The 204,452-nt window shown below is 50.7% G+C and overlaps 7 protein-coding genes across 15 annotated transcripts; 4 read left to right on the top strand and 3 right to left on the bottom strand.

Moving 5' to 3' along the window:
- The first annotated feature begins 34,849 nt into the window (after window positions 1-34,849).
- On the top strand, window positions 34,850-66,318 carry JAM3 (junctional adhesion molecule 3). Its single transcript, XM_027699355.1, has 9 exons — window positions 34,850-34,929; window positions 58,507-58,572; window positions 59,372-59,485; window positions 60,304-60,456; window positions 60,641-60,837; window positions 61,181-61,280; window positions 61,612-61,741; window positions 63,121-63,175; window positions 63,809-66,318. The coding sequence occupies exons 1-9, from the start codon at window positions 34,878-34,880 to the stop codon at window positions 63,842-63,844; spliced, it is 903 nt and encodes a 300-aa protein (XP_027555156.1). The 5' UTR covers window positions 34,850-34,877; the 3' UTR covers window positions 63,845-66,318.
- Window positions 66,319-66,822: 504 nt separating this feature from the next.
- NCAPD3 (non-SMC condensin II complex subunit D3) lies at window positions 66,823-97,874 on the bottom strand. Its single transcript, XM_027699242.1, has 35 exons — window positions 97,814-97,874; window positions 96,754-96,908; window positions 96,234-96,396; window positions 95,177-95,352; window positions 94,910-95,089; window positions 94,464-94,525; window positions 94,124-94,211; window positions 92,657-92,790; window positions 91,874-91,946; window positions 91,458-91,580; window positions 91,047-91,299; window positions 90,335-90,418; window positions 90,098-90,181; window positions 87,254-87,327; window positions 86,196-86,330; window positions 85,252-85,472; window positions 83,529-83,720; window positions 83,124-83,221; window positions 82,874-82,989; window positions 80,317-80,424; window positions 79,687-79,798; window positions 79,497-79,604; window positions 77,953-78,191; window positions 77,187-77,266; window positions 75,809-75,946; window positions 75,339-75,472; window positions 74,974-75,173; window positions 74,411-74,521; window positions 73,817-73,993; window positions 72,922-73,091; window positions 71,510-71,640; window positions 71,324-71,401; window positions 68,254-68,328; window positions 68,078-68,138; window positions 66,823-67,994 (listed from the first exon to the last, which is right to left on the bottom strand). Exons 1-35 carry the CDS (start codon window positions 97,872-97,874, stop codon window positions 67,883-67,885), a joined length of 4,506 nt encoding a protein of 1,501 aa, XP_027555043.1. The 3' UTR covers window positions 66,823-67,882.
- Window positions 97,875-98,133: 259 nt separating this feature from the next.
- On the top strand, window positions 98,134-108,233 carry VPS26B (VPS26, retromer complex component B). The gene is made up of 6 exons (XM_027699412.1): window positions 98,134-98,439; window positions 101,786-101,942; window positions 102,741-102,905; window positions 103,700-103,875; window positions 104,499-104,641; window positions 105,214-108,233. The coding sequence occupies exons 1-6, from the start codon at window positions 98,217-98,219 to the stop codon at window positions 105,358-105,360; spliced, it is 1,011 nt and encodes a 336-aa protein (XP_027555213.1). The 5' UTR covers window positions 98,134-98,216; the 3' UTR covers window positions 105,361-108,233.
- Window positions 108,234-108,999: 766 nt separating this feature from the next.
- THYN1 (thymocyte nuclear protein 1) lies at window positions 109,000-120,376 on the bottom strand. 4 transcript variants are annotated; one of them, XM_027699587.1, is made up of 8 exons: window positions 120,272-120,376; window positions 113,292-113,360; window positions 112,075-112,304; window positions 111,562-111,630; window positions 110,852-110,944; window positions 110,114-110,209; window positions 109,330-109,480; window positions 109,000-109,236 (listed from the first exon to the last, which is right to left on the bottom strand). In XM_027699587.1, exons 2-8 carry the CDS (start codon window positions 113,332-113,334, stop codon window positions 109,190-109,192), a joined length of 729 nt encoding a protein of 242 aa, XP_027555388.1. In that variant the 5' UTR covers window positions 113,335-113,360; window positions 120,272-120,376; the 3' UTR covers window positions 109,000-109,189. The 4 variants fall into 4 exon arrangements, with proteins under 4 accessions (XP_027555388.1, XP_027555391.1, XP_027555387.1 ...); XM_027699590.1 differs by lacking the exon at window positions 120,272-120,376 and adding an exon at window positions 114,877-115,002; XM_027699586.1 differs by lacking the exon at window positions 120,272-120,376 and adding an exon at window positions 114,052-114,168.
- Window positions 114,230-122,042, top strand: ACAD8 (acyl-CoA dehydrogenase family member 8). The gene is made up of 11 exons (XM_027699580.1): window positions 114,230-114,341; window positions 115,336-115,436; window positions 115,863-116,032; window positions 116,750-116,859; window positions 117,097-117,173; window positions 117,425-117,562; window positions 118,209-118,344; window positions 118,436-118,533; window positions 118,752-118,904; window positions 120,333-120,435; window positions 121,235-122,042. Exons 1-11 carry the CDS (start codon window positions 114,260-114,262, stop codon window positions 121,285-121,287), a joined length of 1,221 nt encoding a protein of 406 aa, XP_027555381.1. The 5' UTR covers window positions 114,230-114,259; the 3' UTR covers window positions 121,288-122,042.
- Window positions 122,043-123,334: 1,292 nt separating this feature from the next.
- Window positions 123,335-146,795, top strand: GLB1L2 (galactosidase beta 1 like 2). Of its 2 annotated transcripts, XR_003536835.1 has the most exons (20): window positions 123,335-123,455; window positions 127,904-128,101; window positions 128,320-128,388; window positions 128,700-128,795; window positions 129,948-130,056; window positions 130,336-130,428; window positions 131,932-132,013; window positions 134,610-134,674; window positions 136,536-136,620; window positions 137,162-137,299; window positions 137,887-137,967; window positions 138,176-138,282; window positions 138,666-138,812; window positions 139,213-139,284; window positions 140,101-140,179; window positions 141,347-141,434; window positions 143,212-143,326; window positions 144,234-144,350; window positions 144,815-144,993; window positions 146,439-146,795. XR_003536835.1 is itself a non-coding variant. In XM_027699578.1 (19 exons), the coding sequence occupies exons 1-19, from the start codon at window positions 123,373-123,375 to the stop codon at window positions 144,899-144,901; spliced, it is 1,911 nt and encodes a 636-aa protein (XP_027555379.1). In that variant the 5' UTR covers window positions 123,335-123,372; the 3' UTR covers window positions 144,902-145,522. The 2 variants fall into 2 exon arrangements, 1 of the variants encoding a protein (XP_027555379.1); XM_027699578.1 differs by lacking the exon at window positions 146,439-146,795 and having other exon boundaries at window positions 144,815-145,522.
- An 85-nt stretch (window positions 146,796-146,880) lies between these two features.
- On the bottom strand, window positions 146,881-199,867 carry B3GAT1 (beta-1,3-glucuronyltransferase 1). 5 transcript variants are annotated; one of them, XM_027699581.1, is made up of 9 exons: window positions 199,831-199,867; window positions 183,704-183,836; window positions 182,166-182,547; window positions 163,061-163,179; window positions 162,761-162,907; window positions 159,560-160,068; window positions 155,965-156,261; window positions 149,848-149,965; window positions 146,881-148,683 (listed from the first exon to the last, which is right to left on the bottom strand). In XM_027699581.1, exons 4-8 carry the CDS (start codon window positions 163,062-163,064, stop codon window positions 149,879-149,881), a joined length of 1,044 nt encoding a protein of 347 aa, XP_027555382.1. In that variant the 5' UTR covers window positions 163,065-163,179; window positions 182,166-182,547; window positions 183,704-183,836; window positions 199,831-199,867; the 3' UTR covers window positions 146,881-148,683; window positions 149,848-149,878. The 5 variants fall into 5 exon arrangements, with proteins under 5 accessions (XP_027555382.1, XP_027555385.1, XP_027555383.1 ...); XM_027699584.1 differs by lacking the exons at window positions 183,704-183,836; window positions 199,831-199,867 and having other exon boundaries at window positions 159,560-160,032; window positions 163,044-163,179; window positions 182,166-182,843; XM_027699582.1 differs by lacking the exons at window positions 183,704-183,836; window positions 199,831-199,867 and having other exon boundaries at window positions 159,560-160,032; window positions 182,166-182,843.
- Between the last annotated feature and the right edge of the window lie 4,585 nt (window positions 199,868-204,452).

Genomic DNA, 204,452 nt, shown 5'->3' with positions numbered 1-204,452 from the left:
GCTCCGGGGCGGCTCAGGGCCGGCCGCCCTGCGCTGCGCCCGCGCCCATGCCCGCGCCGCACCTGCGCTCCGCCGCGCGGTGCAGCCAAGCCTGCGCCCTTTAGCGGCTCGGCACCGCCCCCGCGCGCCGCCCATTGGCCGCGCCCCTGCCGGAGTGGGCGGTGATTGGCCGCCGGCGCGGCCCGGGCCGGTTCAAGGTGGGTTGGCGCGCACGGGGCCCCCGCGCCGCAGTATCATGCGCACTGCCGGGAGCGGCGGGCACCGCCGCGGGCACGGGCACGGACACGGACACGGGCACGGACAGGGCAGCGCCGCGGCCCCGCGCACAGCTGTGCCCCTGCGCCGCTCGCTGTCGGCTCCTCGCCCGCGGATGTGTCACCGCACCGGCTCGATGTCAGCTCCATGTCCGCGGATGTGTCACCGCACCGGCTCCGTGTCACCCCCCCTGTGCGCGGATGTGCCGCCGCACCGGCTCGGTGTCACCTCCCTGTGTCCAGTTGTGCCCCTGCACCAGCTCAGTGTCACGTCCCCATCGTCAAATGCACCCCTGCACCAGTACAGCATCACTTACCTGTCTCCAGATGTGCCGCTGCACTGGCTCGGTGTCACCTCTCCATCTCCAAATGTGCCCCTGAGCCAGTACAGCATCACTTACCTGTCTCCAGATGTGCCTCTGCATCAGCTCAGTGTCACCTCCTTTTCTCCAGATGTGCCCCTGCACTGTCTCAGTGTGACCTCCCTACCTCCAGATGTGCCCTTGCATCAGTTTAGTGTCACCTCCTCATCCCCAGATGTGCCCCTGCACCAGTACAGCATCACTTACTTGTCTCCTGATGTGCCCCTGCACTGGCTCGGTGTCACCTCCCTGCCTCCAGATGTGTTACCTGCACAGGTAGAACATCACCTCCCCATCCCTAGATGTGTCACCACGACAGCTTAGTATCACCTCCCTGTCTCCAGATGTGTCACTGCACCATCTTGGTGTCACCTCCTCATCCCCAAATGTGCCCCTGCACCAGTGCAGCATCACCTCCCTGTCTCCAGATGTGTCCCTTCACTGTCTCAGTGTCACCTCTTTATCTCCAGATGTGTCACCACACCAGATCAGTATCACCTCCCCATCCCCAAATGTGCCCCTGCACCTGTACAGCATCACCCACCTGTCTCCAGATGTGTCCCTGCACCAGTAGAGCATCAGGTCTTCATTTCCAGATGTGTCACCACACCAGCTCAGTGTCACCTCCCTGTCTCCAGATGCGCCCCTGCACTGTCTCGGTGTCACCTCCCCATCCACAGATGTCACCGTGCTGACACACTGTCACCTCTGTCTCCAGATGTGCCCCCTGCACCAGCACAGCATCACCTCCCTGTCCCCAGATGTGCCCCTGCATTAGCTCAGTGTCACCTTCCCTGTCCCCAGCTCTGCCACCTGCCCCTGCTGCCACACACCACCCCTCTGAGATGCCAGTGCCACTTTGTGCCTACACAGGGTCACCTCCCTACCTGTGGCTGAGCCACCCACCCCCCGCACCAGCTCCACATCGCCCCGACCAACATCAGCTGTGCCATCCGTCCCTGCCACTCTGCACCACCTTGGGGTCACATCCCTGCCACCTGCTTGGCATCACTGCAGCCTTGTACCCCCATATCAGCTCAGGGCAACATACCTGCCACCACCTGTGCCCTGGCAGAGGTCCAGGGTCATCACCACCCCTGGGATGGACATGTCACCTGCCCCCTGCACCAGCTTGCCGTCACCTCTGCCAGGTCCCTGCACCGCTCAGTCTCCTTCTTGCCACCCCCCACAGCTTGGTGTCACATTCACCTGCCATCTCACACCCAGCACTGGCTCAGTGCCACTGTCACACCTTGCACCAGCTGTATCATCTCCTCCTGCCCACCTGCACCACCTGTGCCACCAGCCCTGCTCCTGCTCTACACCCACCACTTGCTCCCATCCCTGACCCCCTGTGACAGCTCTGTGTCACCCTGCACCTCCTTCCTTGTCCCCTGCTGGTCACAGCCCATTTGAAAGGAGAAAACTGGGGTTGACTCCAATGGAAAATGGGTAGAGAACAGAAAATCCCCCTGTGCTCAGCCCACCTCTCCTCCCTGCAAAGACCTGGTGATGCCAGATGGGCAAACAGCCGGGCTGGCTCCCCGAGGAGCATGCCAGCCACAGAAACGGGCCACTGAACTTCCCCGGAGATGACAGACAGCCCAGGGGGAGGCAGCCTCACACAGAGAGGGGGACACATCACTTTTCCCCCAGAACTCACCATTTCCCCCTTGCCCACATCATTGGGAGAGTATCCGGGGGAAGGTCTGAGCAGCTGCTGGTCTTCCCACCTCTTCCCATGCTGGAAACAGGCAAAAAAATCCCAACCCCTGCAGAGGATGAGGAGCATCCCACACCTTCTGCCCAGAGTTACATTTATTGAGGGTCAGACACTGGCATGCTCCGGGCAGGAGGGGGAGCATCCCCCGCCCAGCCCGAGCTCACGCGAGCTCCCGGGCGGTTTGCTTCCCTAGCAAATTCCAAGACCTCATAAAAGCCTGACTCAGCTCTTAGTGCTGAGGTCTGAAGTGAAAGCTTGCAGATATGCACGGGGGGTTGGCACAGCCAAGGCTGACCCTTGTGCTGGGGCAGTTCTGCTCTCCGAGCTGCTCTCCTGGTTCCTGAAAGTCTGGTTTGCAGCAGCCTGGAAAGGCAGAGCCCCTTGGCCAGCACCCTCCCCTTGCCAGTCCTGCCACCTTCAAAGCACCCAAAAATTCCCAGCCATCCCCCACTGACTTCAAAGGAGCAAGCCCAAGGCTGGCAGAGCTCCATTTACTCTGGCCCAGCTGGACACAGCTGATACATTCTGGTCCAGCTGGAGTCCATGTCACCACCCAGATCATCTCCATGTCTTTAGCTGAGTTTTGCCACAATTTCAAAGAGGAAAAAAAACGGTTTGGGGCATTGATGGCACATATGGTAACACAGCCCAACCCAGAGGCACCAGGAGCCCATGGTGGATGAGGGGGACCCAGTCCTGATCCCAGTGTCTGCATCCTCAAGCCAAGCCCAGCACAGGGGCCCCACCAACATCCCTCAAGAAACTGGAAATATCGGCTTGGGTTGGAGCATGGCTGTCAGTTCACACCCTTGTTTCTCCAGACTAATTTGCTGGTTTTATGAAATCCATTCCCCACTGTTTTCACACTTCTCTCCCTCTCTATTTATAGCTGGGTTTATTTACATGAGCAGGGCACTCCGTGTACTTGCACGTCAGTCTGTGGTGGCAGAACCGGGAGCGGGTGAAGGAATCAGTGGCAAGACAAGGAGCACCCCAAGTCCTTGGACACGGCCACCTCCTGCCTGCCACGTGGGAGGCAGGCAGGGAGGCCTCCACGCTGAGATGGGAGATGCCAGGGGATGAGCTGGAACCAAATCAGCCACACATACACCAGACCCACACAAATCCCATCCTGTCCCCATCCCCACAAGGCACGGAAGTGCAGTTCCCATGGGATTCAGATTGCCCTGGAGCCAGCACCTTCCCAAACCACAAGCCCTTTTTTTTCCAAGCTGGAGCAGCTCTGGCAGCAGCATTTTGCTGACCTGAGCCTTACCTGTCTGTTGTGCTACTGACCCAGGGATGCCCCTGCCCTGGACACGGCCATGGCAAGCAGAGTTTACCACACAGAGCTGAGTCACTTGACAACTGCCCAGTGATAAATCCACCACTTTGCCTAACAAGAGGGATAAAAATGTCGTTGCTTTTTTTTAAAAAACCCACTCTGACAGATGAGGCAGGAGTTCTCAGATTAGCACAAGAGCAAGAGACTTGGGGGATGCAGCTCTCTCCGTCACATATAGTCATCTGGGAGAGATGCAGCCCTACTTGAGCCCTGCTGCCATCTCCCTGGGGCTTGGCTCTTGGGAACAAGGACAGAGGTTTAGGTTTGGGTACCAGCACAAGAAAAGTGGGAATGAGCTGCAACTCAGGCTGAAAATTCAGAGAGATCCATCACTTGGAACAGTGAGGTTCTGGATCACTTCACACAGGGAAACAAAAATATTTGACATGGAGAGGGTCTGATCTGAAAATGGGACTTCCCAGGATGTGTGCTACTGCCTCTCTCCCCTTAACTCCTCACTGCCCGTGACCTGGCCAGGAAAGCAGGAATCTGGACCCAGCTGCCTCCCACCTGGCCGCGGGATGCTCCAACCCACACTGGGCTGAGTCTCCCTGCACAAATACATGATTATTCACAGCCTCCAGCATTTGCATGGTGGAGTCACGAGTCTCACAACACCTGATCTCCCGGGAGAGCTGCCTCCTGTACTTTGGGAGGGAACGGCCCACATTCCAAAAGTGGGACTCGGTGTCTCACAGCATCCCACATCGCCCAGCTGTCACCTCCTCCCCTCTCTGTGCCGGGACCGGGAGAAGGGAGCCCACCCCACCCCTGCCACACAGCGAGGAAGAGCAGCAGGGCAGGGACACGCAGGAACCCTGAAAATTCGGGAGCTGAGAGTGGAAGTGCTGAGCCAGCCTGCAGTGTCGCTGCGTGCACAGCGAGGCTGCTTTTTGGAAAGATCAGAAAAAGCCCCCTCCACGGGATCTGTGAAGGACGAGCAGGCAGATGGGCTCGACTCACGCCGAGCTGGGGTCAGGCTCGTTCCCTCCTCGTCCCCTCTCCCATTGCCGGTGGCTCATCACCGCCGCGTGACTCCAGCTGGCAAGCAAGGAGGAATATCCTGCCATGCCTTGCCGGCTGCACATCCAAGTCGTGGAGTAATCCACCTGTGGTATTTCAGAAAAGGCACACCAACTTCTGTGGAGAGGGGTCAGTTGAGTCACAGTAACAACTTTTTCCCCCTGTTAGCAGGTCTCCAACGTAGCTAATTACTCATCAGCCCACTAATAGACTCACTCACACAGCACTGCCTGGATCAAGCAGCAGCGATTGTCTGTCTTGTCTTATTAACCTCAAAGAAGGATCCGACTGCGGTAACACGATACCCCATCCTTATCTCGTCACCTGCCTCTCCAGCCAAAATATGTCTCTCTGCTGTGCAGGGCATCCCTGCCCCAGCAGCAGCCAGGGGAAGCCAACGCTGTGGGGCTCAGCCTTGTCGTGCTGCTCTGTGGGACTTTGGCAAGGGCAGATACAGGCCAGGAGGGGGTGGAAGACCCCAGACCCACAGCAGCCACCATGAGCTGCTGTTTTCTCCCCCCAGCAAGGGACTTGTCTCACCCTTCACACAAGACAGGTTGTCCCCACACCAGTGTTGTAGCCTCCCATCCTGCTGCCCCACGGTGGGACACACCCCTGCTCCAGCACTCCTGGGGCTGGTGGAGTCCTCCCCTCGATCCTAAAAGGATGACAGAGCGTTCCCTGCTCAGTGCCAGGAACTGCAGCCCCCTCCAGTGCTCCCACCCCCCCACTGCAGCCCAGCACTGCCGCCCACCCCATTACTCACTGGGCCTCTCTGGCACCGGGAACACACCTCCCCGCGCGGGAGCACAGGCACAGCACGTGCTCCTGGGGGCTGGGGGACTTGTCATCGGCACTGTCATCGCCATGAGTAACCACACTTTGCTTTGGCTTCCCCTAGAACGTTCCCCAAAAAGAGTGTGCATCTCTCCTTGCTGAGGGGGCACAGCTCCACGGCAGCTGCTCAGCTACCAACTCCCTCTGCAACGTGGGGAAACTGAGGCACGGGGATTTGGCCACGCCGGAGGGCTGAGCTCCCAGAGGGAGTGGGACAGGTTGGGGAGCACAGGTGACCCGGTGAAGGTCAGGGGGCAAGGCTGGCTCAGCACTGCGAGGCACACGCTGTTGTCCCGGGGCTCCAACCTCTTGCCCTGGCATCCTTTCCAGCCCCTGCACATGCGGCGTGTCATCAGCTGTGACACACTCTGCTGACGTCCCTGCGTCATGTGGCATCAACCTCTCCGTAATTACCAGCGCAGGAGCTCTTTCCCCCTTCCCTGTTCTCTGCTGCTGCCGGCTGTGCTGGGCTCCCTGGTGCCCGTGGCCAGAGCCCACCCCAGCCTGGTACCCCCCTAACTGTGGGGGCTGGTTGTCACCCCCCTGCACACAAGCCCTGCTCCCACAGGACAGCTGTCAGTGCCAGGCAGGGAGCACCGTGATGCAGGAACCTTTGCAATCCAAGCATTTCCTCCCCCGAATCCCACCAACAAAGACATGCAGGAGGGGACAAGCCTGTTGGGGTCCCCTCCACAGCTGGACCCCATAACATCCCAAAGGCAGGCAGGTGCCAGGCTGGGCTGGCTGAGGGCAGCGAGGAGGGTTGCAGCCCTCCCGAGGAAGGGGGGCCAGGCTTGGAAAAGGCTTTTGGTGCCGGAGAGAAGGGCTCTCTTGTGCAGTGCCCAGAGGCAGGAGAGGCTCAGAGCCGCCTTTGTTCCAGGGGAGCAGACGGAGGCTGCGAGGGGCTGGAACCACGCACCTCCCAGCCCAAGCTGCACCAGCCACTGCGTTTCTCCTCCCTCATCTTTGGTGGGGGGCTCAGGGTGGCCCCAGAGGACTCAATAGCCAGAGACCATCCGCTGTGGGATCGCTTTTCCCGTGGCCGTGCCAAGTAGCCCCCAAAACCAGGGTGCATCATGGAGGGGGGAAGCAGAGTCCAACCTGCTGGGGAGACCAGCCATGGCATTCCAGCCCCAGCCCCCTGCTGCTCCCTACCCCACAGCAGGTGGGCAAATCCTCGCCTCCTGCAAACAAGAGCCTGACAACCCGTAACAGGATTGCCGGAGGCCACAGCCCTCCAAGCTGTCTGCTCCTGCACATGAGCCCAGGAAGGGGGAAAACAGGCCTCAGCTCTTCCATGGTCCCCTCCAGCCACAGCCCAGATGCCGGAATGAAGGCCTGAAGGAGACAGTGTGCCCGTTCCAGGATGGGTTGTGCTCCACTTGGATCCCAGCTTGGCTCCACTGGAGGCTCCTGGCTCAGCACCCTGTGCCCCCAAGCTCAGGGGCACAACAGCCCAAACCTCTCCACAGATCAGGAGGGACCTGGAGGCTCAGGGGATGACGGTGCCATGAGCAGGTGACACTGCAACCAACCACGGGGAGGAAATCCCTGTCCAGAAGTCACAGACACAGGTCCAGGGACCCACCAGGTCACCCCTTACCACCCTGCCAAGCCATTCCCAGGGGGCATGAGGGGAGAGGGGACAGCCCCCCGGGGCTCTGCTGGGGACGTGGGGGTCCCGCACCACCGGGATACACAGCTCCCAAAACCATCCCTTCAATCGAGACTGGCACAAACCAGTGAGACGAGTTGGCCAGTGCTCAGGTCCCGCTGAAACCAGCCCGGCGAGCCAACCCCGGGCCGGGAGCGGCGGCATCGCTTCCCGCAGCTGGGCTTGGCTCCCTGTCAGCTTCCCCCCTCCCCGGGCTCCCCCCCGCCAGGCAGCAATCAGCCCTGCATTCAGAGGCTGCGGGAGGATGACTAGGCAGCGAGTCAGACCACTTTGGGGACAAGTGTGCAATCAGCCCCGAGGAGCAGCCTCGCTCCCCTGGAAGGCCGGCAGAGCTCCAGGGAATGCCCTGAAGAAGGATGTGAGCGTGGGTAGCACAGCACCCTGCTTTGCTGATGCTCCCCCATCCCCAAAACAACCCCCCTCCCCGGGGTGCTCGCCCACTCCTGCAGCATCCTCCTTGTCCACGAGCTCCCAGCTCTCCCCCATCTATCTGTCTTTACTGAGGATGGTCCTGGTAGCAGAGCAGCTGGAAGTCCTCAGCTCCAGCCTGTTCTCCCAGTCAGACAGCGGCAGGACAGCTTTCCAAGCCAAGAGCCTTGTGCCCCAATCCCCCTCAGCTACACGACCACCCCCAATAACAACCTGGGCACCACAACAGCCACACTTTGACCCACCAAATTCAGGAACAGCCCCCTCCGCTGTCACCCTGGCCCTGATTCCCACGGATGTGATCCCCCAGGTAACCATTTCCCTCCCCATCTCGGGCACTGGTGTGTCTCTACTGCCGCGCACTGACATTTCTTTCCCCGGATGCCACTTATTTATAGCATGCCTGACCTTTTCCCCAAGTTTACCTCCTCCTCTCCTTCCCTTCCACCCACCCAGCTCTGGGAACCGCCCCCGGGCTGCTCCCAAGCCTGGCTGTGTGTAGACATCCCCCGAGGCCCAGCCCGGATGTGGTTCCCCAACATCCCCACCGACAGCACGGGAGAACAAAGCTGGGGGTGTCTGTCAGGCACGAGCCCCCTCCTTTCCCTCTGCAAGGAACAGCTTCCAATCAAACCAGCTGCCCGGCTGCCTTTGAAATCCAGATGGCCCATAATTCTTGCTGGGGAAGAGGAGAAAGGCTGTTTCACCGCAGCCCCCTGCGAAGGCAGGGCTGGGGAAAGCAGCAGGCTCCATCCGTGTGGGTGGGATTTGCCAGCGAGTTGCAGGCTGGAAGGGCGAGGGAAAGCCGGGAAAGCTTCAGCACTGTGGGGCTGGAGGTGATGCTCCAGTGGCAAGAGGGAGGGAAAACACCCGGCTTCAGGATTCAGCCCTTAGCAGTGTAAACCCCCTTGTTCCTGCCAGCCCGGGAGGGGGTTTGGGTACCAAAGGATATCCCGGCTGCTGGGGAAGCAGGAGGAGGTCCCTCGCCCACCCTGCCGTCCCTCCCCAGGCGATGGGCCCCGGCGGCCGCCCCGACCTCGCAGCAGTCGGTCCCCGCCTCCTCTGCTGCTCTAATTACTCCTCTCGCACCCGGCGCCGGGCCCTCCGACCAAATTACGATCGATCCTTTGCTCCAGCCCAATCGATGCCATTGACTGAGGCATTAGAAAGACAAATCCGGGCTCCCCGCCCCGGGAAGGCGGCGGCAGCCTCGGAGGGGGGATGTCAGCACGTGTGGGGAGATGTGGGAGGCACAGGGATGCCCTCACTTGATGCTCTTCATCCCTAGAGCCATGAGGAGAGGACAAGCACCTCTGAGGACCTGAACTCACTTGTTCTCTGGCTGCTGGATACAAGGAAACCAGCAGCAGGGATCAAGGTCCTGGACCACACAGCCTCAACCAGCCAGATATCCCTGGCAGCAAAGGACTTTCCTCCCAAAAACTCCTTTGCTTCTGCCCAGCTCCCACTCCCAGCCATAAGAGAAAAGATTTTTCCCTCAACCTGCTGAATCAGCAAATCCAGCCTGTATCCCTGCATCCCAGTCCCCTAGTTAAGTACCAGGAATATTTAAGAGCACAGACATCTAATGAACAGGCCAACCCAGGAAGGAGAGCTCATGAGGACAGTCCTGCATGGGATGGGGATGCTGTGGTCCAGCCCTGTGTGGGATAGGGATGCCACATCCCAGCCCTAGCACAGGAATGGGCTGTTCTCCATCACACCACACAAGGAACAAAGCCCAGTGCTGCCCAGTAGCCACCAGCAAGGCTGCAGAGGGGAATAATTGAATCAGAGCCCCGACAAGGGATCGCTGGCTAAAATCCCCCCTGGCCCAGCGTGACACAGATGGGAAACAGAGGGGGGCCACCCCGAGCCCCCTCCTCCTGTGCCTCCCAGGAGCAGATAATAGACCCCGCGTGAGCAAATTACAAGGAATTTGCAGCCATCCCATCTAATCCACAGGGGAGACATCTGAATCCTACAAGGAGCATTTGGCTTCTGGGTACGGAGGAGCTTAGAGACATGCAGAGGCATTAAAAACACGCTTGGGGATTAAGCTGGGAACTGGGAAGGGAGAGCACAGCTGGAGACCTTGGGTGGCTGTGGGAGAAGGTGGTTGGGGCTACCCAAGGGCTATGGGCAAACAGGTTTTAGGCTGTCTGAGTGTCCCAGTGTCCTGATCTAGGCTTGGAGCTTGAGGCAGGTGGAGGTGGGAACCCATGGGATGCTGCTGGATGAGTGGGATTAGACCATGATGTGCAAAACCGAGGTGTCACAGGGTTTTGGGCTCCAACACCCAACCAGGCACCAAGTGCTGCAGCCCATGTCCAAACCCACAGCCAGATCAGACAACCCAGCCTTGGGGTAGAGCAAAGCAAGTCCCAAGTATCTCCCAGGATCAGGTCCATGCCAGTGGGGTCTTCCAAGGATAGACTTTGGCAACGTCCCTCATCATTTGGGATTTATTCTGATCATCTCTAATCCTCTGCCTTGATTGCTGAGGCTCCCAATCTCATTAACTGGGCTACGCCGGGTCATTATTGATGCTGGGGGGTGTTTAAAATTGATATTAATCCCATCTCGATAATCTGGCATCTATTGATTTTTATTTTTAACCTCTCACATTGTAAAGATGAGCTGTCAAGTGGGGCAGCCCCATCCCTGTGCCCACAGCAAACCCTCTCAGGTGCAACACCAAACGCTCCCAAAAAGCTGGTTTACCCCAACCCACGGAGGAGATGCTACCTCTGGCCTTTGCAGGCTGTGAGCATCACCGAGCTGCCAACATACCCAGCGGCACTGACCCCTGGTTGCTCTCCTTTAAACCTGTTATTATCATTTTTCTTAATTATCACAGAAAGAAGCGGCTTCCACTCAGCACCTTTGGGGACATCAGCGCTCGCGAGCGCCTGATGAGGAAGGAGCCATTAGCACCCCGTCAAAACAGCATCTCAGAAAGGATCTTTGACAAAATTGTCACAGGAGAGGCAGGGGGAGCGAGGCAGCCCGGCACAGTTGTACATCATTTTGACAGCTCGCATTAAGGCAACTTGAGGCACCTCTGGGAAATTACCTCCCCGTTAAAAAGAGCTCGCAGTAAGCGCGGTGCCTGGAGGGGTGAGCTCAGCAGCTGGGGCAGACCAGGGCAGGAAGGTGCTCCTCGGGGTGCCCAGAGCACGCTTTGTGCACAGAAACCAAGGTCCCGTGCCTCGGTTTCCCCGGCACAACCCCAAAAGCAACAGCTGCTGATGCTGCCACAACCCGGATGCTCGGAGGGGGTTTCCCCCGGCCCCGAGCTCCCCTCTCCGAACTCCGAGCTGCAGCTCAGAGCTAATGGCTGTTTACCCGCCTCCTCTCCAGACCTTTGGCAAAAAGCAAAATGCCAGCGACTTCGGGAACAGCTCGTGTTTAGCTTGGCAGGACAGCTATTGTTCCTATACTGCAAATGCATGTATCACACAGAAATGTTTTGAGTGAAAGCAAGCTGTTCCCCCCAGCCCTGCTACAGCAAGCGTCATCTCAGAGCTGGAGGCACGACAAGAAGGGCTTTTTGGGGTGAAATTACCTCTAAAGGCTCCACAGATCATGGGATGGGAGAAAACCTGCTGCAACATCCCTTCCCAGCCCCACAGTAACCCGTCCCTCCATCCCAGTGAGGCTGCTGTGGGCACATCCGAGCCCAAAGCCAGCAAGTTTTTAGCACAAGGTGGGAGAAATGATGGAGCAAAGCCAAAGTCAAGCACCAGGATTGCACCAGCTCCATGAAGTGCTTCGAGAAGCTCATGGGGAACAAACCAATGCAGAGGCAACAGTCCAAGGTAAAGATGTGGAGATAAGGAGGGCAGCTTGGTGGCCTTGCTGTATTTTTAGTTCCTGGTTTTATTTAAGAGCCAACAGTTTAATAAGGAGGTTGTTTTAATTGGAACTCCAGTCACTAAGAAAAACACAAGGGGAGTAAATATATAAAAATAGTCATGTTTCTAAAGATTCCGTGGTATTTGCCTAATTAAATGGAGCGTTTTAATTACAAATCAAACTTAGTGCCATTTTTAAAAAAATAACCCACAGGCATTTGCCTTGTTTTGAAGCGCAGCTGACACTGAGTTGGAAAAACAAGTCTAGATCCACTTGTTTGCAAAGGAGGTTTGGAGAGAGCCCAGAATGGGGCCACAAACATCATCGGGCCAAGGATGAGGAGCTAATGGATCCCAAGTGGTTTGGGGTCCAAACCCACCTGTACCACCTAACACACTGTTCCTACCAGGGAAACCCATTGCTGGAGGTCCTGAACATCACCAGGACCCAAAGCAGGAGGTTGCTGTGGCCCAGTCCAGGGGTAAAGGAAGCTGGTGGTATCCCTAAGGTGTTCCTCAAAGCCAGACACTCATTCCCAGGATTTGGGAAGAGCTAAGGAGCAGCCAGCAAACCAGTAAAGAACTACAGACATCAGGCACACATACATCAAGATGTCAACCATCTGGGCACACATGATGAGCAAAAGGTCACCTTCTTGTGTTGTTCCAAACATCCTAGGGTCAGGCATCACCTCTCTGGGCACCAGATATGGATCCTTTTCAGGGCTAGAGACGCTCAAGAGCTTTCCATACCTGAGCAGTGCACAGCCATCACTCGCAGCTGTGCAACCCACAGCTCCCTGCCCGCCGCCTCGAAGCATCTCCCCAGCAATTACCTCCACAAAAAGTTATTAAGAAACGTCTTTGTCTGGGAGGGATTAGAATGGCAGTCATTAAAAAAAAAATTGGCATGAAGAACCATGTATATTGCAAAACAAAATGTGTTGCTTTTTAATATGTTTTTATAACCCAAACAAATTTGTTTCTCACACTCCCAGGCTGGAAAAAGGAGCCGTCCGACAGTTTAGGATTGCAGTTTGCAGTCAGCTCCGCCAAGGAATCTGTTGCAAAGCTGTCGCAGCAAATAAATGCCGTCTCCCTGCTGTGCTGCAGCTCCGCCGGCGCTCCGGGCACGGCTCCGCGGCGGGGAAGGTGGGACGGAGCTCGGAGCCACGGGGAAAGCAGCTGTGGAGCAGCAGCAGTCACACGTACCTGCGTCACCCCCGGCTGGCAAGGACACGGTGGCCTTGCACGAGGCTCTGTGCAGCGCAGCCTCTGCAGGGACATGGCTCGGGGCTCCTGCTCCGTGGGCTGCACCGAGCTCCACGCGCTGGGACCTGGCCAGGGGATGGTTCAGAGGGCACAAACCGTCCCCGTGTGCCCCTTCCTCCACCACCATCTGCTTTTCCCTCTCCCACCCGGGCCTGGCTCCTCATCGGCAAAAAGGGAGGATAAAACCCACGGTTTCATTGATCTTAATGGAAACAAAGCCCCAGCTCCTTGAACCCTTGCAGAGACGCAAAAGCACTTGAGTGTATGAACATCCTTTGCAGCACTGACAGGGAGATGCGGCACCAGGCACAGCCAGAGCATCCCTGCATCCTAAAGCTAAGGATGCAGGAAAACACCTCTGGGGACCCACCATCCCCTTTTCTGATCCCCACCAGAGAGCAAGCCCTGCCAGGGAAATTTGGTCAGCTGGAAAAACCTCCCAGAACCTGAGCATCTTTTGGGAACAGGGAAGGCAGAGCAATGCCCTCCCTGCAGCAGCGCTGCCCTACACACCTTTCCTCCCCCAAAACATCCGTGACTGTCACCTGCCTTTCATCATCAGAGCAGCAGCAAGGGCATGAGATGCTGCTCCCGAACTCCCCGCAGAGAGTCCCGAACTCCCCAACTGGCAGATCTGGAGATTCCCAGCTGGCTGCCTGAGGGGGTCCAAGGAAATTAGCCATTCCTTGCAGGAAAGCTGCCTGCAGCAGGCAGGGAGCCATCCCAGGCAGCCCCCGGGGGGGATGCTGGAGCTCACTCTGCTTTGTGCTCAGAGAATGGCTGATTCACGCTTATTCAAGGCATCCCCTGAAAAACCTTGGATGAGGACACAACTCCAAGCTGAGCTGGTGTCTTCCACAGCGCCACGCTGGGCTTCCCTTTGGGAGGGATGCTGCGAGCCAAAACCATGGGCTTCTTTGTAAAACCATGAGAGAAGGCCTTACAAATTAATTAAGGAAGGCCAAACATTCCTGGGATAAATCGGCCTAGCCCCAGACACCTGCAGCTCTGACCCTCAGAACCCACTCAGTTGTAGGCAGCACCAAAAAAGCCAAGTCTATTTTAACAACATATTTTTACACTTAAAATTAAGTCCTTAAACAATGCAAAGCACCAGACTGAGAGTGGTGCAGACTCAGAAAAGGAGCAGGTTAGATGTTAGGGGACAAAGAAAGCAGGAAAAGGCAGGAAAAAGGTTATCTTTGAAAGGGGAAAAAGTAGGCACAGTTTTCAGATTACCTTCTTCTTTAATAGCGTACACTGAGTGAGGAATGAGCAGAGCAACTGGGCACTCATGAGCCATGCTCTTGGCTCCACAACCCACATTTCCCCTCTCCCCATCACACCCATGACTCTTCCCATCCCTCAGACTCCCTCTAAGATTCCCAGGCTGCACCTGAGGCCACGCACGCTCAGGCAGAGTCAAACAATAGCCTCGATGCTTTATTAATTTCCAAGCATAGAGGCAATTAACGGCACCGCGCCTCGAAAATTCCTAATTGGTTTTTCTGCCGAGTCTCCTGCGGACACACAGGCCCGTGCTCGGGTAGCTCTTCCCATGAGCAGCACCGGGAGGGGATTAGAGCAGTGGGACACGCAGATGCCAGTGGATATTTATGACCAGTGCGAGATAAAGAGCGAGGTGAGGCGGGTGACGCTTATCCCCCAGCAGTGCTCCATCACCACCGCACCAGAGGCACGATAATGGCTCTGGAATGCTCACTGTGATGGATGCCGCCTGAGACTGACAGTTGCTGGGGCAACCAGATGCAGAGGTACCCGGTCCTCCCCTGGGATGGGCTCCAATATGGATGGGGTCCCCCTGCCCAGGTCAGGCGGGGACAAGCTCCTTGGCGAGAGAGCAAAATTGCACAGCATAATTAATTTTTATGGGCAGTGCGGCTTTAATTGCTTTGTGGGGGCTTGAGGGTGCATTTATGGGAGCAATATTAGGTATGCAGTGAGTAAGGAGACCCCCGGGGTGCTGCAGCAGGGCGGTGGGACTCGAGTCTCCCCAAATTCACCGCTGATTTCTGAACAAAAGCAGCTCCCCAGGCGCCGCTGTAACCCAGGCATCCCAACCTAGTGCCTGGCTCTGCCACGGGGCAGCTGGGAACACGCCACCGCATCCATCTCTCTGGATAACGAGGTTTTCCTCCCCAGGAGGGGGGAGCACAGCACGGGGAGGTTCGTTAGTGTCTGCAGAGCCCCGTGGAGACACACACGGCTGCCAGGGCACCGCACGACCCCGCCGAGAGGCACGAGCAGGAGCTGCAGTGCTGAGCCAGCCAGAGGAGGTCTGGTCCAGCCCCAAATTACCCTTTGTGTCTGGTAACTGAGTAAGAAACGATTTCACTGCGTACTGAGCAACACCAGCACATTTTCCTGCCTATAACCAAAGACGTGAACAAGTAGGACTCCTCTAACAGACTGGAGCAGCCACTCCATGCCCAGAGCCCCTGTGCCGCATTCCTGGAGCTCAAGGCAGACTGCCCACTTGAACCACCTCACACCACAGAAATCCAGGCCCTGCAGGGGAAAGGATCTGCTTTCACAACTCTCCCTATCCCAATGCACACACCAAGAATGGCTTCCCAATGGAGGGGACACCCTCTTGCAACCAACACCCCCCAACCACAGCAAGCACATTCCCCATCATGCAGCCCAGTACCTGGCCAGGAGAGCAGCAGGGTCACCAGAACAGGCAGGAACCAGGGCAGAGAAGTTGGGAGGGTAGAAGGGCTTCCCCTCCCCTATTTAAAGCTTCACAGTCTGCAGCTGTGGTTCCCCGGGTTTGGGAGGCTCCAGGTGCTTCCCATCAGGGCTGTTGTCACTCCTGCATCCCTCCCCACCCCACATTCTGCTCCTGTTCCCAACCCCTTGGGAACACTGTCCCTCTTCATTCCCCTCATCCATGGGAATCCCTATGCTCCCAACCCAAGGCAGAGATGTGCTCCCCCACTTAAAATCCTTTTTCCCCCTTCAAGCCAATTGATTATTTTCTTCCATTAAGAAGCAGCATCCGTGGCTGCAAATCCACCTGCAGCTCATCCCTCACCCCTGCTTCCCCTCTCCAGTGCTCTTCCATTAGTGTCTCCATCCATCCATCCCGCCATCACCCTCACCAAGAGCTCCTCAAAAAATCCTCTAAGCCAGGAGTGAACCCCCTCCCCCAGGAGGGGGGAATGTGTGCTCCCATGTGTGCATGTGGGCCCACCAGAAAATTCCACGCTGGAATGATGGCCAGTGCCTGCACGGAGTTGTGCCCAGAGCCACCAGACTCCAGCAAAACCCCAGCCCCGGCTGTGCTCCACATCTGGGTGTGTGGGGCCATCCTTTGTGAGCCACCTGGAGATACCCGGGGTAGGGGACAGGAGTGCAGGAGGCCACATGAGCGTCCTACATCTCCTCCTTGTTTTGATCACCTCCAATTAGCCCCGAGGAGAACGGGAGGCACCAGCATCCCCCCCGGCTGATGCCCCTCCAGTGACACAGAGGGGAGGAGGAGGGGGCTGGAGAGTGGTGGGCTGTCATTGCTTCGTAGGAAAAATGAGTCCCCGCGTCCCCTGCCCTCCTCCTCCTCCCTCCCGGTCCCCCAGGTTGATGCACAAAGAATAGACCCGGTTGCTGGCGGGGCTGAGTAATGCTCTGAGCCGCTCCTCCCCGGCAGTGAGTAATCCCGCTTTTGTCTCCCGTGCCGGCACCACAGTAGCCGGGAACACGGTGTTAATCTGGAGCGCAGCGTTCGCCGGGAATACGGCGCTCCCGGCACAGCCCCGTGGCCGCCTCAGCTGGGGCAGCGTCCCGGGGGCGACACCTCGGGGGTGACACTCGGTGGTTTCACCATCATGCGATGCCACCTCTGCCCGTGGTGTCACTGCATCTGTGCCCGTCTGGGGACACCTGGGCAGGTCCCTCTGACCAGGCACCCTCTCATTGTGTACCCTGGGTTGTCGTGCCCGAGGGGCACCCCGGGCTCCCCTCACCTGGAGGGGACCCCGCGAATCATTAGGTCCATAGAGAAGCACCTCCCTACTGGGTGCCATGGAAACGTGGCTTCTGTGGAAAAAAAGGAGCCTCTGCTTCCACCTAGATTTTCCTGCTTCCCGAGGAAACACCAAGGTGTGAATGGTTTGACCCCAGCGACACTGGGTAGCCCAAAACTCCTGCTGGCAGCTGCCCCCAGGGTGGGGGTTTCACCTCTGGCCGTCCCACCCGTGGCATGTTTTGGGGTACCCAGGGCCAAGCCCCGAGGGACCCCAGAGCATCCTTCTCTCCTGGTGCTGAGTCACTTGGCACTGGCAGTGCCCAGGCTGTGGCAGCGGTGCGGGGCTGGCGGGTGGCTCCTGCTCCAGCACCCACACGGCAGATGGCAAGCCTCTCACCTTGTGATGTGATTTTAGTTTTTAATTTTTGGCTGTTATTTCAGCCCTTGCCCCCCCATCCCTCCCTTCCCCCTCCCTTCCCCCTGTTGTGTCCCCTCACCACCTCCTTCCCAGGGGTGAGGCCGTGGTGAGCATATTTCTGCACAAAGGAACAGAGCCCGGCTGTCAGTGACTCCCTGCAGCCTTTGCTGGCTTCCCTTGGGACATGGCAGGCTGGCAGTGCCCTGGATGGGCCAGCACTGGCTGGTGCAGTGGTGCAGCCAGCCTCCAAGCTTCCTATGGCACCAACGCTTCTGCCAGACAGGGTGGGTGATGCTGCCTGAGGGCTACATGCTCCTCCTCTGCACATCCAACAGTGGGCACAGGGGCATCCTGCAGTGCCCCAGGGAGGGAACAGGTCTTGGAAGTGCTGGCAGAGGGACAAACACCAGCCCCATCGCTGCTCAGCACCTCCCTGAAGGGCCATTGGCGGCACGAGTTTGCTGGGTCTCAGCCCAGTTCCCAGCAGGCAAGTGACTGGTGCCACCAAAGCGATGTGACAAGCGGCACAGCCAGCCCGAGGGATGTCCCTCCTCAGGGCCTGCTCTGTCCTTTGCAGGGACCCCGAGATCCTGGTGCCACAGCAAGGATGGCGCCGCTGGGGCCGACAGCACCCAAATGTGGGTCACGGCCACCAGCGGTGACCTGGTGCACAACCCCCCCAGCCACCCACGGGGGGTGACGAAGGCTGACAGAGAGAACAGTGACGAGGCTCTGGGATGCTCCTGCGGGGATCCAATTTCTTTTCCAGTCCCTTTCCCGTGGCTGTGCAGCCGAGCCGAGGGAGAAGCCTTTCCGCAGCGCTCCGAGTTCAGCAGCTCAGCTGCGCCGGGGAGAGGAGAAGAAAGAAAAAATCCCCAGCGCGAGCAAGACAGACTATAAATAAAAGCTGGAGAAGTGGGAGGCAGCAGCCACAAGGGCTTTCTGAAGCAGCAAGGAAAGCAGGTGCATGTTGGCTCCGGCTCTCGATGGCTTTGTGTTTCCCGAAGAAGCCCGGGTATCCCTAATAGCCGGGCTCCGGGTGGGAGCGGGGCCGGGCTTCCCTCCCTCGAGCTGGGGAGGCACAGACATCTGAAGAGCAAATACTGTGAAGGATGGATGGGAGAGACATCGCTGGGGAGCGAGGGAGCCAAGGAAGAGGGAGGAAGGGAGGGAATGGAAGGCTGAGAGGGAGCTGCCGGCACTGACACAGCCCCAGCGGCTTCAGGTTTAATGGATGAGGGGGATCCTCCAGACAGAATTTCCTACTGGAGTTAATGGTGGATGGAGGGAGCTGCTGCAGAGCAGCCTTGAGCGCATCCAAACCAGGATCCCCCAAAAAGTGCCCTGCAGGGGCACAGGAGCGAAGGAGGGAAGAGAAATGCCTGCCACCCCCGGGGGTCACCCAGAGCTGCTGGGGATGGGGACCCCGTGCTCCGCCGGCGCTGCCAGCACGCAAGGAGCAGAGGGAAGAGAGGAAGAGAAGGAGACAGATGGGCAGCGATGGAAACATAAGTTAACTCGAAGGAAGCGGATAAACAGCAGGCAGGGAGCAGATCCCAGCACATATGCTGTGCCGCAGCCAGCCAGGAGCAGGGAGGTTCCTCGCCATCCCCCATTCCCAGGCCTATGGAGGGGCCTGGGCCATGCAGGAGGTTGGCACTGGGATGCAGGTGAAGGTTTGAGGCTTGGGGTGAAAATTCCAAGGGGTTTTGAAGCCAGGGCTTGTGGGAGCAGCTCATGGTCATGATACATTGTGGAAACTTGAAGCAAAATCCGGCCAAACCCGCAGAAGAAGCATCCATGAGATGGACATGACTCCTAGCTGGGGAATCACAGACCAATTCCCTACGGCAGCTGGGGTGGATTTGACCAAGGAGAGATGGTTCCTCCCTTGCTGGCAGGGACAGGCAAAGCAGGAGGCTGGACTGGGGCCTGGGTGGATCTCCTGCCTCAGTTTCCCCAGCCAGAACAGGGAAGTGGAGCAGCGTCAGCTCATACAAAGGGCTGTCAGGATCAAACACCGCTCCCGGTGCCGACGCAGCAGCAGCTGCAGGTCACTTCTGAGGACTCCAGCAGCTGATGGAAAGGGAATGAAGTCAATCCAAAGCCGAAGCAGGGAGGCTGAGACCCTCAAAAGTCCTTGAGCCCTGCAGCACAGTGCTGCCTGCTGATTACCGGACCCCAGTGCCAGCACAGCATCGCCGGCTGCTCCAGCCACGGCTCCGCAGCAGGAGGGGGACCCCAACCACGCTGCATTACCCCCCCTGCCCACAGCAGGGCGGTGGGGTCTCTGCTGAGGGGACTCTCAGCTGCCGCAGCCCCCGACTCGCCCGGAATAACAAGCAGGCAGAGCCGCGGAGCTCCGAGAGCATCTCTCCAGCCACGTTCGGCCGGGTGCTAATGAGCCCCGGGCTCTCCGATCTGCTCAGCGAATGTCATGACCCAGATTAATTGCTCAAAAAGACGCCCAAAGGCTGCTAATAAAATAAAATTAAAGAAAGAAAAAAAAAAAGGAGAAGAAAGGGAAAAAGAAAAGCCAGGCCCACAACAAGCCCCCTACAGTAGCCAGCACCCGCCCCCCGCCTCCGCTCATCCCAGCGCCGGCAGCCCGGAAAGCACTGCCCGCGTCGGGAATGCGTGTCGGGGCAGTGGGCCAGGCAGTGCCATGGGCACACACAGCCACCCTTGTTCCCCGCTCCCCGGCGGAGGGTCAGAGCTGCCCGCCGGCCTCGCCGCACAAGGGAAGCCTGTTCGGAGTCATCCATGCTCCCGGCGGGATGCTGACGCCTTCTCAGCGCCTGCCAACACCACCGGATGCTGCGGGACCCCCACATCCCAGAGCTGCCTCGGGGCTGCAACTCTAGGGGAAGCACTGTCCCCTTGGGGGAAAACTGAGGCATCGGGGGGCCAAGCGCTTCAAGGGACACGTCTCCATCACCGAGAGCTCTTTCAATGTCATCCACAGTCCTCGCTGGCACAGGGCACTGCGAGCAGGTGGCCTTTGCATCCCCACTCAAGTCCCTCCTCCTGAGAGCAGCCTTTTTCCTTGGAGCCTGAAGACATCAGCATCTCCAAGGCTTTGGTTTCCTGCCCCTCTGGCAGCGTGTGGCAGGGTCTGGGTGGCTCTTGTAGCTGTCACTCAGCCGCTCGCTACCCTCGCGCCAATTCAGTGTCCCCCACGCAGCTCCAGCACTTTTGTAGCAGCATTATCCCACTGCCATGTGCATGGCCACTGTCACCACTGTCTTTGCATCCCAGCAATGCCCCTCCAGATCCCTACATTGGTGCTGGGCTGAGGAAACCCCTCCACGGACGTCTGCACCCCAGGGATGCTCCCCACAGCCTCTGGCTCAACCCCACGCTGTGGCTACAGCTGACAGCCCCGGCTGTGGGGCCATAATCCATTTACTGCCTGAAAATACCTTCCTGTGTGGAAAACAGATCTTGATCATCCCATGGACACGGTGGCTCTCACCCCTCCACAGCCCCGAGGAAGAGGAGGGGGCTGGAGAGTCTTCCTGCCAAGAAGTCAGGAGGAAAAGGAAAGAAGGGAGCGGAAGCAGATGGGAAATGACCACCCACCCGGCTGCTGCTCTCTGGTCTCCAGGACTCCTGACCTAGTTATTAGGCGTGGAGGCAAAGCACAAAGCAGAGAGGGATGGGGGAAGAGCCCAGGCCCAGATTTCCAGACATAAGTGGGTGATGGACAGGTTAACCCAGGGCCAGGGAGCTTCTGAAACGGTCTGTGAGACAGAGCCTGGCTCTGAGCCACCACAGCCTGTCCTGCTGTCGGTCATGATGAGCCACGGCGACATTTCAAGATCTGGGAGAAGACACCCTCTGACAAGAGACCTAAACTGCTGCACCCACACAGCCGAGCGGAGACGTGGGGGCTGCAATCCCCCCGGAGCATCCGCTCTGGGCACTTGGGGCTGCCGGGGAAAGGCAGCACGAGGAGCGGTGGCTGGCAGAGAAAACCAGGAGAGCTCAAATTAGAATTAATAAGCCACAAATTGGTAGCGGCAAGAGAAATTAATGCTGGGAAGATGCTGCCAAGGGCCACGGGGAGAGTGAGGCACCTCCTCGGATTTCCGCTCAGCTCGGAGCCGTGTTTCCCATCCCAGCAGCAAAATGGAGCCAGCCCTGGCCTTGCTTTATCCCAGCACCTTCAGAGGCAGAACCTCTGCAGCATGGCCTGGGCTCTCTGATGGGGACAACCATGTCCTGGATCCACCACAGCCTGCTCCTGCCAAACCCAGGATCTGCACCACGCCGGCGTGTGCTCAGCGACGCCAGCAGCTGGATCAGGACCTATTCGGGCAGCAGCGAGCAGCCCAGCTCTATTCCTGGCTCCTGATCCGTGCAGGGCTTGGGAAGCAGCTTGCAGCTTTGCCAGGCATGCCAAGGCCTGATTCCCAGCCCAAAAGCACCACTGCAAGACAAGCACCAAGCCCAGGGATCTCTCCCTGCCGGGCAGGAGCAGCTGCACTCCCCCATGTCCACCTGGGCGTCCAGAGGGGTGTGTAGGGGAAGATGCTCTGCAGCGCTGCCCACCTGTGTTGCTCCCCCATCCCAAATCACCGGGACACCCTTGCAGACCGAGGGGTCACATACAGGAGCCCAGAGCTTCCCCTCGCCTTTTCGGCAGCTCCCAGCCCTGCGCGGTGCCGGCTGCGGGCGGCGGTGGCTGCAGCGGAGGTGGGAGCGATGATGACTCAGGAGATAATGAGGCAGTTCAGAAGGAGGAGAGGAGCAGTGAGAGGACGCGGCGAGGAGGCAGCTGTGTCCTTCGGGCCCACACCCGTTCCCCCTGACGTGGCACCGCAGCTGGGGCACAGGAACACGCGCCCCCGGCCGCTCTGACTCACCCGGGGGGCACGGCAGCACCGGGGGGGGGGGGGGGGGAATTTTAACCCCATCCCTCCTCCTGCCGGAGTTGGGGTCCCCAGGCAAGGAGGTGAGAGGGAAGTGGGGCTGCACTTGGGACACCATCAGGACGGTGTCTCTGGGGTCCGTCCAGCCCCCACCCATCGCCCCCCGCTCGGGCTCTCGCTGCTGTGCCGCCCCACAGGGAGCCCGCGGACCGGCTGCCCTGGCTTTGAGCGGCGCCTTTCATCCCTCCTGCTGCCAAACCTGCTGGTTCCCCAGCTCCCGACGGATAAACAGCCTCTCCTGCTTGGGGAAACTGAGGCAGGGAGGCACCAGACTCGCCTGAGGCTGCTGTTTGCGACCAAGCCAGCGAGGGAAGCCAGGAGTCCTGGCTCCTGTGCTCATTTTCATCCCGAGCTCCTTTATAAAGTCATTTTCCCTGTGTGCTGGTGGCAGAGCAGTGCCAGTCACCCGCGGGGTGCCCGACATCACTGGATCACCCTTTGCTGGCCAGTCTGGGTGGCTTTGTCCCCACCCAGCACCAGACAAAGGAGCTTCTGTACCTGAGAGCCTCCTCTGCCTCGCCGCACATCCCCAGGGCACAGCACATCACCTTTCCCAGCCTCAGTTTCCCTTCTTGTCCAGAAGCATCCCCCACTGCAGAGGCAGACCTGGCACTGCTGGGTGCCTCAGTGTCCCCCCTGCCAGAGTTCAGCCTTGGGGACCCCCCCAGCACAGCCCAACCGAGTCCCTCCATCTCTCAGCATCTTCCTTCCTCGGGAGCAGCCTTGGCAAGGGGAAGGAGCTGCTTATGCAGAACAAATGGAATCAATCAAAACAAAAGGCAACGGGCCTGATTCTATTTATTACCCATCCAAGGGTATAAAATGCATCTCCAGACATCCACAGCCATATGGAGAAGGGGAACCCACAGGGGCCACCCCAGCAGGCAGGGAGAGGCAGGGCCAGCCGTGCCCACGGTGCTTGGATGAGGGCCCACATACCACCAACCAGTCATTCACCCTGCTCTGCCCCTGGGCTGGTCCTGGGGGCACCTCCCAATCCCTCACAGCTTTTCACCTCACTGCATCACAGTTTCAGCCTGTTCCTTGGAACTGCACCAGTCCCCAGCCACCCACTGGTTAGGGATGTCACCCCCAAGCAGCCAGGGCACATGGAGTGGAGGGAGGATGAGGAGTGGGGCACTGACACCTCCCCAGAATAGCTGGCACTGGATGCAGCACCACCTCCACGGACACTTCAGGCACTCAGGACCCACGGTGGAGGATCCAGCAGCAGGATCCAGCCCACACTTCCGAGTGAATTGAATCTGTGCCTGCTTTTCCAGGGCTGCCACTTGTGCTAACAGACTTCCCGAGCTCCAGGTAGCTTCTCACCTCTCCCTCGGCCTCCCCAGCTGATGGAAGAGGTGATGCTGAAGGTACCTCTGTGCTCCCCTCCCAGCTGGGGCAGCACCAGCCCTCTGGCATCAAAACACAAGCTGGCATTGGTTTATTAACACGCTGGTGAGGCTGCAGCCAGGCAGTGGTGTGTCAGAGCCTGTGTGCCAGAGGGACACGTGGCACCTGGCACATATGCCCAGGAGGATCTGCAGGGGAAGGGGCTGCTGCAAAACACCAGAGTCTCTTGTCCTGCACGGCTGACGTGGGACTGAGACCAGCTCAGGGCAAACAGCAGACCTGGGCACAGCCCCCTCCCAGTCCTCACCCACAGGTTAGCCATACTGGGGCCACGCTGGGGCCACGCTGGGGCCACGCTGGGGCCACCTGCTCTGCCCTCTGTGCCCAGCACAGGTGCCGGGATGTGCCTCAGTTTCCCCTCGCTGTCAGACATCGCCTGACCTCCTCCTGGAGCCCGACGCACCTGCCAATCCCGGGAGCTGCTGAGCACAGAGGGAAGGCTCCTGCAGGTTCGGGCTCCAGCCCCCAGGGCGTTTGGCCCCGTGCCGGTGCTCAGCCAGGCCGTGCATCGAGAGCGGTGCCACCGCGGCGCCGCTCGCTGCCAGCACGTGGGGAGCAGCCATGTGCTCTGAGCCATCACCAGGCAATCAGGAGATGCCAGCTGGGCTTCGTGGCTGTCGGAGAACAACCCGGACCACGCAGCTCCCCCTCGGGATCCGACTTGGCTGAAGCTCAGCTCTTCCCACCCGCCTGGGCTCCCCCCTGCATCCCTCCGGGGCCCCGCTGCTGGGCGCGCCACGCTGGGAATGCAGTGGGGTCCCGGGCACTCGGGGGGGGCTGGGGAGGGGCAGGGGGGGACTCTCACCCCGTGCTGAGGGCGCCGAGGTCCAGCCGCAGCTCGGGGTCGAGGTGCGGGAGAGCGGCAGCGGGTCCTGGCCCCGGGGCGGCGGGGATGATGGTGATGGTGATGATGATGATGATGGTGATGATGAGCCGTGGATGAAGCTCCCGCCGCGGCCGCGGGCTCCCCCTGGCGGCCCCGCCCCGCCCGGAGACGGGCAGGAATGGCAACACCCATCAGCAGCATTCCCATCAGCAGCATTCCCATCACCAACATTCCCATCAGCAGCATCCCACCCAGCAGCTTCCCCCACCGACAGCATCCCCCCCCCGGCAGCATTCCACACCGGCTGCATCCCAAATCGGCTGCATCCCACACCGGCAGCATCCCACACTGACATCATCCCACACCAACTGCATCCCAAATTGGCTGCATCCCACACCAACAGCATCCCACACTGGCAGGATCCCACACCGCCGGGATCCCAAATAGGCTGCATCCCACACCGGCAACATCCCCCCCCCTCCTCCCCCGGCAGCATCCCACAAGGGCAGCATCCCCTGTTATCACCATCCCTCCCCCAGCAGCATCCCCTGGTCCTCCAGGCCACCAGCTGCCCTCCTCTGAGCTGCCCCGAGCTGCAGAGCACCCCCCAGCAGCAGCATCCTTCCCTCCACGCCTTCTCCACCCAACAGAGACTCAGTTTAAGCCCATCCAAATCATATTTCAAAGAGAGGGTTAATTGAAGGGTTCATACCTGGGCCCTTCCCAGCATCCTGAGGGACCCGGCACACCAAGCACGAGGGGCTGGGCCCCTTTTTCATAGAATGGTTTGGGAGGGACCTTTAAAGGTCATTTAGTCCACACTCCCTGTGTCATTGTGCACCCCTGCTTCGGGCTGTGAAGCCCCCACCACCTTGAACATCAGGACAGCCCCCTCTGTAGCAACCCCACAGCTTTTATAGCCCTCAAGTTCACCGTCCCCTGCAGAGACCCCCAGACCCACCCCGTGCCCAGCCCAGGCACCCCCACCCATTTACAAGGGCTTTTGCCTCCACAAGAGCAAATCCAACAGCAATCAGGGAGCGGGAGCAGGAGGGGAGGGAGAAGAGGCACTATTTTCTTTTTCCAATTTTATCTTATTAAAACTTCATTCAAAGAAATAGACTTTTCATCTCAAATCTCATGCAAGTTTCATGGTACTGCAGGTGGTGGAGCGGGAAAACGCCCGTCGGGGAATTTAATAACAGCACCCAGCCCTTGAGCTCCTCACTGGGGAGGGCTGTGCCAGCTGACCAGTGTCCCCACTGCATTCCCAGAGCACTCCCCATTTTAAGGACCATTCCCCTCCTCCTCTAATGGCTTTGCTCACATTCCCCCTGGTTCAAGCTGCATCCCTGTCGCGTTAATAAATCCCCCTGGATGTGCCAGATGCAGGCAGTGAGCCCGCTGCACTGCTGCCCCTCAGGAGATCAGCACGGCCAGGCCATGTCCTGCTGTCACCCCTCGGTCCCTGCCGTGCCTCAGTTTCCCCGTGTGTGGAGCAGGGATCAGCCCGTGGCTCTGCAGGGAGGGGAGGCAGCGGAGCCACGCGCCAGGAAGCCTCTCGTGGGAACTGGATATCAGTGTGCTAAGCAGTGCCTGGGTGCCTCGGATGTCTCCCGAGGACGGAGGACCAGTTTCCCCCCCCCGAGGCTGCCTCTCAGGCTCCGTGGGAGCAGTGACTAAACAGCATCCCCAATCCAGTCATTAATAAACATCGATGCTGCCTCTGCCGAGCCCTGCTCAGCATCGCAGGGAGGTGCTGATTCATCACAGGATCCGGCTCCCCTCGGCTCCAGAGAGCAGGAACGGGGCTCAGAGAGGCTGTGCAGACCCCCCACCAAGCACATGGGAGCCCTATGCAAGCCTGGCTGCTGCAGCAGCCACAAACATCATCAGGCAGATGCAAAGCATCTCGTTCCTACGTAAGAGGGAAGCTCAGGCTGTGCCCCAGCTCAGAGGTGGGAATGGAGGAGTCAGGGCCTTGGGTCCTGGCAGTGTCACACAGCTCTGCTGCAGCCCCCCTTGGTTAGATGTGAATATCGGGGTCACCCACCAGAAACTGGCTCTTCATCCCACCTTTCTGTCCTCCAGCACCTCCTGAGCCTTCCCGCAGGGATGGGGCACACGGGTACCCAGTGGGGGGTACCCAAAAGCTGGATCATCCCCCTCTGTGAGGTGGAGGGCAAGCTGGGGGAGGTGCAGGGCTCGGAGCTCTGCTGAGCCCAGCCAGGCATCCCTGTGGCCACAGGAACAGCCAGCCCAGAGCCAGTTCTGCGCAGCCTGGCAGATGGTTCCCCCACACCCATAGCCATCATCTCCTGGAGGATACCAGTACATCCATAGCCTTCTCCCGGCAGATCCCGCACGCCCGCACCCGCTGCATGAGCCCGAGCCTCCTGCCACAAGGGGGAACTCCTGGGCTGGACAAATCCGTCCCAGAGACGCTCCACGACTTTGTACCCTCAGCCCCTGCTTCCGAGAAGGGGTTCTGGCCAGGGAAGAATGCCCTGCTCTCCTCAGACCCATAGCAAGGGGCCTCGGACCACTTCTCTCGCCCCAAACTACCTGCAGGCACCTCCCATCACCCTGCCCCAGGGGAGGGTTTTGGTTCAGGGGATTCCTGTCTCCAACCTCCTTTTTGCAGCTGATCCAATCCAAGGGATGAGAGCCATCCAGGACACATGACACACTCAGGATGGGAACCAAGGAGTGTAGCAGGGCAACGTTTCTGAGGCATCTCTCATAGTTACCACAAAAAAAAAAGCTCCATATTCTGCGTGGGTGGCTCAGTCAAGCAAGGACAGCCTGGACACTCATGTCATCACCATAAAGGAAAGCCAACAGGACTTCCAGGAAAAATGTAGCTGGCCTGGCTTGAGCCACTACCCTGTAGCACCCACACAGGTATATTGGGAGCAGGCTTTGCATCCTGGCTGGACTTGCCACACTCTGGAGGGAGCCCAGAGTCCTTCAGTGGGGCAGAAATAAGAGCCACTGGTCCCCAGTCCTGCTGCTGCCATCCAGCTTTCCATCTCCACAGCCAGGCCAGGCTTTGTGCCACTGTCTCCCACACAGACATGCATCTTCCCCTCCAGCTCCCTGAAGGCTCCAGCCCCCCCCCTCCCAGCAGAGGATGGTGTTTGGCTTGGCTACGTGGCTCTCCAAAGACCGGGGCAGTTCCAGGATAAAGCTCCCCGTGGTGCTGCTCACATGGAGCCCACGGGAGTGTCTGTTTGGGTAAAAGTATCAGATAAAGCCCAGGCTGGGCTGGCTCCAGTGCTGAGCATGCCTGGCCAGACCCCACAGGGTCCCCCCACTTGTCTGAGCTCCCCAACCCCACATCTGAGTGTTGCAGGGGCATCACTGACACCAGGGGCAGGACACCAAGCACACCTGGAAGGGACCTGGGCAACGCTGGATCACATGGAGCAGTAGCACCAAGGGGGGCAGAGAGGCAAATAGAGGTGATGAAAGCCACAGTGGGGTTGGGAATTTGTCTGTCCAAAACCTCTGCTTTCCCTGTGGCCTTAATCTGCACAGGGACGCTTTCAGGAGAAGGAAAAACAACTAATGTACTGGGAGAAGGGTGGGGGATGATGGGGAATTTGCCCTCCAAGATGCTGTACCAGGAGTGAGGGAGAGAAAGGCAAAGCAGGGAAAGGGGAAGAAAGATGCCAAGAGGATGGAAAAGAGAGGCATGGACCAGCAGGATTAGCATTGATAAACTTGCAGCTAAACTGGGCTTCTGTCAGCGTGTATTACCCGGGAGTGACAGGAATGATGGGCTTGCTCATCTGCCATTTATAAGTGGCAAATTCTCCCTCCATCCTGTTTACTATGAATTAGCTGGCATATGTCTAATCGTCTTTGCAAGCGCCACTCCACTGGCAGAGATTAAGGCCCTGCTCCTCCTCCAAACCAAGCACTGCACTCCACTGCAAGGCAGCAGGACACTGCTCTCACCAGCCTGCCCAGGGACAGCGGGAGGGAGGGTGCCAAGGATGACACTCAGGGACACAAAGCAACTCCCCCTTCCTCCTCACAGCCCTCCAGAAAGCTGAAATCCTAACGCAGCCAGGCCTCAGACCAAGAAATCCCTGTTCCTATAAGCCACCAAGGGAGCCTGGGCAGTTCACTTCATGAGACAAGCCCTCCCCTCTGACTGCTTCAGATCCAAAGGCATGGGGTGCCCATCACCTGCCTAAGTCACCAGGTGGATGGGAATAAGGAAATAGCACTGACAGGTACCTGAGAGACCAGGAAGAATTAAATCCTTGACTCCCAAGCAACTACTGCACTTGAGCACATCTGCCAATCCAGAACCCGAGTGATTTCCATCAAGAAAACCAGCTTTAGCCAGGGATCCACACGGAGGAGAGGTGGGATGGTGAAACCCAAGGCACTCATTAAACAATAGAGCAGCACAAGAGGCGTGTGCGTGCATGGGAGGTGTTTGCATGGCCAGCTGCTTGCCCCAGGGCATGTGATGTTTGGCGGGCAAGGTGCTGCTTGGGTGGTGGGAGACCCTTGGCTGACATGTTAACTGCTAGTCAGGCATGTCAAAACAATCTTGGAGGGCTTGGAAAATTCAGCTCGCAGACGAGGCTGCTCCACCGCAGCAGCAGGAGCCCTCAGAGCCAGAATAAACAGTGACTCAGGAAGGGAAGGAGCAAAGGGGATTACAGGGGGCTGGGTCTGCTGGGAGGCTGTGAGAGGCACTGAGAAAAGAGGCTGCTCTTACTCACACAGGGTGGATTTGTAGATCTGAATCCCCTCCTGCCATGGAAGCAGAGCAGCTCCTTCTGCCCCAGGGCATGAGCAGCCTGGGATCAGGGCTGTGTGAGCCCTGGGCTTTGCAGAACATCCTCACTCTCCTTAAGCAAATGTTTTTCCTTCTGTATCCCTCATTCTATAACAAGAACAGAGATAAATTCAACAAAGCCTTGGCTCTAACCCTGATTAGCCTGTTTGTGATCAGTGTCTAGGTGGGATCAGGAGCAAGAGGAAGCATCCCTTTCCCCCTGACAGTCCACCCGTGCTCCCACACCCCAGCCAGAGGAAAAGGGAGTTGTATCCACCTCCTTCAGGCAGTCCCGGCCTGGGGAAAGCAGCGTTTGCTGTTGCCAGGACCTGAGCTGGGTCAGCAGCCTGAGCACCCAACCTGCCACTCGAGGAGCCGGTGCCATCCCCCCGGAGAGCGCAGTGTAACGTGATAAAGACAGCTGGCCCGGGAATCTGCAGCTCGGGCTGGCTGGGGGCTGGGGCAGGGGAGCAGGACTTGGCTGTGAACAGAGTGAGGGAGCTGTGCAGCGTGCAGGGGGTGCTCGCTGCCCTGGGCCAGCCAGATGCTGCTGCCTTGGCAGGGAGAGAAAAGCACCGCACACACCAACCGCGGCTGCCTCGCTCCTCTGCCTGCTGCTGGGATCACAGCTCCTGCCCGGGCTGTGGCTCACAGGGAAGATGCTGGAGCCAGGTGGATGCTGGAGCAGCATGCTCGGGCAGTGGTGGTGCTGGGAAGCCGAGGAGAGCAGATTCCTGGCTGGAGGCTCCCGGGTCAAGGCCTTTTCTAATTAGTATCGCTCTCTTCCCCATCCCTGGACCAGCACAGGGTAAGTGAGCACGGCTCAGGGATATCCCCAGGGATATGGCTCCTCCAGGTCACTGTGCAGCTTGGAGACAGCTGCGGGGAGCTGTGAGCAGGCTTGGCAGAGGGCTGCAGGACGAGGAGGCAGCTGTGGCCCTGTCTCAGGGGGGTTAGCTGGCTCCTCTTTATAGCTGCTACCCCACCACGCTGCTGCAGGCAGACCCCCGAGGAATGCAAAGCCTCCCCCCCATCCTGGTCCCTGCTGCTGTATTTATTTAGCAGGAAGGTTTCCATGCATGGCCAGCCCCCAGTGCTTACTGCCTGCCCTGCTGACCACGGACGGGAGAGCCCTCGTGCACAAAATACCCAGAGAAAACTACCTCTAATTAGAGGGTAGAGTTAAAAATATCCATAAGTCCATAAACAGAGGGAGGCAGACAGGGAAAAGGCACATGCCAGTGTGACTGACGCCCCGGGAGGGAGACGAGATTAGGAGCAACTCAGCCTCACACATACAAATGATTCAAAATAGATGAGCATATGCCTGAGCAATGAACCAGGGGGAAATGATGGGGCTGGTGTAGGAGTGGGGTCATGGTCTGTGACACCACGGAATCAACAGCTTGTCTAGACTCCAGCAGACAAAAAAAGAGATGCTGTCTTCAGCTAGGAGTGAGAGGCACTGTGGCACCAGGCCATCCATAAAAAGCTGCCCGAGCAGCAGAAGTGGTGTGAAAGAGGGATGGACACAGGCCAGATACCTGCATCTCTTTGCAGAGCTGCTGAGAATGAGCTGGGTAAGTGGCATATCTGCAAAAGGCCTTGAGATCCTGAGATCAGGAGTGATATGTATCAGTACATACCTGCAGAGCCTAAAGTTACTCTAAAAACTCTCCAATACAGGCAAGACTTTGCTTTCAAACAGGAGAGGTCCTGTTCCCACAAAGGGGAACCAGCCTCTTTCAGCCAGGGGTGGGATACAGCTCCTGCTCACCCCAGTGCAGCTCTGAGGAGAGTTTCCCTCTCTGATGGCTGTCACCAATTACCTACATCACCCATGGCCTTCCCTCTGTCACACACAAAGATGGCTCCAGTGACACTTCAGATCCTCTAACAAAACCATCTCTGCTGGCATTTGCCCCCTGAGAAAACACAGTGGCCCAGAACCCCTGTCTTTCGTGTAAAGAAGTTTTTTCTTTAAGAGCAGGCTCCTCCAGTGCTACTGCCCTCCCACCAGGGCAGCACAACCATCTCCCACCTCTGAGAGCAGCCAAACCCTCGCTCTGGTGGAGCTTTCTGCCAGGACCCCCTTCTTCCCAGGCCAGCAGACCGGCCTGCCACAATCCCAGCATCAAAGTTAAGGAGGTCTGGAGCGAACCTGATGGCTGGGAAAGGTCCAGATGGACAGCCCTGAGGACTCAGACAGGCTGCTCCTCCACACGCAAGGTATGGCTCAGCTCTCTGGCAGAGTCCTCGGAGCCCCGATGCCTCAGATAATCACATTCCTGTCTGCCATGTGGATTGCTAGTGAAAACTCATCGTGACAGGCACAGCCTGTTATTACAGGTTTGAGCAGCTTCTTCCCAGCAGGGCTTGAACCTCAGTTTGGGCCTCCAGGCACTACAAGCATCAGAAGGGTCCATTTTCTCTGAATCGCCTTCAGCTGCTTCCAGATCCCAAATACTTGGTGTGCAACACGCTCCACAGAACCTTTAGAAATCCCTAAGGTGTTTTTTTCCCAATTTAGTCCTTGGTCACCTTCCCTTTGTTCTTACAAGTGCCAGGAGCAAGGTCCCATTGCCTTACCCTGCACCTCTCCACTCTCTGTGCTTGGGCCAGGTCGCACAGCACTTTGTTCTCCATCACTTCCCACCACAGGCCTTCCTAGAGCTTGGGAAGATTCCCTGGCAGGACCTGTGCTCCCTCTCTATCATCCTGCAGATTCTTCTTGTTTTGAGCATGGACTGGAATCTCTTCAGAGAACAAAGAAATCATAGGAAGAGGCAGGTTTATGCTGCCCCTCTTCGTGCCTGAATATACCCCTGCCCTACACAGGGCTGCTCTTGAAGCGTAATTTATTTTAGTGACTTGTTTGACCACTAAATAGTGAAATGGGAGCTCCATTTGTGTGTGAAAATCAATGTTTCACAGTGCAGCCCTTTGCCATCCCGGTTTGATGGGCGCTACAATTCTTGTATAATATTTATTGTGACTCCTTGAGCTTGTTGAGCTCCACGTTTCAAATGGCTCCTCAGCAGCAATGGCAGATTAAAAGGCAGAACCTGGCTGCAATAAAACCACGGAGGCAGCACAAAAAGAGGAGCTGGCACAAATTGTATCTGCCTGAGACAAGTAATTGGCATGTCTGTCTGGTGTGGGATGGATATCCAGGATGATGTTCAGTGTTTCATGCTCTGGTGTTATCCATGAAGTTTATACCTGCTTTGCCAGTTGACTCCAAACCTGGCCTCTGTCTGCATTGATTATTCACAAAGATACCCTCAACACATGCCTAGGCCAAGCTCCAGCAGCCTGAAGAGGGAAATCAAGGCTTAGAAAAGCTCCTCAGTGTAGATGCAGCTCCCCCTCGAGTGGCCCAGATGGCCTGGGGAAGGCAGCACACCACAGCACAGTCCTCCTGTGCCTCTCCCAGCATGGGCTCATCCCCAGTCAGAGCATCACAGAATGGTTTGGGTTGGAAAGAATCTCAAAGATCAGCCAATTCCAACCCCCTGCCATGGGCAGGGACACCTTCCACTACACCAGGTTAATCCAAGCACCATCCAAACTGAAATAATTTGCTTTTTTTCTGCAGCACGGGGAGGACAGCCCAGCTAGAGACCACCCATCCTTCCTCATCTCCTCTGTCTCATCTCTGCTCTTCCCTGATCAAGCTGCTGCTGGAAGTTAAAGTGGATCCTGACACCTCAGTGATTGCACTTTATAGCTGATTATATTCTCTGTCATCACATTTTACATCTCCTGTCAGGGCAGTCCAAACGGACTGTGTTAAAATGATTCCTTACTCAACAGGGACCCAGCCCAGTCAGCCCTAGAGTCAGGCTTTAAGCCAGACAGTCCTATTAGGTGATTCCTTCCCCTTCATCTCCAGGGAAATGTCCCATCTGGCCATTAGAATTGATGAGACTCCCTGTATTAATCTCATCGGGCTCAGATCAGCCCTTTAAATCTACTCATTAGCATCTTGAGTTAGATCTCCTACATTATCGAGTTAAATACATTTTTACATCCCTTCATTTCTGCCAGCTCTGCCGAGCTGGTTTACAGACCAGAGGAGAGCTCGGCTTTCATTCCAGCTGCTTGATCTTCAACAGCTTCTTAATTACATCCTCATCAGACACTACTGACAGTCAGTGACGCATGAGCCAGCATTAACTCAGGCAGACTCGCTGAATTTGAGGAGACTGTCCCATGCTGGTATTTTTTGTTCCTTTCTGTTAATCAAAGGAAAAGGTTCTGGGGCACTTTTGAGGACCACAGAGCAGCTCTCTGTGGATGCTCTCTGTGCAAAGCCGTTTTTCAGGGCAGAATCGCTTGGCTGTGTCAGAAAGAATTTGGTCCAACACGAGGACTGGGGGAAGGTGTTCGTGCCCATTACAGGGGGTTGGAACCGGGAAAGATGTCCCTGCCCAGGGCAGGGAGTTGGAACGAGATGATCTTTAAGGTCCCTTCCAATCCAAACCGTCCTGTGGTTCTATGACTCAGGAAGCTCCTCGAGAGCAGCACTTTCTCCCTAGCTGCTTGTTTGTGTTTCTTGTTTACTTAAGGTTGTTGAAAGTTTATAGTGAAATTCACCGTTCAATGTGAGTTGGTTTTTTAGGGAAAACTATCAGAAAAATCACTCTTTAGCGGCTCTTGTTAAATACAGGAGGGAAACACCTACTTTAGAGCAAAACTTGGATGGGTTTTAAAACCAGAATGTTGCCTTCGAGTTCAAAAACACTTGAAGTTCTCCCAGCGCCTTACTCGGAGCGGGTTTCCTTCCCTCCCCGGCGCTCAACCAGCGGTCGGGATCATCCCCTCTCCCCACCCGCCGAGGGTCTCACTGCCAGGATTATCCCCTTTCCCCAACCCCCGGGGGTCCCACAGGGGTCCCATTGCCGGGACCACTCCCCACCCTCCGGGAGTGCCCCGATCGGGATCATCCCCTCTCCCCACCCGCCGGGACCATCGCACTGCAGGAATCATCCCTTCTCCCCATTCGCCGGGGGTCCCACTGCCGGGATCATCCCCTCTCCCGGAGGTCCTACTGACGGGATCATCCGCTCTCCCGGGATTCCCGTGCCGGCATCATCCCCTCTCTCGGGGGTCCCACTGCTGGCATCATCCCCTCTCCCCTCTCCTGGGGTCCCACTGCCAGGACCATCCCCTCTCCCGGAGGTCCCACTGCCAGGATCATCCTCTCTCCCGGGGTTCCTCTGCCGGGATCATCTCCTCTCCCGGGGGTCCCACGGCCAGGATCATCCCCTCTCCCGGGATCCCCGTGCCAGGATCATCCCCTCTCCCGAGATCCCACTGCCGGGATCATCCCCTCTCCCCTCTCCCGGGGGTCCCACTGACGGGATCATCCCCTCTCCCCTCTCCCGGGGGTCCCACTGCCAGGATCATCCCCTCTCCCGGGGGTCCCACTGCCAGGATCATCCCCTCTCCCGGGATCCCCGTGCCGGCATCATCCCCTCTCTCGGAGGTTCCTCTCCCGGGACCCTCCCCTCTCCCCACCCGCTCACTGCGGGTACCACCCCCTGTCCCCACGCCTCTCCGCCCCTCCGGGGGTGCGGTGGGTGCGGTGGGTGCCCCCCCGGGCCGGTCCCGCCCCCGGGCCGGTCCCCCCGCGGTGCCCGGGCCGGCCCCGCTCCCCCCGCCCGCGGGCCCCGGGCATTGCGCAGGCTCGGCTCGGCTCCGCACACCCCATCATGGCGCTGCGGCGGCCGGAGCTGCTCCGGCTCCTGCTCCTGCCCCTGCTCGGTGAGTACCGCCCGCCACAGCCCCCCCGGCACCGCCCCGGCACCCGCCGCCCGCCGCGCCCGCGCCCCGGCCCCGGGGGATGCGCCGGCCCCGGCCCCATCCCGGGGAAGGGGAGGAGGGATGCGCTGCCCCCGTCCCGATCCCGGGAAACAGAGGGAGGAGAGATGCGTTACCACTGTCCCGATCCCGGGAAACGGAGGGGAGGAGAGAAGCGTTACCACTGTCCCGATCCCAGAGAAAGAGAGGAGGGATGCGCTGCCACCGTCCCCATCCCGGGGAAAGGGAGGAGGGATGCGCTGCCCCCGTCCCGATCCCGGAGTAACAGAGGGAGGAGAGATGTGTTGCCACCGTCCCGATCCCGGAGAAAGAGAGGGAGAAGGGATGCGCTGCCCTGGTTGCGCTCCCGGAGAAAGGGGGAAATGCGCTGCCCCGGTCGCGATCCCAGGGAAGGGAGGGAGGAGGGATGTACTACCCCAGTCGCGGTCCCGGGGAAGGGATGCGCTGCCCTGGTGGCATCCTTGGGAAGGGGAGGGATGCGCTGCCCCAGCTCCGTACGGGGCTAAGTGCGGGGAGGGATGCGCTGCCCCGACCCTCGCCCCGGGGAGCGCAGGGATGCGCTGCCCCCACCCCGGGGGGATGCGGGAGCTGCCGGGATGTGGGACGGGACGGGGCTGGCCGGCACCAAGGACCCGCGGGGAGCGTGGTGCTTCAGGGACTGTGGGACACACACACACGCGCGACTCAGGGGGAAACATCCCAAAATCCAGCTCAGCAAGGAGCGGGTCCAGGGCTGAGGGTGCCAGGAATGTGCAGGCTCGGCAGGCAGGCAGGGCGGACACTAGTGCCTATTCAAGACCAGGCACAGGCGCCTATTGTTCGGGGGGCCCCGCATGAATGTTTGCAGTTTTAATTGCAAAAACATTTGCTAATTCCGCTCAGGAATGAATTTGGGCTCATTTGTTGTCTGGCTATTAATAGCTGGGGGGATGAGGAGGGGGACAGCAGCCGGTGGGCTCCCGTGTCCCTCCCCCCTGTCCACCCAGATGGCAGGAGGAGAAGATGGGATGGAGTGGGGTTGGGCTGACAACCAGCCCCTGAGTACCAAAACACCCATAACCCGTGTACAGACTCACCAGTAACTGTTTTGGGTCAGCTCAAGGCTGAAGTGTATTGAAATATTTCAAACAGTTTATCTACGGACAAAAAACAATTCTCCAGTGATGCCAAACAGAGCCTCTCTGGGCCTCAAATAAAGTGAGGTTTGGGCACTATTCACCAAAACAGTCGGTGGAGGGGTGAGGAGACGACTGTGACACTCATCTGCAGTGAGGAGATGGTTGTCACGCGCCCCAGGGTCTGGTGTTCATTTGCTTTGCTGTGGTTTGTAGCAGAAGCAGTTTCAGCAGGAAAAGTCGGGAGTGCCTGATCCTGGAGCATCACACAGTTCTCTCCAGGTGCTAACTCTGGATTCGGCTTCTTCCTTTGAATGGGAAAAACGACAGACTTGGCACAGCTTTTCCTCCCAGCTGCAGGGTAGAAAGGTGCCCCGTTTCCTTCCTCTGTTATGCTTGAGTGTCCTCTTGAATCCAGCCTAGAAACTTTCCTTGAATCCTGGAAACAAACTACAGATATTTCTACATTTCTTTAGAGAGACAATAGTTGCTAAAAAACAGCCAAACACCACTAGTTTCACACCTCTGCCTGAAAACATTTATCTGGTGAGTAAACCAAGTGGTAACAGGATTTACTTTCCATCAAATTCAAAGGGTTATGGCCAAATCAGAGTGCCTCATCCTTTAATGATTTCCAGTAATTTTTAGATTTGGGCTCAAAAGTCCCAAAGAGTGGGCAAAAGTGAGGCTGAGGATAAAAAAGTGTGTTCCACTACACTTGACTTGAGGTGCTGAGGGCACCCCATTAAGTCAGTGTTACACTGTCAGCAGTGTGTAAAATTAAATATGTACTGGAGACTGCAGGGCTGGTGCTGGACAGTGGGATGGGAGTGTGACTGCAAGGATGTGTTTGTGCCAACTGGCTACTTGGTGGGGGGAAAAAAAATGGCATAAACAGAAGCAGACAAAGCTCTCAAGATGCTGAGATCCCAAGCTGTCAAACTCTGACCTGCTCTAGACTATGAGCTGCTGCTTTGACTCCAAGTGTTGTGAGCTGGGGTTGCCTCCTCCTGTGTGTTATTGCCAGAACAAACCCTCTTCTTGATAGTGGCCTTAAAACGTTGCCATAAAACGGGAACCAGTGAAGCATGGAGCATTCAGTGCATCCCCAGCTCTAGGCACTAAAAGCATCTAAAGATTCTGCACATCAGGGAAATGCCATGGTCATAATTAAACCAGAGGAAGCCCTCGGTGGCAGCGATGGAAAGTGGGGCTCACAGCTGATATCAGTGCTGCATCCCACCTTGAGGTCTCCTGTTGCCACCTTCCCTGTGGAAACAAATATTTGGGTTTTGAGGATTTCACGGGCTGTGGAGACCTTCCCAAAACTCCCAAGTACTTCCTATTGAAAACAAAACATGCTGATACTTTATAGCCCTCGATGGGGTGATCTGGCAAGTCCTGGGCACATTTCAGTTTTAAAGCTCATTATGTTCAAATCTCCTTTCGATTTAATTCTGAGGGTTCAGTAATATGTTGGATTTTGCAAAAGGCTTTTTAAAATCTATGGAGTAGAAGTTCTCATTTCCTTTTTTTTTTTTTTTTAATATATGAAGTCCATCTGTCCCAGCCACCAACAACTGTTCCGAGTCAGCTGTCAGTGCCAAGAATCACTCACTGGAAATGTTGTTAGCTCTCTTGCAGTGATGATAAGTTGCTTGTTGGTATTTTCTGATGGGAAGTATTCGCAGTATTGCTTTCTTTTCAACAGGCAGTAAAAAAATCGGGACAAATAGCTTTGAGAGCCCTGCCAAAATCAGATGCTTAATAACATCTTCAAAAAAATTCCTGGGAAGGGCTTGGTGTTCCTATTTGGGTAAGCAGTATCTGGCATGGCCACCAAAGAGTAGTTGGATGCACATCTCCTTTACAGCTGTTGACAAAAGAACGTGACACCAGCACATTCCCTCTTGCCCTGAATACTTCTGACAATTACTTGGTTGAAGCAGGTTCAGAGGGTAAAATGTGTTTTCTTTAATGAGGAGAAAGAGCTGTGGACTGAGATGTTGCTCTGCTCATGAACTTGGGTTCTTTTACTGTTTATTTTCACTGTACAAGTTGAATTCTGGGTCTCTTGGCCCCGCTGCAGCTGTTTTTCAATTATCTGTCCTCACACTGAGGATTTGCACCAGGGACACGCGTTGAGCTGCCAAAAAATCACCTACACAAGTAAATAAAGTGGAATGAGCTGCTACATTTAGCTCCACAAATAAGGGCAAAAGCTGCTCTACGTGAGGGCTGTGCCAGTTTGCCCCTGACTTTAGTCATCCCCAAAGGGCAAAGCAATGATTAGTCCCCACTTGCTCCTGCTCTCCTTGCAGCTTGCTTGGATTATTATTTAAGTTTCTCTTGCAAATTGGGCTGGCTGCTTTCTCATCCTCTGCCATGGGTGTTTGTGTGTTGAAGCAGAACTGGCCTCCCAGTTGTATATTTAGAGCTAATGCTTCACAGTTGATTGCATCAAGCCCTGATGATCCGGAGAAGGTTCGTGAACTCCTTACTGAGCCAGCCTGAAGTGGTGGGAGGGAGTTAGCAAAGGGAAAGATTTCCACAGGCCAACAGGATCCTGAGTCCTCAAGAGTCCTTGTCTGCAAAACAAGAGTGAGTGTTGCCAACATGCCCCTCAACAAGATAAAACCACTGCTCTGTGCAAAAAGCCGATGGCCTGCTTGGAAACTGCTGTTTATATTAAAAAAAAAAAGAGATGGATTCGAGATTACAAACCTAATTAGGATAATTACATTCTCAATCTGGCTTCTCCATCGGCTGGAATATGAACTGCACCATCTTTTCCCAATTGATAAGGGCTGGTTGCCTTCCCCCTGAACCCCCAGGGAGTATCATGTTGTCATGAGGCACAGGATCGACACCAGATTTAACTACTGAACATCAGATCCGTGCAGTGGAGGAGTGAGGGTGTGTGCAGCAGAGCCCAGCGCTTTGCTGAGTCAGGACACGGCCCAACAACCACTTAATGGCTTTAATTGCACTAATGAACGTTCTGGACACGGGCTGAAATTTCACCCAAAGGGCCTGGCTTGCTGCTGGGTGCAGTTCTGGCAATAGCTGTGCTCAGGGCAGAGGAAATACCTGCTGGGTCACAGTTCTCCAACTCCCTGCTGGAAACGAGAGGTTTCAGTTTCAGAAAAATAAATAATAACACGAAAACTGAACTTTTTTTTGGCCAGAAAGCTCGGGTCTTTGTTTGCTTCTGACCCTTCAGAGCTCTCACACCCTCAGCAAAAAAAAACCTGAGATGGGAGGTGTTGTTTGGAGAGTTTAATTCTTTTCTTTTGTAGAGACTTACCAAAATACATACGTGGGGAACAGGACAGCACTCCATGGACTTCACCAGAATGTTGGTCTCAGGGATAACCAACTCCTCACAAGCTTTTGCTTCTCATTTTAGAGGTCAAGCAGCTTCCTTGGGCAATAAAGGTTGAGAGAGGTGTATATTGGAGGTGTTTCCTGCACAGGAATGACCAGCTGAGGTCCTGTTATCACTTGGGTTGCCTTCCTGCATTTCCTACTCTAAGGAAGCTTTGTGTGGCTCCTGTGCAGGAGCTCAGCTGTCCAGCACAAGGCTTGGGAGGGCAACACCAAGACAGCTGCAGAACAGGGCTGGTGTCCTGTTCTTTAGAGCAGCATCCTAAGCCAGGCCTTCAAATGTCTTAGGAAAAAACCCCCAACATGCAAAAAAAGAGGTCTAGAGAGGCTGTTCCTCTGCAGATCTGCAGATCTTCAAGCTCCTTCTCTGCTGTGTTGGGTATTGAAGGAAGTTGCTTTTGGTGCCTGTTCCAAACCAGAAAACCAGCAGAGAAAAGAACAGCAGAGGCAGAAGCAAAGCTTGTAAATGGGAGTTGGCAAAAAAATAAAATAAATTAAAAAAAATTAATTAAAACAAATCATCTCAGCAATTTCCACTGCTCCTGAGAGCAGAGTTGGGGCAGATTCCCATGAACTCACCTGTAAACTGCTGAGAGCTGTCAAATGGGAGTCCAGTCAACACTGGGCTGGCATTACCTAATTAAAAAGAAACGAAGCCATGTACATGTTGTGACCTGACAGCCCACAGGTACTTCAGATAAGCTCAGAAAATTAATGGGAATTGTTCTGTCATGCAAGAATCACTTGTCACTATAAATAATACAGAGTATTGGGTCCTGTGGTGCCCTCATGGAATGGAGCATGGGGCTTAACACAGAGTCATTTACGAGGGGAAATGAGGGGTTTTCAGAGCAGCTATAGGTGAAATTAAATTGTGTTCAGATAATGCTCAAGGTTTTCTTTTTTTTTTTAAGTCATAAATCCTAGGGATTTCAGAGTTAAAGCCAGAACATGCTCTAACCTCCTCCCTTCAATGTACCTGATTATTACAACACAAATGTAAGATCAGTGGGTTTTTAAGAGCCCTCTTAATTCAGTTGGGCACAGCTGGCTCATGTGAAGACACTGAGCTTTAAAACTGCAACGTGCCAGGGAGTTACTCTATCTTTGGCATATGGCTAAAAAGCAGCAGTTGATGATGTTCAGCAGTATTTTAAGATTTTTTTTTTTTAATCACGCTATTAAAAATATATTTTGGTGGACTAGGTAAGATTTTCTGCTGAGCTGGAGAAATCCACTGAAATCTAAGGGGATTTGTTCCAATTACTAGGCTGGGTTTCTAATGCCCATGACCTCTTCAGAAAATCCCTGCCTTAATAAACTTTGGGCAATTTCTTATATAAGTGGCCAGTATTTTGCAGAGAGGATGCAGACTGGGACACTGTTTTGAAGGGTGGAAGTGTAATACTTATAAAAATTCATGCCTGCTGAAAGCATCTGACTTCCCTGCTCACTCCCCCGCTTGAGACACCTAATTCCCATGCCATTTTTGACAGTCTTGCCCCCTGTATCTCAGGATTTGCAGCCACGAAGTCCTTCAGTGGTTGCTGAGGAAGCGCATAAAATTCCACGTGTCCAAAGCAAGCCAGGGGTTGTGTTTCATTAGCAATACAGAATAAGGCTGGTGAGCAAGGTCATGGAGGAGAGCTGTTTGGAGAGCCAGGCTTACCTTTTAACAGAGAAATAGTGCTCAGCACAGCAGTCCTGCTTTTTATTCCCAGCAGAAAGGTTCCTGCCACTTCTCATCGCTCCGGGGTGGCTCCAGTGTTCTCTGAGACCTCGAGTGGAGGTGGTTGCACAGCAGAGGACTTAATGATTTTGTCTGCATGTGAATGTACAAGGCTCTGCTTGATCTTTCAGCCCAAAATCACCCATGGAGACAGTATTTTTGTTTTGCTGGGATGTTATCCTCGAAAAAACACAGGTTTAATGGATGTTACTGCTGTTCCCTGCATTACAGCAGCACGCGTGGTTCCTGCACACGGGGCTGTTTGCTGGGTGCTGCCAAAAAAGAAAATAAAAGAAAAAAGCAAAAACTCTGTACCAATTTGTGTCCTCACTCACTGAAAGCTCCCCAGAAGATTAATTCATGGTTGCTGCTGGGCTGCCATAAAGATGAGCAGCATTCCTTGGAGTGTGGGATGGTGATGGCTGAGTGAGCTTGAATCACAGCAGTGGAAAGAACCCCAGTGTCCACAGCAGCTCTTCCACGGACCCCAGGGTCCATTAAGGAGATTGTTGCCTGTTAATGGACTTCCTCCCAAGGCTCTGGCTGCTAACACTCTCCTGAATGATTTCCGGGAGCCTTCACGGCAGGGAAGGTGTTGCAAAGTCCTGCAGCTCTTGCTGCTCCTATGAAATAGCTTTTATCCCCTCGAAGGAACTTAGCAGCAGCTATTTTTAATACACATTTAAATCTTTGCTTTAATCTTATTCTTCTGTATTGATCTCTGCAGAAGCTCAAAGATAAATATTTATTTAAAACCCACCACGTTGTTTTGGGGTTGGTTATTTTTGGAGCCTGGAAAACACCCGTTCTGTAGTAGTGAGGGCATCTTAGAAAGGGAAGTCCCAGCTCTGTGCTCTGGACCTCTGGACCAGCCCTGGCTTCCCCAGCCTTTGGGAGTCCCTGGTCCTTGGAAGAGTGGGTTGTTGAGGTGTTCAGATACCAACAGCCAAGGTGGGAGGAGTAAAACACAACCTTGTAGTAGAGTGATTGCTCTGTGCTTTGCTGGCAGGACTGGACACACGTGCCATGAAACAGGTTGGCTTCACCCACCGTGGATCTCCCTGTTGATGGAGAGGCTCCTGCAGCAGAGGAGGTGCTGCTTTCCCTCCCTCTTTGGTCTTGGCTGCTCTGCTGAGGTTGCACATCGATGGGGCTGGGCTGGTTTCTCGGGGAGCAGGGAGGCAGTGGCTTATCTCCTGTCTTGTGCAGGAGCAAACAGCTCTTAGTTGGCTACAGCCTGGTCAGAGATGATGGGGTTGCCTTTGAACTGGCGATGTGGAGATGAAAGGCAGAGTGCCTTGTAATCACCTCCTGAGCCTCATGGGCTCTCCCTCGAGCAGAACTGGCTGTTTGAGTTGGTAAGCATCCTTATGGAGCTGGTGTTTTCCCTTTATTTTGGCCAGTTTTCAACATCCCATAAATAGCAGGGCAGCGTGGAGCTCTGCCTGCCAAAGCTGCCTCGTGCGTGCTGGAGGGGAGGTTAAACCAGGTACTAACGTCTCTCCTCTTCCATCAGAAATCCTCTGGTGGGCCTGGCCACCACACAGCTGTCCTCACCCACGGGCACCACGTGCTCTCCCACACCACAGGGCAAGATAAGCCCTTTGAAGTCTGTGCTGGGGCTGGCAGCAGCTTCTGAGGCACCCGGGGACCCCCCTTTTTCAGTTGCCAACTGCTCCCTGAGTTCCCCAAGCCAACAGCTGAGCTCCGACCAGGGCTGATCAGTCTGAGGGGCTGGAGCACTGGGGCCTTGCCAGGGGACAGAGGGGACTCCAGATTCCAGTTTATTTGTGGTGCTGCACGAGCATGGGAGGATTTGGGGGCTCTTTCCCCATCACAGTGCCAAGGCGTCAGCATCGCCCACGAGCATCCCGCTGTTGGTCCACAATAGGGATTGTTCTCCTCGCCTGGGCAGGCTCCTGGTGTTCTGCTGCAGGCTCCTTGATCTTCCTCTCTCTGCAGATATTTGGAACAGATCCTGTTTGGCTGTTTTGACAGTTTGACTCAGCTATTAAGTGACAAAGGCAAGCTGGACCCAGGTTCACCGTGATTACAAGTAGCTCTACAAAGAGGGGAGATGAGGGTCAAATTCAGACACAGTGCCCTGGAGGAGAGGTCCTGGCCTCAATGTGTAGAGCTGGAGCTGGGTTGCATACAGCAGTTGTGCCTGCAGCATGCGAGGGGATCTCCTTCTTGGCTGTGACACTGCACAGTCCCGAGGAGAACGTGGTTTTGGAGTGACAAATATATCATAATTCTGGCTGCTTACATATTTCCCAAGAGCTTCTCAATTCCTGGCTCATGCTCGGTCACTTCTGAGGCACACATGCCATACATCTCACATCTGCCACTCAGCTTCACGTTCTGGACGTGAGGCAAAGTCTATCTTTGCTACAAAGGCTTCCCTCTCTCCAGCTTCCTTTTGGTGTCTGTGTCCCTCATTGAGGAGCAGTAGCTCCTTCAAAGAAATGCGAGGAAGCCCATTTGCAGAATTTACAGCTGCTTCCCCAGCCTTGAGTGTCCTCCTCTTTAGGAGCAAGCTGTTAAGCATGTTCTTAAGTGGGAAGATAAGTGGTGTTATGATCCTTTCATCTTCTGGCTCAGAGCAGGCTGTAGATATCTGATAAGGGGATGACAGCAAGGAAGATGCATAGGCACCTTTGGATTTAATTCCTACTTTGCAAGGCAGTCTTGAAAGCACATCTCTGGTGGGAACACAGGCTGGGAAAATAAAGCTGGTCCTTCCCTTCTCAGCATATGTCTTTCCCTCATGTCTCTGAGGCAGATCCTCTGTGTGTGCCAGCAGAGCTGGTGCACAGGGAGCTGGGTTCTCCATTTCTGAGCCCTCCTTCTGGTGCTGACACTCGAGGGACTTGGCTTGGCTTGTCTCTAGACACTGTTTCGGCTGGTGATTTCATTCCCACATTCCTTTTTTTTTGGCAGGTTTGAGCCGTGCTTTAAACAGGGCTGCATTTGCAGTCTCACACGTGAGATGCATTCCTGGGCAGGGGGCTGGGGGACAGCACCCATCAGCTTCACATGGGTGGGAGTCTTCAGATCACTCCTGAACAGACTGTGCATTCAGTTCCAGAATTCCTGCTTTAGTCCCCTGTCTGCTGGCTGAAACAGGTGGCAAGCACATGCCTGTAAGGGTCTGTGTTGGGGGTGGTCTTCAAGGTCAGCTGTATCCTGCCCACATTCCTGCTGGGTCCCTCCACCTCATCCTCTGGCCCAGCTGGCTCTGGGCCACCCAGCCCAGAGGTTCCTGACCACGAACACGCGCTGATTGTTGGGCAGAAACCACTTGAAAGTGGTGTTTGTGCTGCCCAAGCCTGTGCCAGCCTGCTGCGTGTTCCTGCAAGGCCAAGGGGTTGGGGCAGAACACATCCAAAATTCCCTGCTGCCTCCGGGGCACTCACAGTGAGCATCCCATGTCCTCGGGACAGGAGACAGTCCTTGTGCAGCTCCAGGATGTGGCAGGAGAGGCTTCTTCCACAGTAGACTCTCCACAGTCTGTGCTGGTGGCAGTGGTGGCTGTGCAGGTGGAGCTGGTGAGCTCCTGGACACACCAGACCTGGGGACAGAGGTGAGAGTTGAGCTGCTTGAGTCAGGGAGTTCTCTGGCAGGGTCTTGGCACAGTCTGCAGGCAGATCCAGAGGAGGCAGTGCCTTGTGCACTGAGGAGCCCACATCCAGGTGCTGCTGTTGAGGGCTCTTCCAAGGAGCCCTGCCCAGTGCCAGGCTTTTCCCAGTGCCTGCTGCTGTTGTGTTATCAGGGACTTCTGCTCCCTGCCCTCTGCGTGGTGCCAGGTCTTTCACAGGTGGGGCTACAAACCTTCCCACGGCAAACCCCATCTATCTGCCCCACAGGCTTTCTCTGGGGGGCTGCTGCAGCTCAGCAGGGCTGGCTTTGCCACCCCAGAGCTCTGAAGTGTGAACAGAGGCCGCAGCTCCCTCGGCCCCCAGAGCCTCTGCACCTCTGCTGTTACTCAGCACTTTTCTCTGACAGGGAATTAAGTAGGATTTCTAGGTCATTGTGGGCCTGTCAGGAGGAATCGTCTCCTGTAGACCTCATTATCAAGGCTCTTTCTGCAATGCCAGACTTCAGAACAATTGCAGCCTGGTTCCCTAAACACTGACTAATGAGACAGAGCTGTTAGCAGCAGTTTGCTAAATAAAGGCTGTTTCTGCCTGAGACAGAATAAAGCCAGACGGGATTTTCTTAGCTGTCTCTCACACAGAAGGTATTTCAAAGGACCCTTATTAAAATAATGAGCTAGATGTTGCTCTTGTGGTGGCTGCATGGGGTCAGTGCTTGATGCCAGTGCCAGATGCTTCCCCACAGCAGTGGCTTCAAGTAACTTGTGCTCAAGAAACCTAAAAACCTTTCCAGCTCCCTTGGTTTCAAGGTATTTTGAGCGTTTACCTGAGCTCCTGTGCCTGCTGTGATAGTGACCTGCTGCCTCTTGGTGGTCAAGCTGACCTTGGGTGCCTCAGGAAGATACTTTTTGATCTCCAGGTTGTAGCAGAGCTTGCTCAGCATTCATGGAGATGGGTTTGGAATGGCAAGGGATCCAGCACTCAGAATGGGAGGGACAAGTGGGACAAGTGTAATGCAGCTTTTGAAAGGAGCTGGATGTTTGCAGCTTGCTCAGGTGAGAGCAGAAGGGATGTAGCCCCCACCTGGGTAGAGAGAAGCCAGGTAACTTCTGCTCATCTTCCTGTAATGAGATTTTTCATCCTGCCTCTCCTCTTATCATCAGAAGGCCCTGGATTGGAGATAAACCCCAAAACATGATGGGATGGGTCCTTGCCTCTGGCTGGAGCAGGCACAGGAGAGCTGGGAATTATTACTTGGCCAGTTTGCAGGTTTGTTTGAAGGGGTGCTTTGATGTGGCAATGGGAGTCCATGGAAGGCAAACAGTGTCTAGACAGGTTTTCCCTCACTCAACTGTTGTTATCTCTGAAGCAGCAGAAGTGTTGCCAAACAGGCTGAATGGCTCCAGAAGCAGAGCTATTTCTAGGAAGATGGAATGTGATTTTTCAGGAGAATCCAAAGGAGCTCTTGCTGGATCCTCGTTGAACCTCCTGCAGGTGGAACTGCTCCTCTGTGTGCTCCAGGCACTGCCTGGATCAGTTAATTGCAGGTAGATGCTCCTAAGAGTGAGCAAGTGGAGGTCAGAGAGGTGGCTGGTGGGTTTCTAGGTGAGCTGGCATAGCAGAGAGTCCAGGAGAGGTGCACTGAGCAGTGCCATGGCCGGCGGGTCGGGAATCCAGGACGGCAGTCGATTTTGGCAGCAGCACCGTGCTGAAAAAAGATGCCCTTGGTTTGGCAAGCTGGAGGCTGCCAGGACTTGCCCAGCAGAGCTGGCCTGTGTGCCCAGTGACAACTGCAGCCAGTGGTTCAGTGGCACTGGGAGGGAAAGCAAAGGCAGGCCGGGATCGAGAGAGTTGTCACTGGCTGGCAAGCCCTGCTCTCAGCGCTGTCTCAGCTCTGATCTGCCATCTCCCCCAGGCTGTTTGGGAGGGGAAGTGGAGACTGGATTCAAATGCCTATTGTCTGTCCTTCAGCTGGGAGCAGAGCCAGCAGAGAGAGCGGTGCTGGCAGCATCTGATACAGGGGGCAGATGTGAGGGGAACATACTCATCCGTGAAACGCTGGCACTGGGATTTTCAGAGGAGCCTCAAAGGTTAAGTGCCATGTGTTGGAATGTGCACATGGAGGTCAAGAGAGGAATCCGGGGCTCCTGGGATTCCTGCAGGGCTTGGGGAAGCTTTTTGAAGGCAGCTCTTGCCACTGGGACAAGCCCTTGTGCGGCATCTGTCTGGGTTCCTGCTGTCCTGGGCCCCATTTGTTTAAGCGTGGCCGGGCAAAGCCAAACCGTGCCAGGTCTGATCTCACCTGGGGGCCTTCAGGGGTGCTCAGGTGAGCTCAGCCTGGCTCTCCACTCCTGGAGCCAGCTGCCAACTTCCCCAAGCAGGAGCTGAGAGCAGAGTGTTTCCTGACCCTGCCAAAGGAGGGCTTAGCCACAGGTTTCAAGCCGAGCTGGAAACTTGGCACTGAGGCACGGAGCAGCAAAGAGCCCAGCTTGCTCCTCTGTGTCAGGGTTGGCTTCTGTACTGCTGTGGGGAGTGCAAATATGTTCCCAATCTGTTTGCTTCACTGACATGACTCCAAGACACACAGGGAACAGATACACTGACCAAGAAGGGGCCATTGTTAGAGGGACCTTCCCGACTGTGGCTCTGCTGTGCCCGGCGCTGCTCGGCTTCATCCCCGGCATCCAGAGGGCTCCATCCTCCCGGGGATCCCAGCTTGAACTGCACATTAGCACAGACAAGCCAGGGGTTTGTTCCTGTTTTGCTCAATTTGTCCACCCGTGTGCCCCGATCTGGCCTTTTTGATTTACATGCTGATCTCTGGCAGGCAGGTATTAAATCAGGCTGTAGATAAAAGCAGTTACAAGCATTGCTTCCCTGAGAACCACCCCAGACATTCACTGACACATCGCTAATTGCACCCAGGCAGACAGATAACTCCCTGTGCTGGAGGCTCAGGAGCCAGGGGAGGGAGGGATGGGCTGATGGACAGGTTGGGATTTTGGCTAAGGAGGGATAAAGGCCCCGAGAAAAGCAGAGAAGAGGAAGGGAGTTACCTCATTTGTTTCCAGCAGCCAAGGCAGGGTTGTCCTCTGAGAGGTATTTCCTTAAGCTTTATACAGTCCGAATTTAGTTGCAACTTTTATGAACAATAAAGGCTTCCATGGTTTCCCTTGGAGGAGCTGGAATGAATCCAAATAGATTGCAGTGCTGAGAAGCAGATCCTGTTATTAATATCAGCCTAATCATTTCTTTCCATCTCCTTCCCACCTTTTTTCCCATTCACATTCCTAAAGCCTTCAGCCAAGTTACCAAGTCCAGTCTGCCCCCTTCTTCAGCTGTTTCTGACTCTGCAGGCCAGATTGCAGCCTCCCCTGGCTTTTTAGGGTCTGTGAGGGCACTTAATATGCCTGCACCAGGCTGGGATGGGGACTGTCCCCCGTTCCTCAGGAGGGACCTGGCAGCGTGGCACAAACCCCCCAAAGCTGGCAGGACAGCGGGGCAGAGCTGAGCTTAACTGGGGACCAGCACGTGCTGCTGGGCCTGTGTCTCTCTGGGAAAAGGGCCTCTGACCAGGACTCGACTGGGAGCATTCGGCTGAGAAAATTCTCTGCTAAAAATAGCAGCAAGATGATGTTTAAAGAGGAAAACAAGTCAGGGTCTGGGAGAAGTTAGTTCCCAGATACGTGGCTAATTCAACTCCCCCAGGACAAGCAATCTCTTAACCCCTCCGTGCCAAGGCTCATTTCTGCTCCATTAAACAAGCTTGCCTTGGTCAGGAATCCAGGCTGGGACAAGCCAGGCTGGGTTTTGTCCTCACTCTTTGCTCTGACATAGCACTGCTCCCCTCCCTCTTCCCCTGCTCATTTATGCCAGCATCTCCCTAATAGCTCTCTGTGTCAACGCTTCTCATCTCTATCTGTCTGTGCCTTCGTTTGGGCTCCCTTTAATTCCCCGATGCACTTCCTAAGAAAATAATCTCCTCTGAACCCTGCGGCGCTTCTCCCCGTGCAGGTTTGCACAGCCTGATGTTAACAAGGTAAGTCTTCTCAGATCTGCTCGTGTGATTCGGGGCTGCCCCCAAAATCACGTCTCCCCAGCTCACACGTCTCCAGGATGCCTTTTTTCCCCCCGGTAGAGCCGCATCCTTTGTTCTGACGGATTCGCTGCAGAGCTTCAAAGCTGCCTCACAGAGGCAGGGCCCCACCTCTCCAGCCTGGAATGACGGCAGTGGAATCACAGGCTCTTGGTCTCACGCTCATAGGCAGATGTGGATGTTCCCTCGGTGCCTGCAGCCAGCCCCTCGCAACGTTCATTTGTACATGTTTTGTGCGGCGCATTAGTGAGACAATTGCGGTTTATACCCGGGGCTAGAATTACACACACACAGAAAAGGACAAAAATTATACTGTAAAATTGGAGGAAATGTTCTTAAAACGAGAGCTGCTTTCGGTCTTGTCATAAATGATTTCTCTGTGTGCTTGCTCACGCCCTCTCCTGTTCCCTTTTCCAGCCTACTCTCGGCTCTTGGCTCTGCTGACTGCTGCTCTCTTCCCAACTCCCATTTTCCACAGGAAGATGACATGGTTGGTCCCCCATAAGCAGAACTTCAGATCCGTGTTTTGCTGGTCAAGCTATAGGCTGGAGGAGAAGGGAGGATCAGGAGATTAGAGTCACAGACAGAGGAATAGAGGATTAGAGGCTAAACCCCTGCAAGTCTCTGTATTGATGGTTGGGACACAGCCAGGCTCTGAGGAGCACTGCAAAGCCTGGTGCTGATAGCATATCCTCTTAGTTCCTGTCTTTGCATTGCAGGCAGCTTTTGAGATATGTGTCCTCATCAAAAGCCAGGGTCAGGCAGGTACCAGGCATCCCAGCTCCTGGGGAAGTCAAGTACCTGCTGAGATCAAGTCTGTGCGTTGGCTGGCGCGGAGCCTGGAAAACGTCACCCTGGCTTATGAGATTCTCAGCAATCCTTGAGTCAAATTCCCACACAAGACAAAAATAAAGGAACTTGCCCCTTTTCCCATTGCAGCTCGTTCTGTGTCCCTGATCCTGGCCGTAGATCCCCGTCATGTCTCGCTGACCCTGCTCTGTCCTGGAGACGTCCCTCAGCATCTGTGGGCTGCAAGGAGAGTCCTGCTGGGACAGAGGGAGGGAGAGGACAGGGGGAGGACCATTGCCCCTGGCTCTTGTGACAGTTATCTGCTGGTTCCCTCCCACTTTGCACTAATTTGGTATCAGCATCTGCCACTTTGGGGAGGAAGGGGACTTGCTGAAGTGAGAAATAACGTAGGATGTGCCTGCATGGCAATTCTTGGGGCTGGGAAACAATGGAAGGCAAGTGGGAATAGGCAGGAAGGGTTGGTTTCAAATCTGCCCTTTGCAAATATTCCCACTTCTCTTCAGTGCTCACTATCTTTGTTCCTGGGATTTGCTGTTGCAAGGCACTCTCATCTGGTAAACAGGTCACACAGAATGGCATATCCACTGCTGGCTGAGATAGCATGTTCCTTGCTCTTCCTGGCTTTCATTCCTCAGTTTTTTCCTCTAGTGAACTGGAACTGTACATCCTCACTGAGTTACAGGGGACACTGAATTTGAAGGGATTGAGGCTCAGCTGAGAAACGTGCAGCACTTGGACAGATGAAGATGATCATGGGGACAGGTTCCTCAGGGTTCCAGGGGCCCATCCAGCTGTACCCCTTGGGTTTTCATGCCCTAAAGCAGAGGTGGGGATGAGTTGACCTCCTGGGATCCCCTCATGTCCCATTTTCTGTGACTGCACCGATTTTCATGGTCCTTATTGGCTGTGAGCCAGCCCAGGTTGAAGGTGTAATTACACTGTCCATTTGTTAATGAAAATGGCCAGACCAGTGCTCAGCACAGTGTGACTGGTTTGATACGTTCCTGGTCAAGTAATCTGTATTTCTCATCTGGTTTTTGCCAAAACCTTGGTGCAGCTGTAATTAGAAGCTCTCCTACCTGCTGGCCATCCCTCAGAGCCACCCAGCAAGGCCACCTGCCCTTGTTTTTTCCTCCTGGAGAGTCAGCCTAGCACTGGAAGCCCAAGTCATCTGTGTAAGGGGCTTGACCTCAGAGGTCAGCAAGGCATAAGAAATGATCTGGGCAGGACTTAATCCCCTGGTCAGTGGTATCTAATGCAACACAGAAGCTCCATGCCCTGTTCCCTGTTGATTACACAAGGAAAACAAGACTTTCAGTTCAGCCTCATGTTTTTGGGTTGTTTTTTTTTGAATGGGAGAAGTAATTCAGCAATGCAAGGGCTGGTAGTAACAGCCTCATTTACGCACAACTTTCTTATTCATGCTTCCTTTCTGGTCCCTTTCCATTACCCTTCATCCCAGATTTTCAGGGCCAAATTCTAACTCTTTCCATCTTCTCTTAGATCTGAAGATGGCCTGAAATATATTCCAGAAGGAGATGCAATCTGACATGCTGGAAACTCTCTAGCTCTTGCTGCTTCCATCTTAATCTCTTTTAAGCATTAGGCATTAGTCATCCACACAAATATTGCTTCCTTCCCGTCTTGCATGTACAGTCAGTCCTTTCCAGGAGAAGAGCCAGAAACCAGGGGATGAGCTTGGGAAAACAGGAGAGCTAGGACCAGACATTCACGGATTAAGGTGTTGGGCAAGGTTTGTACATCTGCAAAATATTAAATGTCCATCTTCTCCTTGGTGGCAGCAGGGTGTAGATCCCTTAGTGGAGCTCGTATCTCCAGCCACGTCTGTTGGGACAGGTGAAAACCTGTTTGAATGAAATGGGATCAGTGTGCTAAGCCCTTCAGCCTGGGAGCTTTCTCCTCAGGTTGCCAGCCACCAGCTCACCTCTGCTCCCTCCTAAAGCATCTGTGCCCCCCCGAGGAGAGCAGAGCACGAGAACGTGCTGGAGGACAAGGTCCAAGCTCAGCGGGTCCAGCCAAGAGCTCAGACTTGGGCTAAGACCATAACTTTGAGCTCTGCCTGCTCATACAGCTCTGCAGCACGGCTCAGGGTGTCTCTCCTAGCCTGGGCCTAAGGATTTGCTGCGTGGGTGGCGTGTAGATCTGATCCTGAGAACGGGCTGTGTCGTTTCTGTGAGGGTGTAGATGTGTAGGACCTTAATGCCTGATCTCTAACCACGCTGCAATGCCATGAACACAACAGCAAGCAGAGATTGTGAAACTCTTACCTCCAAAAGCCCTGATCAGATGGGTGATTTGAGACAGTCTGTCTGCAGCTGCATCCCAACGTGATGAAACCAAGCTTGGGGAAACCATCAGAAAGCTCTGTGTGGTCTTCACAGGCAACACCTACGCTTCCCTCCCTGCACGGGAGAGAGGGGGAGTGTTTGGCTGCAGAGGAGGCTGCTTTGCAGAGAGGCTTTTGTCCTAAGAGGGCTCCAAATCTCCTCAATACCAACCTGTTTCACTCCCGAGGGTGGGTGTGCTCTGCTGTCTGATTAGGAGGTAGAACAGTAAATCCTCCTGTCCAAAAGGGGAAAAGACCAAAAAGAAAATGAAAGAAAAGAAGGAGAGGGAAAGAAAAAGGAAGGAGGAGAAAAAAGACTGTGTGCATGGCCTGGGTGCTAATGAGCCTTCTCTGCAGCAAATACAGTCAGACTGGTCTTTAAGGTCCCAGTTTAAGTCAAGAGATTTAAATCAGGAGATTTAAGCAGGTTAAGATTTCGTTCCAGAACTGCACATACTCTATTTGAAAGTCAGGCATCTCCTCACCTTCTCTGCTGGTGAGCAGGAAGAGAGCGAATTAAGAGCAAAATCCCAAATTACATCTTCAGATGAACACAAATGCTTGACAGTCCTTCCTCCACACAACTTCATCCTGCAGGGTCCTGGTCCTGCTGGGACCACCAGACCCTTGTGATCAGCATTTCAGAAGAGAGGGCCACCAGCCAGCTACCCAAGAGAGGAGGAAAGCAAAAGCCTGGACCATGTGGAATGCCAGAGCCTGCCCTGTAACGTTGCATTTGCCTTCTCTGGGTTAATTATGCCTCATGCTCCCTGCCCAGGCGGGCACATCTCCCCTGTTTGGAGCTGGCACCCTTTTAGCAGAGCAGTACAAGCCCTGCATCTAAAATAAGCCATGCTGGTTTATGATAGCTGGTAAAAATAAAGCTTTACCAGCACAAGCAGCTATAACAGCACAGAGGATTTACGACTGAGTGGGTTTTTTCCAGGGTGGGCTGGCCACAGTCTGGTGATGGCCTTTTTATAACCGTTATCAGCTCCCACACAGACCAGGTCCATCTGTTACTTAATTTGGACGGAGACACTCCTAAGCTTTTGTTCACTAATCACTCGCTGCACATCTACATTGTTCTCCAGCAGGGCAGCCCACCCCGGAGCCAGGCTTGGCTTGCTGATCTCAGGGAGACACCGTGGAAAAATGGAATAAAAAAGGCCTGCAGCTCGCTCAGGTCACTGGACCAGCTCCCTTCTCTCAGCTTCAAGGGGCTTTGAATCTGCCACTTGGGTGCCAGAGCAAACACACAACCAGCTCCCCGGGGCTGGAAGTTAAGGCTGAGCACTACAAAAGGTTTATGCACCCTTTATAAATCCAGTCTTTATGTATCACAAGTACATTTAAGTCCCTTGAGCTATTCTTGAAGCTCCAAAGACAGACAAAAAAAGTCCCCAAAAATATAACCAAAAAATGCCAAACACACTGGTCTCTCGTTCCTGTGCCATGCTGTGTTGTCTGCCCTACACCACCTGGCACAAGTTGCATTGTATGATCACAAAGAGACACACTGGGGATAGAGAGGAGGGGGGATAAAGAGCCTGGAGCCCTGGGAGACAAAAGGATGGATATTTCGAGGCAGATGGTCAGATGTTCCTGAAAGGGCTTATGGTGATTTCCTCAAAATAAGCTGTGGGCAGAAACCCGGCCTCCCCCTTCCTTGTCTTACCCAGCCCAGCTCTGTGTGGCTTCCTCCGCTCTTCCTCTGGGGTTTTCCCCCCACATTTCACCATCAGCTTCCTCCCTGCACACACACACAACCCCTGGGAGGCAGGGACAGTGCTGGGCTCAGCTGCCCCTCACAGCTCTCCTGCCTGGGCTGGACATGCTTGTCCCTGCCCCTCCCAGGGTGGGGATGGATGCTCCAGGGGCACCTCCAAACTGGCAGCTACAAACGTGCTGACATGCAGAGGGTTCATCTAACACGTTTTAACACCTAACAGCATATCACTCACTCAGTAGCTCTCCTGCTACACTGAGTAACCACCCGGAGAGCCAAGATGCTTAACAAGGCATGTGGTTTATCACAGCATTCCCACATGGCTTAGACACGCTTTGAATTGCAAATCAAGCAAGGGCTTAGTGATGATGGACACCTCAAGCAAGGCATATTTTTGTTGGTTTAGTGGGCAGGTGTTTAAATACAGCTGCGTGGTTTTTGTACTGCTTGTGCCTGACAGTGCATTAACTAAAATTACCGTATCAGATAACCGCGATATCGAGCGATGCTGCAGCACAGACTGTTGGCAGCAACTCATCCCAACTGTTTCCTGGTCATCCTTTTACTTTGCCTGTAATTCTTCAGGAACACTTCACCCCCTCTTCAAGTTTCTGCCTGGAGTTTTCAAGCAGAGACGGGGATGGAAGGAGATGGAAGGTCAGGCTTGGCTTTGAACAGTTCAGAGAGAGGAGATTTAACACATCAAGTTGTCTATAAAGCTGCTTTTTTTTTCAGTATAGCATTTTAAAATGATTCAGATAACATGAGTCACAGTAACAAGCATGGGCTGGATCTCTTTAGCTGAAAAAAAAAAAGTGCCATAAGAAAATGCTATAGACTTCACTGCCTTGTCCTGGATTCTATTTTGGAGGACTGATGACATTTGGGATTGAACCATATGTCTGGCTGATTCTTTAGCACATACAGATCTGGTAGGTATTCAGGAGTGCAGAACATACAGATCTGGTAGGATTTGGGAGATGCAGCACACAGAGATCTGGTAGGGATTGGGAGATGCAGCACATACAGATCTGGTAGGAATTCAGGGATATCGAACATACGGATCTGGGAGGAATTCAGGGGTGTAGAACACAGAGATCTGGTAGGTGCCTCTGCTGTGGCACATATGCTGCTCTGGAACTGGAATTCATGGCTATTCCTGCTGTTCTCCAAACCCTGGGTGCCTTTGGAGTGAGATTTACATAACACCAAACCCTTGCTGCTTATTTGCACTGGGCTAAAAGAGGCCTAAAGGAACACCTTTGGAACACTCCTTTTAAAAGGTGGCTTAAGCACTAATGATGATTTAACACGCAAAACAAAGCAACCCTTAAGTGTGGTCACCGAAGGGACAACCCTTGCCCACAGCAGGGAGATGGGACAGAGCAGGGATCACCCCGGCACTGATTTACAGACATCTGGGGAGCACTGGCTTGGTGCAGATTCCTGCAGCTTCAGGGAGACTGGAGAACAAGGGATACCCAAAAGTAATGCTAAGAAGAGCTATTAAGGCACTCTGCCCCTGCTCTGCAGTCTGTATGGTCACTTGAGGTTTGTGTTTTGGTTTGCTGTCGCCTTCTTGTAATTTAGAACATGCTACTTGCAGCATTCTGCCACAGAGAGGAGAATAAATCTGTCTTAGCAGTGATTTAAGCAGCCACATTGATCTCTGCCCACGGTCAATACATGTAATAATGTCAGAACCTCTCACACAGTCTCCAAGGACTCAGCTTCTGCCTTAAAATTTGTTGTCATCCTGCTTCGTGCCTGAGGGATAGACCTGAATCTCTTGTGTTTAGTGGGTGAGAAGAAGCCTGCTGTGAACAATTTCTGAGCAGTGAGATGGGGCTGGAGCTGATGGAGTCCCACTGTCTTGGAGGGAACATTTGTGGAGTCATAACTCCCTCAGAGCAACACAACAGTGTGGTTTTACCGTCCCCTCCTACAACTGAGCTGATATTGTAGCTGCAGCAGATGTACCTCAGCAGGACTGTTATCATGATGTCTCTTTGATGGGGCACCGTTTTTCTGAAAAATTATGTTGTGTAAGCAAGAATCCATAACAAACCCCAAACTGGTACAAGTTTCCTTTAAGGAACGAGGAACCCTTTCCCTCTCCTTCTTTCTCTAGTTTTTCCAAGAGGAAGATATATAGGGTAGCACAGACCAGGTAGATGCTGTGGAAGGTGCCTTCTGTGGCTCTTCAGGTGCTCTGCAGATTTTGGAAGGGTCCCATCACTTGGGAATTGTTTCCATAACTCGGTTCCCTGATGGTGCTGTCTCTGAAGAAAGCAGAGCCTACAACTTCCCCCTTTTTGAAAGCTGAGCCAAATTCCTTATCAGAGCCACCTGTCCAGAGCAGGAGGCCAACCAGCATCTCCTCAGATCAGCTGAGTGCTCAGAGCTGGGCTCTCCATTCATTCTCCCTTGGTTCCAGAAGCAGGAACAGCAGAGGCCACCAAATGCCTTGTTTGTATGAAGTTCCCTACATTGCTGTTGAAAATATACCCAAAGATTTCGAAAGGGTTTTCCCAAAAGTCTTGTCTTCTGAGACTAAGTACTTCCAGTGCTCTGGGGGTTTGCTGGGATCAGTGAAATCTGTCCATGCTCTCCAGGGAGCAAAGCAAGGATCACAGACAGAACACCTGAGAGGATCAAAGGGCTTCTTACAAGAGCATGTAGTGACAGGACAAGGGGGAACAGATTCAAACTGAGAGAGAACAGGTTTAGATGGGATGTTGGGAAGGAATTCTTCCCTGGGAGGGTGGGGAGGCCCTGGCACAGGCTGCCCAGAGAAGCTGTGGCTGCCCCATCCCTGGAAGTGTCCAAGGCCAGCTTGGACAGGGCTTGGAGCAACCTGGGCTAGTGGAAGGTGTCCCTGCCCATGGCAGGGGGTGGAATGAGATGAGCTCTAAGGTACCTTCCAACCCAAACAATTCCATGATTCTGTGATGAACAGAGACTTCTCCCAAATATCTATATTAAAGTCCAGGCCACAGTCCAGAGCACTGTCATCTTAGCTCAATATTGGATTAATCCCAAATGCTGCATGACTGTCTCCAGTGCAGAAGAGGGAAGGGTGGAAAGGTCCTGCTAAGAGCAGTTTTGGCCGGGCCAACTATTAGTTTGCATCAGCCAGTGGCTTTTGTGTGAGTAACAATGATTTCTGTACACAAAGGCAGCTTCTAAACCTTGCCAAACTCCAGCTCTCCCTGGTGGTCTTCGGGGTATCAGCACCGGGGCTCCGAGGAAAGCAAACAATGAGGGACAGGAATCAGCAGGGAACATTTCAAAATTCCTGGAAGGATTTTAGGTGTTGAAGGTCCTCAAGCTTTCAGTGGGAGTGCCTGTGCAGCTCTTGAGTGTTTCTCAGACTGCTGCCTTGCTCTCTTAGACTGAGCCACTCCACCAGAGGAGTTTCCCCCCTGCATTGCCAAGGTCTCTCTCCAAAAGCTTTCCACCCTGAAAGCCAGCACAGGAATTTCCACCTATTTGTCACGAAGCTCAAGATCATTTCTTTCTCCACATCTCCCTTCAGCTGCCTTTCCTGCTTTCTATTCATGTTTGTTATGATGTTTTACTCTGCCTGAGACAGTCCAAACCTTCAGCTGCATCTCGCGTCACCGAGGCACCAGTTCCCATCATCTTTAACCTGCTGTGTGATCGATGCCCAGCCAGGTCAGTGGGCATCCATCCATCCTTTCCACGAGCTTCTGATGGGCTTTGGCACAGCAAAGCTGCACGAGGGGCCATGGCAGACCCCTGCAGCTGATTATTTTGGCACTAATTAAGGTGTGTGGCCTCCTCCTGTATGAGACAGGGCTTTGGAGCAGCGTGATTTGTGAACACCAGAGCCTGATTGAGAGGCTTTGCAACAGCCAGAACACCCAGACCCAAAATATCCTCTGTGGTGAAGGTGTTTGGTTCACTTTCTTCCTCCTGTGCCACTCCAGGCACTCCCTGCTTGTTTCCTTCCCCCTCCAGGGGGGAGCTGTTGGTGAGTTGGGTATCCAGTAGAATATGAGTGTTGTTGGTACCTGCTCTGGTGGAATGAACAACAGAAGGGACATGGGAGGCAGATTTTTCAAAACAAAATAACACATGAAGGAGGGAAAATGACTGGACTAATTGGGAACATGTTGGTGCTCAGAGCAAGAAGGGAACAAGCAAGCTGGTGGTACAAAGAGTCTCACAGCTGAACTCCTGTCTTCTCCTTTCATGATTTATTACCTCACATTTTACATTACCACGGTTAAAACCCTTCAGATGTCATCAGCATGTGTTATGGGCCAGGCCTGGCACTTTCCATTTCCAGGCACTGACCAGATCTCTGGAGGTTGCTCTGCTTCCCCCCTTTTCCTGACCATCAAATTCATTTGCAAAATAAAGACTTTCACTCCTGCATTATCAGAGTTCTTTTACCATCTAAATAAGCACAAGGCACAAGGAAATGGCTCATGCTGTCACTGCTTTTGTGCCATTATGTTAATCCTCCTCTTTAATTGCTACTTCTAACAACTATATTTTCCTGTATTTACACCACAACTCCTAAATAAACTTAGTCCTGCTGGAGCAGCGTTAGTAGCCAGGAAAAGGTTTTATCTGGGGAAGCCAGCCCTCAGAGATGATTTCTCAGCAGGCAGCGTGTTTCTAGCTGGGTGATTTATGAGCTGTGCTATTTCTTATTACCTTCTGTTTGTTTTTCCAGGCTGCAGACTCTTGGCTGTGGAGCTGATATCCAGCAACACCCAGCCCGTGGTGCAGGAATTCCAGAGTGAGTGGCTGTGCTGCCTGTGGGGATTTGCACCAGGCCAAACAATTGGGGAAAGTTCTTATTGGTACTTGGTTTCTTGTGGGAGGCAGGACCAAGAGAGCCTGGGATTCAGAGAAGTACCTAAGAGCATGTCTTTGTTTCACCCTGTTTAAAATGGTTTATTGAGGCCCCCTGCGAGCCATTGGCATTGCCAAGTGTCTGCCTAAGTGCTTTGTTGAACTGGATCCCAAAAGAAGGAAAAGCAGTTGCCTTGCAATTAATACACTGAAGAGGGAGTCGGGAGATTTGTATTTTATCTTGGTCCTCTTAAACCTGCACTGGGATTCTGGGAAGCCACCTCTCGTGCCCTGTTCTGTACAGATGAGATGCCGGTGCCAGCTTCAAAGGGGAGGGTGTTTTTTGGATTTATCCCCAGGAATCATGGTCTCAGTGCATCACCAGACACTGCCCAGGGAGATTGTGCCTCCCTGACTCATGCTGCAGCTCAGAGCAGCAGCAGGACAGTGCTGTGGGCTCACCCTGTCATCAGGGCTTGTTTGCCATAAGTCACAGCCTGCAGGGAACAGTGTGTTCATTCCTCTCCATAGTTGATAGCTGCTTGACTATTATTTTTGCTGGCCAAAATCCATCTTCCCCAATAGCTCCTGGAACCCAGCAGTGTTTCTGTTTGTCAGATGAAAGGGAAGGCTCTGCTTTGTGGGCAGTATCTCCTAATAAAACACTGAGTGAGGCTGCCTAAAGCAGAGCAAAAATACAGCTGCTTCCTATTAATCTGTATTCCCATTATTTCTCCTGCTAGGTGTTGAGCTGTCCTGCATCATTAAATCCACTGTGACGCCAGATCCCAGGATCGAGTGGAAGAAAATCCGAGACGGAGAAACCTCTTACGTGTTTTTTGACAATAAAATGCAGGGTATGAAGATTCTTTGCTCTTAGATTTCCAAAACAGCCTCAGAAGCAGCACAATGGAGAACAAACAAGGCTGTGAAAGGCAGGAGCTCTGGCTGTCTTGCTGCTTTCTTCTGGAACAGAGTCCAGCAGTCAAAGTGCAGGATGGAGAGGGAGCAGGATGTTCTTTCCTCCCTGCCCTCATTATTGACAGGTCACAATAGGGAGCCACAGAGAGCTGGAGAAGGTAAAAAGATACTTCTTGGGTAGGAAAGCAAATGCTGCAGCTTCCCTCGTGCAGAGCCTGCTGGCCCTGCGTGGTCACTGGTGTCTGAGCTCTCAGGAGCAGGCACTGACCCCTCCTGTGTGACATCCGAGGGCTCCAGCTGCCCTTCAGAAGGGATGTGTGTGTTGAGCTGTCAGTGCCCACTGCTGAGGCAGCACAGGGCTCTGCAGCGTCCCGGGAGCACGAGATTAGAAGCAAACTCCTTGGCTTGGTAGGAAAACTCCAATGCCAGTAGGGCCTGACTCCATCTGGAATTACTCCAGCACTTTAAATGGGACCAACAGCCACATCCAAATGAATCTTCCAAAGGAGACAGGGCCCGAGGCTGTCTTGGAAGTTGGATTTTGCCACTCTTTGTGAGATTTGGAATGGTGCTTTCCAGTTCATCCTCTTCCATGGTTGGCAGCATTGCTTTCCTTTGTGGCCTTTCAAGCATCAAGTTCCTTTTAAGTTGTTCCCTTGACTCCAGAGTCAAAGTTCAACCTCCTAATTTATATGCCCAAAACGAGCCTGTGTGACTTCCCTTGGTTTCTCCCTCTCTCTTTCCTCTGTATCAGGAGACTTTGTGACCCGGGCAGAGATCCTGAGCCGAACATCCCTGGTGATCAAGAACACCACCCGGATGGACACGGCCACGTATCGCTGCGAGGTGGCAGCGCCCTCTGACACCAAATCCATCGACGAGATCAACATCCAGCTCACAGTCCAAGGTACCACACCCACCCCAGGCACCTCTGCAAGAGGGACCAGAAGGGGCCGTGGGTCTCTCCAGTCTCCAAACTGGAAATAACAGAAAGTTTTGATGCTTTCTTAGCACGGTTATGGAAAGTAGGTCAGAAATGACTTAGTTCTGCTCAGCCCAGTGCCATTCACCTGCTTTGTGTCGTCCCACAGTGAAACCCATGACTCCCAGATGCACTGTGCCTAAAGCTGTACCTGTTGGCAAGTCAGCCTCTCTTCACTGCCACGAGAATGAAGGTTTCCCAAAGTCCACTTACAGCTGGTACCGCAACAGCGAACCTTTGTCACCCGACGCGAAAGCCAAACCCCACAACTCCTCCTACACCTTGAACCCTGCCACAGGCACTCTGGTAATGCCCTGACAGACTCATCAAGGCTTGTTTTGCTGGATAGGTTATTTTTAAGGTTGATTATAAAAGAAAAAGAAACATTGCCTGGCTTTCGAGGAAGGAATAATTTGAAGAAGGTGAGGTGGTCTAGGATCTGGGTGAGTTGGGAAAGGGAAGATTGATGGAAGGACATCCTAGTCCATTGATTTTGATCACTGCTGATGCCACTTACCTGTTTAGAAAGAGGGAAGATGTCTCACCATGAAGCTTAGGGGAGATACATTTTTAGATACGTTTTTATGCCCTCACAGTGCTTTGTTTCTCATGTCCTGCTCCCTTCCCTTTATCCTTTTCTCCTCGGCAGGTTTTCCACGCAGTGCACAAAGGTGACACAGGACGTTACTCCTGCATAGCAACAAATGATGCTGGCTTTGCCAAGTGTGAGGAGCAGGAGATGGAAGTCTGTGAGTGGCTCTACGTACAATTTTCATCAATGCTGGTTGATACATCGCCATAAATAAATTGCCATCACCACAAGGAATGAAGGGGGGCATCATAGAGCATTAAGTCCTTCCTGCTTTCTCATAGCCCCAAATATAGGATGAAGAAAAATAATCTAAAAGACATTCAAACACTGTTCAGGTCATGAAGAGATTTAGTCTTGAAACCAGGGATTCACTGTGAATTATTGGGGTTTGCTTAAAACATTTGAGAGGTGTCGTTTTAGTGTATGTAAAGCTAGAATGTCACTGCTGCCTTAAAGAAATACTGGATGGTGGCTTCTCTCCTTGCCAGATGACCTCAATATCGGTGGGATAATCGGGGGAGTCCTGGTGGTCCTGGCAGTTTTGGTGCTCATCACCTTTGGGATCTGCTGTGCCTACAGGAGGGGATACTTTGCCAACGGCAAAGAGAGCGGGGAAAGGTAAGATGGGATCCCAGCTGTTCTTGGACAAGTCCCTGCACCCACAGCCACCATGGAGGAGGCTGAAGGGCACCAAAAATTGGAATTTTAACGCCTGACTTGGATATATTTCTTCCCAATTCCCTACCAAAGCCAACAGGCCAACCCAGTTCTTGAGGCATCTCATTCCCTGCTGTAAACGCTGCACCGTCCAGGTTTATCTTACAGAATCATCACAGAATGGTTTGGGTTGGAAAGGACCTTAAAAATCATCTAGTTCCAACACCCTGCCATGGACAGGGACACCTTCCACTACACCAGGTTGCTCAGAGCTCCATCCACCCTGCCCTTGAACACTTCCACGGATGGATAGTATTCACTTAAGGGAGAATTTTGGTGTGGCTGCTCTTGTGCTTGCTGCCAACACCAGCCAGAGGATGAAAGCTGTGCTCTAATATCCTCATAATTTGCATGGGAAGGGGGGGGACCAGCACAATTAAAAGCCTACAGGTGTTTTTCCAATAGATCATGTGCTGCTGGCATAATGAGGTCTTCAGTTTGACGATCAGAGCTCACTGCACAATTAGTTGGAAGCATCAGGACATGCATAGGGAATGTATGCAGCAGAGCAGGCTCTCCACAGGAAATCTCACTAGTTGTGAGAACCTAAATTTGGGATGAAAAACAGCCATTTTACAGCACACATTAAAATGTTAAAAACAACAGCAATAGCATCAGAGACAAGCCTCAATGTCCTTACAGAGTCTGAGGAAGAGATAATATATGTAAACCCAAGATTCTCACCAGATAGATTTGTTCTGTGCTAAATGTTGCTTTTCAGCACAAGCCCTGTCTTTTTTTTTTTTCTCCTCTCTGGTTTGGTTTGTTTTTCAGAGAAAGCTCCAAATACCCTATTTAAATGCAGCTGAGGGTTGGCATCCACCGGACCTGACAGTCGTATATAAATCCTGAATTCCTGTGGGATTGCAAACAAGTGGTGCTTCCTTATAACTAAGAAAAATGCTGAAGGCATCTGGCAGTGAAGGATTGAAATGAACTTTATAATTGCCACAGGAAACAGTGCAGGAGGCACAGAAAGGTAGTGACAGGGACCAGAGCAGGAGAGGCCAGAAAAGAACCAGTTAATCTCTTTGCAGAGCCCTGTGGAAACAGGCAGCAATCTTTTTACCCTGTGCTGAAGGGGAAATAGAAAAAATCCCAGTCATGGCAAATGATGGAATAAACACAGAGCCCTCATTTGAGAAACAAACTGGGTTTCTCTCTGCTTGCTTTTCATTCAGCTGCTCCTCCTCATTTCCATCTTTCTCAGCACCTCCCCTCCAAAATCCTGCAGTCTTCCTGTCCCAGAAATGAGATTTTTTTTTTCCCCTTTATTTCAGCTACAAGACTCCAGCAAAGCCCGATGGCGTTAACTATATCCGGACAGATGATGAGGTAACAAATGATTTGCATTTAACATCTCTCTGTTAAAAGGAGAGGAGGAGGAGGGTGGGCAGAGGACAACTCGCTTTTTTGGGGCCCACAGACTTTCTCAGAGTGGGCTCCACTCCGAAACAAGGCTGGAGAACACAGGGAAAACAGAAGGGTGAAGGCTGAGTCATTTCCTTGGAAATGATGAACAGTTTAAGTTGCTTGAAGTGACTGATGCCAGGAGCTATCAGAGGCAGCTCTGCTCTGAGTTATCTCGTGGCCTGACCCCCTGGGGATGAGTTTCATTGGATTAAGTGGGCAGGACATGATGCTTTTTACGAGAGAACTTGTATTTTGGGATTTGAGTAGATCACTAAAGCTTAAGACCAGAAATAGCCTCTCCCATTAGCAGAGATACTGAGGAGGGAATGGGAAAGTCCCCTGCCATGCCTTGCTGTGTGAGGACAGGAGGAGGAGGAGGCAGCAACTCACCAGTGCAACTGGTGCCTCCCTCTCCTTCCCAGCTGGAAGATGGGGCTCCCTAAAAGCGCTCTTATTTATAAACACTTTGGATCTACATTTTTGGGGGCAGCAGGAATGACAAGTTGCCTGGAAAGCTCCTAAATCCTTCCTCCACCCCAAACTGTTTCGTTGCAGGGCGACTTCAGACACAAGTCTTCGTTCGTCATATAGGACGCCAAAAGAATCCTGCAAAACCAGCAAAAGCAAGTGTGAAAATACCTCCTCCAGGAACTCAAAGCAAGAGCAAAAGATTAATTAAGTGCGCTTGGAAGAGTTTGGAACACACAAGAACTCGATAGCTAGCTATCTGTATATCTTTTTTTTCTTTGCCAAAGTTTAAAGTAACTCCTCACTGCCCAACTCGCGTCTCCCCTGCCTCCGGAGATACCAACGGGATCACCTAAACCTGTCCTTGGACTAAGGGAGCATCTTAATACTTCCCAAGAGACTGGGCTGTGGAAGTTTGTGGCATTGCCTTCTATCTGTGCTGCAGGGACACGGCCACAATGTGCAAAACCACCCAGGGGGACAGCATTAGGTAAACGTGTAGTAGACATCACTAGTACGTGTTACTAGTAGACAAAAAAAGGTGCTGATGCAGCAGTAGATGGACTTCAAAGAGCGAGATTTATCCATGCAAGGGGAGGTTTTTCCTCCCAGCAGCTCGTTGCCCAGGCCTGGCTGGTGACTTTTACACATTTGTGTGTAAAAGATTGTCCTGTGCTCGACTCTGACTGCTCAGGAGCAGGGGGGGTGTCTCTGAAGAGCCAGCAGTGAACACCACTAATGTTCTCAGCCCCTGTGTAAAGTTAATTCTTGTTATTTAACATGATGACCCACCAGGCCAGGATTGCTTCTGTTCCCTGCTTTGTAGAGAACTCATTGCACGCAGGTAACCCCTCCATCTAATCTGCACAAAGCAGACTTGCCTCCTGAGTCTTTCCGTGCTGAAAGAGGCTTAGAGGGGAGGCACAGAACGAGTGCTAAGACATCCCTTTCAGGAAAATTAAAAGCCAAATACTTTTCCTAGGCTGAGATTGCCATAAAAGGTACTGAGATATCTTCCAGCTTTTTTTACCTTCTCCGTTTCTTTTGTAGAACCCCACGTTCTAAATTTTTTGCAAAGATCTATTTTGATTACTTCAGAAAAAGGTAACATTTCTATTTAAAGTGTAAATACATGATGCCAGCAGTGTTTAAGTAACGGAGCTATTTTTTTACTGTTGAAGCTACAGAGAGGAGCTCAACTGTTGCTATAATATGGCACTGTCAGAGCATATCAGTATTAGTGCAAACTGTATTAAAAAGCTGCAGGTGGAACAGCATCTCTTTCCTCTTAAACCAGCTTCAGCCATTTCCTTGTCACAAGAGGTCTTACCAGACACAGAACAGAGTCACTCAGGGATAGTTTTTGTAAATTTACGGCAGGAGCTATCAACTTTTTTTTTATATAGAAAACTTCTCTTGCCAGTGACCAACACTTTTTGTTTTTGTTGTTGCAAGAAATATCCAGGGATGGCTATTTTGGATTCAGTTCCAACGAGGTGACAGAGTGACTTCAATGTTTGCTGCCCCTCTGCAGGTTCCCCAAAGCACTAACACGGTGTGACAGCTACAGCAACCCGACAGGTTAAAAGCTACATGGGCAAGGCCACTGTTTCTGGAGTTGGGAGAGCAAAAAGCACGACACAAAAGCACTTTCAAGGTGTCAGTTGAAACTTTTCTCTAGGTGGTAAAAGAAAAAAAAAAAAAAATTTAATTTGGTTCTTTTGGCTTGAGAGAGAATAGCTGGAAACACATGAAAACATCCACGTTGATGGTGTTGAAGGGCAACGGGTGATACAAGATGTGGATGCAACACTAGAACTGTGCTGTGGTTTAAGAAGTTTTTTAATGTAGCATAATTTAGTGTTCTTGTATTTCCAATATAAATTGAGTTGTCTTAACTTTTCCTGTATACAGTATTTTGGATACTTGACGATTTGGACTGTCAGTGTTATTTTTTAGTGTTCTGCATTACTCTGCTTTGTTTCCTAAGGCCCTCGCTGGACATGCCATTGCTGCATTTGTTTTGCCTAAACAAAGCATTTCCACTTGTCCTTCTGCTGATGAAAGTAAAAATAAGGATGGGGCAGCAATAACCAGATGCTCTCTGTGTAATTCAGGCATTACCCACTGCTCTTTTGCAACTATACTCTGGTTACCTTCTTAAGACAAGGTCTTCAGCCAAGCCAGCCAGTCCTGATTGCTGCCTCTAATCATTCTGACATTCCTTTGCACCCTCTGGATATCCACTGCTCCTTCTCTATGCTGCTGCAAGGATACCTGTAATAAGGGAGAGAGAGGAAAGGGATGAATCAGGGTAGCTCTGGGCACTATGGGAGCACAATCCACAGTCTCACCAGGCAGCCTTCCTGTGAAAAACCAGCAAAGCTAAGAATCAAAACTTCATTATTTTCAGTTCTAAAAATGCACAGTGGCATCTCTAACGAGAGAAGGGGAGGTGGTCCCCCCCTCCCCACACAGCTCGTGGGAGCTGATGGATGGAATTCATTGTATCGTTGTGAATAATATTCAGGTTTGTACTAATGTATTACGTTTAACTTTGCCAAGAATGTTTTACATAAATACCAAGCTATAAAGCATTCTTGTAGGGGTTTTTGTTTGGGTTTGGTCGTGGTTTTTAAACAGCCAGATTATGGGAGGTTTCTGTTTTCAATTCAGTGAAACAAGGGGAAGTCTCTCCTGTCAGAGCACGCACTTATTTGTATTGGGATGAAGGTGACAAAGTCCAAGGTATGTTGCTGTTAATCAATTTTTTCTTGGACATTTGTGTGTTCCTGGTTCTTCCCTAGAGAAGACTCATTAAAGCACTCAGGGCACGTCTCAAACACTGCTTGAGGACAGAACAAAATCAACAGAAGCACAAAGTAGGAAATAAACCATCCCAATTTTCCATTCAGAGTGGTTAAATGATAATTCAAGGCAGGAGAAAAAGTAGGGAATAAATGGATGTGGCCATAATTGACCATCACTTAAGCCAGGGCCATTCCATACATCCTCTGTTCCCAGGTTTTTACTTTGATTTTGGGAATAAAGTTTAACCTCACTGGAAGCTTTCTCTGATCTCCAAAACAGAGTAGGGAAAGTGAGGGCAAATGATGGGATTCCAGGGCAGGAGGGAAGTGCCCCCGTTTCCACTCGTGCAGCAAAGCCTGAGTAAGACAAACCAGCATGAATAAAACAGATCCCAGTCTCAAGTTCCAAAGAAATCCAGGGCTTGAGCTCTGCATTAGAAGGTAACCACAGAAAAACTTCAGTGTGGCATCAGGGAGACTCAGGAATGGTCAGATTCCAGCATTTCCAGAGCACATTTCTAAGTTACCTGCACAGGGCACACAGCTCTGACTTACCCACCGTGATTTGAGTCATGTCCTGCTCGTAGATAAATCAGACTCTCTATTTAAAAGCTGCTGGGTCCAACATTATTAATTGAACTGAGGGCCCAAGATACCAATGATGTGGTAGAAGAGACTTAAGAGGCTGTAGAAATCTATAGAAAAAAAAAAATCATTTCTCTGTCAGCTCAACAAGAGGGGAGACGGCGTGGGCGGAATTAATTCTGTAACCATTTATTTTCATCAAATGCTAATAGTTGGAAATAACATAGTTCAGGAATGGAAATATTCCATATAAAAAGAACATTAAGGCTGTTCATACACACAGGAGTTTGCACAACAAATAAGAGGTGATGTAGCGTGCAATTACCAGATTTAGGGGTGTGGCAGTGACAAGCTGTTTTACCTTTTCATCAAATTAAAGTAACTATTATATAACCAAGAGGGACCATGAGGGATCGGGTGAATAAGCCCAGCCACTCACTGCCCAGCAAGCTGTGATAAGTGCATTTTATTGCAGCAACACTGTACCCTCACTTTTTCAAATGGACAAATTATACATCCTGAGAGTGAAGAGCAAACCCCCCTTCATGCTGCAGCTTTCCAGCCCTCCAGCGAGCTGTGTCAGGAGCAGCAGCTTATAATCCATACATGTGCTAATGCAGGCTTTGTCTGCCCATATTCTGGGCAGTTCTGTGGAAAAGCCAGCTAAGAATAGATAGATAAGGAAGGCCATGTGTTCCCAGTTTATAATTGCAGGGGGGAAGGCTTCAGGCACGTGGTGATGCTGAGCACAGGCCCAGTGAAAGGCTCAGTTGTCTGGTTTCCGGGGGGTTCTGCGCTGGGAGCGGCGCAGAGGGACGTGCTGGCTGCTCCTTCTCCTGGCTGGGGATTCCACTTTCCACTCCCGAGGCCGGGATGGGCTGGAAGAAGGAAGCAGAACCACCATTTATTCCCAAGCCCTCGACCAGCCCCTTTCTCCCTGCAATTTCTGTGCTGAACTTACAGGTTCTCCAGCGATGTCAAACAGATAATATCAGTCGGCTTATCCTCATCCTCTTTGATCTCTGCAAGGAACACACACATTTTCATATTTTAAAAAATGCCACAGATTTGATCATTTGGTGGATTTTTTCCCCCCACACACACTTCCCTCAAGTTGGAATCCCAGAGATGACTTGCCTGGAGCTGAATCGGGTGTGTGCGTCAAGCTGATGCAACTGACCCCAGCCCCAAAAGTCAGGTCATTAATGGTCTCTGGAAAAATAAAGAAAAAGGCAAGAACATATTAACAGTCAGCTTGTGACACAGCCAGAGGGCAAGGCATGCTGCCGTGGAAACCTTAAGTGTCACAGAGTAAGTAAATCCAGTTAATTGCAAACACACACACAAACACACACATACAGATATATATCTATTTTATACCTATATATTATATATCTATTTTGTACCTATATAATATATATAATATATATACACTATATATAATATCATATATAATCTATATTATATATAATATGTAGATATAAAAGATATATAATATGTAGATATAGAAGATATATAATATGTAGATATAGAAGATATATAATATATAGGTATAAAATAGATATATCTATTTTCAGCCCACTAGACCTCAGTGCCTCCCATCCAGCCTCTGTGTTGAGTCTGATGGGCCACTGATGCACATCAGCTTCCCATTCCAGCTTTCCTGGGAGTAGGAAATTCCTTAAATATGGGATGGTGTGCCTCCTTGTCCTGCCCTGGAGGGAGAGCCACACCTCCCACTGAAGCTTTGCCATCTTTCACAGCAACACGTTCGACCCACACCAGTTGCTCTGCCTGGTCAAGGCAGAATTTGGGGCCCCTGGAAACAGCCAAAGGACCTGAGCATGTTCCATGAGGAGCTGCCTGAAGCCAGACAAGAGGAATCACTTGACAAGGGAGCTGGGTAGAATTTAGCTTGCCTCAATAGGCCCTAGTTGTCAGCTGTCTCTTTCCTGTCATTTATCTCAGGAGAGATGTCACAATATTCAGATTTTACTTAACTCAATGCTCTGTTTTATGCTCATGTTTCCCAGAACCTTTCACAAGGAATTAAGGTAGGAAGTGCTTCATAGGGCAGGAGTTGAAAACTCAGCTAAAAGGACTTCTCTTTACAGCTTTAACTGGGTTTGCTCTTTAACTCCTGCCCTGTCCTGGAAGGGAATCACTGAAGCTTAGAGTGGAAATCCAACTTGATCCATCTGCCTTAGCTCTTCTCTGCATCTCTCAGGAATGGTCTGTGTCAGTGTCCTGACTTTGTGCAGTGCGTGCCTGAACAATTCACCTTGGTAATGAGACATTTATGGGGGGCAAAGAAAGGGGGGGGCAAGGAAGGGGGGGGGCAAGGAAGGGGGGGGGCAAAGAAGTATCAAGCAGGGTTTCCCACGCAGAATAGGAAGGTGGTATCTTCACAACACGTTTATGTACAATCCCCACTCACCCAGACCCACTTCTTCAAATAACAGGCAGGAGCTGAGTCCCAAAGACAGAAGGGAAGAGAGAGACAGCCAGAACAGCTGAGTAAGGCAAAGAGGAGGGACAGCTGCTCCCAACTTCTCAAGCACAAAAGTGTTTACAAAGAACTGCATGTCCAATACTTTTAGAATCATCTACCAGAGTAATGAACATGTTTTATTCTGATTGTCTCCCAGCCTGTGAGACCCAGCGCCACCATACAGATGGCTCAACACACGCCAACTGAAGTGATGATCCTGCTCTGTACAGTTTGTCTCCCTGCTGAAGGACACATGCTGCCTCCAAGCAAAGCAGGAATTCAGCCCTAGTACCACTGCAGATTAACATTTTTCCTCTTTTTTTTCACCATATGGTGCTTAAGAGAAACAGCCATGCAGGCTTCCAGGGACGTGGTGCTTGAAGAATTCTGCTCTCTAAAAAACACATCCCCAAGTTTTTGGGTTTTTTTTGCACAAAGATCATTGCTTGTTGCTCAGGCAAAGAGAAACATCGGGGCAGACAACTCTGAGCACAGAGGGAAGAGCGGGATCAGATTTTCCAGTGGATGCACACCACTGGTTTGCTCCTGCCCACTCACGGCTGTCAGGTACTCCCAGCCTGCCTTATTGGCTCCATGTCTGCTCTGCTGTGTGTGTGCAGGGCAGGGGGGGGGCAGACACAGGCAGAGACAGCTCAGACAGCTCTGTCTGGGAATGCCAGACCCTCCCCACAGCAACCCCCAAAGCCCAGTGAGAGCTGGCCTGTCACACACCCAGCTCATGTGGAGCTCTCCCCAGAGCACGTGAGGGTGTTCATCACACAGCTCACACCACAGCAGAGATGCCCTAAAACTGACAGCAAGGAAGGGAATCTCCTGCTGGAACTCAGCTCCATTTGTGTTTTACTATAACTGCCTCTTGTGCTTGCAGGGCTGTCAGAAAGCATTCCAACAAAACCTGCCTTTGGATGGTCAGGTCCTGTGAGAAGGCAGTTCAGCTGGACATAAGCACAGCAGACAATCCCAATTTGTCTATCGGATTCCTCTCCATGTATTTTTACTTTCATTTCACAGCAGTAGGAGAACCAAATCATTCCTTCTCCAGTGCTCAGCTCAGTTCTCTCTCAGTGTGGAACACACACACTTAATTACTGTGCAGGTTGTTAATCCCTTTGGGCAGATCTCTGTGTTCTCCTGCACTTGTCTCAGCCCACTGCCTGCTCCAGAAGCAGGTTGTAGCTCACCCCAGATCCTGTTTGGACAACAGGAACCCCTGAAAAGAGCCAGACCTTGAGGATTTCCCTCTGCAGCAGGTCCTGTAATTCACCCTAAAAATACTCAGCTCTGCTTCCAGAGGCAAGGAGAGCAATTGTGCAGTCTTGCACACTTTGGGCAGTGCTGGTAAGGAACCACAACAACATTCCTCCTCAGCACTCCAGAGCTGATGAAGGAAGAAAGGGCAGTGGCTCTGTTACTTCAGCATCCCAAAATAAATTCTCTCCTGCCCTGACCCAATGCTCTGATACCCTGTGACATGCACATGGGGACTACTGGACTGTCCTTTCCCATGGGCATCATTCAGCTGAAACCATCAGATTCAGAATGGTTCTTCTTTACTACAACCCCTCAGATAAACAAATAATCTACAGCTATCAATGGCTGGTTTTCTCAGCCCTTTAGGGGAGCTCTGCACTGACACCTCTCTCAGAGGAGGAGTGCTCAGCCCAGTTTGGGAAGGGCTCCCTGGGTTGTACTCACGCTCTGGGGTGCTGATGGCACGGCCTGCCATGGCCACGTTGTCTCCAGAGGACTGTTGGTTCAGGTTTTGAAAGGACACTAAAAACAAGAAAGAAATAATTAAGAACAGAAACACTTTCAAGACTCAAGGGCCTAACCAGATCTGTGTAGAACCAGATCCAGAGCAGTTTGCAGCAATGTTCCTACCCTGCTTGCTGCCTGCTGTGCTTGATGCAGCTGATAAACTCCTCCCAACACTCCTGCTGCGTTGCTTGCTCCTGTCTTCTATGGCCTTCCTGGCAGAGTTCAGGATGGCCAGTGTGCTCAGGGATGCTGCCCTAAGGACAAAACACAGCACAGGAAACAGGGATTTCCTTCTGCAAGCTCACATGAGATGCCTGTGAGGGAGAGACCTGTGCCCTCCTGATCCCTCATCATCTTAAACACCAAGTGTAAAGGAGAAGGTGATGCTGCAACACTGGTGTTGCAGTGGGTTTCTCCAGCCAGGTTTTGGCAGTGGGGGGGGGCTACAGGGGTGGCTTCTGTTAGAAGCTGCTAGAAGCTCCAGGATGGGCTTCCTGCTGCTGGCCAAGGCCAAGGCAATCAGGAATGACAGTGATGCCTCTGAGATAACGTGCTTCAGAACAGAAGGTTGTTGCACAGAGAAAATTCCAGCCAGGGAAGAGCAGAGTGAGAGCATGGGAACAACAATGTAGGCACCAAGGCCAGTGCAGAAGGAGGGGGAGGAGGTGCTCTGGGCCCCTGCAGCCCATGGTGCAGCCCATGGTGGGACAGTTGTGCCCCTGCAGCCCATGGGGGAGCATCAGGGGTGCAGAGACCCCCCTGCAGCCCCTGGGGGAGCCCACACCAGAGCAAGGGGGTGCCTGAAAGAGGCAGTGACCCCATGGGAGGCCCAGGATGGCGGAGGGTCCTGGCAGGGACCTGCAGCCCATGGAGAGAGGAGCCCACGCTGGTTTTTCCCTCGTAGGACTTGTGGCCCTCTGGGGGACCCACACTGGAACAGCCTGAGCCTGAAGGGCTGCACCCCGTGGAGAAGTGACTCACGTTGCAGCATTGTGTGAAGAACTGTTGCCTGTGGGATGGACTCACACTGGAGAAGTTCATGAAGAACTGTCTCCCATGGCAGGGACCCCACGGGAGCAGGGGAAGGACTCCAACTCCTCTCCCTGACAGCAGCAGAAACATCAACTGACTGTAACCCCCATTCCCATCTCCCTGCACCGCTGGGGGGGAGGAGGGAGAACCTGGAAGGAAGGAGAGGTGGGGGGGAAGGTGTTTTTAAGATTATTTTACTTCTCACTCTTTTGCACTGACCCTTTTAGTGATAAATTTAATTAATATCCCCACTTTGAGTCTGTTTTGCCTGTGATGGTGATCAGTCAGTGACCTCTCCCAGCTCTTAACTCACGAATCCTTTGCTGTTTTTTTTTCCTCTCCCCTGTCCAGTCGCTGAGGGGAGGCAGAGAGTGGCTTTAGTGGGTACCTGGCATCCAGCCAGGGCCAACCCACTACAACTGGTGACCTTCAAACCACTCAGGATTGCATCAGCAAAGCAACAGCCCTGCAGAGCATCGTAACAGGTAAAGAAAAACCCATACCTGCGACGCAGTAACTGCTCCCTCAGAGCACCAGCACGAGGTGTAGCCAGCTCAGAAGGCACAGAGGAAGGGATTGATCCAGGTGATGAGGACTGTCTCCGACTTGCAGGAGGCTGAGCATTATTATTCTGGCCACCAAGAGATGCAGCTCTCTCCAAAGATGGGGATGGCTGTGCAAAACAGGAGAAGAGATCATATAGCAATGGATACAAGAGTAGAAAACCCTACAAGACACTTTGACCTACATGCTGTGTGATGAAGAACTGCCCTTTGTGTGATGGATGTAAAGGGGTGCAAGGGAGGAAGAATTTATTGGCCAAAAGTTTAACAAGAAGTGAAAAGAAAGTTTTGCTGGGACATGTGTGTCCTAGTTTAGGGGTCTATATATAGGTGCTCTTCTAAAGTCTGCAGAGAAATGTACTTCCAGGCTAGAAGTCACCTCATCTTAAGGTAGGTATCTAAAATAGTTCAGGACAATTGACTCAAGCACATACTTATTTCTTTACAGTGACTTTAGAAGAGGACCTGCATGATGAGGACAGGTATGAATTTCCACTCTGTAGACACCTAAAGTCAAAGTAAACTCTTTGGCCAGTCTGTCACTGTGGGAACAGAGAGTAATTAAGCACAGCCAGTGCCAAATTAGACTTAAGTTCTCCCTTTAAACTGAATTCTTTCTACATTAATCATTTGCTGCTCCTCTTTGCCTAACAAGTGTTGTTTGTTGATCTTCTGAGCGTATCAGTGACTCTGAAACCAAAGCTTCTGCCAGGAAATGTGAAGAGATATAGCAGAATGGTTATGGAATGCTCTCATAAGTGATGGAAGAGGGTCCACAGACCGAGTTTGGACGTTATGAGCACACCAATTTTAGCAGAGGAGACCAGACACGTACAGAGTTAACAGCACCAACAACCTCTGCCTGTGCTGCCGGGACCTGCTCGTGGTCTGACTCCTTCTCCCTGGCCAGCTGCTCCTCATATTTCTTCATATCATACTCCAGCTCGGCTGCCAGCTGCTTGTCCACAGCAAAGAACTCTTTGATTTCGCTTCGGTAATCTTGCATCATTTCCTGGAGCAACGAGGAATGTTTAAGCCCTTTCAGAAATCCCTCCTGATTCACATCCCCATTCAGATCACAGCTGCCTTAAGCGCAAAAGGAAATACCAGTTGGTGGAGCAGAGGTGTTTTTAACAGACTAAGAGTTTTCAACTCCAATTTGTGCTTCAGAACACGAAAAAGCTTTTCCAGCGTTCAGGCTTTCTACCCACGTTCCACAGAGGAGGCTCACACGTAACACACCAAGATCCTTATCTAAAATCCCTCCACCTCCTACATTATTTAACACAGTGGCAGTGGCACAACATCATCTGTCTGCTAAATTCCCCTCTTAAGAAGGCTGTTCGTTCTGTTACTTGTTGCACATCCAACACATTAACTCAAGAGAGGATTAAAACCCCCAAGCCAGCAGGAAAACAACACCCCTTACCCTTAGGTAGTTCATCAGGTCCTTAAGAGCTGGGATCCTCTTCTGCTCCATCAAAGACTTCAGTGATGTGATTACTGGGATGATGTTTTCTATGAAATTCTTCTTTTGAACCTTTTTTTTTTTCAACAAACAAGGCATGAACAGTTACACGATGCAATAAAAGGAGAAGCCACTCTGGTTAGATGAATGGCCTAAGTGAGAGGAGTTATCCCTCCAGAGCAAGGGAATTACTGTAATTAAGGCTGCTCTTACTCATGCACAGAGGCTTTTAACCTAAGTGGAGTCTTTTCAGATACATCACCAAGTCACTCAGTTCTCACACTGAAGGCAAATTGCCCAAAAGATGCACCAAAAATCACTGTTATGCTCAAATGCTTTGCCAACAAGAGAGCTGGGGAGCAAATTTAGCTCAGCACAGCTTCCCTGGGGAAATGCATTTCTCATCACTCCAGCTCGAGGACAAGAATCCTTCAAATGTTTTCCCTCAATGCTTTGTTTTCACAAGACACAGAGCTCCCAGAGGTGCCCACCCCTCCTGCCACACCAGACCAAGAGCCCTTTACCTGCGAGATGAGTTTTTTCTGTGCCACCTGCACGACAGCATTGGCCACTGCCATTTCATCTTCATCAGGGTCAAGGTCTTCCTCGGGTTTTGATCTCATAGTTGAGAGCTTGATTTCTTTGCAGCTGAGGACTGTGAATGTGTCTGAGAGCAGCTCACTGCCTTCCATGTCCAGAGGAAGGACCTCATCCACAAAGCAAGCTGGAACACCCAGGGAAGAGATAAGGAGTGAAATAAGAAGTATTTTCCCAGAAACAGCAGTGAGGAGGCAGGCAGGAGAGTAACACACCTGGATTACGAGCCTGAGGGTTTTTTTTTAACAGACACCAGTTCTTTGTTTGTCTGATTTTTAAAGACATGCCTTACCTAGGATGCTGTGGCTGATCTTGGTTGTAATGCTGAACCTCTGCTCATCTGTGAAATGCTCCAGCAGGAACGTGTAGATTCGCATCCTTTTTTCTCTGTTATCTTTCCCCTTCAGAGAGAAGAGATTCTTCGCCCTGTGGCAGAGCAAGACATTTTACAAGGGCCCAAGTCACATTATGCCAACTCACAGGAATAATAAGGCTTTAAATCAGCGAGGAATATTTGCATGCCACTTTTAAGACCCATAAACCTGTTAGGACACCACACAGTCCCACAAATTACATGCAGAATTCCTCCCAGAAGTGTCACGGGGAAGGCAGGACACAATTTAACACTGTTTTCCCCCAGCTGCTTTCAGCCTTTTGCACATGTAATTATGAAGTGACACAAATGCTTTGCTGCCACTGAGAGCTGCATGGCCAGACAGCCCATAATTTAGCAAAAATTAGACAGAAATGTGCTCAACTGACCGTGCACTCTGGGGGAACCTGTTGTACTTCCCGTGTTTCTCATAGCTGTTGAAGTGGAAGATGCACTCAATGAAGTGTTGGGAGAACATCACTGGGTTCCTCTTCAGTAAGAGATGCACCAGGCAGAACTCTGCAAACCTGGAAAGGAGGAAAAGAAAGATCTTATAATTGGGGTAGTTTCTAAAAGCCACCAGCACAGGGCTCTCAAGGCAGGAGGATGGTTCTCCTCTGCCAAGTCTCCCTCAATACCACATTTAATTCTTGCCCAGTTCCATCTGGGCTGAAACAAGGATATCAAGTTCACTGACTTTCAGTCTTTTTTCATCCAGAAACAGAGAGACATTTCCAGCATCCACAATCCTACTTATTTTTCTGGCCATTAAAGAAAGCAGAGTCAGAAATGAATTTGAACTTGAATCCAGGCACAACACTTCAATTATTTAAATAATTTAAGTTCCACTGTGGCTGAGACCCAGCAATTAGCAACAAGTTAATCACCAAAGGTGCTGCAAGAGCTGCAAGTCAACCCCAAACCTGAAGAATGTGGTTTTGTCTGGATGCAGTCACTGAATGCAGATGCAAAGAAAAAGGCTCCCAAAGAAGCAGCACCATGTTCCTGTAGGAACATGATGCTGCAATGTCACCATCTACTGGAAAGACATTTTTAGATATTAAAAACTCACTGAAAAGAAAATGTGACTGTGCACTAGCAAGTGACAGTAGGTTGATGGTCCTGGAAAAATCCATCTTCAGACTGATTGTTCCAGGCAGAAACAAGCAGCAAGGTGTCCAGGCCTCCTCTGTATCCTGCATCCCTCATCCCTGCACCATCTCCCATCCTTGGAGAAACCTGCCTCACTCATTTCTCAGGTAACAGGGTAGCTGGAGACTTTGAAACCTACAGAAACTTCATAAACATTCACTCAAAGCCAGGGTGCACAATTCCTCTGACACCTCAAAGTGTTCCAAAACGTGGCAGATAGCTGGAAAGGCAGGGTGTATCATATAAGAGAATAAAGAAAATATTTAATCCTAGTCCTAAAAGAAACTCAGCACTCGAGACAGAGCCTGTCAGAAAACCACAAGAAAGATTTCAGAAAGGCTTGTTTCAAAAAGTCCCTTTTTTTCTGGAGTCTGAATAGAGCATGTTTTGAGGACAGCCAAGGACACACAGCCTGCTACATTGGGACCTTCAAATGACCTGGATGGAGGTTCACCCCTCCTTCCAAAGCCTGAACAACTGATGAAGTGAGGAGATTAATGGCATAATCTGCTCTCTCACTGGAATTTTTCTTCACACAAGGAGATGCAAGGCTGAGACTGGTTTTGAGCACATCTCTGCCCTTGTCCTCCATTATTTCACAGGTGAGGGTTTTACCTGGCGAGGTCTGGGTCTGGATCCACCAGGACACTGACGAAACGGAAGAAGAGACAGTCCTTCCACTTCACAAACTCCTCCTGCCAGAAATCAGCAGAAAACAAATTATCAACCAGGAAAACTTCATATAAACCTTCAGACTGTAGTCAGGACAGCATCTGATGGAGAGTACAATGTACACCAGGCAAAGGAAGCAGCTGTGAAACCTCATCCAGAGGTACACAAAATAAACCCCAAAACAACGGTGTTCGGGAGGATGTTTTAAGCAGCATAAACGCCACAGCAGCATCAGGTTAACCACTGCAAAAAGTAGAAAAATGAAAAATCTGTTCTCCCAGCCAAAGGCAGACACTGTTTTCAGAGTGATATGCACTCCAAACCTGCCTTGAGTGACCTCATGTGAACATTGGGAGGGTGAACATCTCGAGCCTCTCAACATTCACATCTCCAGAACAATAAGCAGAGACAGCAGGAGAAAAAGGTGCTGTGGTGCTTGTTGTAGTCATTCATAGAGCAGCGAAGCTGAAGGGAGTTCAAAGAAACCACGGCGAGAAAAGAGGTAACCACTGACTAAAAATAATCTCATTATCCAACTTTAGGTGTCATTGATATGATTTCTGCCTAGTCAGCAAAAAAAAAAAAAAAAAGAAGCAACAAAATATATAGTTTAAAGTATTCTTAATTAAGTGTAGATTCATGAAGGTGTGAGCAATACAGCCACTGGACAGGCTGCCAGGATCCAGCCCAGCTCAGACCCTCTCCTTACCTGCAGCAGGTTGGTGAGCAGGATCAGGGTCTGCTTACGGATGAAGGGATTTGGGTCCTTCAGGCACAAGGAAATGTTGGGAATGTATCTGTCCACCATGGATGTGTAACGGATGCACAGGTCACACATCACAATAACAACGTTATTCCGGACAGCCACGTCCTGGGACATCTCCAGCTCCCGAGCCAGAGCTGCAATGCACTTCTTTGCCAGATCCTCGTGCTGTAAACACAACTTACCTGTGAAACACGACAAGACTGTGAATATATTCTCCTTCCCAACCACCCCAGCCCAGCTTACTGCCTCCTCCAAGTGCAACACGAGCCAAGAAAGGAATCAGGAAGTAAACAAGGGAATAAACAAGAAACTCATGCTGAAACTTGATGAGCAATCTGCACGATCTCTCAAAGAGATGGTACTTCAAGTTCTTCCAAACTCCCCTTAGACCTATGGAGTGGGTCTCTATGCCAAATTCCCTCCTTCACAGCAAACTATTTCTGTGTACAGGGTATTATTCAAAGCAGCTAAAAAGAACAGCCCCAGCTGTCATAGGCATAGCAGGGAGACACCCACCTCTGAGAGCATCATTGAACCAACTTAAAATAAAATAGCCTGCGTTCTAACATCACTTCTCCCTGTTTCTAAGCTCTGTACAAAGGTATTAAACTTTCCAAAGTAGTTAAGGAAAGAATAATGCTGTCTATCTCCAACAGAAGAGACTTGTTCCTAACCACAGTGGTATTAAAAACCAGAACTTGGACTTCTTCATAATCCTGGGGATACAGATTGCCTAGGCTTCTCTTCACTCGTGCTGGGGAGAACAAGTAACTATGTACAGCCATTCTGCTCTAAAATACATCAAAAGCACAAAGTTTTCTTCCTCCTCTGTTGAGCATCTTACATGCAAGATGATCCTTCAGCCAGACAGCAGCCAACTCCAAGCACAAGGACAGCACAGTGCTGAAGGACACTGCTAATTATTGATCCCTATTAATGCATTAACCACCTGGAGAAGCAGTCACAGAGCTGGCAGGGTTTTTATGGCTTGCCCAACTTGTTACCATGGATATTTGCATTGCTAAAAGCTGCGAGCTGAGGTAATGCAAACAGAGCACTGTGGTTATCTGTCACAACTGACACAGAATTATTCAGCAAAAGACCTCTGGGATCATCCAGTCCAACCTGTGAGCACCTTGTCCCCCAGCCCAGAGCACTGAGTGCCACGTCCAATCATTCCTTGGACACCTCCAGGGATGGGGACTCCAACACCTCCCTGGGCAGCCCCTTCCAGTGTTTAACAACCATTTCTGTGAAGAAATTCTTCCTGATGTCCAACCTGAACATCCCCTGGTACAACTTGAAGCCACTTCCTCTCATGTTATCTGGGAGCAGAGCCTGACCACCGCCTGGCTCCCAACTCCTTTCAGGGGGTTGGGAGTGATAAGGTCCCTCCTGAGCCTCCTCTTCTCCAGGATTTTGGGCAGAACTTCACCAGAAAGGCTGAGGCAGAAGGAGGCACATTCCTAGTGCAGGGTGGCACTTACCCAGAGTAATGAAAGCATGAGCCCTGACCACGGGGGGCATGGCCGAGCCTCTGAACTGGGACAGCGGCTGAGAACCCAGCATTTCCTCACTATCCACAGAATTAGACACTGGAAGAGAACAGGTCAGGAGTGAGAACACGGTAAAGTGCCTGTAAATATAAAGCTGAGGGCAGCAAGGGGAGTGCCTCACGTTGGTCCTTGTTGACAGAAGCCAGAATGGACTGAACCAGAAGGAAGATGCGTTTGCCCACTCTGGCTGGGCACAGCTGGGCAGCCTCCCCCAGGAGGAAGAGGTGTCTCACCTGCAGAGATAAAGCACCACTGAAGTCAAAAGGCAATGGCTGAGCTGCAAATTAAGTCAGCAGGAGTCGGTACTTCTCCAAAAACAACTTCAAATTCCCTCAGTCCTTTCAAGAAGGCAGTGGCTGAACAGAAGGTGAGGCTTTGAAACAGAAATCCTGGGTGGGTGTGTTTAATATGCTCTAACCCCCCACACTTCTAATAATACTGAAATACTCCTCAAAGCATTCCATGCCTTTTACAGACTTGTTTCCCAAACAGCTCATCTAAGAAGTTGGAGTGGAAAAGCAAAGGAAAAAACATATAATTTTATTAAAAATACATGGGGTATCACATCCTTAAAGTAACTGCTGACATGTAAAGCTGTTGTATGCTCCCAGGCTCACAAATACAGGATTTCATTACACACACAAAGCATGCACATTCCCATTATCCCAGTTGTTGGCATGAACTTTCAGGAACACCAAGTCCAAGTACACCTACATCCTTTGAATAATCTGTGAAGGGCAACCAAACTTACCAAGAGATCTTCTTGCAGCTGCTCTGCTCCATCCTCTTTGAGGACTATATTCGAAATATAGCTCTCACAGGTGGATACTAAATCTCCACACACCTGGTTGAGCAGCTCCTGTTCCATAATTAAACAAAATTAATGCAGCGCTTAATTAATTAAACAAAAGGCAGCAGTAATATCTGTCCACACATGAATCCCTAATATCAAAGTCCTTATATGCTTTTAATAATCTAGATCCCATTAAAGTCAATCTGACAGTGCCTCAGAGCTTTCAAATTCTTCCTGCACATCAAGGGATGTGTGCAAGTGTCAAAACACCTTGGAAAATTTGGCTTTTAATGATCCACAGGTCCAAGTTTACTTCATTATAGAAATCACAGAGACTTAAACAAAAAGGATTTAGGCGACTGTTTCATGTACACCCAACACATTCAAGGTGTCTGTGTGAATTTTTAGATGTTGCTTGGAAAGTGCAGTTCCATGACAGTGAAAACATGATGTTTCACTTCCAAGGGATGGAAGGGAAATGGAAAAAGCTGATTGTCTGCTAGACTGGGATGAATATAACACATCATTTCTCTTTTCCCACCATCTAAAAGTGGTAATCTGAGAAACCAAATACATATCACAGAATCAGCCAGGTTGGAAAAGATCTCTGAGATCAAGTCCAAGCTTTGACCTAATATCACCTTGTCACCCAGACCATGGCACTGAGTGACACATCCAGTCTTTTCTTAAATACCTGCAGGGACGGTGACTCCACCATCCCCCTGGGCAGCCCATTCCCGTGTCTGATCACTCTCTCTGAGAAGAATTTCTTCCTTATGTCCAAACTAAACCTCCTCTGGCACAGCTTCAGACTGTGCCCTCTTGTCCTACTGCAGTTCCTGGGTGAAGAGCCCGACCCCCTCCCCGGCTCCCCCCTCCTGTCAGGGAGTTGCAGAGAGTGAGGAGGTCTCCCCTGAGCCTCCTCTTCTCCAGGCTGAACAGCCCCAGCTCCCTCAGCCTCTCCTCACAGCACTTGTGCTCCAAACCCTTGTTGCTCTTCTCTGGACCTGCTCCAGCCCCTCCATGTCCTTCCTGAGCTGAGGGGCCCAGAGCTGGACACAGCACTCCAGGGGTGGCCTCACCAGTGCCAAGTACAGGGGCAAAATCACTGCCCTGCTCCTGCTGCCACACTGTTCCTGAGCCAGGCCAGGATCCATTGGCCCTCTTGCCCACCTGGGCACACTCTGGCTCCTGTTCAGCTGCTGTCACTCAGCACCCCCAGGTCCCTTCCTGCCTGGCCCTGTCCAGCCACTCTGTGCCCCTGCAGGGGGTTGTTGTGGCCAAAGTGCAGGACCCGGCACCAAGGTCCTGTGCAGGAATGAAGAAGGAAATTATGGCAATGTTCTGAGAAGCAATTTCGTTCAGAATGATGGAGAGATTTAAGATGACATTGGTGATGACTGCATCTATGATAATGACCCGGATGCATGATTCTGTTGAAGTAACAACTTCAATGAAGATCCAGCTCTGGTTTGGACTCCTACTTGTGAAAGCAGGAAGACTCACTAAAGCTCATCACAAGTTAATTGGTTACATCCTTCTCAACGTAGAATTAATCTTAGGATTTCAGCCTTTTGTCCTCCACTGACATTTGTATTGCCATTTATCTGAGCCATTAAAATTACACTGTACACAAGTGCCTGCTCCCCAGGATGTGGCAGGACATTGCTGCTCATGGGAAGTAGAGAATAAACCTTGTCATTTTTTGCTTTGCTTTTGGGTGCTCAGGCTTTGTTTTTTGCTTTAGAAAAGTGCCTTATCTCAACCCATGACTTGTTTTCCATCTTATTCCCTCTCCCCTTTTCTGGCGGGGAAGGAAGTGATGGAGAGGCTGGGCAGTGTCCAGCCAAGGTCAACCCACTACAAAGAGAAATATAAAACATACACAAAGAGAAATCATTAGGGACAGAGACCTGCATCAGTTTTAGCTTCTTTGCAATTGTGCTGAGGCTGAGATCTCTGTTTTACAGCAAAATATGGCCTAACATCCCACTGTGGGAGCAGAGCAAAGCTAAGGCATAAAACAAATGGGGCAGAAAAAAAGTTATGTGCAAGTTATTAACTCCCTGTTTAGTCCCATGAAAGAGATCTAGAAAATATGTGTATGTCCAGTAGCTCTGCTATAGAATAGTCAGAGATTAGGGTATAAATCCATGGCTTCAGACTGGACCAAGACTGAGAAATAGCTGCTATAATAAAAGCACAGCAACAGGTCTCCTAAAGGAGTTCTGTAGACTCGGACAGAAGGCAAATGCAAGATATTTAGAGGTGTGTGGGGAGACACTTTGGAAGAAAGAAGACTTCTTACAAGTCCATCCTTAGCTACAGGATGTTCTCCAGCACAACTGCGGCAAAGCAAGTTGGAGCTGAGCAGAATAGGCTTGAGATGATGAAGTCAGATCCTCATTTTTAGAACTAATCAACCCACAAACTGGAAACAGAAGCTGCCTCCAAGACACAGCCCCCCCCCCGAGTGGGGAATGTGCTATTTTAAAAGGCATATTTTAAGCCACACCTGAGCCTCCTCTGGCACATCTGCACATGCATGGCAGAGCTTCTGCAGGGTCTCCACAGCAGAGCTGATCACCTCCAAGGGGCACTGAGACTCCTTCAGCCAGCACTTGATGTTGTCTGGAAAGGAGACCGCGCGTAAAATGAGCATTTCCTAAGCTCATCAAGTGCTTACATACACAGAGGAGAAACAACTGCTGGGAGGGGAGGCACGAAGCCTCCCTTCCCCTCTGCAGCCCCTCAGGGCCACTCACCCATCAGCCTCTGGCAGCTGGTGTTTGGGAGGTGCTGTGCCACGTGCCCGATGACACGCAGGATGTGCCCGACGGTGCCGGCGCTCGTGTTCTGCTGCCTGGAACCAACATGAGCAACAGCTGAGGAACAAATCACAGCTGAAGAGTCCTTTCATCTGGGATATGCATTATTAAGGCAGAGCTGTCAAACCCAATGAAAGCTCAAAAAGCCTGAGGAAAGAGTTGGTTGCTGCACGAATCTCGAGGCCGTTCCTTGCCTCCCAGCTGCAGAACCCACTGCCTGAAGGAAGAACTGTGATCCAAGCAATCTCTCTGTGGAAGGACACAAAGTGCTCCCTTGCTTTGCTCCTCCTCCTCACTCCCACCTCTTTACTGCAGAATAGAGTTTGAAGTACACACACAAACCTGCTGACACTGTCCCAGGCCTCAATGATCTTGGAATAATCCAGCTTGGGTGAAGAACTTGCCACCTTAGCAAGCAGCATCCAAGCTGCCATGGCATGTTCTGTTTCCACGTGGGACAGGACATTACTGATGAAAGTGGAGGTGAACTTGTTCTGCTTGGACCATATGTGGAAAGCTTTGTTCAGGTAACGGCTACAGAGAAGAAAGAAAAGTAAATTAGAGGAGGAACGAACAAAACAGTTGGTAAAATCCACTAAAATCCAACATCCCTGTCCAGGAAATGCTGGGCAATAAAACAGAGCTGCTGTCACTTGGCATTCTCATTATTCACACTCAAAATTTATACATTTACTACGTATTTTTAGTCTTCCAGTTCAAAATCCTGACCCACTCCAGTCCTGGCATCCTTGCATGGATGTAGTGCTCTGGGGCAGGAAGACAGAAGGTCCAAGTGGTACCATGACACACCAAGAAAATATAATTTCAGCCATTTGTAACATAGACTTTCCAGCAGTTGTTATTTAATACCCAGAATAGAATGGCCTGGGTTGGAAGGGACCTTGAAGATCATCTCATTCCAACCCCCTGCCATGGGCAGGGACACCTTCCACTGCTTGCTCAGAGCTCCATCCAACCCTTGAACCCTTCCAGGGATAATGGGACAGAAAAGTCATGTTAAGCCATCGTTCCCTGCTAATTTTTTTGTTTAGCCCTAATTATTTGCTTCACGTTGGAAGAGCTGTGAGATTTATGAAGCTGGAAGGCACTCTAAGGTCAGGAAGAAGAAGGTGCCATGAATCTGCAAACTGTTACAAAATAGCCCAAATTAGAACACTGACAGTCCCCCAGATTGGCACAGCAGCACCACCAGTATCTCATTTTCTATTTCTGAGCTATTATGCCCTGTTGACTAATAAACATACAGCTGTCTTTAATCATTGTTGTGTCCTTGTCATACTGTGTGTCATCCCCTTTCTCCTGCTCCTTCCCACAGCATTCTGCAAAAGGCAGAATAATTCGATTTGTCATAAGACAAGTAACATATTGTACATAAGAATTAATACAAGGTGATGTTCTTGCTTTATATATCCTCTCTCACTTCTGTCAGAGGAACACCTCCATTGGAGCTGAATATTCATGTGCTATCAATGCATGCAGAAGAGGCTGTAACCAACACTCAAGTCCAGGGAGAGAGCACAGGTAACAAGAGCAGCAAGTGAAAAATACTTGACACAAAGGAAAACTGAACCCTCCTCACCACCTGCCAGCCTGTCCATGCTCAACAGCTCCTCTGTCCCAGGAGCTGGCAGAGCACCTCAACATGATAGTTTCCATCCCGAGCAGTAGCATGAGCTTCCACCCCTTGTTTCAAGCAGGGAATTTAAATAGCTTAAAAAGAAATCCCCAGGAAATTGAGTTTCTTGCCCTTGCACAACAGACAGCACGTGCATTTTAACAGTGTGTCAACTGTGATACCTAATAATCTGTGGCCACACAGGGAATGAGAGCACAAACTCACATTCTTATCTTAGTCCTCCAGTCAAGAGGCAATTTCTTTCTGTAAAGGAAAAGTTGTGTGTTCTGGCAGGATTAAAAGTTAAACAAGTCTGCATTTTGTTCCTGAATGTTAATATAGTAAACCAATAAAAGCATCCCATACATTGGACAAAAGGGTATTTCAGGAAAGCCATCAGAGCCCACAGTGAAGGAAAAATGCTCTTACTTCAGCTCCTGGCTTTCTGAAGACAGCAGGGTGAGCAGATCCCACGCCAGCCCCTGCTTCCCATCATCACTCCTGGATTTATGGTAAGATTTTATAGGTTGCAACAAGAGCTGATCAAGGCACTCCAAGGCCTTTTCTTGGACAGAGCTTTCTGCATCCATCACAACAGGCACCACTCCATTTAACCAGGCCTTCTGCACCAGAACATTGCTAGGCTGAGACTGAGAGAAACACACGTATTAGAAACATTTTTAAAGCATTAGAGGATCCTATATACATGGGTTAGATCAGCAAGGGCCTTCAGTTCCTGCTACTAACTTTGAATTTTAATGAACCCCAGCACTGCAATGTGACAGCAGGTGGGACAGATGAACTTGTGTCTCCTCAACATCACAAGACATTTGATCATATCTATGATAAATACCTGGTGCTTCTGCTAAAGTACTGCAATACTTTGTTTTTAACTCTATGAAGAATTATAACAGCACTGCAATAAGGCTCTACAGCAGATGATTTAACACTAAAAAAAAAGAGCTTTGCTTAATATAAACCCTGTGCTCCAAGCCTGAGTTACAGACCCTTTGTGAATAAATAGAAAAGAAAGAAAAATATAGCAGTGCTATCATCTACACATTACATCTGAAAGTGATTCAGGTTTTTTTTTTGTAACTTGAGAAGGCCAGCAACATAAACATTTTCTTCATGACACATAAATCAACAGCCAGAAGAATCAGTGCTCCCAACAGTTGGAAGCATTCTCCATAAATCACAAGGAGGTATCAGGATGAGTCATGACTTCCGAGTCAAAAGGGAATGAAGAAAATTAGAACAGAGTCATGAAATGCAATTCACTGAATGAATAACTGATCGCTGTGGATCCTCCTCCTTTTAACCCACGGTTTGCCCCGCTCGGTGTGCACCAGAATTCCCAGTTTTTCCCTCACCAGGAGGAGCTCTGTGGTGGATTGCAGGGCCTGTTTCCTCACGGACACCGCGGGGTCCCGGCAGCGCTCCTGGAGGGTGGACAAATCCTCTGCAGAGCAGGGGATCACCCTCTGCTTCAGGATGGTCACAAAAACCTGCAAGTCAAACCAGCAGCAGAAACTCTGTTGGGAACACAGGCCACGGGCGCCGAGTGGCAAATCAAAAACCACAATCTACCCCCTGCCAGGCTGAACTAGAGATTCATCTCGCCCAGAGGGAAACAGCACATTAACAATTCATGAGCACTGGGCACAACCAGATGTGAAAATGAAACAGGAAAACATCATTTCGCTCGTTCCTGTTTTGTAACAGCGCTTGGATAAAGGTGGATGTCACAATTTTACCCTGAAAATAACACAACAATATCTCTTGTACGAGCCACGGCTTTTACTGGGTAATAAGGAAGAGGGGAGTTATTTTTATTTTTAATCAGAAAGCATCAAAACAAGAACTGTAAAGCCTTAACTGGGAAGCTCAAATCAGTGTGTGAACTGAGGGGGAAGAGCTGGAGGGAAGAGGACTAACAGAGGAAGGCAGGCAGTAGCAGACACCTATTTTTTAAAACAAGGAAATTTCCATTGAGGCATCTCTTTAAAAGCTATGACTTCATTAAAAAAAATGAACAACAAGCAAAGCAACACACAGAGGCTGGATATAACCTAATCCCTTTGCTAACAAGGTCAAAACAAACTAAGCAGCTAATATGCTTCAGTTTATGAGGAAGTGTCTTAATTGAAAAGCCTATTGACATTTGACAAGAGCCTCTCTTTGCAAATGACGGAATAACAGACTGTCAGAGAGAGCACCAGAAAAATTTCCATCATTATGCCTGCATTATTTACTTATCAGGAACTAGTAAACAAGATCTTTAAGGCCTGGAGGAACTCTGCAGGGAGAGCAGGAAGCTACAAGTGGGCAAATTGACAGAGTTTGCTACAAAACTGTGGCCTGATTATTTATATACGTGACATTTTGGGTAATCACTGAGAATAGGGAAGCATGCAAAAAACCCCTGTACCTGGAGAGCAGATTTCCTCACATTGGTTTTCTCATCTCCAGCTCTCACTCTCAGCATGGCCATGACTTCTTTTCCTATCCAAAATCAGGATAAAAAGAAATTAGCCACACCATCATTTAGAATTACAGAATCCCAGAATGGTTTGGATTGGAAGGACCTTAAAGCTCAACCAGTTCCACCCCCTGCCATGGGCAGGGACACCTCCCACTAGACCAGGTTGCTCCAAACTTCATCCAACCTGGCCTTGGACACTTCCAGGGATGGGGCAGCCACAGATGTCTGCCCAAAAGTTTCAGAGGGCAAAAGAAAAAGACTGAACAAAGCACCATTAAAAAAACCCCAACAGAATAATCTAGAACGACGTATAAACCAGAAGGAAAAAACAACCCAAATTTTCCAAAGGCTTTCATTTGAAAACATGTCTTAATACACCACAAAAGAAAATGATAAACCAAATTACTTGATTCACTATAAGTCTGTAATTTCTGACCTCTTTATTTGCCTACATAAAAGATGTTGGGTTACCTTCACAGGCTGAAAGCTCATCAGATGAATCATGCACAGCTCTAACAAAGGCCTGTGGCACAGGTAACTGCTACCTGTGGGAAGGGCAGGTGGAGGGCAGAGCACAGACAAATGGAAACAACACAACAGAGCCAAAATAGGTTTATACAGAGCTGAGAACACCCACAACCTTCTGTGAGTTTTGCCTCAGAGCTCCACACAGTTCCAAGAACTCATATGTGAACTGCTGTGTTTTATAGAGGGGAAATGACTCTGCTTATGAATTCCTTGAGGCTGCAGAATGGCAGCTGCGAGGAACCACGTCAGTCTACAAGGAAACCAGAACACGTCTCTCTTCCCTGAATGTCAGGTCAGGGCTCAAATTTTACTTTCTAAAGCCACATTCATATTTATTTCTGCGTGTCGTCAGAAAAAAACACATCATCAAGGTGATGGCTTGTTAAATGGCACACAACTGAATGCACAGAGCCACAATTAATTATTTCCACCCTTTTGAATCATTGGACTATTTGACTGGCCATAATGACTTAAAACATTTTACCAGTGCTTTCGAGGTTTCTATTTATTGCTATTTGCTAGGTTTCTCCCAGCATTAAGTCAGATTTCCCAAATATCTGCCAAATTTGGAGATCTGCTAAAGAGATTCATATGGACATCCACACTGTTGCTATTAAGAAATAGGATTAGTCACAGGGAACTGATCAAAACTAGTTTAAAAATAAATTTTTATCAAAGGAAGCAAAGGGACTTTGATCTGGGCTTTCTTAATGGGCAGTTAACTGCAGTTCCATCCTCCTCCTGCCTGAGAGCAGCTGGACACAAAGGGCACAGAACCTTTTCATGGCAAGATTTCGCCATGAAAATAGTCCAGTCTTGTGAAGGGGACCAAATCTGCTAAAATAATCACACTTTGACGTTGATTTTACTCACAGTGACTTGGAAAAAGAGAGAAAAAAAACCAAAACAGCAAAACCAACAAAAAACCCCTTCAAGTTCTAAACGGCTGAGAACTCTCTGGGGAGGGTAATGACTGTTTCCTTTGGGCAGAGGGAATTCTGCAGTGCACACCTCACCTTGCAGTTTATCCCCACCCTTCTTATCTTTGCCCTTGAGCGTTTAGCACGTTCTGACTGCCCTCAGCCAAGATTTATTTCTCTTTTAAACTACGAGAGCCGTTTGGTCTTCAGAGAAGCGCAAAATTAGCACAGGCACAAGCCAAGCACGGGCGCGTGCCAGACAGCTTTGCTAATGCACCTTGACTGCCTGAATTTCAGTATCCTCTTGAGCTCCAGACAGTCTTTTTTTCATTCAGACCTTTTCTTAATTTGTTTTGCCAAGTGCCAAGCGTACGCTCAGCTGGGTATCAGATACAAAACCAGGCATCCTCTGGCACGAGGAGTCTGCAGCTAAGCAGGGAATACACAATACCTTGAGTGGCCTGGAGGACTTTTCTATCTGAGAGAGCAGATTAACGAAATTTATCAGTGGGCTGTTTTTAAAAGGAGGCTTTCAATGGAGAAGATTTGAGCCTGGCTCCTGGAGATAGGCAGGGAGATCCCATGCGAAGAGCAGTAACAAAGACACAACTGCAGGATGTGAACCAAGCAGAGAATTGAATTGTCAGCAGTTCAAGGGAGGTGAACAGCAAGAACTGAGAGCAGAGATACTGGCAGAGGCCTAAAGGTTGGGAAGAAAAGCTCTTGCACGCAAGAGGAAAAGAAAGGGAGAGATTTAAAGCAGGAACATCGTGGCCACAAAAGCCAACTTACATGCTGATTTCATGCTATCAACAAATTAGACCCAGCTTGCCATGCTGCATCAGGACATTTAATGTGACACTCTGCTTTCAACTCCAGCCAATACCTGATGCTGCAGAGAAATGAATCCCTCCCTACAGAACATTGCTACTCTAAGGTGCTGTGCCTTATCCAGCAAAATATATTAGTTCTTTGTGCACTGGAGCAAGAGATTTAATTACCCTGAAATTTATGGAGCTCCAAGTATTATATCCCACATCAATTACCATCCTTTTTGGGGAGAATAAATTACCTGCTTTTCAACAAGTGCTGCCACCACATTAGTACAAACGAACATCAGTATTTCAAGATTAAAAGGTATTTTTCAGACTTGAGTGGAAAGAGTATTTCTTTATGGCTGGCACTTCCACTCCCTCCATCACCCATAAGTGTCTTTTAACAGCTCTACAGAAAGCTTTCCCCACTTCCTCTGAGAAACGGACAACACATACACTTCAGAAAGACTAATTTCAATTAAGGCTTTGGATGGTTATCTGAAAAGATTGGTTTAATTTTGACATACCATCAAGCACAGCAGTATTGCTGCTATCTGTCAGCTCAATACTTCTGAAAGTAGGTAAGGTCTTCAGTGGATGGTTGGACACAGCTGAAAGAAAAGATAAAAGTTTAAAATCAATAAAGGCATATGTTCACCCAGCAAGAAGGTTCAGTGTTAAACAGAGAGCCTCCTGCATGCCCTAGGTTTAACAGATATGTGTATTTTTAGGGAGGGGCATGCCAAAAAAACCCTCAAACTTACTGGAAAAGAATGACTCTATACCTTCAGCACTGACTGTCACACTCGCAGTGTTTGTGTTTGCTTCCAGCACTGTGTGGACAGAGGCTGCCAAAAAAAGAAACAGAAGAAAAGCAATCAAACCAAGTGTTTTAATTCCAGATATTCTGTCATCCCAATTCTTTTTCAGGCAAGTAATCTAACCGTGGGATGCTCCGTGCATACTTCTGAGCTGTGCCATCTGGCCTTTACCACACCTGAGGGAGCTGGGAATGCCAGTCACGAACAGAACAACTTAGCAGAAGCAAAAGGCAACTCAAGATTTAATCAGCTGTCAGGCACGAATGAACTGCCTTTTTTTTTCCCCCCAACGAGCAATTTCAGTTGCCTGTAAACATCCTTCAAAGGGATCTCGTGGAGGGATCTCTTTAGAAGTGATACACGAGAATAAAACCCTTCCAAATATAAGGCTTCACGAGCAGCAAGACTCATCTGTTGCTTCTCATTATGACACAATACATAAGGATACTGCGTGCCAATTTTTAAGTGCCTGACAACTCCTACCTCTCAGCAATTATTCCTTAGAAAGTTCAAGACTTATTTTCACTATGTAATGTGACTCTTGGGGATGGTCCCGTGCAGGGCCAGGCAGCAGTTGGACTCGATCCTTGCAGGTCCCTTCCAACTCTGCCTATTCTGTGATTCTGTCATTCTGTGATGCATCCATAACACTTACAGCTCTGGAGTAAGTCCTGGATGCTCTGCAAGGTAGCAGCAGCCTTCATTTCAAGGCAGTGGGTAAAGCTGCTCAGAGCTTTGCTCCGGACCGTGGGGGCTTTGTCCGAGCAGCGGCCGAACAACATGACCTGCACCAAAAACTTGTGCTTCAGAAACTTCTGCTGATCCAGGGACAAGGAGTCATCCGGGGTCCTCTCTGGCAGCTCCAGCAAAGCTAAGGCCACATCAAGAGCAAACACTCTGTAGGAAGTCTGTGGGAAGGAAAAGCACGGGAGGTGCTCTGTTACTGTAAGCAAAGGCACAGGCAGTGCCTGCTCACTCCACCTGCCTTTGGGTGCCAGCACTAACACTGCTGCTCAGTGCTCACACTGAGCCCTTCATCTTCAAAACATCAAGGAGATGCACTTACTTTGTTAAGTGAGTATTTATGCAGCCAAGAGATGAATTCAGCAAACTCCACACAAGGCAGTTTATTCAGCAGAGCCACCAGGGCCTGTGCAGCGTGTGTGCGATAATCAGCCTTATCTGGGACCTGAAAGACGAGGGCAGTTGCACGGTGTGACATTTCAATGCTCTGCTCTAGAAGCCAGAAAGGCATTTCAGGGCTTAAGGTAAGTATTTTTTTATTTAATGAGGTGATATGGTCACATTCAGCAATGGCTGGGAGAACAATCACAGCTCCCTTGCTCACTACTTCACTATAACATCTTTTCATTCCATACAAAGCACTGTGAAAACAGATTTCCTAATTATTACAGATAATACAGACACTCCAATGCATCCACACGAGTTCTCCAGCTCAAGAAGCAATAAAGCTTGGCATACCTTGATACAGATATGTTGCAGTAATATTCGAAGAACAGGAAATACAGCTTCCTTCAGCTCATCTACCAGGGAACTGCACAGCAGAAAGAGAAGCAGATTTTAATAAAGCTGGTTTATAACAGCAGAAAAATCGAGACAAGGACATTCCTTTTGGAATGCATTTGAAAGGGCAGGAAAATGGGCATTCTGGAATCATGAGTTCTAGTGTAGCAGGATATGATCACAGGATCATATTTACATTAACCTGCCTTTGCAGGTAGAAAACATTTCTTCCAATACCTTTCCACAAGCAGAACAACAGAAAAAAAAAAGCTTCTTTGTTCTCAATCTAATTTTATATGTTGTCTGGGAATCTCTGCACAAAATACACTTTCCAACCATGGATCCCTGACAAGGGGAATAATAAACTTAGGCAAAACATATCATTAAGCAGGAGAAAGCAAAGAACTAAGGAGAAATGAGCTCCATGTTAATCTTTCATTTCCTTTGCAATTCTCTGTAGTAAAACACAAGACCTGAAAAACTGACACAAAGCAAAACACAGAAGATGGGTCCCTTCCACTCACTGCCACTTTCCTGTCAAACAGCACCTTCTTCCCCCTCTGCCAGCAAGCTGAGTAAATTCCCATTGCAGACATTTTAATTAAACCTCATTTGCACAAACAACTTCAAAGGCAGTGCCAGTTTGTCTCATCCCTTTATCAACTCAACAGCAAAGTGAAGGCAAGAGAAGAAAAGAGCAGCCACAGCCAGGAAGGGCAGTGCCAGAGCTCTGCACATCACCTGATGAATTTTACAGCCTGATTCCTGGCACTGGTCACAGCTGATGTGATGGGAAGGACTTCGCGTCTGGAACCCCCACGACTTTCCACCATCAGAATGACATTGAGGATTTGCTGGAAGACACAGCGAAGAGTCTGGAAAGGAAAGGTTATTTTCAGGTTTGTTTCCATGGATAAGCCTTCTGAAATAATTACTAAGTAATTCTGAGCCAAACAAACTTAGATCCAACCAATAGCAGATGTTAAAGTATGACTCCCAGCACAATCATTCCAAGAGGACCTGTTCATTAATACACACAACATCTTTCCTGGCTGTGATAATCTCATATAAGTTCAGTAAAGCCTAAGAAGGCTTCTTGAAAGCATCAACAGATCCCCTCCAAAGCTGTGGACTTTAATTCCCCAGAATCATGTGGAATTTGAGTAAATTCACTGGGGTTTGCACAGAAGACATCTTAAACTAAATGTCTGTTTTTACCACCACGTGCACTTGAACTTTTGGAGTTTCCTCCCTGCCACGCTCTTGGGAACACAGCCTGCCTCATCATCCTGACAACCTCTGAGCAAACAGGAGAAGCAGGGAAGGTGAGGCAGGTCTGGGAAGGGGAGCAACTACATCTTCCTGTCACCACAAATGCCAACAGTTCCAAAAAGCTCCTGCTGCGCTGAGGAACTGAGCAAGCAGAAACACACCCGAGGCTGCTCAAGCTGGGGAGGCACTCAGCAATTCCTCAGGTTAGTGTGCACCAAGCTGCAGGCTTTCCTGACCAGACAGCTGCTAATGCCCAGCCTTGCTGGCCCAGAACTAGCCCAGGTGGGTTCACACAGGCTCACAGACACAGCACAGTCACACCCACACTCCAAAAGCCCCATCCACAGGAGCAGCACTCGGAAGTGGGACATGACCCAGTCTGCTTGGAATTTACCCAAAGAAAAATGCAAAGCTGCAGACAGGTTTCTGGTGGAACTGGCTGTTCCGAGATCACAGCCTATGCTCTGAACAAGAACCAGCCCTGCTCGCCACCCCCTGCACATCACACAGCCCCATCATGCTCCAGTGCTGCACAGCCCAACCCCACACACGCTGCCAGGCGGTGCTGGAGCTCCATCTAGCAGGGAATGACAACATTCCAGGCAAAGGCAGTAACCTGGAATTCTCTTTTTTAAGACACAGAGATCTAACGCCACTGCAGCCATCCCTCTGTTCTCGATTCATTTGCCACGAGAGTCACTAGAGCACGGAATTCACTGCACACAAATGCATCAGCAAACAAGCCAAAGGGAATAAGGACTGGGGTGGAAAGAAACATCTTTCCTCTGACCCAGCAAAGACCTGAACATGCACAAAAAGGAAAACTGATGTGAAAAGCAAAAATAACCATGCAAGCAAAAATAACATGCAGGAAAGAAGCAAACCCTCCTTTTCAATACTGCTGTGAGGATGCTAAAGATGTTGTTTAACTTTTACCTTATCTTCTGTACTGTGGAGAGGGGAACACAGTGAGTGCAGTCCATAATAGGCCAGCTCAGGAATGTACTTGGCTTTATTAACATCCCTAAGAAAAAAGGCAGAGGCATGTCTTGCAGAGAAACAGTTACTACAACTATTATAATTAAAAGAGCTCATTGACTGGAAAACATTCAATATTCACAAGATGCTGTTTGCTCTTAGTAGGTGGAACATGTTATAATTATCTTCAGCAAAAGAATTCATCACTTTCATTTCCATATAAACAGAACAATAACACAAGCACTGAGGGCTTTACTTGTTCACAGCATCGTATAAACATTAAGAATCATTTGCTCACATTGCTGATGAAAACTGGAACTCGTGCACCACTGGCTCAAAGCTTGTCATTTCCACAAAGACCTGCCAGGGAACAAAGCCAAGCTGAGCTCATTCGTCCTTGGAAGCGTCCAAGGCCAGGCTGGAAGGGGCTTGGAGCAACCTGGGCTAGTGGAAGGTGTCCCTGCCCATGGCAGGGGGTGGAACTGGATGAGCTTTAAGGTCCCTTCCAACCCAAACCATGATTTATGATTCTTTGAACAAAACACCTGGCACCAGCCAGCAAGTGTTAAGCTGTTCAGCGTGAGTCAGACGCAGAGCAGACACCCCACTCCCAGATTGCCACTGACACTCGTCAGGGATCCCTTAAAGAAAGGCAGGGCTGCCACCCCTCCATGTGGAGTGCTCTGCATCCCCCAAGAGTCTGCGTTAGGGGGCATAAGGTTCCCAGAGTTGAATCTTTATTACCCGCAGGCAGTTCTGCAAACATTGAGGCTTTTCTTTTAGGGAGAACTTGGGTAGAAGCCTCAAGAAGTTTTTCAAAAGAAGGAAGATTGCATTGCGGACTTGAAGAAGATCTTCTGTTGAAAAGTAAACATTTTCATTGTTCTCTTCCTCCTCCTCCTCCTCTTCCAATATCTCTTCCATCTATATAGGTAGAAAAGAGAAACATCTTGCCAACAATTTCCTTATTAACAGCAATTTATGTCTGAAGAGATTACACAAACATCTTACATTGGAGTTGTCATTCCTGTGTCGTTTTCCTTTCTTTCTATTCCTTCCTGGATTGGTCTGAGAGCTTTGAGCATGAATCTTCTTTCTTTTCTTCAGTTCTTGAGGCCAGCACTTTGTCAGGGTGTAAAGGCACTTATCAAACATCACTTCATGGAACAGTCGGTTACCGATGCTGCCTGCCCGGAAAAGACAACATCAGTCCTCTGGCAGACAAAACACAGAGAACACCAAATCACCTGGGCAACACAGCCCATCCCTGGAAGTGTCCAAGGCCAGGCTGGACAGGGCTTGGAGCAGCCTGGGCTAGTGGAAGGTGGCCCACGGCAGGGGGGTGGGACTGGATGAGCTTTAAGGTCCCTTCCAACCCAAAGCAGCCTGTGACTCTATGATCTCTCCATGGGTATTGTCCTAGAGCCTAACAAAGTTCAAGAGAAGAACAAAGAACTAACTGAACAAAGCCCAAGTGCACCAGGACGATGTGTCATCAGCACTGACATTCCCCACTAGGATCACCAGTTGGCTGACCCCTTCTAGATGAATATCAGCAAAACTTCAGAGGATGCCTCAGCCTTGAATACAAAAGGATCCTGCTGTGAACCAACCTGCTGGAAAACCCCACCTGCTGGTTACTTTAAACTCATATTTTTGTTTTCACAAAGGAACCCGCCCAAACCTGCTGCACAGTGAAATCCTCTCCAGTGACAGAGCAGGAACAGGAATAAGCTTCTGCCACCTCTGTGTATTGTTGTCAGACCAGAGGGATCTGTGTGGTCCCAGCTCTGTGCACTGTGCAGGCTCCCCTGTCGACCTTGTCACAGGATACAGACCCGGACTGAGCCATCAAACCACTTTGTGACAAGAGGCCAAGCTGCCACCAGACCGTAACACTCAACACTCCCCCCACGGCTCAGGCTGGTCCCCGAGGATTTCAGGGACAGCAGGCAAACAGTGCCAACACCATCACCTGCTCCACCTGGGATTCTTAGAAACGACAAAAGCCTGATCTTGCCTGAATGATGCTCCATCCAGCAATAAAGAGGCCCATCCCGTGGCTCACCTGGGATCTCCAGCAGCAGGAAGTACAGCCCAGCTGCATGCAGACCATAAACCCTCTGCTGTGCATCTGCTCTCTTGTGCTGCCCTGCATGCACAAAGTGATGGAGCACGGCCACCAGAGCCTGGTGGGACAGGCTGTTCTCGGCAAGCACGGTCCAGAGATTCTGAGGCTAAACAGGAAAGGAACAGTGAGAAACCCCATAACAACACAGCTGTCCAAAGTTAGCCATTATTCAGATTTTAAACAGCTGCCACTGCGACCAACCCCCTACAAATTACATATTTGAAAAGAGGTTTTAGTAAGTGTAATACATAACACTATATATAGTTAGTATTATGGTAAACTATAAATTTATTATTAAAACTTTGGAGTAGCTTCCCTCTGAAGCATTCCAGCACATAGTACAAGAACGGTTTGGGGCAGTCTTTGAGTATTTTGTGAATTTCAAGGCAGGACGGAGGTGACAAATAGAAAATGAGGGGGGCTGGCTCTGTGCTCAGGAGACACTGGGTGGTCTCACCTCTCTGTTCTCCGGGTCCTGAGCAGCAAATGGTGACAGAGCACTGTACAGGCTGGTAAAGATGTTGAGCCCGTCAGCTGTGATCTCCTCTGCTATCCAGGAATCCAGAGGCTCAGTCTCTGTGAAATCCAGATCCCACACCGTGTCCACCCACACTGAGAGAAAAAAAAGAATTTATAAGCGCCAGGTGCGACGTTTCTCCAAAACACGTGTTTGCCCCCAAATAACGCTCTGAAACAAACACGGAATACACCGAACCCAGCAGGACAGCGCCAGTTTCAGCAGGGAGCGCATCCCAATGCCTGGTGTCACCCGCACCCCGGGACCGGGGAGAGACCCCCACCCCGGGACCGAGACCGGGACAGCGATCAAAACCAGGACCAAGACAGAGAAAGACCGGGACCGAGAGACGGAAACAGAGAGACCAGGACTGGGACCAGGACCGGGAAACTGAGAGACCCTGTCAGAGACCGGGACAGGGAGTCACAGACCGGGACAGAGACCGGGACAGAGAACCAGGACCCAGATCTAGACCGAGAGACCCGGACTGGGACAGAGATCGAGACCAGAACCAGGACAGAGAAAACGAGAGACCTGAACTGAAACAGGGACATCGAGAGACTGGGAAAGGAAACTGAGACCAGGAGAGAGTCTGGGACCAGGAGAGAGTCCGGGACTGAGAGAGAGAGATGGGAATAGAGAGCGCCACTGGGACCAGAACCAGGACAGAGACCGAGGTCGGGAGTCAGAGACACAGAGACCAGAACAGAGACCGAGAGACCAGAACAGAGACTGAGACCAGGAGAGAGTCCAGGACCAGCACGGGGACCAGGACCTGGACTGAGAGAGAGAGTGAGAGAGAGAGATGGGAACACAGACCGACACTGGCACCGGGACAGAGAGACCGGGACAGGGACCGGGACTGAGAAATTGAGAGACCGGGACCGAAACCGGGACCGCGAGTCAGAGAAGAGACAGCGAGACCGGAACAGAGACCAGAACCACGACCGACCGACCGACCGACCGACAGACACACAGACAGAGTGCCCGAGCCCCGCACCCGCCGCCAGGTCCCGCAGCCGCCATGCCCCGAGCGCCGCCCGCAGCCGCTCCGCCGCCATCCCGCCTTCGCCGTGCCCGCCGGGAGGGTACGAACGCTCCAATCGCGGTCCCGCCCGCGGCCGCGGCCAATGGCGGCGTTGGCGCTGCCCCGGAAGGAGCGGGGCGGGCCCCGGCCCCGGCCCCGGCCCGGGCGTGGCGGTGGGTGCGCGGTGGGAGCTGCGGTGCGCGGGTCCCCCCCCGGCATCGCTGCCGCATTGCGGCCCCCCCCCGGCCCGCCCCGGCCGCCCCTCCCCGGGTGTCCCCGCCGCCCCCGCGGGTGTCCCCGCCGCGCCCCCCCGGGGGGCACCGATCCGCCAGCGGGGCCGCGGGGTCCGCCCGCGCCCGCCCCCCGCGCCGGGGCCATGAGCTTCTTCGGGTTCGGGCAGAGCGCGGAGCTGGAGCTGGTGCTGAGCGACGCCGAGAGCCGGCGGCGGGTGGAGCACAAGACGGAGGAAGGGAAGAAGGAGAAATACTTCCTCTTCTACGACGGGGAGACCGTGTCCGGGCGGGTGGTGCTCACCCTCAAGAACCCCAACAAGCGGCTGGAGCATCAGGGCATCAAAGTGGAGTTCATCGGCCAGATCGGTGAGTGGGGCGGCCTGCGGGCCCGGTTGTGCCTTCCTGGTGCCCCCCGTGGGTCCGGGGAGCATCGCAGTGTCCCGCGGTACCGGGATCTTTGCTGGTGCCAAGGGTCTGGGGAGCATCGCTGCACCCCACGGTACCACGATACTTGCTGGTGCTAAAGGTCTAGGGAACATCACTGCACCCCGTGGCACTGGGATCTCACTGGTGCCAAGGGTCTGGGGAGCATCACTGCAACCCACGGTACCAGCATCCTTGCTGGCCCCAAGGATCCAGGGAGCATCGCTGTGCCCCACGGTACCAGGATCCTTGCTGGTGCCAAGTAGGTTACTCTCACTCCCAGGAGGTGCTCAGCTACACGCAGCATTCCCACGGCTGCCTGACATTATTCCATCCTCCGAGCTGGGCAGCCCGGCCTGTTCTCCAGGCTCGAGCCCTGGCGGAAGGAAGGGCATTCCAGTCCTTTTCCAGGTCATTGTTCCCTCGTCCTAATTTCTCACTTCTGCTCGGTCACCCATTTCGGCTCTGAAATGGGTGAAATTTGGTTCTGTCCTGCAGCTGCAGGTCTGAGCCTGGACCTCCTGCCAAGGCCAGCTGCTGTGCTCACTGCTCTGAGCTGTCTGTCTGCATCTCTCATGTGCCTGCTGACTCTGTCAGGGATGTAGTGGCTCTGCCAAAGGCAGTCATGGGTGGGTTTTTCCGCGTGTCCTAAATCACCAACATCACTTTCCCAGCCCTGACCCCACACCACCTTTTCCCTGGGTAGATCCCCTTCCCTGAGGCCTGCGGGCTCAGCTTGGCTGATTCCACCTTTAACTCGCGGTGTTAATCCTGCATGGTTAGTTGGGTGACTTCAAATTGTTCAAAACTTGTGGTTATCTGTGCGTGGAACCAATTTAGGTTGAATATTTCCTGCTTTCGTGGAGGAGAGGCAGCTGCCACACCCATTCTTCGATCCGAGCGAAGCTGTCCGTGTTTTCATGGACATGCCTGAGTCCCACGAGCCAAAATAAGTTCAGGATGTTCCTGGTGATGTGACTGCTTGTGAGGCCTCACGTCTGTGGCTCTCTGTGCTTGTCTTTAGCCCCCAAAATCACTGCATGAGAGCCATGGGCCTGCAGCCTTTGCATTGCAAATTGTGTGGTGCAGGAACGTGAGCTGGAGGTTTCCCACCCAACCCCAGTATTGCTGTTTGAGAGTTTTGCTGGCTTTGCTTGTGCCTGGCTCTGCTTTTTGGAAAGAAAGAGGAGGACAGAGAACCTGTAAATGATGGAGTGTAGGTGAGGCTGCACCTGAGGACCCAGGTTATGATCTCCTATTTGATATGTTTGCAAGTGGAAATTAAGCACAAACTTCGTTCCTGCTCCACTGTCCCCCCTCTACTGCCTCACCTGATTCTCATTCCCTGTTATGGAAGACTTTTGAGCCATACCTATGCATGTTGTTGCCCGAGCAGGTTGTGTTGGCAGCTGCACATTAGTCGTCTCTTACTGCCCCTCAGGCCACTTTGATAAATGACCGATGTTTGTGCTGCTGATGGCACTTCTTAGTGCTTTCCATCTGTTGCCTTATATTCTGACTTCTCGCTGCCATGAGGTCGGTGTCTAGGTGAGACAATTTGACAGGTAGGGAGACTGAGATGGGAAGGAGGGATGTGTCACAGGGAAGATGCTGTTCAGGTGCCAGAGGCCAGTCTGAGTGCTGGGTCCTGCACACTGGTGAGCACAGAACCCATTTAAGATCTCGTTTCACCTGTGGTTGCTGTGCCCTGAACATGCCACTGAAATGCTTGCAGTCTGTTTTCTCAATAAACATTATAGCTCTGAAAACCTGAAATTATGGCTTATACCTGTTTGACAGGCTAATGTCTGCTCAGTGTGGGATACATCCATCTTTCCTCTGCTTATGGCTGCAGAGTGCCAAACTATGACCTTCCGAGGGAGCAGAGAGCTCAGTATACACTGACATTTCCTTCCCCTTCCTTCAAATTTGATTTTTGCTTTCTGCATCATGTGGCAAGATGATATAGGCTGATTCCTCTTTTTCTGTGGCACGTGGCTTCTCCCTGTCACATCAGCGAGCACTTTCCTCTCAGTGGACACACGTATTCAGTGCAGAGAGGGCTGGTTATTTATGTCACCTGCCTGCCCAGCCCAAAGGGCTTGGTGACATTTGCTGTTGTGCGTAAGCGAGGGGACTTGCAGTGCCAATATTTCCATTAGAGAGATAAGGTGAGCAAAGGGCTGTGAGGAACAGACATCACTTAAACGCTGAAATCTCATCGTGCATCTCAAGGAGGGAAGAGCCGCAGTTCCTGAACACCACCAGTACCTCCGAGCAGCCTCCTCTGCACAGTTTAGTGCTGACACTGAACTTGTGTGTATATGATTGTCTGGTGGCTTGGGTTTTTGTTTCCTCATCTAACCAGAAAGGCTTCACCTTGCAGAAGGACTGTGTGGGTGTCCTGTAGGCACCAGCTCACACGCAGGGCTGGGAAGGGCAGGTTTCGTTGGTGGTGATGTGTAATACCGAGCTGTGTTAATGCAAATTGCAGAGTTTTAAGGTCTTGGTGCTTTGACTTCAGGGAGAAAACTTGGTGGAAGCGTGGAGGATTGCTTTCATTAAATGAGGAAACCTGTAGTTTCCTGCTGATGCAAGAAGGCTGTGGGAAAAGCTGAGGCAATGTGACCGTGCTGGTTACTTGAGCTGGTTTGAGCAGTGCTCCCAAAGGTGAATGCTCTTCCCTCACCCTTGCTCACATGGCCACTGCTGTGTTATCCAGGGGCTGCTGGAGCAGTTGACTCAGCTGCCTCCCCACACACTTGGTAGTCGTGCAGCAGCAGTTGCTGTTTATTCCCTGCTGCAGATCAAGACCACTCAAACTCTTTGTTCCAAAAGGATAAGCAGGAACAGTTGGAAGCCTCCTGGTCCTTTCATTTTGCTCTGTCACTGGCTGGTTTTTCCTCACAGTGGCAATGCCTTTGGCCTGGAATACAGTGTAGAAAACTATTGGAAGGGTTTGCTTGAGCTTCAGCTCCTCTTCTCAGTCGGTCTGACCATATTGAATATTGATAATAGGTGCCCCCTGTCATCCCAAGGCAAGCTCCTGATCCATGGTAGTAGGTGAGCTGTGTGGACCTTTTCCTTCCTGTTTGAGGGAGGAAAGTTGTGGCTTGCACATGGCTCTGATGGAGAGCAGGGAACAAGTGCAGTGCCTTGCATCCACAGGCTCCCCTGGCAGGGTCTGTGAATGGTGAGGAAAGAGCAGTGACCTGGACAAGAGAGTTGCTCGTAGCTGTGAAAGCTCCTGTGTCACCTGGGATTAAATCTGGACTTGTGTGTTCCTTAGAACTCTACTATGACCGAGGAAACCACCACGAGTTCGTGTCTCTGGTGAAGGACCTGGCCCGCCCCGGGGAATTCACTCAATCACAGACATTTGACTTCGAGTTCACACACGTGGAGAAACCCTACGAGTCCTACACGGGGCAGAACGTGAAGCTACGGTGAGTCTGCTGCCCTTGCTGGCCCCTGTTCTGCTTCTGTGCAGAGTGAAAGTGCTGCTGTTCACTGGGGTGGCACAGGAGTGCAGAATCCCTTCCCAGACATGCCTGCAATGTAACTCCAAATGAATTTTGGGAGGCTGAGTTGTAAAAGGCTGCCTTTGAGGACTTTATTTTACAAGCATGAATCAGGCTTTCTGGAGCTTGTTTTGCCTCATTTGAGTGACAAGAGAAATCAGCCCCTTCTGAATCAATCAAATACTTGCTAATTTATTTGATAATTCAAAAAATCAAAATAAATTGTTTGGTTTAGTCTCTGATGAGGACGTTTTTGCTGTAATCAGCCTTGTCAACTTTAATTGTGCTCTGTATGCAAACAGATGCTGAGCTTGTAAGTTGTTCGTGTGTTGCAAACTGTATTTCACATCGAGGCACTCAACTGACTTAAAATCCAGTCACTGGCTTCAAAGTGGGGTTTGGCAAAATCTGAGAACCACACAGAGAGTCTGTGGAGACTGGAGTGATCTAATCTCTTGCAAAAGGGCAGCAGTTCTAACATGTGCAGGCTGTTACTCAGATCCCCAGAACGGGGCTTAGGTAACTCAGGCTCACAAGTGCATGGAAGCTGAGAGGAGTCTTAGAATAGTCTGCTTTTCCCTTTGAAAATTCCCTTCTGTCTTTCCCAGCATGGCTGCTCCACCAGCCAGGGTACCAGTAAGGCTGCTTGGATAGTCCAGTGCAAGCTATTCAGCCCCTTGTCCTTCCCTGCTCGTCCCTGATCCGAGGGATCTGTCCTCACAGGTATTTCCTCCGTGCCACCGTGAGCCGCCGGCTGAACGACGTGGTGAAGGAGATGGACATCGTGGTGCACACCCTGAGCACCTACCCAGAGCTCAACTCCTCCATCAAGATGGAGGTGGGCATTGAGGATTGCCTGCACATCGAGTTCGAGTACAACAAGTCCAAGTGAGTGCCTCAAGAGCAGCTGGGGCTGTGGGGAAACAGCTGCTGCAGGTTTGGGAGCCTGAGGCACGTGTGTGCCTGTGATTCTCAGATGGGTTCTGTGTCCCTGTGCTCCAGGGAGGCTGGGAGACAGCTCAGATCCGTGGGTTCCTCTCCTTGCCCCACACCTGTGCTCTCTGGACCATGGAATGGGAAGCAATGGCTGTGCCTTACTGAGCTTGGAGCACAGCTTGAAGTGCTTGCAGTAACTTCTCACTCCCTGTATCCTTGGCCAGATCAGTACTTCCAGGTGTCTCCAAAGTATGTTTGCTCCTTGCCAGACAATACAGCTGAAGTGGGACCTTAACTCAGGCACAGAAACTGCTGGAAACAGCACTTTTAAAGTAATGCATCTTCACCAGCTGATGCTGGCAAATCTCCCTGCAGTGTATCATTAGTTGACAAGGTGGTGTTTGGTTGAAGGTTGGACTCGATGATCTCAGAGGTCTTTTCCAACCTAAATTATTCTGTGATTTGGGTTAGTTTTAATTGACCTAAAAAACCGAGTTAGGAGCCTTTGCCTGTCGCAGGGGTTTCTTGCAGATATACAGCCTGAAATTCTGTTTTTCATTTATCTGATGGTGCTAAATGTCCTTGTGGATTTCTGAGGGAATAGAGGATGAAAATGGTGGCAGTGGTTGATGTGCAACGTCCCATGTGCAACGTCCAGGGCGGCTGTGGGTAAGAGCAAGTTCCTGCTCTTCAGCCCGAGCCCTGCACAGGGTTTGATCCTGGTGCTTTCTTCCCTCCCATGGCAGGTATCACTTAAAAGATGTGATTGTGGGGAAGATCTACTTCCTGCTGGTGCGAATCAAGATCAAGCACATGGAGATCGACATCATCAAGAGGGAAACGACGGGCACGGGGCCCAACGTGTACCACGAGAACGACACGATAGCGAAGTACGAGATCATGGACGGGGCTCCTGTGAGAGGTGAGAGGGCACGGGAACCCTCAGAACTCCTCTTCTGAAGGCTTTTGGGGTGGGAATATCTTGCAGCATCTTCTGTGTGCTCAGTTGTAGCATGTTGTTCCACTGGTGGGCTCAGGGCAGTGTACACATGTGGTCGATACGACCCCCTTCCTTCTCTGGTGTGATGAGGGGGAACTGAGGCACAATGAGCTGCAATTCTTTCGATGAAGCAGTGGCAGAGCCAGCCATAAATTCAGTGTTGGTGTGGGCCACCAGCTGGCATTGCTGCACCTCGGAGCAGGAAGGTGGTGTTCTTGCTGTGTGCCACTTGTTTTCCAGTTCCATTGCCCGGCAGAGTCACCTGCCAGGGAAAATATCACCTTACTCATGTTTTCCTGCAGTGCTGTCGTGATTCAGGTTCCCGTGCTGCTAAAGTGGAGATGGAATAGCTGTCAGCAAGGGCAGGATCTGGCTGTGGACCGTGCATGCTGAGTTTTGAAGGGAGTTGAGGTCTTCTAGCTCATGTTAGTCCACTTGTGGAAACGGTGACAAAAGTTTGTGGCCTTGTGAGTTCCTGTTTTGCTGGTGCTCTCCTGGTTTCTATCCACATCCTGTGTGTGCTGATGGCTCTGTGCACTTTGCAGGGGAGTCCATCCCCATCAGACTCTTCCTGGCTGGCTATGAGCTGACTCCAACAATGAGGGACATCAACAAGAAGTTCTCTGTGCGTTATTACCTCAATCTGGTGCTGATTGACGAGGAAGAGAGACGCTACTTCAAACAGCAGGTGAGAAACAGAGCTTGTTCTCCTTGGACTGTTGATTGGGATACTGTTATGAGGACCTACTGGGAATTTGGGATTCCCCTGGTGGGAGAGTTATGTTCTTGACTGAATATCTGTAAGAACTAGACAAATTAGAGTGTGCAGAGATGGTCTAGAAGGGATGTCCACGCAGGTCAGATGTGTGTGGTGGTGGGGAGGAGTGTGGAAAAAATTAGAGTGTGCAAAGATGGTCTAGAAGAGATGTCCACACAGGTCAGATGTGTGTGGTGGTGGGGAGGCCTGTGGAAGGTGCCTACCTTGGACTTCTTTTCCACTCTGTTGCCCTGTGGTGGAGCTGCTGTGCTTCACCTTCCAACAGCACTAGGACAGAGCTGCCCTGGATGTCCTGTGTGTCCTCAGACCCCGGGGAGGGGTGCCCTGCCCAAATTTTCAGCAGCGTGAGGGCTCCGCAAGCGGCCTCACGTCCACGTCTGTGGGTGCAACGTGCCAGCCCGGGCTGAGCTCAGCCTCCGGGGCTGGGTGGGGCCGGGAGAAGGTGCCACGAGCCCTGACAGGCCCCGGCTGTGTCCCTGCAGGAGGTGGTGCTGTGGAGGAAAGGAGACATCGTGCGGAAGAGCATGTCCCACCAGGCGGCCATCGCGTCCCAGCGGTTCGAGGGCACGTCCTCGCACGGCGAGGCCAAGACCCCCAGCCAGCCCTCGGAGAACAACGGCCGGCAGTGAGGAGAGGGAGGTGCTGGGCAGCCCCCGGGGACGGCAGCACCGAGGAGGAGAACCCTTCAGAGACTTCATGACAATAAATATCCGTTTTTTGACTTAATTCCTTTCTTCAGAGGACTCGCAGGGCGGGAAGGGAACGGGAGGGCAAGGCAAGCTGGAGCGCTGGTGGTGCCTCAGTGCTTCCCAATCAACTACATTCCTCTGGGATCGGCTGCTTTGAGTGTCTGGAGGCTGCGGAGCTGCCTGATCTCCTCTTTGCCCCGATTGCCCGGTCTCCTCTTTCGTGGTGGCAGTGGGGAAGGAGAGAGCAAGTGAAGGCCAAATCCGCCGCTTCTTCCCAGCGGTGTGGAGGTTGCTCTGGGGTCGTGTGGGATGGATATTCTTCTTGCCTTTCTGAAATCTTCACGAGGGGAGAATGACACGGTGATTAGCTGGATGTGAGAGGAGGGACTCGGAGGCTGTGGTGTGGCCTGTTTGGAATCGTGTGGTGTTATCCCCTCGCTGCCTCCCCTTCTTCCTCTTCGTGCTGGCGTTGGATTCTTTGCCACAAACAGTTGGATGATGTAGTTGGCTTCCACGGGCATCAGCTGTGCTGTGTCCCTGCTCCGTGTCACACCAGGAGCTGTGGCTGGCAGGAGGGAGTGAGGTGTGTGGGGGCAGGAGGAGGTGGCACAGGAAGGGCAGAGCAGTGAAGGTCCCAGTGCTGCTGGGTGGGCAAGAAGTGGGGGCAAAAGGCTCCTGGCCAAGAGCAGTGCCTTCCTAGTCTTGTCCTGGCAGCTGCCTGAGTGCCCCTGAGATCCAGGCTCTGGTTGCTGCACTCGTACAGGTCCCAGTTGGTGCTGCAGAGCAGGGGCAGACCATCCTGGAGACATCTAGAGAACAGTTTTGGAATGTGAGACAGAAACTGGAGCTGTCTTAGGAGTGAGCTTACGCTGTCCTTGTGACAGAGCAGGCTTTGTGTGTGGACAGACAGCTGTACAGGACACGTGTGTGTTGTCTGGTTTGCTCCCTCGTGCCTCTGGGACGAGGATTAGTGAGGGCAGAGGGTGGATGCAGTTGTTTTGAGAAGCTCATGGCCTGTGTGTGCTGCTAGATGAAGCCAAGGAGCAACTGGAAGGATGGCAGAGCTCTCTGATTCCAGAGGCACATTCCTGCAGTCACCAGCGAGGTCCGAGGGCATGTTGTGAACTGAGAACCTGAATGAGGGTTTTTCTTTTCTAAAATAAGCTGCTTTTAGCCTTCAGCTAAGTAGACTCATGAGAACATTCCCAGAGGAAGTCGATCCTCCATTAAAAATCAGAGGTGGCTTTGTAGGCTTGAGGGACCAAATCTGGAGGACATCCCTCCTGCTGAGCTGCCCTTCAAGCAAGCAGGTGATTAAACCTCCCACCAGAGGGAGAGACAGGCCTGCACTAAGTGCTGGATATGAGCTCCATCAAGTGGGATTTGTCTGGATTTCCCTGAGTTTGTGGCTGGCTAGGGATGTGTCCAGCTTCTTTTTGGCTCTGGAATCAGGTTCCTCTGCCTCTGTCCTACAGCTGAATGTAGAACAGTTGTCTTGCAGCTGGGAAATGGAAGTTTTTGCTTTGTTTAGGGGAACAGTGCTGGTGGAGGGAGTGGGGCCAGGGTGGGAAGGGGAGCTCTTTATGTAATAAGACAGCTACTGTATTTCAGTGATAAATGTGTGTTTCTGCTTGCCAAAGTAAGTTATCTTTTACTCACCACGTGTCAGGTTGTGGTTTTTAGTAGAGCTGGCCAGTCTCTATTGTAGAGGACACTAATGATCTCATCTCTGCTGAATGCTTGTGTCACACCATGTTTCTGCTCTGTGCCAGTGAAGACTGTGGCTTGCTTTTCTTTCCACGAGGGGTCTGTGCCATGGGCTGGAGCCGTGTCTTCCCAAGGCTGGAGCAAAAGCTCCCTTTGGACAGCTACCTTGTTGTGCCAGGGCAAGGGGTGGCCACCTGCTGCAGGTGTCCCATGGCAAAGGAACCTGGATGTCACTTTGGACACTCCTCCCTCCCTCCCTGGGGGGACCTGCCTGTGCTGCAGCAATACACAATCCTTTAGGGCCAAGTGATGCTCCACTGGGAGCCTTTGGGGATAGCAGACTATCTTTCCATGGCTGAGCTGAGCACAGCAGCACCCTAACTCCCCTCCTAGCTTCCCCTCAGCTCCCACCCTGCCTAGATTTATCCCCTCTGGGTTGTAGGCCATGTGGTGTTAGAGAAACCCTGTGGAGGAAGGTATCTCCACGCTGCAGGAGTGTTGTGTTTCCTGGCTGAACAGCATCAGAGCTGGGTGTGAGACCATTGTCACACAAGGTTGCTGTTAAACATCTGCTCATCACTTCTGGAGGGTTCCCTTGCAAAAGGTGCATGAGCCTATACATGGTTTGTTGTTTTTTTTTCCTACTTTGTGCCCCTCTCTCCCTCCCCCCCGTCCCTACTTGTGGAACCAGAATTTAGAGATGATCCCCATTTTTACTGAATCTTATGGACCATTCAAGCTGTTACCCACTAGGCCCTCTGTTTGTCTGGGGTGGAGCAGATGTGCTGAGCATCCTTTGAGAGAAGTTGGAGCATAAGGTCACTCCAGGACAAGGTACTATAGAGGAGTGTCTCATTAGCATGTTAAGGGGCAGGTGCTGCTCGAGCACCCCCTGAGCTGGTGGTTCTGTGCTGTACTTGGGTCATTCCCTCTCTCCCAGGCAGAGGGGAGTGGGCAAGTACTGAACCAAGCAGTGCAACCTGTAATTAAGCCTCTGCTGTGTTTACATGTTTCTTAATTCGTTGTCTTTTCAATGGCTGTATTTTAAAAACTTGGGTTTTTTGTCTCTCCAATTAAAAAGAGCCAGCCCTGGCTGTCAAATGCTGTGCACGAGTTTGTCTGATATGTTTTATATTGGGGCTGGGTTGGGTTGGGATTTTTTCTGTGGTAATAAGAGATTTTTCTTTAGTGCAGCTCTCCAGACATGCTCGAGGAGTTTGTCCTTTGTTACCTTTATAAATCCTTGGTCTTTCTTGAGTCACTGCTTAGCAGCTGTGCTGGTAAAGAACCCATGCTTAAAAATGAGCAAGGTGGCTTTATTTTCCTCTATTTCCCTGATGTCAGAACTAAAATAACATGGGAAAGTTTGTACCTGCAGGAAATTAACTGTGATCTGCTTTGTATATACATCTCTGGAGAGACTCCTTACAAGAGCATGTGGTGACAGGACAAGGGGGAATGGCTTCAAAGTGTGAGAGAGTAAGTTGAGATTAGATTTTAGGAAGAAATTCTTCCCTGTGAGGGTGGGGAAGGACAGGAACAGGTTGCCCAGAGAAGCTGTGGCTGCCCCATCCCTGGAAGTGTCCAAGGCCAGGTTGGACAGGACTTGGAGCAACCTGGGAGAGTGGAAGCAGGGTTGGAACGAGATGATCTTTAAGGTCCCTTCCAACCCAGGCCATTCTATGATTCTATTATTCTAAATTTTCTTGTTCTAGACAGAACTTAGTGATACCTTTCTGCAGAAAGATGTCCCTCTGCAGTACATGGAACTGCACTAGATCTGAACTAAACACCTCAAAGAGGATGTACCTGTTTGGTCCTTCAAGAGATAAATAGCAGATTTTTCCCCTATTAAAAACTGAGAAGCTGCAGTTGATTCCAAAAGGCTTTATTTATTTAAAAATAAGCAAAAATAACAGTGTGTCAGAGTAAGGGACGTGTGGCTGAGAATCGTGTGTGGGCGTGTTCGTGGGGCTGCAACTGAGCAGGTAAACTTGAGAACTGTGCTGGTTGAGGAGGAGGCATCAGCAGGCTGGGGGGAAGCTGGGCTGCTCTCAGCTCCTTAATGTGGCTTTTCCTCTTCCAGGCTCAAGACAAAATCAAATTCCTCTGCATTAAAAAGACAGAAAAAGCCGTAAGTGGAACTTGCAGGTTCTGTCTCTCCCCGAGGGAACGGCCTCAGGAGCCCAAGGGGGTTCTTACCTTGTGTCAGTGGTTGGATGGAAAGACGTTGTCTTGTGAAGAGCATCATGTCCTTCAGGGGCCCCCCATCTGCTTTGTGTGCCAGGTGGTGAGCCTTGATCTCCGAGAGGGGGATGAACCTCTTCGTCATCCGCACAAACTGCACGTCCACCTGGGCAGGGTGGGCAGCAAAGGAGCAGGGTTGGGGAGGGGGATAGCCTCCAGGTGGCACATAACATCTTTGGAGGGGATAAAGGTTTAAAACCGAAGCAAATGACTGATGTGCACCGCCTTATCACAGCCTGGAAGCTTTTTTCCTTGCCCGAGGCCAAAAGAACTTCCAGGTGCTTCTGGCAGGTGATCTGCTCCCATGAATTAGCACTGTGCAACAGCAGTGTGCATTCAGGTTGTCACAGACAACACACAGGTCAGATGTGGGATGGAGCCAGCCCGTGATCAGTCCCTCCCCTACAATTTAACGTGCCCCAAAAGTACAGCTTTGTTTGCTGTGGCCTGAGATTAGTACTTAAAGGTGTTCATTTTCCTAACCCAGAGTTCTGCCATGCAAGGAGGCCAGCTCTGCACCCATGTAAGGTTTGAAAATTTAGGGAGATACATTTTGGCAGCCTTCTGGTAGGGATAGGAGGAAAGACAGAGAAAATAGGATTGATTTTCTCTTGAGAGAGAAAAAGGCAGCTAGGGCAGGACAGAAAATCAAGATTTGCAATATGATGCAAAGAGGCTTCTCCCTTCACTCAGTTTGCACACAGAGCTTGGAACAGCTGTATTTAGTGCAGTACATTACCATGGACCATTTGGGGTTCTCCTTTCTGCTGGTGGAATCATAGTGGGGATCCTTCTGATCAAACTGTGTGTGATCAGGGTAGGCCTCCTTTACAATCTGGAGCAGAAAGGGGAGAAGAATGAGAGACAAGTTCTCACCAGTTTAAAAGAACTGTCAGCAAAGGGTATGAAATGCCCTTTGAAAAAAGCTGTGACTAGACACAAGGAATAATCTGAGTGCAAAAATCAGCCTTGGTTTCTCTGGACTCCATTCTAATGGTGAGATGTGTTTCCTTCACATTTCTTGGGTTGAAGCACTGCAGAACACTCCAGCTGTCAGCGAAGCATCACCTTCTGCAGATCAATGTGGCAGGAAAACATGCAGCAGAGGAAAACTGATGACAGTCCCTGTGGTGAGTTGTGCTCTTAGAGAAAGCTTTTCTGTGCCCTGGGTTTTGTATTAATGCCTTGTGGGCTCAGCTGAACTCAGTGAGTCAGATTTGAATCAGAGTGTGGAGCAACACTTGGCTTGGCTGGGAGTGCCCTGAAATGTCAGCAGGAAAACAGCACTGTGGATCCATCTCTCTGGGGGCAGATGCTTGAGTCAGCCCTGGACTGCTGAGCTGAGGTGCCCAGGGCTCATTCCCTGCTCAGACTGGACAACTCCTGCACTCCTTTGGTGCTGAGGCACAGGTAAGGAGCTGTTGGATAACCCATCCATTACTACTCCCCCCAAAACACAGAACACAGACCCACTCACCTTGACAATGGCCACAATGCCAGGCTCTTTACAGTTGCTGTGGTAGAAAAAAGCCTGCTGCCCAATTTTCATGGCTCTCAGGAAATTCCTTGCCTGTCAGGGGCAAACAAGGGACTTTCAGCTCTTCATATCAAGCTCTCAGGGCTTCATTACAAGCAGCCAGGAACAGGAACTAACAGCAAGAGAGGTAGATGTGCTTCAGAGCTACTCAGATTTTCCTACAGTTGTCATAGAGATGTTTTTGTGTTGGAATTAAAATAAGGAAAAACAAGGCTGAAGAGCAAGATCCTGTTGGTTAGAAAGTGTGTGGGAATTCAACAGCTCAGCCACCCTTGTTCCAAAGACTTAACCTGCTGTTAGCAAACAGGCAGCAGAGCAGATCATTTATGGGGAGAAGCATATATAGTACAGGGATCATATCTAGTGGGGGAACCACGTGGAATTCCTTTGGAAGAGAAAGCTCTACACTGACAGGGCATATTTGGGCAAGTACAGACTTGCTAAAAGGTGTCAATATTGACAGAATATTCCCCAGCCTGAATCTACCCCTGACCTAGAGGCAACTAAGGAGTTCAGACTTTAGACTCCTGCCAAAATGCACCTGTATAAACATGCCTCAAGAGGAAATGCTTCAGGAAAGGGAACCAGTTATCTGTGGGGGGAGCCACCTTTTTCCTGGTGCTATTCCAGTGACTCCATGTGCTTCTTACCTGGTAGTTTCTCACTCCATCCCAGCAGGTTGTCTGATTGGGCTGAGCTTTCAAGTCATCAACGCTGAACTGCCAAATGGAATGAAAATCAGGTTAATTCAGGAGGTATCTGATCCTTACTGTGTCATTGTCTACACTGAGCCTAAACATTTGCTGCTAGTAGCTCCTTCTATTATAATATGAACTTGACACAGTTTTTTCTTCCCACAGGGGCTGAAGGAAAGCCTTTGCAAAGGAGGAACACTGCAGTGGTATAAAGGCAGAGCCTGAAATAGATGTTGCCCTGTGATCAACAGCCAAGCATCCTGAGGACCTGATTTCCTCTTTTATTACACGTATGAAACCCCAAGGCTGTCACCCTGGAAAACCACAATGTTACATCTTTCTATTTCCAGGAAGACAAAGGGGTTTAGAGAAGAAAAAACAATCTGAGCTGTCTGGTCCTGCCCCTCTGGTCAGCAATGCTCTGGGCAGGAGTGACACTGCTGAGTGAGGATGGGTGTCAGTGCTTACTTTCACATCCACCCCCTTCTCCAGCCTGCTCTCCGGTTCTGATTTCAGCAGCCAGTGACAATATGTGATCTTGCTTTCCTCCCCACCAGACTCAGATTCTTTTGTCTTCTTCCAGTTCTTCCATCCTGACTTGGAGCTCCCAGCTGGAGGTTTTGCAGACTTCTCTTCCTCCTCCTTGTCCGAAGTCTCCTCCTCGGTTTTGGCAATTTTAGCATCAGGCTCTTTTTTATCTTAAAAGAAAGAAACAAACCGTTCAGGTAAAACACATTTCGTTTCACATTTTTCTGCAATGACTGGTGCTAAAATATTTTTAGTTGTTTAAGCTGGTTTCACCTGACTGCAGCAGAGGGTTGGTGCACGCCAGGTGTTAAGGGTAAGGTAGCAGCATTATGCACCAGTGATTCTGAGTATTTCTAATTTGCATCTGAAATAAGTATATTTCTGTGTGTGTGTGCAGCATGCACAAATGGAATTTTAAAGTCACAGTTAGTCATTAAAAAAAAAAAAGAACAGGATAGACCATGTTGCCCATATGAAGTGGAGTTGAAATTTTTTTAATTAATTGCTGAGAAATCAGCTGCAGGCAATGAAGTTGGTTTAGGTGAATCTGGTGAGTAACAGGAACATTCAGTAGAAAAGGAAGCTATTTCTATTCCTGTAGCTGGAAACCTTATCTTAAGCCTCCACTGAGCTACCTGTTCAGAGGTGATTCATATCCCTTGTTTCTTCAGGACCCAGACAAAAAAAAAACCCAATTATTAAGAAGTGATTAAAGGGTAAGAAGGTGGTTATTTGTTAGAGTGGATCAAGCAGATGAGTGGCATAGATGAGCCAACTGTGAAATTTTTTTCATCTTATACTTTTAACACCACATAATGGTGCCTCCAGTGCAAGGTTTTTTCTTTTTTCTTTTCCCATCAGCTTCCTGGCACTACACACACTCTGACTGGCCACCTCTAACGTGTAGGACCTGAAAGCTCTTCATAAATGGGCATGAATTACATATTCCTAACCAGAATATACATCATTGTCCTTATCACACAGCCAGCAGACTTGTCTCAGTCTCGCCTGGGTGCTCAGCCCATTCTACACAGGAAATGCTGTCTGTAAAACATGTGGCTCTGAAAGGCAGACGGTTAATTCGGCTGCCTGTAGTTTCACTACAGCTTGGAACCTCAAATGAGAGATGCTAAATCAGTCAGGATGTCAGCACAGACCTGCTACTGCTCCTTTGTCTCTCTTTCTGCTCGGCCAAGGCATCTCTGGTCTCTTTGAATTATCTTCGCCTGACGAAGGAGAGAAGGAGGAGGAATTACTGCGTATTCAGGCAAGCTGGGAAAAGTAGAGCTGGCTGAGACAGAGCTGTAGGGAGAGCGGAGAGCGAATAAATCTTTCCCTGAGCTCAGCCACTTCCTCTATCAGTGTGAATGCTGGCAGGGGCTGGGGACCGCACCCTGGGCTGATGGACACCAGCAGCAGGGCTGGATTCCTGCTCCAGAGCCGCTGGAGAACAGTCCCGGAGCCGCGTGGGCTGAGCCAGAGGGGCTGTGCCTCTGGAAAAGGGAGAAGCGCTTCCCCGCGGAGCCCAGCCCCGCACCGGGGGCTCTGGCTCAGCCTGTTGCTCTCCGTGCATCGCTCGCTGAAGTCCCTCCGGGAATGTCTCCCTTTGCAGACGTCAAACCCCACCCGGACGCGTTTCCGCGTCACCTGCGCCAGGTGACCCTGCCGTGGCAGGGGGGGCCGGACCGGATCATGCCCAGAGGTCCCTCCCGACCCGCACAATCCCGTGCCAAGCGCCGAGCCGGGCGGCCCATCCCCTGCCCCCTCTCTCAGCAGGAGTTCCGCGGCTCTGCGCTGGCCTCCTCCCGCCAGGCCGCCTGGCATCAACTTTTCCACCTCCCATGCCAAGCTTCTCCCCTCCCCTCCCCTCCCTCCCTCCCTCTCTCCCTCTCTCCCACCCCCCGAGCTCCCGCTCACCGGCCGCGCCGCTCCCCGGTGCCGGTGCGGGATGAGGATGAGGATGCTCCGGGCTGCGGGAGGAAGCGGTGCCCGCTATGCAAACGCCGGGGCAGGGCCGGCTCCCCTCGCTCCCTCCCCGCTCGGGCGGGCGGTGCCGGGGGCAGGACTACAGCTCCCAGCCTGCCCCGCCGGGAGCCGGGAACCGGGAACGGGGACGGCCCCGGCCATGGCCATGGCGTGGCGAGCGGCCCCGCGGGTGGCGGCCCGGCTGGCGCTGGGGCGGCGGGGGATCGCGTCCTGCATCGACCGTAAGGATCCGGGGATGCCCCGATCCCGGCCCCGGCTCCGCCTGCCCGGCCCCCGATATCCCCCCCGGGGATGTCCCCCCGCGGCCCGGGGGGAGGCGGCGTGGGGGAAGATGGAGAGGGATCGGTGGTCCGAGACCTGTGCCCGCCTGCAGGGATGTGTCCATTCTCCTTGTGTCCCTGCTCTTGTATCCCTGCTCCTTGCGTCCCTGCTCCCTGTGTCCCTGCACCCGCCCAGGGCGATGCGGGCTCGGACACCCCGCAGTGGGTGGCCGGCAGTGAGGCAGTGCCCGAAAGGAAAGGTCCTTCACCCTCCCTGTACTTCCCTTACCCTTTTTAGACCGTTCCCGGCAATGGGACAGAACCCACAAGTAAACATCTTTCCCCATTCCTCTACCCCCCTTACCTTTGTCAGAGCATGCCTGCAAGGAAAGGTCTTTCTCCCTCTTTGTATCCCCCTTACCTTTGTTAGACTGTGCCCAGCAGTGGGACAGAACCCACAAGGAAAGGTCCTCCCACCTCCCTGTACCTCCCTTACCTTTGTTAGACCGTCAGGGTTTTCCAGGCTTGACAGTGAAATCAAAGAATATCTCAGAAAAGGGGGATTATAAAAAGAAGGAAAGCGAGTTTTTTGCTTGGGCAGGCTGATAGGACAAGGGGGAATGGATTTAAAGTGAAAGAGGAGTGATTTAGGTCAGATGTTAATAAGAAATTCTTCTGGTGGAATTCCAGCTGGCACAGGTTGCCCAGAGAAGCTGTGGCTGCCCCATCCCTGGAAGTGGTCAAGGCCAGGTCAGATGGGGCTTGAAGCAACCTGGGATAGTGTTTGTTTTGTCCTAAGAAAGCCCCTCCCAAAGCCCCCTGATACTGCTGAGGAATGGAGCCATGGTCTCTGCAGCTGTTTGTATGAGTTAAAGGACACTTTGAGGTATAGAAGAGGTGGTTTTGCTGCTTTCCCATAACTGACACATATTCCAATCTCTTCCTGCTTTTCCAGCATCTGTCGGACTGACTGAGGATCAGAAGGAATTCCAAAAAGTTGCCCTTGATTTTGCTGCCAAGGAGATGGCTCCTTACATGGCTGAGTGGGATGAAAAGGTATGACAGCCTTGAAGGGGTTGGACTGCTCACTTTTCCCTCCTTTAACGTGTTGTGATCCTTGGGTCTCACCAAGGGGTTCCTGCAATACCTCCTTGGTGCTGTCGTGCCATCTGTAGAGGTGTTCATTGAAGCTGCTGCTGCAGCTGGGGTGGGAAGTCATCAGAAATACTTTAAAGCTTTCCTAACCAGGCTATTCCATCAGAAATACTTTAAAGCTTTCCTAACCAGGCTATTCCATCGCCTGAAACCCAGATTTACTCCTGAAGATGGAATGTGCCTGCGTAGGGAGCCACCTCTTCTTTAACCCACTTGGTCAACTTAAACTCTGCAAGGAGTGTGGGACTGGACTTGGTAGCCCAGGTGTACCAGAAGATTGAATTGATGATGAATATTCACTTGGGATATCTCTGCCTGCCCCAACAGGAAATATTCCCAGTGGAAACCATGCGGAAGGCAGCCCAGCTGGGGTTTGGTGGGATCTACGTGAAACCAGATGTTGGTGGCTCTGGATTGTCACGACTCGACACCTCCATAATCTTTGAGGCTTTATCAACAGGATGTACCAGCACCACTGCTTACATGAGCATCCACAAGTGAGTGTGTCTGCAGAGGGGTGGATGGAAAACACAGCTGCTCTGTGGGCTCCAAATCCAGCTGGAACAGCTTCCTGGGTGCTGCTCATTTAAATATTGAAATAGTGACCTCGAGTAGGCACGTCCCTGTGAGGATCCCTGGATGGCAGTAAACAAATAGGCTACAAGAACTGGGATGCCACCAAGAAGTAATTTTAGCTTTGTGGCATGCAAGATGGGATTAAGTTCTGGATTTTGTTCCCTGCTCTCCCACTTAAGCTGTCTATAGATAGTAACCTGCCTGGAAAAAGCCTTTGTGCATTGGCCATACTGTGACAGAGCCCAGAGGCACCATCTGATACCAGGGCCCTGTCCTGCTTGTACAGACATGTCCAGGGACAGGCTCCCTTGGCACTGGAAGCTGGAATGGTGATGCCTCCTCCTTCCAGGTGCAGTTTTCTAAGACAGAGTAGGGCTGAGCACTGAGGGAGCACAGAGGCTGTTACTGCTGTCCCACAGGGCAGTGAGTCTGTGGTGAATGGCAGGTGATCTCCTGGCTTCCAGGACACCTCATTTTGCCCTGTTTTGAGGTGGAACAATACACTTTGAGGCCTCAGGGCTTATGGCTGAGCCCCGTGGAGCTTTGCTCTGTTCAGCCAGGGATGTTCTTGTGTGACCTGCCTTCCTCCCAGGGCTGTGCTCACAGCCTGTAAAGCTGCCCCTTCCCTCCCACTCCAGCATGTGTGTTTGGATGATCGACACCTTTGGCAGCGAGGAGCAGCGCCGCAGGTTCTGCCCGTCCCTCTGTAGCATGGAAAAATTTGCCTCTTACTGCCTGACTGAGCCAGGTGAGCATCCTCAACTAGGAAACCACCTCCCTTCCCGTGCTCCTAACACAGTTTAACTGGATGTGAACACTGAACGGAGCTGGAGGTGAAAAGTTTCTTTTCGTGTTCATTTGGAGGTTGGGGAGGGGCAGGTGGGGATTGCTGAGATGCTCATGTATAAACTCAGGTGTCTCCTGAGGAGAATTTGTAGGTTCTGCACCCTCTGCTTCACTGGCTGCTTCCTTACCTCTCCAACAGGGAGTGGAAGTGATGCAGCTTCCCTGCTGACCTCAGCTCAGAGGAAAGGGGACACCTATGTCCTGAATGGCTCCAAGGTACCTCTTTGCCCCTCCTAAGGCTGCCTGCACACTGGAGCCTGGGTCTCACTGTCCTTTCCATCCCCTGCTGTCTCCTCTTCTCTGTGCACTCTCCCAAGGTGGGACGTGCTCTGCAGAGCTTTCGCCGGAGTCCATAAATTCCTCCCGGCCGTGGGGTCTTTGCCCCTCCACCTTTGTATCCCAGCTGCTGCTGCAGGCTCAGGGTTGGCACAGGAGAGCCACACTTTTCTCTTTGTGCCCTTCTGCAGGCCTTCATCAGCGGGGGAGGGGACACTGATGTGTACGTGGTCATGTGTCGCACGGGAGGCCCAGGCCCCAAGGGCATCTCCTGCCTGGTGGTGGAGAAGGGCACTCCAGGGCTCAGCTTTGGCAAGAAAGAGAGGAAGGTAAGAGGCTTGGCTTGCCCTTGCTGAGTGCTTGAGGGAAGTGCAGGACAGAGATCACAGAATCACAGAATTTAGGTTGGAAAAGACCTCCAGGATTACTGAGTCCAGCCTGTGCCTGATCCCCAATTTGTCCCCCAGCCCAGAGCACTGAGTGCCACGGCCAGTGAATCCTTGAACACCTGCAGGGATGGGGACTCCAAACCTCCCTGGGCAGCCCCTTCCAGTGCCTGACAACCCTTTCAGTGAAGAAGTTCTTCCTGATGTCCAGCCTGAACCCCCACTGGCACAGCTTGAGGCCGTGTCCTCTTGTCCTGAGGAGCTTGTCTGTGCAAAGCATTTGGGATCTCTTCTTGGACAGGACTGCAGTCCCAGCCTGGCGTGGCTTTACCAAGCCAAGTCCAGCTTTGGTGAAGTTTGCCAAATACCCATCCCTTTGGTAAGTGAAGGATCTTAGTCTCAGGAGCGTGAAGGTTCATTGGATCTGTGCATTTTCTCAAATACATTCCAGTTTCCACACTGAGGACAAAGTGTGCAGAGGCAGCTTGGCAGTGAGACCGAGGGGTTGAGTGCAGGCTGGGTGGTTCTCTGCAGGAGCTGGAGGTGTGCTGCTCTTCAGGCAGCTGGAAGGTGCTCTGTTTTTTCCCAGGTAGGCTGGAATTCCCAGCCAACTCGGGCTGTGATCTTCGAGGACTGTGCTGTTCCTGTTGGCAACCGTCTGGGAGCTGAGGGGCAGGGCTTCAGCATCGCCATGCAGGGGCTGAATGGAGGCAGGATAAACATCGGTGAGAAGGGCAAGGGTGAAGGGCAGGATCATCTTGATGCTCATCTGAATTGGCTTCATATTCACCCTGTGTCCTTGGCTTCTCCCACCAGCCTCGTGTTCGTTAGGAGCTGCTCACGCCTCCGTCCTCCTGGCTCAGGAGCACCTCACTGTCCGCAAACAGTTCGGGGAACCCCTGGCAAACAATCAGGTAACCCCTCCATCAACCCTGCACCCCTGTGCTCTTCCTGATCCTGCTGAACAGGCAGCCAGAGGTGCCATCACTCCCTTCTCAGGGTTTTCCCTGGAGAAGCCAGGAACACGCGTTCCCTGCAGAAGGAAGCGCGTCGGGGCTGGGCGCTGCCTGGGGGCGGTGGGGCTGTGGTTGAGGCCCCTCTGGGGGTGCTGACCTCGTGCTCCCCGTGGCAGTACCTGCAGTTTGGGCTGGCAGAGATGGCCACGAGGCTGGTGGCGGCGCGGCTGATGGTCCGGCACGCGGCGCGGGCGCTGCAGGACGGGCGGGAGGACGCGGCCGTGCTCTGCTCCATGGCCAAGCTCTTCGCCACCGACGAGTGCTTCCTGGTAGGTCGCTCAAATACCACTTGCTGTCAGAGCTTCTGAGGCCCCCCCTTGGTGCCCAGGGTGGCAGGAGGAAGTTTGATGCCATAGAGACCCAGACCCAAGTGTGTTCACTGAGCCTTATTTAGACAGAAGGACAGGGACCCATTGGAGCGAGTCCAGAGGAGGCCACCCAGGTGATCAGAGGGATGGAGAGCAGCTCTCCCACAAGGAAAAGCTGAAAGAATTGGGTTTGTTCAGCCTGGAAAAAAGAAGGCTTTGGGGTAACCTAATTGCAGCCTTCCAGGACCTGAGGGAGCCTACAAGAAAGCTGGACAGGAAATATTTACAAGAGCAGGTAGTGATAAGAGGGAATGGCTTCACACTGAAAGAGGAGGTTTAGATTAGGGTTTAGGAAGACATTCTTGACTGTGAGGGTGGTGAGGCCCTGGCCCAGGTTGCCCAGAGAAGCTGTGGCTGCCCCATCCCTGGAAATGTCCAAGGCCAGGTTGGACAGGGCTTGGAGCAACCTGGTCCAGTGGAAGGTGTCCCTGTCCATGGCAGGGGTTTGGAATGAGATGAGCTTTAAGGAACATTCCAACCCAAACCATGTTATGATTTCAGGACCAGGGTGTTTTATAAGACAAAGTTCTGCACCTGTGGATGCTGCAGGATCAGTCTCTCCAAAGTGCTTTCTCTGCTGCTTCCTCAGGGACCGAGAAGGGAGATGGGACAGGGAGCAGAACATTTCTATTTTCAAAGGATAATTTCCATGTTGCATGGTGATTATTCCTAGGTAGCAAGTAGTCTTTCCTAGACCACTGAAAAATACCTGATCACTTTGAAAAACACCTTATTATTTTCATACCTTACCAAAACGACCCTGAAAAGAGAAAGCAAGAAGGAAGAGAAAAGCAAACCTGCCCCTCGACGTTCCCTAAATCAGTGTAATTTCGAAGCTGCTGTGCTTTCTCAGCACTCTGTATTTTTGCTATTATTGTGCTTTGTATTCCAAATTGACAGATGGGACACTCGGAGTCGTGTTGCCATGGAAACCAGCCATCCAGGCCCTTCCCCTGAGTGGCCGCCAGGTGGCGATCGGGCGGTTCGGGTTTGCATCCGCAAACCACAGAAATGCAGCAAAAAAGCGCCTTTTTCCCTAAAAATACCCCATTCCCGGGTATTCCCATCCCCATCCCCGGGTGTTTCCGTGCAATCCTGGCCGCATAAACGCACCCTTAATGTGAAACAGCGCTTAGGGACCGTGACACAGCGAGAGCAGCACTGATGGGGACAGAGAGCAGAGCTGTGGTGTCACACCACGGGTTTAGGAGATGAGACTGGGTGACCAGGGGAAAAAAACCAATGAGGCCAGGTTCCTGGGGTCTTACCGGGCTTCTGCCACTGCTGTGTCCTCCAGAAGTCACCTCAGCAGCGATGTTCTCCTCTTAGATCTGTAACCAGGCTCTGCAGATGCACGGGGGCTACGGCTACTTGAAGGATTATGCGGTGCAGCAGTTTGTGCGAGACATCAGAGTCCACCAGATCCTGGAAGGTAAGAGACACTCTTACTGCCAGCGACCTGGCAGAGGAGTCAGGAGAGAAAAGCCCCTCTGGAGGCCCCCACCTTCCCACATGACTCTGGGATTCTTAGGTTGCAGAGTCCTGGTTTGCTCTGAGCGTGAGGTGTCCTGTGTGAGTCCCCTGGCTGGGAGCTCTGGGTGTGTTGGAGCAGTTACTGCCTATTTTAAGAGCCTTACAGCAGAGGAAGATATTTAGTTGTCATGTTAGCAGTGCCTCTGTCCAGTTCCATCCCGTTACTCCTTGTCACGTGATGATTCTCCCTAACAATTCCTTTCCTGTGATTCTGGTCTGTCTGCACTCTTTGACATCGTGTCTCTAACAGTGTCTGGCCTTTTCTAATCTCACTGTGGCCTCCTCAACATTTTGTTTTCCCTCCTTTGAAATCCCTTCCCCTACAACCAGGGTGTCTGATAAGGGACATCCTCCTTCCAACACTGAGTGGGCTTGCAGCCTTTGTGTGTGTTGTAAATGGTAAAGCAGAGAGCTCAGATGTTGGTATAAATCCAGTTCTGCTCGGTGCCTGGTGCCTGCACCCTCCCAATGCCCAAATAAAAGGCAGCACCACCATCTGAAGCCTTTCCCAAGCGATTTGCTGGCACTTGTCAGCTCTGTTTTGGCTCAACACCTCCTAAAAGCCTCCTCAGCTGGTGGGAAGAGCTTTTCTGTGCTGTAAACTGCAGATCAGGGAAGAATTCCCTTTTCCTTTTTGGGGGGTAAAATATTGGATCATCTCTTAACTGTCTTTCCTTTGCAACCCTGTCCTGCTGCAGGTACCAACGAGGTCATGAGGATGATTGTGGCCAGGAGTCTGCTGCAGGGGTGAAGCCAGGAGCCATTCTCCAGCCTTAAAATTCCTTTGCCTGTTACAGCTCAGCCTGTTTCCCTCCCCTGCTCACCAACTCTCTCCCTGGGAGTGGAGAGGGGGATCCCCCAGTGGAAACATTCTTCCTGCCTTATCCCGACGGGAGCACAGCTGGATGGCACAGCTGCACTCTGTGCCTGGCAGAGCTGCTGGCACCAGCCTGGACACATAAATCACAGTTGTGAATACAAGGCTCTGTCTCCAAATCTTGCTCCTGGCCTGTTTGCCACCCCTCCTCTTCGGAAAGAGCAACACCAGACCTGCTGCTCACCTCTGCCAAGCCAGGACTGGAATGGGAACTCAGGCAGAGGTGCAGCCTGACCCCATGGGATCAGTGAAATCTTTAGTTTGAGGGAGTTAATTGCTCTGCTTAAAAACCTGGGTGCTGACAGTGACCCACAGGAACTGCTCTAACCACCTGCAGAGTGCAGTGGCTTTTATCCCAGGAGCAGGATGCAGCATTCCCTCTTCCCAGATCACCTTTCCTGATGTCCCCACCACTGCTTGTTCTCCATATTCCCGCCACATCTTGGTGCTTAATCTCCAAGAAGCCTTTGCAGCACAAAAGTGCAAATGAAACACGAAGGTTCTGCACAGAAATACTGAACTCTGTTGCCTCATTGCTGTGAGTGGTGTAAGGGAAGTAAAAATATATGTAAATTAAACTATTTTTCCCCCTCGGGTTTGGAATCAATAAAGCAATGATGGAAATGTTATTGGAGTGTCAACTGTGATGATTTTCTGCTGTGGTATTTCAGGTGTTTAAACAGAGCTAACAGGGAATTTTCAAAGTAGGGGTTGCAAAATAGTTCTGCTGGAGGGTTTTTTAGTTAATGTCTTTATTAACCTCTTCAAATCAACCGGCTCCTGGTTTCTCTCAGCAGTACCTGGCAGGGAGGGGAGATGACAGAGCATTAGCAGCAGAATCATGGAATGGTTTGGGTTGGAAGGGACCTTTAAAGACTATCTCGGGACACCTTCCACTAGAGCAGGTCTGGGCAAAGGTGTTCTTTGATGCCAGTGTTTCTGCACAGCAGGAGGCTGTTCCTGGCAGGCCCTGGTGTCTCCTCCCTTGTTTTATGGCACATTGTGCAAAGGGAATTTCATCTTGCAGGGCAGAGAGGACAATTTAGGGTGTGAACACCTGGGGCTCAGTCAGGAACAGCCCCCTGCCCCCGGGGAGACCCCCTGCCTGGGCTGGGGTTTCTATTGGGAGTCTCTCTCTGGGATCTCTACTGGGGGTCTCTGCCGGGGGTTTCTCTCTGGGGTCTCTCTCTGGGATCTCTCTCTACTGGGGGTCTGTATCCGAGGGTCTCTCTCTGGGGTGTCTCTGCAGGGTCTCTATGGGAGGTCTCTATCGAGGGTCTCTCCCTCCCCAGGGGTGTTTGTCTGGGAGTCTCTCCCCAAAGTCCCTGTTCAGGGTCTCCATTGGGGGTCTCTCTCCGGGGTCCCTGCCTGGGGACTCTCTTGGGGGTCTCTCCTTGGAGTCTCTCCCGACCTCTCTATCAGGGGTCTCTCTATTAGGGATCTCTCCTTTGGGGATCTCTCTCTCCCCGGGGTCTCTCTTCAAGGTCCCTCGCCGGGGTCTCTCCCCGGGGTGTCTATCGGGGGTCTCTCTATTGGGGGTCCCTCTCTCCCCGGGGTCTCTATCGAAGGTCTGTCCCCGGAGTCTCTCCCAGGGGTCTCTACTGAGGGTCTCTCTCCAAGGTCACTCCCGGGGTCTCTCTCGGGGGTCTCTATCAGGGGTCTCTCTATACTGGGGGTCTCTCTCTCTCCCGGGGTCTCTCCCGGAGTTCTCCCCCGCTCCCTCGCAGGCCCCGCCCCTCCCCGCGCGCGCGCGGCGTCCGCAGCCAATGGGAGGCGGGGGGCGTGCTCAGTGGGCGTGTCCTGGCGGGGCGGGCGGCCAATGGCGTGCTTGCCCCGGGTCGGGGGCGGGGCCGGGCGGGCGGGGCGCGGGCGCTGTGCGCGCCCGGCGGGTCGGGGGTTCGCGGCCCGGGGGCTCCGGGCGGGCCGGGGGCCGGTGGGCTCGGCGGGGTCCCCCCGGCCATGTGGCCGTGCGGAGGGCGGCGGCAGCGCCGCCTCGGGGCCGCCGCGCTGCTCTTCTTCGTGCTGTGGCTGCTGCTGCGCAGGTGAGACCCCGGCGGGGCGCGGGGGAGGGAGGGAGGGAGGGAGGCGTGCGGGGGTCGCGCCCCCGGCGGGGCAGGCGGGCGGGCGGGGGGTCCCCGCGGGTGGCGGCGGCGGGGAGGGGTTGGGAGGGTGGCGGTGCCCTGCTGGGAGCAGGCCCTGCCCGCCGGGAATGGGGTTGGCTGCGGGAGAACTGCGCATGGATGGATGGATGGGATCGGGGCCGGGGGAGGGGGGGACGGTTATTAACGGAATTAACGTAATTAACGGCTGCGCTCCCCGCGCGCTGCCGGCGGATTAACGTGCGGGGGGCCAGGCTCGGTGGAATAACATCTTGTGAGATCAGAGACCCCCGCTCCCATCAGCATTCCTGCGGCCGAACGGGAGCGTGGGAAGGACCGGAGCGAGCAGCGCTGCGGCCGCGCAGGAATTACCTAAAGCTTTAAATAAACGCTGCACCTGATACCCACCGCTCTTGTCCGTCTCCAGAAGTAATGGCTGGGGGAAGACCCGTCGCCAGCGCCATAAATCAGGTTCTCTGTTGGGCGAATGCTCTCCTGCCGACCTTGGCTCCGGAGAGGCTTTACATCATCGCCGTGCTGATGGATGATGCACTTTGCAAATCAATCGCTCCCGCGGATCTAACCCAGCTCTGGAGCTCTCTCTGATGTGCTCGCACAGGGTTGTTTCCCTCTCTCCAGCCCGTTCTGGGTCTGGCTCTCCCCGTCCTGTGTCCCCATATCACCGGTGGCCACATGGATGGAGCAGTGGCCAGGGACTGTGCCCACCTCTCCTGTCTAACCCTGTTATCTTCCTTCTTCTGCTCCTGTTTGCACACTCCAGGCCAGCAGCTGTTCCTCTGGAGCCCACCTGCAATACCAAGAAGTTATTCAGTGTTCTAGCTTTGATCCCATGTGTTTTAGATCGTGTTCATTTTGGGGGTGATGCTCTTTCCTGGACGAGCCGTGTCCCTTATTACAGCCAGAGGTGCACAGTGGCTTCCAAGAGACAGGAGCTCTTCCCGACAAAGAAATGCTGGAGATATACATGGAAATATACATGGAAATATATGGAGGTAGAATATACAGGCAAGGGAAGACGTAGTTATTTATTGCCACTTGGTTATTTTATAACGGGTTCTTAAATTCATAGTCAGAAGTTACTGCTCAGAGCTATGGAAAAGCCTTGATGAATCTTTGCATAATTAGAAGCAAAATTCTTTTACAGCTGGCCCTGGGTTTGTGCCACGTGGGTTCTTAGAGAGGATTATTGCAAACCAATACCTGATAGAGGCAGGGGAGTCTGTCTCCTGTAAGAGTGTATCCATAAAACACTGTATTCATCGGTACATGGTGTTTATCTCCATTGTCCAGGTCACCTGGGAATAAACTGTGCTACAAACTGTGGTGATTGTTACCCCAGCCTTGTGAATGGGCACCGGGGGCTTGTGAGACAGGACAATGAGCTGGGAGCAAGGGCAGCTCAGAGCTTTCACTTTCCTGTGGCCAAGAGGAAGCCCAGAATAAACAGCAAAGCCCTGTGAGGCAGGTCCAGTGGAGCTTAGGGATTAGCTGCAAAGTCCCTTGTCCTCTGCAGCACATCCTGTAGCATCAGCAAAGCGAGTTAATGGTCTCCAGGCTCTGGCCCCTGGGATGACTTTTTTCTTTTGCAATAGCTTTTTCTCCCAGCTGTTCTGGAAATGTGGTGGTTCAACACCAAAGCCTCTTTAGCAGAGAGGAGTTCATCTAGGTTTGTGTCTTACAGCTGTCTGGTTCAGAAGTTAACTGGCACTTTCCTATTCCATGTGTTATATTTTGCACTTCAAATTCCATCTTACAAACACAGATCGTTTTATTGTCCATCCCAATTTCACAGTCTCAGTTCTGGGGTACTTGGTAATAGAATGATATTTTTTGCAAAAAGAAACAGAGACTTCTCTGAAGCAGAGATGAAATCATAGACTCACAGAATCCCAGAATGGTTTGGGTTGGAAGGGACCTTAAAGATCATCTTGTTTCACCCCCTGCCCACAGGCAGGGACACCTTCCACTAGACCAGGTTGCTCCAAGCCCCATCCAACCTGGCCTGGAACACTTCCAGGGATGGCTACTGAGGGACAAAATAGGCCAGTAACCTTTAGCAAAGCAAAACAAGATTCTTTGCAACCTGTGCTGTCATTATAGAAGTGAGAAAAAAAATCTCCTGGGAGCTATAAATTGCTCTCAGGAGGAAGCACAGAGCCAGGTAGACTTTAAACTGTGGCAATCCAGCTCTGGGTTGCTCCAGGATGAAGCTCTGCTGAGTCACACAAGTGTTTTTTCTGAGGTTACTTAAACAGATCCTAATAAGAGATGTGATTTCAGGATATCTAGGATAATATGTTGAAAATATTGGGAGCCTGGGAGCTTCCCACCAGTCCTTCTTGGTGAGAAAAAATACTAGAGCTGGGGAGTTTTAAGACAGGAAACTTGATGGAAATGTGCCAAGTTAGTTATGCCCAGGATTAAGAAGATGAGCTTAAGTGATTAGTTTATTTTTATCTGGCTATGTGTGCTTCCTGAGCACAGCCTTCATTCTGGCACAGTCTGCAGTACTTCTGTGTGCAGGGTAATTTAGGGCTCTGTCTAGCTCAGAAACAACTGGGAAACTTAGATATTTTCCAACCTAATCTTTAAAAATTGAAGTTTTGCGTCTCCAGACCCCTTTGAGCTTTCCACCTCAGACTTGCCAGCAAGAAGTAGAAGTAGGTGCAGCCGCTGTTTTGGGATCTGAATTGCTAAAGTTACAATCTGTGTGGGATGGTTCTAGCAGAACAGAAGGGCAGGTGGCCACAGGATGTCCTGTGGTGGACTGAGAACCTCCTCCCCTGCTGCTGAAATTCCTGGTCATTCCTTGGGAGCAATGCTGCCATTTCCCAGCCTCACCTCATTATTCTCTGGCTGTCCCCACTTTCTTGGGTAGCTGAGCATCTTCTATCCTGGTCCTACTCAGGCAGTCACCCTTTAAATATGACAGATTGGTATTTTGCACTGATTTCTCCTACTTTGAGCTGCACTATCTTCATAAACTGTTATTACACCACCTCTGAATGGATGCATCACTGTCTCCTTGCTCAGCACTGTTTCTGTGAATGGTTTGGCCATGAATGGTGACTGAAGGCAGTGAATATCTAACCTGGCTTCCTTTTGCAGGTACTACCCCTGCCTGCTGCCGGCTGTCTCAGAGCCCTGTGAGAATGCTGTGCTACACAGGTACCCTCTGAGCTTGTCAGCCAGCCCGTGCAGTACCCTGCAAGTCTTAGATTTAGTTCCTTTGTAGTCTCCTTGTCTTGTCAGAGGACAGGCAGTCACTGCAGGCTGCTGGTTTGCAATCCCAGGAGCTCTGAGCCATCCTCCCCCTCTGCTAATAACTGCTTTACACATAGTGTAGCCAACAGCTGAAGGCTTAGGTGCTCCTCTCTTCTCTCAGTGTGATGTTTCTCCCAAATGTGTGGGTCACTCTTGCTTTCTGGAGCTGGGAATTCATTCCTCACATCTGGCTCTGATAACAAGCTGCCATTGTCTGACTCTGTGTATTCAGAGTTGTGCAACTGGGGTGGTCTGATGGAGGCAGTGGAACTGCTTTGGGGCTGGACTTGGGGATGAAATGTTTTCTTGGTTCAGCCAAAATGAGCTGGGGACCTGTAAGGCAGTGGGAAGCAGTTTCTTGGTGCAGGAGCTGACCTGATGGAGCTGTGACAGTGTGAGTGCTCACCCTGGTAAGTGCTGAGGGACTGGTGTCTACTTTGCTCCAGTTCTTTGGGCAAATAACATGTGCAGGAGTTAATAACAGCCATGTGGGCAGAGGTAAGTTTGTGGGGACAGCTGACTTAGTCTTTCCTTGGTGATGAATATAATCCAGGGGATTCATTAAATTAAAGAAAAGGTTCTCTGCTCACAGGGAACAGGTGAGGGGGTTTTTATTTTTTCCATGCATTGCACTGGAAGATACCAGAGTCCACGAGACATTCAGGATGGCAATACTGCAGTGGGAACAAGGATCTGGAAGTCAGCCACCGTGTGCCATCCACTAAAAGACAGGGAGATCTTAAATTTCATAAGTTATGGAAGTGTTTGTGGATATTGTGAGTGAAAGCTTTCCCATCCTGTGTTTTCAGCAAGTGAATTCCATGCTCTGTGCCTGAGCATTTCAGCTGTAGAGTGTGGCAGAGTGGCTTGGGGCGTTCAGGATGGAAGCTGCTCGTGAAATGAATATAAATTCCACATCTTGGGAAGATCTCCCAACTGTTTTATAGTCTTCTGAGCAATCTATATGCTCTGTGTGATAAAGAGTGTGTTTTACTTAAGAAGCAGGAAGGCCAGAGCTGGCCCTGCTGGGTAAGGTGGAAGGAGCAGCCTGTCCCAGGGGGACACATCCCTTCCCCAGGATGCTCATTTGTGTCTCTCTCTTCCAGGTTTAACTGGAGTGAGCTGACCCCTCTGGGGCTGTGGGGAAGGACCCTTGGCTTGCAGACAGAGAACTCCCAGTTCCTGTTGGAAGGAATGCCTTTCCGCATCTTTGGGGGTTCCATGCACTATTTCCGAGTGCCCAGGGAATACTGGGAAGATCGGATGCTTAAAATGAAAGCCTGTGGCTTAAACACCCTCACCACGTAAGTGCCCTCCCTCCCCAGGCTCTGTCCAAGGTCCTCACAGCCTCTCCCCTCGTCTGGGAGGCTTTGTCATGAATTCCAGTGGGCCATAACAATGTTAACAGTACTTCTTATTGTGAGAAAAGACATAAAAAGGAGAAGTGGGGCCTCAGCTTTTCTTTCTAAGCATGCCAGACTGCATTATCCTTCACCTCCCCTGCCCTAACTCTGCCTTTCAGGTACGTGCCGTGGAACCTCCATGAGCAACAAAGAGGGAAGTTTGACTTCAGTCAAAACCTGGATCTAGAGTATGTGGTACAGACAGCTCTGCTATTGAATACTCCTGTTTTGGGGGAGGGTGTGTGGGGTGGTCTGGATGAAGATGTCATTTCCAGCTCCTGAAGCAAAGCTGTACCTTTTTCAGGCAATGGGGACTTAAATTCCCCCCTCTGCTTTCTGGAGTTCTGGGGGTTTAGCACCAATCCAGCATAGCTGGATTGCTTCATCAAGCAATTCCCTGCTGGTTTTGGTACCTGAATTTCATGGTGGTTGGAATATTAGGAGTGTGTGGGGCAGGGATTCTGCAGGCAGGGAGTAATGCTGCTCTCTGTATCTCCAGGGCCTTCCTTTCCCTGGCAGCTAAAAATGGGCTGTGGGTGATTCTGCGTCCTGGACCTTATATCTGCTCAGAATGGGACCTTGGTGGTCTGCCCAGGTAAGTGTGTAAATAATTCAGCTGAGGGAAGCATTTGGGACAAAAAAACCCCAACTCCCTGATCATACAGCTGAGTGTCCTTCAAAGGAATTACTTTGCAATGGCTGGCTGCTGGATGGGGATATTTATTTTCTTTGTCCCCAAAATGGGTGAATACTCATTATCTTCCTGAGCTCCTCTAATTTTTTTTTTGAGTGTTTATCTTTAAAATGATAATTGTGTTATGGCATAATGCTTACAGCAAGAAAACAGAACTGGGGGAACCCATCTATTGCTGTTGCACCTTGACTGTCTGTGAACAGTCTTTGCAGCTTGGTGTAAGAATTTGCTTCATCTCAGGTCTATTTTAAAAGTCCTGCTAGAACATCTGTATTAATGGGTGGCAGTAATAAAGACCCACAACTTTCCAGCCTCCTGCTGTATTGTCCCCTAAAGCACACTCTGTATTTGCTCTAAGAGGCTCTGAGAGCTGAGGTGTTGTCACATCGCCCACGTATTTTTTTATCAGACAGATTAAAAATTCTGATAAAGAGCAACGGTGCTATTCCCATTTCATGGATGATTTTGTAAGGTTGCTGAGCTGCATTTAGCATAGAGGAGTTGAGTCTTTCAGGCCTCTGGAAGGATATTAGTTAATCCCTCCTTTTGCAGAGACAGGGAAGGCACAAGCTCACTCTGTTTAAATGGTTACAGCACTATATTGTTGTACTCTTCAACAAATTGCCCTTTTCTGTGTTAAACCCAAACAGAACTAAGTCTTGTAAGTAGAAACAATGGGAACAATGACTGGAAGCTTTGTTTTGAGCCATGTTTGGGATCTTTATGAAGGAGCACTTGGCTGTAGAGCACCCTTGGGAATGCAGGGAATTCCAGAGTAACCTTTAGAGAGATAAGGTTAGCCCTTGAAATATTTGGGCAAGTTTATGAAATAGTTTAGGCCTGAAGTGCAGAACAAAAAGGAGGGGAAGAGATTGGCAATTGGAGCCTGGGGTGATTTAAAAGTGTGAGTGGTGGGGTGTCATTGGCACTCCTGGGGTTGTCCACTGTGGCTCGGGAACACCAGTGATTCCTGCCCAGCTGTGGCTGATGTTACCTCTGGCAGCTCGACTGGGCAGGAGACTGGAACACATTCTGAATGCTGCTTTTCCACAGCTGGCTGCTGCAGGACCCAGAGATGCAGCTGAGGACGACCTACAAGGGCTTCACGGAGGCCGTGGACGCTTATTTCGATCGCCTGATGCGTGTTGTTGTCCCTCTCCAGGCAAGTACCACCCTCTGCCCTCCCCAGGGGTGGGCACTGACTGCCCAGGTGGGTGTGAGCTCTGTGTAACTGCAGCAGCCTGAAGCAATGACAGAAGCACCAGTTTTGCTCTAGGAAGCAGCAAGGGCTGTAGTTGTCTGTGTCTGTTTGGGAGCATGAGAGGGTGGAGCTGAGTCCGTCTGAGACTGGTGCATCTTTCCTGCAAGGCACTGCCACTGTGATTTTGTGCCCTGGGATTAGAAATCATGATGAACAACAACTCCTTTTTGCTGCCCACAGTACAAGAGAGGAGGTCCCATCATTGCAGTGCAAGTGGAGAATGAATACGGTTCCTACGCCAAAGACCCCAACTACATGACCTATGTCAAAATGGTAATGGTGGCACTTCTGCTTCTTTCTGTGCTCAATCTCCCATAAACCACCTTCCTGAGAGTGTGTTCTTTCTTCTGAATAACTCTGAGAGTGGCTTCAGAGACTCTTGAAAGCGTCAGTCCCTAATGCAGCTGCATTTCCCGGGATGTTTCTTCCTGGAGTGGAAGAGAAGGCACGTGGCCCTCTCAGTGCTGATAAGTCTGTGTTCTTATGTCTTCCAGAGAAGAGGGTGATAGGGAAATAGGGAATATCTGCATTGCATAGCCTGTCTTGAAGAAGCTCCTCCTGGGGAGTCCTGTTTTGCTTCTCTCAGATGACATTAGATAAAGTTTTCTCTTTTTGACTTTCCTGGGGGGAAGGTTGATGTGAACCAACACATTGCTAAACTTGTGTAATCTGGGGCTCAACATCAGGCAGGTTAATTTGCCTAAGGCCTCCTTTACCCCTGTCAAAAAGAGATCAGACTGTGCCCTGGCTCCTGCCTCTGAGTGGGTGATAAGGAGTTGGCCTGTGCCCACTAGGACAGCTTATCCTGGTGGATCTCCCAGCAGTCTGACCTGGTTGTTTGCCCCCAAAGTCAGGCAGATAACAAGATCTGCAGTGTGTCTTAACAGGTTTATTGTTTAATTTCTTCTCACTAAATGCTTAAGAGTGTTGCTGCACGTGAGGGAGGTCATCCCTCCAGTGTGTATGTGCTATAAATTGTGTTTCCTGCTACAGCTTTATCAGATCTTTCTGTAACCTTTTGGGTACTTCAGCTTCACCCTGAGGCTCAGGTTGTCCTATTGCTCAAGGTGTACAGAGGCTTTTCCAGCAAATAAATCCCGTGGCAGGAGTGTTAATCTGTTAGAGCTGGGCCTGCTCCTGCACCAACTCCACCTCATGGAGTGATTTCACTTTGCCTACAAGGTTAAATAGGAAGTGTATGTACAACAAGTTACAGACATAATGCCAAACAAATGGTTTTCAGAGCCCTAAATGGGCTACAGAGACTCTGGGGGGGGTCTGCAAACTCATCCTTGCTTTTCCATGGCTCAGGGAGGAAAGAGCTTGGGCTGTTCCCCAGACTTGTCAGGACAGATCCCCTTGCCAGGCCTGTGGGTGTATTTTTGCAGTGTTGTTTCATCATGTTCTGGGGTTGTGTGCAATTTGCACCCGAGGAAGTGGAGTGGAGTGGTTAGAGATGAAAATGTGGGAAAGCAGGATTTGCAGGGATTCCTTTTTGGTGGGAGTGGGATCTGATGTGAGGTGGGGCTCTTGTTCTTTGTTCTGGTTTGGGCCTCGGGCTTTGAATGTGGCAAGGTGATTAATTCACATCTAGCATATATGGCCAAGCTGCAATCTTCCTGGAATTAAATACTCATCAAAAAGCAACCCCAACTCACCCAAAACCTCAAATCCCTGTCCTTATCTCACTCTTTTGAGTGCACTACCTTTGCCTTCCCAAAGGTGAAGGCCATGAAAGGTGTATTGACACAATGGCTTCTCCTCTTTTTACCTTAGGCCCTGCTAAAGAGAGGGATTGTGGAACTGTTGATGACCTCAGACAACAAGAATGGGCTGTCATTTGGCTTGGTGGAAGGAGGTATGTGCTGGTAGAGACAAGGTAAGGCTGTGATCCTTGGGGAACGTGGCTTTTGCAGGAGAACAGGACACTTCCTGCACTAAGCTGCACCCACCAAGTGTGTTCTGTCAAGCCCAGTCCCTTCCCAGAAAGGTTTAGGTGTTTTTTTCCATGTAAGGAACAACACAGGATTGGCCATCTGTACTTCCCAGTGACTCAGGAGATGGCAGCACCCAGCATTTCTTGTTATTTTGCCAGATTACAAGGCTGAAAATATTACTTATTGCTTCATTTCAATGTATGTTAAAGAAGGACCTCAGCAATTACTAGCAGTAGTAACTTATTCCTAAGATAGCTGCTTTGCAATTAAAAAGAGAAGAAAAAAGTCCATCAAAAGCTTGATTCTGAATTCTAACATTCTGTAAGTTTACCAGTAGTTTGTGGGGCAGCCTTACCTTCTCAGCAAACTTGTTTTGGGGTGAACAGCCTCAGGCAGGTAAAGGAAGGGATCAGATATGCACAGTGCCAAAGGATGGTTATTTTCCTTTTTAAAAAATGTAATTCTGTTGAAGTTTAAAAATGCTGCTTCCATCCACCTCCTTTTCCCTGTGCAGAAATGGAGGTGCAGCTGCTTGAGTTCCACTGAGCCCTAAATCTGACTGTCTGGGGCACGGTGTAACATTGATTCTCCCATTTCCAGATCATTTCAGCTGAGATTTACTCTGTCCTTGGCCTCTGATCTCTCCTGTGTTCCCATTGCCTGCCTGAGGAGTTGCTTCCCTGAATGAAGTGTTTGCAGGGTGCAGACTTGGAGTGCTCCTGTCATCACTCAGTTGGAAATAATGTTAATTTTCTAACCTCAACCATGGAGATGGTTAAAGGGGAAGACTTTCCTCTCTTTTTTTTCCCTCCTCTTGTTTTTATATGACAGTATGAGAGGGACAAACTCAGTGAGTGAAGTCCTTGGGCCTTCACCAGTAGGATGATGTTCTCATTTGGGTTTTTTTGGGTGTGCAGCAGTTTTCAGCTGTGACCACACAGAGTCACTGTCTCCCTGCCAGAGAGCTGGCAGGAGAAGGGCTGGTGTGGAAATTCCTGCCTAACCCTCATCTCCTGAGGGGATGTTTGCTGCCTCAGAGCTCCTTCTTGTTTGGAGTTGCCTTTTGTGGTGTGTTCATGCTGAGAGCTCTTGGATACTGATTTAACTCTTGGATGTCACAACAATCAGAGTCAGAATGTCAGGAATCAGGGGTGTGGAATAACTGAGGCTCCAAGTGGGGCAGCAGCAGGGTGGGTAGGAAGGAGCTAAAGGAGAGTCAGAATCAATTCCCATCCCTGGAAGTGTCCAAGGCCAGGCTGGACAGGGCTTGGAGCAACCTGGGATAGTGGGAGGTGTCCCTGCCCATGGCCCAGGGACAAGATGATCTTCAAGGTCCCTTCCAACCCAAACCATTCCAGGATTCCAAGCTGGGTGGTTCTGCTCTGACCTGGTACAGCCTTTCTGGGGCTCATGGGTGACAAAATAAAGCCTCTGGTGTCCCCCCAGGACCGTGGTGGGAAGTGGTGTGTATGTGGGATCCTGTGAGAAGGATCAGCAGGGCTTTGGGGACTCTGCATTTTCATGGTGTGCTGTTAATCTGCATGAAAAGCAGAGTTGGGCTTGTTCTCCTTCAGGATTGCCAACTAATGTATTACATCAGTGCTAAACCCACGTTTTGTTTTGTTCTCCCTTCATGTTTTCTGTGCCAGTTACTTTAGCTCAGCACAGTACATAGATCAGCCTCTTAAAATCAAGGTATAAATAGTGAGAAGTGAGCTTTTGCTTCTGTAAATATTCTGTTTGAAGTGCTCAGTCTGACACAACTGGGGCTGGATTTGATCCCAGCTCCCTTGTAAGAAGTTGATTTTTAATACAGAATCATATCATTGCTCCTGCATTTTGAAAGTTTGAAAAAATATCAGTGTGACCACGGGCTAGAAGAGGATGAAAATAGTTCAGATGTGTGCCAGGGGCTGAGACACTGATCCCAGATTAGTGTCCTCTGTCCTGCAGGCAGGTGTTCCCACTGCAGGGCCTGAAGATCCTGCAGCACACACAGCTGGTTTCCCTGCACAGAAAACTCTTCCAATTCCAATTCTCTCTTGTTCACTTGTCCTGTGGTTCCTCTCACTCTCTCCCACAGACATGACAAGCTGTAGGATATTGCCTGGGTAGCAATTCCTGCAGCTAAAGCCTGGGAGATCAGTGTGGCATCCACACAGGACTTTCTGATAAGTTTGCCTTTATGTGGTGCCTTTTATCTGAGGATCTCCATGTGCTTTACAGGCTCTAATTAAAGCCTGTGACACCCCATGAGCTGCTCTGATGCTCTCTTTTCTAGTAGCTCTGAACATTGGAGCTAAATGATGTCCTGCAAGGATTCCACTGTGTGCTGTGGTTCAGCTGGATTCTGCCCACCAAGCAAAGACTTTGATGGGAAATTTCTGAGGAGGTTATTTTGGTGGTTCAGAAGATGTTCCAGTTCCCCCTGAGCTTGTGCTGGGCTGATGCCTAAAGAGATGGTCTTGTACCCATTTTGTGTGAGTCTAAATTAATACATTTTTCTTTTCCCGATAGCACTGGCCACTGTTAACTTTCAGAAACTGGAACCTGGGCTGCTGAAATATCTGGACACAGTACAGGTAAGATGCAGAAACACATTGTTCATGCAGGTTGTCCAGGGCAGCATTAGAAGTGAAGCACTGAGAGTCTGTCTGGGCTTTGTGTGTTGGTTTGGGGCTTCCTTCTCATCAGGCCAAATCCTTCTGGAATCAGTGAAGGAGGGTTTAACTGTGCTGTTATCCAGCACCTTTCCATCCAGCTGTGCCCTGTGTGTAGCTCTTAGGGGTTAGATACTCAGTAGCATCCTAGTTCACAGTTGTCAGACCCCTTTCTTGAAGTTCCATCATCTTTTTCCCAAACTCTTTTACCCTGGTGCTGTGGCTGCTCTCAGGAGGGTGTTTGCAGCCAGCTGCTCTGCTGCAGTTTTCAGGGTGCAGGGTCATGGGTGTTGCAGTCACCCCAATACCTCTTTCAGAGAAGACTGAGGAAGTTTTAGTGTGTCACTTGAGCATCTTTAACCCCCTGTGCTGTCAGAGAGGTGAACAGGGAGGGAATTGCCTGATGAACACTTGATGTGAAAAGTACCCTGATTGTGATGAGGGAATAGTGAGGGAACAGCAAGTTTTGGTTTTAATGACAGGTTGTCTCTCTCTTTGCATCCTCTGTCCTCTTCCCATTGCTCTCCTTGCTCCAAATGAAGGATGTGAACAGTTGACATTTCCCCCCATCCCCAATCAATTCTCTTCTCACCCCTTCCCTTGGCCTTTTCCTGGGCTGTGGAAGGAAGCCTTGCTGCTGGATGTTTAATACTACACTTTGCATTTGTTTTCTTTTCCTGTGCTGGCAAAAGAGGCTCTGCTGCACGTGCTTTCACCTTCTTTAGGTCTTCTAAAATTCCCCAAACCCTGCAAATGAACAGAAGGTGGCACCTTCCCCACCAAATGAATGCAACATGGCCCCACAAAAGCAGCTCCTCCTTTGCCACACTGACTAATTACAAGATAGGAAGCCTGTTTTTCGTGTTTTTAGGGATTATTAAACTGTGTTGTCTTTTTCTTGTTATGGGCTTTTGTTCCAGAGGGTGATAAAATTCCTTCTGTGACTGGTTTACTGGGCATGGATTGATTCATAGTATTTCCAAGAGCTGCTCCATACCTGGAACATTTAGGTGATTACAGGCAGTTGTTTTCTCCTAATGAAATACAAGTTGCTTTAATGCCCCTTACCTTGGCCAATTCCTGTGGCATCAAGTAGAGCCTCTATCCAATAAAAGGCAAAATTGACTGGAAATGAAGCCCACGAGGCTGGAGTGGCAGCACATGTTGTCCTGTCTGGGTGGAATTCTGCAGGAGCTGAGGGAGCTGGCAGGGGGTGACAAATGGGAAGCAATTGCTCTGTGGGCAGAGCCTTTAATGAAGACCTAATTCCTGCAAAGGCTAATTCTTCCCTGCCAACACCATATGCAGCATTAAAAAGGCATTAACAGCTAAGGTCTGCTGTTGTACCTTGGCAGGCACTGCCTGCCCTGCACCTGCAAACTCTCAGCTGGCAGTGGCCTGGCACGTAAGCAGACATTTATAAATGTGCATTTCTAGCAGAAACTAAACAGTGACAGTTGGTTTGTCTTTTTTTTTGCTGCAGCTCTACCAAACAACAGCATCCAGAGTTGTTTGGTCTCACCTGATTGTGTGCTGGGGTTTTTTGCTTTGTGCAGAGGCACAAAGCTTTGCTTGCCTCTTCTGGGCATTGGTGTCCCACAGCATCTTGTTCCTCACATGGCCAGAGCTCCTTAGCTGCCTTTTGTCTGTGCCAGTTGAGAAGAAAACACTCTTGTAAAAACCATTTCACTGAACTGGATTTGAACAATGCTTCTCTAGAACACAGGGGTGAGTGCAAGACTGCCCTGAATGCATTTTAACTCTGTTTTTCTTTTTGACACAGAGAGATCAGCCAAAGATGGTGATGGAGTACTGGACTGGGTGGTTTGATAACTGGGGAGGCCCTCACTATGTCTTTGATGCAGATGGTGAGCACCAAATTCTGTCCTTGCAGACGGGGGAGCATTTTACCTCCTGTGGGAATATGGTGAATTTAATCCTCTTGCAAGTGTAGCACCTTCTTGGTGGTTAAAAGCTCATTAGGAAGACTAGTACTAAAAAAATAAACCAACAGCTCCAGAACCTCCAGGGCATCTAAAGTGCAGTGAAAACAGAGCTATATAAGACTGTTTTAATGACTCTCTTATCCTCCTGCAATTGTCTTTGTAATTGGGTCATTAGTGTGTTCAGTTTAGGAGTCTGGCTGAGTAGTCCTTACAACTCTGCTGCTTAAAAGCAAAATTCCTGCTGGAGTCCATGACCTTTCCCCTTTTTCACTTAGAGGAGAGGATTATCTGAATGTATGAATGTGTCCCAAAGTGTCAGTGCAAGATACAAACCACGACACAAATCACTGTAATTGCACAGGCTGACAGGGGCCAGGGTGTTTGTGTCTGCTTTGAATTCCTGGCAGTGTTACAGCCCAGATTTGTGCTCTGTGGCCCCTCTGGCACTGCCCTTCCTTTGCAGAAATGGTGACCACTGTGGCCAGTGTCCTCAAAACAGGAGCATCCATCAACCTCTACATGTTCCACGGAGGCACCAACTTTGGCTTCATGAATGGGGCTGTGGAAGCTGATGAGTACAAGTCAGATGTCACCAGTTATGGTGAGTTTTCTTCCACTGCCCTGCCTGTGGTGGGAGTGCAGCTCTGACTCCCCCTGGGTGACTGACAGTGACAGAGACACGCTTAGAAATGGTCAGCAGAACCACTTCTCATGAAAAAATGAGCTCAGAAGCAAACACCTATCTAACAGGAGGGTTTACATTAGTGTTTCCTGTTTCCAAACCCATTTCAGGATGTGGAGGATCCCCTCATTAGTTGCAAACAGAAGCAGCACAGATGATGATTTTGCTTCTCCTCTTCCAAGGGAGGGATGATGTTCCAAGATACCATTCTGGTTTTTGGTTTTATCCACTCAAATTGTACCATAAATCTCTCTTCATCCCAACAGCTTTTTGTTAAAATGCTCAATTGTTGACTTTATCCCGTGTGAAATTCTGGATTATGTGCAAATTAGGTCTCTAAAAGTATGTTGCTCCTTCATGAATGGCTCTTCTCCAAATTAGTGGTTGTTTAGTGACATTCACTCAGCTTAAAGTGCCATGAAAGTTGTGTCTTGGGTTTTTACTTCTTGCATGAAGCTGTCCCAGAGCTGCTGTACGTTTTTAAATCACACGTACTGCTTTTCCAGACTATGATGCTGTGCTGACAGAGGCTGGAGACTACACATCCAAATTCTTCAAGCTCAGACAACTCTTCAGCGTGATCATTGGTAATTATAAACCCAGGAACCAAAATACTGTTCTACCCACAGTGTTAAATGAGGGAATTGTTTAAACTGCCCCTTCTGCTGGAGTTGGTTGGTTGGCTGGGGGATATTTCCAAAAGATGGGAGAGGGACCAAAGGTCTGGAGAGGCCTTAAATGTGTGTTGGCTGAAATCATTGTTCCATCTTTCTCTTTTTTTTTTTGGCACCCCAGGCCATCCTCTTCCTCTGCCTCCCCTGATTGAAAGCAAGGCTTCATATGGTGCAATCCTGTTGCATCAGTACATCTCTCTCTGGGATGTGTTACCATCTCTTTTACAGGTAGGAACAACTATTTTAATGCATCTCAGACCTAAAAGGCATCACCTCTTAGGTGCAAAAGGCAATTAGTGCACTGGCTTGTTATCCCACGAGGAGAAAGTTGGGGAATGTTTTGTCAAGAATATGTAAAAGAAGCAAATCTTTTATCTCACCTTTTTTTACTGCTACTTGTGTTCTCTTGGGACTCCAGTTTTGCAAGTCCTTGGCTCCCTTTTCTGGTACTTTGCTGTAGCTTTCAGAGAGCCACGAGGGAATTGGGGTTGGAGCAGCTCCCAGGAGGCTCACAGGGAGATGTGCCCTGTGGCAGAGTGTAAACCTGTCTGAAACCAGCCTGTCAGTGCTGAGAAACCACTCCTGACCTTCCATTTGCCTCTCTTTTGCAGCCCATTAAGTCAGAATTTCCTGTGAACATGGAGAATCTGCATCTGAACGACAGCACTGGGCAGTCCTACGGGTATGTGCTCTATGAGACTGTCATTTTTGGGGGTGGCCAACTGCACACCAGGAACCACGTCCGTGACAGAGCCCAGGTAAGGACCAGAGGGCAGCTGGGACTCACTGGGGTGGGATGGAAATGCTTTGGTCTGGAAAACCAGGCAGGAAATGGGGGGAAATGTGAACTTGTAGGTTAGGAGTGTGATTCTCTCTTTCCAGGACCCTTACCATTTGTAATTAAATTTGAGTTTCCAGTTTACTAAAACTTATAATATCTTTAAACTTGAGAATGCTGAATATTCTGAGAAATACTGTGATTTTATTTTTTTTCTTGTCCCACCTGGACTTGAATCAGTGACACACTTGTGGATACTGAGTTCTGGCTTCAAGTTGAGATAATTTTCTCCCCAAATACAACTTCAGTAACCTGTGCAAGACATGGTTATAGTAAAATTGATGTGAAGTTGCTCTTGTCTCGTGTGCTCTGTTGTGCAGGTGTTTGTGAACACTGTGTATGTGGGTGAGCTGGACTACAACACAGTGGAGCTCTTCATTCCTGAGGGACAGGTAACTAGCTGGGGGTTGCTCACAGCAGCAGGGTGTGGATAACAGAGCCAGGATCACTAAAGAGGAATTTCTATCAGGAAGGCACCTCCCACCTACCCCAGACAAGCTGGTACAGCAGGGAATGGTTGTTATTCCCAAATTGGACACCATCTCACTAGTAAAATAGTGTGATTTCACTTCATTTGTGATGGAAAAGTGGGGTTTGAATACTTTCCTGTGGAGAAAATTCAAGTTATTGTAGTCCTTGCTGCACACAATTTGCCAGCCTTCCTGCCACAGCTGCAACTTGGACATCAAGCACCTGTACCCTGTTTGTGCAGATTAAATCTTCATCTTCCTTAGCACAAAGCAGGTTTTAAGGAGCGTTTGGGGGCTTTTTGTACCTTTTGGGTCTCAAATGAAATGAGGGGAGGCTGAGGGCAGTCTTACCCTGGCAGGAATTGGCACCAAGACTAATGTATTGATTGAACACATGTCAACAGAGCTGTGTGTGGCTCCAGGAGCAGGTGAGGGGTGGATACACCAGTTGTTCTTAAGGCCTTTGGGAGGGTTTATGACATTAGCCTGTCCTGTGTCAGACTCCATTGCTGGCTCTGTGGGTGAAATCCAAATGGGACTTCAAAATTCAACAGGAAAAAACCCCAGAAAACTTCCATGCAGAGGCTGAGAGCTCCTCAGTGCTGGAACTTTAAAGTAAAGTGAGAAATGGCAGCTGCCAGAGGTACTGGTGCCACCTTCCCTCTGGAACACCTTTGCTAACCAGGCCTTGAGGCTGATACAGCTGGTCCAGCTGATGCTCTTCCTTCTGTTTTTTAGGGATTCAGGCAGCTGAAGCTCCTGGTGGAGAACCGTGGGCGTGTCAATTATGGCCTGGCACTGAATGAGCAGAGGAAAGGTGGGTTAAATTCTGTGTTCTCAGACTGCCCTGGAGAGTTCTCCTGAGTTTAAGCCCTGCAGAACTGTCTGTGTGCTTTGCACAGCACCAGACTAAGGGCCCAGTGCAGCTCTCTTGGTGCTGGACATGACTGGGAGTTGGTGGGAATGGGATGATGGAGGGAATGTGTCAAAAAACATCATCACCCCCTGTCTGGAGGGTCACAGGTGAAAAGCTGTGGCTGCTTAATTCCTTGCATTAAAGATTCTTCTTTTATAGGGGTACAGCTAAACCCAAGGCCATCAAGGAATCTTGCTCTCCTCTAGGTTTCCTAGGTGATGTTCAGATTTCCTTTCTCTTGCTCTGTGAACATTTTATTTCACAGGGAGAGAAGGAAAATACCTTTTTTAATCTGTGTTTTCCCCCGGGGGGCTGATATTGGAGGATCACACCATTTAAAAACTCACACAGTATCAGGAGTGAACTGCATCCTGTTGAGCAGAATTTACTGAAGTGCTCAAGTCTGTCACACACAGTTGTAGAGCTGGAAGAAGCTGAAACCCCAGGATTCTGTCTTAGCAGGAAACTATATGCAAAAGCTATATAAAATAGATTAATGGAGTTTGGCACGTGACTGTATTGATTTTATTTAATGCAGAGGAGGTGCAGAAAGACTCTGTGCTGCTTAGGCAGCCTCAAGTGCAGGACCCAGGCTTTGCCTCTATAGGGAGAATAATTATAACAAGAGAGTGCTCAAGGTAAATTACTGATTAAGGTGCTTTAAGATCCTTGGATGAAAAGCACTGGACCAGCCCTGGGCATCAGTACTTGCCCATGTCATGTTTTGCTGTGCCTGTTAGAGAAGTGACTGATTCACTGCTCTGAAAAAAATCTAAATAAACTAAACCCCAACAATACCAACCACCCCCCACCTGCTGCATGTGCCAACAGTGTTTTCTGCTTGGAGTTGTTGAACGACTCGGTGAGTTGAAGCAAAGGAGAGAATGGAGAGGCCAAAGTGTAGGAATGTTCCCCACTCAATCTGGATGAGCAATGGGACCATATGGACTCTAATTCCATTGCAGAACGTGGCTGCTTTCCATCCCCTGCTGTTCCCTGCATTCAAATAGGAAAATCCATCAGCTTTAGCTGTTTTTCAACTCTTCATTACCCCCATTGCTCTCACAGGCTTAATTGGTGACGTCTTCTTGAATAAAACCCCCTTGAGGAACTTCAAGATTTACAGTTTGGAGATGAAACCTGCCTTCATGAAAAGGTTTGTGGGATTTAAACATTTTGTTTTCCCTTCCTCCTTCGAAACCACCTGTTTACCAGCAGTGCAAAATCTAATAGGGAGCAGCTAAATGTATGAGAAAGGCAACGTGAGGTAACAGCAGGGAGGTGGATTTTTGCACTGAGAAGTTCCTTGCTGATAGATTTGCCTGAAATAGTGCAGAAAATAGTGCTAGATTATCCATACCATTATTTAGAATGAAATGTATTCACTCTGTGGAGGATTTCAAGATTTCCTTGCAGCTTGCAGGTTAGATCAGGTAGGTAAAAGCAAGACTTAGCCAAAGGGGTGGGTCCCCACACACCCACATGTTGGAGAAGTTTGGGTCTTTCTGGAAATCACCAGTATGGCTGATATGTTTAGTAATTCAGACTTCAAGGGGTGGATTAATTCTAGAAAGCTGCTAATAGTACATTAACAATCCAGATGGCTTCCTCTCTTCTGTGTTATTGTGCTTTAATTCAAGAAAGGAAATCTGTCAGGGGACATCAAGGAGTCTCTGTCAGCAGATAGAGAAAATCATAGGCATGTTTAAACCCTGTGGACTCTGGCCATGATCCAGGGAGACTCTTCAGTGATGTTGTTAATACCAGAAAGCAACTTATGAGCAATCCCCCAAGATATCACAGCTCCCCCATTTTGTGTAGGAAGGAGAGGCAACGTTAAACTCCAGTGGCTTTGCAAAGGAAAAAAATCCATGTTTGGAAATTTCCAAGGACAATTTTACCAGGTGCTGGGGGGCTGCCTGAAGGATGTTTATTGATGGGGTAACTCCCAATCTTTTGGGCTGCAGGGTGTTAGAGGAATATTTCCAGTGAGGAACATTTAAAACAAGTGAGCTGCCATGCCCAAATAAAAGCAAGATTAGTCCCTACTGCCCTCAGTTCCTGGCTGTTGACCAGCAGCACTGGAACACAATCAGCTTACAGTCCCCACAGGGGAGGAGGGAGCAGAGTGTTGTGAAAGGAACTGTCACAGGCTTTTAGTTGAATAATTCAGTAGCAGTCAGACTGCACTGGATCAATAACTTCCCTGAGTCCAAGAGATGCAGCTCCTGAGGGTCAGCAGGAACATGTTCTGACAGAGGCTCAAGGCTTCTGTGGGGTTCTCCACTCCTTGTTTCCTCTTCTGTTTGTGTCCTCCTCCCAAATTGTTGCCACAGGTAAGAAATAATGTCAGATTGCCCCTAATTACTGCAAACCTGCAAGGATGTGTTTGTGTTCCTGGGCAGGAATGTCTGGTTTGAATCCTGTCAGTTCTGCAGGTTTTCCTGTAGCAAGCACTGTGGAGGAGGATGGGCACTTCAGCAACCAACATGAAGCAGAGCTTTTTATCACAGAATCACTGGTTTGGATTGGGAGGGACCTTAAAGCTCATCCCATTCCACCCCTGCCATGGGCAGGGACACCTTCCACTAGCCCAGGTTGCTCCAAGCCCTGTCCAACCTGGCCTTGGACACTTCCAGGGATGGGGCAGCCACAGCTTCTCTGGGCAACCTGTGCCAGGGCCTCCCCACCCTCCCAGCCAAGAATTTTTTCCTAATATCTAATCTAAACCTTCTCTCTTTCAGTTTGACTCCTTTCCCCCTTGTCCCGTCACTTGTAAAAAGTATTTTATGTTGCTGTGAAGTACCAGAGTTGGTGGTAGCCCCAGATATCCTTCTCTTGGACCACAAGCTGGGCTCCCAGTGCTGTGATCATGAAGACACAGCCAGGTAGCTCCAGTACACACCTGTCTGAAGTGAGTCCCTCTCTTTCAGCCTGCAGCAAGTTTCTGGGTGGAGCTCAGTCCCAGATTACTTTGTTGGTCCAGCGTTTTTCCGTGGCAGGCTGTGGATAGAGCAACAGCCACAGGACACTTTCCTGAAGCTACAGGTAAGTCCTGCTTTTTCTTGATCAAGATTTTTCAAAAGCTGATTAGAGAGACTCTTCTTGTGCACTAGCTGTGACTGAGCTCTGTCTGTAGTTCTGTAGTTCTTTAGTTCTTTAGTCTTCCTCTGGTCTTGGAGAGTTATTCTGGGGGTGTAGAGTCTTCTCCAGCTGGCAGGTAATTCTGTTCAGTCTGTGGTTGTCCTGATGAAAAAACATGTGCAATACTGACCCTGCAGAGCTGCTAATGACCACTTAGTCTTTTTTATTGACATACAAATACCATTTTCTATTTACTAGAAGAGTAATGGGCACAAAAAATAAAGGAAGGACTAGTTTTATCCTCGATGTGATATGGAAAGAGTCACTTGTTTGTAGCCATGGCATGGGAGTTGGCATTCCTGTTGTCTTTCTGTGGAAGATTGCTGCTCCTGCATAGAACTTCAGATGAGATATTAAGCATTATTAAACTTTCTCCTCTGATTTCCCTCCCTCAGAGCCAACCAATCATTACTTACTGCTCACTTTCCCATTAATACTTTGCTGTAAATGATGCCAGTCAGCAGCAATACAGTATTTCTGTCACCTGGGAAAGAGGTGAGGGGAGATATTCCATGCTTGGGAAGGAATAAAGGCTGTTCAAAAGGATGAAGTTTCCTGTGCAAGCACAAATCATGAATTGCACATTTTTGAGAGCTTTATCCCTTTAATTAGTACATTAAGGATAACTCCAGTTCAACAGGGCTTACTTAAATGTTCATGGCTTCAGGGATTTGTGCAGGGAAAGCAAGCAGAAAACCTGTGGAAAGTGGCTGGAAAGAATGCAAGTGTGAAAGCAGATTTAGTTTCCTGGGGGGATGTTAACGAGGCAGCAGAGCTGCATCAGTAATTCCATGTTCTGCCTTGATTCCAGGGCTGGGAGAAAGGAGTGGTGTTTGTCAATGGGCAGAACCTGGGCCGCTACTGGAAAATTGGACCTCAGGAAACTCTCTACCTTCCTGGGCCCTGGTTAAAGAAAGGGGACAACGAGGTGAGGGGAAAGGGGGGGATTGCTCTTTGTTTGTGTTGTTAAAGATCCTGCCCTGAGCCACGTCCCAAAGAGCCAGATATGTACAGGATATTAATTACCCATCTCCAGCTGGAAGCCAGCACAATAAAGGGAGAGTGTTACCTCCTAAGGTCTGTAAAAATTAGGGAAGGTGCTGCTGTAAAGCTCCTCTGGCTCTGACAACCATTAAGACATTGGCAGCTAAACTTCAAAGCACTGCATCAAGTTCAGAATCAAGACACACCTGATGTGATGCTGGTTCACTTCTGCACCACGTGGTGCTGAAGGAGAATCACGATTGCTGTTCAGACTCGCCCTGACTGATCCCTCTAAGTGATGCTTCCTTCCCCTGCTGTGAGCGTGTGCCTTTTCCTCCTAAAAATACTCAGAGTAACTCAGCCTTTGTGTGAAGGAATCCCACTCAAAGATCCCCCTGTGTCCTGCAGATTGTGATCTTCGAGGAGCGCACGGCGGGCAGGATCATCCAGTCCGTGGACATCCCTTACTTGGGAAGGACCCAGTACGTGGACTGAGGAGAGCTGCTTTCCCATGTTTGGTTCATCCTGAACATTCCTGGTTGCATGTCTGGGGACATGATGGGCATGCTAATCTCCACTAGACCCAGGTAAAGGATTTGCCCTTTGGCAGTGAGTTCAGAGGAGGGGATGGGCCCTGAGGAAGCAGGGGCCGTTGTTTCATGGATGGATGGATGCAGCAGCTCATCTCCCTGGACTACTGAGGACCCACAGCCTGGCTGGCTGTGCATGTTTTGGACCATCTGGTGAATGTGGAGGAGTAAAAAAAGGTGCTGGAGGCAGGTGGGAGAGAAAGAAAGAAATGAAGCCATCTGAACTGAAAGCTGAGCTCAGCTTTCCAGTGACTTTAAAACTGTCTTATTACTGGCCTCCTTGTTTTTATAATTAGGTAGGGAGAAAATAGTTGGTGAACGTGTGGGTAATCAGGTGTGGAAAACCATTTTGTTGTGCTTCCAGGCAGATTTTAGCACCTCTCTCTGCAAAGAGGCCGTTATTTGTTCAGTTGTTGGAAGCCAAGGTGGTTGTCAAATGACTTTAATTTGAGTTTTTTTCCCACTCAGTTTTACGATGGAGGTTGTCTCTCTCTCTCAAAAGGAAAAAAAAAAAGTTTTAAAAAGTGAAATGTGTTTTGTCCTCTGTCAAATCCTTATGTTTTAGGCCAGGCAGAAATGAGAATTTCCAAAGAGGAGAAAAGAATAAGTGAGTCTTGCAGTCCTCTCCCCACCTGGGCTTACACTGTAAAGCACCTAAAAATGAAATTCCCCCTTGTAAAAGGAGCAGGGATCAGATTTTGGTTGGGATAGAAGCAAAGGGGTTGTGTACATAGTTACAAATGGAAACACATCCATACTTTCTAGTTAAACCCGCTGGGAGATCTTGGGTCCTGGTTTCTTTTTGTCCCTCCAAGCAGAAACTCAGGATTTAGGTAAACATGACAAGTTGTTTTAACTCACCAGCTGCAGGTCACAGAGGAGCTGCAGTCTCTTTAGGGAGAGGAAGAGATCAAACTCAAGCTGTGAATCCATTCAGAACCTCCAAGGAGTTGCTCAGCCCCTGCTCTCTGTGCCAGGAACAGGATTCGGGCTCTGAGAGAAACACCAACCATGCACTGGCTCTGTAATGGAGTTGCAGGGTATCCTGGCTCTTAGAAACCATCATTTTATTTAACAAATTTAAATACAGTTTGTTTAAAACTGAGAACAGACAGTGCAGCTGTAACACACCCCATCCTGGCCAGAGCTGGTCCTACTGGACATCCCTATCCCTGCTCCCGAGGGCCACAGCAGCCTCTGGGAAAGCTGGAAGGGCCCAGGCTCGTGTGACCAGAGCAAATGTGCAGGGTTGTGCTCAGGACTCCATCCTTTGCATTTTCTGGAAGTTATTTCCTTCCAAGGAGGGAAGGTTGCAACCCAGCAGGGCTTGGAATTAAGACTAGTGAACCAAAACGTGCAGCTCGGAGAGGACATCAGTTGGAAACTATTTAAATGGGATGAGAACTTGGTAGTCCTTGAAAAAATGTCTCTTTCCACTGTAGGGTTTACAGACTGAAGGGAACTTGGGAAGCCAATACAACAAGAGGATTAATCTGCTTGAGTGCAAAGAACTACTATTTTAATCCAGGATAACAACCCCCGTTCCCAGCAGCATCCAACACTTTCTATCCAAGTAGTGCTTCAGCCATTGCATCTCTAGGAACGTTTTTGTAAAGGCTTCTGTGGCTGGGAACTAAAGAATGCAACTTTTCCCCAATGGTTCTGATATACAGAGGGAGAAAATAACTTACAAAAAAATATTTTCCTTTGAAACATCAGGAAATACACAATGTCATTAGTCCAAGGGGAGACTTCTGCACCGTGAAGCCAACAATCAAACCCAGAGCATTTTAACAGTTCTACCTGTTAGGGCTAAAAATAACCAAGCCTATTTCCAGGATTACGTTTTTCCCTCAGTTCAAAGGTAAAATTGTGCTTCAGACCTTTTTTTGAAAGAATTGGGACAGCAGGGGGTGATCAAAGGTTTGACAACAGCTGTGAAGGGGGAGGAAGTCTGGGGGTTTGTAAAGGGACGTGTTGTACCTCAGTTTGTTCCTCAGCAGACACAGAGTCACCCAAGGCAGTAGCACCCAGGTCCCTCCTCTGCACTGCCCAGTCCTGTGTCTCTCACTGAGAAGCAAAACATGATTTCATCAGAAAACACCCTTCCACCAACTCTGTCCTGAGTCCTTTGATGTTACAGGACAGGGAAGAGGTGACTAAAGGTTTCCTTGACCCTCCCTCAAGCCAGGTGCTGGAGAAACAGCACTGAGCACAGGATCCCCTTTCCAAGGGTGCTGCTCTGTCCATCAGAAGGTGACTCTGGGAACTGCTCCAGTGTGGCTTTTCACACCAGGAGCTCTGCAGGAGCATGGCCCTGGAAAAGGGGCTGGGCCTGAGGGATACATTCCAGTCAAATGGGAAATGCACTAAAATCACGTTTTAGCATTCAGTCCCTAGTTTTAAGCAGTTAACTTTATTTTTTGAGAGTGGAAATTTGCCTTTACGTAGGAGCACCCTTCAGAGAATGCCACGCCTAACGCTCACATGAACCAAATTAGGGCTAAACAGAACCAAGATCTGGGGGAATATTGTGGTGTACGTCCCCAACAATCTCATTAACTCCATTTGCAATTATTTTAGTGTGGATGAATAGAGAGCCACGTGCTGTAAACATCACTCCATCCAGGGAGGGTGGTGAACTGGTAAGGATCAACAGCTCAGTGATTCTGCCCCTCTGTCCCACTCTGGTGAGGGCCCCCAAGTGTTGCATCACTTCAACTGGGGTTTGTGAGAAAGATGGGGACAAACTTTTTAGCAGGGATAGGACAAGGAGTGATGGTTTTAAACTAAAAGAGGATAGACTAGATATAAGGAAGACATTTTTTACAATGAGGGTGGTGCAACACTGGCACAGCTTGTCCAGAGAGGTGGGTAATGCCCCATCCCTGGGAATATTCAAGGTCAGGTTGGACAGGGTTCTCAGGTCTAGTTGAAGGTGTCCCTGTACATGGCAGAGGGGTTTGAGCAGATGACCTTTAAATTCCTTTGCAGCTCAAACCCTCCTATGATTCCATGAACACAAAGTGTGTCAGAGTGCCCTCCAAACCATGAAACCAGTGAAGGAAAAGGGGAGGGAATACAAAGAGAACAGTGATACTTACGGGTTTGTTCTAACCTGCCTTGCTTTCCCCCCCTCTCCCCCTGTCTTGTGCAGCGTAATAAACACTGATTAAAGTAGGTTTAAAATTAAGGGCTAAGGTGCCATCTCAGAAGGCAGCTGTCCCCTCCACGGACAGAGAGCTGCTCACGTCGCACACGGGGTTCGTGTGTCTCAGGAAAAACCACTCCCTGGGGCCAACACACTCCTGTGGACATTCCCACCCTGGCCTTCAGGTCCTGTCAAACAGCCCCTCAGTCCAGCCCCCCATTCCAGCTGGGCCAGGCTCCAGTGCAGGGAGCCCTGGGGCACTTCTCCCAAACCGAGCATCCCTCGAGGCAGCTGCTCCTGTCCTGGAGCTCACGTCAGTCCTGGGGTTTCTGTGCTTTTTCTCCACCTCTGGAGCATCTGGTTGTGCTCCAAGTCCAGGAGGAAGGGCAGGGGGATCCAGGGGGGTTATGTATGCAGTGGTGCTTGGTTTCAGTACGCTAAAACTCTTGGAAGTCAGCAGAGGTCCTGGCTCCTGCCTGGCTGGCTGGTCGGATGCTGTGGAGAGGAACCTTGCAGGCTGTGCATGAAGAAATTTTCTGCAACAGAGACACAACCAGCATGTATATCACCCTTCTGCCTCGCTGCATTTAGCTGCTACCCCTTGGAAGCAGCCCAAAACCCAGCTCAGCTCCATGAGTTCTGCTGCTAAGCAACTGGGCTGGGGAGCAGCAGTTGTGACAGCATTCAAAAGCCACGGCCTCTCTGCACAGCTGATATATATAGCTCAGAGAACGGGGGCCAGGCTCTCCTGCTGCCCTGCCACGGGCCACAGAGCAGCCCCTGCAGCAGCCAGGGCTCCATCCAGCTGCCCTCAGGGAATGTGCCATAAGAGAGCTCATTACTCTTAAAAATACACCACTGCTGAGCAAATCTACCCCCTTCCTCTGCTGCTCTTCTCTGTACTCAAGAGCAGCAACCTCCTCTCCCCTCCAGGCCTGGTTCTGCACTCCAATTAAAGGGAGTTGTGCATTTATTTTTCTCCTCATAATAATGAAGCACAGCTCCATAGCCTGGGTGCAGACACAGGTGAATAACTCATCCTTCACTCCTGCAAACCAACTGCAGTGTGCCCTGGAGAAACACAGGAGGCTGAATGCACCAGGGTGCTCAGGTAATGAAGGTGAGGAGCCAGGGCATGAACTAGTGCGAGTCAACCATCAGTGTGTGTGTTCCTTCCTCTTTTCCACTGAGGAAAACACTCCGTGCTCACCTTAGATAAACAAACACCTCAGTGGGGTTCAATCCACACCCTCCCTACCTTGTCACTGACTCTCTGTGGCTTTGATGTGGATAAAAATTAAACTCTTCCTTCAGTGAAAGCTTCTGCCTGACTTAAAAATCCTTTTGCTGATCCTGCTTTAGCTTTCCTCAGATGGATGAATCCCCACCCTTCACCTCTGTCCTTTAGCTATATTAGCACAGTTAAGGCAACCTTTTTGTTTATAACTATATACCTAAACTCCTACTCCCTGCATTTCTCTCCTTCTCAACCTCTCACCAGGCATTTCCCCTTTAGCAGCCTGTCTTAAATATTGATTAACTTAAAAAAAGAGAGGTTAACTAATGGTCTTGAGAAGTTTAGCAGTAAGGGAGGGTCAGAGGTGTGAAAAATGGAAACAGAAAAGCTCATTTAAAAGAGCTTTTATCTTTTTCCTGCCATTGTCCAGCTTCTCATTACTGTTAAAAACACGTGCTCTTACCTGGTGTTGGTCTCGGCTCAGCCACGCACAGTCAGATTTCCACATTGGGATCTGTGAATCCTTTCTTCCCCTCATTCACCAGCACGGGCTTTTCTGTCCTTGTGTGCCAGACTAAAATCTGAAGAAGCCAGCAGAAGTCATTAGCTGCACCTCTCCACTGCACTAACAAATATTCCTGCACATTAAATCAATAGTGCAATTTAAGCAGCCACCCCAGGGCCTAATGGTGCATTCACCGCTGAGCGGGGCTTTGCATAAACCTTCACTTAGGCAGAGCTGCTGCTCTGCAAGATGCACAGTGCACAGAAATTACCCATTTTACAGTGTACTGTCGTGGGACATTAACCTGCTCCTTCCGTGCAGTTCTCAACCATCTTCCTCCAAAGGCTCATCAGCCTCCCAATGGGGTAAGGCAGCTCCCTCCCAAGCAGGGAATCACAGCTGTGTTTCCCCACAGAGACAGTTCCTCCCTCTGCTTCTTGGTTGCTGCATCCTTGGCCAGTGGAGTCACTTGCCTGGCTCAGAGGGGAAGGGCAAATTCCTGGCACTTCAGGTCTCACTGGGACTGGTGGATGAGAGAGAAGAGGCAGCTGTAGGAGCACCACCAGCTGCTCCCATCGCCTTCGGTTGTGGGAAATGTAAAATGAAGTTTTCAGCGTGTCCCTGAAAATCCATTGTTGGGGAGAACACATCAGCCTGCTCCTTAACCTCACCATCACTTCTTTTTCGCTCTTAAAGTCTTTCAGACCCTAAAAAGCTGTGAGAGTGTCACTGAGCTGAGAAGGACTTACAGTGCTGCTGCAACCTCTGCTGCCTCCGAGCTGCACGATGCAGGAGCTGGTTCCAGAATCATCCCTGCTTCCCACGTGCTCCAGGCTCCTTTCATAACCCAGCAAGCCTTATCCTTACCCTATATCCCCTCTGAATTCCACCCCTACTCCCCAAAATTCTTTTGGAATGCTGCCACCCCCTATTCTGTACCAGGTATCACATTAAATCCCCACTCTAACTTGCTTAAAACAGAACTGAAGCTTCTACTAAAAGCTTCCCTCAGTCTTGGCAGCAGAGTTTCATAAAGATCAACATCTGTGGAGGAGAACTGGCAAAATATGAGGTGTTTGAACATTTCAGGGGGGCTATTATGGGTAAATAGTTTCTACTAGCTGTGCTGTGCTGCTGGCTCAGATGGTTCTGGAAGCTGTTTAAAATACTCTCCTCCTCACTAGACTCAATTATACTTATTGCTTTGCTCCTAAAACCTGGATTGCTGGGAGCAGCTTTATCCTCTCAGAGCAGGTTTCCTGCCTCCCTTCACCTGTGTGTTGATATTTCCTACCTTGCAGGGGTTTCCCTCTGGTTGCTATGACAATACTCTGCACATTGAATCCAAGTGTCTGCAAACCATTCCCACCCAGTCCCTGCTCTGCTGAAAAACGAGGGCACGCTCTGTGTTCTAAAGGATGAACAAAGCACTCTTCAAACCCTCCTGGTTCAAGGGGAGCACCCCTGCCTTCCCAAGAAGCTTGTTTGACCAAATTTGTCTCTGATGTGAGCAGTCACCTCCTGTGCAGGGCTTAAATCTCGCCTAATACTAAGGCAGTAGAGACCAACTGCTGGCTGGAGTGGGTCCAAAAAACCATTTCATCGTCCCCCACAACCACTTCTGAGCCTGTTCATCAAAGTTACCCTTTATTCCCAGCCCTGCTCACCCACCACAGCAACGCTGCTGCAATTACTGCGCTGCTTCCCATGAAAAGGCAAAACCAAACAGGTCCCACAAGTGGCTCTCAGGGCTCTGCAGGCATCAGCTACAGGTCCCCATCCAACAACAGGAGATATAAACCTTACTGCAGGCCAGGTGCTTGAGAATTCCTGTGGCCAATTCTCCTTTCCAGCAGGAGCAGGTAAGAGCTCTTTCCCCTCCTGGCACATAAACACTCAGCCCTGCTCACAGCCCAGCAACTCGAGCCTCACACCCCATAAACAAGAGCACAACGACACTTTAGGAGCTTTCCCTTAAAGTGGGTCCCACTTCTGCATTGTTAAAGCCAAGTGCCAAAAAAGACAGATCAGATTAACTAAAATGGACCCATTTTCCACATTTTCAGCTCGATACAGCAGCTTTTAGCATTTTTCATGCTGTGCTCTTTACCGTGGGAGGGAGATCACCATTTAGCACAGAAACACCTGCTTTTCCTCTAAGCCAATGCTTGATTTTTTTCCACAGGCAGCTTGTTTTTTGCCTCAGGGAAGCTTTGGCTTGTGAACCAAGAGAGCAAAGAGTGAGGGGGACCAAGGATCTGACTTCCCCTGAGCAGTGGTTTCATACAGGTCACCCGAGGGACTCCACTTGAAAAAAACTCTACTTCTGAGAAACTCTTCCAATCATTTGCAGCTCTGCCATTCAGAATCACGGGACTCAAAGCAGATCTCAGGGGATTACAAAGATTCATCTCCATGCAGAATAATTCATTGTCTTCCGACAGGAAATGAAAAAGCAAACAGGAGAGCTGAAGTGGGAAGGGGTCACAGGGTCTCGAGCACACAGACCCTCCGTGGAGGGTTTCAATAATTGTTATTTGAAAGGGAGAATGAATGAAATGTGAAGAAAAAGAGACAGCAAGCTGAAGTGACAGGTTTGTTCCCTGTTCTCCAGCCTGTGCCTGACAACAACCTGTTCCCCAGACTGTGGCATTCACAGTGCCCACGAGCACCTGCCTGGAAGCTCAGAGACACCATCCCCAGCCAGTGCTGAGCTGCCAGACAGCCCCTTCCACAGGATCCACCTGAACACCGAGCTGCCCACCCACAGACTTCAGCTCAGATTTTACTCAGCCAAGAGACAAGGAGGCAACAGGAACGACTTCTTTCAGCCACCACTTCAATCCCAGGGAATTGCTGCCCAGACCACCCGAGGGCACAGAAGCTGCTTCATCCAAAGAAACCCACCTCTGCCCGTCTCCCTGGAGAAACAAGTGGCTCCAGGAGCAGCTGGAATGAGATGCCTCGTTTCCAATGACCTTGTACTTTGTGGTCTGTCCTCTTGTGCCAGCCCAAGCTGAGGCTTTTTCAGTAGCTGGGGCCACTCAGTGATCCTGGCTGAGCACACTGTAGATTGTTTTCTCAAGGTGTTAATAGAAAATGGGGAGCAGAATGTCCCCCAGTTACACCAACCTCGTGGGAAGACAGAATTTCAGACCTCTCTCCTGTGTCAGAGGATGGTTTGCTCTGGGTGTGTGTGTGGGCAAATGCAGAAGCAGCAGAACACAGAAATACAGTGAAAGACAAAGCCTTGTTTCCTTACAACTCCAGGAGAAACCAACCCTTCCCTCCTGATAAGGAGGGATAACTTTCTCCTCAGAAAGTAACACTGACTTCCTTTACTTTCTCCTTCATTTTGAACAGTTCCCAAATCATAGAAAATAAGGAAGATATATGGCCTTTGGCCTAAGCTTCAGCTTTTTGCAGGTGAGTGCCTTTGTGGGCTGAATGCTGATAAATATTACAAGCAGCAGCACTGCACACAGGGAAAGCAGCATTTTTGGAGAACAGATGTCTATGCTTATCTTCCATATTTCTCTGATCCCTCCTTAATTACTCTATATAAGCACATCATAATTTTTAATGTAAACCTCGCTGCAAACAGGTGTTTAACAGAAGCAAACCATGACAACTGATGGGAGCACAGCAGCACAGAGAGAGAGAAGTCTGTGCTTCCATCTCAGGGTGAGAGGACCCCAGACTACAGCTGACTTCTGTCCTCCTCTGCTGCTTGTCTGGACTCTGCTCCTGGTAAAATGGGTGAGCAAAAACCAGCAACTGGGAAATGGAGGCTGCTGGCACCAGCAAAGGCAGAGAGGCAAACCCGACCTGCAAAGCTGCACTCAGAGCTTGCCAGGAGCAGGCAGCATTCAGCTCACAACAAGGACCCTTGTAAGATCTCCCCAGCCCAGCCAAGAAAAGAAACACAGTCTGCTTTGGATCCCGGGCAGCAATTCCTGCTCCCTCCCCACCCCTGGCCTGCAGCTCCCGTGTCACAGCACGGCCACGGCAGCCTGGCTGACAGCACCATTTGTTTCCCCCTGCCTGGAAACAATCTTTTCCTTCCTCTCCTTCCTCCCTGTGTTCCTCCAAGACTGTCATTTCCTATCCCCTGCCTTTGAACACAGCTCCTTTCCAGCAGCTATTTACAGCAGGGACAATACACCGAGGACTGCGTAACTGGGCACGGAGTAAACACCCCTAATCTTCTGCACACCAGCCTAAAAGCAACCTGTCCATCTCTCCTGGCCTGCTGGAAACAGAATTATTTCCAGCCAGTGCTTTCCTGTTAGCTAGGAGGGCACACACTGCCCAAAACCAGGCATCTAATTTTAACCCAATCTCTTTTCCCACCCTTGGGAGACTGGTTGTGTTATTTGTCCCAGCGTTGGACAGGCACAGCCATAGACATGTGGCTTAAAAGAGGAGGCACAGCAGGTATCAGATAATAAAAACTTGCTCCTTCCCTTGGCTCCTCTTCCTTACTGCTGGATTCCTTGCCTGAACCCTGAGATCCTTGTTTTTTCCATGGATGTGGAGCAGGTGCAGATGGAAAGAGACAAAGGGTATTTGTCACCTTTTTTTTTTCCTAACCCAAAAAGGGATGGAGACCTGAATCCAACCTGAGACTGTTGGCAGTAACAACTTATTTGTGGGGAAAAAAAAAAAAAAGAATAATCCTGTTGGGATAATTAAGCAATAAAGACTCTCTAAATCAGCCTGGATGGTGCCTATTACAAAGGTGTGAGAGTGCTCTGATCTCAGAGGAGCCCCTGCACACCTGAGTGCTCACAAAGCTTCAGAGCTCCTTGGCAGCACCTCTGTGGTTGATGGGCTGTGATTGATGCCTGTCACATTAACCAGCATTGTCTCATTGTGCCTCACACTTTACCTGTCATCCCAGAGAGATATTCATCTGTTGTCTCCCATCTAAGACTGGAAGTCTTTAGGGCAAGGAGTTTCTATATTATTTAGCACACAGGGTCCTGCTCCGTGACCTGGAGGCTCCTAGGCAATGTGTACAGTCAAATAATAATGAACTGACTGCAGTAAAATCCCTCCAAAATGAAGCTTCTTGGAAGCCTCCTGGAGCTCAGTGCAATGTCCCAGCCATTAAAACATTTCTATCTCTGACACAGAAAGATCCAGGTTGTTGTGGACAACTACAGCACAGATATTGCAGAGATGTCAGGAGGGAGAAGGCAACTTGTGAGCAAGGCAGTCACTGTGTGAACAGTCCTTCCCTGCAGCCAGGGAACACCGTGGCTGCTGCTCCTGGGTTACAGCTCACGTGGGTCCAGAGAGCCAAATCTCAGCTGCCACAGAGGTACCAGCACTCAAAACCCCCATAAAGGAGCTCAGATAAAGCGAGTAACACAATTTCACCCATGGGATTCCCTGCTCCAGGGGATCAGCAGAGCTGCAGAAAAGCCCACCTTGAAAATTACAAGGATGTTTTCTAGAGGTGGTGTAAGAAAGAAGAACAGTTACAGGGGAGAGAAGACTCCATATTTCAAGGCAGCTACTAGCAGCCTGCAACCAAAACAGATAAATGCCCTTCACACATTTTAATGCAAAATCACCCATTCCCAGCTTCCTTGCTCCCTGAAAACACAGAGGAGCAGCCTGGAGGAGAGGAGAGTGAGGGAAGACGTCGTGGCTGCCTACAACCTCCTCTCGAGGGGAAGCAGAGGGGCAGCACTGATCCCTGCTCCATGTGACCGGGGACAGGACCCAGGGAATGGCTGGAGCTGTGTCAGGGCAGGGTCAGGTTGGATCTCCGGCAAAGTTTCTTCCCCCAGAGGGTGGTTGGGCACTGCCCAGGCTCCCCAGGGCAGTGGACACAGCACCAAGGCTGCCAGAGCTCCAGGAGGGTTTGGACAACGCTCTGAGAGACAGGGTGGGATTGCTGGGGTGTCTGTGCAGGGCCAGGAGATGAATCAATGATCCTTGTGAGCCCCTTTCAACTCAGGATATTCTACCATTCTATGAAGTGACCAAATGATGGGGCTGAATGTGTTTTCCTCCACCCCTGCACCCTCACAGCCCAGGAGGGACACGAGGATGAGACCATACCTTAGTGCAATTGGCAGCCTTGGGCTCGAGGTCGTTGAGGGTGACCAGCTCCCGGAGCAGGCTGCTCTCCTGGTAGCCCCCCTTGACCCCTCTCAGTTTGAAGTAGGCCTGAGATCTCTGCAGGATCAGCCTGAGGTTCACAGCAAAGCCTGCCATGTCGATGGCGAAGGGCCGGTGGGGGTCGAACACGGTTTTCCAGCCGTAGACCTTCCCCGCCGAGTTCACCTTGGGGGACTCGTAGCGCAGGCCCCCCACGAAGGCCACAGGCCACACCGACACCTTCCTGGTGCTGCGCATCTGGGGGCAGGAGACAAGGGCAGGTGGGTGCACTGCCAACACCACCAACACCCCCAACACACCAACACAACCCCTTCGCCTGGGAACCAACAACCCTGAGCTCCCGCCGGGTTACACCCCCTGTGCCTTGGACACCCTGTGAAAGGCTGCTCAGCTCCTGGCTGGAGGAGCTGATAGAAGAAACAGAAACTTTGCTCACAGTGCCCAGATAAGGAACAGTACAATCATAGAGAAGTCCTTGAGAACGAGAGAAGGGATGTAACTCAAACAAACAGCGCTGGTGAGGCCACACCTTGAGTGCTGTGTCCAGCTCTGGGCCCCTCAGTGCAGGAAGGACATGGAGGGGCTGGAGCAGGTCCAGAGAAGAGCAACGAGGCTGAGGAAGGGACTGGAGCACAAGTGCTGTGAGGAGAGGCTGAGGAAGCTGGGGTTGTTCAGCCTGGAGAAGAGGAGGTGACAGGAGGGGGGAGCCAAGGGGGGTCAGGCTCTTCTCCCAGGAACCAGCAGTACGACAAGAGGGCTCAGTCTGAAGCTGTGCCAGGGGAGCTTTAAGTTGGACATTAGGAAGAAATTCTTCACAGAGAGAGTCATCAGACATGGGAATGGACTGCCCAGGGAGGTGGTAGAGTCACTGTCCCTGGAGGTGTTTAAGAAGAGACTGGATGTGGTCTGGTTGACAAGGTGGTGTTGGGTCACAGGTTGGACTCGATGATTTCAGAGGTCTTTTCCAACCTAGTTGGTTCTGTGATTTTGTAAACTAAGCTCTGTGTACCCAGATAAAATAAAGAACAAACGTTTCAGTTTTGCTGGTGACACACAGTGATGTTGTACCTGCCCAAGAACTGAGGTCCAGACGATGAAGATGACCCTGGAAGGACCAAAGAAGAACTTCCAATAGAGGTGTGGCTATGTAAAGCAAACTAATGAATATGTATTAAGTAAGCAAGAGGATCTAATGAATATGTAAACAGTATGTGTAATAAAAAGCCCTGTCCATCTGTCACTTGGCACATTCAATTAGAGGAACTCTCCTCTGAATGTGCACCACGGTGAATAAAGGAGAATGTCCTTTTTAACATCTACAAATTGGTGTTAAGAAGATTGTTTCTGCAAAGTGCTTTGGAAAGTGGCAGCTAAAAACAGCACTGGTAATGGATGGCCACGGAACCAGCTCAGCACTAAAAACAAAGCTGCCAATAATAAATGCCTCGGGGATTTATGAGTGGGTTGTTGGTGTTTTTTTTGGTCCAAAGGTTTTTAGAGCTGTGGGGCTCCACATGGAGCAGCTGGGGAAATCAAGACACAGCAGGGAAGCACCTTGTTCAATCCTGGGAATGGAGGAATGGCATATCTAGGAAGAAAGGTGGTCTCTGCTAAGGTGTTTAAGCTCAGTCTCAGCCTATGGGTCAGAGTAAGGCTAAAGGCATCTTTAGAGCAAGGCCCTGCAGGTCACAGCCTGGGGGACAGCTGGGAAGCACAGCCTCTCCAGGCATGGTGCTTTCCAGCTGCTCCCACCCATCAGCACAGCACTGGATGCCTCTGCTCCCCACAGAGCCACCAGAAATAGAGAAGAGCCACCAGGGGCCATTTCAGCTGCCTGCACTTGCCCAGGCAGATGCCTTGGATGCCAGTCTGCCCACTCAGCTCACCCCCAGCACCCTGCCCTGCTCTCTGGCAGGCTCAGCCTCCCGTTCTGCTCTCAGCTCGGTCTCTTAGAGCAGGGATCTCCCAGAGCTAATCTCATCACTGCTAATTACTGCAAACGAGAGCAGAAAAGCTCTGGCACTTGCCCTTCTGCATTATACAGATGCTCGTGGCAGCCCCTGTCCACGGGGAGCAATAATGTGTGTCTCCTGCATTTCACAGCACATTTCCTTGGCTCCCTGTGACCTCAACTGCACAGACATATCAGAGAGGAGAAGGCTCTACCAGCAAAGCACACGAGTGAATGAAGGAACCCTCTCTGCTTTATTCATGTGTGGAGTCTGTCTCAAGATGCTGCCAGAGCAACCTCAAAGGAGTCTGGGGAAGAAAGAAATTCAGTCTGAATTCACTTTCAGCTTTAAAAGTGTGTGTATTCCTGTGGCTGTCCAAGCTAAAGTGAGAGCGATCAGGGAAGGGAAAGAAATAAATAGGAGATCCCTGGTATGAAAACTGGCAACTGGCAGGGAAGGGAGCAATTCTCCTTTCTTGTCCATTGTGCAAGAGTTTGGCCTCAGGAGAGCAAAGGAACAAGTAATTTCTGAGCTGGAAGCCAGGTGAGGAACAGTGTACCTGGCACTGTAACACCTTCCAAGACTGGGAGATGCTCAGGAGTTCATTTAGAGCCCCAGTTGGAGTGGAACAAATGGGAAAGGTGGGAAAGCACATGGAAACTTTTCCCTGCTCAACAACATTGTCAGGACATGCTGAAATTCTCTTCTCTGTGGTAACCAGGGACAGCACCCAGGGAATGGTTGGAGCTGTGTCAGGGCAGGGTCAGGTTGGATCTCAGGCAAAGGTTCTTCCCCCAGAGGCTGGTTGGGCACTGACCAGGCTCCCCAGGGCAGTGGGCACAGCCCCAAGGCTGCCAGAGCTCCAGGAGGGTTTGGATGATCCTCTGGGGCACAGGAGGTGACTTTTGGGGATGGGCCTGTGCAGGAATTAACAGACAGCCAAGTGCTGGAGAAGGAAGGTGGATAACACCAGCTCAGGAACCAGCTGGGAATCTCCTGCAGCATGTGATGTGGAAGGAGGATGGCCAAGGTTTCTCTTCTAGGCACATGCTCCTGCACAGGCATGTTGGACTGCAGGGGATGTTCCAACCCTACCAAGGCTCCCCACAGGGGAGGGCAGCTCCTCATTAGCCTGCTTTGCAGTGAAAGCTGCCTCCTGATCACATGCCACAGGTAAACTGGGGTTCCTGTTACTTCACACACCCAATTTGAAGAATCTCCATAATATGTGAAATGTGGGATTATCAGTTCCAGGACTGAACTGGCTCATTTCTCTTTATGAAAACGGCATCAGTGGCATCCTGGCAGATGAAATGGGTCTTGGGAAGACACTGCAAACAGTTTCTCCTCTTGGCTATATGAAACACTACAGAAATATTCCTGGCCCTCACACGGTGTTAGTTCCTGGATGAATGACTCTGGGAAATGCACAGAGTAGAGAAGCCCCAGAGAAAACCTGAGGATGGGTGCAGTGGGACCACTGTCCAGAGCAGACTGATCCAGAGCTCAGGAGAGGACGTGCCCAGCACTTTTCACAGCATTTTTCACCCCCACCCCACGCTCACCCCTAGGCAGGGCCTTACCTCCTCAAAGAGCTCCAGGCTGTAGGTGTTGTCATCATCAGCAAAGTAAACAATCCCGGGCTGGCTGTTGTTTTTGTTAAAGGTCTCTCTGAGCCACCTCAGGGCCAGGTTCCTCTGCATGGTGCCGCGGGGGATGCGGGGGTCCCGCATGTCCCCGCGCAGTTTGTAGTTGCGGGGGGTCTCCACGTTGAGGTGGGTGTAGTTGAGCCCCGTGTCCCGCAGCAGGCGGGTGATGAGCGGGGTGCGGCGCTGGGAGTCCTCCACCAGGATCCAGTGCAGGTTGGGCACGTGCAGGAGGGTGTTGGCCAGGCGGGTGAGCTCGGCCTTCTGCACGGGCCGGCTGTAGGTGGGGGTGACGACGTGGATGGTGGGCAGGGTGTCCGACCACGGGGGTGGGCGCGTGTAAACATACTCTGTCCTCACCACCTCCACAATGTCCCGGTCCGACAGGCAGTATTCCTTGGAGTCCAAGCCTGCAGCGAGATCACGCTGGGAGTCACCACCATCATCTGGGCAAGGGCATGGAGAGAAGAGAAAGCCGCATGGACTCGGGGCGTCCGACACGCCCCGACCGAGCCAGGCTGCCTGCTAACAGCACGTCACCCCCGCGGGCTCAGAGGAAAGGAGACTTGGATGGAGGCTTTAATAAATAGGGACACAAATAAATAAAGGATTCAGGGACGAACACACATGAGAAAAGAGGGTTCTGCTGTTTGAAAACCAGCACCGAGCGAGTCCCGGGAGCTCAGGACAGCGCGGATGAGAGCTCACAAGAAGCAGCTTCAAAAAGCACCCAGAAGAGACAGGATTGTAGAGGAATTAGGTCTAGATAAGGAAAATAGCCAAGTGGATTGATCTAACATTCCTGAAGAGCTCCAGGGCTAGGGCACCATGCTCAGTGGGACAGGACTCATGACTCTGCACTCAGCCACTGGAGCACCTGGATTAGGAGGCAGGGAACTAACTGGTGGAAAACACCAACCCAGTGAAGATCCCCAGCAGCAGGACACTGCAGAACCCCTCTGCTCTCTGACAGGCACAGATGGGGCACAGAGAAGTGGGGAAAGACACTTCAAACCCAGCAATGGAGAGGAATTAAAGCCTGTAATTGTAGGCTTTTTCCTGCAGAGACTTTCACCTGCCTCTGACTAACCTCTCCTCAAAAAGATCCCACCAACCTCTGAACAGAGCAGCCCATTCAGCAGTGTGGATGTGAACAATGAACATCACACAGATCAGATACACTGATCCAAACATATCAAATCCTTGCAAATTGACTTGTTCACCGTCAGCTCAAGGAAAAATACAACGTTGATGCACCTGTTGGTTTTCCAGGGTGCAACTTCCACAGTTTCCACTGCAGAGCAGCAGGAATGCCATGGTCTAGAGAGATGAAGGGAGACCTCCATTCAGGATGTAAGCCTGCCTCTCCAGTGGGCACAGAATACTCTGAGCCACAGATTTTGCAAAACCACCTACTCCCAGGAACTTCAGATGTGAAAGAAGAGGAACAGACAGCCATTAGATCTGACCCAGCAGGGTACTGCCTATGGTTTTTTCATAGCATGTTATTCTTGCAGCTGCACAGACTTTGATAGCAGTCCTGAACCAAATGAGGGCCTTGTACTCCATGGCATTGTCAGAGGGAGGGGGGATATCTGGGGGAGGGAGTAGGGATGAGGTGTCCTGCACAGGCTGATATCACTCCCTATATAAGGCAAAGCACATCATCACATAGCAGAGCCCTCTGAAAGCAGAGAACACTGGAATGAATTCAAAAATAAATCTGCAAAATGCATTGGACACGGACACAAATGTAATTAGCCAGGACGGTGCCTGGGACAGTTTGCAAACCCCTGCAGGTCAAACCCTCAGCTGCAAACCCTGGCACGTGGCAGCACTGCTGTTCTGGGCATCTCCAGGTGCACATCTCTTCCAGCACCTACTACCAAGGGACCTCAGAAATGCTTCACAGGAACAAAATGATTTCTTTCACGAGCTTTCAGGTCAGTCTCTATCCCCACTCACTTTCCACTGGAGGCTCAGAGAAGCAGAGAAGTGTCTTAGCAAGGTCATCAATAAGTCACTGAGTCAGAGCAGAGCAGTCTCTGTGCTATAGCTTCAGTGGCCATTCACAGAAAACAGCTGCCAGTTTCCAGGGCAGTGAATCAAAATGCTTTACAGACAGACAGCATATTCTTAGCAGTCTTTAAAGTCCTGTTTCAGAGCCCAGCAGATCCCTCATCCTCTGAAACATTGTTCACCTTCCAGAGGGGATCACAGTCATGTTTCCCTGCTCAGAGTTTCATGGGTGGCTGTCAGAGGAAAGGTAAAGCTGCTCAGGACAGACTCTGAACTTCCTACAGTTCAAGCTGCACATCAGCAGAGGGATAAGCAACTGTGGAGGATGGGGACAAACACTAAAAGGAAAAGGGAAGAGAATCCCCTAGAGGAAGGGGCCAGGAAGGATGAAGGGGACCTGAAAATGAGCCAGCCTTCTTCCCCACAGAGCAGCCTCCCCTAGCTGCCCCCTGCCCTCAGCAGAAGGGCAGAACCAAGAAGGAAGGTGGCACAAGGCAGCGTGGCTTCTTCCAGCCCCCGAGAGCTTCCACAGCCCTTAGATATCGCTGCTGTGCCATGAACAGGATCAAAACTAAGACCCTTCAGGCCGGAGAGGTTCCCTCAGAACTTCCTTCAGTCACCTGATTTGGGCCAGGGCTCTGTTTCCTGCAGTGTGGAAGCCAACTTCTCACAGCACTGTAACTCCACCAGGCAGGTGAGATCTCCTTCAAGTGCAAGGGCTCCAGTTTGCTGCTTTCCTTAAAAGGTGCTTTCAGCTTTGTTTCCTCTGCTCTCCTTTTTGCAGCTTTCCTGCTGGAATAAGTTGTGTGCAGAGAGCTGAAAAGGCCAGCAGGAAGGGAATCCTCTCGTCAGGGAACAAAGACAAGCAGTACTCTGGATTTAGGCCACAAAGAGCTCTCCAAGTGCGGTAAGCACATGCCATGACTTGGAGTTTGATGTCTGTGAGGAACCCCTACGAGCACTGGGCTGGCCCTACAGCAGAAGTGGGGAGGCTCCTGCATGAGCATGGTCTGGGAGCTGAGATGAGCATGGGCTGCCATGAAGAAATGAAATGGGAGAGGAGATGAGGACGAGGGAGGGATGCACAGACTTGGCATGGGCTGGTTTGATTTCTCTCACCCTTGTGCACTGCAAGCAGTGGAGCAATGGTGCTCTGGTGCCAGACGGTGATTAGTAGTGTCCAGGGCAGAACTATCAGCACGATAGCCAGGATGTCTCGTCTCTTCGGCATCTCCAAGACTGACTGGACCCACAGCTCCTCATTACCTGACAGTGAAAACCCCAGAGACAGAACAGCAGAGCACATGGAGAACAGAAATAAATGGGCAAGAAGGAACAGGGACAGAGAGAGAACGCGAGAGAGGGAGAGAGCAGCGAAGGCGACACGACTCGTGGGTCTTACCAGTGCTTACAACCCACCCATTGCAGAAGCAGGTTTGGAGGGGCCTCGGCTGCTGAGACCAGGAGCAGGAGGGCACTTCTGCAGGGCACTGCTGGAGCTGCCAGCAGGAACTTCAGGGAATCATTTGGAAGGAAACCTGCAACAGAGAGCAAAGGCGAGTAGGCAGAGAAAAGTACTGGGGAGCTGCTTCACAGAGCTCACAAATCTCCTCAAGAAGAACAAATCCAGCTGGGGCAGTGAGCAGCAGCAATGTGTCCCACCCCTCCAGGGAGATGCCTTCTGGGTGTGCAGAGCCTTGCTTTCCTTTGCATGCACTTGTCAAGCAAGACCCTTGCTCCAGCCAAGCGAAAGCTGCTCAGTGCCGCAGCGTCTGAACCATTCCAAGGGGAAAAGCACCTTCACCACAAGGCAGCCAAGCCTCACACACCACGTGCCAGGCCCAAGGCCAAGGAGAGAGCAGAGACCATCACCACCAAATCTCTGGCTGACCCATCAGCAGGGGCTGTGACCCTCCAGCCCCTGTCCCTGGGCCGGGCAGAGCCCTCGGGGCGGCTGCACCTCTGCTCCTGGGAGCGTGGCTCCAGTGCAGCTGGTGATCCCACGTTTTTCCCATCACTACTCCTCTCAGCTCAGCTCAGCTCATCCCACTGGCATTCCAGCCCAGGCTTCCAACAGCCTGTTCAGGTTCACTCCTCCCATCCCAGAGGTGCTGCGGCTGGAGTGTATTAAAGTGCCACAACGGCTTAGTTTGATTCCACACGAGCACATACAAGATTTAAGCAGACTGTATTTCATCCAAGCAGCTTGGCAGGCAAAGCACAGCACTTAGCAGGGCCACGCAGGGTGGGCAGTTTGCAAACATGGGTAGCAGTTTAGTACCACTGCTCCCATGTGGGGGAACGCATTAGGCGGCTGCTAAAAGGGCTGCAGTGCAAGGGAGAGCCCGGGAATACCACGGTGGGAAAAAACTGCTCTGGGAAAAGCACTGATCTCCATCACCACCAGTGACCTGGAAATTATCAGGTCCCCTCCTTAAATCAGAGCGAGTTCCCCGAGCCTGGGCTGTGGATGTGATGCTACTTTGCAAATGTTGTCCCTGAGCTGGCTTTTTCTTGGTAGCACGGAGAAATCCAGGTTCAAATCCCTGCTTAGCCCAAATTGGATGGATCTGAGTTTCCCTTGGCCATGCCTTGGCCACTGGGCTGTACAGTCAGGCTCCGGCACTGAGCCCAGTAGAAGACTGGGAGCGAAATGGCTCCAAGAACTGACAGGTTGTCCTCCTAAAGGAATATTGATATTCAAGTTGCTGGACAGAAGCTGGTTCTTCCAAATTAGCACTCCAATCAAAGAGGTATTAATTTACCAGGGAAAACAAGGGGTAAGGAGAACACAGGCTGGGCTTTGTCCCTAAAAAAACAAAATATCCCTCAACTAAAGTTTCAGTGAATCCATTTTTTTCCCCACACATACAAAACCTGAAGTCATCAAAAATTTCCAGCCAACTCCAGCAAACACCCAGTTCCCCACTCAGAGTTCTTTCATTTTTCTCTTTGGTGAAAGCAGACAAAATAAAGCAGGGAGAAAGAGGAGGAATTATTCCAGCAAACATCAGCCTTCTGCTGCATCCCTGTCCAGCTCTCGGGGCTCTTGGAGCCAGAGAAACCCCGCTGGCCCAGCTCTGCTAAAAGCACCTCAGGAAAGAGCATGTGGCCTCATCCCTGCTGTCCCTGCAGCTGCTGAACAGAGGACATGGAATGTTGGCATCCTTTGAATCCTCTAATAAAGCTGGAACACGTCCCTTGGGGATCCCCATAGGGCAGAGCCACGAGGGGCAGCTGAAAAGCCTCAACCCCTTCCCCTGTGAAGTGCCTTCCCTAGGAATGCACCCAGGAAAGGGCTCTGCCGCTGGAGAGGGGGTGGGAGGAAATGAGAGGCTAAAAGAGCCACTCAGAGTCCATTCCCAGCCCGTGGCAAGCTGCCACGGTGGGCTGGCAAGCATCAAATGCCCTGTTTGTCAGGGGCAGCTTCCTCCAAACGCGGTGCTCCCACTCAAAGCCGCCTTTTCCCTGCCTCCTGCCAATCCAGGCTCAGCTCAGCCCCCTCCCATGGCACAGGCTGACCCTGGGCTCGGTAGGGTGGGCGCAATGGGCACCTCTGGGCTGGGCTGCTGCTCTTGATTTCCAGCCCTTGAGCACCAGGGAAAACGAGCAGGCTCCAGTGATTTGTGCACTGGTCTCTCCAGCATCGATTCCTTTTAATTTGCCACGGAGCATTTGGCAGCTCCCCGGTCCGTCAGCTGTCACCGCGCAGCTCCAGCTGCCAAGGGCCAGCACAGCCCACTCGTGCCCCAGGACAGAGAGCTGTTGGCTTGGGCTGGCAGCAGGGAGCTCCAGGGGACAGGGAATGGTCCCTTCTGTGTCCCCCTGGAGCTGGCTGAGCTCTGCTTGCCCCCTGGGCCGTTCTGAGCTGCAGATGTGAGTCAGCTCGGGGGCTGTGAGGAAAGTCCTCTGTGCCCAAAAGGGACACGACCCCAGCGTGGATCCCAGTTGGAGATGGAGACGGTGGGATGGGTGGAATGTGGAGCCACAGCCCACAGCCCAACCCCCAGTTCTGACCCACCCTGAGCTGCACCCACGGAGCACCAGGGACTCTGCCCTGCAGCAAAGGCATTTGCTCCCTGCCAGTTCCTGCAGGGATTGCTTTTATTGATGACCCCGAGGAGCCCCACTGAAGGACAGGGTAAGAGCTCCCCTGGGGCTGCTGTAAGATCTCCATCCAAAGTTTTTCAAGCATGTTCCCTCTCAACACACCATGGAGGGCCTTGGTCCCGGGTGACAGCAGTTCTCAGGGCAACAAAGCCACGCTCCCCCCTCACTGCCACGTGCTACAGCTGCCAGAGGTGAAATCCATGTCCTCCTGTGAGCAACACCAGGAATTACATGGTAGCCTGTGATTTTACACTGCTGGTGAGAGAAATCACAGCTTCGCAGCCCATGACAGAGGGCCTGCCCTGCATCCCAAAAATCCCTTGTTGCCAGAGCCAAATGATGCTTTTTGTTGCTGTTTATGGCACCAGCCAAAAATCGGGCTGGGAAAAACGATGCTCCTCTTCAAGGCCCTTCCCTTGAAGGAAAGGGGCTCCTCTATTCCCTTCCCCATCATGATACCACTCTTCTTTTCCTGCTGAAAACGTTCAAAACAAAACCTGCTTTGTTCAGATTGTCAGTTTAAGGCTTCTGCTATCTCCTCCTCCACAGGGAAAAGAAGGAGGAGGAACAAATTTAAACATCCATTTAAAAAATCAATCTCTATTTCCCACTACAGAAAGTATACTTTCTTTCTATTTTTTTTTTCCCAGTCTCGAAAAAGCAAGGTAAAGACACAAATCATCAGCTCAAATGCAAGTGATTTTGGGGTTAAAATACTCCTAAAACAAAGGTGTTTTGCATGGTTTGGAAAGAATCCGATGCCACATGGTGAAAGAGAACCCCATCCTCCGGCAGAGGGCAATGGTGTCGAGGCATGACAGTATGGAAAGGGCACTCATCTAATAAAAAAACCTTTAATAAAGCCTGGAGCCACGTGTCAGTAACATGCTGGATTATTAAACAGTGAAGATTCTTTTTTTAAATCAACTTAATTGGCATCAGCTCTGACACTTGCCATAGGAAGCACTAATTTGATCTGGAACCTTTACAATCAGTTTTACCTTCTTCCCTCCTTTGGGGCTGCTCAGCCCCAGTGTCATTAATCCTTGGTTTGCCCACATTGAACAGAAGTGATTTAAAAACCGTGAAACTGAAGAACGACTTGATTTGAGTCTGTGTATATACGTGGCACTGGAGTAAAAACATTGTCTAGATGTAAGGCAAACACACTCAGAAAACCCCAAACAAACAGAGCAAACAGTTGTGTTCCAAAACAGCCAGGAAACAACAAACAAACACAGCCAAAACCTGCAACAAAAGCTTTGCAAAGAAAATAAACACTCACATTTCAGGATTAAAAAAGTATATTCTTACCAGCAGCTTTTCCCTCCGGGCAAAGTATCCCCTAAATCTAAACACAGGGTTCTTTTCGCTTCTGCAAAAGCGACTGGTTCTGATCCCTGCTGAAAAATGATGCTGGAGCAGCACAAGGCAGAGCTGGTCCCTTTGCTCTGCCCAGCAAAATCAATGGAGCAGCTGGAGCACAACCCCTGGGACCCAAAAACCCTTCTGAATTCACACCCAGGCTCAGCCAGAGGAAACTGAGGCACGGGGAGGTTTCAGCAATTCCCAGCACAGTAGAGCCTGAGGTCAAGGGATCAGGCTGGAGAGGGCTTGGAGCAACCTGCTCTGAGGAAAAGCGTCCCATGGCAGGGCTTGGAACTACGTGATCTTCAAGGTCCCTTCCAACCAAAACCATCCTGGGATTCTATGATTCTGTGCCCCATCCCTGGAAGTGTCCAAGGCCAGGTTGGACAGGGCTTGGAGCAACCAGGGCGAGTGGGAGGAGTCCCTGCCCATGGCAGGGGGTGGAAGGAGAGGAGCTTTAAGGTCCCTTCCAACCCAAACCATTCTGGGATTATGTGGTTCTGTAACCAGGGCTCTGCCATTCCAGGTGTTCCACACGCATTCCCTGCTCCTTTCCACACCAGGAAAAGCCTCTGTCTAAGATTTTGGTATTTGGCAGGAAAGCCTTGTAAAGCACAGGCTAAAAATAAAGGTAGTAATAAAAGCCTCTTGCTCGTTAATTACTCTGTAAGCCATTACTGCCTCAAAACCCCATAACTTTAATGGGGGCTATTATAAGTATAGTAGCAAAACTGTGGAGCTAATTACTGTTTAGTTATTAAGCAGAACATAGCCAGAACTGAGTAATGAGCACACAGAATTGCTGCTTCTTCGAGGATTTAATCAGGGGTGATGCCTTCAACCACAGAGGGGACGAAAGGACAGAGGCTTTGCAGCCCAGACGAAAGGACCCTCCTTGAGCTCCAGCTGAACTGTGCGACACAAAGCTTGAGTTGCAAGTCAACAAAGGGAGGGAGAATGATCCAGAAATGTTTCAGACCACTGTTTGCAGTCTTCCAGCTGGAGGAGACCCGGATTCATCCCTGGAATTAAAACCGTGGAGCCAACGCAGCCCAGGTCTGTGATGGAGCGTGAGGGTTTGCAGCGTCTCTTCATCCAGCATTTGTTTTCTTTCTCTTAAAAAACTAAAATAATTCCCGTGGTCAGAATTAGAGAAATAATGCATTCTCCTCTCCTCCTTCTTTAAGAAATTCAGAAATATTGGAAAAGCCTGGTAAGGAAGCTCAGTTTTAGGAAGCTGTTTTTTCACTCAAAGCTTTTGTCCAGCTTCACCTCCAAACCACAGCTGTGTCCCTGCACTTGCCTCAGCTGCACACACAGGCTCACTCCTCGTGCTTTCCAAGCTGCTACAGAAACTGAGGCACGGAATTACCCCAACTTTGCAACAGTTGAGGCAAAACCTGACCTGCTCTCCCCCTCCAGCCCCGAGCCCCTGAGCCCCGTTGCAACAAATGGGATCAAGAACACAGATTATCTCACAGCAAAAAAAAAATAATATTAACCAAGCTTCTCAGAACAACACTTAAATTTTAAAGCAAGCATGAGTAAAGTGGATCAAGGGAGCTCAACACAAGCACAATTAGCTTCTGGAACTTATTGCCACAGGATACTAAGAAGAACAAGAACTTAACAGGATTCGGAAAAGGATTAGTTGTGTATGTGAATAAACTGCATATCCAGAATTAGAATGAACCACCCACTAGTTTGGAAAACATATAAACCCTTGAGTTTCAGAGCTTCAGCCAAATTTTAATAAGCATCAGAAACTTTTCTCTTCTCCAGATTAATCTTCCCCCCCTTATGTTAGAAACAGGACAGGAGATGTGATGGCACTGCTCTTGTGCTGCTACACTGCCTAGTCCTGAGGTTTCACTGCTTCCAACAGCAAGGCACACCTTCTGGTAAAGCTTTAAAAGATCTGATTCCTTGTCCTTAATGTGTTTGCTTTCCTGTACAGGTTCTTACACTGCAATCATCACCACAGTGCCCAAGTGCTGCCACGGATTTCTCCAAGATCCTTAGCTACAGGCACAGCACTTCCTTTCTTTGTTGCTCCAAAGACACACAGGGGTCTTTTCCAAGGATGGAATCCTTTTGTTAAGTCATTTTGGAAAGTGCTGAACCTGGGCTTTGCAATCTTACTGTGATAAACAAAGCAGAAGGACAAAATGTGTCAAGCACTTGGCAATAGAGGCTGATGCGGATCCTTGATGTCCGGGAGAGTCTGACCAGGGAATGCTGTCACTGACAGGGGCAGCTCTGCCCTTCCTGCTTCCAGAGGGTGCCCTGTGTCAGTCTGGACTGGCAGGACTCTCTCCAGCCAGGAAAGCTGTGGGTTGACTCAGGTCTTGGATGAGAAAGCATCTAGAGCACCCAATCCTTCCTGACAAACGGCTGCACTTCACACATGGTTTTTAAAAAGCATCTCTATCAAGATGAAAAGCTGTTTGACTTACAGCCCACTTCCAAAATAGAAAGACAACTGGGAGTTGTTTTTCTTAGAGGAAAGTTGGTGGATTTTAAGGTTGCTTGTGGGTGAATGCTGAATGAGGGCTGGGAAAAGAGTGCTCCAACAATTAGCTCATCCACGGGCTTCTCCATCAAGTCTCCTCAGCTGGTGACACAACGATCCCTTGAGTTGTCCCCTCTGCTCAGCTCAGCTCACATCAGCATTGTCAGGATCACACACATTCCCAGGCTCTCTATTTCCACCTCTGTGGGCTGCACTGCACCGAGCATTTTGTGCACCGCTGACTTCCAGAGACTTTGAAAAGTGACACTAACAAAGGATGACCCAATTTCAACCTGATTGGACTGAATTCCGCAGCTCCATAATAGGCTTTGCATATGCTTTGTCCAAAGGGTTTGAAGACACGTGCTGCCATGTGATACCTCCCATAAGGGCTCATAACGACCAAGCCTCACTTTTGCAAAGGACCAAGCCTCACCTTTCCAACCAGCAGGCCAGCAAACAGCACTGCTTCAGGATCTGCAAGGCTGAATTATTGAGCCAAACATGCCAAGCTACCACCAGGCCCCCTGTGGACTTTTCCTTCTCTCTCTACCCAAGGAGCAAGTCAAACAAGTACAACAGAGCAGGGTGATGAAAGAAGGGACACGGCTGTGGAAGGCAGACTGTGATGCTCAATAATGCTGTAGCAAGGATTACATCACCACTTCACAGCTTTTGGTGGTGGTTGAGAGAAGCCCCAGGCTCTTACACACTCTCTGAACTACAGGTGAAGGATTCTGTGGGTGCACCTGGAGCCCTGGGCTGGTGGGATACACCAGGAGCTGCCTCCCCTTGCACTGGCACCTGGGAAAGTTCACAAATATGACCATCAAACATGAAGAGCTGTGCCCAGCAAGCCCTAACTATCTCCCAATTCCCAGTGTTCCCAATTCCAGGCCTGGAGATGAGGCTGCTCTCCTCCCACACGCTGTTGTCTCTTGACATGAGGCAGGGGAAGCACAGCAGGGCAGGGCACAGACCTTTCAGCATCACCAACCCTGTACCTGCCATCAGCACTTACTTTTAATTACTGAGCTCTTCCCTACCCCTGGAAGAAAATAAATCCTGCTCTATTTAAAAAGAGTTATTAATAACCTGATTCTAACACATAAAAGAAAGGGGAAAAAAGAAGCCTTGCAGAGCTATGAGCAAGCTCACCCTCTCCCACCACAGCAAGCCACGACTGGGCTCTCTAAACACCTTAAAAGGGGATTTAGTTTTCAAAAGCACGATTTTTCTTTTTTTGCAATAGCAAACATCGAGTATCTTAGAGGTGTTTTCTTTGAAGGCTGGGGAAAAAAAACCACGCAGGCATCCAAATTCTCCATTACTTCTGAAAACAAAAGCTGCTGCAGGCACCAGTCCCTGAAGACAGTGCTGAAGGATGAACTGCTTTGCAGGAGCTGTTCTCAGAGCTGCTGGACAGTGTGTCCATGTGCAAGGCTGTGAGGTGCTTCGGACAGGCAGCCAAGAGCAGCCCTTGCTGTGGGAGCACAGTTCCTGCTCAGAGTGCTCCTGAATTCCCACCCCTCAGCTCCTCCACACTCCTCCCAACACCACTTGCAGCACGTGCTGCTCCCCAGGCAGCTCAGGAAGCCTGGCTTGGGTTGCTCTCTCTGTATTTCAGAGGCGCTCGGAGCAGCCACGCAGGGGATTTGAGCCGAGGAGCTTCTGGGCTATAAATTCCCATATAAATTTCTGCCTTATTGCAGAGCACCTTTGCACTGCAGACAGCCAGGCAGGGCCGGGGCTCCAGGGTTAACTGCTGCACCTACTCCAGCAGCCTGAGCCACAGCCTCGTTAGCTGCTGCCCAGGCAACAAACCCTCCAGCCTCACAGCACACCCCAACGCTGCACAAATGGATTTATGTCACAGCAGCAGTGCCATTCCCTGAGTCACAGGAGTGTTTCCTGCAGGTTCTCTCTCCTGTGGCTTCATGGGACAGATTCAGCAAAGCTGCAGCCTGGCACTCAGAGCTCTCAGCTCCCCTGCTTAGCACTTGGTCAAGAAATCAGCCACAACCATTACATCAACCTACAGAGAAAATTCCCAGCTCCCATCCCTGTTAAACAGCTTTTTTCAAAGGGATGAGGCTCAAATCCTGATCCCTGCTCAGCACTGGGTGGTCAAACAGGGCAAGAGAGCCTGATAGCCTGTGACCTCTGCAAAAGTCACTAATGGGACTGAGGAATTAACATTGATTCTTTGATGCTATAGCGTGGAAAGGGAAGTTGGGGGGGATCTGGGATGATTAAGCAGATGCCCAACTATAATTCAGCAGTTGCAACACAATCAATCCCTGCTCGCAGTCCATTAGTGCAGCCACAAACCTACACAACCTTCTTGGGAACAGGAAGGTCATTTAAAAACTGTCTCCCTTTGATTTCTGGTCCCTCCCAAATTTTGGCAGGGTGTCCTGGCCCTGCTGTGCCTGCTCAAAGGGAGCACAGGGCTCTCATCCTTCTTCCCTCACCTCCCAGTGAACACAGAGGATTTTGCCTGCCTGGGAACCTTTGACATGTCAGGATAACAGGCCCTGAGAGGCATTTGGCAGGGAACCATTTCTTTTCTTCTACCAGCCTAAAACCCCCATATGCCAATCCAATAAACCCAGAGCTATTCCAGCATTGCCCAAGGAAATGGGATTTGGCTCTTAGTGGGAAAGGCATGGGCTAAATGCACCCGTTTGTCCAGCTTCCAATCCAAGCCTGCTTCTGACTCTGGCTTCCCTGTGGCTAAATTATTTTGGCTCACCTGCACCTCAGCTTGCTCTAGAGGTGAGCTGGAAATAGCTGCCTGCTTTTGGCCAGGAATCACAAGGCTCCAGTAGCTCACAGGTTAAATACAGCCGTGGCACAAGCACTGATGCCCGAGGTGCTGGCAAAGCACAGCTCATCCCATGGCCTGGATTGCGTGCCTGGGGAAGGTCATTTCTCCTAATTTTAGAATCACCCAAGGGCCAAACCCATCCCAGATCTTCTGAATAAGGAATGGAGAAGCCAAAAAAGCTGGAGGCAGAATGAAGCCAATGGTTTCACAGCCCAGCTCAAAAGAGCAGCGGACGCGAGGTCTCACAGGAGGACAGGCACCCACAGGCTCCCCCCCAGCACCACTCCCCAGCCCCTGCCCTTCCCAAGAGCATCCTCAGCACTTGGAAAAGCTTGACCTGCTTGGCCAAACCACTTGGGACACATGGAAATATTCCCTGTGTCTCAGCACGGGGGAACTCTGATCTCCAAGTGAGAGCACACACACATCACCATGCACAGACAGAGCTGCAGATGTGGCTGAGGGACACACAGACTCCCTTGCAGGGTTTTACCTGCAAGGTGAGGTGCAAGACAAGCCCTTGGGGTGCTCAGAGAAACTGGAGGGTTTTGTAATGGCTGCTCTAAGAATATTGTAATCACGCAGTAATTATGATGCATCTCAAATCAACCAGGCAAATTACCTCGTTATTATTATGACTGTCACCAACCTTGCATGGCAGAGAGGGAGAGCAGGCCATCCCTTGCCCAAGGAGGGAGCAGGGGTAGGAGAGCATCACCAGAGCTGCAGCACAGACCCACCACACTCCCTTCAGGCCTGTCCAACCCCCACACTGGCAGCCTGGCAGCTTCCTTGAGTGACTGAGGCCACATCTGTACTTCCCTTGGCTGTATCTCAAGGTACAACACTTAATTTGTCAGGTTGATTTTACCTTTTTTTTTTTTTTTTTTAATTTAACAAATATCTTCAAGCACAAGAGCAGCCCTTGTGATTTGATTGGAGCTGTCAGTCTTTCAAATGTCATTCCTAGAGATGACTAATCTTTGAAAACACGAGTTACTAAACTCATTGACTCAGTTGATAAGGAGCCAGAAGAGAAAGGATGGTTGAGACAGAGAGGGAGGAACCAGTGGTATCTGGACTCCAAGTGGCCCTAAAGCCTTTTTGCACCTCAAGGGACTGGGGCTCCATGAGAAATGCAGAATGCAGGCTATGAAAATGGGGCTGTGGCACATCAGTGAGGACATCTCAGCACACCTGGTCCTCCCAGTCGCTGTCACGTTGAGAAAAAGGAGGAGAATTCTCTCTCTCAGCCTCTCTGAACGTGTTGGTTTCTCAGTGCAGAGCCAGGACATCTCTTCATTCTGCCTCCTCCGCAGGCTCCCTTTGGAGCAGGTTTCCCTGGCCTCCCATATCCTCCATTTTCCCACAACCACCCCATGTAACACTGCTTTGGGAAGCATCCCAAGGTTTACAAGCCCAAGGTGCCCCATGGTGTCAGCAGCAGAGTGGGGCATGTGCTGATCCCAACCCCAGTGTTGGGACTCACCTACTCCACAACCCCTTTCCCTTCAGACCTGGGTCTCGGCCCCAGATTGCTGCAGAGTTCACACTTTGCTCTCTAACAGAGTGACTCAGGCTGTAGGGTAAGTTATTAACTTCAGCAGCCTGAGCCTCTCCCCTTTGGAGTGTTCTGGAATGAGCTGCCTGGGTGAGACAAAAAGGACTTGCCAGGGAGGGCACAGAGCACACGAGGCAGCCACAAGAAATAATGTTGGCAGCATTATTAAAAGATAAATTGGAGGAAGAAAGGAGGTGTGTGTGGGGGTGACAGCTCCAGAGGATTGCCACAAATCCTTTGCCACCGGGGCCTCAGAGCTGCCAAATTTCCCAAAGCCAAGGGACAGGGAAAAAGCTCAGACCCTTCTGCTCCCCTTCCACACGTGTGTCCTGCTGGTGCAAAACCCCAAAAGGATTCAGCAGCAAGAGGTTTCTGGTGTGTAATGTTCTCCTGAGGCCAGCTTCTGACAATAATCCCAGTATCCTCCCAGTGCCATGGACAGTCACTCCTCCACAATGGGAAGAAATAAGCAGCTCCCCCTCCGCCCATCTTTTGGGCGTTATTCATAGAAAGGCACCTTTTGTTGCCATTTTTCCTTCCTCCTGAGGCTGGTCTGCCAGGCTCAAGGCAGAGATAGTACCTGTACCTCCAGGATCCACCTTGCTGCCAAAGGATTCATCTCAGAGTAATTTTATCCAGCATTATGCCTGCCAGGCCCCTTCTCAATGCTCGTCTCTGAACACTGGCTGCTTGCTCTGGGGAGAATAAAGTAACTAATAACTTAAAGCAACTAACTCTAAGGTAGATGAGACTTCAAACTGAGCCACCCCAGAACGAGCTGAACTCTCCTCATGTTGCTTCTCAGTCTCAGAGTTGTCCTGGTCCCCATCCTGGCCACTCACATTTCAACCCATCTTTTCGATGCTCCCCGTTTTAGCACTGGCAATTTTTTTCCCCCCCCGGTAAAAATCACACCAGAAATGACGCTCCTCGAGCTGACAAACAGAAGCAGATACTTCCAAAGCCTCCCAGAAGGTCATTCCAGGAGCTGCACGCTCCGGGAAGATGAATATGTTGGAGTCACGCCTCGCGAATGTGCCGCTATTGTAAGAAAGACACTGGAGGAATTATTCATTAGCAGTGACTTCTGTAGCTCTAATCTCCATAACCAGCTGCCGTTTATCCGAGTGGATCACAGCCCGTCTGAACAAACCTTTGAATGTCCCTGCAAGCCCACATCACAGAGCCAAAGCAGCCTCTCCTGGAGCACTGCATCCCTGCAGCTTCCCAGGAGCTGAGCATGGCAGGAGAGAACATTCCTGCAGCTCCCCGGGGCTGGAGGGAGCCGGCAGACACAGAGTGCCATAAACTGGCTGGCAGCCTCTCAAGGGTGGCAGGCTTGTGCCAGATTAGACTTCTCTCTCCCAAATTAGAAGCAAAACGTGCCACTAGAAAGTCAGGTGAAAGCTGTCTCTCAAGGAAGCAAGAGGCTGCCTCTCAGTACCACGGCGTGAGGCAGCATCTGAGAGCATCCTGCTGATCTGAGCACAGCCAGTGCCTCCCAAAAAAAGCCCCAGCTCTCGGGGTGCAGCCTCTTTGTGCTGCCCCAAACCTGCCCACGTGCCTTGGCAGACACAGGTTGCTGACCCCCACCATAAACTGTGCTGGGATTTAATCACAGCACCATTCTCCTCACGTTCTCACAGTCACAGGAAGCCCCTCATGGAATGGCATCATTACAAATATTAACCTTCCTCAGCCCTGAGGCCTGAGCTGGGCAGTGCTGTAGTGTATATAATGTACTTATCTATATACTTCTATACTCCTACTGATCACAGGAGACATGAAAAGACCAAACAGGCACCCTCTCTGCCTCAGTCGTGCAGATTTACATCCAAACACCATCCCTGCCAGTTCTCCAGCACCCAGCAAGCTCCCAGTTCAGTCCAGGACTGCCTTACTCCCTGTGTCTCACCCCCTCCTTCAGAGACCCAGCCCACTCTCAGATCTGCCTCTCAGCATCCATCATGTGCATCTATTATTCAGGAGAAATATCAAGTTATTCACGAGCCAAAAAAGGCTCCAGGTACTGCACCAGGCTCTGACAGAATTCCTCCTGCAAGTTGCTCTTTTCCCAGCCTGGACTCTAAGGGAAGGAGTGCAGATCTGCCCTGTCTTGGATCCCTCGGGAGGGATTTACAGCTTTGTTCTGGTGAGGGACAGGAGTTAACAACCCTGTCAGGCCTCTCCCTCATCATCTGCTTAATGTACCTCGTTAATGGCCACGGCACAGGAGCACTCACCTCCTGCACACTCCACAAACTGCAGCCTTCCCCTTGGGCTTGTGGCTACAGTTCCCCCCAAGGACAGAGGGATGGCAGGGCAAGGAGGGCATGGGCAGTGCCATGGTGCCCACAGGGGACAGTGGCATTTAACACGATGTCAGGGGCCCCAGCAGAGTTGTTCACACACCAGGCAGGCATCCAGCCCCAGCAGGAATCCAAGGGTCACACACACCAGCAAAGTTCTGCTTCCCTTCCACTCAGTGAATCCCAACGGGGCAGTGAGGACTGTTCAGGGCACCAATCACTGCTCGGGGTTGGGGGGTGGCTGCTGTGCCCAATGAAGCAGTGGGAAGGATTTCTCTCAGCATTGCCCCTCATCTACACACACAGAAATTCCTTCCAGAAGTGCTACTCCTGTGCTGGTGACAAACCCTGGCTGGGCAGGCACAGGAGGAGGAGGGAACACACCAGGCTCAGTGTGTCTCTCACTGCACTGAGAGCACCCACAGCCCTTCCAAAGGGCAGCAAAGCACACAAAAAAGGCCCCAAATCCTGCAGTGGAGCACTCAAAACTAGAACAAGGCTCTGATGTGCTTCCCCTGGGCAGGGATGGGCTGAAGGCCTCGGGACAGTGGTCCCAGAGCACTAATTCCTCCCACAGGACTGTCGGGTGGCACAATGTTGGTGTGGTTGATGTGAGTTGAAGCTGGAAAAAGCTCACTTGGATGCCCTGGGCAGAAGCACTGCAGGGTGATCAGTGTCCCAGCACAGCTCCAGGTTTACTTTGTCACAGTCTATGGGACTCAAATGGAATAATCATAAAAGACCATCTAGTTTAGTCCCACGAGGCCAGAGCAGTGTCACTCCCCAGCATTTGCTCACTCCCTGAGAAGCCTCCTCTGTGAAGATAAATGTGTTGGTACACATTTCTTCTCTAGCTGTAGAAGCTGTTCAACAGGGGGAGAACACAGAGAATGACATCTAAGGAGTTCAGCCAGAACACTTCAGCACCAAGGTGGAATTTCCAGCCAAGTCCAGGGGGAGGTGACCCAGACACCCACCCCACTGTCACACCTGCTGAGCACCCACACACACACAACCACAGCAGCACACAAGGGCACCTCAGCCTTGCTTTGTGCCACCAGCACAAGAGTTTGGGCTTGTAAAACTACAACATATCCCAAGTGGGATCCCAGTCCTACTGGTGGCAACAGGAGTGATGGTTTCTATCCACTGAGAGCTGGAGTGGGCCCCAAACCACACTGGCATTATGTTATGATAACGCTGGAAGCATTATAAATGCTCTGTGTGCCAGACAAATCCTGGAGCAGGCTTCCAAATCCCCTCAAAATCCCCACTTGCATCTCTACATTCATCCATTCATGAAATCCAGAGCAGAGCCTCTGCATCCATCCTTCTGCTCCTGGTCTCTCTCCAGCTGAATGGAAGGTGAGGCAAACTCAAGGTATTTCTTCTGGGTTAGCCTCATTTTTTTTTTGCCTTCCAGGTGCCAAATCTGCAGAGGAACCTGCAGAATGATTTCCAGGAGGGCAACTGAGACAAATCCCGTGGCCCTTTCTCCTGTCAGAGGGTGAAGTGTGTCTCATTACCCACGAGCTCTGGCCATCCACCCCTGCTCCCTGCAGGGCCACAGGCATAGGCAGATCCTCACAGCACAGTTTGCTTCCCATGTTCTTTTTGCAATCAACAAGGGAGAGTTTATTTGGCCTGTTTTAGAGGAATGCCCTTGGATGAGATGAGCTGCAGCCTGGAAATGCCTATTTTTCTTTACTACACAGTAACAGAACACTTAAGCAAAGGGTTTCCCACCTTTTGGGGGTAAGCAGACTTCTCTCTCTGAGCCACAGCTTTCAATTCCCTCTCCACTGCTCTTAAGGAACAGCAGAAAAAGCCTTATACAGAAGCTTAGCTCTTGTCCTGGCTTCAGGAAAACAGCTCAGATCCAGGCAGGAGGGGGATCTTGAGCATTTCCTATTTATTCTGCTGTCACTGCCAGGCATATCACATGGTGTTCCCCATGGATAGGAGAGCTGGAGGGATTTCTGAGGGACCACTGCAGCTGGAAAATTGCTTAAAGGCTCTGGGCTTAAAGGGCAGGAGCAGACACAGAGTGAGTGTGGAACTACACAGAAGGAGAACACACACTTCCAAGGAGGTGTGGAACACACACTTGTGTGGCCAGGATGGAAAACACGGCTGTGCAAAGCTGCCTGTGCGAGCTCCCAGCCCAGCACAGGTACCCACAAGGTGTTCTCCTGCACAGAAATCATTTTATGAACCTGTCAATGACCTGCCTTGGAAAATTCCTCTTGGGAAAACCAACACACCCACAGAGGGAGAGGGACAAGAAGAGGAGGAGGGATAAACTGGTGAAATTTGTGGGACAAAGCACTGTGGGAGACCAGGATCTGCTCCCCAGCACCGTGAATTGTTCTCAGTTCTCTCCCCAAGCTCTCAGTACCCTGGAGGTTTGGAGTTCCCATTTAAGCTGTAGGAGGATATATTCCATAGTGACTAATGTGCTGTGTTACTTAGAGCACTTGGGGGTGGTCCACGTGTCTAGATGAGGATATGGAGATTAATTAGGGGCCACACCCTGTGATCTCTGCTCAGCAAAGCCCCCATGAGCTTCTGAAGGTGAATCCAGCCCTGGTGCCAACTTGCCAACCCAAACACAGACAGTTGGGGATCAAGGGAGGATCCATCCTTGCTCTTCACACCTGGTGCTTGGCAGAGCTCCCTTCTCCTGCCACCAGAGAAGCAGAACACTGGTAGGTGACTGATTCACAAGCAAAGACAACATCTAACAGAGCAAAATAATAACCCATGAAACAGCCAGTGCAGAGGCCCTTGCAGTGACATTGCTGCCAGAGGGTGCTTTGCCTTCGGGGGGGTTGAAGCCACACCAAATCCACCTCCAGCCAAACAACACTTCCAGCTCCAGCCCACCTAACTTTTCCAGGCTACTGCATGCCACAGAGGGCTGCAGGAAGAGGGGAGGGTGAGAGAGCCACAGAGGGCATGACCCCCAGAGAAAGATGCTGAGCAAGGCCTGCTGTGTCCCCAGAAGTCAGGGATCCTGGAAGCCAGGCAGCCTCTGGCACTGCTCGTCCCTGCGTGATAAAATGCACAGCAGTGCAAGAAAGGACCATGTCCTGTCCTCCTCTGGATTCAAATCTGCCCACTGGGTTTTGTTTGAAGGAGGAAAAAACTGCTTTTGCACAGTTTTTTTTTTTTTTGAGCCAGTAGAAAGAGAACAAGGGCGGGAGAGAGCAAAAGCATGGCAAAAGGCAAGTCTGCAGAAAAGCAGTGAAAAATGAATTTTGCCCTGGTGTCCCTTCGAAGACAGTTCTTTTCATCTCCCAAGGCTTCTGTTGTGGCAACAGGAGGGTGCTGCAAAAGATGAAAAGGGCAGATGCTCTGTTTTGGTTTCAGAAAGCATTATATTTTGACAGGGAGCAGCCAGCTTTGCATCTGTGCTCACACTTTGGGACTGGAAGGTTTCCTGGTGGGCTTAGAGCAGATTTCCCAGCTAGAGCAGTGGTTTGCCAGGAGGATGAAGCTGAAAACCAACCAGCCCTGCACCCTGGAGGCACTCACTGCTCTCCTTCCCTCAGAAGGTGCAGAGTTGCACAGACAAACCAGAAAGATGCAGAACAGCAGGACAGGTCAGGGGAGGGAAGAGCAAATCCAGCATCACTGGGGCTGGGGCTCTGTAGACACTGCCCTGCTGAGGACAAAGCCACAGGAGAACAGATCCCTGACCCCAGTGGCACTGTGGCAGCACATGTACAAGGGGACACTCCCCTCCAGGGCTGGGCCACCACCCCCCCTCTGTGTCCACTCTCCACTATGAGCCACCTTGAAGGGTCAGGAAACTTTGGGAAGCCAACTCACAAGTGGGAAAGCTCTCCCCTTTCTCCTCCTGGCTGACACATGCATGTGGAAAGAGCCCTTTGTGGATTCCCTCTGGCTTTTCTGTCACAGGGAATCAAAATGACACAAAACTTGAACCCCCTTTACTGCACCTTCCTCGGGTCAGCCTGGTTTGGAGGGACCCAGCTCTCACTGTTGACTCCAAGTTCCCAGTGCTCTGCCAGAGAATCCAATAGTGTTTCCCTAGGAATGGCTTGAAGGGTGGGATTTATAACTCAGCTGTATGGAATGGGAAAGTACTCAGAGCCAACATCAATGATTTCATGTTTCTTCCTCTGACTTTTCTACACCCATAAATATACTCAACCAGGAAAATAAAATGTTTGGTCAGCTACCTCCCCATTCTGGTAGCACCCACTGTCCTGCTGGCTTTAGCCTTTTCCAAAGCTCTTGTTCCCTGTCACAGAATTCACCCTGCTGGGAGAAATATCCTTCTTTTTCACTAAGTATTCAGATCCTTCACCAGAACATCCATATTCCTCAGTGCCTTGAGGCTGACACAGAAAGAAGATATTTTACCCTCTTTTCCCGAGTGCCTCCATTTTCCCCACACCTTTTCAATCCCATCTCTGTCAGGTAAAGCCAAGAAATCCCAACCACTGCAACCTTCCAGGCAAGTCTTGCAGAACTGACTTCCAGACGAGTCAATTCATTCACTGAGGCAGATGTTCAGGGACACCAGCAATTCAGACAAGGATGTACAGATCCATGGAACAGATTCCAGAGTCTCTGCCAGTCCATAACATTGGACCACGAGCTCCTTAAATGTTCCTACAAGCTCTTACAGCAATTGTTTGCACACAGGGGCTCGTGACTTTCTGCACTGTGTGCACACAAGTGGGGACTTCTGTGACATGTCATTATTTAATTTTAAAGCAAAGGTTTCCTAAGACCCATCAAAAAGTCCCTGAAGGCAAGGGGAGGAAGGGAGATGTGACAGATAGCACAGAACAAATGGATGTTGCAGCAGCAAGATCCTGCCAAAGATAGTGAGGGCTGGGCAGCCAAGACCTCTGCTTGCTGGGAATAGCTGGATATGGGCTCCACAGCTGTAAACATCAGGATCTCCTCAGTGCTTTCCCAAACACCCGGGCTAAGCCGCCTCCCAACACTATTTGGAGTTGTGCTTTCTGGTCTGATCAAGAGAAATTTGGACTTTCACGGTCAGAGACCCAGGAACAGAGTCAGAGAGAGGCCCAGCAGGGAACAGGAAAGCACCATTTGTGGGCAGCTTCATTGATCACCACGGACTTGCTCCCCCATAGTCACTATTTTTCATCCCCACCCACTCCCACAACATAACACGGCACAGAGATCACTCTGGCATTGCTCAGCCATCTCCTATTCCTCCAAAAGCTAGCACTTGGACAGCTTCTCCTTTGAAGCAGCCTCAAAGTTGGCTCTCACCACTGCTGGCACGAATGAAAGGGATTTCAGTTCCCCCTCCTCCTAAATCCCATCCCTTTCTGTTGCGAAGAAAAGGCAGAGGATGACCAAGGGAAGGGAAAAGCAACTCTCACCTCCCTCCCCTCCTTCTGCACGGATGCACGGCCAGTCTCGAAGGGTGCAGGGCCATCGGGGTGCCCAGGCAGCTTCCCGAGAGCCCGAGGGGAGCCCCGGGGCAGGGGCAGGGCTGCCAGGGCAAGGCTGGGAGCACAGAGCTCCTGGAGGTGAGACACGGGCACGTTCCCCATCACCCGGCCAGCCCTCCCCGGGGAAAGCAGCTCGGTGTCCTCAGCCCCAAAAAGGGGGGACAAAGTGACCCCCAGCACTGCAGCCCCCGGGACCTGTTCTGCGTTCTTTAAATAGACGGGGAGGGGTAGAAAAATCGCTTGGGGTGTCTCCTGCTGCCTCCCACTCCCTCCCGCTGCATCCACACATCCACACACCCAGCCCTGTGCATAAAGGATGCCTGTCCTGCTCAGCTCAGCCATGCAACGCCTGCAAGAGGCAAGAGTTACCTTATTCCCACAGCCTGAACCGCCTTCTCTCTCCATCGTGGCTGGGAAGCTGCTCCCATTCATGCTTTAATCCCTGGGAACAGAGGCACGATTCAAAGCGGCTGCTCACCCATCGGAGTGGGCTCCCCCAGCAACCTCCTCCTCCTCCTCCTTCTCTCCTCCCTTTTTCGTCGTTTGTTGGGTCCGGTTTTGTGGTTTGCTGTTTTTTTTGGTTCTGGGTTGGTTTTTTTTTATGTATTCTTTCTTAATCCAGGCAGCAACCGAGACGCTCCTTCATCGCCTCTCTGCCTCCCCGTTTCACTCGCACAGGAACAGCCTTGGAGAGCTCCTTCCTCCTCCTCCTCCTCTGCCTCCGTGGACCTCTGGCTCCCAGGTCTGCCTTCTGCAGCGTGGCGTTGAGGAAAAGAAAGAGAGTGAGAGAGGGAGGGAGCGGGCAAACAGGGAGGAGGAGAGGAGGAGGAGGAGGAGGAAGAGGCCAACGGGATGCGGGAGGAAGGAGCCGGAGCGTGGCTGGCTGCTTTGTATCCAGAGCGGTGCCGACAGCCTCCCCCTGCCAGAGGAGGACCTGCTAATGGTCTGTACCAATTTATTCCACTCGGGCAGGGGCACTTCTCCCTGCGACAGGAGGAAAAGCCGGGGAAGGCTCCGAGATGGCCCCTCAAGGAATTGGTTCCTGTTCTCCTCACTCCACGGCATCACCCGCCGAGTTCGCAGCCACAGGCTCGGGGAGCCGCTCTCCCAGCTCGGCAGGCAGGGAGCGCGAGGATGGGAAGGGCTGGATGCGAGGGAAGGGTCTGGCTGGCGAGGAGGCTCAGCACCTCTCAGGGGGAGCAGTGACCGTGTGCTGGGGGAAGCACGGCTCCCCCCTCCTGCCCCCAGGGTGGCAGACAGGGCTCTGCTCCACTCTCAGCACACACACACTTCAGCAGAGCACCCTCCACTCCTCTCTGTCCGTGCCCAGGCTGATGGCTCCCAGCTGAGCCCACCTGGGCTTTGGCAGCAGTGGGGAACACTCTTTACATCTCATCCAACTCCTCTTTTATCGAGCACCACGTCTTTCCATGGCCTCACTCAGCCACCTCCCTCCAAAGAACAAGGTACCCCCATATTCACCCAGGTCCCTGGCACCGGGCAAAGGGCAGCAGGAACATGATTTCCCATGGGAAGGAGGCTCTGGATGTGACTAGGGCTGACCCCAATCTGGGGGCAACTGCAGCAAGCCTAGCAGGCACGCAGGACGCTTGTGTGAGCTCTAACCATGCAGCAGGACCCAGAGGATGCTCCCTTCCTCTGCAGGGACTATTTGGAGGATGCAGGGCTTGAAGAGGCAGAGTAAAGGTTTTATCTCCTGCTCCTGCCCTTTAACAGCTAACCCAGGCAGGGCTGACTCATGCTCAGCAGCAGATTTTCTCTGAGATGGCTGAACACCACATCTCCAAATGCCACGTGCACAGCTGGACAGTTTAACATGAGCCAAAAGTCACTGCTGAGCTGGGGGCGAGTCACCTTTTACCTGCCCTGAACTGCTGCCTGCTCACCTGCCTCCAACCACATCAACCCCCTCCATGCACCACCATCTCCTCCTGGCTCCGTGTTCCACACTGGACGTGCACAGATCCACAGCTACTCCCTTGTGACTCCCTCCCTGTAAGGTTACAGTGCCATGGTAACCTGTAGGTATAGACAGATTTACTTATGCTTTACTAAGAAAGGAAGAACAAAGAAAAAAACGCAACATTCCAGTTACTGTGCAAAGCTTCGGTCGCCAGAGAGCCGAGATCCAGTGTGTGGAGCAACCTCAGGGACCTTCATCAGGGATTCCCAGCATTTTCACTGGACTGGTTTGAACATTCAGACCCCAGTTCTAACTTGTGGATCTCAAGGGGCACCTGGGAGCAGAGCTTTCTGCTGTTTGGAAGTCCAAACATTAGCCATAAATGTGCAGCCATCAAGGCACGCTGAGAGATCCCAACTGCACCATCACAGGGACAGGGACAGTGGTTCCCATAATCTTTCCTTCTCAAGTGGGGCAAGCTGGATGACCCCTCACCACTGTCTCAGGTGGGAATGAGCTTTGCTTAGCCTGGAACCAGGGATTTGATGCCTCCAGGCCAGTGCTGAAGGACTGTCCACAGTGCTGCTTGAAGGAAGGAGCTTTATAACAGCATCTCCCCACAAGCTGCATTTCCTTGTGGATGAACAAGGATGAACAAGGGCTGCCAATCCAGAACCTTTCATGCACAGCCAGGTGAGCTTCTGCTCAGCCACCTCCTCTGCAAAACGCGGCAGTTCTTGCAATCAAAGGGAACGTGGCCTTTTTTTGTCCTTGGTCTCATTTTCTGCAGGGTACCAAGGGAGAGATCAGCTCCAAAGACTACTTGCCTGGGAATTTTGTGCCAATTCAGCTAGTACTAAGGGTTTCACTGAGCTCTGTGTCTATTAAAAATGCATAATGTCCACTTATATCAAAAGGATAGATTCAGACCCAGCGCTTTTCCAGCGTGTCCCAGCTGCTGTTATGGCATTCAGGAGATGGATAGGAAGGAGCTGTCCCTTGGGGCCCATATCAGGAATAAGAAAAGGGCACATCCACTGACTATTTCAGGGCTGGTTGTGACAGGGAAAAATAAGGGAGAAAAAGACATAAAAATGCTCCTGCCACAAAGCCTAACCACATAAATATTCAGGGAGGAGGGAAAGATGTGCTACACCTGAGATTTATAAAAATTATGGGCGAGCAGTAACATTTCAGGCTAAGCCCTGCATCTGTGTCTCCAAAGGCTCACAAAGGGGGAAGGCATTGGGATGTGTATCAAGGGAGCTCAGGAGGGACACAGACACACACACACAGAGGCACTGCTGCCTCCCTCCTCTGCCCCCCCGGCTGAAAATTACAGTCTGACGCACTCAGAGCTGCTTTTTGCGATCAGAGCAGCAGAACAACCGTGCACAGACACTGCTCTGACATTTTCCAGGGTTGTCCCTTTGAACCTTAACATATCGACTCGCCTGCACGCTGGATGGGAGCGTGAAACATTCCCCAGAGCCAAATTCCAGGAGAGGGCAGGCCTGCCAGCAAGAGGGGTATGGGAGGAAAGACTCAATCCTCCCTCAGGATCTAGGGATAGAGGGGGAAGGGTGCTGTTTGCCTGGATCCACGGAGCTTCACGGAGGATGGGAATCTGAAACAAGCAGCATCGCTGTTGACAGCAGTGTGTATAAACAGAGCAGCATTTCCCTGCTCCCTCCCCCTTCTTATTATAGCACAAAACACCCCGAGTAAAACACATACCCACAACAATCCACTATAAAAGGAAAACAAAGCCCGGAGCGTGTGCACGCACACACAAACACAGAGACACTCTCCTGGAGAGCACAGCATAGATCCAATACCTTAAATGTCATTTTTTAAATATTAACGCTGTGCTCCCGGCTGGGTTTATGTAAGGTTTGTAACCGCGGGGCTGGAGGCACGTGAAAACCTAAACTGGATGCTCGCAGCCTGATCCGGCTCCGCCTGCCCCGGCCTGACCCCGCTCCATCCCCCCGTCCCGGCCCCGCGGCAGCAGCAGAGCCGGGGCAGACACGCTCCCACCGGGCATTTTTCCCGGGAGGAAGCAGAGCTGCAGCTCCCTTTCCCCCTCTTCCCGGCGCTTGCCATCTGGCTCTGTCAGGAGGCTCCTGCTGCAGCCAGGCACAGATACGAGCGGATGCCTCTCTCCGGATGAACAACCACTTCATTAGCCGGGGCTGCGCGGGGCAAAGGGAGGAGCACGAGGGCAAATCCTCGGCAAATAGCAGGATCCATTTCACACAAACGCGGTGCCGGGCTGCTGGGAGCAGCCCCGGGGCTGCCGAGATCCGCGTTTCCATCTAACCTGGCTGCCAGCCCCTCCTGCTGCCCCAATCGCAGCTCCACCAGCTCTTCCAGCGCCGTCTTGTTTTCCAGCCTCAGGCAGCCTGAGCATGGGAACTGCCTCACCTCAGGCTTTCCCAGAGTTTCCTCAGCTCTAGGCTGGGCTCCAGATTGTTACCACCTTGTGGTGCCAGGCTTCAGATGTGACTCCCTACAGAAATGGGACGAGGAATGAGATGGGCCAGTTGTTGAAATGCCACCTCACGCCCACCCCTGACACTGGGCAGGGAGAACCTCTTTTGATGGTCCCACCCACCTTGTCATGCAGGTGAGAGGGACTGGAGGCCGTGGGAGGGGCTGTGGAGAAAAAAAAAAGTCAAAGTCGGGTCACTTTGCCAAACTAAGACCATTCCCCTTCTTCCTGCAGTAGCTGCTCATAGCCAGAAATCAAACTAACAAATTGTGTTAACTCTCCATTCAGCCAAACCCCTGGACCTATTTATGGTTCTCCCTTTAAGCACCACAGTCCATCCCACGCTTTGGAACAGATCCTTGCTCCTGCTGTGGTTGACATGTACAATACCGGGCAAAAAGATCCTCCAGCAAGCAGGACTAGCACCTGCCACTCTGGTTACTGTTCACCAAGGGCCAAGGAAGTCAACAGGTTTCCCTTTTCACCTTGAGGCCAAGACAGGGAGACACTTTCTTCCCTGGCAGCAGTCAGGGCTCTGTAAGTGCAGGGCGGGCATTTATCCCCCCCCGGTCTGTGGGTGCAGCACACCCTCAGGGTGCTGCACAGATATTGCACGATGTATTTAGGAGCAGGTCAGAGCAGAGGAGGTCTCCGTGGTGCTGGATCAGCAGGTGGTGCTCTCCCCTTCAGTTGAGCCCTAGCCTGGCATTTTTCCGCTGGGATTTCCTCCAGTAAGGACACCTCAGCCTAAGGCAAGCCCCCTTTTCTCTGCACTGCTGAGAGGCTGAGCCCGCATCATTTCAGAGCCACACTTTGCACGGAGCTCCCCATGGACAGTGGTGCTCCTTAACATCTTGGGAGAAACTCCTCGTGGGCTAAAGACCCATCATAGGTGAGCCAAACTCAGGGGAACATCTAAAAGGAAACGGTTTAACACATTGCTGGGAGCTGGCAGGAGTGATTCAATAACCCCCAGACTCTTTTGTCCAGCTACAGCCTTTCCCTGATCGTTACCCTGGCTGGGATCCAAGGCAGAGATTGTTCAGAGACCAGCACAGCCCAGACGGTGCTAAATCACACGTGTGCAAACTGTTCTCCAAGGGATTTTAATTTACTGGGAAGCACCCTCTTAACAAACAAACATACCCAGGGATCCAGCTCCCTCCACAGGGCTTTGTAATTAAGCTCTGCATCCAAACCCTCTGCACACCCATCACACAGGTCAGGAACTCCTGCCTCTGCTCTGGATGCCACAGCTTGACACCAGAAGAGAGGAGAGGAAGCAAACACAGGCACACACTGCTGGAGTTATTGCTGGGTCTCTGGGTGTGGTGAGACAACCCCAAATGGGGATTTCCACATGACAAAAAGTCACGGGCCCGTTGTTTTTAGGGGTCAGGAGACTGAGCAGCCAGTCCAAACCTGCATCTCTCTCTGCCTTAATACTTCAGCTGTGCTGTTGATAAGTGCTCTGCCCCATCTCCTGCCCTGTTGTCCCCACATTTTCTACCACTGCTTCTCCAGGCAGCTTTGGCTCTTTCTGAGAGAGAACCCTCTTCAAGAGCAGCTTGTGACACTCTGGGATTGCAACACAATGAACTGATAAAGCGAGACATAGAAGCGCATAAATAATCATAATATCTCACGTCCCAAGATCACACAAGCAATTTAGATTCTTTTTTCGTGTCCCGTTTATAAATATTCATTTCAGAGATGTTTTAAACCAACAGAGCCTGATGCAGACTTGCTCCAAAAGCTCCAGCAGCCTGGCATTCCCATGCAGTGTGCAGGCAAATTACACCTCTTTGAAGCCTCACCTCACCCTGCTGGGGTGAGCAAAGCCCTGCTGCCTCTTGCCTGCAAATATCCACAGACCATGACAAAAAAAACCCAGCAGCAAATATCTCAGCAACTCCTGCCACTCCTGTGGAAGTCATGTCCCTGCCATGTCCCCACTCCCTGCTATTAACCTCCATCTCCAAACTCTTTACGTGACAACGTGGGAATCACGTCACCTTGTCTGGGTTTACCCAGCTGCCACCAAACAGAACCACTTGGATCTATAAAAAAACTGTTGTGTTTGTGCCTGGAAAAGAAAAATTAATATGCAAACGGTGATAAATCCTCCGATGTGCACATTTATGTTTTTATCATGTAGTTAATCAGGAAAGAGTATGTTCAGTTTAGATACAGCTCCACACTTTGCCTCTATAATCCGAATCCCAGAAGGGCCTTATAAAACCATAATCTGCAATGCAAAGTTGCAAAGCATATGGGAGTGTCTATAGATTTTCCAAATCACCTGTGCCCTAATTTAATATGAATAACAATTAGTTTACTCTTATCAGTTAATTGTGCCCCTTGTGGATTCAGCAACACTGCATCTCGTCACCGAACGCCTTTGTCTGAGCAAACTTTAATTACACTTCCCCTCGCCCAGCCCCACTTGCAGCTTTGGCAACAAAGGCGAAATTGCTGCTAAACAAAAAACCCACCACCGGCGACAACACAAAGGGAGCCAACGCTGCTTTCTGAGAGAATCAGAGGAGCAAACAAAGCAGCCCGGGGTTAATAGCAGGGAGTGTGACTCGGCCCCTGCAGCGCAGCCAGAGCAGCCGGGATCCTCCCAGCATCCCAGACAGCACTGACAGCTCTCCATCCCCATCTCCATCCCAAGGTGTGCCTCCCAGGCCCGGGCAGCAGCAGGAGAAGATTGGAGAGAGCTTTCATTCAGCTCCGGAGCTGTGATTAGCAGAGGATTGAGAGCCGAGGCACCGGGGTCCTATTTCCCGCTCTGCCGCTGACTCCAAATGTGCGAGGCACTTAAAGCCGAGCTGCTCCCTCACCCATTTCAGCAGCACCGGTGTTGTCATTGACAAAGGGGATGGGCTGTGCACACACACACTCACCCAACGCTTAGGGACCAATCCTGCACTGAAATCACTCTCACTGCACCCTGAAGTGCTGCAACATTTACCTTTGGCACAGGATTCGCGTTTTCTTTTCGAGGCGCAAAGTCCCCTTGTGAATCATACAAAGGAGCAGATTGAGGATGACTGTTCCTACTTCCATTTCAAACACTGCAGGGTTTTGCACACACACAGGCCTTCAATCTCAGTTACACCATCACCTTGGCAGCAAAACGTTGCCTTTGCATAGCAGAGGATGCAGCTACAACCCCTTTGGCAGAGCCGAAGGAACGAGCCTGCAGCGCGGCAGATAAAGCCTCTGGTGGGAGGAATCTCTTCAGCCCGGGGATGGAGAGGCATCACAGTGGCAGAATGATGAGTTGAAGCCACAAAGGATGTGCATCTTCCCACTTAGGATGCTGGAAGTTCCAGGACCCTGCTGCTGCTCTCACTCTCCAAAGGACTGGTACCACCTCTGTGGTTTTGCTCCCTGCCCCTCCATAGCACAAGGAATTCCAGCAAGTTCTTGCCTCACAGCCTTCAGAGCAGGTGTAAGGGAAGGCTTCTTCATAATCTGTGCTGATCCTGCTCCTGCACCACCCTGAACACATCTGAGAAGGACACTCACCCTGCTCAAGTGAGGGAATCCATCACCTGCCACATCAAATATGCTCATCACCTTTCCACAGCATGACCTCTGCTCCTCTCTGAAATGGGAGATCTCCACCCTTACAAAGGAATAAGCTTCTGTGAATACTTAATTGCTTTTATGACTCTCCTGTAATTGTTATCATGACCTTTCCATGGACTATTTTGATGTGTCTCTCACCAGGTCATTATTTCTGAGCCATAGGCTCCAGTGGAACAGAAACATTAATCTGCTACAGATAGCAGATACAAAGCTCATGTGTTTGATCTCTCCTGGTAAAAAAAGGATGCCACAAGCTAGACCAGGTTGAGCTCTGGCATTCTGGCCATGCCATGAAAGATTTCTGACTTTTCCCAGTTTCTCCCACCTCTCTTGTTGATCACCTCATCAGCTTAGCAAGCAGCAAAGTAAGAGCAACTACAATTACACATTTTAAATATGGCCAAGAATAACTGGCACAGTGTGAGTGGGGAGTCCAAGCTGCAGTGGCCAGGATAATTCTGCAGGCAGCATTGGCTACTTCTACAGCAGAGTGAGTCACTCCCCAAACTAATTCCCAGCTCAAGAGAAAAATTAGGCTTTGATTCTCCGTGGAGGTACGAGCAACACCACCTTTGCAGCTCTCATTCCTGCTCCAGGCCATCCCACACTGCCAAACACATGCAGCACCAGGCAGGACGAGCTGGCAGGTGAGAACAGGGTCTGCCTTTTGACCATCTAATTCTTCTCAGAACAAAGCCAGGGCTCAAGGAGGGCTGCTTTGGCTGAAGAAGCTGGAAACACAAACCAAACAAAAGCTTATCCTGCAGGCCTGCCAGCTCATGCAGGTCTGACAGCCTCACCCTGCAAATAAATTGTTTCTGGTGGAAGCAGAGGAGTCATCTCATCCATCTCAGGTACTGCAAATCCAGGGCTGGCCTTTCTGAGACTGCACTGTATTAAGAATGCTGTTTAAATGGCTCCCAGCTTACCAAACAGCCTTTTCATACACAGAAATGCAACATTTGTTAAGCTGTTGTGGATGTCCCAACCCTGGAAGTGTCCAAGGCCAGGCTGGATGGGACTTAGAGCAACCTGGTCTAGTGGAAGGTGCCCCTGCCCATGGCAGGGTGTGGAACGAGATGATCTTTAAGGTGCCTTCCAACCCAAACCATTCTGTGATTTTCTAATTATTGACACTCCTTTCCTCCTTCCTTTCCTGTCTCCCAGCTACTCATTGAGTAGAGAGACAAATCTCCTAAAGCAGAGCAGCCAAAAGTGAGCTCATGTCCTGCTCCATCCGTGAACAGACCACACTCCAGCTGAGGGACTGCCCAAGTCCTTGCAGGAATCAAACATCCCAAAGCCTGACTGCAACCCCAAGGACTGCAGGGACACTCAGAGCAATGTTATTCACCACATACCCTGATGACATACACACACAGGCAGGAAAAGGCTCAGCATTTGGACTCAGGCACAGACACAGCAACGTGCTCTCTTCCTGCAGGAATACAGATGGGAGATTTGCTCTTCTCTTGGGCTGCTCCAGCACGTTTCTGTCCGTGGTGCCCGTGGACGTGAGGGCTGTGCAGGGCATTCACAGCCAGCCAGGGAGCTGAGCCCGTCATCTCAAAGGAACACACTACCATAAAAACAACAAACATTTCACTTCTAAATAACCACTTTGTTGCTGAGTCTCAAAGCCCTTTTGCACAGCTGCTGCAGAGCTTCTCTCACAGGCAGAGACAGGAATGGGATCCCAACTCTTGCTTGGGCTTCAGGGCTGCACTTGCACAGAGGACATTCTCAAACTGGCCCAAAGTGTGCCTAGAACTAAATACACTTGCAGACACCCAGTTTAACGCTGTGAGTTCGATGCTGACCCAGTTTCTCCTCCCCTCTCTGCTCCAAGAAATGCAGCTGTTCAATGCCAACATAAGACAGGGAATCAAATCAGCAGGGCTCAGGGGTTGGTTGGTCACGACTCTTCCCTCCAGGCCAAGCTGCAGCACTGAGACACCACGCTGTGGTTTTGCTGCTTGAGACAGTTCAGCAGCTCGTGTCTGCTCAGGTAAATTAAATATTGCCCTGATCAGTTCTGATGCATGAGAGCATCCACCACCAGCAGCTGAGAAACAAACACAGAGGAGAGGAATAACATTTTTCCCTTGCAATGGAAGGAGCAAGTGCATGTTCCATTTGGAAAAGCTTGTTGTTTCTCATCTGTGTGATGCACAGCACCATTCCCACGAGGGAATCTGCTTCCACAAACACATCTGGATTAACTAAAGGGCAATTCTGTCCACAGCCACTCCAGGGAATGCTGCTCTTCAGTCCATACCCGAGACCAAGTTCTGCATCCGCCCACAAAGGTGCACACTCACAGTGCACTTTTTGCCCTGGCTGTTCACAGCAAAACCTTCCCTCACCCCATGGTGGGATTCCTGATGGATTCCCACAGGCACCAGCTGATGGAGGGAGCAGCCAGGGCCCGTCAGGAAGCATCAGGCTCAGGGGCTGTTGCCTGTGCTCAGCTCCATCCTCTGCCGCCTCCCTGCTCCGAACAAACGCTCCCAACTCTCCCTTTCAGGGGCCCGTCTGCCCCCGGGCCACACTCACGGGTTTCACATTCTAAATGCTCTGATTATTATTTTATAGGCAGCTGGCTGGATGCAAAGCTTGGGGAAGTGGGCCTGCCTTTCAGGCAAGCTGCTCAATGGAAGGGCACCACAATAAACCCGTGAGGGAAGGAAGGATCTGAAAGCCTGGGATAGAGGATGCTCTTCCTCTAATCTCCTTTCCTTCTGGTCCCTCACCCTGGGGGTCAGACAGCATCTTCTGGTTTGGAACATGGGGAAAGGAAAGGCTGAGTTTTGGAGACACCAAGTCCATCCTTAGAGCAAGACACTTCCTATATGAATAATGGAGCAGCTCCACATTTAAGTTTGCACAGACATTTGCACTTAAAGCAGGCTAAAATCCCTCTGCTTCACCCTTCCCTGATTGAATCCAGCATCCAAACTCGGTGCAGTGCTCCAAGGGCAGAGAAACATCCCATGCAAATGAAGTAAAACATTAACTTAGACTTGGAGACGACTTTTTTTAAAAAAATGTCTATGAAACGCTACTCCCTACATCTTTTAGCTCAAACCCCAGTCACACGCGTTATCTCAGCCCGGGCTGCACCAGAAATAGCAGGAGTCAGCACAAAAGTTTATTGCCTTGATTCGAAGATAAAAACAGCTCGCTAAAAGCCTGCATTCACAGCTCATCAGCTTATATTGAAGAAGGAAGGACCAAGCTCTTACAGCCAAGCTTTGCCCCCAGCCAGTCTCCCCACGCACCCCGAAGCCCAGCCGTGGGTCTCTCCTGTGCCCTGCTGCCCTGGCACTGTGGGGCAGCTCTGTTTGCAGGCTGTGCCCCGTGTCAGGGCTGTCAGGGGCTCCCAGCACTGCCAGGCAGCCGTTCCTGCTCGGCACAGTTGGGTGAGCAGCCCCTTCCAGCACAGTTTGTTACTCACATGCTCCGCCTGCTAATTGCCTTCCGAAATGGGGAAGGAACAGATGACGAGCAGAATGCGGCTCCTGACAAATTCCCCGGCACTGTAAATACGGCTCACCTTGCTGTAAACAAGGCAATGCTAAAAAAAGGAGAGGAGAAGAGCAGGGAGAACGCCCTGTCTAGCAAAAAACAACAAAAAAAAAATTAAAAAATTCTCAAGCTTCTCTGCTGCAAGAGAGTCTGCACAGGGGTGAGGACCCCAATCTATCTGATGTTTCACTCTAAAGACCTCTTTGTCTTGCTGAAGATGCCCTAAATCAAGCTCCCCCAGGCAGGATCTCTGCCTTCAGAACTGAACCCACCATGAGTGGGAGCGAGGAAAGGTTTAAAAACAAAGAACTTTGTTTCACCCAGGCCCTGAGCATCTCTGTATCAGTTATGGTAGGAGAGCAGAGGCTTCTGCACCTCACAGAACCGAGGATCTGCTGGCTCTTTGCAGGTATTATAACTCTGCTATTTTAAGGGAAATGTAGTTTGCTCTTAAAAATAATGAGATTTAAAATTAATAAGCTCGGGGGCTTTAAGCTTTCTGAGTTGTGAGTCTGGAGGCTACACTTTTAGCCCATTTCCAGATTTCTTCTCTATAGCCACAAGGCCTAGAAGCTTATTTAAAAACAAAACGTCAAGGTTCCTGCACTTCCAGGAACAGGGAAACATCAAATGCCATTAAATTCACAATCACATGGCACAAATTGACAACGCTGGTACAAAAACCACCCAGTATTGCTGACTAAACTGCTGTGCAGTGATAGGGTTCAACAGTGTGAGTCACTCCACCCCAGAGAAAACTGCATTTCAACACTGGATGTATTTGCAATACAAACCCAGCTCTCAGAGGATGCTGGAAGCACTAAGATTATGTAGGGGAACAATGAGGGACAGATAAAGAATTGGGTTCTACAGACACCCCACAACTCCTCGTAGAAAAACTTCAGTAGGAGAAAACTCCCACGTGTGGGAAATGAACTCTGTTGCTGTTTGGGGCACCAGGACATCAGCTCTGATAGAAGATATCAAATGAAGTCAAGCAGATTAGGGGAAATGACCGTGGAAATTTGAATTCACGGGATCCCTTTTCTGCAGACAGATGGTCATTTCAGCTTTCTATTCTCTAATCCCTTGTTCTGCAAAGCAAACATCCTAAATCCCAGATAATGTAGGTTTTACCATCTCATACATTTCCCACAGCATTAAGGCTGGCCCCAGTGATAGGATACATATGCTTAAACATCTGCATGCCTGAGGAATTTACAGCCACGAGGATTTCCTACCTGGATTCAGCACAGAGGCCATCCCTGCATCCTGGTTTCCAGCCCCAGCAGCCAGCACAGGCCCTTGCTAAAGCAGTCCCTTTTTCCAGCAGGCATCGTGGGGATTAAAGGGAGCCTTTCCCTGGGAATGGCCTCCCTCTAAGAACTGCCCAAAGCCAAAAATCAGACCTGAAACTCCGCTGGGAAGGAATCAGATGGTCTGGCTGTCAAACTTTTTTGCTCCCAGACACAGGCAAAAGAGCTGTTTTCTGAGGGAAGAGGGAGAGGAGCAGGAGCTTGAAGAAGGCTCAGGAATTCATTACCAGTTTCCCTGTTTGTCAGCTCAAATGATTCACTGAAGCAGCATCTCACAGCCCAGGGAGGGCGTTCACAATTAAACAGATATTGAACTGAATTCCATGAAATATGCATATTGTTTGCTTTCTAAAAAGCTGTTTAGATCAGGCCATGAAAAGACCAGAAATTGGGAATTAGATCAACAATCACTCTCCAAGTACCCTCTGATGAGCCCGGGCTGGATGTGGAACGGAGGGATAGTCTGGAGGAGCTCTAAAAGAGGCAGGAGCACCGGAGACACCCTCTGCTGCTGTAAATCACCATGGTGAGAAGCAGGTCCAAAGCTCTCTGAACCAGCTGAAGATCCAGTTTTCCTCAAAAAACACATTACTGCAGCAGAGAAATCACACCTACTCTGTTCACAACGCAAAGTCCCAAATGGGATGTCTCAAAAGATGCACAGTGGCAATTTTTACAAGCTCCAGAGGCAGAGCAAGACTTTGGGGAGCCCAGGAGCTGTGGGAAAACCCACAGGCTGGGGCACAAGGCCACTGCAGCCACACTCAGGGGTAGAACATGATCCCCCTTGCAGAGGCAGTGCCACCCAGACCCCACCACCAGTTACCTTCCCCTGCTGTAGCAGGGAAGATTGAGGCTGAGGAGGCTGAGAGCTCTTCTCCCAGATAATTCTGGACAGGGGAGTGGCTTTCCACCCCGAATTAGGAGGAGTCACCCTCCTCACAGGCTCAACACTTCACACCTGCAGCCTTGCACATGGCAGGGTTTGGAGCAGGAAACCTATGGCACATCCTTGGACTTGGGCACATCCTCAACCTGGGCACATCCTCCCACACCTTGGCACATCCTCCCACACCTTGGCACATCCTCCCCAGAGGTTCAAATGGAACACGTGGCATTCCCGGGATCGCAGTTCCTGACAGGCTGTCTCCCACTCCGTGGCTAATAGCTCATTGTTTGTATTCATGCACGAGGAGTAAATTCTTCATTATTGCAGAGATCTGACATGTACAAACAATTGGAGTAAATTGATTGTATTTTCCAAATCATCACACAGGCTCTAATTCTATCTGCAAGGCGCACTAATTTGCACTAGAATTGCCTCCTAAATTAGGAATTAGAGCTTTTGACAGAGAAGAGCAATGACTGTCCTTGTGTTGCAAGGCTGGGGGGGGGGAGGGTGCAGGTCCCTCCCCAGTTCTCACCAAAGAGGCCTTTTGTCTCCCCTCAGAGTGTACTCAAGTGTGGTGAAGGAAATAGCTGATTAAAGGATCTTCCAGTGTTTTTCAGAGAGGTGTTTCATTGGTTTAGATGCACGTTTAAAAGGAACAAAGTATTTAAATATAATTGTTCTTTACCCAGAGCCCACCTTTTTTCCCCGAGCAGGAAACTGGGATTCTCCTGATCCCTCAAAAACTGGACACAGAAGGATTTTCACGTCTTTTTCCTGAATGAAGATGCTCAGTACAGAGCAGCACTGAATATCAAATCTCAAAACATCCCGAAAATGCATTTGTTCCTGCTGGAAGCAGAGGACAGGGTGCACTGTGCTCTTCCAGACATGAGGTCATCCGTGCCAGCCCCGGAGGGTAAAATGTACCAGCTCATCTGGATGGGAGAGAGACTAAATCATTAAGTTAACTTGAACCATGCAGCCAAAAAGCATCTCTACCTCCAGGAAGGGAAGGGATCAGGCTGTTCTGCTGCACTTCCCAAAATGCCAGGCACAAGGTGGGTTTCTTGGATGTTGCCTTCACTGCCTGAAACACAGCAAAATTCATCCTGCTTCCAGTCCTCGCTGGGGGAAGGGAAAAACAAATCCTGTGCTGGATGTCAGTCAGATTGCTGAGACAGTGAACACCATGGAAAAATATCAGCTGAATAAATAAGGCTTAACACTCAGGTCACTCTGTGAGCAGTGGAGCCACAGAACTCTGAATTTCCTATGGAACTGGATGGATTTTAGGCCCTGTTTTCTAGTGAGCTCACAGAGCTTTTCCTCTTCCTGGGACAGTTCCAGTGTCTCCCACACAGCTCCTGGTTTCTTACAAGGGTGACCTTACACTGCAACCCCCAGTACTGGGATTAACATCCTTTTCTCTCCCATCTATGTTTACAAAACCTATAGAAATGCAGGATTCTGCCAGGCCCTTTGGGGCATAAAAATAACATCCTCGTTGAGTTGTCTTGGAGACTGACACACGCTGGAGAAATTGGTTTGCAAATGGTTCAAAAGCTCAGAGGGCCAAAGACAGCAGGATCTCAGAGGCTCTGTCTTGTTTGCAAACCCAAGGAAAACCATCTCAGAGGAATAAATATAATTATCACCACAGCCCAGAGAACTCTCACAACTCAGGCTGGACCTGACACAAAGGAATAGATAAATAATGGAGAGGGAAGGGGGAAGCCAACGCTGCCTCTCTCAGATATGCAAAACCACCCAGCTAAACCCCGGGGAGTCAGAGAGCTGCCTTTGTGCAGGCATGATTAAAGACAAAACAAACACGACTGAGTTTTCTCCCCTTTGCCTTTCAACTCCAGCAATTACAGGAACTTAACCCGAAGCACACTCTGTCTGCATCATCTACAGAACCATTCCTGTTCTTGATTTCAAGCTGAGGTGATCAGGCAGTCTCAGTTCCTACATTGCTGGATGACAGGACTGAAGATTCCTTTCTCTACTCACTAACCCACATTTCCAGGGATGAATGACAGAGGCATGGAATCAACACCTGAGGTCAGTGCTAGGACTGCCAAAGCATTACCACTCTGGCAACATCTCTCTAGGACATGCACTAAGTCATTCATATCCCAAGATGAGCCAAGATAGTAATTTAGGAAAGGAGGAATTTCAACCTCTGAAACCAAAGTTTAAGTCTGACTTTGGTCCTGTGCCACCCACAGCCTGTCTTCAAGATCATTTTGAGCAAGCACAGATCAGCCTCAAATTTCTGTGCAGCAACCACACAGCTATTGCTATACCCAACTTCAGGCAATAAAGTGCACTCAAAAAAAGTATTTTCCTGGCATTTAACTTTCTTTTGATCTTTGGAGGGTACATTCCCAAGGTTTTTCCCTCATAAAGAACTGACACTCACTACAGGGAAGACAAGAAGTGGGGGGAGAGAAAGCAGCACACTGAGAAACAAATCACAGGATGGAAAATGGTGCAATTCCAGGAACAGCTTTTAATGAGAAAACAAACTGCACAGGTGATATGGATGAGAAGCCAGGACTGTGGATCACAGTTCAGCAAGTGACTACTGGAGTCCCTGGGACCGTGGGGTGCTCTCAGGGAACAGGAGAGAAGCAGAATGCATTGCCCTACCTGTTGTTAGAACAGTGCTAACCCTGCCTCTCAGAGCGCACAAATACAATATAATATCCCCTAATATGTCCATAAGCATAAATGTCAAGGTAAGTGATTATTATGGGGTGTTTATGACCCTGCATCCCTTTGGTTCTGCAGGCACAATCCCTCCCGTTGTTCTGGGAGCTGCTGCAGCTGCAGCACACTCAGAGACACCCATCATTGCTCTCTCTCTCTTATGAGAAGGAAAATTGGCCCTTGCAAAAAAAAAAAAGCAGCTGTTATTTGTTGTTTTCGGGGTGGTTGTTGGTTTTGGGTTCCTTATTTGGAGCTATTATGATGAGTTTGCCTTCTCTTCCCACTTAACCGAATTACCCGGTGTTTCTGCTGCCAACCCTCTGGTGGAGATGCTCTGAGCTGGCACAGGGGCTGCTGCTGCCCTCTCCTCAGGCACCCCTTTGGCAGGAAGGATGAGGCTGTGGCCAAAATTGCTATCACAGCAATTTCTACACAGCAGAAGGGGAAGGATTTACGACTATTCTAAATGCAAACTCTACCAACGAGCAGTTTTCCACAAGGTCAGTCAGTATTTGGGCCAAAGGAACACCTCTAACAGCTGCTAATACCAAACCCTTTGGGGTAAAAGTGCAAAGCATTTTGTGTGCAGACAGAGCCTGAACTGCCTCCATAGAAAACCCAAAATATCAAAGCCAAGCCCCTGCTCTTCACAAAAAGGTATAGGGGGAAAATGCAGCTTTGCTTTACACTGCAGGACAAAAATACAGCCACAGTTTTCCTTCCCAAATGGTCTTTTTTTTTTTAATAAAACCACCTCATCCATTTCATAAAAGCAACTCATTTTAAAATAGCACTACTTTGGCATTAAAAATGTTTCCCCTTCACAAAACACCACCGCTACATTTTTAATATAATAGCAGTTCATACTGTCTAGAAATATGCTGTAGCTTATATTTAAAGGGATATTAAAAATGTTTCCAAGACACAGCTGCTATTCAAAGCCATCCTTCTCCTTTTTTTTCCCCATTAAAGGGATAAAAAAGCTTCCAAGAAACCCACAAAAAGTAACAAAGGGTGATTTCTAAGGCACAACTGTTACCCACTTTTCAACCAGGGTTATACAAATCATCTGTGTCCAACCCAACAGAAGGTGGAGGTGTGGAGTCCAAGCTCAGATAGTTGGATTTCCTCTCTGTGGTTCAGTTCCTGGAACGTCCACCCGGATTACTGATGGTAATTGACACTTTCACACGGGTTATATCAACAAATAAGAGCTAAATTTGAATTCCAGGTCACGCACAAAAAGCCAGACAAGTGAAATCTCAGGTCCTGATCCTGCAATCAGCCTCCTGCACCCAGACCCTGCACAAACTTTAACATTATGCTGACAGGCACTGGCAGACACACACACACATTTGGCTGGAAATCACAGTCTATTCTTTCCTTTCCTAAGCAGCAGGATGTTTCATTAACTAAAAGCAAGTCATTAAGAGGGGGTGGGAAAAAAAAGAGAGAGATAAGAAATGGGAAATCCAAAATAATTTTGTTCATTTTCCAATAGCGCCGCAATCACTCAGACACACTGCAAAACACTGAATAAATAAATGTGAAAATAAGAGACTTACCCTGTGCTGCCAGCTGGCTGCAAAACTCCTGTCTGCTGACAGCAGGGGCAGAAGCTGGTTCTGTCTCTGCTCCTGGTGATGGTCAATCCACGTGTCCAGGACAATTCCTGCTCTTGTCACAGAACTGCTGCTCCCTATCAGCCTCAGGCTTCTTCATGTAATATTTCTTATACACGTATTAGATCTTTCAACTCCTCCAGACTTCTAAGAAACAACCCCTTTGGGTTCATGTCGTATAAATCTTCCACCTGTGAAAACTCCTTTCCCTGGAACTAAATCCTGTTATTGTCCCCAGCCCACTCAGCTCCACAGGCATTCCCAGGTTTCACTCCCACAGCCTGCACCAAACCTGGAACTCTGTTTCTATTAATACCATGGTTTTAGCCATCCCACAACATTTTGGCTCCGTTTTTAACTCTCCAAAGCGTGGAGCCACTGCAGGATCAAGTGCTTGAGGGAATGGCTGATTGCTGTAGGAAGCTCTGGGACACAAGGAAAGGGAAGCACCACGTGTTGTCAGCAGAACCAATTTACTGTGTCTGTAGATGGGATGTTGGAAACATGCAGGAGAAGGTGGATTTAACCAATCTGCACCTGTGAGAGCAGCAAGACTTATAAAGGGGGGAAAAAATCAGCAAATTGGCAGCTCTTTGCACCATAAATCCCCGTGTCCCTAAGGTTACTCACATCCCTCTCCCCCTCTGGGGAGTTGGCTCAGCTCAGTCCCACCTCGTGTCTCACCCTCTGGGGACTCTCTCTGGAAGCACCAGCCAGGCTTTCCCTCATCCTGCCATGGAAAACAGATAGACAGGTATCACTCTCACACAGCTAAACACCTAAAAGCTTCTTCCCAGATCTTCTCTCTCTGTTTTTAACAGGAGGAGGGCAAAGGTGGATACCCCAGTATTTATTTTCCCTGTGGGGCAGTGATTTGCCCGAGGCAGCAGATGGATGAAAACCTGCCTGTGACCCCTCATGGTTTGATGATCCCCACCTGACTGTGCCACCCCTTGCCTGCTCTGCAGCAGGTTTATACCCCAGCATCGTTGGTTTGTTGGTTTTAAATGGGCTGAATTTACAGAGCAGCAGAAAAGAAAATATTTATAGAAAGGGACGGAGCCTTTGCCAGGTGGGGATTCTGCATTAACCAGGCAGGGATGTGGAATTTCTCAGAGCCAGATAAGCCCTTGAGGAACTGGGAGGAGTGTTCATTAGCTGGCCAGGTGCACTCCCAGGCAGCAGAAATGTTTCCCTTCCCATCAGCAAATCACACCTTTTGCAGCAGGATTAGTTGATGCCTTTAATGATAATGTAAGAAGATTATACTTTCCCTTTCTCTTCACAATTCAAAGCTCTTAAATACAGAGAGACAGTGATATTTCTTGAAATATCACTGTGGAATTACCACTCTCCTCACACAGAAAGCTGGAAAGGCCATCAGAGTGGAGCAATATATTCATACAACAGCTCAGCAAGAGAAAACAGGAGCAGATGAATGTCTCAGATCACATCTCCACTGAGGCCTGATACAATGACAGTGCTCAGGAGATTACTGATGCTCTCTCTGATGGAGACCTGAGATATGGCTCCATCCAAACACTGCTTTTTTGGATGCTTGGGGGCCCTCTGAGCCAAGGCTGAGGAAAAGGGCCATTGATCGTGGGAATTGGCAGGCAGGGGAATCCTACTCTGCATCACACAAGCTCTGTCCCTAACAGCTTCTCCTTGTGAAAGGGTTTGGAGCTTTAAGCTCTGGTATCCAGGGGATATTTATATTGGGAGATGCAAATTAAGGAACATTTTTCTAACACAGAAAACTCTAATTAGCAAATAGTCCATCCAGGCTCCATTAAATATTTAAATTGACTGAAAGAGCTGAGCAGGTCTTGGAAATTGAGCTGCAGCATTTTTTTTCTTTAAAATCAGGAGGCCTCCCCTTTCAAAGTTTAGGTAACAGGGGAGCTGGAAAAAAGCCAAAGGGAATAAAGATGAAACCAAAGGTATGACAGAAAATTGGCAGTGGCTGGGAGGGGGAAGCTTTCTATGAATTAAATGATTCCACTCAGGTCCTGTTAAACTTCTCCCAGGCTCTGATCCCGTTCCTGAGGAACAGGAGAACACTGAGCACCCGTGATTAGGGATTTCTCATGCATCCCCATTCCCAGTTTATCACCTGCCTTGCCAGGGAAAGGCTGGATGGCACACAGGGGGTGTTCCCTTTGGGTAGGTACCTTTAATTAAAACCTTTCCTGGGAGATAAAGGGCTGATTCAAGAAAAATTTCCCAGGATTTCTGTCTTAGGCTGAGCCTGAGCCACAAAGAGGTGGTGGGACTGTCTGGAGCTCAGGAAACAGCTCCAGCATGTGGTGTGAGTACATCCAAAATACCAAGACAAGAGCTGCTCATGGGAAACTTAAGAGAAGGAGAGAAATTTTACTTTTCTCTATGTTTTGAACCTACTTTTACAATCCCTTATTTTTAATCAAAGCCTAGGGGATGATGTAGGGGTGAAGAAAGGCCTTGATCTTTGTGGGACCGCAGAGGGTTTGAGTTATTGCTAAAGAATAAGTTTTAGTTGTGAAGAATCCTTTTGGTTTCACCCCTCTGAGATTCCAGAGGACTCTCTCAAGACATCAGGATGGATTTGTGAGGCAGACAAACAGCAGGTTTTTAAAGGCAGGGGGACAGACACAGAGCTGATGCTGTTTGTTCCACTGCCCCCAGCCCCTGGGCCCGGGAGGGGAAGATGCTTTTATGTCTGTGCTTCCCAATCCAGGGGAATCCAGCAAAGGGAACCCAAAAAAAGGTTTTCCTGGATGGAAAGCTCAGAGACACAGGAAAACAAAAGGTTGAGGGTGTTTTGATGATCCCTGTTTGCATACTGCCCACAGTGTCCAAAGCCTGTGCTGACATGCACGAAGGCAACACTGGGCTCCTGAAAGGCTGGGGCAAAGCAGGATGTCAGGAGACAAAGGGCTGTGTTTCCTCTTTCCTGCAAACCTGTGTCAGTCCTAGGGCTCTGAATTCCTTGCCTCCCTGGACACTGAGATTTCAGAGCTGTGACCGTGTTCCCACTGATGAAGGGAAGGAACTGCTCATCCTCCGAGTTTTCTTGGAGGCACAGGCTGAGCAAACTCACAGAGGGTTGTGGATAAATTGAAGAGGGAGCTACAGGTGAAAGAAAAGAAGAGGAAAAAAAAGAATTGTTTCTAGTAGAGCATCTGGAATAAGCCCAAGCTCAACAAAGGGATATCATTTCTGGGAACCAGACTGGTTTATATTTGATTTCATATCATTCATCTCCCCCCTTGCTGTACCTCCACCCATGTGTTTCTGCTGCTCCCTGAGCCAACAGAACGAATAAAAATCCCCAGGTTGAGCCTTTATTAGCGTGTGTAATGCAAGTCAAGCTGCTCTGAACATCCTCTCGTTGGGTATTAATGCAGCATGCCGTTTGTTACACGAGTATTTTGCTGTGGCAGACAGAAAGTGACATTTATGGGTCTATCATGAGAATGAATTTCACCATCCATTAAAATGATGTACAGGTAAACACTCCATTCATTTTAAATCCACGGGCTTTGGTTCTTTCTCTGCTCTGGTGGATGGCTCCATCAATACAGCTACTATTAACCAAACTATTTGCTGGGAAGTGAGAGCGACTGAAAAATGTTACAGGCCTGTAATTAAAGGGATTGTAGCTTGAAGGGAGAGCACAGGAATTAAAGTTATCAGTGAACTGATCTGGGATGCATCTCTGGAGCTGGAAAGGCTCTGTCCCATCCCACCACGGCTCCACCATCCACCACAACCACCCCAGCACTGGGAGATTTACAAAACACACGTTTACAATTCAAAGTGAAAAAAAGGTCAGTGTCTGGAAAATCTATAAATCTGATGGAACAATGGATTTATAAACCTCTCTGTGGGGTGCAGTCACTAAAGGAAGACAAGAGAGAGCTGTTGGCACTTCAAAGTTGTCACTTTGTAGGGCAGGTCGGTGCTAATCAGTCACCACGTCCCACCCACGGGGTGGCCACGGCTGAAGGGGAAGCTCTTAACACAATGTATTGCCACGTTTTCCAAGCCTCTGCTCGAGGGGATGCACATGATGTAAGTTTTCCAGAGAATTGCTGTGAGAAATGAGGCAGGTAGAAAGCAAACGTGCTCTAAATGTGAGCCACGTCCCCTGGAAAATGAAGTACTGTTGTTTATCCACTGTAATTGTAGAAATTAAGGTAATAACAATTACAATTAAGTGACTCATATGTACTACTGTGCAATTAATTTAGGCTTAGAGGCAATGTTATTGTGTATTAAATAAAAGGCAAATGATGATAGATCAGGTTGTCTGGGTGGTTGCACTGCTCCCCTGGACCCAGCACAGCCCATCTGCAGGGCCATGAGCTGCTCAGGGCCCTGTGCTGGGGGAGCAGGTCACGCTTCCTCTGCTGCCACATTAAACCTGGCCCTGTCCTTCGCTGCTTTTTGCAAAGTCAAGTTGTTCATCTGGCTTTCCCTGGGCCAATGCCAGGCTGGAGGAGCTGGGCTGGATCTCTCTGAGCTTCCCCCGTGCCTGTTTGCCAGCCCTGTCCTTTTGGAGTGCCCTGTTTGCCAGCCCT

Source organism: Neopelma chrysocephalum, unplaced genomic scaffold (genome assembly GCF_003984885.1).
Source record: "Neopelma chrysocephalum unplaced genomic scaffold, ASM398488v2 Primary Assembly neopelma1_138, whole genome shotgun sequence".
Classification (NCBI taxonomy): Eukaryota; Metazoa; Chordata; class Aves; order Passeriformes; family Pipridae; genus Neopelma; species Neopelma chrysocephalum.
The sequence above is the reverse complement of the archived record's forward strand: the minus strand, read 5'-3'. Positions and strand labels throughout refer to the sequence as shown.

Bases quoted from the DNA above. Each gene is read 5' to 3' on its own strand.
- JAM3 (XM_027699355.1), top strand. From the start codon at position 34,878: ATGGCGCTGCGGCGGCCGGAGCTGCTCCGGCTCCTGCTCCTGCCCCTG. The intron at 60,457-60,640 runs GTACCACACCCA...GTCGTCCCACAG, and splicing joins CATCCAGCTCACAGTCCAAG to TGAAACCCATGACTCCCAGA. The intron at 63,176-63,808 runs GTAACAAATGAT...GTTTCGTTGCAG, and splicing joins ATATCCGGACAGATGATGAG to GGCGACTTCAGACACAAGTC.
- NCAPD3 (XM_027699242.1), bottom strand. From the start codon at position 97,874: ATGGCGGCGGAGCGGCTGCGGGCGGCGCTCGGGGCATGGCGGCTGCGG. The intron at 95,353-96,233 runs GTGAGCCACGGG...TTTTCCGGGCAG, and splicing joins CCTGCTGCTGGAGATCCCAG to GCAGCATCGGTAACCGACTG. The intron at 87,328-90,097 runs GTATGTCAAAAT...GATTTTGGATAG, and splicing joins CAATACTGCTGTGCTTGATG to GAAAAGAAGTCATGGCCATG.
- VPS26B (XM_027699412.1), top strand. From the start codon at position 98,217: ATGAGCTTCTTCGGGTTCGGGCAGAGCGCGGAGCTGGAGCTGGTGCTG. The intron at 103,876-104,498 runs GTGAGAGGGCAC...TGCACTTTGCAG, and splicing joins GGACGGGGCTCCTGTGAGAG to GGGAGTCCATCCCCATCAGA. The intron at 104,642-105,213 runs GTGAGAAACAGA...GTGTCCCTGCAG, and splicing joins GACGCTACTTCAAACAGCAG to GAGGTGGTGCTGTGGAGGAA.
- THYN1 (XM_027699587.1), bottom strand. From the start codon at position 113,334: ATGCCTTGGCCGAGCAGAAAGAGAGACAAAGGAGCAGTAGCAG. The intron at 109,481-110,113 runs GTAATGTACTGC...CACCCTGCCCAG, and splicing joins AGAACCCCAAATGGTCCATG to GTGGACGTGCAGTTTGTGCG. The intron at 109,237-109,329 runs GTAAGAACCCCC...TTTTTAATGCAG, and splicing joins CATCCAACCACTGACACAAG to AGGAATTTGATTTTGTCTTG.
- ACAD8 (XM_027699580.1), top strand. From the start codon at position 114,260: ATGGCCATGGCGTGGCGAGCGGCCCCGCGGGTGGCGGCCCGGCTGGCG. The intron at 118,345-118,435 runs GTGAGAAGGGCA...TTCTCCCACCAG, and splicing joins TGGAGGCAGGATAAACATCG to CCTCGTGTTCGTTAGGAGCT. The intron at 118,534-118,751 runs GTAACCCCTCCA...TCCCCGTGGCAG, and splicing joins AACCCCTGGCAAACAATCAG to TACCTGCAGTTTGGGCTGGC.
- GLB1L2 (XM_027699578.1), top strand. From the start codon at position 123,373: ATGTGGCCGTGCGGAGGGCGGCGGCAGCGCCGCCTCGGGGCCGCCGCG. The intron at 140,180-141,346 runs GTGGGTTAAATT...TTGCTCTCACAG, and splicing joins ACTGAATGAGCAGAGGAAAG to GCTTAATTGGTGACGTCTTC. The intron at 141,435-143,211 runs GTTTGTGGGATT...CCTCTCTTTCAG, and splicing joins AAACCTGCCTTCATGAAAAG to CCTGCAGCAAGTTTCTGGGT.
- B3GAT1 (XM_027699581.1), bottom strand. The intron at 156,262-159,559 runs GTAAGGCCCTGC...TCCTGCCCCCAG, and splicing joins GCCTGGAGCTCTTTGAGGAG to ATGCGCAGCACCAGGAAGGT. The intron at 149,966-155,964 runs GTATGGTCTCAT...TGGCTTCTTCAG, and splicing joins AGGCTGCCAATTGCACTAAG to ATTTTAGTCTGGCACACAAG.